Source organism: Rhinatrema bivittatum, chromosome 8 (genome assembly GCF_901001135.1).
Source record: "Rhinatrema bivittatum chromosome 8, aRhiBiv1.1, whole genome shotgun sequence".
NCBI classification, from domain to species: Eukaryota; Metazoa; Chordata; class Amphibia; order Gymnophiona; family Rhinatrematidae; genus Rhinatrema; species Rhinatrema bivittatum.
In genome coordinates this window covers 31724350-32012707 of record NC_042622.1, presented here as the reverse complement: position 1 = coordinate 32012707, position 288358 = coordinate 31724350, and the positions used below count along the sequence as shown (strand labels likewise).

General features: G+C 44.6%; 1 protein-coding gene across 1 annotated transcript; it reads left to right on the top strand.

Annotated features, from left to right (window-relative positions):
• The first annotated feature begins 109368 nt into the window (after positions 1–109368).
• On the top strand, positions 109369–275189 carry ARFGEF2 (ADP ribosylation factor guanine nucleotide exchange factor 2). The gene is made up of 39 exons (XM_029614493.1): positions 109369–109783; positions 118342–118372; positions 123742–123865; positions 124603–124749; positions 132328–132507; positions 133134–133365; positions 140300–140389; positions 140765–140919; positions 141507–141640; positions 142354–142588; positions 143593–143692; positions 150919–151058; positions 168448–168556; positions 169901–170102; positions 170980–171091; positions 173180–173385; positions 190961–191045; positions 191146–191317; positions 201293–201444; positions 202727–202855; positions 214792–214950; positions 215285–215432; positions 217416–217515; positions 224345–224385; positions 224507–224676; positions 225221–225372; positions 233987–234159; positions 236353–236513; positions 238068–238198; positions 238295–238424; positions 238842–238977; positions 241751–241889; positions 241976–242030; positions 254393–254507; positions 256867–257006; positions 259633–259801; positions 261004–261142; positions 263068–263185; positions 274824–275189. Exons 1-39 carry the CDS (start codon positions 109660–109662, stop codon positions 274998–275000), a joined length of 5412 nt encoding a protein of 1803 aa, XP_029470353.1. The 5' UTR covers positions 109369–109659; the 3' UTR covers positions 275001–275189.
• Positions 275190–288358: the final 13169 nt, after the last annotated feature.

Here is a 288358-nt window from a genome sequence, read left to right as displayed (position 1 = left end):
ACAGGGGTAAATGTCCAGGGATCGGACCTAGGCCATGCGGCCTAGGGGCTGGAACCAGTCCTCAGGCCCTCCCCTCCTGTGTGATCTTGTACATGCCGATAACAACAGTCCTTCTCTCCTCACCCTTTCGGGGGCTTTTCAGGCAATGCTTGAGGCGCCAGGCCACCCGCCCCAGAGATGGCTGCCGGCATGTTTCTGAAGCCATAAAACGCGAAAGCAAGGGGCGTGGCTCCTGATGCCAAAGCCTCGCCAAAACGTACGGTTAACAGTCCTACCAACCCTAAACCAAGCGTCAGACTGACAGCTGGGCCTCGGCCGAGTGACGTTCCGCATGGCCGCTGCTCCCAGATGCTGCAAACTGGTATTCGAGATGAGCTGCTTGTCAGAAGGCTGCACCCTAACAAGCAAGGGCCGTCATCAAGAGTTCGGCGCAACGCCAAAACACTTCCTGTACTTTCTTTTAATGGCAAATTACGGTTTTGTTTTGGTTTTTTTTTAGCACAAGTTCAAAGCCAAGTGTCGTGGATATCCCAAGCCGCCCGTAGCACAATTTCTAATTCAGGACTTAGGACAGAGGATTTCCTCCTCCCTTGCAGTGCAACGTTTTCAGGATAGAATATTCCTTCATGAATCTGACACGTTAATGATAGTGCGCGGAATTAAAGACTAATAATTCTACTTTAAACAGAATTGGGAGGGAAGAAAAGGAGGGGGTTAAGTAGGTGGAAGCTCATATAAACAACCACATCCTTTCTTGTTGGTCGGGTTCTTTTGTGGGGTGGTTGTTTTTTTTCTTTTTTTTTTTTAAGGCTGTTTTCCACTTGGGTGAATCTTAAGAACTGCGCAGACAAAGCCAGAGGAAGGAGCCTGCCAGAGAGGGAGAAGGGTTCAGATCAATCCATGCTTAGGAGAGCAAACGCGGGGAGGGGGTCGGGGGTGTAAAACCAAGGGAGGCGGCAAAGTAGCCACATTTTACATAATAGGTATGCTCCTCCCTTGCATCACTAGGACTCACTATTTTTTTTAGATGTTTTTTTTCTTGCACATTTTAAAACTCCACGCCATGCCAGAAAAGCCACCCCCATCCCCCCCTCTCTTGCCGGGTAAAGTTAGCTGTGGAAAAAGTTCCTATTTTTTTAAACAGTGGTGTGTGCGTACCCAGCAGCACGCCCCCCGGTTAATCGAGAGTGTTAAGACGGCTTTCCTCGGGGCACAGAACCGCTAGGTTCTCTATTCTAACCCACCCATGCAAGTGGAGCCCTGATGTATTCCTCCCATCTGACATTGGGTTACCTGTGAAGCCGAGATGAGATCAGTTAGCAGAAGCGTTTTCCTGCTGCTACTGCTGCTCGGCTCTCCCGGCTTCCCAGCTTTAACTCTTTGTTTGCCACCAGTTAAGCTAGGGGCCCCGTTAACTAAGCATTTTCACCACAGGCACTCAGAATAGGAGCAAAAAACTGGGGGGGGGGGGGGGGGGCAGTAACTTTGTAACATCACAGGTAAACGCGTGCACATGTGTTTCCTTTGAAAATCGTCCCACCGCTAAAACGCACGCCTGCTATGCGGAGCGTGTTCATTTCCCTTGCAAGCCTCCGCGCTGACCTTTTTAAAAGTACGCGGCTAAGTGAAAGCTCCACTCCCAGGAACGCCTGCCTCCTCGATGCCCAGGTAGCCTTGCTTGCGAACATGACATAAAGGCACAGGTTTACCCGCAAAGTGGATGGACAAATTTATAAAATGCCATTTCTGCGCGGACAACAGTGTTGTAGCATGCAGAAATGCGTTTGAAAATTACCCCCAAGCTAGTAAATTGGGCTCTTAAAAAGGGATCAATCACGGTTCTCCCTTTCCACTCAAAAGAATCGTCGTTTCATAGTATAGTCCCTGATAATAAGCCACTCAGTCCCGAGTTTGCCATCTGAACACACTGAGAATCTAAATGGAACTTTTTTTTTTTTCAATGAAAAGTGAAGCCCCAGACTTGTTAAAAAGGAAGCACTGTATAAGGGGAGCTCACGCTGTGCCTTAGTGGGTGTCCCCCGGTACCGCTGATTGCAGGAGGGGAGGGAGAGGCATCTTGATCAATCCTCCCATTCAAAAGCCCGTCCCGAGGGCTCCCGTACACGAAGTCATGAAGCGGCATTGGTGTCTCCAGCCTGTTTCCCCGCCACTCACTTGACCCTGTTTTGTTACTGGTGCCAAGGAACGGATATTGCTGCCTTCCCAATACGACCCCCCCCAAACACATCGGCAAAAAAAAAAAAAGGCAACCACACTTATCCCATCCTCTATCGCGCCATAGATGTTTTGTATTATTTTAACTTAAAAAAAATAATAATCATTAAAAAAAATACTTTGGTGACTTGCTACTAGCCCGTTTGTTTGTTTTCTGTCTGGGGACCGGGACATCACACGCACCCGTAACAATAATATCATAATAAGGGATACTCACGGATTGCAGGAAGTGCAGGGTCCCCCATAGTCCCTCTCCGTGCTCAGGATCTCGTTGAGCACGCAGAGCCGCAGCCGGAGTTGGCGATCGGAGTCCCGGGCACTCTCCGCGCCGTGCCCGTGCCCGTGCCCCCCGGCTTCCATCTTCCCTCGCCCCCGGTGCCTTCGGCCCACCCGCTGCGACCTTCTTCACGGGCACTTGCAGCCCTTCCACGGCTCCATGCTCGCCGCCACCTTCTCCCCCTGCAGAGGACGATCGGAGCCCCCCAGCCCAGCCCAGGCAGGAGAAAGCCCCCTGGTAGCCACGGGGCATGTGGAAGGGGGGGACCCGGCCCACCCCCCTGGCCGGGGGCAGAGAGGCAGAGTCTCACCCCGGAATCGAACTTTCCAAAACGTGGAGCGGGCAGAGGAGCCCCCACCTTCCCTTCCTCCAAGCAAGGGCTGCGGGAAGCAAGCTAGACAGTCCCTGGTCGACAATGAAGTGAAGCAGTGAGGCAGAGGGAAACCCTTAATGTAAGGCAGACGCTGCCTCCCAGGGACCGTCTCCAATTTACCAGGCTCTGAGAAAACGCGAAGGCAGAGGTGCAGGCAAAAATGTCTTCTTCTCACGACCACCCCCATAAAGTTTTGCATAGGAATTATCCATTCATAGGCACATTGATTTAAAAAAATATATTATATATACAGTATGTATAAAACTATACAGACAATAGCTGATTTTGAGAGTTCGGTAGTGCTTTATATAATTTTATACAAATTTTATTAGGAATCAGGATTTTAATGTTGTTGGTATTTACAGTGCGTTCAGAAAGTATTCAGACTGCCTTCACTTTTTGCACATTTTGGTACATTACAGCCTTATTCTAAAATGGATATATGCAGTTTTTCCCTCCTCAATTTACACACAATATCCCAAATGACAGCGAAATCAGGTTTGTAGAAATTTGTGCAAATTAATTTAAAAAACAAAACTGAAATATAACATTTACATAAGCATTCAGACCCTTTGCTACCACACTCAGAATTGAACTCAGGTGCATCCTGTTTCCATTGGTCATCCTTGAGATGTTCCTCTAACTTGATTGAAGTCCACCTGTGGTAAATTCTAGGGATGTGAATCGGGCTTTGGATGATTGAAAATATCGGACAATATTTTCAAAATCGTCAGAAATCGGGGGGTTCCCCAAAAATGATAGGAAAGCCCCACGATATTGATCGTGGGGGTTCTCTTATCATTTTGGGAGAGGGCGGGGAAAAAGGCACACAAAAATAACCCCTAAACCCACCCCGACCCTTTAAAACTAATCCCTTAGCTTCCCCCACTCTCCCAAACCCCCAAAAACATTTTACAGGTACCCTGGTGGTCCAGTGGGGGTCCTTGGAGCGATCTCCTGCTCCCGGGCCGTCGGCTGCCACTAATCAAAATGACGCCGATGGCCCTTTGCCCTTACCATGTGACAGGGTATCTGTGCCTTTGGCTGGACCCTGTCACATGGTAGGAGCACTGGATGGCTGCGCCATCTTGTGCTCCTACCATGTGACAGGGGCTGACCAATGGCACCGGTAGCCCCTGTGACATAGTAAGGGTAAAGGCTATCGGCGCCATTTTGAATACTGGCAGCCGACGGTCCGAGTGCAGGAGGTCGCTCCCAGACCCTCGCTGGACTTTTGGCAAGTCTTGTGGGGGTCAGGAGGGTCCCCCAAGACTTGCCAAAAGCCCCTGGTGGTCCAGCGGGGGTCCGGGAGCGATCTCCTGCACTCGGGCCATCGGCTGCCAGAGGATCTGCAGAGAAAAATGGGAGAAAATCCCCAAATCAAGGTGTGCCAAGATTGTAGCATCATACCCAAGAAGACTTGAGGCTGTAATTGCTGCAAAAGGTGCCTCAACAAAGTAAAAGTACTGAGTAAAAGGTCTGAATACTTATCTAAATATGATATTTTCAGGTTTTTGTTAATTAATTTGTACAAATTTCTGCAAACCTGATTTTGCTTTGTCATCAGGGGGTATTGTGTGTAGATTGAGGAGGGGAAAAATGCATATTATCCATTTTAGAATAGGCTGAAACATAACAAAATGTGAAAAAAAGTGAAGGGGTCTGAATACTTTTTGAATGCACTGTATCTGATATGCTGGTTTTAAGGCTATGCTATGGTAATGAACTTACTTGCATCCATGTGCGTCCATGTGCGCATGGTTCCTGGCATGGATGCGGTGATTTTATAACATGCATGTGTTGCTGCGCGCATGTTATAAATATGATTCCTGCGCGCACATGCGCGTCCTATCTTATGTTGGCCCATGCGTGTGCAGGGGGTGACATCTCACGCGGACAAAGGGGGGGGGGGGTGTTTAAAAAATAACGCACAGCAACGCGATTGGCCTACGCCAGTTCCCTCTTAGTCCGTTCCAATTAAGGAGCGGACTGGGAGAGAACTTTCCTATCCCCCTACCTAGCCTTCCTCCCTTTTCCCCTCTCCTCCCTGACCCCTAAACCTACCTTATCATAATTTTTTTTTGTTTTAGAACTCACCCACTCCTCCGAGCAGGAGTAAGTTTCGCGCGACCCGCCAGCTTCCAGCGCGCTCTTCCCCCTAGACAGGGCCTAATGGCCACTGTCCCCGGTCGGCCCCGCCCCGCCCCGACCCCGCCAACCGGCCCACCTCTTTCAAAGAGCCCGGCACTTCAGCGCGTTCAGGAGATATGTGCGTGGTTGGTCGTTTTTTAAAATGCGCTTGGCCCAGCCACGTGCATATCCCCTGGTTTTTGCGCGCATCAGGCTTTGAAAATTTGGGCTTTTTTTGTTCGATTTAATTGTTTCAGTATGTTGGTTGTTAGTTTTATTTGATTATCAATGCATTTGTTACTATTTTTAGTGATGTGCATGGAAATAAAATGTTTCATTTCATTTTTTTTCATTTGCTTCATTTGTTTTGTTTTGTTTTTTTTCATTTTGTTTCTTTTACTGTGTCTTTTGGTTTGTACCATCTACTTGAAATGAAATAAACACTAAAGTGGGGGAAAAAAAAAACATAAGAAAAAAAGAGAATGGGTTCTCCCTTTCCCCCCTGCTGGAACCACCTCCTGCCCGCCCCCCCCCCCCCCCCAGTGCCTCTGAAATTAAAAAAGAAGTAACCCACACCCATCCACCCACCCTGGTCCCATCTTACCTCATCCATGGGTTGTAAGAAGTTGAAATGGGGGAAGGAGTGGTCCCGTTTTTTTTTTTTAATTGCTCCGCCGGACCTGTGGTTGGCATCATTCTGTTGTATGACCATAGGTTCAAGTATTCCCCTTCCCTCAGTTTACCCTCCGATCATGCCCTGGTTCATTTCAAACCAAAGCCTCTTTTGGTGTGTCCTGACAGGATCATAACCTCCACAGAGGAGGGACTGCTGCTTATTTGTACCTGCACGGCCTGCATACATCTGGTATCGCTGGTATTAGGCTGCCAGTGGAGGGGAAACAAAAACCACTTGGAAACCCTGATCTGACAGTAACACTGCTGTGGCTAAGCTGCAAACAAAACTTGAAGCAAAACAGCTGATTACACAATAAAATGATGCTAGTGATAGTATTTATTTTTTTAATTATGAGTAGGGCTCCTGATCCTAGGTGTTTATAATTGCAAATTTAGCTGCTAACTTTTCAGGCAATTAGGTGTATTTGGAGAGTACTGAAAATAGACATTTAACAGTGTTTTTGGCATCATGAACAGTTCTTCTTGGGCATTTATAGGTTGATTCAAGTTTATACAAATGAAAACCATACAAAATCTACCCACAAATTACAAATAAAACAAGGGTAAGGATAAGCAGAGTTGCTTACCTGTAACAGGTGTTCTCACAGGACAGCAGGATGTTAGTCCTCATGTATGGGTGACATCATCAGGAAGGAGCCCAATCATGGAACACTTTTGTCAAAGTTTCTAGAACTTTGACTGGCACCTTACTGGGCATGCCCAGCATAGCACTAACCCTGCATCCAGCAGGGGTCCCCCTTCAGTCTCGTGTATAGCAAGAAGTACGTGCAAAAAAATAAATAATTGCAAGCGAACCCAACTCTGCAGGTTGGCGGGCGGGTTTCGTGAGGACTAATATTCTGCTGTCCTGTGGAAAACACCTGTTACAGGTAAGCAACTCTGCTTTTTCACAGGACAAGCAGGATATTAGTCCTCACATATGGGTGAGTAGCAAGCTGAGGATGCCCGAGCAATGCACCAAATGCACCCAAAGACGTGCAACAGGCACAACAACAGGGGTGGATTTGGGTAGGAGGGCATCATGAAAACCCTGAACGGGTCACTGGTAGGATGTTGGGTAGTTAAGCTGAGAATAAGTTGTGCATTTGACTCGCTTGACATCAAATTCTGCTATTCCCGCCTTCGTGAGTGTGGAATCACTGGATCAGTCTTGGCTTGGTTCGAGAGCTATTTGTCTAACCGCTCTCAAACCATTAATTTCAACAATTCTTTCTCTGACCCACAACAAGTGACAACTGGGGTTCCCCAGGGTTCCGCCCTTTCGGCTATGCTTTTTAATGTTTATTTGGCCCCTATTACTAAACTACTAGCCATTATTACCGATGGGTATAAAATCTACGCAGATGATATCCAGTTTTATATTAAAGTTCAGAATTCTTTATCTGAAACAGTTGAACTGTTGTCTTTATGTATGAAAACCATCACTCGGTGGTTGAAACATAATAAACTTCTACTGAACACTAGTAAAACATCTATGTTGTTGATTCACCGTCCTCATTCTCAACCTGCCTTTGATACTATCTCTTTTGAGAATTTTTCTTTTTCTCTTTCTAAACCAATCAAGAGTTTAGGTATCTTGATCGATTCAACTCCTTTCATTTCAGAGCACAGATCAGATCTGTTGTGAAATTGGGTTTCTTCAAATTGAGACTGTTAGCAGGATACGACATCTTCTGTATGAAACTGATTTTTTGATGGTCGTACGGGCCATAATTTTTCCCATATCGGACTATTGTAATAGTCTTTACATTGGTCTCCCTAAAAATTCAATTCGTTCGCTTCAACTTTTGATGACTCAGCAGCCAGGTTAGTGTCATCTTCCAAACGGTGTGATGACACTAACCTGGCTGCTGTCAAAAAATTCAAAGCTGTGTTCAAGAATTTTTTGCTGAATCGTGTCTATAACTCTTGACAACGTACTAGAATAAGTTAGTGCATATTGCAATGGAATATTAGACAATTTTTCATAAGCTAGTCTTTATGAATTTATGTATATGTAGTTGTCTTTATTTGTGTTGTTTTTATTATGTATGTAAATTTTGTATATCGCTTAGACCTAACAGTGTTAAGCGATTAATAAATTTTATAAAATGAAAAAAAATGGCCAAAAATAGAATCTTGCTTGCCCGCCTTATCTAAGCAATAATGGGCTGCGAAGGTATGGAGAGAGCTCCAGGTCGCAGCCTTACAAATATCAATAAGTGGCACTGAACGAAGTGTGCCACTGAGGTTGCCACGGCCCTAACAGAGTGTGCTTTTACATGGTCTTGTAGCGGAATGGCTGCTTGCTGGTAGCAAAAGGAGATTACAGTCCACCAACCAGGAGGAAAGGGTCTGTTTTCCTACTGGATTTCTCAATTTGATGTTATCGAAAGAAACAAATAATTGAGTGGACTTCCTGTGGGCTGACGTGCGCTCTAGATAAAAAACTAGGGCAGTGTTTGCAGTCCAGGGAATGTAGAGCCTGTTCTCCTGGGTTTGAATGGGGTCTTGGAAAGAAAGTAAGTAGATGATGGATTGATTAAGATGAAATTCCAACACTACCTTTGGTAAAAACTTAGGGTGTGTATGGAGTACGACTCGATCATGTAGAATTTTTCGTGTAAGGCGGGTAGGTGACTAATGCCTGTAACTTACTAACTCTGCGAGAGGATGTGATAGTGAGAAGAAAAATCACTTTCCAAGTGAGATAGCGAAGATCGCAGGAGTGGAGACCACGTTAAGGTCCCAAGGAGGGGCCAAAGGGGGCAATAGAGGTTTCAGGTGGTGCAAACCTCTCATGAAGCATGTGACTAAGGGTTGTGTCGAAATAGAGACATCTCCCATGCTGTTGTGGAAAGCGGCTACCGCATTGACATGCACCCTTATAGAGGAAGTTTTCAGGCCTGACTCGGACAGGTGCCAGAGATAGTCCAGAAACTTTGCGATGTGGGAACAAGTGAAGGGGGTCTATGGACATGGACGTGCACCAGACCATAACCTTTTCCACTTAGAACAATAAGTCCATCTCGTGGAAGGCTTTCGTGAAGCTACTAGGACTTGGGATACTGACTCTGAAGGTTAAGGGGTTTGAAGTATTAACCTTTCAACATCCAGGCCGTCAGAGACAGGGCCCTGGAAGTTGGGGTGGTGTAGGCACCCGTTGTTCTGAGTTATCAGAAGCTGATCCTTCCCTAGAGGGATGCGCCAGTGAACTGATAGGTCCCGGAGGATTGGGAACCAGACTTGGTGTGGTTAGTGAGGGGCTATCAGAATCATTAAACCCTATGTCCCTTCGTAACTTCATGAGAGTCTTTGATATGAGTGGAAGTGGGGGTACACGTAGAGGAGACCACTGGACCACGAGAGGGCAAAGGCGTCCCTCGGATGTGAATGGCGGCTGCGAGTGAGCGAGCGACGCAAAGAGATCTATTTATGGATAACCCCAACATTGGAAGATCTATTTATTTATTTATTTATTTTTAACTTTTTTTTATACCGATGTTCATGTAAAAATACACATCACACCGGTTTACAATGAAACTGAATTGTCGCATGGGAGCGTTACAGGGAACTCGGATTGCAAATAAATACAAATAACAAATAACAGTGGTGCGGGGGAACTAAAATATCTGTAAATTAAATACAACCAGGGAAACTATATAAATTATTTCGATAAATAAGCAATCTCAATATAATATCAGAAAGGAAGAATCATAAGGGTGAAAAAGGGTGAGAAGTTAACAAAGGATCCGAACAATGTACAATTAAATGTCTAGGAAGGAACAATGGTAAGATCATGGTGAGATAAACGAATAATGGAAGTAATTAAAGGACTGGACCTGACAATCATGGAGTAAGCTAGAGTCATATTTCAGGGAACACTTGGCTGAATAGCCACGTTTTGAGGTTGGTTTTTTTAAATGACAATGGGCATGGTTCTTGGCGGAGGTCCGGGAGGAGGGCGTTCCATTGTGGGGGACCTGCAGTAGATAAGGCACGTTTCCTTAAACATGTTTTCGCTGGAGGGGCGTACATGGTGCCTTTATATGCTCTTCTAACAGGTCTGGAGGATGTATATGGACGAAGTTGGATGCTTAGATCGAGGGGGATAAGATTGTGCATGGCTTTGTGAATTATCGTAAGGACTTTGAAGAGGATTCTGAATTTGATAGGCAGCCAGTGGAGGTTCCGAAGGATGGGAGTGATGTGTTCTCTTTTGTTGGTGTTGGTTAGAATCCTAGCGACGGAGTTCTGCAACATCTGTAGAGGTTTGATGGTGTTGGCAGGGAGACCGAGAAGAAGAGAGTTGCAGTAGTCGATTTTTGAAAGGATGATGGCTTGAAGCACCATGCGGAAGTCCTGAAAGTGGAGGAGAGGTTTCAGCTTTTTTAGGACTTGCAATTTGAAAAAGCATTCCTTTGTGGAGTTGTTTATAAATTTTTTTAGATTAAGATGGTTGTCCAGCAGAACGCCCAAATCTCTCACATGAGGAGAGTGATTTAAGTTAGCCAATTGAGAGGAGATTGGTGCATTCAGAAGAACGTTGTTGTCATCCTGGGAGATGATAAGAATCTCCGTCTTGTTGGTGTTGAGGACTAGGTTGAGGCTGGTGAGGAGGCGGTTGATTGATCGAAGGCAGCTATTCCAGTGGCTCAGGGTTTTGTGTAGAGATTCTGTGATTGGGATGAGAATTTGTACATCGTCAGCGTAGAGATAATGAGTTATTTTTAGGTTTGTAAGTAAATGACAGAGCGGGAGAAGATAAATGTTGAACAGAGTTGGTGAAAGGGATGATCCTTGAGGGAATCCCAGGTTGGAGCTGACAGGGTGAGATTCTTTGTTGTTGATTTGGACCTTGAAAAACCTGTTACACAGGAAGGATTTGAACCAGCTGAGAGCCGTTCCCGTGAAGCCTATGTCTGCGAGCCGGTCTAGGAGAATTGCATGGTTCACCGTGTCGAAGGTCGAAGGTAGGTCTAGGATAGCCAGCAGATAGGGTTGGGTTTTTTCCAAGGTTCAGGAGAATGGTGTCCGTGAGCGAGATCAGGAGGGGATTCTGTGTTTAATGATTTGCGGAAAACCGAAACTGAGTTGTGGCGAGCATCTTGTGTTCCTCCAGGTATTCTGAGAGTTGCTTGTGACTATTTTTTCCATGAGTTTGGCAATAAGCGGCAAGTTGGCTATGGGTCAGAAGTTAGCAGGGTCCGCTGGTGATAAGTTTGGTTTTTTAAAAGGGGTTTTAGGATGGCCAGCTTTAGAGGGTCTGGCACTAGACCTTGTGCCAGAGAGCAATTTATGATTTCTGCGATAGGCTTAGCAATGGTGTTAGGAATGGAGATGAGTAGGTTGGATGGTATCGGGTCTGAAGGATGGAAGAAGGTTTGATTTTCTTGAGAATGTTTTCTATTTCGAGCGATGACGTGGACTCGAAAGATTGAAATATTGTATTTCATTGAGTTGAGGTAGTGAGAGGGGACGGGCAGGGGATTGGAAGAGGTAAGGGGGGCGATCAGATTGGTAATTTTTTTCTCTAAGTAATTAGCAGATCAGTGGCTTTGCTAAGAGCTTGGTCGTCCAGAATAGTAGGTGGGGAAGGTTTGGTGAGAGCCGATACGTAGGAAAACAAGGCTTTAGAGTCAAAGATGAAGTGATGGATTTTTTTTTGTGTCCGCTTACCATGGGTTGAGAGACCATTCATGCAGATGAAAGGTCCGGCTCAACCTGTCAGCCAGAACATTGTCCACGCTTGCCAAGTAGGTTGCTCTGAGGTACATCGAGTGGGAAAGAGCCCACACCCATATCTGTGCAGCTTCCTGACATAAAAGGTAGGAGCCCGTTCCCCCTTGTTTGTTGATGTACCACATCGCTACCTGGTTGTCGGTTTGAATCAGGATGGTCTTGTTTGAGAGGCAGTCCTGAAAGACTCTGAGGCTATATCTGATCGCTTCGAAGTTCCAGGAAATTTATCTGATGTTTGGCTTCCTCTGGAGACCAGGTACCCTGAGTCCATAAGTCGTCGACATGAGCACTCCAACCTAGATTGGAGGAGTCCATTGTTAGGATAATTTGAAGTTCTGGAACCTGAAAGGGAAGGCCTTGAAGGAGGCTGGAGAGCTGCATCCACCAGGCCAGCGACAGGCGGAACTACTTGGTAACGTGGACAATGCTGGTCATTGGATGATAAGCTTGAGTCCACTGGGACTTCAGAGTCCACTGCATGACTCTCATGGTGAGGTGTGTCATTGGAATGACATGTACAGAGAATGCCATGTACCCAGTAAAATGAGGGGAAATGACGAGCTGTCGAGTAATCTCGATTCTGGAGGCACTGTGTGAGGGATATGAGAGTACGAGCTCGAACCTGAGGGAGGAATGCTTTTGCCTGCATAGTGTTCAGGTCGGCTCCTATGAAGGATAGGGTTTGAGACGTAACTAGGATGGACTTGGGGTAGTTGATCAAAAACCCGAGAGACAGCAACGTATGGATAGTTAGACATAAGGAGGCTAGTGCATCCTTTTGAGTTGGTGCCCTTATCAGCCAATCGTCGAGATAAGGGTAGACATGTCCAGGTAGGTGGCATCTGTTTTCTGATTTTCCGGTGGTACAGAGCCTGGATGCTCCCAATTTCTCTTCAGCAAGTCCAGGAAAACTTCATGAACAGGTATGGACATGATCTCCTTGGGTGCATCTACGAATTGGAGCACTTCCAGCATCTTATATCTGGAGTCCTTTTCTGTCTGAAGTTGGAATGGTATGGCTTCAGACATTTCCTTTATAAATTAATAAAGTACAGGTAGAGAACGTCTTCTCTCCTCATGGGGAGACAGCTTGAAGGTAGATCATCAGTACCCTGGGAAGAATCATCGGTCCAAGGATCGTAAGATTGATTACCGGCTCCCATAGGATCCCCAGAGAGGAGTAATGGTGCTATTCCTGAAGGATCAGGCCTAGGCCCCGACAGCATCAGTGGTGGCACCGATTGAGGATGATGCGGTATCAATGGCAGAATAGGCACTGATGGAACCAGTGACATCGACAGGCGAATCGGTGGCAAGATCCCAGATGGTCCAGGGATAGGTTCCGGCATCGGTGTTTCCTCGTCTTCCAATGACAAAGGTATCAGCGTGGAAGGTGGTGGACATACCGGTATCCTCGGTTCCACTGGTGGAAGGGCACCGATCAGTGCATCCAGTCTGCCAAGTAGCGGTGCGAGCACCGTGGGTATCAGGTCGGTGACTGGGGCTGGCAACAGTGTCGGCGCCGATGGAGGTTGGAAGCCCTGCAGTGCCTTACCGATGGCCTCTTGGATCATCTGATCCAATTCCTCGCGGAAGCCTGGGGCATGCAACCCCAGCTCCGGAGTAGGAGGCAATACTGGTGTAGCCAGAGGGTCCACCAGTGAAAGTGGAGTCGTGGCTCCCAGCACCAATGAAGGTGGGGAACGCCTCAGTGATCCAGTCGCAGAGGAGGATGGGGCCTTCTCTGGATGGGATTTTTTTTTGTTGGTGGCTCTGTCGACGCCGATGCCGAGGGCTTGCCTGGATCAGCGGATTGAGCCTTCCGATGACGGTGTCAACGCTTTCATGATGTTCTCCTCAGTCCTTCTCCAGAGCCTATGAGGAAGAAGTCGACACCTTCGGAGTAGTCGGTGCCAGTTGGGGAGTACTGGTGTCCCACTGCTGGCGAGAGGTCGATGGCACCTGCTCAGACAATGTCAAAGCGATCGATGGAGTCGGAGGCTTTGCCTGAAAAAGAAACTCCATCTTCTCTGAGCGGGCCTTACGGCCCTGCAGTGTCATTTGGGCACATTGGTGCAAGTTAGAATGTCATGGTCGGACCCCAATCATAACACACAAACCCTATGTGGGTCTGTGATGGACATTGTCCAAGGACAGTCGGGGCACCGACGAAAACCCGACACCATGGCTTCGACAAAAATTTAGCCGCGGTGCGGTCGATGGCCAGTAGGCCCCCAAAGGGAAAACACGACGGGAATCGATCGCAAACAAGAGTAAAGTCTTACCTTTCGACCGCAGAGTATGGTATCGATGGGACCCCTTTGGGGTAGAATTTTTTGAAAATTTTGAAAGAAGTTCCGTGAGGAAAATTCCTGTCAGGAATCTCTGGAGAGCTCCTTAACCCGCGTGGCTACTGCTGAGCGGAAAAAAAAGAGACTGAAGGGGGACCCCTGCTGGATACAGGGTTAGTGCCATGCTGGGCATGCCCAGTAGGTGCCAGTCAAAGTTCTAGAAACTTTGACAAAGGTGTTCCGTGATTGGGCTCCATCCTGATGATTTATTTATTTATTTAAATGTTTATATACACCGAGGTATGGCTGTGTGCCTTCACCCCGGTTTACATGTACAACAACTAAATTACATTTGACAGTAGACATTTAACATTTCACAGTTTAACATTTAACAGTTTAACATTTAACAGTAACCGAGTCAGCTAAAAAAAGAAAAACTTGTTGCAATAAATCATAGCATTTTGAACAGGGTCTGTCAGATGGGTCAATGAGGAAAAAAGGACAGCAATAGTGTAAAAAGCAAGAATTATCGGAAAAGTCTTGTTTATAATGAATGGAGTCATAGTTATAGGGGTGATATTATCAACCAGGGGAGGTAAAGGTAAGTCTCGGAGATACATATATTCGATAAATTTGGTGTGATCAGTGATGTCACCCATATGTGAGGTCTACCATCCTGCTTGTCCTGTGAGAAAGAAGAGTAGCCTGGGCATTGGGAAAGGAGGGGTGGGAGTGTGTATGGGTGTCTGTGGGGGATGATAATGAAGTGGATATGGCTAGAAGGTGGCAGGGGGTGGGGGTGTGAGTGACTGATGGGGGGCTTGGAGTGGGTATGTAGGTGGCAAGAGGGAGTCCTTCCACAGTGCGCTCCTCCTTCCCTTTTCAACCCTCTCTAACTCTCGTCACTCCCCCACCTTTCCCTTTCCCCATTCATTCCCCCTCCCCTGTTCAACTCCCTTCTCCCACTCCCACTCCACCTCTACACTCTCCCCTTCCACCACTTCAGCCCCTGGCTGTTTCTGCAGCTCCAGCATTGCCTCTTCTTGGGCTGGCTGTGGCTTGGGCTCCCTATCAATCCACTCTTTCTGTGGTGCCTCTATTTTTGGGGCCAGCAAGGTGTGGGCTCCCTGTTGGTCCCGTGCTGATGACCGCACCTGGCTGCTACCAAACCAGATGACATTTATTTATTTATTTATTTATAGCCTGCTTATAACAAACCAGACAAGCTACGCGGGTTACAATAATTAATAAAAACACATAAAATACAATAGTACAAAAAATATAAAACATCAGTTAAAACATCATTGGAATTCCTCAAGGTAGGCCTTTTTTTTTTTTTGGTAGGGGGTGGGTTTCGGTTACAAAAATCCAATTTGCCCTTTTGTTTTCCACCAGTCTTTGTCACAAGTTAGCATTTATTCTCTAGAAGTCAAATTGCTCAGTATTAAGGTTTATATAGCTAGATGTGATTTTAGATCTTTTAACCTAATCTTTGGGGATTTAATACTGTTATAGAATAGACACAAATTTAAGCTAAAAAAAAAAAAGCCTTTGATTATGGGTATGCATGCACCCAGTGTTGGGAAATGTGAGGGATAGCCAGCATAAAATATATGAGAGACAGATAGCTTGACCCAGAGATGAGAACACAGATGTGAGATCAGCAGGAGTTTCTGAAAACCTTCTCAGTGACAAATTTGTTACCCCTTCTATTCTGAGCTCAGCCAGAGACAGGATGGGCTGAGATAAGTCGGCTCCAGCACCCCAAGAGCCATGGTAGGTCTTGCAATCTCATCACCTGCATGGAGCAGCACAGTCCTCAGATCCTGGCCCATTATCAGAAAGCCAGGGATGAGTCCCCTTCTCTTTATGACTTTAGCACTGCTTTGGTGCAGATCTGTATCAGGGTGACCTCTCCATTTGTCTTTTGTTCAGACATAGTCAGCGCCTTTGTGTTAAAAGACCTAAGATTGTTTGCAGGAAAGGAAGCTCATTTCTATATGGGGTGTATTACTCTTGGCCCTCAGGCACTGGTGACCAAGATGAGAGAGTCAAAGCCCCCACAATATTTCTATGGTTGTCTTCAAGTTTAGTCCATTGGTTATTTCACTAATGTCAGTAGCACTTGTGCAGGCAATAATTACATTAATTTTATCCCCAGGATCATGGTTTTTGTTAAAGAAAACAAATAACTTTTTTTTTTTAATTAATATTTTGCTTTCCCCTTCCCTCCCTGTGCTTCCAGATCCCCTAACAGCTCCACTATAGGTGAAGCAAGCTCCCCAGCTTGTGAGGAGCTGGAAGGGAAGTAAGGGTCACCGCCCTCATCAGGTTTAGCCATCCCTACCCACCACCATCTCTCCTGAGGCTGAAGTTTGACCTCTGCAGTACTGGAAGTCCCACCAGACCCAGCTCAGCAACCCCCCCCCCCCCCTTCACCCAACCCACAAGCCATAAGAGCAAGCTGATAACTTTAGTTTTATATATTTAATATGAAATGTAAAATATTATGATTTGGGGACAAGGGGTGCGTGGTCTTTTAAAAAAAAAATCTTTCTGTATTTGTTAAATAATACAGTCTATGACAAAAGCTGACAGGTAACATTTTACTAATCCTGTATTGTTGGAAGCACGCACTTCCTGAAATAGATGGTCAGCTTCCACTCTGTACACAAAGTAATTACTTTTTTAAATCAAGGGTGGTAAATTCTAATCCTTGAGTCTTACAATGGGTCTCTGTTTTGCTGTGGAGAGTTGAATGAGGCAAACATACCTTATTGAAATTAAAGTCTCTGCAGAACTGTCTACAAATATTATTATCAAGTGTAGGATTATTGTGAATAGTCTGAAGATCATATTTCCTTTTGGGGCAGTATTTCATTGCCTGCTTTAAACACATTGTAAACATTATTTGTTTTAATTTTTTGTCATTTTACATCTGAATGTAAACTGATAAATGCTGGGGAGTCTTAAAATACAGTCTGAAATGCATAAAAGCATTCAACATCACCATTCACTTCAATTTTATTTTCCCCTTTTATAAAAAGAAGTAATTTTCAGATGTCCCCTTTACCCAATTTATGCATTATCTTTCTAATCATTTGTAAATAATGGTATCATCCATCACTCAGTCCTATACAACAAAAAAAAATCAAACTTGACAAAAAGAAATCTACTGTTTTAACGGTTGGGCTATAATAGCTTAGACAAGGATAATTTTATTTTCCCTGTATACTCGGAAGAGACACCAACACCGCAGGACGTTTTCTGCTGTTCTTGTCAACACAATCACTAGAAGTATAAACAACAACTTTAAAACGAGTGCGCATGCACCTACATATGGGCTGATTCAGTAAAGTCCACAGGAGAGTGGGCGAACGCCCGCTCTCCCGGCGCGCGCACAGGCCACTCGCCTGTGCGCGCGATTCTGTATTTAAATGAGGCCCAGCAGTAGAAACAGGCAAAAGGAGGCGTCCCTAGCGCCTCCTTTTGGTCCGGAGCAGCGGCTGTCAGCGGATTTGACAGCCAACGCTCAATTTTGCCGGCGTCGGTTCTTGAGCCCGCTGACAGCCACGAGCTCGGAAACCGGACGCCGGCAAAATTGACATCGGACATCGGTGACGAGGGACCGCGGCTCCCCTCCCCTGCCTCCAGCTGCCCGCGAAGGTAGATGCATCGCACGGGCGAAAGCGGCCCCTGTGCGTGCAATTGGCCGCTCAAGACGTGACGTCACATGCCGTGACGCCAAACGTCGTGATGTCACATTTTGAGCGGCCCAATTGCACTCACAGGGGCCGCTTTCGCCCGTGCGATGCGTCTATCTTCGCGGGCAGCTGGAGGCAGGAGAGCCGCAGTCATCCTCGCCGATGTCCGTCTCCGGAGGGGGGCTGCAAAAAAAGTAAGTTGCTTCGTTGCTTTTCACTGCCAATCCTCTCTCCCCTCCTCCCGAAAAGCAAGGCTGCTTTTCGCGCCTTGCTTCAGGAGGAGGGGAGAGAGGACTGGCAATCCCGAGCGTAGGATTGCCCATCCTCTCTCCCCTCTCTCTCTTGCAACTTTTTTTTTTTTCGCTTTTTTCGATTTTTTTTTCCGCTTTCATTGCTTTGGGAGGAGGGGAGAGGACTGGGGCTGCCCTGGAGACCGGCACCCATGGACGCGGCCAGGGCAGGTGAGCGGGGGCTGGGGGAAAGTTTGCCGCCTACCCTTACCCCTGCCTCTAACACAGGGGTAAGGGTAGGCGGTAAGTTAGCAGGTTAAACGCACGGCAAAACGGCAGGGTAAAAAAGCGATAGTCGGGGCGCGCGTTACTGTATGGGAGGGAATAGCTAATCCGATCGTTTACATCTCATATACATGCCGCGGGCGGAAGGGGTTACCCGTTGATTTAAGGACGCGGTAAGAGTAGGTTAAAGGGGATTGTGTATCGCAGGAAGGGCTAATGCGGCCGAAAAGTGGGTAGAAAGCGGGTTAGGAACAGGGTAACCGCGGCCGCACTTTACTGTATTGACTTGAAAAGCTCTTATGTAATCTATGTCACTTTAGTTCTGGACTGGGACTGCATTCCAGGAGCAGCCCCAGCAGCCTCCACCCCAAAACTGCAGCAGACCAGGGGGAGCCCTGAAATTGAAGCGTGGAGGCTGGGAGAATTTACCTTCTGGCTTAGCTGCGGGGGGGGGGGGGGGGGGGTGAGAAGTGGAACATACCAATCAGGATGCTGCAGCTCCTGCTTCACCAGCACTCCCAAGGTACAGGAAGTGATGTCACATGGGGGTGGGGGGAGAAGGGCAAACAGAGCTACCATCCCAGCACAGGAGATAAACCATTGTCACATATTGGTTAAACAAATTCTGGATGTATGCACATTTTCTGCATGCCAAAGATTCCATGGATTCCTGAATTTCTCAGGTTCATTTAAAGCTGGTTATTTTTTTGTTGACCTGGCTGACAAGTATAATTGTAGTGACCCAGACAGGTTGCATCTAGGAAGGCATTGAAGTGATAGATCCAGCAGTAGGAAGTGAATCTATCTGTGGGAAAACACTCATTCCCAGCACCAGAAGTGAAAAATAAAGACTCAAGACACTTAATTCTATGGCCTCCTACTATCACAGAAAAAGGATGCAATTAAGAAAATAAAGACAAAATGGGAAGGAGATAGCCAATTCAAGTTGGGGGAGAATTTTTCATTGAATTAAAAAAGAAAATTCCATATGCGTTACGACACAGGAAAATGGGTCTAAGCTCCTGTATCAGTGGTATTACACCCCAGATAAGTTAAAGAGAATGGGTCTGGTTGGTCAGGATAGGGGTGATGTAATTGTGGTGTTAAGGGAACTTTTTTTCATATTTGGTGGACATGCCCTAAAATACAAATAATTAGGTCTGAGATTCTCTCCTGGACATATCACTTCTTGGGCATTAACGTACCATTACATCCTTTGGTTATGCTTTTGGGTGAGCCGCAAGGGGATTTTCCACCGGTTAAGAAGAGGGGTATTGGTTTGGCAAATCATTTGTTAGTTGCAGCCAGGAGAAATGTCGCCCGCCACTGGAGATCAACTTCCACTCCTTTGCTTGGGTGGTTGCGCCTGTTTTGGCAGGTATATTATACAATGGAGGTCATAACCTATCCATTTTGGGATCTGTATCCTCATGGGCCCAAGATATGGGAACAGCAACAGAATGTGCGAGTCAGTATTATAAACTGTTCAGTCTTTAAATGTTTCGGAGGAACAAATAAATATGTTCAAAAGCACTGGCTGTTTATTTAGAAATAATTCACATCAGTACAGGCCCCCCGACATGGCCGTGCTTCGCCAGTTGGGAATGGAGCAGGACTAAAGGCAGCCTTTGAGCTACTATGACAGTGTTTCCAATTAACTCCGGCTGCCTTTAGTCCTTTAGGCCATGTCGGGGGCCATGTCGGGGGCCATGTCGGGGGCCTGTACTGATGTGAATTATTTCTAAATAAACAGCCAGTGTTTTTGAACATATTTATTTGTTCCTCTGAAACATTTAAAGACTGAACAGTTTATAATACTGACTCGCACATTCTGTTGCTTTTTGAATATTATTTGATGTGAGAGCTCTTACTCCCACGATATGGGAACCATTTCAAGGGAGGAGCAGTGGGCTATGAACCAGGAGACCAGGGTTCAAGTCCTGCTGTTGCTCCTTGTGACCTTGGGCAAGTCACTTTACCCTCCATTGCCTCAGGTACAAAACTTAGATTGTGAGCCCTCTGGGGATAGGGAAATACCTACAGTACCTGAATGTAAGCCAATGTGATATCTCAGATCAAATGTTGGTATATAATAAATAAATTACAAAATAACTCCACTGTTACTAGAAATGGATTAATTAGGCTATGGATAAGGTATTTTATAAAGAATCTGCTCTATAAGTTCCTTATTCTGGAGCTCATCTCTACTGTATAATTTGTTGTCCTTTTTCTTGGTTAAACCTAGATACTTTTTGGTTTTGTATTTACTGTGTTAATTTTACTGCTTTTCATATAGCATCGTAAAGTGTCTTATTTAATAAAAAGTTATAAAATATATATATAAAAAATAAAGACTCAGACACTTAGAACTTACATTTTATTTAGTTTTATAGCCCGCTGCCTGCCTTCTGACTCCAGCGAGTCAGAGTACACCCTCACAGGAGCGGTACAGGACTGCAGGGCTGAATGAGTGCTGGTCTTCTACCTAGCCAACCTCTTCCTCCGTCATTTTAGCCCTTGGGTTCTGGGGTCGGTAGGGCTTGATTCCTGGTGAACATATGGCTGGTCTCGGCTGGCAGCTGGGCTAGTGCTGGGGCTTGGCAGGAGCTTGATACAAACAAGTCTGGAGGCTGAGTTGATATTGAGGGCGTGGCAGGAGCTGGAGACAGACAAGGTTGAATACCAGCACTGACTGAGGACTGGATACAGGATCAGAGCTGAGCCAAGGACAGGGAAACAGACAAGGAACTGGACAGTACGGCACAAGATAGAATTATGGACTGGCCAAGGACAGGACTGGAATAAATAGAACAGGCAACAATGAACAGGGAAACCCAATAGGGTACAAGGCTGGGTAAGAGAACCTAGCAAGCCTGGAGGCTGTAAGGTAAGGTAGAGAGGTCTAGGGGGAGCCACAGAGCATGGCAAGGAGGCCTGGGAGGCTAAACACCAAGGTAGAGAGGTCCAAGAAGTCACAGATCAAGGAAAGGAGGCCCAAGAGGCCACAGGGTAAAACAAGAAAGCCCACATGGAAGGCAGGAGACCAAGAGAGGTCGCAAGGCAAGGCAGGAGGCCTGGGTAGGCCGCAAGGCAGGGCAAGAGGCCTAGGTAGGAGGCCTGGGTAGCAGGAAGGCAAGGCAGGAGGCCTGGGTAGGCTGCAAGGCAAGATAGGGTAGTGAGGGTGGCCAGGTCAAGGAACCCAAGGTAACTTGATGAAGAGGCATCGATGGACTAGACATGCTGGTTTAAGTAATGCAGGAACTGCTGTGTCAGGTGGTCAGTGAGGAGGTGGCTTGGAGAGCTGGGAGTAGAACTCAATGGAGGGGAGGCGTCATAGCAGGTGGAACCAGCGCACAGTGAGGTTGCACAGCAGACAAAACCATAACAGCACAATTATGCTCAAAGTGAATATCAAGAGCCACATAGGCACAGTCTTAATGAAGCACATCATGGGAGCCAACCTCGCCAAATGATTGGAGGTGATAACACAAATTATGCCTCCACTGGACACAGTGAAGGACTTTGCTGAATTCTGAGAGTGCTCAAGCACCCAGTCCGCCCACAGAGCTGGTATCTATGAATCACATGGCCATCAACAAACACAAATCCTAATGCAAAATATAATAAGAATAAATAAAATACATTTAAACTTGGTGGATATTAGGTTTTTTTTCTTTCATATTGTTTCACTATTTGGTTTCTATTGAGAATGCTCAATCCAAAGGGGAATGACCCTAGATCTGGTCTTGCCAGATTTAAATTACTAGTGACCCAAAGGAGAGAGGCTGTGTGTTCGCCCTCATCATCACCATCAAGTGTCATCTTTGGTAGGAGGGTAGGCAACTATGGTGCACCAGTTCTCTGTCTGATATAGGTGTTCCTCTTTGTTTAGCTCATCTTTCCAGACCTGTACTATTTTGTATCCTACTTTCTGAAGGGGGGAAGGCCTCCGAGACATCATATGTAATTGTGTGTGCATCTATTTGTGCCCCTAATAGCTTCTATGGTGTTTTACATGGAACTTTCCGTTAATGCTGTCACCCAGACTGCTTTCTATTCCCCCCCCCCCCCCCACGTCTCTCTTTTGCCTTCTATCATGGCCTCCAGTACTAGATAGTACTGGAGGCCATGTAGCTAATTTGACTGTATATTTTCACTCATAACCACATCAAGCATTTACATATTTGTCAGTGAAAATTTATAGCTGACGTTCAACAGATACATTTGCAAAAGTCTTGATGTATTTCTGAAAACTCAGTATTGCACATGCCATTTTGACTTCTGGACAAAACCTCTGTTTTTGGAAGATCTCTCTACCTCTGCCCAAAAAAGGGTGGGAAATGTATGCATATTTATCTGTAGCAAATTCTATCACACCCCCTCATCATCCCCTCCCCCAAGGATTTATTAGAAGCAACAAACACCTCTGTAAAATCTGAACATTTGTCGGCAAACATTTTAGAAGTCTTGTTCACCCTGATTAAAAGGAAATTATTTGCCCAAGTATGGGAAAACATGTAGGGTAAATCATATGCTTAGCAGAAAAACTGCACATTTCAAGTTACCTTAGGGTAAGTGACACATATGGAGCTAATTGAGATTTGGAAAGAAAAAGCACATGTTCCTTCTCACCATAATTTGAACATTTCAGTGGCATCGATTTGGTTCTTTTCATCACTTACATGTGCAGTGTTACAGCAGATAATTAAATGTCATTTTTATTTAAAACCTGGCAACGTCAGACTGATTTTTGCTGCTGGTTTTATTCCACGCTGTATTTTTCAGGAAGGATGTGGCAGGGGAGGAGAAGCAGCATTGGCACTGATGTCCAAGGACACACACAAGCTTCTGGAAGAATCTAATACCAAATGTGTTCACAGGAAGCTGTCATATAATGCACAAGCCAATGCACCTGACTGGTTTCCCCAAACTCTCAGCCAGATCTGGTTTGCAGGCCATCCACAATGAATATTCATGAGCTATGTCTGCAAACATTTGGTCTAATTTGTTTATTTTCATTGTGACTTAGTTGAAGGCTCCTAGGATCACATTTGGGAAACCCTGCTACTCTGTATGCTTTGCGGTATTATAACTGTAAACAAAAAAGGCATTTCATATGAATACAAATAGTTAGTGTAGGACTTGGAAAAAGGATTCTGAAAGAACTGCTGAGTCCTCCCAAACATTGGGACCGATGCAATACAGTGCGCTCAGCCAAGCTCACTGTTTAAAGCGCAGTTGAATTCGAGTTGTGTAAGCGCAACCTAATCCCCTTATGCAATAAAGGGATTAGCACATCGAACACACGGCGAAACTAATAGCCTCATCAACGTGCATTTGTATGTGATAAGCGCTATTATTTACTCACCCAAAATTACAAAAAGAAAGTGCATCCAATACGCACACTTTTGCGCTCAGAAATTAACACCTGTCTAGAGCAGGCGTTAATTTCTGAGCACTCCAAAAAGTTGTACAGAAAAGCAGAAAATACTGCTTGTCTGTACATCCTCCTACTTATTGTTGCAATATTAAGTAGGAGGAACGAAAGATTTAAAAAAAAACCATTTTTAAAAAAGTGCTGGCAGTTAGGTTCGGGAATTCGATGTTCAATTAACCAGCATCCATTTTCCAAATCCGTGGCTCTGCGCCGATTTAGAATACGGACACCGATACATTCTGCGTCTGTTTTCTAAACCGGCAGACGGCCACAGACAGTCATAAGAACATAAGAACATAAATTGCCATGCTGGGTCAGACCAAGGGTCCATCAAGCCCAGCATTCTGCTTCCAGCAGAGGCCAAACCAGGCCACAAGCACCTGGCAAGTACCCAAACACTAAGAAGATCACTGATGCCAGTAATAGCAGAGGCCATTCCCTATGTTAACTGGATTAATAGCAGTTAATGGACTTCTCCTCCAAGAACTTATCCAAAGCTTTTTTAAACCCAGCTACACTAACTGCACTAACCACATCCTCTAGCAACAAATTCCAAAGCTTAATTGCGCGTTGAGCAAAAAGGAATTTTCTCCGATTAGTCTTAAATGTGCTACTTGCTAACTTCATGGAGTGCCCCCTAGTCCTTTTATTATCCAAAAGTGTAAATAACCAATTCACAGCTACTCGTTCAAGACCTCTTGTTATTTTAAAGACCTCTATCATATCCCCCCTCAGCCATCTCTTCTCCAAGCTGAGCAGTCGTCCTCTCTCGGGCACGCACTGTCAAGGAGGCGCTAGGGGCATGCAATCGACCCTAGAGCCTCCTTGACAGCGTGACCCCTAATTAAAATATTGCATGGCACCCCCCAGGAGAGGTGCCTGGGGGCACAATAGGAAAGTGGGAACTGAACACTCAGCGCCCGCTTTCAACGCTTTTTCTTTGCATCGGCCCCATTGGGAGTTGATCGGTACACTCCCTGACAGAATGAGCGTTTATACAAACTTAGAAGTTGTTGGCAGACCATTTGGTCTACCCAATCTGCCCCCTGTGCTGTCAGTCCCTTTAGTGCCTATCCCAGGTATGCTTGATTCTGCCATTGTTTCGATTCCTATACCCTCTGCTGGAAGTCTTTTCTAAGTGTTCACCACCCTTGGGCAGTGAAAAAGTATCTTTTTACATTCTTTGGGAGCTTTCTTCTTTTCAGCTTCATATGATGACCCCTTGTTCTTTAACCTTTTATTCTACGGAAAACTCTTCCTTCTGCAACTTTGTTGAAGCCAGTTAGTTGGTAAAAATTTACAATATCTTTCCTCCTACTCTTCTTTTTTCTAGAGAGTACATCTTGAGCTCCTTCACCCTCTCTGTGTAGGATATAATGAAGCCCATACACTAGTTTGGTGGACTTCCTTTGGATTGCCTCTACCTTGTCAATGTCCTTTTTGTTGCGGTCCCGACCGCTTCCCTTCTGTTAGGGCTCTGGCCCGCCTACCTCCGCTTCAGTGATCACCGCATTCTGCCCGCTCCGGACCCCGGGGGCTTCTCTCACTCCACGTGGCGGCCGCCATTACGGGCCTGCTTCCCTCCTGTCTCACGCGCGCGCAAGGACGTCCCTCTTGAGCGTCCAGCTCCCGGAAGCCCGGCCCCGCCCGCGCTGCTGACGTCACGCCCAAGTCCCGATATAACCGGCGTTCAGACTTTCTCTCAACGCCTTGCAACGAGGTTCACAACTTCTTAGTTGCTGCCAGTTGCGTTCCTGTTGATTTACACGTTGCCTGCTTCTGACTCCGGTTTGCTTCTGACTTCCGCTTCAGCCCGCTGCCTGCCTCTGACTCCGGTTTGCTTCTGACTTCCGCTTCAGCCCGCTGCCTGCCTCTGACTCCGGTTTGCTTCTGACTCCGCTTCAGCCTGCAGCCAGCCTCTGACTCCGGTTTGCTTCCGACTCCGCTTCAGCCTACAGCCTGCTTCAGACTCCGGTTTGCTTCTGACCCCGCTTCAGCCTACAGCCTGCTTCAGATTCCGGTTTGCTTCAGACTCCGCAGCCGCCCGCTGCCCTGCCTTCAGCCGGCCCTCGGTCCTGTGCAGCCGGTCCCCTGCCTTCCGGGTACCTTGGACTTCCTATTCATTCTGCTTGCTCTGGTCCCGGCCTACGCCCACCTCAGCCTCTGGACATTCTGTTATCAGCTCCCAGTCCCGAGGACCCGGGACCCTACGGGCTCCTCCCGGGGGGTCCCTGGTTCCTGGGTGAACCCTTCCAGCTTGTGGCTCCGCCCCCGGCCTGCCCGGTCTCCCTAGGTAGGCCGGCCCAAGGGTCCACTATCTTCTCCAGCAGCATCAAACTGCAACACTTTTGTAGATGTGGTCTCCAAAAGTGAACATAGTTCTCAAGGTGGGATCTCATCACAGCTTTGGTGAGAAGTAAATATTACTTCCCTTTTTCTATGCACCCAAGTATACTATTAGTTTTCTTAACTGCTTTGTCACACTGACTACCTTGAACTCATCAAAGATGATAATTTAGCACACGGCCTCTTTTTTTTGTTTGGTGGTTGCTAATTCTTCACTTCTAAAACAGTATTTGGGCCTTGGATTTCTGCATCCTGAATGCATGATGGGCTTATTAATGTATGGTTGTCATTCCATGCTTTAATTTTTCCAAGATGTTTAAATTTTCTCTCAGCTAATTTACCCACTCCCTCCTATCTACTCTGTTGCAAATTCCCATATCATTTGCAAATAGGCACACTTCTTTTTCCAACCCTTCCCCAGTGTACCTTATAAGAAAACTGAAGAGGACTAGACTTAGCACTGATCCTTGCGACATCGCAACAGTCACTTTCACTTCACCAGAGTGGACCCCATTGATTACCACTCTGAATCCTGTTGCTCAGCAAATTTCTCACACGGTTTATCATTTTTATTCCAGATTGGCTAGCTTGCTCTCCAATGAGTCTCCTCCTTGGAACAATGTCAGAGGCTTTAGTGAAATTCAGATAGGCTAATTTATTGCATTTTTGCATTGTATCTTAAAATACTGTAAACTTCTTTGGATGGTCACATGGGTCTAATGAGGTGGGTTGTATGTGCACTATTATATTAGATTAGATCTACTGCACTCTTCCAATCTAGTACTCTGGTCACTTTATCAGAGACATAAAATTTGCTTGACAAGATTTTCCACTTATGAAACCACATTGCCTATGATCCTATAAGCCACCGACTTCCAGGTACTTTGCTATTCTGGTCTTCAGCAGTGCTTCCATTACCTTAGCCTCCTCTGATGTTAAACTAACAAATCTGTAATTTTAGCTTCCTCATTGTTTCCATCTTCGTGGTGTGGTACTCTGTCTGTTCTTTTCCAGTTTCTTGGAACCTCTCCTGATTCATGGATATATTAAACAGAGCTTTGAACTGTAGTCAGTATTTCCTTTGGCTATTTCAATAGACTGGGATGTGTCCCCATCGACCCCCATAGCAGAGGTGGACAAACTACAGCTCACAGACCAGATCCAGCCCACGAGTTCCATCTACTTAGGGCCCTTGGGTACAGCTGCAGCCAAATGGAGGTCACTGGTGTTGGGGTTTGAACCAGGTGGGTGCCCTTCGATGCTGCCATCATCTGGCCGTGCTGGGAGTGGGGCACATGCCCAGAGCATCATGAAGCCCAGAAGACAGAGGCCTAGTATAGTCACAGGATGCTAGACAGGTGAGGATTGGAAGCTTAGTGCGCCTCCCTCAGAAGTTGCAAATGGAAGCCCCGGAGCCTGGTCATACAATAGACATATGGTCCTCAGGCCAAAATGTTCACGCTCTTCTCTGTCCCATAGCCTTGTTTATGTTCAATTGTGCCAATACACTGCCATTTACTGAGGAGGGAGTGTTCAATATGTTCATGCCACAGCTCCTTAGGCTCTTGGTCTATCTACTTCTCCTTCTACTGAATACCAAGCTAAAGAATTTAAGATATCTGCTTTCTTCTGATTCTCCTCTTCATTAAACTCATCCTCCCCTTTAATTTTTACTAGTCCCCTTTTGGGTCTTCCTCTTTTCACTTATATATTTAAGGGAAGTTTTATCCCCTATCTGGACTGATTGAGCAATATACTCCTGTATTTAAGCCTCTGCCTGTCTAATTGCTCTTGCTGCCTCATTTGTACCTCATTCATTTCATAGCATTTGCCATAGACTTGATGTAAATGTAAACTAAGGGGTTGTAATCGTGTGAATTGTGTCTGAGAATCCGAGCAGATTGTCAAGGATCATCATATCATAGCTCTTCATTTGTGTCTGCTGTTTATGTTTACTCTTGTTAAATAGACTTGAAATAGATACTACAGCTGAGTACAGGAAACAGAATGCTACACTATTATTATACGATTTAATAAATGAATAACCTATTTCATTATGAATTACTAATGGGAAATAGGACTAATTTCATTTCAACAACACAGGAGGCATGCAGAGTTTTATGTTTTGACTGTACTTAAATAGAAATATTGTAGGAAGGTCAGCAAATAAATGTATAGTCCATGTTTAAAACAATTAACTTCATTACGAGCTTTATTCAACAAACGTGTTTTCCAGTCTGGAAAAAAATTATTTATTGAGTTAGGTCCTTATAAACGCCTTCAAAATAACACCTGGCTACTTATTGTGGTTCCAGTACGACCATAGTATAATAGAACATGCAAAACAGCCTAACATATGTAACTATAGAAGTTTGGTTATTGATCAATAGAACTGGACCAACTGGATGGGCCAATTGATCTTTTGTCTGTCATAATCTACTATATTACTAAACAATACTTCTTTAGTATATTTCTCCAAGTAAACTAGATAGAGGGTGATGGGTGGTACTGATATAGAGAACAATTTTCAAAGTATTACACTCAGATAACTAGCCAATTATCCAGGTAATATTGGCAGCTGAAAGTTGCTCAGTCCCTCTAGAAGTCACTGCTTAGCAATGGCTGAGATTGTATTTTCAAAACAAAGGAGCAATATGGTTCCAGGTTCAATTTTAAAAAGCACATTGTGAGTGTTCACTGCACTGACACCCATGGCCCTACGCAGTTCAAACTTCAAGACAGCTAGAGCATACCCAATAGTTAGTCAGGTGTCAACTGATCCCCAGTGCAGCTCAGAGGGAGTACCTGAAGTCGACGAAGCAGTGTTACACCACGATAGCCAAAGCCAGAAGAATGCTGGGCTGCATAGAGAGAGGAATATCTAGTAAGGAAAGGGAAGTGATAATCCCCTTGTCAGGTCCTTGGTGAGGCCTCACCTGGCGTACTGTGTTCAGTAGGGATGTGAATCGTTTTTGAACGATTAAAATTATGCCCCCGATTTATCGTCAGGGGCATTTGTATTGTATCGTTAAATAGGGCACGGGAATTATTTGGGGGAGGGCGGGAAAACCGGCACACCAAAACAACCCCTAAACCCACCCCGACCCTTTAAAACCAATTCCTTACCCTCCCCCACCCTCCCGAACCCCCCAAAATGTTAAGTTACCTGGTGGTCCAGTGGGGGGGGGTCCCGGCGCGATCTCCTGCTCTCGGGCCATCGGCGTCATTTTGGCTGCCACTAATTAAAATGGCGCCGATGGCCCGATAAAAAAAAACAACCCACCCGACCCTTTAAATCGACCCCCCTTAGCCTCCCCCACCCTCCCGACCCATCGCTAATTTTTTTTTTAGGAAGGCCCGCGCCGCTAAAAAAAACCACCCGACCCTTTAAATCGACCCCCCCTCCCGACCCCCCCAAAACCTTTTAAAGTTACCTGGTGGTCCAGGGGGGCCTCGGGGAGAGATCCAGGGGGGCCTTGGGGAGAGGAGAGATCCAGGGGGGCCTCGGGGAAAGATTTCCCGTTCCCAGGCATCAGCTGTTCTAAAACAAAAATGGCGCCGATGCCCCTTTGCCCTTACCATGTGACAGGGTATCCGTGCCATTGGCCAGCCCCTGTCACATGGTAGGAGCACCGGATGGCCGGCACCATCTTTAAAGATGGCGCCGGCCATCTTTACTCATCAGCCCCTATTATACTCATCAGCCCCTATTATACTATGGGCTGATGAGTAAAAATGGCCGGCGCCATCTTTAAAGATGGTGCCGGCCATCCGGTGCTCCTACCATGTGACAGGGGCCGGCCAATGGCACGGATACCCTGTCACATGGTAAGGGCAAAGGGGCATCGGCGCCATTTTTGTTTTAGAACAGCTGATGCCTGGGAACGGGAAATCTTTCCCCGAGGCCCCCCTGGATCTCTCCCCGAGGCCCCCCTGGACCACCAGGTAACTTTAAAAGGTTTTGGGGGGGGGTCGATTTAAAGGGTCGGGTGGGTTTTTTTTTAGCGGCGCGGGCCTCCCTAAAAAAAAATTAGCGATGTGAATTGGAATCGGAAACTATTCTAATTCACATATCTTAACGATCAGATTTCCCCCCCCCCCCCCCCCCAGCCGAATCTGATCGTTAAGACGATCTGGCACACGATTCACATTGTTTCATTTTTCAGGCAAGTGAAAAGAAGGGCAAAATCAAAGTCTGTCAAATAATTGCCCAGTGATTAAGGAACATTTATAAGTTTGATCCAGCAAAAAATACTTGAGAAGCATCTGCCCGTTTTAGTTATTTTATTTATTTATTTATTTATTTATTTGTCAGGTTTTATATACCGTCGTTCGGTTTCGCCATCACAACGGTTTACAAAGTTTTGATGCTCCATGTCTATAATCAGACACGCTCACTCTGCTCATCCCAACATGATTTGGCGAATGTGGCGTTATAGACCAGTTAAGCTTGAACCTCCTAATAATGACAATGCACAATTCAGCCTGTGCAATTTTGTTCAAATCTGCTGATGCTTACCATGCAAGCTTTTCCTCCCAGGCAATTTTCATTGCTGCAATTTTCTGCAAATAACAAAAAGGTTTCTTTGAAACCTAAAAATATTTGATGGGTGGCATAGTTGACTCAACTTTGTAGGTGGACCTGCGAGGCCTATGCCAACAGCTGGCAAACGCCCTTTAGAAGAATAGGCTGGAGCTTCACCTATACCAGCCACCTCCCCTGCAGGTTAAGCCCTTGGGGTCTGGCAGCCAACAGGGCTTAGGTGGGCCCCTAGGGCAATCTGGTAAGGAAGAGTTCGAGGGCATGCTGGAGTCAGGGCAGGCAGTAGACTGCAGGAGTCTGAGCCAGACCAAGGTCGGGGCAGGTGGCAGACAAGGATGGTCAGGTCCAGGTGGCATGCAGTCATGGTCAGGTCCAAGCAAGAGGTCAGAATCCAGAAGTCAGGCCAAGGGTGGATGAAGACACACAGAAGACACTGGATGAGATGGATAGAATGAGGAAGGCTGGACAAGGAAGGCTGGATGAAACGAGGCTGGAGAGGCAAGAATCAGACAGGGGTGGTCAGGTCCAGGCCCCGGGAAATTGTGATCAGGTCCAAGCAAGAGGTCAGAATCTGGAAGTCAGGCCAAGGGTGGACGAAGACCCACAGCAGACACTGGATGAGATGGACAAGGACAAGGCATAGCTGGACAAGGAAGTCTGGACGAGGCAAGAATCAGGAACAAGCTGGAAGACACAGGAACACTGGAACACACTGCTAGTAGGCAGGAGACCCGTTGCTGAGGCATCCGATGCTCCTCGGAAGGAGCTTACATAGTAGACTGCTAGTGATTTTATCACAGAGCACCGTGGCTGTCTTCCCGCCATGAGCTCTTTAAGAGGGGAGACATCGGGCATGCAGATTCCTAAGGGGAACTGGAGAGGTGGCAGTCATGGTGTCACCCTGTGCCACGTGAGACTGGGCTGCTGGCAGCGCCCTGGCCACAGAGCAGTGCTGGCAGCATTGGGGTGAGTGTTGCAGCTCATGGGGCCCTCCAGTGAGATGCGAATCCTTACAAAACATTTGTCACTACGAGGTTAACAGATTATTGGATGTCACAGGTGCCATAATACAGGCACTTTGACAATCTCTGACAAGGTTTGTCTTAATCTGTCGCTGAAGAGGCGTAGCTACCAGAAGAATAAAAGCCATCATTAGAAAGCTGATGAAGGTATTGCAAATTTTTAAAAATGAACAGGTCAGCCACTTGTATCAGACTGTAGAGCTGTGCGCGGGGGAGGGAGGGATCCCCAGGTCTGGGTGTGCCTCTCCTAACCACTCCCTGGATCCTTAGTTGTTTTAAGTATCAGTTGGATGAGGCAAGGCATAAACCCAATTTGTATTCAATGCACATGAACAGCTTACTAAAAATCAAGCTGGTTTTGATTTGGGATGTGGCTTGTCACTGACTGAGAGGTATTTGAACCCAGACGACCATCTTGCCAATTTCTTGACTTGAATGGAAACATGTGAATAGACGACTTACAACTTTTAAGTTTTTTTTCTCTCTCTCAGTCCCTAAGGCACTTACAACATTGTTTCCTTTTGACAGAGTACTTCTCCTGCTATTCCTGTACATCTATAGTTCCCCTTTCCTCTGCGATGTCACAATGCAGCAAGAAATGGTTTTGGATAGTAAGAACAGAATCGTGCCACCAAACCACAGCTCCCCCAAAGAGGAGAAGGCTGTCCTATGCCGATAACGTCACCATCTCAACACCAGAGCAGAAAGAAAAAGCACGGTGATGTCATCAGCAATGCATTGTTCCATTATGGCAGGAAAGACACGAAGGACATGCATTTGAAACTAGTGAGCAGTTTTACCAATCGCAGGAGGGAAATTCAACCTTCAGTAACAGCTGATGGCTGAATATATCATTTTCTCACTTCAAAAGATACATTTAGGGGCCTATATCACAAAAACAAATTTAGCATGAGCTTCCAAAAAAAATGTAATGGGCTCATTGGAAAGCCAATTAAAGAGCAATGCAAAAAGATTTAGCGTGTTCTAGTAAAAAATATTTCAGAAATAGCGCATGAGCGCATGAGCGTGCATCTGCTCATGCACAGAAACCCAAGTCCCAAGCCTCTGAACATCTACAGTAGTCTTTGGCTACATTAATGTCAATTTTATTTTAAGATTACTTGTACCGTACCCATGTGCAATTTGGTGTAAAGCTCTCCAGTTTAGAGCACTATAAAAGCACTAAATATAAATAAATGCAAACTGGGTAATAATGATATAATTATTCCTTTCCCCTGACCTCTTTGGAAGCTGTCACACAGATCAGGCACTGGCAGTACTAGCCAGATTTCTACTGCAGGGAGGAGCCTATGAGTTTCTGAAGTGACAAGCTGTATTGTACATTGCATCCTAGTTGAAAGCACCATAGAAAATAAAATTGCAATCATTATCAAAACTCATGTGGTTATGTGCAATTTGGTTGCTGTTCCTGATTTAACACTTCCATCTCTCTCTCCATTCTGCAGAGCTGCAACAGCAAGATATTTCAGTATCTTCAGTGTGCCCACTCCTTCGTGTAGTCCAGGGCTTCTCAAACTTGCCCTGTGACTCCACAGCCAGTTGGGGGTTTCAGGATATTCACCGGTATACTTGAGATAAATTTGCATATACGGAAGTCTCTGATGTATGCAAATTTATTTTACATGTTCAGTGCTGATATCTTGAAATCCTGACTGGCCCTGGGGTCACCAGGACAGGCTTGGGAAGCCCTGCCGTATCAGTCACCCTTTTTTAATGCTCACTGATTATATCGAAGCAGTGTGAGGCATTATTACTACCAAGTTAAGGTGATATTGTTTCAGTGTCCTCTGCAGCTGGAAAATCAATGAGCACCAAATTAACAAGCAATGACTTTCTCTGTAACCTGTACTGCCATATTTTCTGACTGACCAGTTAGCAAATTGACCCAATTTACTGGCATACATACTTTAGAACTACTCTAATTCTTCTTGCACTATGCATTATGGTAATTTATGGAAGTGTCTCTTCCAGTTTCTGCTTCACAAATCCTTCCTCTTTTTAACTATACAAACAAACAATTACACAATTCTGTGGCAGCATCAGAAATACTTGTACTGTCTGGCCTTGCCCTAAATTTCAACATTAACAAACTTCTAAAACTTTGTAAGTGCTTTCAAAATGTCCCCCTTTCCTCTATAATGAAAGATTACCCAGAAAAAAAAGCATCACTTCAGGACCCAAAGACCACAGATTTCTCTTGCATCTTTGCTAAACCCCAGGTAGAGTGCTTTGGGGACTGTAGTAATTTTTTTGATCCATGAAACCTAGTTAAAACAATGAGTCAAAAATTAATCAGTTTTTGGAATCAAAAATAGTATTGTACCTTAGGGGCCTATTGACTAAATAGCATTAACATATATTAGCACAGAACACATTTGCATTAATGGTAACGTGGATTTTTTTTCCATTAGCACAGATTTTTTAATTAAAATTTACACGAATCTATTAATATGCTAAGTTATGCAAATCAGATCATTTAAATATCACAGGGATCACATTAATGTGCATATTAGCAGCATTTTTAACGCATAGGTCACTATGCCCTTTAGTGAATCCTGCATTAGCCATACCAATACACCCATTAAAATTGACCATTAATGCTCTTTAAGAAATAGGCCCCTGAATGTTTATTTTAACCAGCACAAAAAGTCTGGTAAAAGTGTGTTATTTCATGGGTAAATCTGTTTCTTTTTAATAACATTATACATCTTAATAAACACTGATTTTTACTTAAGATTAAAAATAAGCCCTGGGTCTTTCATAGGGATAGTCAAAAGCATTTAATGAAACATTTCCATTAAGGTGACAGCAAATGAGAAGTTGAAAGCTCTGTGAGGCTGTATAGTATTGAACTGTAGTGCTATATGCACACTAAAGGCCAAATTTTCAAACGGCCGCGCATGTAAAAATCGTCACTTACAAGTGTGGCCGGGTCCTGCGTGTATTTTCAAAAGGGCTTGGCCACGTACGTAAGTGCTGATACGCTCACAAGTGCTGGTCCCTGAATAAGGGGTGGGGCCGGGGGAAGGGCGGAACAGTGGCCATTAGCTGCTGTCCTGGGGAAGCGGGCGTCGGCAGCTGGCCGGCATGCGGACACTGCTTCTGCTCCGGAGCGGACTGGGAGGGAACTGGGGAATGCCTGATTGCATCACCGCGCATAATATTTAAAAATTCTTCCCCCCTTCTCCCCCCCCCCCCCCGCCCGCATGTGCCGCCCGCACATGTACACGCGGATTTAAAATCTGGTGCACCTGTGCGCGCGGCCAACAGATTTTATAACATGCATGCGCCAGGAACCATGTGCAGATGGACACGCGCACGCTCCTTTTAAAATCTACCCCTTAGACTCCTGGTTAGATTGTTTTCTCTTTGGTTCCTGGTCAGTTTTTGGCTGCCAAAGCCAAGCTCCCTCCAATCCCCACTAAAAGGCTCCTCAAGGTCTTGGATTTCCAGCAGGAGGGAAGGGTTTTCTTGGCACATGCCTAGCCACAAATCACAGAACCATATCTCTGATGCTGAATTCCTGTGCATGTCCAACGGTGTGCAGTTTTAATAGAGTACACTGGGTGATGGTATAATCGTGTGAAGGTGCATACTCTAACACTGTACATCTCCAGCGGTGTGTAATCCCTCGGAACAATTCAGTTTAGGAAGCTCTTAAGCATTAACTAAGTTGAAATATTTCTTGAATTCTTTTTCTCTTTCTTGATGTTTTCTGGTCTGGAAGTTGCAGCACTGTAACAGATCAAACCAGAAGACACATCACAGCATAGGTGCTAGCTCTGTGGGTGCAGTGGGTACCTATGCCCCCCCCCCCTAATATTGAACAAACTGCTGCACACGATGCAGGAAAGGGTTCTTTATTTATTTATTTTTTTATTGAGTTTAGCACTCACAATCATTTTTTAAAAGTTGGCTTCTGTGCATCACAGTAGGAGTCTTCATTCAGTAATAATTTCCGTGTACTCCAATTTGTGCCTGCTAATTTACATAGTTAGGCCTACTTAAAAAAAAAACCCATTGCATTAGCATTAAAACAGGGCTGCTTTGACACAGCAAGCACACAGTGTGCTAAGGGATGAATACTGCCACACTGGCACCAGACTGCTGGGGATTTCTCACTATTCCACTTCCTCCGTTATCCCACGGTGTCAAGAGCTGCCTTTGCTCTCTATTTACCAACTAAACTCTTTTTCCATAAAGCAGTCAACCAATCCCTTGCCATGAAGGACAACTTGGAAGCAGTCTGGGTTTTTCTAATCCTCCCTCCTCTGTGCATCCTTATGTCAGAAAAAAAAAAAAAATGAAGGAAACCCTGACTACGCAGAGAAGGGAGATTAAAAAAACAAAAAGGCTAAAACTGGCACGGAGTACCCAGTGCCCCTGGAGTTACTTGGCAGCTCTGCGGAGCTGCTGACAACAGCAGCCCATACAAAGGATGTGGTCCCAGTGACACCTAGTGGGCAAGGCTGCAGGTTCTGGAGGGAGTCAATGCTGTCAGGGCAGAGACTGAGCACTTCATTAGTGGCAAGCTGCACGCCTCATAGAAAAGATATTTACCTGAGCGCTGTAGGCTTAGGGTCCTTCGTTTTCAGTTTAGACCGATTTTCACCCATGCATTCCCAGAATTTTCCAAAAGTGACAATCGGTTTAAATTGATATCTAGAGATGTGAATCATGTGATCAATCGTCTTAACGATCGATTTCAGCTGGTGGGGGGGAGGGAATCGGATTGTCGCGGTTTTGTTTTTTTAAATATCGTGTAAATCGTAAATCGGGGGAGGGCGGGAAAACCGGCACACTAAAACATCCCTAAAACCCACCCTGACCCTTTAAAATAAATCCCCCACCCTCCCGAACCCCCCCAAAATGCCTTAAATTACCTGGGGTCCAGAGGGGGGGGCCCGGTGTGATCTTTTACTCTCGGGCCTCCGGTGCGTTGTAGAAATGGCGCCGGCGCTACCTTTGCCCTGTCATATGACAGGGCAAAGGTAGCGCCGGCGCCATTTTGTTTTTTGTCCCCCAACGTCAGGAGCGTAGGAGATCGCTCCCGGACCCCCGCTGGACCCCCAGGGACTTTTGGCCAGCTTGGGGGGGCCTCCTGACCCCCACAAGACTTGCCAAAATCCAGCGGGGGTCCGGGAGCGACCTCCTGCACTCGAATCGTTTTGCCGTACAAAATGGCGCCGGCGACCCCCGCTGGACTTTTGGCAAGTCTTGTGGGGGTCAGGAGGCCCCCCCAAGATGGCCAAAAGTCCCTGGGGGTCCAGCGGGGGTCCGGGAGCGATCTCCTACGCTCCTGACGTTGGGGGACAAAAAACAAAATGGCGCCGGCGCCATTTCTACAACGCACCGGAGGCCCGAGAGTAAAAGATCACACCGGGACCCCCCCCCCCCACTGGACCCCAGGTAATTTAAGGCATTGGGGGGGGGGGTTCGGGAGGGTGGGGGATTTATTTTAAAGGGTCGGGGTGGGTTTTAGGGTTGTTTTAGTGTGCCGGTTTTCCCGCCCTCCCCCTTCCCCCGATTTACGATTTTTGACGATAAATCAGGGGAATTCCTATTAAATATCGCCTCTAACGATTTTTGACGATTTAAAATATATCGGACGATATTTTAAATCGTCAAAAAACGATTCACATCCCTATATGCTATCCACCCTAATTTTAGGCCGATTTAAAAGCTGCTCCCGAGCTGCATCTCAAGCCTTCCTGCCTCTGCTGTAAGCCAGTGGGAGCCAAAGTGCCTGCTTTGTGAAAGTGCTGCCCATCTTCTATGTCGAGTCCTGCCTCCTCACCCACCAAGCAGCCAAAGTGCCTGCTGTCTGGTGCCAGAAATGCATTTGAAGCAGGCCCTGTCCATGCCCCCACCGCCGCCACGCCCCCGGCCATGCCTCTGGACCTCCTCTTTTTTGAAGCCCCGGGACATACGCGCGAACCACCAAGCCTATGTAAAATAGGCTCGGCGTGCACAGGGTTAGGTTTTCAGGGGTTGCGCATGTAACCCTTTGAAAATCTACCCCTAATGAATGTAATTATAAAATAGAGGAAAAGATCTCAGTACTGGTATTTCTCTGACTTGGATAATCAAAATGTGAACCAGTTGGTACAATCATAGGTCAAAAAACCCGGAGGCAGGCTTAACTTCTGCAACAAAGGGCAGGATGGCGGTTTAGGTAGGGCTGGAGGGCAGGTTAGGTAGGGGAAGGGAGGGGAAGGTGGGGGTGGCGGAGGGAACTGGGAAAGCCATCGGGGCTCCCTTAGGGCTCGGCGTGCACAAGGGGGTAGATTTTCAAAGGGTTATGCGCGTAACCCCCGAAAACCTACCCCAAACCCCCCTTGCGCGCGCTGAGCCTATCTTGCATAGGCTGCCGGCGCGTGCAAAGCTCCGGGATGCGCGTAAGTCCCGGGGCTTTCCTGGGGGGGGGGCCTGTCGCGGCCGGTGCGTCATTGGGGAATTCTGGGGGCGTGGCCGTAGCCTCCGGACCAGCCCCCGGACCGGACCATGGTGCGCTGGCGGCCAGCCCGGCTCGGGCAGGCGTAACTTGTACAACAAAGGTAGAGGGGGTTTAGATAGGGCCGGGGGGTGGGTTAGGTAGGGGAAGGTGCGGGGGGGTGGAGGGAATGGAGGCTGGCTGCGCAGCTCGGCAGGAGGGAGGAGAGGAAGCTACGCATGCCCATACCCGGAAGTTGGGCATCTCCTTCAGTCGTCTGTGCTCTCCTTTTTCGGCCGGAAGCTGGTTAGGGTCCGCCGCCGGCCCGCAGCCTCCCATGCTGCCGCCAGCCTGCCGCCTCCCTGGGTATGCTGCTCCATGCAAATGCACGGCCTGCACACCCGGTTGGGCCGGGCCTGTCTAGAGGCTGGCCCTATGATTTCAGATAAGGCAATCAAAGGCTGTTTTTACTAAGCCAGTAGTGCCTAGTATGAGGGCTTTTGCAGCTTAACTTGTTATAAGCGTGTGGTTTTGTGCAGTTATTTGTCAGTTTTCCCTTGCATATCTTTGGGCATGCTGTTTCACTGCAAATGGGTACATCTCTTACATCTTCCTCAGTGAATACTGAAGCAAAGAATTAATTTAGTCTTTCTGGCTTTATCATCCCTAAGTGCTCCTTTTACCCCTTGACCATCTAACCAAAAATATATATTTTAATGGACGAGCTTCTTACAGTTCTTGACCAGCTTTCGGGAGTTAATACGCCCTTTCTCAGGTCAAAATCAAATGAGCAAAAGATGACATTACCCAAAAATATAAGTGAATCATAAAAGGCATTAAGACGAAGGTGTAAAGAGGAAAGGGGTTTGAGGGAGGGGAGGTTTGATGAGTGATCAGAAGGTGATAGGCAGGATAATTTTATGGCTCATAATGGGTTAAGAACCCAAATCTTTGAGTCCTTTCTTGTCAGTTCTGAAATATTTGATAATTATAACTTAAAATGTCTTACTTTCCTGGATTGTTTTAAATTCTCCTTTAATTATCCTGATCAGATGGTTTTGGTTTTTAAAAGTGTTAGACACAGAGGTGTTGCTTTGCTCTTCTCTGGGTGATTAATCTTGGGTCTGTGTGAAGTGACTCTTTCTTTCAATGTCTGGCTGTCTCACCAATTTAGTGTGCTTTTTTCACATTTTCTGCACGGAATAGTATACATTACATTAGAGGAGGACCATGACTAGGATCCACTTATTCTGAATGTCTTTCCCATTTGGGTGACTGTGGGATCTTGCAACATGCACAGATGTGCTCAAGGACCATAAGCTTCAAGCACACGCTCATTGTTAAATCTCTGCTGCCCTCTAGCACAATGAAAGATGTATAGCTCTCACAAGCTAGGCCAGACGTATTAACATAGACTAATAAAAAATATCATCCGCTATATATTCTTTTTGTTTTTATTTGTTAACCTTTATTTCTGGGCTTTATTGCTACCAATAGTAGTTTAAAAGATTTGGGGATGAATTTTCTGCAAGCAACTTAGTAGTGAGATAGCTGATTACATTACAGCTGGCCAGATGTGAGCAAATATTGAGCCACCACATACCCAGCTAGGTTGCAAATGAAAATTCTCCCAAAACTTAGCCAGCTAAATTCATGCCTGCTATTCATGTGCTTAGGGATGATAAGTGCTAAAAACTGAAGCAAGCCTGCTAAGCTTTTCCCTGGCTCAACACACACCTCTGGGAACATCTACTTTTGAAAGTGGCTAGCTAGCGAAAATGGGTGGCTATCAATCAGCTGCTCTGCAAAGGAAAGTTTTCAGTCAGTCAAATCTAGGCACCTAGCTCCATTGAAAATCAATCCCTCTTTGTTTAAGCCAAAAGCACAAGCTGCATTTCTGTATTTTATTGTAGATGAAGCGCTAGAGAATGTGGTCTTGAGCCTAAGTCACGTAACCTCACTGAACTCAACCCTAGCTAGCAAATTCCAGGTGGCAGGATAGATTTAGCCATTGGAATTATCTTGTAAAGAACTTGGTATATAATTAATTGATAGTATTTTTGTATGCTTTTTGAGAAAATCCAAAAGGGAATCGATCCAAAGGCTCTGTTAGGTGTCAGATATATGCAGAGCTTTTCCTTAATGAAGTAACGGGAAAACAAAAAGTGTCTTTATTCTGTACGGCAAAGAATTACCGTAGCTGGGCTTGATCCGTCAGAGTTTCGTTTCTGTTCTGATATTTTCCTTCTCCTCCTTTGGGCTTACAGCCTCCATTGGGCTACGATAGCATGAGCCTTCACTCGCAGCCACCCAGAACCCTTCCCTTATTTATTTTCGTGTTCCCAGGCATTGCAATGATGAGCCTTGGCCAGGGGCCTTAGATTACTGGGTCTCTAGACCAGTAGGTGTCACCTTTGAGTGCTGGCTGAGATTCCTTCCTCCCAGGGGAGCCAGATGCACTGCCTCTGCTGTACCCCAGCCCACCCGGGGAGCAGACTCCGGCTCTTCTGCATGGCAGCACACAGCACTGCAGCTGAGTCACTGCACTGGTCAAACACAGTTTTATGCTAAAAGCAACACAGGTATTGTGCACGGCCTAACTAAATTATGCCTCAAAAGTGCATAGAATTTCCCAAGGATCAGAACCATTCTCAGGAGATTATTTGGTGAAATGTAATTCTACCATTTATTGCCCATGTACTCAACAATTCCCATTACCTTAAATCCATAAGTAGTTTACAAGTAAGCAACAAATGGGTATAAATACACATATTTATATCTCAGCAATGTCATAACATTAGGCAAGGATGTGCATCTGTTTTAAATGAATGCATATTTCATAGCAAATATATTGATTTTCAGTTCATTACAAACAGAACAAATAGAAAAATGACTTACCTGAAAATATCCCAAAATTTTTCAATATTTTCATTTCATTAAAAAAAAAAAAAAAATAGAAACAGATCCTCCCTGGCCTCCATTTAACTTTTCTGTTGGATCTTCAAAGTAGAAAGGAGCAGGAGCCATCCCCAGTCCCTCCTGCCTTGCCGACTCCTGGTTCTGCAATGGCACCAGCCAGCCCAGAGGCCGGTGCCATTTTGTTTTGTGTTTGTATCCGTTTCACAGCTGTGAAACGTTGCTACCAGTTGCAAGGCCAGCTGGGGCTATTGTCAAGCAGGAGCCCACTGTGGAAAGAGTGACCGGAGATTGCTCCTGCCCATCTCTACATGGCAGGGGACGTCCCAGCTCAGTTGCAGTGGGATGTGTGGGGGGGAAGGGGGGGGTGGCCTGGGCATTTTTTTTAATTTTAGCTCAGCAAATGAACTGAACCAAAATAAACATTAAACAAAACAAAATACAACTAAAAAAAAAAAAAATCCCCTCTCCCCACAATGAAAAATAAATTGAAACTGTTTTTGTGGTGCACATCCCTAACTTTCAATGCTTTACATCCACTCAGGCAATGTTGCAAAATTGGTTGTATTGCACATCTAAAAAAAAAAGCTTTATTGCATTTATAAAATGGATGTTTAGGGGAAAAGAAACCCTTACAACAGATTACATGTTTATAAATAAAAGAAAGTTAACAATAACTTAAGATACAAATTTCATTATGACAAGCATGGCAACACCAATATAACTAAAAGAACAATTATTAAATAACCCTTTAGCATGGTTGTTTATTAGAGAAGAGGATAAGTTCACAATATTAGTAGAAAAATAAAAAAAGAAAGTTTTTTTTTTTTGTTTTTTTTTAAATATTTAAAAATGTCACTGAGGAGACACCATCAGGTAAAATTATTAAATATTAATAAACTTAGGTATCAATCAAATTAGATAAATCCAAAAATACCAGGGAAACTGAATCGAGTTTCTCACATTTTGCTGTTCAAAGAACTCCAATTGAAAAAGGTAACCTCCCCCCCCCCAAAAAAAAAAAAAAACCCCAACCACACAGAATCATCACAACAAATAATTTAGCATTTATATGGGCACCTAAGAAAAAATAATACCCCCCATATGGACTGCTAAATGGTGAAGTTACAAAAATGTCTTCTACTCGCCTTTGTTCTCTGAGCTAATCTGGGAATGCACAAATGTTATATCTCAAAAACAAGATTTTTTTTTCTTTTAAGAACAATTGTAGCATTTAGTTCAGTAGTATTCACTCCCAATCCCATGGCCACCAACAAGTCAAATTTTCAGAATATCCCTAATGAATACGCCTGAGATAAGATTTGCATGCACCTGCCTTCATTTTATGCAAATCTCATATGCATATTCACTTGGGATATTCTGAAAACCCAAGCTGTTGGCAGCCCTCGAGGGCTGAGAATGAATACCACTGATCTAGTTTCTGTCAGGTTCCAGCAAAAGTCACTAACAAAGGGGATTTCACCAGGCAGACATCCTCATTGCCTGGGTTATACTGAGTGCTATTTCAGGTTCTTCAGCTCTCAGGTATCCAGACCTTGAGATAAAATGCTGAAGTTATTGACGGGAGGACATCTTGGGGAACTTGTAGCATCTCCAGCAAATAACTTTTCAATAAGTCTAAAGACAGAATGTTTGTAACCACTAGAAAGTTAATTACACCAAAGTTCTGGGACGTCACAGAATTTCCACACACTCCAAACTGATTTAGAATCCAATTTCCTTGATTAGAGTCTGCTTAGTGCATTTTATTTAACATAATTGGAAAAATTAGTAGGCAATTGTAACAGAGCTGCTGTTATTTATCTCAGACATCGCTGATTAAAGCCTTAAAACTGCCTTCAAGAATGATTTTCACCGGCATCTCAATGGTAGCAAAATCCTGACCAGCGGTCAACAAACCAGTAACTGAGATCAGGGTAACATTCAAGTCTGCACTCCTCATGGCCGAAGCACTCCATCTCCCCAGCTGCCACCAGCATCCCAGCTCCAGCCGGGATCAATTGAACTACTGACCTGGGAACTCCAATAAACCAGCAGAGGTAGTTGGAGTTTTTCCATCGCTGAGCCTTTGCTCCCCTCCCCCAATACAGAAGACATTCTATGAGCCAGTCGCTCCAGCTGTGGAGGCATCTCCTTCTCAACTACATAACACAACAAAAAAGTGCTGTGGTGGTCATATAGGGTATGTATGACTTAACTAGGTTTCTGTTGAAGCTGGAGACACTGCTGCACAGCTTCTGACCAAATTAGTGCCACTGCTGCTCACTGGAACCTCTTTCCACTGTTGTGTCTCCGTTCATATAACTTAATGAGAAATTACTACTTAGCTGATAATTTCCTTTTCTCTAATGAAGGTTAATCCACACCAGTGGGTTATGCACCTCCAGCAGCAGATGGAGACAGAGCAAAGCTGATGTCACGGTATATATACTCCTGCTTTGACATCAGCCCGTCAGTATTCTCTGCAAAAGCCAACTGTGGACAAACTAACAATACTTGATTATAACCATTAACAGACAACCACTCAAGCACTCAGTAACAGGAAACACTGAACTCAGACAAAGAGTGTAATATCACTAATCTAAGGACTGAAATAACACTTACCAGTTATCCCCGGAACACAGCCACTTAGTAGGACAATATAATCACCAACCGGAAATCAAGGGCAGGAAGGTGGTGGGCCCCCACCAACCTTGGAAGCTTGCATTTGTCGTGAGCATCAGCTATGCCGGAGCCTGCAAGGAAACTCCCTTCCTCAGATGGTCCGCCTGCAACCACCATTTCAGCTGGGTGACTATCTCTATTGATAACTGAAGCCATATCGAATAGTCCTGAGACTGTGCATTCCACCAAGCAAACAGAGTGCACTGAAGAGGACACATATGCGCCCTTGCCCATGGAACCATTTCTAGGGTGGATGCCATCAAACTGAGCATTCTGCGGGTGAACTGCTTTTATCAAGAACCGCACCTGAGCCATCAGGTGATCACCTTGCGCGAGGCCTGAAGACTCTCTTCCAAGCTTTTGGCCTGAATTAACCAGTTATCCAGGAATGAGTGGATCAGAATGCCATCCTCTCTCAACGCTGCAGCTACCACCACCATGACCTTGGAAAAGGTTCTGGGAGCAGTGGCCAAACTGAAGGGGAGCACTCGAAACTGATAATGTCACTCCAAAATGACAAACCACAGAAATCATTGATGCTCCAGACGAATGGGAATATGTAGGTATGCCTCTGACAAATCCAGAGACGTAAGAAACTCCCCCGACTGCCCTGCCATTATCACTGAGCATACTGTTTCCATGCGAATAGAGTCACTCGCAAATGACGATTGACTCCCTTCAAGTCCAGGGATGGGGTGAAAAGAACCCTTCTTCTTGTGCACAATGAAATAAATGGAATAATGGCATGTTTTTTCTTGTGATTTGGGCACTGGAACCATGGCCCGCTAGCTCAGGAGCCTCGACAATGTAGTTTCCACTGCCTGCCTCTTTCACAGAGAGCTGCAGGGAGACTCCAAGATGACATTCCAAGGAACACTGAGAAATCCAGAGCACAGCATTCCTGTTTCACCTCCAGAATCCATTGGTCTGACATGATCCTGATCCACCTCTGATAAAACAGAAATAGGTGACTTCCTATCTCCTGTTCCGGAAGATGGGTCAGTACACCTTCATTGAGGAGGGTCAGAAGGCATCACTACCTGGGCCTGCACCCCGTCTGGGCTGCCTGGGCCGAAAGGACCGAGATCTACCCAAACGTCTAGTCCTCTGTGAAGCTGCTCCATTGAAGGATCAAAAACTCTGAAACTCCTAGTACGGTCTCTTGTGATGAATGAGCGCAGCACCTGCTTATCTTCTGGCAACCGAAGAACCTGAGACTCACCCCATTTATCCGCCTTATGCGGAGGCCCACTTAAGTCCAGCCAGCCCCGGTACCCAGGGGCTCAACCTGTGGGGAACGAGGGCTGGTATTGGTAAAGCTCCAGTTGGCCTCCACTTCCAGTTTGGCCTCGCCTCCCGATGGTGGGGACCCGTGGGGGCTCCCCCCAAGGGTAGCGCCCACACCACCTTGGGCCAAGGGTCCACTTCCACAACAGATAGCCAAGGCAAAGTCTAAGTAGCAGGGACCACCTTATATAAGGAGGCTGAGTGATGTCATCATCTAAGGCCGCGGGAGGCTTTCCCGCCACGGTCCCTTTTAAAGCTAGGGAAGGCGCGCACGCACTCCTAAAGCAGACAGACCAGAAACTAAGAGGTGGTGGCATGTCCCTGCGACGCACGTGGGGAGACCCGGCCAGGACTGGAGGAGACTGCAGAAACACCGGAGGGGCCTGGGAGCACATGCGGAGCACAAGTGCGTAGGTAGCTGCCTGCTGCTGCCAGGGAAGACGGGCCAGGGCCAGGTCCAGGACCCAGGCATTGGGGGTGAGTGAAGCCAGCCGCGGGCCTGCTGCTGCCGGGAAATGCAACAGTTCTAAATTGGGAGTCAACCCTCAGGAAAAGGATCTAGGTATCATCCTGGATAATATGTTGAAAACCTTTGCTCAATTTGAGGTAGTGGCCAAGAAAGCAAACACAATGTTAGGAATTATTAGGAAAGGAATGGAGAATAAAACAGAGAATACTATAATACTTCTGTATCGCATGCTGAGATCATTCCTTGAGTATCGTGTGCAATTCTGGTCAATGTATCTCAAAGAAGATATAGCAGAATTAGAAAAGGTGCATAGAATGGTGACCAAGATGATAAAGGGGATGGAAAAATTCCCCTTTGAAGAAAGGCTAAAGAGATTAGGATTCTTCAGCTTGGAGAAGAGACAGCTGAGGGGAGATATGATAGAGGTCTATAAAATAATGAGTGGAGCGCAATGAGTAAATGTTAACCAGTTGTTTACTTTTTTAAAAAGTATGAAGACCAGGGGACATACAATGAAGTTACTGGGTGGCTAAATGTTGGCTGAGTGGAAAAGACTTTTTAAAAATGTTATGCACCTCCACAATTGCACTGGAAACTTTACTCCACCTCTGACCCAGGTGTAAAGTTTCCAGCATTTAAAAAAAAAAAAATCTGAGTTCAGCCAGTGCACCTCTCTCTGCATTGGGAGGGAAATACCCTCATTAGCATAGAATTTCCATGCGAGAGCGCCAAGGTGACCTCACATTTTTAACGCACATTCACTGAGCAAAAAAACTCTTTGCTGCATCGGCATTAAGGTTTATGCTCATAAAATATGCATTTTACTGCTGATAAAACTGTGCGTTAGGCTGAACTGACTTATCTGCATCGGGATTCCCGTCCACCCATCTCTCAGGAATTTCGCGCTTGGAGTCCCATTGGTACCAGCCTTCTCTATGCATTCTGGGAAATGTGGTTTTCTCTACAACTTGATTTTTCTCTAGGGTTTACCTTGCAATAACCTGAGATCCAGCACCTCTCAGGGACTTCACCCTCTGGACCCCATTGATTCTAGCTTTCTTTAGGTGTTCCGGGACATGTAATCCTTTTCCAGCTGTACTTTTCCCTTGGAATCTTCATATAATTTTTTGTTTACCTCACCACACTTAAGTATTAAGTAAAATATGTTTAATATGAGAGGGTCAAAATCAGAAAGAGTCAGAGTTTTGGATTTAAAAGCAATCTCAAAGAGTTGGATCTTTAAGCTGGACTTGAAAATGGCCAGAGGTGGAGGAGAAAACACCAACTCTGACAGACAATTCCAGGCACATGGTACCATAGGGCATAAAGCACAGAGCCTGGTGTTAGCTATAGAGGAGAAGGGCACAGATGGGAGTTGGATGAACAGAGGACCGGAAGGCTCATATGCATATTCTACCCAGCAGCCCCAGAGGTCACAGTAAGCTTCCAGAGGCCTCGCACCACATGCAGCATAAGAGAAGCGGAAACACGTGCTTTCACCTCAAACTTCTTTACTATATTCTCTCCATTTACCTTGCTATACCTTATCTGTATACTAGACCTTATCTGTTTTGTTGCGTCCGTCGGTCTCAGACGGCTTTGACTCAGTGCCTCACCTTTCTTCCTCCTCTCTCCTCAAGTCTTGGGAGGATGGCTGCTGCCGCGTCTTCATGCCACTCTCTCTGGCGTCCCCGGAACGGCAACAGCATCGGTGTTCATCATGTTTATCCTGAGGGCCTCCTAGGGTGCGCGCGCACATGCCACCCATGTCTTTATCCACATCATGGCAGGAACCTCGGGGGCGTCCCCTCCGAGTGACGTCACGCCATCCAGGTATTTAGCCTGCCCTTCATTTGCTAACAAACTGAGTTAGCAAGGATTGGATTGCCTCTGGTCTAAGCTACTCTGCCACTTCCTTGCTGCCGCTGGAAGCTCTCTCTGCTCTTCGGGGTCATTCATCACTAACCTGGGTACTCGCTCCTCGAGGGCCTCCTCTCCCTACTTTGGTGCCTACAGTTCAACTACTTCTGCCTGCCAGGATCTTCATCAATACAGCTATCTACTTCAGTGAGCAATTAATCTTGCGCAGCCTACCATCCACCTGAGTGTGGGACTGGTCTTCTCTGCTGAGGACCCCTGGACTGCTTCTACTGGGTTACCTCACTGCTGCCACCCCTGGGCAGTACCATCAAGCTGTATAATAAATACGTATTCTCTGGGTCTGCATGTATAGAGTCTAGCCTAGTACTGCGGTTCCTCACAGGGCTCCTCCCCATGGGAGTGGCCATCTCAGCAGTACCCAAGAATCCACTCCAATACCTCAAAACCATAACAGATTGCTAACTCCATGGATTTGGCTCAGCTCACCGCTTTGCAGGCCATTCCGGGCCTGGCCCAGCAAATCTCCGAGCAACAGAATTCGTTGGATAACCTGACTGTTGCCTTTAACCAGTTACATGCACAGATGAATACACCAACTACCACAGGTAAAGAAGTTACACCGCCAGAAGTGACGGTCAAGACTACAGTGCCTCTATCTGCTCTAACACGCTTCTCAGGTGAAGTTTGGAAATGTAGAGGATTTATCAATCAGTGTTGCATGCACTTTTATCTGCAACCTAACCATTTTCCTACAGCATATGCAAAACCACCTATATCCTTTCGTATCTGGACGGAAGAGTGCTGGCTTGGGCCTCACCGCTGTGGGAGTGCAATGACCCTATCCTGAATGATCTTGCCGGGTTTCTTGAACTGTTCAAATCAGTATTCGATAACCTTGCCTGGTACTCGACAGCTGGATCAACCTTGGTTCATCTAAAACAAGGTAATAAACCTTTACCAGACTTTGCCATTGAATTCAAGATGTTGGCTTCTGAATTACATTGGGACCCTAGATGCCTGAAGACCCTCTTATTTGAAGGCCTGAACTCCCGGTTGAAAGATGAGCTGGCAGCTCGAGAAATGCCTGAAACCTTAGCAGAACTGATGAAGTTGGCAACAAGGATTGATCGCCGACTTTGCGACAAGGATCAAGAGGTCAAGAGCCCCAGAAGACCACCTCAGGGAGAGACTCGAGTCAAGTCTGTACCCAGGCCTATACCTCCAGGTCCTGTTGCGGGCGAAGAAGAACCAATGCAATTGGGCCACAGTCATTTGACTTCTAAAGAGAGACGAACTCGAAAGAGGTTAGGACTATGCATGTATTGTGGACAAGCTGGTCATGCTGTTCAAACATGTCCTATATGTCTGGGAAACTGGCAGACCTAAGTCCTGTGGGAGGACTCTTCTTAGGTCTAACTGCACCCTGTCCTCCACTCTCTCTTCCAGTATCCTTAATCTGCGGACCTCTAGAATACCAGACCCTTGCCTTAGTGGATTCTGGGACAGGGGGAAATTTCATTTTGAAACGTCTAGTGGAACATTTGCGGATCCCCACCACTACCATGCCGTCTCCTCTACTTTTGTTCTCTATTCATGGAGAGCCCTTACCGGATGAAGTAACCCTGCTTACAGAACCAGTAAGCTTACGTACTGGTGCTCTTCATACAGAAACTATTTCCTTCTTTGTGCTAGAGAAGGCCATGCACCCTTTGGTACTTGGGCTACCGTGGCTGCAGAAACATATGCCACAATTCAACTGGGCCAATTTGGAGCTTTCACGTTGGGGTCCAGATTGCCATGGCATAACACACTAACTGCCAGACTAAAACAGTAAAACCCCACACATGAAAAGGCAATACTGCAAATATTACACCAGGCCCTAAAACACCAATACACTTCCTATTAGGAAAATAGAACAAGTTAGGCTGTTATAGATCCCTACATAGAAAATATATGCAAGCAGAATATCTCACCTTGGCCACATATGCAGAACACAGATAAGGCGTTCACCAAATGTAGAACAAAGTGACAATAAAGTATAAACAGAAAAATGCAGACAAAGACTGAACTGGAAACCGAAATGAGACAGATTCTGTATGCAGTGCAGCAATGTAAAAACAAATATTTCTTAAAAAAAAAAAAAAAAGCAAGCACTAAAATTCAAGAATTATAAAACATAAATCATAATAGTAAAATCATACTAATAAAAAAAAGACCCAGGAGAAGGACCGTTACTAGTAGACAAGATCGTAGTTGAGAATGGGGCATACGAAACTCCATTTACAAAATAGAATGTATGGGAAGAGCTGGGCAAACTAAAAGTGGACAAGGTGCTGGCGGGTCTGCTGAAAGACCATTTGAGTAGATTCCTGGAAATGGGAGTGGTGCCGCCGGATTGGAGAAGAGCGATGCTGGTCCCGCTTGAGGAGTGGGAGCAGAGAGGAGGCTGGAAACTAGAGACTGGTTAGCCTCACATCAGTAGTGGGAAAATTAATTGGGACACTGCAATCTACAATCTGGTGGGTTGCTGGACCCGAGGCATCATGGATTAACCAGAGGAAGCTCCTGTCAGTCAAATCTGATTGATTTTTTTGATTAGGTGACTAAAGAATTGGATCGAGGAAGAACACTTGATATGATCTACTTGGATTTCAGCAAAGCTTTTGATATGGTCCTGCATAGGAGGCTTGTGTATAAAATGAAAGGCTTAGGAGTCAGCACCAAGGTGGTGGCATGGATTACAAACTGGTTGACCAATAGAAGACAGCGTGTAATGGTAAATGGAACCTACTCTGAAGAGACAGCCATGTTAAGCAGAGTGCCACAGGGATTGTTGCTGGCACCGGTTCTGTTCAATATCTTTGTGAGTGACACTGCGGAAGGGATAGAAGTTAAAGTATGTCTATTTGCAGATGATATTAAGATCTGCAACAGAGTGGACACACCTGAAGGTGTAGAGAGGATGAAAAATGATTTAAGAAAGCTGGAAGTATGGTTGAAGATTTGGCAGCTGGGATTAAATGCTAAAAAGTGCAGAGTCATGCATCTGGGATGTGGAAATCCAAAAGAGCTTATGTGTTGGGAGTGAAAGACTGAGGTGCTTGGACCAAGAGAGATCTTGGAGTGATAGTACCTGGGGATCTGAAAATGACAAAGCAATGTGACAAGGTGATAGCTAAAACCAGAAGAATGCTGGGCTGAATAGAGAGAGGAATAACCAGTAAGAAAAAGGAGGTAATAATTCCCTTACATGTCCTTGGTGAGGCCTCATCTGGAGTTGTGTGTTCAGTTCTGGAGCCCATATCTCAAAACGTATAGAGACAGGATGGAGGCTGTCCAGAGAAGGGCGATGAAAATGGTGTGGAGTCTGTATCAGTGTTGTGTTTGTGGCATTGTGTGGACCCTTAGTTGCAGTGGAGATGACTCCTCCCATGGGGAGGAGCCTCGTGAGGAACCACAGCGATAGGCTAAACACAGAGAGCGGACACTTGTAGGTGGAAAGTTTTATTGTACTGCTGTAGATAGATGGTATGAGGCAGGAAGGAAAGGCACTGGAGTCCGGCAAGGTGCCAATACGTTCTGACAGTCTCAGATGTAGAAGTCTCACCCAGATGTTCAAGGTAGATAGGAACCCGTGGTGCGGGATAAGCCGAGCCTGGTGGGTGAAGTGGAGAACCGGATCATAGAGGTACTCACTGGAGCGTAGTGCGTCTTCCTGGCAATGACGATGGTGGTGTTATGAACCCTGCCCGCGAAGCTAACCCCCGTGAGCAGGCCCTGCTCACCTCACCCTTTGCTACCCGACTCGGCAAGGACGCTGCTAGAGTCGAGCCTTCCCTTGCGGCTGGAGCCACGGACGTTGTTGCCCTTCACGGCCTGGAGGCCGCCCGTTCTGCCTGCCCTTGTTGCGGCCCGAGTCGCGGACTTTCTACCTCTTGTGGCACGGTGCCGCCATCCTCTTCGCGGCAGGAGGCCGCATCCCTGGGCTCGATTGGCGGCTGGAGCCGCCCCCGGGGCTTACTGCAGCAGCTGGAGCCACTGCCATCATCGGGGCCTGTTCTCTAGGCCCAGCCCTGTTGATACGCACGATGTCGTGCAGGACCGCTGTCCACGGTCCTGCACAGTTCCTGCTTCCTTCTTCCTAGGCGCACGGCTGCGCCTCTCTTCTGTATTTAAAGGGCCAGAGACAGGAAGTGTGCTGGCCCCACCTTTGGACTTATTTCCTGCCTAGCCCTATAAAAGGGCTGTCTTCGCATTACGTCTTCACCTTGCATCGGAGTTACTTCACTCTGGAGGCTCCTGCCTGCCAGAGTGAAGTAACGTCAGGTCTTCTTCGTGGAGCTCCTTCGTTTCGTCTCTTCATGTCAAGTCATGTTTCGTGCCTGAGGTCCTAGTCCAAGTGTCCTGGTGTTTTGCCTCCTGGTGTCCTGCCCTTCTTGGTGTTCGCTTCAGCGCTCCTGAGCCTTCTGGTCCTGTCAGGCCCGGCTCCCTCGGATGACGTCTTGCCCGAGCGTAGAGTGTCCTGCAGGAGGAATTCGTTACTGTGCTCCTGAGCCGTCATGTCCTGCCAGCCTTCGTGGTGCTTCGGACGACATCTGGCTCCGGAGTCCCACCTCGATTGGATTCTTCCCTGCGCTCGTCCTTTTCTCCGCATGGTCCGCGACCAATCCATTGGGTCCGCCCATGAAGGTGGGCTGAGTAGGGCGCCCTGAGAGACAGTGCCAATGTCCTTCCGCCCAATTTCTCTTGTTGTCTGGACTTCATCAAGTTCCTAGTCTCTGATGTCGTCGCATCAACCCTGGTCCAGAATGCCGTTGCATCGACCCTGGTCCGTGATGTCTTCGCATCAGCCTTGGTGTCATGTCTTCAGCAACCCTGGTATCATGTCTTCAACCCTCGTCTGCGATGCCGTTGCATCAACCTTGGTGTCATGTCTTCATGTCAAGGCCCGTCTGTCCTCGTCCTCAGGCCAGGCCTGCTGCTCCATGCTGATCTAAGCGGCAGGTCCGAAAGGGCTCGGAATGGGCAGAGGACCATTCAACTTCCAACATCATGTTGTTGGCCTTGGGAGCTTGCAGGCCTGGCAGAGGGTAAGACAGTCAGCCATGCTGGAACACGCTGTCAACCCTCGGTTTGGCCCTGGATCCGTCTGGGTTCGGGCTGAGGCCCAAGGACACACTAAAACACCCGCTACATAACAGGTGGGACCAAAGATCCGTGGTGCAGGATACAGTGGACTGTTAGGCCCTTGAGGAGCGAGTACCTGATAGTATAGAAGATCCTGAAATAAAGAGAGAGACCCCCGAGGAGCGGTTGTCAAATTAGTAGAAACCCCAAAGGGTAGTTGGAAATGAGAGGCCCCAGAGGAGTGGGTGTCTAGAGCTTCGTCAGGAGCGAAATTCCCCAGAGGGTAGTGAGGTGTCTAAGCGAGCAGCTTAGAGCGGTCAGAGTAGCTAAACCGAAGTCCTTGCTAACTCAAGATAGGTAGCGTAGCGGAGGCTTAAATACCCAGAGGTATTGACGTCGTGCGGTGGAGATGCCCCCAAGGTTCCCGCCATGACGTGTACATAGGCGTAGGCAACATGCGCGCGCACGCCCTAGGAGGCCACGGGAAGGAGCATGGCGGACTGGGATGCCCATGCTGAATTGGAGCCTCTGAGGGTTTCGGCACTCGAGGCAGCCATCTTGCCCAAGAAGGAGGACAAGTATAGAAAAGACGTAAGGCAGAGCGGTCGCAGCCGTCTGCGACCAACGGATGCAACAACGGAAGACCTATGAGGAGAGGCTGAAGGATCTGAATATGTATCCCTGGAAGAGAGGAGGTGCAGGGGAGATATGATACAGACCTTCAGATACCTAAAAGGTTTCAGTGATGTATGGACTTCAAACCTTTTCCAATGGAAAGAAAGCAATAGAACTAGGGATCACAAAATGAAACTCCAGGGGAGATGACTCAGAACCAACGTCAGGAAATATTTCTTCACAGAGAGGGTGGTGGAGGCCTGGAATGTCCTTTCGGAAGAGGTAGTGAAGAAGAAAACAGTCAAAGAATTCAAAGGGGCAATGGATAAACGCTGTGGATCTGTAAAGGCTAGAGGATGGAAATGAGATAAGTGTGCAGTGGGGTAAAGTGCTGGTACAGCAGTTACTACCCTTAGCAGTAGGCATGGAGATTACTACCCTTAACCAATATGCTTTGATGCTTTTAATGCAACTGCAGAATTTTTCCCCTCTTAGATGGCAGGGGGAAAAGAAGAATTGGATTCAGACGACAATTGAGGGCCCCAACTTCCATGGTCTGGGATACTGATATACAAACATAAGGGAAAAAGCACAGGACTGCTTCTATGGCCAAGTCTTAAAGGAACCAGCAAGTGGGGGTCACTTGCTGGTGCGGTGGTTATTACTCTTAACCAAAAAGCCTTGATACTTTTGATGCAGCTCCAACACTGCTCTGTTTCAACGGCAAGGGAAACGAGGAATTGGATTTAGACAGCAAACAAAGAGGGTCCCGACTCTTACGGTCTTGGGGAACTGATAAGCATGGGGATAACTTGCACAAAGCAGCAGTTACTACCCTTAACAGAAGGCATGGGATTACTACCCTTATCCAGCAGTTGTTTTTGATGCAACTGCAACATTGCTCTCTGCTTCAAAGGAGGGGGGGGAGTATAAGGAAGAGGAATTTGGATTCAGAGCAACCAACACGAGCCATGACTTTTTTTTTTAATTTATGCATTTTTCAAATACATTTCAAGAAATTACTTAAAGTGCAAACAAAGACATAATAGAAAATAACAAATCAAAGAAAAAAAGGAAAAAAAAACATACAATTATCTCTTATAATCTAAGTCCTCTGTAAGGGATTCAATATCACAACACAGGAAAAATACTTTGCAATCTTAACAGGAAAAGAACTAGCATACTACGAAGAGCAAATTTAAATATTAACAGGCTAATTGCTGGAATCTTACGCTCTACTGGAAGCGATAGGGGAAGAACTTAAAACAGCTGGTACTTTGTCGCTCAAGAAAGAGGAAATGTTGTGAAGGTAAAAAGAAAAGATATGAAACATTCTGGTATTTAATAATGCATTTGCAAGAAAACAAGCAGGAAAAAAGCACCCAGTTCTAATACTCTGGGCTTTAACAATAAGAACTGCTTCCTTTTTCTTTGTCTAGCTAGATCTGGATAAACACAGACTTTAAGATCCAAAAAGGTATCCAGACGATGAAAGAAAAACATCCTCATAATCCATTCTCTGTCAGATTCCAGAAGAAAGGATACAATAAATGTAACAGGCGTAATCAATGCCTTCTGAGTGGTTTCCAATATATTAGTCAGATCCAACTGGGGCGACTCGATAGGTGTAAGAATCTGGATCCCCTTAGAATCAGGAGGACCCGTTTTAAACGGTGGAATATAGTACATTCTTGAGATAAGGCGTAATGCTTGCTCAGGAATTTTAAGAATCTCAGTCAAATACCTTTTCCACATATCTTTTGTAGTTACTAAAGGATCTTTGGGAAAATTAATAAAATGGAGATTACTTCCCAGCACTTGATTTTCTAAATATTCCAACCTATTTGAAGTAAACTGATTTTCCTTAATCTGATTATGTTGAATATCTGCGATACATCCAATATACTTTTTCAGAGAGTCACAGGTATTCTTATTCGTATTGACAGCATTTTCAACAGTTTTTAAACGATCAAGCATACTCAAGGAACTGACTATCGGGATTATCTGGTTAAATATGTTGCTATTCAAAGTCTGTATCGCGTCCCAGATAGCATCAAAGGTAATTAAGGGAGGTCGTACCAGCTCCAACTTGTGAATACCGTAAAAGGTAAATCAGAGACTTCTCTTACCATTCTACACAAGGCAGAATTTCCAACAATGCCCTTGGCTCCTCCAAGCGTTTCAGGCAGTTCTGGGGAAATCCCACACATGTTCACAGCCTCACACCACGGGCCGATGCCTTCCCCATCTTCGGGCGATGCAATTCCATGGGGTTGGTTTAAAGATCTTGCCTCAGCAGAGTCAGCCAGAGCCATCTGTTCTTCCGGTGATAAAGTTGTTACTAACTCTGAGAGAGAGTCCAGTCCAACTTCCTCCCGAGCTCTCTCCAATGAGTCGACTCCGGGAGTCAAAGCTCCCTGCTGCATATGGGTGTCCATCGGGCCCAAAACTTGAATTGGTGAAGAAATGGACAAGGCCTTTCGTTCTCTGGCCTGCCATTTCCTAGCAGAATGAGGTGTATCCAGAAAGAAACAAGGACTCGATAGCAGCAGCCTCAAGTGTGTCCGGCTAGATCGGCCATCTTGGATCCTGTCACCATGACTTTTTACAGTCTGGGGTACTGATGTGCAGACATTAAGGAAAAAAACATAGGACTGCTTCTACGGCCAAATCCATAAGCAAAGCACGTCAAGCAAAACTGACTGATGCATGGGGGTAACCTGCACGGCATGGCAGATACTACCATGGGACGTTTGCTGGGCAGACTGGATGGACCATTGGTTCTTTTCTGCCATTTCTATGTTTCTATGTAAAAAAATATAAATATTTCAAAACAGATGATTATTAGAACATCCATTAAAAATTATAAAAAATTTTAAATTTTTTCAAAACACCAATAAAATTTCAAAACAGCAGACATCAAATAACACCCAATAATTAAAACAAATAAGTATTTAAAAATCCCCTGCTCTCCATATGTGGGAATTTTTTTATTTCTACTCGCCATGAGAATGCTATGGAATTAGTGGCAGGAAGGGTGTATAAACTTTCTCCTCTCTCATATACACACACACACACACACACAGACTCTCTCTCTCTCTCATAGACATGCACACACAAATCTCTCTTGTGCCCTGCTTCTACCCCTATCGTCTCCAGAATGCCTCCTCCTTTCACTCCAGAAGATTCCCTTCCTCTGCCCTGCATCATCCTGACTACCCACCATTCCCCTGAGTCCCTCTCTGCTCTTCAACTTCTGCTCACCATTTCCATGACCATCTTTCCAGCATCCCTCCTTTCTCTCTCTCCTTCTGCCTGTCATTCCCTCTGTCCCTTCCCACTGTTCTGCCCAGCAGCATCAGCATCTACCTTCCATCTCCTCCTGCTCCCAGACAGCAATCCTTCTTCCTTTCTGGCATCGGTTTTCTTCTTTGAATCAGCCAGCCCAGCATGGAACTGGAAATGGCAGCAGAAGGTGGTGGCTGTAGAACTTTCTCCTTCCAGCTGGATGGTAGGCCCAAAGAAATGATGTTTCTGCTCAGGTGATGCATGTTCCAAGCTCAAGAGTCAATGTCGCTCTGGGGCTGGAGGAGACTGGGTAGCACTGCAGGAGAAAGGTAAGGCTGTCCCCAGCAATCTGGTCTGCTGCAATTATTTCAGCCGCCTTGCCAGCACCCTTGGCCTTGTAGGTAGTGGAGGTGGCAATGAAGGGGCCAGAGGCAGGCAGGGCCCACCGACCCCCAGATCCTGCTCTGTTTCCTGCTGGACCTGCTGCTGCTCATCAATGTGCTCAAGAACCGTAAAGGCCTATTTATCACCTTCTGGCTATTTTCTTTCAGGTCGGCCCAGCAAATGGAAGAGGATGAAGAGGCTGCAGCAGCACACACCTCTCTCCTGCCTTCTTTTTCTGCTTCTGTTGAGAGAATTGATGCAGGACCCACTGGGGCCAATTGAAGGCAACGGCCAGCACAGGCTAGCCTGAGTCCCTTCTGTACCAGCACTAGACTGAACATTACAGTGTCCGGTTACTGGTGTAATCAGACGCTGGACCTAGAAATGAAAAAAACGGACATTTGGTAACCCAACTGAGACTCTGGGCACTAACTGTTTGGACACGGGCCCCATGTGCCCAGAGATAACAACGCCTCTGGTATCAAAAGATATGCTGAAATCCAAGAATACCAAATCCAGCGCATATTCCTGATCTAATTCCTTTGTCACCCATATAAAGAAATCAATTGGGTTTGACATGATTGGCCTCTGGTAAAACCATGCTGCTTTGAATCTTGCAACACATTGCACTGTAGATTGTTCACAAGTCTTTCCTTCAGTAGCATCTCCATTAATTTTTCTCACTACAGAAGAAAGAACAACCGACCTGTAGTTTCCAACTTCTATTACTATTTTTATGAAGAGGGACATCTGCCCTTCTCCAGTCCCATGGAACCATTCCCATCTCCAAAGATTTATTGAACAGGCCTTTCAATGGACCTGCCAAGACCTCTCTGAGCTCCTTTAATATTCTAGGATGCAATCCATCCAGCCCCATGGCTTTGTCTTTTAGTTTCATTAGTTCTATGCAGACACTCTTCCATAAACGATGTTGTATCCACCTCACTCCCATATGGATGTCAGAGTAAGGGTGGACGGGGAAAAAAAACGTATTCATTGTCTTTTCTGACGAGTGCCATCTTTGATATGATCAATCATGCTCCTCCTTGATTGCCTAGAAGAGATTGGCCTGACTGACACTGTACTAAATTCAGTTCATATTTGATACATTGTTGTTACCAGGTTCAATGAGGTTCCTAACTTTCTACTCTGATCTCTCATGTTCTAGTGGTCTTCAAGTTTCTGTCTCCCTTTTCATATATTTCTGTCTCCTCTAGCTACTCTTATTCAAAATTGTAGCTTTAGGCCTTCAATCTATGCTGTTGATTTACAAATCCAGTTTTCTTTGATTCTAAATCTGACTACTCTGTGTCCAAACTGAATAATTCCCTTGACCAGGTTGTGTGGAAAATGCCAAGGGAAAGAACTTGGGTTTGTATATCTCAGCTGAAGTCTAAGTTAAAAACTTAAAGAAAAGTTTGTAATATCATGCAATCAGCTGAGACCAGTTAAGATCAATAAAAGAGGAACTTTATCAATTTGCATGTAAAGTAATAAACAGGTTACAGTCATTGACCAAATCTGGAGAGCTCCAAGTCTCACAGATGAAATTAACACTTTAAATATGATCCAGAAACATTGTGTTACGCTCTCCTCCTCTTGACGGATGGAGTTAGCAATCTGTTATGCTTTCCTCCTCCAGAAGGGAGGAGTTAGCTATCTGTAGATCTGTTAATGAACTGCTGTTAGATGCTCCTGTAAGGAAAGGAGGTAGCAATCTGATACCAATCTGCTAAGGAGTAGCAATCTGTTATTGATCAACTCTCCAAGGAAGAGGAGTTGGCAATCTTGTATAATGATACTCTTCTGAGGAGAGGAGCTAACAATAGGTATATTGTACTTCACTACTGAGATAGCAATCTATCATACCTCTGCTACGGAGTAGCAATCTGTATATATAAGCTGCTGGCAAGTCTCAAGTAAGAGGAGTAGCTGTCTATATAATACTTCCATGAGCGGAGTTAGTGGTCTGTAGTGCTTGGCTCCCACAGGGTGACAAGTGAAAGGAATGACCACTTGGAGGAAATGGTGAATCCCTGGGCCGATGGCAGATGACAGTACCCCCAGGAGGAGATCCTGAGAGGAACCACCGGCTAGGCTAGAATATGAGATAAACACAATAGTTCTTTATTAGACTGGAAGCTGGACCACCAGGGGTGGCAGTAGTGAGTCGCTGTGTTTGGCAAGGCTGAAGTCCTTCTAATCCTGGAATATAATCTCTGGGTCGCTGAGCTGTAGAGAGAGACTAGAAGTAGTGAGTAGACAAGATACACTGGATACAAGATGGTACACTCACAATAGTAGATGTCTGCAATGGTCTCTATGCCACAGAGAGTCTTCAGTACATTCAGGAACAGGAGCCGTAGGCGAGCACTGGTTCCCACAAACAGTCTGTAATATGAACTCACAATTGCTGTATATGAAATGGCTTCTAGAGTAGAAGAGAGTCTGTAAAAGATTCTAGGAACATGGGCCCTCATGGAGCGAGTACCGGTTCCTATCTGTAATCATGTCAATGTAACTCTAGATCTCTGTACCTGCGATAACGTCTTGGACGGAAGGGAGTCTTCAGAGCAATAGGATTGTAGGCCCTCGTGGAGCGAGTACCGATTCCTATGTAATAGGGATGTGAATCGTTTTCCATATCGTCTTAACGATAGAAATCGTGTGGCAGGGCAAGAAAATCGTCTTAGGCACGATTTTTTAGTTAAAAAATCGTTAAAAATCGTTTTTTCCGATTAGTGCGCACTAACTCGAGTTAGTGCGCACTAACGGGAGTTAGTGCGCACTAACTGAAAATGATACAATTTGACACTTTTCAGGTCAGTTAAGGTCAGTTTAGGAATGAATATGTATTCCTATTGGCTGCCCTCTTATTTATTCATGTTACCAAGTTTCCTACTGACAGTATATGGGGGATGGGAAATGGAAACAGTTGGTAGCTTGACAAAACAAGTAATGTGATCAGTCAGTGTGACTAGAACTTGTGCCCTAACCCTGATACCAGGGGTATTGTGATCTTCCTGCACACAGTGCCCTATCCCTATTAATACCAGGAGTGTTGTGATCTTCCTGCACACAGTGCCCTATCCCTAATACCAGGGGTGTTGTGATCTTCCTGCACACAGTGCCCTATTCCTGATACTGGGGGTGTTGTGATCTTCCTGCACACAGTGCCCTATTCCTGATACCGGGGGTGTTGTGATCTTCTTGCACACATCCCGGTATCAGGGATAGGGCACTGCGTGCAGGAAGATCACAACACTCCTGGTATTAATAGGGATAGGGCACTGCATGCAGGAAGATCACAACACTCCTGGTATTAATAGGGATAGGGCACTGCATGCAGGAAGATCACAACACCCCTGGTATCAGGGATAGGGCACTGTGTGCAGGAAGATCACAATACCCCGGAGGAGTGAGGGTCAGGCAGCTCCCCCCTGTCTGTGAAGCCAGCCTCTCACTAGTAATGCAGGGAGGGAGCTGTCTCAGACTTCACCATCCTCCCCCCCCCCCCTCACCCACACACCATTCACTAGCTGGGACATGGGGGAAGTCAGGAGTGAGGGTCAGGCAGCTCCCCCCTGTCTGTGAAGCCAGCCTCTCACTAGTAATGCAGGGAGGGAGCTGTCTCAGACTTCACCATCCTCCCCCCCCCCCTCACCCACACACCATTCACTAGCTGGGACATGGGGGAAGTCAGGAGTGAGGGTCAGGCAGCTCCCCCCTGTCTGTGAAGCCAGCCTCTCACTAGTAATGCAGGGAGGGAGCTGTCTCAGACTTCACCATCCTCCCCCCCCCCCCCTCACCCACACACCATTCACTAGCTGGGACATGGGGGAAGTCAGGAGTGAGGGTCAGGCAGCTCCCCCCTGTCTGTGAAGCCAGCCTCTCACTAGTAATGCAGGGAGGGAGCTGTCTCAGACTTCACCATCCTCCCCCCCCCCCCCTCACCCACACACCATTCACTAGCTGGGACATGGGGGAAGTCAGGAGTGAGGGTCAGGCAGCTCCCCCCTGTCTGTGAAGCCAGCCTCTCACTAGTAATGCAGGGAGGGAACTGTCTCAGACTGGTATCAGGGTTAGGGCACTGTGTGCAGGAAGATCACAACACTCCTGGTATTAATAGGGATAGGGCACTGTAAGAGATGACTGTAGTAGATTGAATAAAGATCTGATGTTTCTGCTCTCCTCACACCAAACAAAAACAACACACAAGCAGAGAAGCCCTTCTTACAAAGCTGAGCTAGTGAGTTAAGTAGGAGGAAAAGTAAACATACTTGTGCCAGTGTGGCTACTTAAAAAATACACTTGCCAACAATCAATTACATATATTTGAACTGTGTACAGTTCCAGCCAGGACCACCTTTCTAAAATGCACAGTGATTGGCAAATTCAACATGCACTAGCATTTCAGGTGCCTGCTAACAAAAATAATAAACAAACAAGTTCTAGTCACGTGAGTGCTGATCATTACATTACTTTTTTTGTCAAGCATCCAACTGTTTCCATTTCACATCCCCCCAACCATTACCTCAGTATTAGCCTTGGTAACATCAATAGATAAGAGCACAGCCAGCCAATAGGAATACATACATACATATTCATTCCTAAGTGACCTTTACTGACCTGGGAAGTGTGAACACTTTGTTTCATTTTCTGTTGGTGTTCGTTAGTTTCCAGTTCCATTTCCCATCCCCCCAACCATCACCTCAGTGGTAACCTTGGTAACATCAATAGATAAGAGGGCAGCCAGCCAATAGGAACACATATTCATTCCTAACTGACCTTCAGTGACCTGGAAAGTGTTTATTTGTATCATTTTCAGTTAGTGCGCACTAAATCGAGTTAGTGCGCACTAACGGGGAGTTAGTGCGCACTAACTCGAGTTAGTGCGCACTTACACGATTTAACGATTTTTAACGATAAATCGTTAGAATTTCTATTGTATCGTGTTCTATAACGATTTAAGACGATATAAACATTATCGGACGATAATTTTAATCGTTGAAAAACGATTCACATCCCTACTATGTAATAGAACTCACTGTGTTCACGTTCGCGATCGCTTCCAGGCAATGAGGAGTCTTCCTAGTGTTCTGGCAATCTGAAATCAAGAAGAGAGTGAAGCCCCCGTGGAGCGGGTACTCCTGGTAAGTTTGAAAAGGCCGAGCAGTGGAGAAAGATTCCCCTCGCTGACTCGGATCGTTGTTGCAAGTATAGTGGACTGCTGAAGCAAGTCCTGTTGGAGTTCCTTGCTAACTCGTTAGAGGATAGCAAACAAAGACCTTTTAAAGAACAAATGGATGATGTCACTACGGGGAGATGCCCCTAGGTTCACGCCCTTGCTGGTACAAAGTCTGGAGCACGCACGCGCACTTTCGTCATCAGGAACATGGCAGATCCCTAGTGTCAGGCCAGCCCAGGGGAGCCGGGACCAAGAGGCGGAGAGAAGCCACGGCTGAATCTGTCCGACAGAGCCGAAGGGAGTCGCATCCCAGGTGGAGAGGGTGGAGCGAGGGGTGAGAAGAGGCACGAATGCAACACATTGATAAGCTTTAACTAAATCAGCAACTAAATATCTTAGTATTTATACTTTATTCTTACTAATACCTATGCATAAGCTTATGTTTTGTCTACATGTTTTTAACAGACAATTTAACCAGTAAACAACTTACTTATTTCTATAAAAAGTATAACTTTAGCCTCTAAAGAAATATACTTTTAATTAAACCCTAGCTGTACAACATTTCTGATTCTCTGGCCTTCAGTTGTTTCCAGCAGCCATCTAATTCAACAAAGCAATCTCAGATTTTTAGGACAAAAGTCAGAACCATTAACAAGGGAATCCAAGCCTGGATTCCAGAAATTTATGACAGTTGCTTCCTGGCCACAAACAAAATTAATCTTTTAAAATCAGCTCTGTGGCTCAGGCTGATGACTTCCCCTCCATCAGTTTTCCCTGTTAGGAACTCCAATTCCCCTAAACAATGTTGTCCATTAGGTGTTTATCTAGATACTAAGTTATCTATGACCAACCATATTTCTTCTGTTCAAAAATGTTTTTTCTCTTTAAGATCTGACCATCATGCCTTAGTCATTTCCAGAATCAACTATTGCAACTTTTTTTTGGGTCTGCAAGTTTTTCAGATTAAACGTGTTTGATTACTTCAAAATATGACTGCAAAGGTGATACACAGGTTAAGGAAATTCGATCACATTTCTCCTATGCTTCATGAGTTGCAGTGGCTGTCATTCTTCTGTAATATTAGGTTTAAGATCATTTGTCTTACTTTTCATGCCCTTCATATTGGCATTTCCTTGTATCTGTCTAAGTTGTTGATTCCCTCTATTCCTATTAGGGCTCTTCATCTCAGAAAATGTATTTGAAAGTGCTTCTGCTGTCTTGATTAGACTCAAAATGACCCACAAATCTTCTTTAAGCAACCAGGCTCCTCTGCTCTGGAATTTCCTCCCGGTAGATCAGAGCCTTCCAAACTGTGTTTCGCGACACGTTAGTGTGTCGTCTGCAGTGTGAAGGTGGGTTGCGCGAATATAGCACGTTAAAGCCCGGTCCACGTAGCAGTCAGCATGTCGGAAGCCGCTCCCCTCCAGCATCATGCGCCTGTGACGGCACGTGACGCCACGCCGTCAACTTTGACTGCACACAACGCAGCGCTAACGTTGGCCAACTGAAATAAGCAATACCGACTTGCATACAACTATCTGTTTCATCGGGGTAAAATGGCCAAGTTTCGAATTAAGAAAAGAAAATCTGAAGAAGACATTTGTGATGAACAAAATGTATCGACTATAGAGAAAACTACACAAAATCAACTGTTGAACGGTCTGTATTAATAAGCAAGAAGTGTAAAGAAAAATTTCCATGCCTCATTTATACAATGCAGATTATATACATAGAAACATAGAAATGACGGCAGAAGAAGACCAAACGGCCCATCCAGTCTGCCCAGCAAGCTACGCACTTTATCCATTTTTATTTCCCTTTTTCTCTCTCCCACCTGTTACTATTGGCTTCCAGTACAACTGGGGTTCACATTTTCTGGTAATGAAAACAATCTTTGTCCCCAGTGTTTAGTTTGTGGGATGATACTTGCAAATGAAAGTATGGTACCAAACAAATTAAAGCGCCATTTTACCTCAAAACACAGACATTTGTCAGAAAAGCCAGTAGAATACTTTATTGAACTTTCAAAATCTATAAAGAAGCAGTCTGCATCATTCAGCAAAAGAATCCAAGATTATGATTGGATGTCTTCATCAGAGAAAGCTCAAAAAGCAAGTTACTTAGTTGCTCAAATAATTGCCAAAAATAAGGAGCTGAAACCACTATAAAGGAATCTTGCTGTGCTATTGTTCGAACAATGTTTGGGCCCGAATTTGAGATAGAAGTTAATAAAATCCCTTTGGCAGATAACACGATTGGAAGACGTATTCAAGACATGTCTATTGACATTAAGTGTCAAATGAAGGATATTTTTCAAGATGATAATATGCTTTTTACATAGCATTTAGATGAATCAACAGATGTCAGTGGGTTAGCACAATTATTGGTTTTTATACGTTTCATTCATGCTGACAGAATTATTGAGCAATTCTTGTGTTGTCTAGAACTTCCAATGAGAACTAGAGGTGAAGGTATATTTAAAACATTAGATTGCTTCATGAAGGAAAATAATTTGCAATGGCTAAATTATATAGGAATATGCACAGATGGCGCTCCTTCAATGGTTGGTTCAAAGGTTTTACAGCTTTAACAAAGAAAGAGAATTAAATTATTGGGGTAGATTTTATAAATCTACGTGCGCGCGAACAAAAGTACGCTGGATTTTATAAGATACGCGCGTAGCCGCGCGTATCTTATAAAATCCGGGGTTGGCGCGCAAGGGGGTGCACATTTGTGCAACTTGCGCGCGCCGAGCCCTGCACGCGCTGCCCGTTCCCTCTGAGGCCGCTCCAAAATCGGAGTGGCCTCGGAGGGAACTTTCCTTCTTCCCCCCCGCACCTTCCCCTCCCTTCCCCTACCTAACCCACCCCCCCCCCCTACCTTTGTTGCTAAAGTTACTCCGGCCGGAGGCAGGCGTAACTCTGCGCGCGCCGGCAGGCTGCTGGCGCGCCATCACCCGACCCGGGGGCTGGTCCGGAGGCCTCGACCATGCCCCTGGGCCGGCACCACGCCCCCGACACACCCCCAGAACGCCCCAAAATTCACGCCGCCCACCCAACACGCCCCCCCCCCCTTGCGAAGCCCCAGGACTTACGCGCGTCCCGGGGCTTGCGCACACCGCCGAGCCTATGCAAAATAGGCTCGGCGTGCGCAGGGCCGTTTTAGAAGGGTTACGCGCATACCTTATGCGCGTAACCCTTTTAAAATCCGGCCCATTATAATTACTCATTGCTTTTTGCATCACGAAGCACTAGTCATGCAAAGCATTGGTAATAAATTAAGGGCCTTATTTTCCAAACGGATCGCACGCAATAAGGGATGTTTTGCACGCGAAAAGTCCCTTATCGCGTGCGATACCAAAATGGGGGCAGAGTCGGCCCTGGAAGAGGAGGAGTCGGGGCACCACCGGGGCCGACTCCACGAAGATGCCGCGGACGACGAAAAGGTAAGGCCCTTTTCGCGTCCAAGTTCGCGCCCAATAGCTACACCTTCTATGGTGGCGCTATTGGGTGCGAAACCAGCAGCAATCGCACCGCAGCGGTGCGATTGCTGCCGGCTAGCGCAGGACTGCCCCCCCCGTTTCGGCCCCCCGCCCCTCATTTCCTAAAGTATCGCAGGCCTGAGATACTTTAGAAAATGAGGCCCTAAGAAAAGTTATGGATCAAGTGGTTCAAATGGTCAATTACATTAAAAGTAGACCTCTTAAATCAAGATTATTTGCTCATATTTTTTAAGAAATGGGAGCAAAATTTAAAAACCTTATACTACACTCAGAGTTTGGTGGCTCTCAAGAGGTCGAGTGCTTTGTTGTATATACAAATTGAAGGAAATGATGCTTAAACCTTTTGAGGAAAATCAGCAAAATAAATAAGAACATAAGAACATAAGAAAATGCCATACTGGGTCAGACCAAGGGTCCATCAAGCCCAGCATCCTGTTTCCAACAGAGGCCAATCCAGGCCATAAGAACCTGGCAAGTACCCAAAAACTAAGTCTATTCCATGTAACCATTGCTAATGGCAGTGGCTATTCTCTAAGTGAACTTAATAGCAGGTAATGGACTTCTCCTCCAAGAACTTATCCAATCCTTTTTTAAACACAGCTATACTAACTGCACGAACCACATTCTCTGGCAACAAATTCCAGAGTTTAATTGTGCGTTGAGTAAAAAAGAACTTTCTCCGATTAGTTTTAAATGTGCCCCATGCTAACTTCATGGAGTGTCCCCTAGTCTTTCTACTATCCGAAAGAGTAAATAACCGATTCACATCTACCCGTTCTAGACCTCTCATGATTTTAAACACCTCTATCATATCCCCCCTCAGTCGTCTCTTCTCCAAGCTGAAAAGTCCTAACCTCTTTAGTCTTTCCTCATAGGGGAGTTGTTCCATTCCCCTTATCATTTTGGTAGCCCTTCTCTGTACCTTCTCCATCGCAATTATATCTTTTTTGAGATGCGGCGACCAGAATTGTACACAGTATTCAAGGTGCGGTCTCACCATGGAGTGATACAGAGGCATTATGACATTTTCAGTTTTATTCATCATTCCTTTTCTAATAATTCCCAACATTCTGTTTGCTTTTTTGACTGCCGCAGCACACTGAACCGACGATTTCAATGTGTTATCCACTATGACACCTAGATCTCTTTCTTGGGTTGTAGCACCTAATATGGAACCCAACATCGTGTAATTATAGCATGGGTTATTTTTCCCTATATGCATCACCTTGCACTTATCCACATTAAATTTCATCTGCCATTTGGATGCCCAATTTTCCAGTCTCACAAGGTCTTCCTGCAATTTATCACAATCTGCTTGTGATTTAAGTACTCTGAACAATTTTGTGTCATCTGCAAATTTGATTATCTCACTCGTCGTATTTCTTTCCAGATCATTTATAAATATATTGAACAGTAAGGGTCCCAATACAGATCCCTGAGGCACTCCACTGTCCACTCCCTTCCACTGAGAAAATTGCCCATTTAATCCTACTCTCTGTTTCCTGTCTTTTAGCCAGTTTGCAATCCACGAAAGGACATCGCCACCTATCCCATGACTTTTTACTTTTCCTAGAAGCCTCTCATGAGGAACTTTGTCAAACGCCTTCTGAAAATCCAAGTATACTATATCTACCGGTTCACCTTTATCCACATGTTTATTAACTCCTTCAAAAAAGTGAAGCAGATTTGTGAGGCAAGACTTGCCCTGGGTAAAGCCATGCTGACTTTGTTCCATTAAACCATGTCTTTCTATATGTTCTGTGATTTTGATGTTTAGAACACTTTCCACTATTTTTCCTGGCACTGAAGTCAGGCTAACCGGTCTGTAGTTTCCCGGATCGCCCCTGGAGCCCTTTTTAAATATTGGGGTTACATTTGCTATCCTCCAGTCTTCAGGTACAATGGATGATTTTAATGATAAGTTACAAATTTTTACTAATAGGTCTGAAATTTCATTTTTTAGTTCCTTCAGAACTCTGTGATGTATACCATCCGGTCCGGGTGATTTACTACTCTTCAGTTTGTCAATCAGGCCTACCACATCTTCTAGGTTCACCGTGATTTGATTCAGTCCATCTGAATCATTACCCATGAAAACCTTCTCCATTACGGGTACCTCCCCAACATCCTCTTCAGTAAACACCGAAGCAAAGAAATCATTTAATCTTTCCGCGATGGCCTTATCTTCTCTAAGTGCCCCTTTAACCCCTCGATCATCTAACGGTCCAACTGACTCCCTCACAGGCTTTCTGCTTCGGATATATTTAAAAAAGTTTTTACTGTGAGTTTTTGCCTCTACAGCCAACTTCTTTTCAAATTCTCTCTTAGCCTGTCTTATCAATGTCTTACATTTAACTTGCCAATGTTTATGCTTTATCCTATTTTCTTCTGTTGGATCCTTCTTCCAATTTTTGAATGAAGATCTTTTGGCTAAAATAGCTTCTTTCACCTCCCCTTTTAACCATGCCGGTAATCGTTTTGCCTTCTTTCCACCTTTCTTAATGTGTGGAATACATCTGGACTGTGCTTCTAGAATGGTATTTTTTAACAATGACACGCCTCTTGGACATTTTTTACTTTTGTAGCTGCTCCTTTCAGTTTTTTTCTAACAATTTTTCTCATTTTATCAAAGTTTCCCTTTTGAAAGTTTAGCACGAGAGCCTTGGATTTGCACACTGTTCCTTTTCCAGTCATTAAATCAAATTTGATCATATTATGATCACTATTGCCAAGCGGCCCCACCACCGTTACCTCTCTCACCAAGTCCTGTGCTCCACTGAGAATTAGATCTAAAATTGCTCCCTCTCTCGTCGGTTCCTGAACCAATTGCTCCATAAAGCTATAATTTATTCCATCCAGGAACGTTATCTCTCTAGCGTGACCCGATGATACATTTACCCAGTCTATATTGGGGTAATTGAAGTCTACTATACAGAAACAGTTAATAAGTATTGTGCAACGAACCACACTTATCTCACAAAACACATTGCAAAAGATTTTTTAAACTTTTATGTGCAGGAATTTATCTCACTATGTGGACCATCATACCACCCTTGGTTGATTCAGGCAGTAAGCCACGCTTTCAACCACAATGGGTCACTTTTTTTATTCATTTTTTGTCCATTTATAATAAAATGTCTTTTAACGATGTTAGAAGCGGAATTGCCTTACTTGAGCGGAGCGCCGCCGCTCAAGTAAGGCAATTCCGCTTCTAACATCGTTAAAAGACATTTTATTATAAATGGACAAAAAATGAATAAAAAAAGCAAATTAAATAAAGTAGAAAATTGAAGCAATTCAAAAGACTGTATCGGACCGATGATTAAAAGTGACCCATTGTGGTTGAAAGCGTGGCTTACTGCCTGAATCAACCAAGGGTGGTATGATGGTCCACATAGTGAGATAAATTCCTGCACATAAAAGTTTAAAAAATCTTTTGCAACGTGTTTTGTGAGGTAATTGAAGTCTCCCATTATTACTGCACTACAAATTTGGTTAGCTTTCCTAATTTCTCTTAGCATTTCACTGTCCATCTCACCATCTTGACCAGTTGGACGGTAGTATACCCCTATCACTGTAGTCTTCCCTGATACACAAGGGATTTCTACCCATAAAGATTCAATTTTGTATTTAGTCTCATGCAGGATGTTTATCCTGTTGGACTCTATGCCATCCCAGACATAAAGCGCCACACCTCCTCCCGACTGCTCCTCTCTGTCATTGCGATATAATTTGTACCCCGGTATAGCACTGTCCCATTGGTTATCCTCTTTCCACCATGTCTCTGAGATGCCAATTAAGTCTATGTCATCATTTAGTGCTACTGAAAACCCCAATACTCTTCACCTTGAACCAAAATATATAGACGCTGCACAGCTAACTATATCCGGAAATGACCATCATACTAGGCTTCCTCGTCAGGGCTTTCGCCTATTCAACTCGGCCTTGGATTTGGCATAGTTTTAAGTGCATAAGAAAAATATTTAAAAAATAGTTTTATCAACATGACCTATGATTATTTATAAGGCCGAGGTGAAGAGTATTGGGGTTTTCAGTTGCATTGGTTGATTTCCATTACTTTTCGTTCACAAACTCAAGTCCTACTCTATTGATTTGGAGATCATTTAGTGCTATACATTCTAATTCTCCCATCTTACTTCTTAGACTTCTGGCATTAGCATACAAACATTTCAAAGTTTGTTTTTTGTTTGTATTTTTATTCTGCTTTTTAATTGTATTTTTATTCTGCTTTTTAATTGATAGGGATAAGTTAGAATTTTTTAGCTCAGGTGAGTTTTTAGTTACAGGCACTTGGACTACTTTTCTAATTATTGGAACCTCACTGTCGGGATGCCCTAATTCTAATGCATCATTAGTATCCTTTAAAGATACATCTCTCCGAACCATGCGCTGCTGAGCGACTGTCGGCTTTCCCCTTTGTTCTAGTTTAAAAGCTGCTCTATCTCCTTTTTAAAGGTTAGCGCCAGTGATCTAATTCAAAGAAACTATGGTGCACAAAACTGGCATATCTTGCCGACATATTTGAACATTTGAATAAAAAACAGCAGTATACAAGGAAAAGGAGAAAATATTTTAACAGCGGTAGATAAAATTTGTGCTATGAGAGACAAGATGGCAATTTTGAAAAGGAAAAAGTGACAGAAGGAAATTTTGAAATGTTTTCCAAAACTGCTGTGAGCTAAAATGTGAAATCAGTTTGCTAATTGTTGACCATTTAGCATTGCTCAGAGAGAAAGTTCATCACTTCTTCACAAATATTGAAATCTAAGATTATGATTGGATCAGAAATCCATTTCTTTCAACTGCAACGATTGACTTTTCACTTATTGAAGAAGAAGAATTAGCTGAAATAAAAAATAATCAAAGTCTATTAATGATGTATGAAGAGGGTGACTTAGACAACTTTTGGATTCATGTTTCAAAAATGCTTCCAAACATAAGTAAAAAAGCGTTAAAAATTCTTCTGCAGTTTTCCACTACATACACTTGTGAAGAATCCTTTTCAACAATGACAAATTTGAAGACATTGAAACGTGGAAGCTTAAAAATGCTTGATGACAAAATGCGAGTGTCTTTATCTAATATTCCACCAAATATTCAAAAGCTGTGTTCATCCCATCAAGCTCATACATCTCATTAAAGAGGTAAATAGTTATTGATGTTATTCAATTTGTTTTATTATTGTTACTCATAAATTATAACAATAACATTAATCTTGGAATATTATATATTTTTAATATAAATGAAAGGTTTTCATGAGATAAATAAAATGTTTCACGACACAACCTATGTATATATTTATGGAAACATACATAAATTGTCGAAATACGTTTCATTCATTTAACCTTTAACCTCTGGTTTGCTAGTAGACTGAATGGCTATGTTGTGAAATTATGTTTGTCTAAAAAGTGGGTCACCAACATGAAAAGTTTGGAAAGCTCTGTGGTAGATGCTCGCACAGAAGTCAAATTATCTTAAGCTCAGAAAGACTGTAAAAGCATGATTATTACCCAGGCATTCAACTAAGGTTTGTGCTCCAAATTTGCAGGATACCTTCGTTTATTATGGGCTACTTTTTTAGTATTTAGCCTTTTATTTGTAGTTATTGTACTAGTTATTTGTCCTGATTCTTGCTGTTTTAATTATTTTATTTATTTATTCTATGTAATTTTAGGATTAGTATAAATTTATTATGTGCGATTTAAAGCTGTATTTTGTTTGTGTTTGTGGAATTTTATAATTTTTTTTGTTAACTGTTTGGTTACTCATTTTACAGGCAGTATAAAAATTGTAATAAATAAAATTAATGCACTCTTGCCGACAATCTGTGGTCCTTATCCAAAATAGTCTTTAGTGATACTAAACCAGTGGTTCCCAACCCTATCCTGGGGACTCCCAGCCAGTCGGGTTTTCAGGATATCCAAGATGAATACGCAGGAGAGAAAATTTGCATGTTATGGAGGCAGTGCATGCAACTTTTTTCTCATACATATTCATCGTGGATATCCTGGCTGGGGGGTCCCCAGGACAGGGTTGGGAACCACTGTTCTAAACAAATATTTGCTTAGCATTTCTGCTTTGTGCTTCTCTCTCTCCACACAGTGTTCCTTGTCACTTTTTTATCTGTCTTCCTTTCTCCAATAAATCTGAAAAATATCTTGTCCTCTCACTATTTCTTTAGCTATCTTTACTTCTGCTCATCCTTTTGCCATCCTTTCTTTCAATTTTATTAGATAGTCTACCCAGTGATCTACCGTTGTACTGTTTGAATGCCCATCATTTTGCCTTAATTTCTCAGCCATCTCTTTGGAGAACTATATCGGTTTCCTTTTCCTCATATTGGAGAAATTACTTACCTGATAATTTAGTTTTCCTTAGTGTAGACAGATGGACTCAGGACCAATGGGTAAAGTGTGCTCCTGATAGCAGTTGGAGATGGAGTCAGATTTCAATCTGATGTCAGCACTACATATACCCGTGCAGGAAGCTCTGCTCTTCAGTATTCTCCTCGAAAAGCAATAGTGGATATATGTGTGTTTGGATAACTTGGTTAACTTGATTAACTTGAACTAGTTGACGTGAATTGTAGCTGGAAACCGCCAGTGTCGTCAACCGAGAAACGCCGACACCCGGTAACTATGGGTGTCTTAACTAGGGGTAAGTCTGGCTTACCCGTGCTTGTCTTGCTCTCGGGGATTGTCACCTGAGGTTTCTGTATGTTGAGGCAGCCATGGGTGGGACACTGAGTCCATCTGTCTACACTAAGGAAAAAAAAATTATCAGGTAAGTAATTTCTCCATTTCCTAGCGTGTAGCAGATGGACTCAGGACCAATGAGATGTACAAAAGCTACTCCCAAACCGGGTGGGAGCTACTCCCAAACCGGGTGGCCCACTTAGTACTGCCCTTGCAAATGCTGTGTCCTCCCTGGCCTGAACATCCAGGCAGTAGAACCTCGAGAAGTCGTGAATGGAGGACCATGTCGCCGCCCGACTGATCTCAGCGGGTGACAGCATCTTGGTTTCTGCCCAGGACACTGCCTGGGCCCTTGTGGAATGGGCCTTGACTTGTAGAGGTGGAGGCTTGCCTGCCTCTATGTAGGCCACCTTGATTACTTCTTTGATCCAGCGGGCTATGAGGCTGCTTCCCCTTGTTTCTTCCTGCTGTGAAGGATGAATAGGTGGTCCATCTTTCGTATGGATTCTGATCTTTCCAGGTAGTGGACTAGGAGTCTGCCGATGTTAAGATGGCGTAGGCGGGTGTGAGTCTTCCGAGTCCTTATGCTCATCTGGAGATGGCAGCGAGATGGTTTGGTTTAGATGGAAATGAGAAACCACCTTTGGAAGGAAGGAGGGGACAGTGCGTAGCTGTATGGATCCCGGTGTGAGTCTGAGGAATGGTTCCTGACAGGATAGTGCTTGATGTTCGGAGATGCGACGGGCTGAACATATTGCCACTAGGAATGCAGTCTTCAAGGTCAGGAGCTTTAGGGACAGACTGCGTGTAGGTCTGAAGGAAGTTCCCACTAGGAAGTCTAGTACTAGATTGAGATTCCATAGGGGTACCGGCCACTTTAGTGGTGGTCGGATTTGCTTGACCCCTCTTAGGAAGCGGGAGATGTCTGGATGGGAAGATAGACTGATACCGTCCACTTTGGCTCTGAAACAGGCCAGCGCGGCCAGTTGAACCTTGATGGATTTGAGAGTCAACCCCTTCTTCAGGCTGTCCTGCAGGAATTCCAGGATCATGGGAATTTTGACTGTCCTTGGAAGGATGTCGCGGTCTTCACACCAGGCTTCGAATATTCTCCATATTCGTATGTATGTTAAAGATGTGGAAAACATGCGTGCTCGGAGCAAGGTGGCAATTACTGCCCTCAAGTAACCGCTCTTCTTCAGGCGAGTCCTCTCAATGGCCATACCGTAAGAGAGAATTGAGTTGGGTCTTCGTGGAGGATCGGTCCTTGCTGGAGCAGGTCCCTGTGTGGAGGTAGGCACAGGGGGTTTCCCTGCCAGAAGTCTTCGCATGTCCACGTACCACGGCCTTCTTGGCCAGTCCGGGCCACTAGGAGTACTAGCCCCCTGTGGTGTTCTATCTTGCGGATCATCCTGCCCAGTAGTGGCCATGGAGGAAAGGCGTACAGCAGATCTTCCTGTGGCCAGGTTTGGACGAGGGCGTTGATCCCCTGGGATTGAGGGTCTCATCTGCGACTGAAGAAGTTGGGAACTTGGGCGTTGGACCGGGTTGCCAGAAGATCCATGGCTGCGGTTCCCCAGCAGTTTATTATCAACTGGAAGGCTGTGGTTGACACGGGTATATGTAGTGCTGACGTCAGATTGAAATCTGACTCAGTTTCCAACTGCTATCAGGAGCACACTATACCCATTGGTCCTGAGTCCATCTGCTACAAGCTAGGAAATTGTATTTTTTAATGGCAAACGATATGCTGCCAATTTCATGGCTCCTTTTAGTTTGACCCACTGTTCTTCATCTACCACCTCTTTAAGGTACTTTCCCATTTTACCAAAGTCAGTATTTTTGAAATTCAGGACTTTGTGCGATTCCTCTCCAACTTGACCATTATATCAAACCTTAACATGGATGTCATCCATAAGCTCTCTGTCCAGTTCATCTCAATTGGAGAGTTGTAGAGTTCAATGATGTAGATGGAAGTGTGATCACCTCTTTTCAAGATAAACCAAAGTGCCGACTCTTTTCCCATTGCCTCCTGCATTTCAGTCACTTTGATATTTTAACATAAAGAGCTACTCCTCCCCTTTCTGCCAAAGCTATCTTTCCTTAGCAGACTATAGCCATGTATGGTGGTATCTCATTGTTGGAACTCATTAAACCACATCTTTGTGACAACAATATTTATTTATTTATCGAGTTTTATATACCATCGTTCGGTTTCGCCATCACAACGGTTTACAAAGTTTTGATGTTTAACAGAGTGTACAAAAATTCATATGCTTGTTAATAAAGATATCTTAGTCATTAAATCATAGTTTAGTTGTTAAATTGTACAGGTAAATCACTTGCTTTGGATTGATTCTACATGTTTATATGGGCTGGTAGGGAGGGAAGTTGTATCATAGGGTCATAGGGTGTTTTGGTAGGCTTTGGTGAACATCCAAGTTTTTAGTTCTTTTTTGAAGGTTTTTAAATTTTGTTGTGTTCTCAGTTCAGTTGGGAGGGAGTTCCATAGTTCAGGGCTTCCTAGGGATATGGCTCTCTTCTGAGTTAAGTTTGTGACGAGCAGGTGGAGTTTTTAATAGACCTTTGTTCACTGAACGGAGATTTTGGTTTGGTGAGTGGAGATTTATGGATGCACTTAGCCAATTTGTTTGTTTTTCATATATTATTTTGTGTATTATGGATACTATTTTGTATTCTATCCTGTATTTAATTGGTAGCCAGTGTAGCGAAATGAGAGTTGGAGTAATGTGATCATATTTTTTCGTTCCTGTGAGTATTCTGGCGGCTGTATTTTGAAGGATTTTGAGAGGTTGGATGGTGGTGAGAGGTAAGTTGAATAGCAGGGAGTTGCAGTAATCCAGGTTGGAGAAGATGAGTAGTTGGAGGCCTGTTCTGAAGTCATTGGGGGAAAGGTGTCATAGGGTTTTAGGAGTTTGTGATATCCGTCTTTGATTTTTGCGGAGATGTGGTTCTTGAAGGATAGTTCCTTGTCAATTATGACTCCTAGGTTGCGGGCATGGGTGACAGGGGGGATTGCTGTATTTTGATTCATTATGTTGAGTGGTGGTATGTGCATAGGGTTGTTCTTTCTATCCAGCATGATTATTTCTGTTTTATCAATGTTTAGGATAAGTCTCATGTTGGTTAGTAGTTGCTTTATTTTGGTGAGGTAGTTGGCTGTTTTTTTGTAGGTGTCTTCTAGAGAGTTTTGTATTGGGATAAGTATTTGGATGTCATCAGCATATAAGAAGTGAATCAGTTTAAGGTTTGTGAGGAAGTGGCATATCGGGAGAAGATAAATGTTGAAGAGTGTCGCTGACAGTGCAGAGCCCTGGGGAACTCCAGTGTCAAGGTTTATTTTCTTTGAGAGGGTATCATTGATTGATACCTGGTAGGTCCTTTGAGATAGATAGGATGAGAACCATTGTAGGGTTATTTCATTTATACCGATTTCGGAGAGACGGTCAATCAGTATTGATTGGTTTTACCGTGTCGAAGGCTGCTGATAGGACTAGAAGGTAGCTGTGGCCATTGTCAAATCCTTTGAGCACGGTGTCGTTAAGTGACAGGAGAGTAGTGATTCAATGTTTAGTTGTTTCCTGAAGCCGAATATTTATTGTCCATCTATCTTAGCCAAAAGCAGCAAGCCTCCAGAGAAAACCATGGGTCGAACCCTAAATGGGGTCACAAAGATTTCAGCTGGGGTCACGTGTGTCTCAAACAGCAGCACTCTTCAGACACCAGCAGCAGCACCATTAGCATGGAAGTCAGCATAGGGCCTGTAAGCCAGCACACACTCACAGGTATTGCAGTGGTCCTGCCCTTACATGAGTTTGTGTAGTAACAGGAAGCAGTGTGTGAGGAGGGATTGGTGCCATTGCAGGGCCTGCAAGAAGCATTGGCTTAGAGGCTCCATGCTGATCTTTGTTCCTAATGCGACTTCCACTTGCAGATCATCATCAGGCTTGGGACCAGTCATGAAGAGAGGGCTCATTGGGTGTTGTCAAGTGGAGATTGCAACTGTTCCTTTCTCCTCATTCACCACTGAACCTACCCAAGAGAAAAATGTTGCCCCTGTTATCAACTTCCCCTTTCTTCCCACTAGTCATCATCCACTTTTCACCTGGGGCCCAAAGGAAAATGTTGCTGCTGATTCTGGCCAAGGGAAGTTTGAAGGAGAGCACTATTTGAAAGGAAGGATCAAATGAAGGAGGGGTTTGATAAGTTAGATCAGGTGGAGAGGGAATGGCTGTGGATGGCAAGAGGGAATAACAGCAGATTGACTGAGGGACATGAGAGGAGCTGAAAGAAGGGTTACAGATGAGAGAGAGCATGAGAGAGGAGGAAATGGGGGATGGGGTGAGGGGAGGTGACAGAGGATATGGTGGGAGTTATAAGAAGGGTTTGGAAGAATGCAAATATGGCTGGAGGGGTACAAGAGGAGATGGGCTTGGGGAAGAGGATCAGCTGTGGGGATGCAAAAATGGTTGGAAGGGGTGAAAGAGAAGGGATGGACTGGATAGGTAAGAGGAAATGGGGGATGTAAGAGGTGGTCTACTAGAGGGGAGAAGATTGAGAGGATCAACTGGAGAGGGTGGAGTTTGAGAGGGTGATGAGCTAGAATTTGAGGAGGTTGACAGCACAGAGATTTTTGGAGGGGGACCAGACTCTTGCTATTTGTTTTGGTCATCCTCTCATGGTCATGTGAATTTTCAAATGGGGACATTTGGTTAAAGGTTTTAGAAACCTTGCAGTAGAATCTACAAGAGGTTTATGCAGCTGCATTCTCATCTGTTCCACTAGATGGGGTTCATTACAAGTAAGAACTGATGTAATGACATCTTCACTTTATTTTTATTAAATGCCACAGAGAAGGGATTTCATCCTTCAGTCTTATTTCTCGCTTTCTTTAGTTTTCAGTACCAGAATGTTCAAGAAACAAACTGCCATAGCTTCTCTTCACTTTTATTTGGAGGTTTTTCTATATGTCTACATTCCACATTACAGAGTAAGAGTGGGTAAGTAAATGCTGTCTAAAATTTGCTGGTTTTTTAAGTAGTTAAATTAATTACTTTGTCCTTTAAACATGGATATTTCTAAAATGTAGATGCAGGAGATTTATTTTGGCTTAGGAAAAAAAAATAAATCAAACCACTGCCGGGAATTGATCACCTCTCACTTCTGAGCATAATAAGCTGCCTGACAGACCAGGAAAAGAAAATTAACACTGGGTGTGATTATATAAAAAAAATTACACTTGCATAGGATCTGTCTGCTGGAAATATTTTGAAAGATTTTTTTGTGGTTCTGATACTTTTTTACTGGACCAATTTAAGAATTATCCAAAAATGTCATGTTGGAGTTTTTGAGACTACAAAGGCTCTTCCTTCCGTTATCTATCACCATCTTCAGATAATTTTTCTGCTGGTCCCATTAAAAAAAATTTTTTTTAAATAAAAAGACACAAACTGCTGAGAAATTAATTTTCCTTCCTGACCAGTAAATGGCTGCTCATACTCTGCACCTTTGAAACTGAAGAATTTTTTTTTTTATTTTGACTTCCTGTCACTTGTTACTTTATCACAACTCCTGCAATCTCCACACAGTATCTACCAGAAACTAACTGCCACTTACAACAAGGCTACAAGTGCACAAATATTAAGTCTCTATACAGTATTTCCAGTTCAATATTAATCTGTGGGTGGATATTTCACAACATACATTTCTGGATGTTAATCAAAGAATCATCTCTTAACTCTTAAATTTTAAATATGGTTTCCCTTACAACCCTTTATGCCCTAAATACATAGCAGGTGTTGTGCAATCCCATCTAGAGTGCCCCCAGGCTCTTTCCTCCTCTCCCTTCCCAGTTCTGGGGGGAATTGCATAGTTAAGCCTTTTGCCCCATAGTTTACAACCTGCCCCACAAACAAACTTGAAGCTCCCAGCCTCCCTAATTCAGTCATCTCCTGTAAGGTACAGGGTGCCTCACTTCAGTCTCAGTTTGCTCTCTGCTCCAGCCCCTCCCTTCACAAGCAGCCTTCAGGATTCTGGAGGGGAGACTAACACAGATGCTACTCCTGGGGGAATTCTGTGCGAAATAAATAAATAAAAGTTCTGCACACAAAATTTAAAATTCTGCAAAATTCTGCATACTTTATATTGGTCAAAATAACAATATTCATGACAGTCTACATAATTAATTTAAAATGTAATACAGAAAAAAAGTTATTTCTTAAAGATGCAGAGTTTTAAATATTTTAAGCAGAATTTCCCTAGAAGTTCATTGTAAGAGTGTCTTCCACCCTCTCTCCCTACTCCCCAGGCCAGTCTCCTTTCACTTTGCCTTCTCAGGCCCAAGCTCCTCCACCTGCTACTCTCTAGGCTCCATTACCAGAGTTTGACCTCTCCCTCAGTACTGCCCCTCACACAGGCTCTCTCTGTCTCTCCTCTCTAGTGCTCATACACATCCATTCATATAGGCTCCCTCACTCATGCCCACACACAACCCCTCATAGACTTTCCTTTCTCAACCCCTCATAGACTCCCTTTCTCATACAGACTCCCTCTCTCGCACTCCCCCCCCCCCCCCCAAAAAAAAAGGCTCCCTGTCTTGCACACACACCCACACAGGCTCTCTCTCCCTCTCTCTCACACACGTCCCTTCACAGAGGCTCTCTCTCTCTCTCATACACACGTCCCTTCATACAGGCTCTCTCTCTCACACACACGTCCCTTCACACAGGCTCTCTCTCACACATACATGTCCCTTCACACAGGCTCACTCACTCTACACACGTTCCTTCACACAGGCTCTCTCTCTCACACACACACACGTCCCTTACATAAGAACATAAGAAATTGCTATGCTGGGTCAGACCAAGGGTCCATCAAGCCCAGCATCCTGTTTCCAACAGAGGCCAAACCAGGCCACAAGAACCTGGCAATTACCCAAACACTAAGAAGATCCCATGCTACTGATGCAATTAATAGCAGTGGCTATTCCCTACATAAATTTAATAGCCGTTAATGGATTTCTCCGCCAAGAACTTATCCAAACCTTTTTTGAACCCAGCTACACTAACTGCACTAACCACAACCTCTGGCAACAAATTCCAGAGCTTTATTGTGCGTTGAGTGAAAAAGTAGTTTCTCCGATTAGTCTTAAATGTGCTACTTGCTAACTTCATGGAATGCCCCCTAGTCCTTCTATTATTCGAAAGTGTAAATAACCGATTCACATCTACTCGTTCAAGATCTCTCATGATCTTAAAGACCTCTATCATATCCCCCCTCAGCCGTCTCTTCTCCAAGCTGAACAGCCCTAACCTCTTCAGCCTTTCCTCATAGGGGAGCTGTTCCATCCCCTTTATTGTTTTGGTTGCCCTTCTCTGTACCTTCTCCATCGCAACTTTTTATATCTTTTTTGAGATGCGGCGACCAGAATTGTACAGAGTATTCCAGGTGCGGTCCCACCATGGAGCGATATAGAGGCATTATGACATTTTCCGTTTTATTAACCATTCCTTTCCTAATAATTCCTAACATTCTGTTTGCTTTTTTGACTGCTGCAGCACACTGAGCCGACAATTTTAAAGTATTATCCACTATGATACCTATATCTTTTTCCTGGGTGGAAGCTCCTAATATGGAACCTAACATCGTGTAACTACAGCAAGGGTTATTTTTACCTATATGGAACACCTTGCACTTGTCCACATTAAATTTCATCTGCCATTTGGATGCCCAATCTTCCAGTCTTGCAAGGTCCTCCTGTAATGTATCACAATCCACTTGTGATTTAACTACTCTGAATAATTTTGTATCATCCGCAAATTTGATAACCTCACTCATCGTATTCCTTTCCAGATCATTTATATATATTGAAAAGCACCGGTCCAAGTACAGATCCCTGAGGCACTCCACTGTTTACCCTTTTCCACTGAGAAAATTGACCATTTAATCCTACTCTCTGTTTTCTGTCTTTTAACCAGTTTGTAATCCATGAAAGGACATCACCTCCTATCCCATGACTTTTTAGTTTTCTTAGAAGCTTCTCATGAGGGACTTTGTCAAATGCCTTCTGAAAATCCAAATACACTACATCTACCGGTTCACCTTTATCCACATGTTTATTAACCCCTTCAAAAAAAATGAAGATTTGTTAGGCAAGACTTCCCTTGGGTAAATCCATGTTGACTGTGTTCCATTATACCATGTCTTTCTATAAGCTCTACGATTTTCATCTTGAGAATAGTTTCCACTGTTTTTCCCGGCACTGAAGTCAGGCTCACTGGTCTATAGTTACCCAGATCGCCCCTGGAGCCTTTTTTAAATATTGGGGTTACATTGGCCACCCTCCAGTCTTCAGGTACAATGGATGATTTTAATGATAGGTTACAAATTTTAACTAATAGATCAGAAATTTCATTTTTGAGTTCCTTCAGTACCCTAGGATGCATACCATCCAGTCCAGGTGATTTGCTACTCTTTAGTTTGTCAATTTGGCTTACTACATCTTCCAGGTTCACAGTGATTTTGTTCAGTTCGTCTGACTCATCACCCCTGAAAACCATTTTCGGAACTGGTATCTCCGCAACATCCTCATTAGTAAACATGGAAGCAAATAATTCATTTAGTCTTTCTGCAATGGCTTTATCTTCCCTAAGAGCCCCTTTAACCCCTCGATCATCTAATGGTCCAACCGACTCCCTCACAGGTTTCTTGCTTCGGATATATTTTAAAAGGTTTTTATTATGAGTTTTTGCCTCTATGGCCAACTTCAATTCAAATTCTCTCTTCGCCTGTCTTATCAATGTTTTACACTTAACTTGAAAATGCTTATGTTTTATCCTATTTTCTTCAGATGGATCCTTCTTCCAATTTTTGAAGGATGTTTTTTTGGCTAAAATAGCCTCTTTCACCTCACCTTTTAACCATGACGGTAATCGTTTTGCCTTCCTTCCACCTTTCTTAATGTGTGGAATACATATGGACTGCGCCTCTAGGATTGTATTTTTAAACAATGTCCATGCCTGTTGAACACTTTTAACCTTTGCAGCTGCACCTTTCATTTTTTTTCTATTTTCCTCATTTTATCAAAGTTTCCCTTTTGAAAGTTTAGTGTTAGAGCTGCAGATTTACTTATTGTCCCCCTTCCAGTTATTAGTTTAAATTTGATCATGTTATGATCACTGTTGCCAATTGGCCCCACCACCATTACTTCTCTCTCACCAAATCTTGTGTTCCACTAAGAATTAAATCTAAAATAGCTGCATCTCTTGTCGGTTCCTGAACCAATTGCTCCATGAAGCAGTCATTTATTACATTCAGGAACTTTATTTCTCTAGCAAGTCCTGATGTTACATTTACCCAGTCAATATTGGGATAGTTGAAATCTCCCATTATTATTGTACTGCCAAATTGGTTAGCTTCCCTGATTTCTCTAAGCATTTCATCATCTGTATGACCATTTTGTCCAGGTGGACGGTAGTATACTCCTATCACTATATTCTTACCTAACACACATGGGATTTCTACCCATATAGATTCTACTGAGCATTTAGTCTCTTGTATGATCTTTATCCTGTTGGACTCTATACCCTCCCAGACATAAAGTGCCACACCCCCACCAAGTTGATCCTCCCTATCATTGCGATATAATTTATACCCTGATATAGCACTGTCCCATTGGTTATCCTCCTTCCATCAAGTCTCTGTGATGCCAATTATGCCAATCTCACCATTTACTTCTGTACACTCTAACTCTCCCATTTACTTCTTAGAGTTCTGGCATTGACATACAGACATTTCAAAGTGTGTTTTTTGTTTGTATTAACAACCTGCTTTTCAGTTGTTAGGGATAATTCGGAAATCATTAGCTTCGGTGATTTTTTACATATAGGCACATGGACTAAGTTTGCTTTTAATGGAATCTCTCGTTGGGATGCCCTAACTCTCCTGTTTCATTAGTATCCTTCAAGGATACATTTCTCCGAACCATGCACTGCTGAGTGACTGTCAGCTTTCCCCCTTGTTCTAGTTTAAAAACTGCTCTCCTTTTTGAAAGTTAGTGCCAGCAGCTTGGTTCCACTCTGATTAAAGTGGAGCCCATCCTTTCGGAAAAAAGTCTCCCCCTTCCCCAAAAGTTTCCTCAGTTCCTTACAAAACTGAATCAGTCTTCCCTACACCATCGTCTCAACCACGCATTGAAACTCTGGAGCTCTGCCTGCCTCTGGGGACCTGCACATGGAACAGGAAGCATTTCAGAGAATGCCACCTTGGAGGTTCTGGATTTAAGCTTCCTACCTAAAATCCTAAATTTGGCTTCCAGAACCTCTCTCCCACATTTTCCTATTTTGTTGGTGACCACATGTACCACGACAGCCAGCTCATCCCCAGCACTATCTATAATCCTATCTAGGTGACGTGTAAGGTCTGCCACCTTTGCACCAGGCAGGCAAGTTACCAGGCGGTCCTCACGTCCACCAGCCACCCTGCTATCTACATTTCTAATAATTGAATCACCAGCTATGATGGCCGGCCTAACCCTTCCCTCCTGGGCAGTAGCCCTGGGAGACTTGTCCTCAGTGCGAGAGGACAATACATCACCTGGAGAGCAGGTCCTTGCTACAGGATCACTTTCTGCTACAGCAGGGTGATGTTCTCCTACTGGGAGACCTTTCTGATCCAAGGCAGCACTGGGGCTGCCAGACTGGATTTGGGACTTGGCTACTATGTCCTTGAAGGTCTCATCAATGTACCTCTCTGTCTGCCTCAGCTCCTCCAAGTCTGCTACTCTAGCCTCCACAGATCAGACTCGTTCCCTGAGAGCCAGGAGCTCTTTGCATGAGTGCACACATATAATCTTTCACCGGCGGGTAAAAAATCATACATGTGACACTCAATGCAAAAGACTAGAAAACCCCCCTCTTGCTGCTGGACTGCTGCCTTCATCTTAGTTTTATTAAGTTCCTAGTTAAGTTTAGGATACTAAGGGAGTTGGAATTAGAGTACTTTAAATTTACAGGTGAATTTACTAATTAATCAGCTAGTGTCCTACAAGGGGATGATTAAACTTTCAATAAGGGCTGGTACAATAGTATGATTTAGATAAGACCCTGATTAATTTTTAATGAGAAAGTGTCTCGTGCCTAAAAATCAAGGGTTGAATGGGTGGGAAAGGCAGACACTAGAATTAACTATCTCTGGCTTGCTTATTACCTCAGACACACACAAACTCTAAAGAATATATCCCTCTATTTCACCTTTCACCAAACTTAAGTCCAAAGATTTCCCATAGCTATACTTAGCAATCCTCTTTAACCACCATTAAATTGATCTTCACTCAGTTAATTGAAGGGTTTGAGACTCGCTTGCGGTGACCTCTGGCCTCCTCTCCCAGGGGATGCTGGGAGCAGTATGCAGATGAGCCTTCTGGTCCTCTTCTACTGCCTCTGTGTAATACATTCACCCCCATGCAAGCAAAGTCTATCCAATGGTAACTTCAGTTTATACCTATCTATCTGTAGCTTCACCCAGGTGCTGGGCAATTTACTATTGCCCTGGGCTCCTGCAAACACTGTCTCCTCAGTCCACAACTAGAACACAGGTTTGCACTTTGGGCCACTTAAGTGATACAGCAGAAGAAACTGAGCAGTGAGAGAAGCAGGGCTCTAAGGCCCCACCAGTCACAGTGGATGGAACATCGGTGTTAGGACAAAAAGGTGTCAAGAGTTGGCCTTGAACCAGGTCTGCTCAGTTTAAGGCTGGTATGCTGGGTATAGAGCCACAGGATGGCCGATAAATCCATGCTCAGATTACTGATAACCTACTACTCCCAGAGTAATTTGTTAACCCACCTTGATGGTGCCCTGATAGGTGGGATATTTACCTTCTTATATTGCTTTTCACAATAAAATCAAGGCAGTTTACAATATCAAACATGGGGAAAAAAATTCAAAGACACACCAGGACACTAGAAACGTGTTCTGGGTATTTAGATGGCATAAAATCACAGTTCTTAACCCTGCTGTTTTGTGATGTGGAAGTCTCAAAACTCTAAATCAAAGTTGTGTCTCAAGTATTTACTGTGTTTGTCGCCGGAAATAAATTATGGAAACTGGACTGGATAAGGCACCTGGATTTAAGCTTTGTGTTCAGCTTTGTTTATTTCTACCTACAGATCACCTTATCTATTAATAAACTAACACCATCCTCAGTGCTGTTTGTACTACAGGGGCTTCAAACTTGACAATATGCTAGGAATACATACGCCACTCTCCAGAGTTTTAATTCTGGAGTGAATCTGCTTGGGTCATACTGCTAGAGCAACTGAAAAAAAAATTAAAATTGTGACCTGCAGTTTTCTGTATGTTTTTTGCTTCAGCAGCAAGAAGTTTAGCTTCCCTCCAAGATTACAGGGTCATTTATCAAATAGCGTTATTAACGCATGCGAAAACACCTTTAACGTATGGTGTTATGCAAATCAGAAAAAGAGAAGGAGTTAGGGGCGGGATTCACCATTTTGTGAAGCCTTATCACACGGCTTTAATGCAGATTTTAGCTACACTTTTTTCAAGCTGTGCAATAGGTTGGGTCAAGGTGCTTCCGAGAGAGGGAGAGCGAGAAAAGCCATAATACCCTCACACTAGATAGGTATTTATATCTCTATAGGAGGCCATCCTACTAACTCGAGGTGAGGTTTAGGTATTAGTGTAGGAGTTAGGGGCCACTTTGATATTCAAAGTGAGATGTACGAACAGAACAGTGCTCTCTTGTGAAGATTTGATGACCTTCGGAGTGAGGAAACTCACTCAAAGATGAGATTTGTGCAATGTTCTCTCAACCTAGCTTGATGGACTCTCTACCTGGGTAACATCAAGCTAGATTCCTGGCCAGGTGGGCAGTAGTATATCCCCACTGCTATATACTCTCTTCTGTCACACGTAATTTCTATCAAGAAAGATTCTAAAGCACATTTTGTTTCCAGCAGGACCTTTATACTATATGGTGGGTAATTAACAGTGGAAGAGAGCAATTTCATAGTGGATAATACTTTAAAATTGTCGGCTCAGTGTGCTGCAGCAGTTAAAAAAGCAAACAGAATGTTAGGAATTATTAGGAAGGGAATGGTTAATAATATGGAAAATGTCATAATGCCTCTATATCGCTCCATGGTGAGACCGCACCTGGAATACCGTGTACAGTTCTGGTCGCCGCATCTCAAAAAAAGATATAGTTGCGATGAAGAAGGTACAGAGAAGGGCAACGAAAATGATAAAGGGGATGGAACAGCACCCCTATGAGGAACGGCTGAAGAGGTTAGGGCTGTTCAGCTTGGAGAAGAGACGGATGAGGGGGATATGATAGAGGTCTTTAAGATCATGAGAGGTCTTGAATGAGTAGATGTGAATCGGTTATTTACACTTTCGAATAATAGAAGGATTAGGGGGCATTCCATGAAGTTAGCAAGTAGCACATTTAAGACTAATCGGAGAAACTACTTTTTCACTCAACGCACAATAAAGCTCTGGAATTTGTTGCCAGAGGTTGTGGTTAGTGCAGTTAGTGTAGCTGGGTTCAAAAAAGGTTTGGATAAGTTCTTGGCGGAGAAATCCATTAACGGCTATTAAATTTATGTAGGGAATAGCCACTGCTATTAATTGCATCAGTAGCATGGGATCTTCTTTGTGTTTGGGTAATTGCCAGGTTCTTGTGGCCTGGTTTGGCCTCTGTTGGAATCAGGATGCTGGGCTTGATGGACCCTTGGTCTGACCCAGCATGGCAATTTCTTATATTCTTAGATAAGGAAGAAAGCCTAGTAGTTGATAATGTGATCTCATAACAGAGCTCTTGTAGCCTAGTGGAAGACGGGAAGTTTCTGTCATGGAATCTTGGGGAAGGCCCAACTGTTTTCTGGAAGGTAAGGTAACGTATTTCAAGGCATCAGTGGAGTGGTAGCTTGCTCCATAGTTTTGGGGAATAGTTACTGAATGCACAAAGTCTTTTACAAGTTAATCTGGCATATGCCAAGAGGGGAGGACAAGAGGGCCATTTGAGATGATCGAAGTTCTCTTGTGGTTCTGTGGGAGAAAAGGAACTGGGAGAAGAATCTCTGGGGCCAGTTTGTTCACACATTTGGAAAAGTTTTAAATTGTTTAATGTATTCAACAGGGACCCAGCGTAAATGTATTAGGATTGGCCTTATGTGATCACTTGTTTTGGTCCCTACTAAAAATCTAGCAGCCATACTTCTTGTTTTGAGATTTTATTGCATGAGGTCTCTAGTTAGCGAACTGCAGTTGTCAATGCATCTGGTGATTAACACATGTATCATGGTGGCAAGGTTATGTGTGTTAACATAGTTGCATAGTAGGTAAATATGGTGCAGATGCATGAAGGATGTCCTTAGCCAGATGAGTTCTGACTTGGAGGGGTTGAGTTTGTGATTGAGCCATTGCTACTACTGTAAGATAGTTAGTGAAATTAGTGATAGATGAGGCTTGGTCCGATCCAATGACATCAGCAAATTAGTGGCATTTAATATTGAAAAACTGGATGAGGTTGCAGATTGGACAAATGTAGATGCTGAAAAAGGATAGGGGAAAGTACTAAACCTTGAAGTACTCCACATCTGAAATCTCTGGATAAGGATGAGATATTGGCCCATGAGACAGGCTATGTTCTGTTAGTCAGGAAAGATTCAAACCATTTGTGGACTTTGCCTTCAATACCAATGTTGCCTAATAATTAAATCAGTAGCTGGTGACAGACAATTTCAAAGGTGGCAGAAAAATCTAGAAGGGAGTCAGCACCTGTAAATTTACTCAGGTTTTATTCAGAAGGAACAAAAAGGTTTATAAGGTCTATCTCATTTCTTTCAACAGGTACCAGAAGCTACCAGCAACTGAAGGATGGCTGGGAAACATATCACCAAACCTGTCACCGCTGTTACCAATTCTACTGCTGTCCAGACAGATGCCCGATTCACACTGAACATCTCACTGCGTAAGATGTTTGCAGATTGTCTCCCTCAGGAAGGAGGTGGCAGGACTCAAGGAGGAGGTGACAATAAGATTAAGAAGCGTGCAGGAGAATGAGGACCACATCACTGCAATGCTCATCAAGGCATCTAAGATGGAAAACTCAAGTGAAGTGGAAGATGAAACTGGTCTACGAGAGGACAGCTGGACTCAAGATTACTATGGCTACTAGACCCAATAGCACAGCTCCGATTGCCCTTAAACTGAAGAACCGGTAAGCAGCCCTGGAAGAGGAGGTGGTGGGGAAGAACCAGGACATGTTAAAAAAAACAAAAACAAAAAACAAACAATGCTGTGGGAACAGCAATCACTGCACCTAGGAGGCAAAGGATAGTGGTTGTTTGTGCCCCTCAGAAGCGAGTCACGGAGGCATCCATCTGCTGACCAGACATGTCCTGGGAAGTGTGCTGTCTGCCTGGTGCCAAAATTCAAGACAATATAAAGAGATTGCTGAGAATCCTCAAGCCTATTGACCATCTGATGCTGCTTTATCCATGTTGGCATCTGGGAGAGAGGGTAAAGCAGATAGGTGCACTAGGTGATATTCTCCTCAGTCCTCCCAGTTACGGATAAATACCCAGGCAGGGAAGCTTTGATTCTGGAGACAAATGAATTGTTGCGTACATAGTGTCAATGTGAGTATTTTGGTTTCTTCGATAATGAAATATTTCAAGTACTGCTGAGCAGAAATGGGATCCACTTGAAGAAGAGGGCGCAGCATCTTTCAACACAGAATGCCAAACCTACTGATGAGAGCTTTAAACTAGAATCATCAGGGATAGGTGAACAAAACCTTAAGATAAGTAAAACATTAAATACATACAGAAATGGAAAATATGGGGAAAAAAGGCAATATTTGAAAAACTATGTACACTAATGCTCATAATATGGAGAATAAAGTCTCAGGTCTAAAGGCAGTCATGGAAGAAGCTGATTTAGATACTGTACAGGAGCTGTTACAATGACCTGGTACATAAAAAACCCAAGACTGGGATACAATCTATTCAGGAAGGATTGGGTAAGAAGGGAAGGAGGAGGTGTGGCATTATATATAAAGAACAGAATTAAAGCAACAGCATTGCCGGGCTTATGGAATAAGGAGGCGGCCCTGTGGGTTAATCTGGAGAGAATGGAACATTGTTTATATTGGTGTAATATACAGATCTCATCACAGACAGAGGAGATGATAGATGCAATGGAGAGAAGGTGCTACTGCTAGGGGATTTTAATCTTCCAGATTGGGACAGCCCAACTGCAGAATCTTCTAGAAGCAGAGAGCTCCCGGATTTTCTGCAAGGAGAACTGTTCTGTCAACTGGTAACAGAACCCAAATGGGAGGGGGGTGATACTGGACCTGGTGCTTACCAACGGAGATAGTGTTTCTGATGTTGTAGTGGATGATCATCTGAGAACCAGTGGCCACTAAAGGGTGTGGTTCAATATTAGGACACAAGAGATGAAGGATCATTTTAAGGCTAGGGTGCTAGACTTCAGGAAAACTAAATTTCTCAAAATGGGGGAAGTACCTCAAGGAGTTGTTAAGCTGCTTGGGAAAATCTAGGGAAAATGGAAGGGCAGTGGGCAAAACTAAAAGGAGTTATCATAAGGGAAAATACAAACAACAATTTAGAGAGGTCCTGGCAGCAACACTGGCTGTCATTTTCAATGCTTCTTTAGAGTCTGGAGTAGTTCTGGAGGTCTGGAAAAGAACAGATGTGGTTCCTATTCATAAAAGTGGAAGTAAGAAGGAGGCTGGGAACCACAGACCGGGGACATTCCATGTCAAGTGGCCCAATTAAAAAAATCATCCACACTCTACCTCCTTCAAATTGAAGGAAGTTGTGTGGATGTTCACTAGGGCCTCAAACAAAACTATGCAACATTTTTCAGCTAGATTTCTATTGGTTCAAGAGCTAGAGCCAGCTGAATTAAAGTCACTAGAGTACTGTATTCTGTGCAATACAAGCGACCACTTTGTCCGGGCACTGCAGCCAAACAACCTGTTAGGGGCCTGAAATTTTGTGGATTATTACAACCTCTGGTGCTAAGTTCAGAACCTAATATGAGCTTGTCACCCTTTTTATGGGCCAGCAAAATATGTGAAAAATTTTACAAAAGAAGTTTAAGGCCTACTTTGACTCCTCATTGCTCCTGATGTATACTTCGATTCAAGCCTACCCCTGGATGAGTAGTCATGGCCCATGACGTACATCTAGGATTTTCACCATTTAGGTTTTTCTTGACCAACATTCATTAAGAGACATCATACCGGTTTACATATAACAAGGGTAACATAGAAAAGAATAATAGTTACATATAACAGGGATGCGAGGAACTGGGAGTAAAATGCGAAATAAAGGAGGAAAGGCAGGAGAACTGGAGGATCAAGGCTGGTAAAGGGAGTAGTTACCAGTGGTCTTTAACAACAGTATAACGATAGTGATAACAGAACTTTATCCATCTAGGATAGCGAGTTAACCTTAGTTAGAAAGCATCACAGAACTTGCAGTTTCAAATAAGAGAGCATCATAGGGGGCTTAATGACTGTGAGGGTTATTGGTAAGCTTGCTTGAATAGCCAAGTTTTAAAGTTTTTTTTTAAATTTGTGTGCACTGTTCAAGTCTGAGGTCAGGGGGCATGGCATTCCAAGCATTCAGGCCAGCAATGGATAAGGTACAATCTTTAGTGGAGTTGAGGTGTATGTGTTTGGGGGTGGGTGTGTGGAGGGTACCTTTGTATGCTGATCTGGTTGGTCTATTGGAAGAGTGGTAATGTATGAAGTCTTTCATCCAGTGCATGTTCTGATTGTGGAGGGTTTTGTGTATCAATGTAAGGGTTTTGTAAGTTAGTCGATGGTGGATGGGGAGCCAGTGCAGATCTTTGAGAATAGGGGTGATATGGTCAAATTTGCAGGACTTGGTGAGTATCCTGGCAGTGGCATTTTGAAGCAGTTGAAGGGGTTTAATTGTGGCTTTAGGAAGACCAAAGAGAAGGGAATTACAGTACTCTATTTTGGATAGAATGGTGGCTTGAAGAACAGTATGGAAGTCATTCAGGTGCAGTAAAGGTCTTTTTTTAGGGTGTTGAGTTTAAAGTAGCAGTTTTTCATGGTTGAGCCAATGAATTTTTGAAGGTTGAGGTGACTATCAATTATGAAGGTTGAGGTGACTATCAATTATGATTCCTAAGTCTCGTGCATGTAATAAGAGGGATAGGTTTGGGGGGTAGGTGTTGGCAGGGAGATGTGGTGGTGAGATAATGAGTAATTCAGTTTTGGAGGAATTAAGGGCTAGGTTGAGGGAGGTGAGGCGTTTTTTGTTTTTATAAAAGAACATGCGTTTTCCCATCTTTCGAGGATGAAGGTGAGAGAGTTGGTGATAGGGATGAGAACTTGCACGTCGTCCGCATATATGAAGTGGGTGAGTTTGAGGTCAGAGAGGAGGTGGCATAAGGGGAGTAGGTATATATTGAAGAGGGTAGAGGTCAGTGAAGATCCTTGGGGGACTCCTCTGTGGAGGTGTATTGGTTTGGATTCATGGTTATCGATTTTGGCTTTATTGGTGAGGTACAATTTGAACCATAGTAGTGGGGTGCCGCAGATACTTATTTCACTGAGACATGTTAGAAGAATGTTGTGATTTACTGTGTCAAACGCTGTGGATATGTCAAGAAGGTGGGAGTGACCTTTGTCGAAACCTCTTAGAATGGTGTTAGATGGAGCGAGGCTTTGCAGCCAACTGGAAGCAACGATATAGTTACATAAAGACATGTCACTTTTTTATGCAAATTTTCACCATTTTTTGAGTGCAAATATCTGTGTAGTTTTTACATGTTTTTCTAATGTTATTTGAAAGAGCACCATTTTTGCTACAAAAGTCACCCTGTTTGGTCTTGGACCCAGCCTTGCTTTGGTCAGAATTACAGTCCCAAAGACAAGCATCATTTGCATATGTGAATGCACTATGTTAAAGAGAGCCCTGTTTGGCACCCAACTGTGAAACATGCAAATGAGCTAGAGATGTGAAATTTTACAGTGCAGCTCAGTTTACTGTGCTTACCACACTTTTAGCTTTTGATACATTTGTTTAGACATTTTCATAAATTAGTCAGTCAGTGCAAAACTTTGTATGCTTATTGGTTACCTTGCATTGATCAGTGGTGGCTGAGCCATTGCCAATTCAGCAAAACAGACAACCCCCATCGCCTAGGGGCCACTCCAGACAGCCAGACAAGGTACCAGCCACATGTTTCCAAGCTTTTATTTAGGCACAGAACAAGAAAAAGCAAGACACTAAATACAAGAATTACTTAAATTGCAAATTTCACAAAAATTCACTTGGTCTTTTTCTTGCCTTGCACAAACTTTGAATGTCTCATCAATGCATGACAAAGTGGTTTGTGAATACATGTACTGCCTGCCTGATAAAGTTGCTATGGGTGTATCAAGGGTAGTAATAATGTGCTCCTCTGGAACCCAACAGGTGTCTCTACAAGGCGGCCAACAAAATGACCTGGAAGGATCTCGGGGGTGGCAACATATTGACCAAGAAATCGTGTTCTTCAACTGAGACTTCGTATACAGGGCCAATCCACCAGGAATTATCATAGATGCAAGTACATGAAGGGCGGGAAAATACTCACGTTCATGTTCTAGAGCACTTACAATGAATGAGGTGATGTCATTTGAAATTTTGCTAATGTAAATTTTAGTTGCATCAATGGGCTTGAAATGATTTTTCCTTGTGCCAACAACTGTGACTTTTGTTAAACCTCGCATCCTGAACAGGTCTGATTGTTTCAAATGTCCTCCTTTGGGACAAAGGAAAATTTGATACTAGGGACACATCACAAAAGAAATAGATTCTTTGGTGTTAAAATTTGGTTATTGAGGGGGTGTTGTAGACTAGCACAGGCAGTTAAATGTTTTGGAGTTTCTCCAATCCCATCACAGGGTGATTTTCCAAGGCTTGTGCCAAAAAATGTTTCATTCTGCTGTAACATGAAGGTCGTTACTATGATTGTAAAGATTAATGAAATTTTTGAAGTTTTTGTATTGAGCAGCAGAACCATTGCTAAAGTAGTGAATAGGCTCCAAATCTTCAAAAGCTCAGTGAGTATCCTCAAAATGTATGTCCAGCTATTGTGTCATGGCACAAGCAGTCACTGATCATGCATATACAGAAACATTGCAATAGTTAAACAAAAGGGTGGGAGTGTTGCCTATTTTTCCAATGAACTCCTTACACTGCATCTTGAACAATAAAGGAATAATTTTCAGCAAAGTCAATCAAGATCAAGGACTTTTTGCTTAATTTGCTCAGCAAGCATTTTTCTTTGTTTTGGTGTTGGAACAGCAAGAATACCAAACTCCTGTTTCAGCTTCCTTGCTCTTTTTACCATTCTGGTTGAGATACTGAATTCTCTGGCAGTATGTTCAATACTCCAACTGTTTGGGGCCAGGGTCAGAATTTGTATTTTTTCCATATGGTTGGGAAGTTCCAACTTTTGCTTCAGTTCCCTCAGCAAAATGTCAGAGTCAGTACATTTCTGACGTTGATGACTTGCCAATTCCCATTTAAGATCAGCAGGAGTTAAGCTACTAACGACTGCAATTTGATTAGCAATGGCCCCTTGTGCATCACTGATTTTGCGCTTTGCATAACTGAAAGAATTTTGCCTGTTAATCCGCTGAATCTTTAAAGGGGAAATGCCAAGAGGTGTATAGCTGGCATTGAGGTTTTCAGCCGCATTGATGGAGTCATCACTACCAGAATCAGATTGAGGACCTGCTGGTTCTTGCAACTTTGCATTAAGGTCTTGCCTACAACGTGGACAAAGCTTTTGGCCAGGTTTAAAGTCTTTTTTTGCAATAGCTTTCAAATGATCAGCTATAGCAAGGTTGATTGACCGCAGACCTTTGCTATTGCTGTGATTCTGCTTCTTGAAGGGATTACAGCAGTATTTCTGTAGAAATGAAAATTTGGTCAGAATCAAAGCTTCATGATAGGAACAATACTGGATTCCACAGACAAACTAGAAAGTCCAGAGCGTCTTTTTATTAATTCTTGATCTTCTGAAGAGAAATCATTGATGGATTTTAAGCCACTTCTTCCAAAATAAAAACCTGATGGCTTATGGCATTCAGAACTATCATAAATTCTAATACTACAAGGACCTAATTCGTTGGTAACCTCCATGTGATCAGAATAAATAGTTGCCTAAAGATATAAAAAAAGAAACAAAATCAAGGAAAACTTGCAAGATAACAGAAACTGCAAAAATGACAAACAATAGAAAAAACAAGCTACTTTGTAGAAAGGTACAGATAGAAATGATGTGTAGAAATCGATAGTTTCATCAAGACATTTATTTATTTATTTTTGTATACTGACATTCGATCGAGATATCACATCGGTTCACATAAAAACTGAACAGTAAATAAGACAGGGGTTGCTTATTTTTACAGTATAACTTAGAACAGTTAACAAGGAAATACATGTGCCAAAGAACATTGGTGGCTTGTATATTGGAAACATAGCTTAGATACATAAAACATAAGGATGGGCCAGGACTTGCCTATCAAGGTAGTCATATCACAAAGATCACAATGGTGTCACAGGCCAGGGCATGTTTCCAAAATCTCTGCCACAACACACTAACATGACATTAACAGTTTCTTATGAAGGTGACACTTTTGCACGTTCAGGCTTGCATGCACTAACAGCACAATAAAATGTCCATTTTGAGGGGTCATTTATAAAATGTCTAAGCAAGATGTGTCATAAGTTACAAGCATGGTAAGCATAACAAGCTTCACTGAACTGTAAAATTTCACATCTCCAGTTCATTTTTGTGTTATACAACAGGGCGCCAAATGATGAATATCGTTGGGACCTTAATTCTGACCATAGCAAGATCGGATCCAAAATGAAACAGGGTGACATTTGTAGAAAAAAAAAAAAAAGATGCTCTTTCAAATGAAATAAGAGACTTAAAAACTACACAGTAGAGATATTTGCTCCTGAAAATTGTCACTTTTTATGCAAATTTTTGCCAGTGTCTTTATGTAATTATATTTTTGCTTCCAGTTGTCTGTAAAGCTTTAGTTCAAATTTTATATGTATTTGCCATGAGCCATGACTACTGGTCCAGTCAGGGACTGAATCAAAGTATAGGTCAGGAGCAATGAAGAGTCAAAGCAGGCCTTATATTTCTTTTGTAAAATATGTGACATACTTTGCTGGCCTATGATAAGGGAGACATGCTCATGTTATGTTCCAAACTTTGCACTGGGACTTACCACCAGGGGTTGTACTAATTCATAAAATTTCAAGCCCCTGAAAAAAGTGTTGTCAGGCTATAGAATCTGGACAAAATGGCCATTTTAGGTTGTGTGGCGCATGATACTCAGAGGTGACTTCCATTCAACTGCCTCTAGCTCTCCAACCAATGGAGACCCAGATGAAAAGTTTTGTATGGTTTGGTTTGAGAACCTAGAAAACATCCGTGCAAAATTTTGTTGAATTTGGAAGAGGGTGAGCGTGGACCTCTGGTCCACTTGATATGGAATGACCGGCCAGTTAATCTGACTTCTGTGGTGAGCAAACTAATGGAATCACTGCTAAAATAGGATATGCAATTTTTGGAATGCAACGGATTGCAAGATTCTAGGTAGCATGGTTTTACCAGAGGAAAATCTTGTCAGACTAATCTGATCAATTTCTTAGATTGGGTGACCAGAGATTTGGATCAAAGGCAAGTGCTAGACACAGTGTACTTGAGACTTCAGAAAGGCCTTTGACACGGTTCCACACAGAAGACTTATAAATAGTATGCCCTTTGTATAGATCCTAGAGAGTGACTGACAGGGTGACTACAAAGGGTAGTGGTAAATGGAGTTTTCTCCGAGGAGGGGTTTGTTACTAGTGGTGTTCTTCAGGGATCAGTCCTTGGACAGTTTCTTTTCAACATTTTTATGGAGCAACATAATGGAAGGGTCGTAGGGAAAGGTTTGTCTTATGCCGATGATATCAAAATCTGTAACAGGGTGGACAGCCAGGAAGGAATGGAAAACATGAGGAGGGCTCTAGTGAAGCTTGAGGAATGGTCTAAGTTCTGGCAGTTAAGATTTAATGATAAAATAATGCAGAGTAATGCATTTAGGATGCAAAACCTAAGGGAGAGGTACAGTATTGGAGGTGACATTCTTCTAAGCAGAAAGGAAGTGCAAGATCTGGGGTGATTGCATCTGATGATCTTAAAGTGGCCAAACAGATGGATAAAGCAAAGGTAAAAGCCAGAAAGATTCTTGACTACATAGGGAGAGGAATGGACAGCAGAAAAAGGGAAATATTGCCCTTGTATAGGTCCCTGGTGAGACCTACCTACTGTGTACGATTCTGGAGACTGTACCTTCAAAAGGATATAAACAAGATGGAGTCAGGTCAGAGGGTGGCTACTAAAATGGTCAGTGGTCTTCGTTCTAAAGCATATGAGGAGAGAGTTAAAGTTCTAAAGATGAACACCCTGGAGGAAAGGCAGGATAGGGGAAATAAGGTAGAGATATTCAAATATCTCAAATGTTTCCATGCATAGGTGGTGAGCCTTTTTCACTGAAAAGGAGGCTCTAGAATGAGGGGTCATGAGATGAGGGTGAAAGGGAGTAGATTTCAGGAGTAATCTTATGAAATATTTCTTTACAGAGAGGAGCCTTCCCAGTGGAGGTGGTGGAGACAAAAACAGTATCTGAATTCAAGAAAGCATGGGATAAATACAGGGAATCTCTAAGGAAGTGATGTTAAATTAATTGGATAGGTGGGTAGGCTGGATAGGCCATATGTTTTTTTTTCTGCCATCATATTTCTATGAATACCATTAAATAGGATGGCTTCTGTTCCATGGCCTTTCCTGAAGCCAGATTGGTAGGAGTGAAGAATATTGCTCTTTTAGGAAATCCAGGAGCTGGAAGTACACTTTTTTCATTTTTTTAGATATAAAGGGAAGGCTGGACATTGGCCAATTGCAGTAGATCATTTTTGGATCAAAGCTTGGCTTTTCTTCCAGATAGGTTTGATTACAGACATTTTTAATGAGAGGCAGGGAGCCTGGGATTAGCAAGGCTTTTACTATGGCAATTAACCTAGGGGCTAAGTCTTGTCTTAATTTACAGATGCATTTGAGAGTTATTGGTATAACAAGCAAGTGGATCAACCTCTGAAGGATTTTTTCTATGTCTTTGAAGGTAACTATTCTAAGTTCAGATAGTTTAGTTCTCTCTGGAGGGAGCTGACTTCATCTGGCTGAGGCTGCAGGAGGAGTAACAAGGACTAACTGTGGGTAAGGAAGGGGTATCTGAGGTACTCCTTCTTCACTGAAGAGAAGACTGATTCCCATTTAACAACCCCAGACTTCTGTGGATTGTCTAAACACTTGCTCCTTGCTCTTTTGTGCTTACTTCTTGATTTCTCTATAAGTTCCAGTGATGCATACACTTTGTTCAATCAAAGCACTTCAGAAAGAAAGAAGTGCTGCTCATCCAATTCATGCTGGATGCAAGCTGAAGGAAATCTCACAGGGGAGAGGTGGGTGTTAGGGATCACATGGGGACAGGAGGAAAGCCCAAAGAGGGAGGGGGAGAGAGAGAGGGAAGAAAAGAAAATTATTCCTTACCTGCTAATTTTCGTTCCTGTAATACCATGGATCATTCCAGACGCTGGGTTATGTTCCCTGTCCAGCAGATGGAGTCAGAACACAAAATTCCCAGGGGAGGACCCATATAACCACGCCTCCCCTGTAACAGCTCTCAGTAACTAGACTAACAAAGCCCAAAAAAGAGAGACCAAAAACAGAGGGATCAAGTAATCAAAGGAGGAATTGAAATAACCGCTGTCCAAATAAACAGCAACTAAATTCTGAACAGTGAACTTGCGAACAGCAGTGCGTGAACAAAAAAGACGCGCAGTATTCACATACATAGAAATGAAACATAGAAATGACGGCAGAAGAAGACCGAATGGCCCATCCAGTCTGCCCAGCAAGCCTCACACATTTTTTCTCTCATTCTTATCTGTTTCTCTTAGCTCCTTGTTCTATTCCCCTTCCACCCCCACCATTAATGTAGAGAGCAGTGATGGAGCTGCATCCAAGTGAAATATCTAGCTTGATTAGTTAGGGGTAGTAGGGGCAGTAACCGCCGCGATAAGCAAGCTACACCCATGCTTATTTGTTTTACCTAGACTATGTTGTACAGCCCTTGTTGGTTTTTTTTTTCTTCTCCCCTGCCGTTGAAGCAGAGAGCCATGCTGGATATGCATTGAAAGTGAAGTATCAGGCACATTTGGTTTGGGGTAGTAACCGCCGTAACAAGCCAGCTACTCCCCACTTTTTGAGTGCGAACCCTTTTTCTTCTCCCTTGCCGTTGTAGCAGAGAGCTCTGCTGGATGTGTGAAGTATCAGTTATTCTTCTCCCCTGTCATTGAAGCAGAGAGCTATGCTATATATGCATTGAAAGTGAAGTATCAGGCATATTTGGTTTGGGGTAGTAACCGCCGTAACAAGCCAGCTACTCCCCTCTTTGTGAGTGCAAATCCTTTTTTCCATTACCTCTTGCTGTTGAAGCTTTGAGCGATGTAGGAGTCACAGTAAGCATGTGTATGTTTATTTAATAAGGGTATTGTGTCAATAGCCATCATTCTGGCGAGTCACCCACTCTTCATTGGCGGCCTCTTGACTTTATGGATCCGCAGTGTTTATCCCACGCCCCTTTGAAGTCTTTCACAGTTCTGGTCTTCACCACTTCCTCCGGAAGGGCATTCCATGCATCCACCACCCTCTCCGTGAAGAAATACTTCCTGACATTGGTTCTGAATCTTCCTCCCTGGAGCCTCAAATCGTGACCCCTGGTTCTGCTGATTATTTTCCTATTTGAAATACAGAGTAAAAGATTGTTAAGACAGGTAGGCAGGGATGTCCCACAAGCAAACCCCCAAACCAAGGGAGGGTGTCTGGAATGATCCATGGTATTACAGGAACGAAAATTAGCAGGTAAGGAATAATTTTCTTTTCCCTGTACATACCAGGATCATTCCAGACGGTGGGATGTACCAAAGCTTTCCCATCATGGGTGCGCCGCAGACAGCCCTGCTCGTATTACCTTGTCTCCAAGCTGACCGCCCGACGGAGCACCGACGTCCAGGCGATAATGTCTCGCAAAAGTATGGATCGACTTCCAGGTGGCCGCCCTACAAATCTCCTGAGTGGAGACGGAGGAGCTCTCTGCCCAAGATGTCACCTGGGCTCGAAGAGAATGAGCCTTGACAACCAGCGGAGGGGACTTACCTACGCCAAGGTACGCCGCTATAATCGCTCCCTTCAACCACCGCGCTATAGATTGTTTGGAGGCCATGGAACCCTTCCGGGGTCCGGACCAGAGGATAAACAGATGATCGGAGAGCCGAAAATCATTAGTCACCTCCAGATAGCGTATCAGAGACCGCCGTACATCCAGTCTACGCAGGTCTCCAGACTCAGAAGAGGCAAAAGATGGTAATTCCACCGATTGGTTGAGGTGGAATGCCGAAACCACTTTAGGGTGAAAAGAAGGAACCGTCCTCAGCGAAACCCCTTCAGGCGTGAAACGAAAGTATGGTTCACGGCAGGATAGGGCCTGCAGCTCGGAAATACGTCTTGCTGAACTGATTGCCACGAGAAAAATGGTCTTGAGAGTGACGTCCTTGATGGTAGCCGAGTTTAGAGGTTCGAACGGCGAACCACAGAGGACTCGGAGCACCAGATTCAGATTCCACGACGGACAAGGTGGGCGAATCGGAGGCTTCAAGTGTTTCACTCCTTTAAGGAAACGGGAGATGTCCGGATGCGAGGACAGAAACTCCTTATTTCCACTGCGAAGAAAAGCCCCCAAGGCCGCCACCTGAACCCGAAGAGAATTGTAAGCAAGACCCAAATCCAAACCTGCCTGCAAGAAGGAAAGGACTTGTGACACTGAGGCCTGCATGGGAAGAATGTCATTCGCTCCACACCAATCCTCAAAGACCTTCCAGACTCGAACATAGGTAACAGAGGTGGACATCTTACGTGCTTTCAGTAGCGTTGAAATAACCAGTTCTGGATAACCGCGCCTCAACTGACGTCTCTCAAAAGCCAGGCCGCAAGACAGAAGCGATCTGCCTCCTTGAAAAATATTGGTCCCTGGCGTAGAAGACGTAGCAGCTGACCGAGATGAAGGGGACCCTCCACCGTCAAATTGCGTAGATCCGCGAACCACGGTCGTCGGGGCCACTCTGGCGCCACAAGGATCACCGGCCCTTGGTGTGCCTTTATCCTGCGGATGACCTTGCCCACGAGGGGCCACGGTGGGAAAACATATAGGAGACAGTGGCGCGGCCAGGGCAGGACCAGCGCATCCACGCCCTCAGCGCCGCACTCCCGCCTGTGGCTGAAGAAGCGGGCGGCCTTTGCATTTCCGGCGGTTGCCATTAGGTCTACGTGCGGTGTCCCCCATCGCCGTACTATTATCTGCATCGCCTGCTGCGAGAGCTCCCACTCTCCGGGATCCAAGTTTTGTCGGCTGAGAAAGTCCGCCTGTACGTTGTCCACTCCCGCTATATGCGAGGCCGCTAGTCGTTGGAGGTGAAGCTCTGCCCACTCCATCAATTTGTTGGTTTCCAGAGAGATCAACCGACTTCTCGTGCCTCCCTGGCGACTGATGTACGCCACTGTAGTCGCATTGTCCGATAGCACCCCGACTGCTTGATGGCGTACTATGGGGAAGAAACCCTGTAACGCCAGATGGACCGCCCTAGTCTCCAAGTGGTTGATGGGCCACTTGGACTGTTCCTCCGTCCATCGACCCTGGATTGAGCTGTCCCGACAGACAGATTGGGTGATTATCACCCAATCCGGGTCCTCCAGCGACACCCTCTGAGCTAGGTGCCGCAGTTCCAGCCACCAATGGAGACTGATGAAGGGTCCTCTCGGAATCGGAAGGATTGCCTGGAAATCTCTCGAAAGCGGCTGCCAACGGGAGAGTAGGGATCTCTGCAGAGGTCTCAGATGCGCGAATGCCCAAGGAACCAGATCGATGGTCGAGGCCATGGTCCCCAGTACCTGCAGGTAGTCCCAGGCAGTGGGCGTCTCGAGCGCCATAAATCCTTGAATCTGCTGAAGCAGAGAATGAGCTCTGTCCGGATGCAGAAAAACCCTGGCATTCTTGGTGTCAAAGTGAGCTCCCAGAAAATCCAACGACTGGGACGGGACCAGGCTGCTCTTGGTGAAGTTGACAATCCATCCCAGAGATTGGAGAAGTTGTACCACTCTGTCGACTGCGAGGATACACTGCACTCGTGACTTTGCACGAATGAGCCAATCGTCTAGGTAAGGATGCACAAGGATGCCTTCCTTGCGCAAGGTTGCCGCCACTACCACCATGATCTTCGTGAAAACCCGTGGAGCTGTGGCCAGGCCAAAGGGAAGAGCGCGAAATTGGAAGTGTTGACCCAAAATTTTGAAGGGTAGGTAACGCTGATGAGCTTGACAAATTGGTATGTGGAGATACGCCTCCGTGAGATCCAACGAAGCCAAGAATTCTCCCGGATAAACTGCCGCTAACACTGAACGGAGTGTCTCCATGCGGAAACAAGGGACTCTGAGGGACCGGTTGACCTGCTTGAGATCCAGAATAGGACAAAAAGTACCTTCCTTCTTGGGAATCACAAAGTAGATTGAATAATGCCCCCAGCCCAGTTCGGCGGCTGGCACCGGCACTATGGCCCCCAATTGAAGGAGACGATCGAGGGTCTGCCGCACGGCTCCCTGTTTGATTAAGGACCCACAAGGGGAAAACAGGAACCGGTCCCGAGGAGCGCAAACAAAATCCAAAGCGTAACCGCGTCTTAGAATATCCAGAACCCATTGATCCGACGTGATTTGGACCCACTCTTCGTAGAAGAGAGCAAGGCGACCCCCCAGTCGAGGGACCACATCGCGGGTCCGTCTGGCATCATTGGGTAGATTTAGCGGATGTACCAGCACCCTGCGCTTCCTTACCCTGGCGGCGCCCACGAAAGGCCGGTTCCAGGAGTGCGAACGAGAAGAGGGAGCCCGAGGTGGCTGTTGCCTCTGAGGACGTGCTCTCCGCTGGTTACGATAATGGTTTCTGGAGTAATTATATGATCTTGACGAACGGGGGTCGATCTTCGGGCAACTTGTGCACTGCGTTCTCATTAAGGGACTTGATGATCTGATCCAAGTCTTCACCAAAAAGATACCTACCCTTAAAAGGAAGGGACCCCAAACGTGTCTTGGAAGAGGCATCAGCCGACCAATTGCGAAGCCAAAGGAGCCGATGCGCTGAGACCGTGGTTCGGGCTAGGACCCTTAAAAGATCATATAAAGCATCCGCTCCATAGGCAACCAAGGCTTCCAGTCTGTCCGCCTGGTGAGTCTCAGCGTCTGGTAAGGACTGGGAGGTGAGAAGCTGCTGCACCCACCAAACTGCAGATAGCCACCCGCATCCCTAAGGCCGAGACCTCAAAGATACGCTTGAGGTAAACCTCCAGCTTCCAATCCTGCATATCCTTCAACGCCGTCCCTCCAGTGACAGGAATAGTGGTATGCTTTGTGACCGCTGATACCGCAGAATCTACGATGGGAACTTTGAGAATTTCCAAAAAATCGGCCGGCAGAGGATACAATTTTTCCATGGCTCTACTGACCCTAAGGTTGGCCTCCGGGGAATCCCATTCCCGAGTGATCAACTGCAAGATCTTGTGATGAGTGGGAAAAGACTTGGCTAGAGGCCGCAGTCCTGCTAGGAGGGGGTCCCCCTTCTTGAGAGCCGGGTCAGGCCCCACCGGTTCCGGAGGGGGATCAATATCCATTTCCTGGAGGATGTAGGGAATGAGGTCATCTAACTCCGCCGCTTGGAAGATGCGGAGGACCCTAGGGTCGTTGCCCTCCACCTGGGCCGCCAAGGTGGGGTCATCCACGTCAGGGTCCTGGGATTGTCCTTCTCCCGAAGTCTGTATTATCGATGGTGTCCCGGTAGGGCCACGAGATGTCCACGCTCCCCCGCCTACTAAAGGGGGGCGAGCCTGAGGGAGGGTCCCACCCAGGAGGGGGGCAGGACATGGTATCTTGGGGGGAGAGGGTCCCCAGGTCCCGAAGGTCATGTCTCTGCTCTGAAGAAAAGCCCTGTGCATCAGGACTATGAATTCAGGGGAAAAGGCCTGGCATCCTGAGGGGTCACCCCCCGGGGGATCCCCCCTCTGCCTATCAGGATTAGACTTGGAGTAAGGGTCCAAAATGGGCCTAGAAGTGGGGAACGGATTATCCGTGTCCTCCTCAGAAAGCGCGGCATCAGAATCTTGCAACAAAATGTCCACCGTTCCCGCGTTGAGAGGGAACGGTGCCTGGCGCTTCCTTCCCACGCGGTCTGCAGCTCGAACGTCCTTGCTGGTAGCTGGCACACATTCCCCCTCGGGGAAACAGCCTGAGCACAGACCCTCTTCAGAAAATAATCCGGCCCTGTCGGAGCCCTCACAAGGCGCTGCGGACTGCATCGCCGCAGAGAGAGGGGGGGGGGGGGGGGGGGAAGCGCTACAGGTGGCTCGCGCCTAAAATGAGCGCCGACCCGGCAAAGGACGCTTGCCGCGGTCCCCCACCGACCTAAAGAAGAACTGACGGGGAATTAACCTCCCGACAGCAGGCGGCCCAGGGGAATGGTGCTTCGCGGGGCCGCAGGTCGGAACGTCGGTCGCTCCCCAAAAGGGAGGGGGGAAAACCTGGGTCAGGAGGGAGAGGCCGGCGCTACCGACTTTCACCTCAGAGAGCCGAACGGAGTCCAAAAATTGCAGTCTTCTGCTGAAAAAGAAGAAGAAACAAAAATACACTTACCCCAACTGAGCCCTCAGTGAGGAAAATGAGAAAAGAAAGAAAGAAAACAGGCAACAGCCTGTCAGCAAGTCACCAGGCTAGAGAGCGATGAGCCAGCACCAGCGGAGAGCTCTCCCCCTGCTGTAAGAGGAGCCTTAGCAAAGTGACCTAAACTGTAAATTTAAAACTTCCTTTTTTTTTTTTTTTTTTTTTTTAAACTTGATCCCCCTGAGGAGGTAGCCTTAAGCTAACAAGATGGGGACCACAAGTCCCCTGCTCACATCTGTTGGAGTCAGAACGTTACTGAGAGCTGTTACAGGGGAGGCGTGGTTATATGGGTCCTCCCCTGGGAATTTTGTGTTCTGACTCCATCTGCTGGACAGGGAACATAACCCACTGTCTGGAATGATCCTGGTATGCACAGGGAATGATGACTTTGCTGGGGAGGGGAAAGAGAAGGGGGAAGAGAATGACTGAACCAGGGGCATGGAGGAAGAGATGATCAAGGCTGGAAAACACTTGAGTATCCCTGTCACTAACAGGTCGATACTGTAACGTGCGGTTGAGGATTTCCCGTCTGTAACGAGCTGGGAGCGCACAATTCGGACGCGTAAGGCGATCCAGCCTCCAGTTTCACGCGTCCTTAGCGCTTCTTAAAACAGACACATAACCCTTTCCGCACGCAGCATGTATATGATATGTAAATGAACGAATTAGCTGTATAATGAAGGAATTAGCTATTCCCCTCCGATACTGTGACGCGCGCTCAGATTATCTCCTTTGTAACCCGCTATTTTGCCGCGTCCTTAACCTGTTAGTTTACCGTCACCCTCTACTTGGTGTTAGTGTGGTGTTAGAAAATTAAAACGGGAATAAAGTGTAAAAAAATGGGGGCGATTTCGGCGCTCAAGGCCCCGTCCGGTCTCCGGTGCAGCCCCAGTCCTGTCCCCTCCTCCCGAAGCAAAAAAAAAAAAAAAAAAACGAAAAAGTAGCAAGGCTCGGGCCTGCTACGGTAGTCCCTTCTCCCCTCCTCCCGATTTCGGTGCTCAAGGCGGCCGGGTGGGCGTGCATTCATCCAGGTAGAGGGAGCCGGCGGCGAAAGCGGCCTCCGGCTCCCTCTGCCTGGATGAATGCACGGCCCCCGCCGGCAGTGAATGAATGCCCGTGCGATTTTGGCGCTCAAGGCGGCCATGCATTCATCCAGGCAGAGGGAGCTGGCGGCGAAAGCGGCCGGCTCCCTCTGCCTGGATGAATGCACGGCCCCCGCCGGCAGTGAATGAATGCCCGTGCGATTTCGGCGCTCATGCCTTGAGCGTCGAAATCGCACGGGCATTGTTTCTGTTTATCCCAGTCTAATCGGTTGCCCATTCAGGAGCCAAAGTTATTTTCATTATGACTAGGGTTCAGTGGTCTTTTTCTGATTAAAAAAAAAAAAAAAAAAAAAAAGGCTGGAGATCAACTTATTTGTTAGAAAGAGGTTTTCCTATAAGGAATTTGATGCATGAATGAATGCCCGTGCGATTTCGGCGCTCAAGGCATGAGCGCCGAAATCGCACGGGCATTCATTCACTGCCGGCGGGGGCCGTGCATTCATCCAGGCAGAAGGAGCCGGAGGCCGCTTTCGCCGCCAGCTCCCTCTGCCTGGATGAATGCATGGCCCCCGCCGGCAGTGAATGAATGCCCGTGCGATTTCGGCGCTCAAGGCGTGACGTCACGTCATGTGACTGCCTTGAGCGCCGAAATCGCACGGGCATTCATTCACTGCCGGTGGGGGCCGTGCATTCATCCAGGCAGAGGGAGCCGGAGGCTGCTTTCGCCGCCGGCTCCCTCTGCCTGGATGAATGCACGCCCACCCGGCTGCCTTGAGCGCCGAAATCGGGAGGAGAGGAGAAGGGACTATTGTAGCAGGCCCGAGCCTTGCTACTTTTTCGGTTTTTTTTGCCTCGGGAGGAGGAGACAGACTGGGGCTGCACCGGAGACCGGACGGGGCCAGGGCACGTGAGCGGGGGCTGGGGGAAAGTTTGCCGAGCATCGGGGAACATAACTGTCCACTTCCTGGTACCTGTCATTTCAAATGTCATTTGAAATGACAGATACCAGCGCGGCCATGAAGCGTTAGGCCCGCGAACCCAGGATACTGTATAGGCGCTCTATACAGTAAAATGGGTTGCGCGGGCCTAACGCTTGCCTAAGGCTTCGCAGCCGCGGCATGCATTTGCATGCAATTAGAAGAGAGTATCGAGCGCTAGGTGAAGAGAACTGTGCGTGTGGGGAACGAGGGTGCGCCTGGCAATGCCGCACTCTTTCTACCGCGGCCTTAGAGTATCGACCTGTAAGTGTGCCAGGAGGAAGGGAGTGCTGGAAGAAAAATGCTGCCTAAAGGGAGAGGAAGGGAAAGAGTGTCTGGTCCTGGAGGGAGCACAAGCAGGGAAAGGTGAAGATAGTATCTAGGAGAAGGGAGGAGAAAAAAATAAAACAAAAAATAAACAAGGAGTGGATGCTAAATTCCATGTCGGAATGCGTGTCTGCATCTGCCTGGGGTGGATGGAGCAGACTGAATTGACCATTTTGGCCATCATCTAAAAATTTTGGGCTGGTACCTAAGTTTTCAGAATATTTCAATTCAATGTTTTCTAATAAATCAAATATAATTGTTCTACTTTTATTTTTAATATCTAATTTATATTAATGCACTAATTAAATAAAATAAACTTTGCCCTGATAAAGTGAACCAAGTACCAGGTGTACTGAGACATGAAAAATGTTAGGAATCATTGCTCTAGAACAGGGGTCAGGAACCTATGGCTCGTGAGCCAGATGTGGCTCTTTTGATGGCTGCATCTAGCTCGCAGACAAATCTTTAATAAAAAAGTAAAAATCTTAACAAAACCCCCCACCCTCCTGACGCCCCCCAAGACCTCCAAAATTAATTTACTACAACCCCCCCTCCTGCCCCCCCCCCAAGACCTGCCAAAAGTCCCTGGAAGTCCAGCGGGGGTCCAGGAGCGGTCCGATGGCCCTTTGCTCTTACTATGTCACAGAGGCTACCGCAGCCATTGGTCGACCCCAGTGACATAGTGAGGGCAAAGGGCCGTCGGCGCCATTTTGACTACTGGCAGCCGACAGCCCAAGTCCAGGAGATCGCTCCCGGACCCCCGCTGGACCACCAGGGACTTTTGGCAGGTCTGGAGGGGGGGTCAGGAGTGAGGGGTTGTAGTAAATTAATTTTGGAGGTCTTTTATGGCTCTCACGAAATTACATTTTAAAATATGTGGCGTTCATGCTCTCTCAGCCAAAAAGGTTCCCGACCCCTGCTCTAGAAACTTGCAAGGGAACTGCTTATAGAAATTTAAACAATTCAGAGAAGCACTTCAAGCAAGCAAACTGGTTAAAATGTTACCTGAATTGTTACTATTAGAAGACAAAAATTAATTTCATTTTCAGTTGTTACCTCTTATGAACTGCAATGACCAGACTTGTTACTAGTATAAGGTTTCATAAGAATTGACATTTTTGCCCACATTAACAGCATACACTTTCAGCGCTACTGCTGGAATAACACTGGAAGCACCTAGGCTGTCTCTCAAAACACCAGTGGGATTTAGGTACTGAGTGGGTGCGAGGGTGGCAGTATGGAGCAGGAATAGCAGAGAGACATTTATTTTTTGCATCTATGGGGAGGAAGGGCTGGTGCTGATTACTGCTTTAATGTTTAAATTTGAAGGGCCCTGGCCAGCAGGGGTCTTTTAATTTTGTACTGAGGGAGGGTGGAATTCAGGTTAGGAGAATTTTTTTTGTTTTAAAAAACAAGAGTGCCACTTAACTGGATATTTAAACTGTTGTTCCAGCCATACCCTTCTCCGGGTCTTCCAGGCAAAGCCGGGAGATTGAGCCTGCTATTGTGAAGAGTCTTTGCACCAGTATGCCAGGCACCTATTGTAAGGGAAACTGCAGAATCAGCTGCAGCACTGACATTCGGCCTGGAGTAGAGATGACCTGACTATCCATCCTTGAGTCTGGATTGTTTAGACTGGAACTGCTGGCAAGGATAGTGAGTAATCCTGTCCTGCATGCACACTTGTTGACATTGGGCTATAAAGGACGAACAGCTATGGCTGCAAAACGGGGAGAGCAAGAAACCTGCTTTCACTTTGCTGGCATGCAAAGTGCTGCGTGTCCTTTGTAGACGTACAAAGTGACTGGACCCCTTTTGCCTGTGGTGGGCTCTCTCAGTCAGGCTGATGAAAAGGGTGTTGTGAGTATTAGCTGAAATATTGTGCACGAATACAGATGAATATGCTTAGAATTGTTTTTAATGCTTAGAACTGTATATGCTTAGAATTGTATATTTTAGTACTTAGAACTGTATACCTTTAATACTTAGAATTATTAAGAATGTATATCAATAAACATATTATTTTACTTTTACCTTATTCCTTACATCTATGGACTGCAGCATTTTTATTTTTTTTTTTACACTGACCAGACCTTGCTCTTATGGCTCCCTGGCCTATCAGCACAGGCTTTCCCTCCCCCAACTATTTCCTTTGCCTGGTACTCATCACTGCTAGGAAGTGAAGCCTGCAGATCATAGTTCCTCTGCCATAGCTCCCCTTCTACTGCAACTTCCTTCCTGCCTTTTTTTTCTTTTTTAACTTTTATTGTTCCTCTAGCAAGGAAAGGAAAACAAAAGGGGAGAAGTGGAAAGAGGGAGACTTCAAGGCACCTAAGAATCCCAATGAAGGAAGAAAAAAAAATATATTTTTTTTTTTAATGGGCCCAAGTCCTCCCACCATCTCTACTCCCTAAGGAGTGGGAGTCTTTCTTAGAGGGATCCTAGTCCCTAAGGAGCATACCGTAGGTCCTACTCTAGTAGCCATTAACTAGGGAAGAATTTATTTATTTAAAATTCTTATATACCGCACGAATAAGGCAGGTACCTGCCCATCTAGGCGGTTTACAAAAACATAACATTCATAAAAATAGTACGCACATTAAAACGAGTACATTACATTTAGTTACATTAGGTCTGAGTACATCTTTAAGCTGCACTGGGAGAAGTTGCCCCAAATGATAGGTGTCCCAGAAGCTCTTTGGCTCAACCAGGCCAGGGCTGAAGCTTGACTCTAGGAGCTTCTTGAAATCTGTCAACATTTGTCTGCAGCTGCGGGAGACAGAGAATACTGGCAAGGTCTATGACCACTCTTCATTTATTATGAGTTAGGCCATGAAGGAGATGTGCCCTCTGTCTCCAGGAACTGAGGAGGGGGGAAATCCCAAGTAATTGGTCTAGTAGGCAAAAAGAAAACCTTTTTATTTATTTAACAGGTTTTTATACCGACCTTCATAGTAAATTTACCATATCAGATCGGTTTACAATTTAACAAAGGGAAAATTAGAGTAATAGATTCACGTAAACGAAAGATAACAATAAGTAGGAATAAGTCAAAGTTACAATCAACAGGGGGAGCGAACTTGGAAGCTTGTAACAAGCTGGAAAGAAGATAGGCCGGTAAAACATTTTACCATAGAGTGTACAAGTTAAAAACTTAAGGACGGTGCTTTAACCTGAATGTCTCAGAGTCCATTTATTTTTTCTTTGAGAAACGGAGTGCCAGACCGGGTAGGAATGAAGGCCAACTAGTGATTGTCTGGTGGTTCAGGGAAGGCTGTTTGAAAGAGCCAGGTTTTAAGGACTTTTTCTGAAAGATAAAGGCATGGCTCCAGTCTGAGGTTTGATGGGATACTGTTCCATCAAATGTTTTTACATTCTACCCCCCCCAAATCTTCCTTTATACTCCTCTTTTCTGTCTCCTGCCCCCACAAGAAAAATGACAGTCTCACTGGTCCTATCCCCACAAGCCTTGTTTTTCTTGTTAGAGGTGGGGTGAGGGGTGTATTATGTTGCCATGGCAGAGTTGTTGATCTGGTGGGCATGCCTATCATCCTGCCTCCCCCAGCCCCTGCTCCCAACCTCTCACCTCCCAACTTTAGTACTCCACTTCTCTCCAGTGCCCTATTCCCATTCGCTCTTGCCCCAGCCTCCCTCATCTCCCCCCCCCCCCCCCCCGTTCCTGTCTCTCTTCCTACTCCTTCCCCTGTTCTTGCTCTCTCCTGCCCCACCCCTATCCACCTACCACTGGAAAAAGAGGCTCAACAGTCCCAAAAAGAATAAGGTATTAAAAATTGTATAAGGCTTACATGAAGAACGTATGTAAAAGAATAAAAAACAAAGGGGAGAAAATATGTCCTTCCCCAAAAAGGCACTCTTCTGCCCTTGCCAGCCTGAGTCAGCTACCCCATCCAGCCCATTCCCTCCTCCACACCATTCTGACAGCGCGGTGCACAATTTCACATCATGAGACAGTATAAGTAAGAAATTTAAAAACATAATACTATCTGCAACAAAGATGGTTAAATATTTCTTACCACACACAAATTATTTTATCTGAGCACGACGTTGTTCCAAAGAACAAGCCCTGCTTGCACCCTAGTCACCGCTGGATTGGAAACTGCCTATGCGGTTTCCCTGTTGATGCGCATGCGCTGAACGTGGCAACGAGGAGTCGAAGCTCACTGTTGGTTAAAAGGGAATTACTACCCAAAATAAAAAAACAGCCTATACAATTAAAAAAGCAGGCCACTTTGGCGGGAAAATCATATACTCATTTGCGCTAATCGGCGATTGTCTTCTTCCCCGTGACATCACGCTGCAACTCTCCCTCTTCCGTGCGTCTCGAGACCTTTGCTTTTGCCAGCCTGGAAGAGACGCCACAGAGAGGGTGAACGCGGTCACGTGACGGCGTCCAATATGGCGGCGCAGTGGTGAGGTAGCGCTGTCACTTCCTGATGGGGCTGCTGGCTGCTTCCATGCACGGTGCGGCGCGAGACAGCGGGCCGAGCCGGGATTAGAGTGGCAATGCAGCAGGAGAGCAAGACGAAAAGCATGTTCTTGTCGCGGGCGTTAGAGAAGATCCTGTCTGACAAGGAAGTGAAGCGGTCCCAGCACTCTCAGCTGCGCAAAGCCTGTGAGGTGGCCCTAGGTAAGCCTGGAAGGGCAGGCCTTGTACCCACACACGCTGTACCTGTGTCCGCTCTGTGCAGGACTTATTAGAAGGTGGGATTTTCAGGGGGTGTCAGTGTAAAACTCATGTCAGTATCTTGGCTTTGAGCTTATGAAAGAACAGCCCTGTGTCTCTGCCAACCTTTGCTGTAAAGACGTGAATTGCCTGACTTCTGATATTTCTGATAACGCTTCTACATCCCAGGCTACTTCCAGGCCTCCCAGCTAACTCTTTTTTATCAGCGACCCCCCAGCCGGGCTGGGATTTTCAGAGTCTGACTCCAAGCATTCTGGGATTTGTAGTTCTGCATTCGTATGGTGCAGCGACAGGAGGCTAAAGCCCAGAATTCGAAAGGATGAAAGTTTTTATAAAACTGGACTGGCTCAAGTGTTCTTGATAGGTTAAGGAGATTTACTGGGTTACTACTTGGATTGTGAGGTGAGGAAGAGTCCCAGGTCTTACAGTAACGAGGAAGTATAAATAATAATAAAGTTAAAGCTTTCAGGCACAGAGCTGTTCAAGGTAACGGGTTTCTCATTTAAACATACGTGCAGGAAAAATTTTGCCACTTGGAAGTGGTAAGCTAAATTTATTGTATTAGTTTTTCTAGTCTTACATATGAACTGCCATACTGGGTCAGACCAAAGACAATCAGGCCCAGTATCCTGTTTCCAATAGTGGTCAGAAGTATCTGGCAGAATCCCAAACAGATAGATCCCATGCTGTTATGTGGACTCTTTGGTGGGGAGGGCAAACCAGGTCAATTGCCCCAGGCCCTGTGGTTTTTGGGACCTTGCTCTCTAGTGTGACATAATTAGGCCTGGCACTTCTATCCGGCTCTACTTCCCCTGCCAGGCAAGTCACTGATGTAAGTCATGGGGATGAAAGAAACCTGCAGTAGCAGGAGTGGCTAGAGGCACTTGACTTCTGACTGAGCAGCAGTGGAGGAGGGGCGAGAGAGGCCAAGACCCCTGGAGGAGCAGCCTTCTAGTGACAAATCAAGGATTGAGGAGGGGATATTGGGAATTAAAGGATGACATTAAAAAGGGGAGGAAGTTGTAAAGCAGGGCTTCCCTTTGGGGGATGGGGGAATTATGTAGCTGCCCACAATAAAACTTCCAGGGGGCCATGAGGTTCTGCATTCCTCAGGTATGGAGTGGGGGTCCAGCCCTGTACCCCTGCACTCCCCTAGGATCAGCCCTTTTTACAGCCTTAAGTTTTCAAGAATTTTGTAGTCATGTTGGAACCTTCTTGTTTGGGTTATCTGAAACTTTTTCATACGCATTGAATTTTTTTTATTTGTACTGGACATCATGACCTGGCTTTGGCTAAAAAGTAACTGAATCCCTAGTACCAGAATACAAGAGAGGTTATGATTTCTATCTAATGCTTTAGTTGCTTGTAAAGTGATCAGGCACATACAGGCCAAGGTGGTATTTGCACAGATATAGATTTGAGTTAAGCATTAATCTTTGTTTAGCATGGCCATCTTCTATTGTGAAATGAGTGGTGTTCACCTGGTATGATAGCTGTAATTTTGTCATGGTGAAAATCATACTTAGTTTTGAAGAGTTAAAACTGCTAAGAATTCTCAGATGTTACAGGATTTATGGCAACCAAACTATCTTTAGTTTGCAGTGTGATTTAATTACTCAACACAAACATCCACTATACCATAGAATCTCCTAAATTCCTCATGTCAAGCAGTACCAAAGTGGTATTTACTTATGGGAAGGAGCCAAGGCATGATTTTGGATGATTAGTAAAAATAAGTTTTGCTATGATGATGAAAATGTTAATGCTTACTCCGTTGCGGGCACATTTTTATGCCACTGAGATGTGTAAAGGGTCATACAGTTGCTGTAAATGAGCAGTGGGTTGCGGCTCTGTGACTTTTTATTATTTATAACAACCTTCGATTTCTGAAACTCCCCCGCCGCAACCACGTCTTGTTTTGCTCCACATGTGATCACACCCTAGAACCATTTTGTGCTGGTGAGTGTTTCTCTTCCTCTGGTCCTCATTGGTCTTGTGAGGCACTTTGACTTCTATCTGTTCTCTGATGGTCATACTGGTAATTCACCGACTCGGTGTGACTCCCTCCCCTCCCCTTTTACTCCACCCATTGCAAGGTTGTATCATCCACAGGGTGTCTTAGCTTGCTGAGCATAGTGTTATTCCCCTATGTTTCATCAACAAAACATGTCCTACCCTCAGAGTTGCTTTCTAGTTTGAATTCCTAGACAGTCAATTAAAGCTATTAGCCAGAGTAAATTTATACTCCTATACCAACACCTCCAAGCACGATCAATGGTTTCTCTCATTCCATTCTCTGACACTAGTTTTGAAGACATTTTTGGTCTTTGCAGTTCAACAGTCATACATGCAGCTGTTAATGCTTTCTTTTTAATGTTTTCGGATCTTGAGATTAACCTCCTCATCTGCATTCACCAGAGAAATCTTCGCCACTTGACTCCAGGTTTTTTTGAAGATATTTGTGAATCCTGGAAAGACTCAGACTTCAGTATTCTCTCTCGATCAAATAAATGTGGCTTTTAATTTATTGGTTGTTTTGTGCCAGAAAGACATCTGTTTAGTGTAATCATTAGCCCCTGAAAACTTCATTGACATTGGACTTTTTTGAACCGTGTTCATATATGGCAGCTGTACAGTTTACTGACCTGTCTATCAGTGTGTGTGTCTGTCTACAGCAGAGGACTGGTAGGCTCATTTGCATGCTTCTCTCAGCAGCCCCAGCATAGGACTCCGGAGTACACTATAAGCCATTTAGGTTTCAGCTTTCACAACTCCCACACTCTACCTGCAGAAGATGTGAAGGCTCATTTGCATACTTTTCCCAGCAGTCCCAGCAGAAGCCTCTTCCACATTCTCCTCTTTCTAGCAGTAGAGGATCGGAAGGCATGTGCCAAACACCTCATTTTTGATACACTAACAGGGAATTAGTTCAAAACAAGGGTTACTAAGGTATAACCAGGCAGTTTTATGTAGATTAATTGTAGTCTCTGAAGGATCACCAACAGACAAATATAAAATAAACCAATAGATTAAAAGTACTTTAGATTAGTTTGAGCACGCCTATCCCCTTAAAAATCTTAAATTGCTAACAACTGAACAAAATTAAGATGGAGACAGTTGTCCAGCAGTGAATGGGAAGCTATCAACTCTTTTGCATGGAGTGACACATATATGATTATCTACCAGTTGGTGAGAGGTTGTATGTGTGCACTCAGTGCAAAGAGCTCCTGGCTCTCAGAGAACGAGTCTGAGCTCTGAAGGTTAGAGCGCTGGGGCTCAGGCTAGTGAGGGGGAGAGGTGTGTCTGTGTGGGTGGGGGGGGGGGCACAGGCTATTCTGTGGTTGGGGGTAGGAGCTCAACCTGGGGAGGACAGGCTGTGCTGAGACTGCTGGGGGGTGAGGGTAGACTATGCTGAGGCTGCAGGTTTGGGGGTAGGCTGTGCTGGGGCTGGAGGGATAAGGGCCTGCCTCCCTTACCCTCCCCCCCCCCCCCCCCAAGCCTCAGCTGGCTTTGCTGCAGCTGAGGCTAGGGGGTGGGGGAGGCAGGTTGTGATGCTCCTGGGGCTGTGATTCGGCTGAGTAGGCCATACTGGGGCTCAGAGTGGGAAGGCAGGCTGTATTGAGGCTGGTGGAGAGGGCAATTCATAGGGGCCTCTGGGGAATTTCATAGGTGTCGGCTAGTTGAACTGAAAGGAACTGATTTTACTGCAATTTTGTGTTGGAATAAGGTTATTTGCCTATGGATTAAATTATAGATTGCAACAGCTGAAAAGATTCTAAGTTCTTACTTTCTTACATGTTTGTAGCAGTAGAGGGACTTGATATACCATATGAAAGATAAATTAGTAGTACCATGTACTCTATGTTCAGAAATCTCCATGAGAAATGTATTTTTTTTCACTGAAACTCTGTCATGTTGGCCTGTTTTTTTGGTTTTTTTTAACTTTATGCCATAATGTGTTGGATCTTTAAATATTTTGCCTTAAGATTTTCAGGGGCTTATGCTAAACAGGTGTCTTTCTGGCATCTGTAAATCTCATTGCAATTTTTTGTGCTGTTTGCTGTCATAAAACTAAACGTATTAGTAAACAATATTGCGGGCTATCCACCATATATTTAAACTTCTTATGCAATATAGATGACTCCAGTTCCATCCCAAGATACCCCACCCCTAAGCCAAACATAATTAAAGAAGTGTACACTCAGTTTAACTAAATCAAAGCAGTTCAAATAATTATAACAGCATGGTAAATCGTGTCTACATTCCTGCATAGCCTGTCCCCATACTAGGCCACAGACCTAGCACAGGAGTCTCCATGCTTTTTAAGCTAAAGGCCACATGTGACATTTCAAATCTCTGTAAGGGACAGTGGGGGAGAGGGGAATCCTCGGAGTTTTGATGAACAGGGAGGGAAGGGGCAAATTCTTCCTTAGCCTGGACTTTTCAGTGATTTGAAATGCTAAGATTGGCAGGGTGCAGGATTTCTGCAGAGGTGTGGCAGACACGGTGTCAGAAAAATATTTCTAGGAATTTGGCAACCCTGCCACTGCCCCGAAAACCCTACCACCTGATGGAATTGCACTCCTGCTTTGTCTGGTACCGCTTATGGCCCAGTCTGTCTATTCCGGGTCAGAACTGGGTGTGTGGGTGCAACAGGGATCCCTATACCTCCAAGAAAAACAGAGAAGCAGAAATGAGTTAGAACTCTTCTTTACTTGAGAACCTGGGCTAGAAAACAAACATTTCTTGGCATACAGACCGGGGAATCCAAAATTAGTGGGTTATACACCTCTACCAGCAGATGGCAACTGAGCAAAGCTGACATCACAGCATATGTACCCCTGCAATGATAGCTCACCAGTATTCTCTGTCACCAGCAGGTGGTGGATGTGCATCTCCCTGCTGGGGATTGCTTAAAATAAATAAATAAACGAGGAGGATTATTCATCCCGCTCTCCCGTGGTGGTGATACCTTACGGGACCTCCCTCAGTGAGAATTCCTGAGGTGATTTCCATGGTCCCTCAGATGAGTGCCTTGGTCCGGCAGCTTGTTTCTCAATCCGCGAAGACTTAGCTGTAACCAACACAAAAGGCAGGGAGAACGATGGAGACCCTACTCGGTAGTACAAGTTGTATTCTATCTAGAAGTCCTTGTGGATCCACCCCCTCTCACACAGTGTTAGGTTAGGGGGTATGAGTGTTAACCCCTTCCTGACTGTGATGGAGGATGACCTTCTGCTATCAATTCTCCAACACCAGCTGCCACCCCCCACCCCCACCCCCTTTCCTCAGCATCTGCTTCATTCCCCTGGGGAGAAAGGGAATAGGTAAATGACAGGGTGATGTTTGTGGTGCACTTTCTCTCATTCATAACCCCCATGTACTCCTGCTCTTTTCTTTCCTTCCCTTTCTTGCCTCTTCTCTCCCCTCCCTCACTCCTTTTTTCCCCCCCTCTTTCTCCTCTTATCCGCTCCTTTCTTTTCACCCTCTCACCACCTCTTTCCTTTACTCACATCTGCCAGCATTACTGACTTCTCCTGCCACCGTGCAGGACTTCCTCTTCTATCCAGCAGCCCTACAACTATCTCCTGTCACTGCCCAGGCTTCCTCTTTTGCAGGTGGGGTTGGGGATCCTGCCAGCACTCCTGCTGCTCACTGCATGGACTTCCATTTTTGTTGGTGGGGACCCCAATGGCACTATAGCCTTCTCCTGCTGCTGCACGTGGGCAAAAAAAAAAAGAATGCCTTGTTTGTTCTGATTGAGCTGGGAGCCCAGAGGTGTGGAAGGCAACTGCCAGCACAAAAAGAATTGCAACTTACATAGTCTCTGTAAACAGAAAACCTGTGCTGCTTCTGCAATATTTATGTATGAAAGGGACACTTTAAATCTAGTCACCAAAATAGGTGTTGTGCTTATCCTTGCAGATTTGGCTTCACCTTGAAAACGGAGAGGTTTGTGGGAATGAAAGTTTCCTTTCAGCCAGTCCTTAGGCATCCTCAGTTGTGAGGTGAAGCAGCATTCACCTGCGGAGCAGGACATCCAGAATAGGGTCAGCTTGCCCCCCCCCCCCCCCCCCCCCCCACCCCCCAGTCAGTGATCCCATTCTGCTCTTGGAAACTCATGAGCTTACGAAAATGGGCTCATTACGTAGATAACTCACCTCTGACTGAGTCTATTAACTGTTTAAAACTGGTGAATATTGTGTGAACAATATAATAAGCCTTTTATTTTTGGTTATTAAAAATTGTTGTATTTAATGCATTAGCATTTATTGGGGTGGACTCAAAATGCAATTAGGGAGTGCTTTCAATTTTAAATATATCACAAATATAGCATTTTTTGAGACAGTTAGCAGTTTGATGCTTCACTAAATTTTAAGTTCACATGATTGACTTTTATTAAAATTGACTAATCATTAAAGTGTACTTCATTGTACAGATGTTTTTGGCTCATTTTTTCAATGGCTCAGTTCACCATAGTATATTCAGCTTTGAGATGTGATTTTTCTTTTTGTTAGATAATGTGGCTGAACTACAGTACTTTGGCATAATATAGGTCTTATGAATTATTTATTCAATTCTGTTTTTAGTGTGCAACAAAAAAAAAATCTTCAGACTAGTACCTGATACCATCACATATATAGCTTTTGTATACTACCCCTCTTTTTAGACACACTAAGATTGACATAGCCACAGTTTTATGCTCTTGATCCACATTTATTTGTCACCATTTTAATTGTAACTTTTTATGTCTGTTTTTATGTGCTTTTTATTGATCTGAGTTATGTACATTTATTTATATGTTCCTTTGTGAGTACTGATATGTATATATTAATCTTTGTTATTTTGTCATAGCCCCTGAGGCAGCCACTCGAGGAGTGGCGAAACTCGGCCAGATTCGGGCATTTTAACACGTCTCCACCGTAATAAATACTTTTAAAGGACATTCAGCATCTATCTCTCTTGTTTACACCAGAACTTAATTATGGTCTACAACCACAGGGGGAGGAGGTTCATTTTAGCCTTTTTCTGAGCAGGAGGTTTAATCCCCTGGCTTTGGGAATGGTTGTCAGATGGTAGGGCATTAACCCACCCATATTGTACAAGTTCTCGATTGCACCAAGAAAGGGCCATCCTTGGCTCAAATACCAAATTGTACAATTGGATCTTGGCCATAAAGCCAAGCTTTTCTTCTGTTTTGCTTGGTTTTTTTTCCAGCTTATGATGAGCTGTTTTTAATAGACAGCTGCCCTCTGCTCAGGCTGTTTTTATATCTCATGGAAGACTATAGCAACATGAGAGAAATCCTAGGGGTCGGGTCACCTAAAATTTGCACGCATGTACAAATTCCATGGTCATGCTTTTTGAAATTTTGCCCACCTTCATCATATATCTGTGTGTGTGAGTGTGTGTGTGTGTTTGTGTATAAAAATAAATGAGGCAAAACTAATTTCAGGGATTGCACAGAATAATTGAATCACTTCAAGAAAGCGGAGTGTCAGTTATTCGTAAATGTGAATAACCACTGCTTATCAATGTGTGATAGCAGCATGGGATCTGTCTACTGTTTGGAATCCTGCCAGGCTCTTGTGACCTGGACTGGCCACTGTTGGAAACAGGATACTCAAATTGATGGACCCTTGGTCTGACTCAGTATGGCAATTCTTATAAAAGTAAAAAATAAACCTGCTAGGCAAAGTACAAACAAATATTTCTTGTCTTTCATTCATTCAGTACATCAGCTAAATCACTAGACAATAGTTATGTAGTTTGGTTGAAAGAGAACATCAATCCACCCAATGGATGATTTTATTTATATATATATATAATATATATATATAGCACCTTGAATACTGTGTACAATTCTGGTTGCCGCATCTCAAAAAAGATATAGTTGCGATGGAGAAGGTACAGAGAAGGGCTACCAAAATGATAAGGGGAATGGAACAGCTCCCCTATGAGGAAAGACTAAAGAGGTTAGGACTTTTCAGCTTGGAGAAGAGACGGCTGAGGGGGGATATGATAGAGGTCTTTAAGATCATGAGAGGTCTAAAACGGGTTAATGTGAATTAGTTATTTACTCTTTCGGATAATAGACTAGGGGGCACTCCATGAAGTTAGCATGTGGCACATTTAAAACTAATTGGAGAAAATTCTTTTTCACTCAACGCACAATTAAACTCTGGAATTTGAGGCCAGAGGATGTGGTTAGTGCAGTTGGTGTAGCTGTGTTTAAAAAAGGAATGGATAAGTTCTTGGAGGAGAAGTCCATTTCCTGCTATTAATTAAGTTGATTTAGAAAATAGTCACTGCTATTACTAGCAACAGTAACATGGAGTAGACTTAGTGTTTGGGTAATTGCCAGGTTCTTATGGCCTGGATTGGCCACTGTTGGAAACAGGATGCTGGGCTTGATGGACCCTTGGTCTGACCCAGTATGGCATGTTCTTATATCTCTTAATGGAATGTAGCTAAATTTTTTTTTTTTTTTTTTTAACCAGATGAAATAAAATCTGAATTGGAAAAGCAAAGGTAAGCAACGTCGATTTATTAATTGCTCTTTTTTTCATGTCACAAAGAATACCAGCCTTTCTTCTTGCAGGTCTTGAAATATTAGCAGAGCAGCGACTTTAGCATTACTCTGAGACGCTGAAGGAATCTCTTTAATATCTCCTTCCTGCTCTCAAATTCAGCATTGGGTTAAATGTCTCATGGCCTGTTATTCATAGCCACTGTCGTGCTCTGTTGAAGATCTTAATTTCTTTTTATGCATAAGGTAAGCCACTTCGACAATTTTAGAGATGCTCGCAGTACATGTGCAAGATCAGAACTGGGGATGGTCCATGTCAAGTCTTCCATTAAAATGTTGATAAACTCTCATAATCTCTATGCTTTCTTACACTGCGCTGCTCTTCTGCTTATAGTGGGAAGACTGCAAGCCGGTATTTTTGCTTGAACTGTTTTTCAGCTTGTGTTCTGAAAACTAACGCTTAGAGTGTTTTTCTGTTTTTATTTTGCAACTCAAAGGCCAGCAACTAATGTTTAATCTTACTCCAAACTTACTCATGTGCCTACATGTAAACCGTTGCGATGGTATATAACTTGGCGACGGTATAGAAAAGACTTTAAATAAATAAATAAAATGTAATTACATCCCCCAACTAATACCAAATTCCAGTCTTGAGGCACAGCTCTTGGACTCTTTGAAGCCCTACAGGGAGCTTAGAAAAGGCAAGAAAACAGTGAAACATTTGTAGAGCGGGACCCACAATGTTGATGTGTGGAAAGAGCAGAGCTCCAGGTTTCCGGCCCCATCCCAGTGCGACCTTGATCAAGTCATGCAACTTTTGGACTGATAAACTCGCCTTCCTGAACCATTGATCAGATCTTTTGCATTTTTTTTTTTATTATGCAAGTTTCTTATATTCTTCCCAAGACTCTCTCTTCTTTCTGTTCTAGAGGCCCCTGGCCCTTTTGAAGGGAGGGCCACATAGCACATTTCAAATCACCTGAGGAGGGGGGGCCTCCTCCCACTCAGTCTGGGAGATCACTGAGCAGAAAAAGTCCATGTGCCCCCTCTGTCCAATTTATCTATGGAGAAGATAATGTTGAAATCTATCCCTTTCTGTGCAGATAGAGACATTTGAAGAACATTCCTAGCTTGTTACAATGTCACATTCATTGCTGCTGAATTTTCTTCTTTTCTTGGCATCCTGACATGCCTGCCCTGCCCTCTCCTTCTTCTTTACTACTACTACTACTGCTTCTCTTCCCCAGTTGCTGTTGCTTTCTTCCACACAGATTCACTCCCTGCTGATGATGGCAGGGGTTACCCCTGGTATTCTCTTCCTAGCCACCCAGGATTGCAGTGGCTCAGGACAGCTAGTCCTGTTGCTGCACGGCCCACAGTAAACCAAGCCACACAGTGTAGGAGGAGCAGCAGCTGCCACCAATGCCAAATAAGAAAGCAAGGAGCAAGCAGTAGTGGGAAGAAGTGCACACTTGTGCAGAAGTCTGTCATACAGTCTCGTCGTGGCATGTCCTTGGTTGTCACCCTACCTGTAGTTGTTAATTTTTGTCCTGGTAGTTTTCTGCTGCTCCCTTTTGGCTTACAGCTGACCCAGAATCCTTTTTTTTTTTTTTTTTTTTTTAATGTGGCCTGCAGCACCATGAGCCTTCATTCACAACTACCCGAGGTTTTCTCCCCCACCCCTCATTTTTAATACCCCCCACTTTCTATCTAACCCGTCCGTCCGTTGCAGTGATAATCCTTTGAGGGGCCTATAGACCATGTCTTCCTCTGGAACCTGGTGCCTATGCAAACAGTCTGATCGATAGATGTTACTGTTGGGTATTGGCTGGGATATCCTGCGTCTTCTGCAGCACCTCTAGCCTTGGCTGGCCAAAGGAAAAGAAGCTGGGCTCAGAGAAAATACTCTTGACCTTCCAAGTGGAAGCCACTCTTTGCATCCCAGCTAGAGCGGAACTTGGATTACCTTAAAACTATTATAACAAGAATAAGTTGAATTGTTTTTTTGTTTTTTCATTAGGTATTACAACGCAGCCATGACATAATCAAAAGCAGTGCTCTGCAAGTCAAACTGCAAATTGTAACAGCCAGCAGCCAAAGTGATATCAAGGCTATTTAAATTATTTATAAAAGTTTCTTACATAGAGTTGTATCAGCAAAGAAGAGTAAATTAAAAAAAACCCCAAAGCTATATATTTTACTAGAGCAACTGAAAACCAGCATATTTTGGATAGATGATCAGGCTTAATTTTTAACATGGGAAGGAAAGAATAAATGTTGCAAAGGTCTGGGTTAATTACCTCCACAGTCAGTATGCATTGTATGTTTATAGTCTGAGTAAGTGCAGTTCTGTATGCATTGTTGGTTTAGGAGGTGTAAAAGCAGTCAGGAGCATTGTTAACTGGAGCCTGGGGTCTGATAAAAGGATAAGACTGATGTCTTGGATCAGAGATTAATGAAAGGGCAGAGCTAAGCACCTTGGAGGATGATCTGCAGATAGATGAGTGGGGAAAGTGCTTTGCCAAGAGTGCATGGATGTTTAATTTCACACTCAAAAATAAAATGTCTCTTAAGAGAGGACAAATTTCATGGTGTGTATATTTAAAGCACCCACATCAACATGCTCACACTTTTTTTTTTTTTTTTTTTTCAATCTGCCAAAGTTCTCTTTAGCTGTTATCTTCAGGATTGTGCCTTGGGGCAGAGAAGAGAACCAAGATCATTTATTTATTTAAATAATTTATTGACAGTCTATTGCCATTTCTAGGTGCCTTACAATTTAACATTTATAAGATATAAAACACAGACAAGACGCACAGCAAGCAGTATATCTGAGATTCGGTCCATAATAGTTAAAACTTAATAAAATCAATTAAAAACAAATGTAAAAGCAATGAGGCAAAAAAAATTCTTTTGCTGCTAATGCTAGAGGCTGTGCGGAATGTGAGATGCGATGCTGTTCTGTTCACAATTAAAAATTCCCTACCCAGGAAGGTGTGGGGCTGCCTTCCTGGGCTCTGATATCTTCCTTCAGCCTTCATTGTAAGTGGAGCTTTCTCATACCTTGGTGCTGCTAATTAAGAAGGCTGAATGAATTTACTCTGTAGTGCAGGTCGTGAGGCGAGCAGCTGTGAGCTCAATTTGGCAGAACACCCAAAAAAAAAAAGAAATTTGCACGCTGCAACAGATACGTCTTCTGCTTTCTCGAATGGAGTCTGATGTTCAGGCTCTACTTCAGAGGTTTCATCACAGAGTGGGGTCAGCCTAATGATATTCAGGCTGATTGTTCTAATAAAATGAATTGTCTTCAAAAGGTGCTGGAAAACTAAGGAGTTATAAGCAGTTCAGTCACCACCTCTGAACCTGAGAAATTTGCCATCTTTGCCTTGGACCTATTTCTGTGGTGCACGTAGATGGAGGTTGGCAGCTTTTAGTTAGGGTTTGCTGTAAGCGCATGCATCCATTTCTGCTACAGACTAATCTTGGGGGTTTTAGGATTGTCATCCATAGGCAGAGCTTATCTGTGTATTTTTTCACAGTGGATATTTTTTTTAAGTGAAAAAGCTAGAAGTAAAAATATCAGATTATTGTTCTTTGGCTGTTTTTTTTTTTTAAATCTCTTATGCTGGGCTATTATTATTGGCCAATAGTGTAATTATTGGGCATCTTTCTATTTTTTTCCTCCCAGTGCCTCCCTTCCGTGCCCAGGCTTTAAGATGCTGACTTTTTGTAGTTATGTTGATGCTGGCATCAATTTGGGAAACATTGTTAGTGTCTGCAGTATATCCTCATAGGGACTGCACTTAGTAATAACGGTCCTCAGCCATGTCGGTCTATGGGCCACATTAATAGGAAGCCAAGTTGTAAAGAGCCATGACACGTTCTTTTGTGAGCTGCTTTTACATTAATGGTTCAGAGTTTAATTTCCTTCCCCCCCCCCCCTTTTTTTTTTCATTGAATAAAGTGGTCACATGTGCTTCCAACCCATAGGTTGAGCGTTCTTCTCCCCCCCCCCCCCCCCCTTCTATCCTTGGGTATAGAGGGCAAGTGCAAGCAACAGTTAGTACAAGCTCTTGGTGTTTCTTCTGCAGCGGCAGTTTGATGCTGTTTCAATAGGTCCTTCATGCTATTGTCTTGCATGGTCTTCCATCCGTTTTGTATTGAGTATCAGCAGCTTAATGCAGGGCATTCATAGGAGGTGACCAAACCACATAATTTATTGTTGTCTGGCATGTTTAAGACCCTGTAAGCCTAATCTATGCCGAGGTTTAGCATTAGTGGCACATTACATGTAGGCCCAGATTAGGGATGGCACAAATGGCTTAGACTGTAGTCTGTCTCTGGGGGCTGGTTCCATGCCTTGGCTGTAGCCTGGAGCACTGAGGTGCAAGAGAGCTGTGTTTTAAGCCTCCTGTTTAGCTCAGGGGAGGAAAGTAGGTGGCTGAAAGCCACCCTTACCCTGTATCAATTAAAAATGTGGATGTTGGATACACAGAGTAATTTGAGATTCTCTGATTAGCATGGCTGTTCCCAGGAAAGCATGGAAGCCCCTTAAGTTTCACACACCATGACTTAAAAATTAATTTGGTTTGTACTGGATATGCTGTGGTCATTAATCAAAGAGCAGAGAGGTGGACTTCAGACAGGACTGGTTCCATTAGTTCATGGGCATTATAAATGCAGCTGCTGGAAGAAATATTAAAGCTGACAACTGAGAAATTTAAATCTCTACCAGATGATTATAACCGCTGGCTAATCGTAAAGCACCTTATAAACAAATGCTTAAAAGTACATCTGTTAAATAATGCTCACGTAAGATTTTCAAATTATGGCATTAACAAAAAAAAAAAGTAAAATAATTGAAGAGAAATAGGATTTTGGTAAACTAATGTTGTTTTTTTCCCACTGAATAAAACTTAAATATTTTGGGGAAGCTATTACCATTTTTGTTGTACCACTTTTTTTTAAGGTGTTTGGCTTATTTTCTTTTACTGTTGGGCTATATCCGTGAGAACAAAAAGCCATGCAGTGACCCTGATGTTTGCCGATGGAGCAGATTCAATATTATTATGGGTTGAACTTGCTCGAGGCAGAATGAAGCTGGTACGATTAGCAGAGGAATTGTCCAAGTATTGCTGTGGCCTTTAAAGCGGAACATACAGATGACATAGCACCATGCTCTTGAAATAGAAATCTTTAGGTAGCTTGTGGCAGTTCTCACCTGGCAAAACATTTAACCTAGAATCTGAAAGCTGTGTAAGGCCCAGTTTACTCCCTAGTGCGATACCGTAGACCTCGGCTGATCTCAGGCGTCCCATCGCTAAGTGCTTTAAATGTCAGGACCTTCTAACGAATTGATCTTGTGTCGTAGGCATGGCACTGCAACACCACCCAAAGCAAACTTTATTGAAGCCGATAAGTATTTCCTTCCTTTTGAGCTGGCCTGTCAGTCCAAGTCTCCTCGCATTGTCAGTACATCTCTGGACTGCTTACAGGTACTGCATTTAAGTTTGGTTTTGAAAAGCAACATCACTGATATAATAGCTTGACATTTATAGCAAGCAGCTTGAAGTAAAAGTTGCTGAAATTCTGGAGGGCTCAGATGGCTGGGAATGGAAGCTTTTTTGAGCATATCTGTATTGCTTTTTGTGGGGAGAACAGGAGAAATTTGTTAACTCTACTGGACACGAAAGCCAAATTTCGCTAGCCAACCAAACATTCATTGACTGTGTTCAGTTGCATATCCACCCTGTGTTTAATACTCTGATATAACGGAGGTCTGTGGCTCCTTCATTTTAAATGATTGTTGGCCGTTACTCGGGGTGGGGCCCTCTGACAGCTGCTGGGATTGATCAGGGCGCAGTGGGCACTGCCTGAGAGGGCGCAAACATTTCTTTATGCTCTATCCTGAAAAATTGAATGAGAGAGGCGTTTGGGTATTTTTTGTTTTGTTTTAAACCCTTTTAGAGAATATTTTTTATTCATGTTGAAATGCCACATTTAAATCTGAAAATCTGCTTTGTTTTTCTTTTTTTTTTTTTTTTGTATTGTTCCCATTGTACTGAAATCTGATTTTGATTGTACCTGTTTCTCCAGTGCGGTACGATACCTGGAATGGAGGCCCTTCTAACAAAATAAATTTTTTTTGCGTTATTAGCTGGCTAGAGAAAAAATAGGTAAGAACATGGAATGAAACCACAAAGCTGATGCAACACTGTTTCTGCATTTTTAGAAATTAATAGCCTATGGACATATCACCGGCAACGCCCCAGACAGCGGGACCCCTGGGAAGCGGCTCATAGATCGGATAGTGGAGACAGTATGCAATTGCTTTCAAGGACCACAAACGGACGATGGCGTGCAGCTGCAGATAATAAAGGTACAAATCTCACCTTGCCTGTTTCCTGAGCTCGTATCTAAATATTAGTGAGCAGCCTGAAGTAGGTTGTATTTATCTTTCATGCTTCAAGCTTGAGACTGCTCAAAGAAAATACAAAGTGACTGCTCCATGAGTTATATGAAGTGCTTTTCAAATTAACCCCGAAATGTGATGAGCACGCATGCTTTTTGTTTGCTTGTTCTTTAAAATGTTGAAATGCTGTAGCACTGGCCATATTCACTAGAAAATATTTTCATTGTATTCAGTTTCTGGCTGCATACTGCAAACTTTTTCATATTTTTGGCGGGGGAGGGGCAATTTTCAAAACATTTACCTGGATAAAGCCAGTTTGAGGGGGAAGTGTTCCCGAGGATGTGTTGGAGTACAGGTTGGATGCATGCATTGGACTTTCAAATTGACATGTAGTGTTTTTCTTGCAAAAATCTGCCCGTGGACAGTTTTGAAAGGGAATGTTCACGTTGACTTCCTCTTTGAGAACTGGGTACGAAGTCAGACTTTGCACCTAGACCTCTTCCCCCCTTCTCTGCACTATATTGTAGGCATTCTCGTATTATGTACGTTATTAATTCTTCAGTGACTGCAGAGGTGTAGTGCTGGCAGGATCTGAGGAAGTAAGGGCTTCCCCTTGGAAGATGTGAGGGGGAGAGGGCTATCTCTGAGTGATCTGGCCCAGGGGCATGGGTAAATGTCAGTGGCAATGATACGGGCTGGGAAAGCGCCGTCCTGTAATCTGATGTGCTAGAACTGCCCCTTTAAAGGCGGAGAGGCTCATGGGAAGCTGCTTCTCTTTTTGGACTCTCTTCTCAGATTCAGTTGGGACAAATGCTTCATGCCTGCAATGCCCCTGAGTGACTGACTTTAGGGCAAGATGGCAATTGTATCTTCAGCCTGTCCCCAGCGACTCTGGATTGGCCCAAACTTATGTCACATGTGAACCAATGACTTGATGTCTGTGCTGTGCACTGCCATGAGGGACATCCCAGATGTGATTTCTGAGCTCAGATGCTTATCTGCCAACTGGGTCGAGGGGTGCTATGAAGGCACTACCCACAGCCCCTACAGTGGAGGGAATTCCAGGCATTGCTTAACGGTGACAGCTATTGGTCAGCCTTAGGGCCCTCGTTTTTCAAATTCACTTGATGGACTAGAGAGGAAGTGGGTTAAAAATATGGGGGAAGACCTGTTGGCTTTGCTTGAGCTGACAGCTCAAAGAAGAAAAGGGAATGTGGCCTGGGGATTTGATGGGTATCATAAGGACGTTCTCCGAGGATGCTTTTTTTTTTTTCTGCTGTGTAGGCATGAGGATTCCAGTGCAGGACTTCCCCGCCTGTTCATCATCATGCACACCTCCATTAGTCCATGGTGCTTCTGTCCAATGAACCTGTGGTATTTTTGTAGCTTTGTGTGTATTTATAGATTAGAATCCATTCGATTTGTTTTATTGCTTTTATTTTTACATTTAAAATTTAAACTTTGAAACAAATATTGGTAGAATAAAAGTTTGTTTAATCTTTGCACATCTCTAGAATGAGAGCGTGACATTGTTTCTTTATTAGTAATTAGTACACTAATTTGTATTTAAATCTTTGTTTCCAGTGGGCAGAGAGGTTCGATAACGTGTGGCAATACATTTGGTAATAGGGAGATCTGTTTCTTGGTTCAGATTCCCTGCTCCTTTCCGAGCTTTGATAAGAGTTAAAGCCCTGAGCATTTGCAGGTGGCTTCAGTGGTGGATCTAGTGGCAGATAGCTTATGTCATCCCTGTCCGCCTCAGCCCCCTTCCCAGTAGCCATAGGACTTGATAGTGGTTTTTCTATCTGCATGATACGCGTTTCATTATAGTACATTTTAAATTTAAATTCCTTTAGGGGAGGATAGACAGCTGCTTAACAGGTTTGGGGTTTAGAGGAAGTGCCACTGGCATATTTCAATCCATTTGGCCTGTTTTGATGCTGGTTTATGTGTTCCAGCAAACATCTGATGCCACCAGTAGTGTAAGAAGCCCAGAGATCAGCTGCGAGTTTATGGCATTGTAAAAGGAAGCAGATTTGAGCAGGGTAGGCGGGACCTCATGATTCTTCTCCATTTTCTCTTTTATTCTTCAGTGTATCTTCGCTATTAGGGGCCAGTGCAATATGGGCGCACTAAAAACGGGCATTCGTATTGCGCACTCGTCTTCCTAATGCGTGCACAGCCTCCTCCCGGGCACGCGATACAACAAGGAAATAAGCTGCTGCATTAAAAAGGAAGCACTAGATAAAATTGTGTGCTCCTAGCGCCTCCTCGGCAACGGGCGCCTGACAGAGGTGGCTGTAAGTGTGGGTTACGAAAACACACTCAATCCACATGTCCATTTTCTCCCACCACCAGCATAATACACACGGCCTGGACCAGGTATATTGTGCGCCCTGAGAATTTTTTTTTTTTTTCCCTGGTCAACCCTTTTTTTTTTTTTTTTTTGTCTTCATACAGCTTTCTGTGGTTCCTTCCTACCTAGTATTGTGCCTTTGTAGGAGCAACCACAGAAAGCATGTTTTTTGAGTGCAGAAAGACTTAACGCCAGACCTGAGTCTGACATTAAATTTTCCACGTTAAACAGGGTGAGTTGGTCGTGCAGTCATTTTCTGCATCCCAGATGACAGCCTCATCTACATGAACTTACATGTGATGAGCGATATTGGACATGTGTTTTGGACACGCTAATCCTGTTTATTACATCAGGTGATGGCACATCCAAAAATGCACGTCCAATACAGAGTTAACCAGTGCGCTGGTCTGAGCACCCGATATTGCATCTGCCTGATTGTGTTTAACGTGACCATCGCATTGTCTAAGAAATGGAGTTTAATGGCTGAGCATCACATTCCCACAGTTCTGATGTATTTCAAATGAAGAGAAAGTAGGGTACAATGCAGTAAAATACATTGAATTTGGTTTGTCAAGGTTTTTCTCTTGCTCTGTGCCTAAGGGGCAAAATATTTGATAGATCATGCTGCATTTTTGATTCATGAGAAGGAGAGACATGAATATAACATGCACACACACCTCCCCCACACCCCTGAAAAAAAAACCCAAAAAACTCAGACTGGAATTTCTGACCTGGCATTGGTAATGGATATCGGACTTTTGTGCCGTAGGCTCTGACCTTACAACAGTAAAATCCCTAAAACAAAAATACAAATTGCTTGAAAAGCTGTTAAAAGGAGAGGTGGACTGATCTACAGCTAGCTGTGATAATGATGATAAAGAACCTGTTTCTTTCCACCCTCTCCCCCCAAAGATCACTTCTCTGCCTCTTTGGCTAATAATTAAGTGTAGGCTCTGAGTCATGTGCTAAAGACAGTCCCTTTTGGCTGAGATTGAGAACCTGTACAGTAGGAAGGGGGGAGGGGAAGTTAACATTGGGAGACTAAGTTACATTAAAAAAAAATCGATTTATCAAGTCTTTAGTCTGTCTTTCCAAATGATGGGGAATGGAACAACTCCCGTATGAGGAAAGACTAAAGAGGTTAGGACTTTTCAGCTTGGAGAAGAGACGACTGAGGGTGGATATGCTAGAGGTGTTTAAAATCATGAGAGGTCTAGAACAGGTAGATGTGATTCGGTTATTTACTCTTTCGGATAATAGAAAGACTAGGGGGCACTCCATGAAGTTAGCATGGGGCACATTTAAAACTAATTGGAGAAAGTTCTTTTTTACTCAACGCACAATTAAACTCTGGAATTTGTTGCCAGAGGATGTGGTTAGTGCAGTTAGTATAGCTGTGTTTAAAAAAGGATTGGATACGTTCTTGGAGGAGAAGTCCATTACCTGCTATTAAGTTCACTTAGAGAATAGCCACCTCCATTAGCAATGGTTACATGGAATAGACTTAGTTTTTGGGTACTTGCCAGGTTCTTATGGCCTGGATTGGCCACTGTTGGAAACAGGATGCTGGGCTTGATGGACACTTGGTCTGACCCAGTATGGCATTTTCTTATGTTCTTATGATGCTCAAGGTGGCTTACAGCTTTATTACAATTCAGGTACAAGAAATCCCTTGCCTGAAGAGCTTACAAGCTAAATGGGTATCTGAGGCAGTGGAGAGAAAGTGGTTTGCTCGGGGTTACAAGAAAGTCAGCGGGGTAAGTGGGATTTCAACCCTGCTTCTCAGGCCATTGCCCTAACCATTAGGCCTCTCTCCTCTTCCTCATTTGGTTTTCTTTTTGGACCCAGAACATTTTATCAAATGTAGAAATGCATGCAAGCGTGTACACGAGAAGAACATGTTCAAGGTTCTTGGCCTTCACCCTCATGCCATGCCCCGAGCTGTTGATAAAATCCTTTAATATGTGCCATTGCTTACACCAGATCTGCTGGAGTACTAGCCTGCAAATATAGTCTAAATGAAGGATTCAGATTTATTGCTTAAACACACTCCTTTGTGAACTGCATGCTCTGTTTTTCCAGGTGAAATGTCTGGTTATAACGTCCTGGAGCATTATGGGTCCAGTGACCGTGCCAGGCTGTTTCAGAGCACAGTCACACGACACTGCCCCCTTTTAAACTTGCATTTGAGAAGCAGCAGGAGTTCCTCTTTGTTTTGACTTGTGAGAAAGGCAAGAGGACTCTCCGAAACAGCCATGTTGGGCATTGTGATTGGAAGGCACTTTGGTTAAAATGTTTTGTGTAAGCAGAAGATAAGTCATTTTGACATCACTATTATTTTCACCATCACATTTAGGATATAAAAATAGTTTTGAGTATTTTTTGAAGAAACTGGTGAATGATTTTAAATGCAGTGCTGTTGTCTGAAGCCCATTGAGGGCAGGAGGCAGTAGATTATTCTTTGAGCATGTATAAGTTTCTGGTACTAGTTCTACAGCATACTTTATAAATATTTCACCTTTGCACCTCTGTGAATTTGCTTTTGAGGATATATTTGCCATTTTATCCTACCCCTTATTTCATCCCAGGTGAGCAGTGCAAAATGAGTCTGTTTGTTCTGCTAATGTTCAATCAGGTGACATTGGTTTAATTTGCCAATCAGCCCTTGTGAAGCACATATGATTCGAGCCATTTTTTTTCTTTCAAAGATAAGAGCATTTGATTTTATTGCTCAGAATCATATCTGGGTAGCGCACACAGCTATTATCAAAGGCAACTGGCACTGACGTTCAAGTTTAAAAAAAAAAAAAAAAGATTTAGCATCTCTAGCTAGCTTTGAGGAATTTGATGGGGGTTTTTTTTTCTGCTATTTCTTATAAAATACACACTTTTTTTTTTCTTCTAAACGCCTTGAGGAATTTATTTTGAGCTTAGTATAGAAGATCTAATGCTTGAGGAGACAGACAAGAAGGTTAGACAGTTTGTAAATGAAGAAGCAGTAGTGTTTACAGCATCAGTACTAGTAAAATAAAATTCTTAGGTAACGCGGATAGTAATTAAGACCAACAGCATCATGAAAATATTCTTTAGCACTTCTATAGTTCACAGATTCTCAACCCAGTCCTTAAGTACCTCCTAGCCCCATGGTGGGCTGGGGGCCATTTTGGAGTATACAGCAGTTCTTGGGGGCCGGGTGTAGGATGTTATGAAAACCATAGAAATGCATTGCATCTCTTTGGGATGTGCAATAGAAACACCAAGTGCCTCTGGTCATCTGGATGGAAGCAAAACTTGGCTCCAGGCAAAAACCGCTGTCCAAAATGTATTCAGAACGATCCTAGCGTGCTCTCTCGTGCGCTCGGCCTGCAGGCCGGGCTCTTTTCTCTTTTCCCTGCCTGCTTCTTCTTTGGCCCCCATGACCTTGCACCCCTACAGATATCCAACTCCTTGCCACAGGCCTGACTCCTGCACTCCTCCTCTATCCCATTCTGCTGAAATAAAATATTTCCTCTACTCAAAAACCCACATTATGCAAAGTAAAAAAAAAAATTGTGGGCTTCAGCCCATGTTTCATTATCCAGAGCTTCCATTATCGGGTACAAGCCTGGATAATCCAGAAACCATTCTGGATAAAATGTAGTCTACTATTTTGTGAATAATGAGACTTAAGAATATGAGCCAAGAAACAGGCACAATTGATATTTTGAAGAACTTGGTGACTTTCAGGAGATCGAGAGTTGAAAGACTAATCTGTTCTTTCCCTTGGAGGGTAATCCGCACGGTTTGGTTTGTTTTTTTTCAGCTTAATGCAGCAGAATATGGATGTCAAGTCACTTTTCTTCACTTGCTTCCCTGAAAAAGACCCTGACAGCACCGCTTGCTGTGCGTTTTTTTTTTAAGGAGCTTTTCAGTATGGCTGAGAGTCCGTAGCCTTGACCGGGGAGCACCGAACCTAGAGAAGTGAAGGCCTGGAAAGAGAAACAGAAACTTATTTACCAAGGCTAGAAGTGGGAAAATTGGACATTTTTTCCAAATGTTTCCCTTTTATTTTCCCGGTCTTCAAATCTCGGACTATACACGTATAAAGAAAGGAACTTTTACATGGAAATGCTTTTCAGTGAGATTTCAGTAAGGGGCCTGAATCTGGTGGCCCTTTCGCCTCTCGTGAAACCGATCTAGGAGCCCTCGTATAAGCACTCATCTTCCTATGAAAGGGCGTGGAGTGCCACCGATGAAGGAACGAGTATTCAGGTCATGGGTGAAAAATAATTCTCACTTTGTTTTCTCTGTTGGAGAACACCTAGCCTTCCGGTTTTTTTTTTTGTTTTTTTTTTTTAGCACTGTACAACCTCTGAGAACCTTTCGGGTTCACTAACCAAGATTAGGAATTTGCTTTCTCAGGAGGTTGACCAGTTGACTTCTGTTTTCAGGTTGGGCAGAGCAGTGCTGCTTTTTATTTATTTATTTATTTATTTATTTATTTATTTGAGGTTTCTTATATACCGAGGCACGTTTGAAACAAACATCACCTCGGTTCACAATATAACATAACTTAGCAACCAGCTTTACAATATTAACATTAACAGGGAGAGGGTTAACGGGGGACGATACATGAATAATATACAGGAATAATATACAAATGTACATGTTAATTTTAACAAATGAGTTAGATACGGCCGTGACGGTATTTGGGGGAAAGTAATGGAGGGAGGGGAAGAGGAGGAGAATCCTACAGGGGTGGGGGTAGGGAAGGGGGGGGAGAGGTCGGGGATTGGTCAGGCGGTCAAGAAGTATCTTTGGTGAGAGATAGTTCGTTTTTTTTTTACCCCATGGCATGCATGGACTTGTAGTTCTGAGTTTCTCAGTACCAGCTGGCCTACAAGTCCATGCATGCAGTGAGGCAAAACAAGGATTGAATCTGCCAAATCCCTGCGATCTTTAATTTGACGGGTGGACCGTGGCCAGAAGAGGTATATTAAATTCCTGCCCACTCAAAACTGTACTGCAGATGGGGGGGGGGGGGGGGGGCATAAGACATGAAATTATTTTTATTTTTAATGTATGAGGGAAATGTACATATTTATTTTATAATTTTATAGCTACTACTGCTTTGCTCACAGGGGCGAAATATCAACAAACACATTATTGATTCTTTAAACGTTTCATTATATCGTGTTGCTGTTTTTTAGGCTCTCCTTACAGCCGTGACATCGCCACACATTGAAATTCACGAGGGGACGGTTCTTCAGACTGTTAGGACGTGTTACAATATCTACCTAGCTAGTAAAAATCTCATCAATCAGACCACCGCCAAGGCTACGCTCACGCAGATGCTGAATGTCATTTTCACCAGGATGGAGAGTCAAGCTGTACGTAGCCTGTATTGCTTGTGTCTATGTTCTTGGCGTAATCGGTAGTTTGTGAAGTGCAAGGCATTTCCTTCTCTTGCTTCCCATCTGATCTGCTACATTTCTGTCTGATTTCATGTCTCATTTACAAAGATCTTAGTAAATGCTATTGTGCTCTTCAGGAAGAGATGGCTCCAGTGGATTTTATGCAGCATCCAGTTATTTTTTTTGCACTATTTGCTTTAACCAAAAAAAAATAAAAAATTCAGCTTTAACAATTTCAGTTAGTGTGTTTTTTAAAGCAGAGCTTTCCAAACCTGTCCTGTTGACTGCTCATCTACTAGTTTTCAAGATATCCACAATGAATATGCATGAAATGTTTGTGTATATTGGGGCTCCAGTATAGACAAACCTATCTCCTGTATATTTATTGTGGGTATTCTGAAAACCTGACTGGTTGTAGGGTCACCAGGACAAGTTTGAGAAACCCAGCTTTAAAGTGAAGATGCCCTAAAAATCAGAATTTTTGGAGACCATAGTGCATTTGGATTAGGAATTTAATCTGGTCCAGTCCTGGTCTTCTGACACGTGCCAAATGTAGAATTGTATAAGTAGCCTGGATGTGTTTCTTTTTGTTTTTGTTTTAGCTACATGAGGCCAAAGAATTAGAAAAACCGCAACAGAAGCCTCGGTCTCCTCTGAGCCACGTGACAGGATCTCCTAAAATTGCACGTGCAAAACCAAACCAGCAGTGGACCAAGCAGTCATCTCAGGAAAAACCCATGGAGCTAATAAATGGTGGACACGAGCACAGCTGCAAAGAAGGCACTGAAAACGGGGAAGAGGAGGCCGAGAGAAATCCTGATCAAGTGGTATCGGGTAGAGAATCAATCTGCATTTTTCACGCAACACTGGTTGTATTGTAATGCATTGTGTCTCATCAGCTGATCAAATGGCTTGATTCGCCTGTGAGTGCCTCCAATTTCTGTTTTGATGTTCTCCTGTGCGCGTGAGTGACATCATAGTGGAGCACCAAGGAGAAACAACTGCCCTTTCTTTATTTGAAAGAAGTATTGTGATTTACATTTTATTTCTGGGTTAAACATCCTATGCAATGAGCCATGCCTGCTGCACTTCTCTGACTCTTGGTTAAGAAATGTAATAACAAGATCACATATAAGGTGTGAGTTGACAGGCCCCCCCCCCTCCCCCGGATTTTGGCTAAGATTTTAAGAACCTGTACAATATGGAATGGGGGGTGTTCAATCTCTGCCATCCATCCCCATTGTGGAAATAATTACTGGTATGTTAGGACCATGGCAAAGTAGAAGGATTAAACTTTCTGTAAATCAGCCTAACTAAAGAAAAAAACTGGAGTCATTCTGTGCTATTGAACAGTCTGCAAACAGGAAAACACAACTGTTGCGTATGGAAATGGATTAATCTCAGAACCTTGCTAAATTCCAATTTGAGCCTTATTAGTAAGTAATTTGTCGGTCACTGAAAGAGTAAAGCAAGTTCACAAGTAACACTGTAGATCTCGGGGGTTGACTCTGACATAGTCTAAAAGTCTTGAATATAGTCCGATTTATCTAATTTTAAAAATCCTACACGCGTCAAAGATGGGAGGTTTGCGCACGAGTCAGGCTGGCGTGCGCCAAGGTTGTAAAAGCTGCCCATGTACGTGCGTATCTCCTGCTTTGTGCACAAGTTTAGAAAAAGGGGCGGGGCATGTCAGACTAAGAGATGTGCGTGTAAATGCCCGCACCAGGGCTGTGTTAGCTTTACTTCTGCTGTTGATGGAGTGTAAGTAATAAAATAGAAAACAAAACTAGACATGTTAGCGGGGTATTAAAGGTTGGAGTGAACAGGGAGGCTATTTAACTAGCGGGGGTTAGGAAGTCTTTTACCTTATCTGGGCAAATTGAGAGCGAACTGGAAAAATGGCCAATTGCATCCACCGCGCGTGGCTTTTAAAATCTCCCCACTTATGAGGTAGAAACACACACATGCATGTGTATATATGTCATAAAATGCCCACATCCCTGGATGCAAGCCGGGAAACGCGCACACGCCTGCGCCTGCACGGCTGTTTTCAAAGGTCCTTGTATGTACCCAGATCAGTCCAGACTCCTGGATTTTGCCTCCTCGCCAGCAGATGGAGCCAGAGAAAGTTTCACTAACCTGCAGTCCCTCAGTATTTGTCTGTCTCCTGCAGATGGTAGATGGTGTAAAACCTGCAATCTGAAGAGAGGAAAAAAAAAAGATTAAAAGACAAAACTTCTGGATCCTCCCAGGGGGTTGTGAGGTCCTGGTGGGGTCATCCATCTTCTTCCACCCCCCCCCCCTCCCCGGTTTGAGGTGGACGAGCAAGGGCTTAGTGACCCTTCTGATATCTCGGTCCGGAGGTCCGTGGAGTGGACATCTGGTGGACCAGATCCCTCATCTCCTACGAGACAGTAATGGAACCTGCTGGCAGTTCTGCCCTGCAAGCCCAGTGGAGCAGAGAGGTTTCCCTTTTATATATTATGTTTGTCCTGGGCTGGGTCACTAAAGTTTGGCAAAAGGAGACTGATATAGGCAGTGGTCTGGCTCTTTTCTGATCTGCCATGCGGCCTGCGCTCCTGGAACCTGAACCTCTGCACCAAAGGAAAGTTTTGGTTTCTATGTATCTTTATTTGTTCTCAGTGAAAAAAAAAAGAGAGAACAAGGAACTAGAATTAGATAGAGGAATCTGTGCAGCAGCGAGGTTCCTGGGGGGAGGGAAGCTACCTCAGCAGCTCAGGGAGCTTAGCGATGGGGGTTTTTTTCAGCAGCTTCTCTGCCTGCAGAAGAGACCGGGTTTTGGCTCCGAGGCACTGAGGGACTGTTCCCCTGCTTGCCGTTGAGGTGCTAGTGGTGCCGCAGGTTTGGGGAGGAACAGCGTGTGCGTGCAGCAAAAGCATTCAGGGGTCTGCATCAAGCATGACTGCACCGATAGAACAAGCCTCACGGGCAATGGGGTCTAGCGCTCGGAAACTGCAGCCATTTTTGATTTTCTAGCAGCCTTGGCAGGAGACGCAGGGGAATCCCCTCCTCAAGTATCACCGACAGTTCCCTGTCCTGCAGAGGTGCAGAGAGGCACTTGCACCGAGGAGGAGTCTCTGGCTCTGGTAGAGGTCTCCTGCCGGTTTTAATTTGCTTATGTGCAAAGTGTGTTTAGCAAGATGCTGGCTCTTGGCCCCAGTCTCAATGGATTCTGGGCCAATCAAGAGGCCTGAGCTGTTGAGAAGCTCTTCAGGATGATGATTTTCGGTGCCGGACGTTAAACATATCCAGGCCTAAAAGTGCTGAAGGTGCAGGCAGGCTTTACTTATTGAAGCGGTTTTTTTCTTGCGTGCCTAGGCATGTGCGCACATTCTCACCGCGTGGCGGTTGCATGTGCTGGGATCTGGGCACATAAGGCTGCAGCCTAGATTTGAGCATGTACGTCTGCGACCCAGACTTGAGCACGTATTTGCATAGGTACTTGTACACATAAGGCCGCAACCTAGACTGGAGTGCATATTTGTGCAGCTACTTGTGCGCATACGACCATGGCCTATACAAATGCGTATTTGCGCATGTACTTGTGCGCGTATGACCGCTACCCTAGTCTTGAACGCGTATTTGTGCGTATTCTGGAGGGCTGTGCGTGTATGCCCAGGTGACATTGGTGTGTGCACAGGAGGCTGCCTAGATCCGAAGTTCAGGAGAGCTAGACACCGGGGATGAACAGGTCCAAGTGCCTTACTATCTGTGAGGCTTGCCGTCTGATAACAATTCAGTCCTCTCTCTCTAACCGTTTGTATCAGTGCTGTTTAGATGCTCAAAGTGATTTGACTACTACAGCTTTTGCCCATGTTGGAACATCCACCTCAGCCTATGGTGTCTCTGGAGGGGGAGTGGAGTGGGAGGCGAGCCAATGGTTACTTCTCCTCCCTTGTGCCCGATGGCAGAAGTTTCCCCAAGAGAGGTTGGAGAGAGCAAGGTTGGGTCTATGGACTCTGGTATAGATCCATCCTTCTCCTGGGTGGAATGTTGCCAGGGCCTGCAGACCATTTTGCAGGGGTGCCCAGCGAAGGCGAAGCAACCTACTATGTAGGGATCACGTGCTCGGGCCTCCCATTTATTAGTTACGGCGGGCAAATGCCGCAGGGAGGCTGTCCCTGGTAATGTTCAAGGGGATGTGGATCATGAGAGATCAGAGGATTCCGTTAGGGAATTGGCTTTCTCACTTCTAGAAGAGGGAGAAATTGCATATGATCGAGAGCTGCCTTGGACTCTGCTCAGATTTTTTTTTTCTTTTTTCACAGAGATGTCTTGCTGAGTTTGTTGGCTCAGACCCTGAACATGCTTAGTGTGGCTGGAGGTCAATTTTAAGTTAAGCATCCTGTTTCTTTCCCCCCCTATATCCAATTCAAGAGATATTGTATTAAAGAAGGTAAATGCAGCTCTCAAGGTTCCCCATTTCCGTGTGGAAACTCTGAGATCCAATTCTGAGGTCCATCATAGCGGCTGTACGCAAGGGAGAGTTCTTGGCATCTCTTGCCTTGATAGAGGCATGTCTGCACATAGCCATCAGGCCGGAGCACCAGAGATTCCTGAGGATCATAGTCTAAGGGAACATTTTCGGTTTTGAGCCCTTCCCTTCGACTGGTGACGGCTCCATGTACCTTCACCAAGGTGATGGTGGTGGGGGCAGCCGCATTGCAAAAGGGGGGCATGTTGGTATATCCGTATCTGAATGACTGGCTTATTCGTGCAAAATCAAATTACCTTTGTCAACAATCAGTACAAAAGGTGCCAATGTGCTTGAAGTCTCTAGGATGGGTGGTGAACCTAGCAACGAGCCATTTAGTCTTCTTACAAACTCTGGAGTACCTGGCAGCTCAGTTCGACACACTGGCGGAGAGAGGGTTTCTCACAGAGAGAGACTGCTGAAATTGTAGAGTCAGATTAGGCTTCTGCTAGAGCTTTTGGTGCCTAAGGTCTGGGACTATTTACAGGTCTGGGTTCTATGGCATCGACATTGGAATTAATGCCTTGGGGTTTGGCACATATGCGGCCTCTGCAGGGGGCTCTTCTTCCTCTGGAATCCGTTATTGGAAGAGTTTCATCTTCCTCTTCCATTAGAGGGGGAAGCCAAGGACAGTCTTTTGTGTTGCTTACTTGCACCAGTCTCGAGTGTGGTGCGGAATTGGAGATTCCGAATTGGATAATAGTCACCACCAATGCAAGCCTCTCTGGATGGAAGACGGTGTGGCAAGATCAGTTGGCATAAGGCCTGTGGTCGAAACAGTCTGTTAGAGGCGAGAGCGGTGCATTTCACGTTGTTTGCCAAGGTTACGCGGCCATCGAGTACGGATCCTATCAGACAATGTGACTGTGGTAGACTACATCAACCATCAAGGCAGAACCAAGAATCAGGCAGTGGCTCGAGAGGCCTGGGAGTTGATTCTCTGGGCAGAGCAGCACTTGGAGCGGCAGGCAGTGTCTCACATCACTGGAGTGAGCTACGTTCAGGTGGATTTTATCAGTTGGAGAAAGTTAGACCCCAGGGAATGGGAGCTGTCTGAGGCAGCGATGTGTTTCATTCACGGAAGATGGGGATATCCCGACCAAAGAGAATACCAAGGCGTCGTGGTTTTACAGCCCCTGAAAAGGAATCTGAGCTCTGGTGCTGCCGTGGACTCAAAGGATTCTTCTTTGCCTTCCTTCCCGTGGCCTCTATTGGACAAGGGATTACGGTGGATAGTGAAACATTCAGGCAGTGTGATCCTGGTAGCTCCAGAGTGGCCATATCGACCATGGTTCCCAGATCTGATCAACATGGCCAGAGACGGGTCCCTGAGATTCAGACATCGGTTGACTGTTTTCCACCAGGACCCAATACTTTTTGGGGTCAGGCAGCTCACTTCTGACACTTCTCATGGTTTTGCTTCTGAGAGGAGACAACTGAGATGGAGAGGATATTCTGAAGCAGTGATTTCCACCTTCTACATCCTTCACAGATGTGTGAATTTGGAGGATCTTGAGTCCTGGTCTGCTGTTCACAGAGTGCAGCCTCAGTCTGTTCAGGTTACAGTGTCTTATATTTTTGCTTTTCCACAGAAAGGTTCTGGTCAAGGGACTGGCCTTTAACTCTCTGAGTGTCTAGGTAGCGACATTAGGTTGTCTCTGGGTTAAGCTGCAAGTGTATCATCTGTCCGTACATCCAGACATTCTATAGTTCCTTCAGGGAGCTAAGAACTTGCATCCTCAGGTGTGGAATATTTTGTCCATCTTGGAATCTGAATCTAGTCCTTAGATGATTGTGTGAGGCTCGGTTTAAGCCACTAAAGAGAGCTATGGTTAAGAACTTGACTCTTAAAGTGATTTTCTTCATGGCTATTTGTTCAGCCAGGAGAATTTCGGAGCTCCAGGTGCTGTCGTGTCAAGATCCCTTCCTACTGATGTCTGGTTCAGAGGTATCTTTATGCATAGTGCCGCCTTTTCTGCCCAAGGTTGTCTCGGCGTGCCATCTTAGACAGTAGTGCTTCCAGCTTTTATGGATTTGGATTCCTCTATGCCTCATGTGGAGGAGCGTAGGCTCTTAGATTAGAGGCATGCATTATTGAGGTATCTAAAGGTCTCTTTATGATTTCCATAGATTGCATCACCTCTTTTGTAGATTGTATCACTCCTTTGTACTATGGAGTGGCCCAAAGAAGGGAAATAAGTTATCTAAGGCTACAATTGTGTGGTGGCTGAAGGATGCGATAGTCTGCTTACATTTCTAAAGGGTGCCCGCTACCGGGGGCTTTAGGGGCACATTTGACGTGTTCTCAGATGACTTCCTGGGCTAAATCACAACAGGTGTCTCAGCATGAAACTTGCTGGGTGGCTACTGGGAAGTTGTTGCCCACTTTTGCTAGACATTATTGCTTGGATGTCGGGGCTCTGGCTTCCATGTGCTTTAGTGAGAGTGTTCTACGAGTGGAACTCTTCACATCCCACCCGAGTTAAGGGGAGCTTAGGTACATCCTAGGAGTCTGGACTGATCTGGGAAAGAAAAATTGGTTCTTACCTGATAATTTTCATTCCTGTAGTACCACAGATCAGTCCAGAGACCTGCCCATTTACTTGGGGGGAGGGGAGTCCGCCACTTGTACTGTTGCTTTATATATGGTACGGAGTTGGAGGTTGGAGCTTATGTTAAATTTGGGAAGTGAGTTTTCCATTGTCTTTTTGGGCAACTTCACCTTCTTCCGGCTCGTTGGAGAAGAGCGAGTTTGATTAGAAACTTGCTTAGAAATTTATGGTTGTCATCTTGGCTTGGGTACAGGACAATACTGAGGGACTGCAGGTGGAACACTGGGTTATGTACAGTGTCAGTGAAACTTTGTCTCCATCTGCTGGCAGGGAGTCAAAACCCAGGAGTCTGGACTGATCTGTGGTACTACAGGAACGAAAATTAGGTAAGAATCAGTTTTCCTTTACCGTCTTTCTGCATAAGGAAAAAGACTCTGGATTGTTTTTTGTATCGGCAAGTCCAGGATTTCTGGGCATGTCTAGCTAGTTGGGTCTGGACTATGCCTTGGAAAATTAAGATGATTGTATTTGTCATTTTTGCCATCTGGCTGGACTGCAGAATTGTCTTTTCCTCCTGTGTACTAGGCTTTTGGAAAAATGATTGAATCAAGGAAGAGGATATGGACAGCATGCCATGATTCTGACCTTTTTTTAAGTTCACACAACCTTAGCTGCAAGTACAAATCTCATGCAAGTGTTTGCTTTTGTATCTCACATGTAGCACTGGAGGAAAGGCCTGGTGAGAGAGATGAAGGATCGCACAAGATAGCTGAACACATTTTGGAAGATGTGGTCACTTCAGCAGTTAAAGGTGAATTCATTGGTATAGACCCGTGAGGTCACTATTTCTCTCTCTTATGCTGCAGACAGCTGGAAGGAAAATTAGATTTTTTTTTTTTTTCTTACCTCATATATTTTTAATTTTAGACCATTCCTTAAAACCACTGTCATAAAGTTTAGATAGGACTCCTTTTGTGTTATGTATTATATTACTTTATTTTGGAATATGAAGCAAGAGAGGGCACTAGAACTGGAGGCTGAGACCTGTGCCTGCTATGGTTGCACTTTCATGGCACATTTTACATAGACGCGTATGTAAGGCTTGCGTTGTTCAGCAACCAGTCGTGGAGATGGTGCGGACACATTGCCCGTGACGCTTTTTTCTCTCCCGTTTTTTGTCTTTAAGAGGCTGAAGAAAAGCACAGTGCGCTGGAGTCTCTGAAGGCCGCTTCAGAGTCTGAAACCGGAGTGCCCGCTGCCTCCTGCGATCGGATTAGTGAAAATTCCCAAGCAAATGGGATTGCAGATGATGGACAGTCTGTGTCGTCCACAGATAACCTGGTATGGAACCAATTACCCCGTTTAGCCCATGATCAGAAAGTCTTCGGACATTGATACCTCGCAGTGCATCTCTGAGAAGGGCAGCGTTTAGAACTTTGCCTTTTACAAACAGTTTGCAATGTTTTGCATTTTGGTTACATTTTCCATATGGGCCTGATAGGTAGTGAACTCTAATTCAGGTGGAAGGATTTCTTCTCCCCCCTCCCCCCCCCCCTTTTTTTTTGTTTGTTTGTGAAAAGCGGTAAGCTCATCAGGTCTTAAATTCTTCATTTCACTACGTTTCATCACATCGTTTTGGATATGAGTGAAAAAAAAAAAAGGCAGCAGGAAGTATGTAATGGTCCCTATTAGTTGCAGTGTGAAAGTGAGCAGAATAACCAAAACATTAGTGTGTAAGACTCTCCTTTACTTGCACTTTCATACTGAGCATGTCCACATAGCACTTGCTATGTGTTTGTTTTACTAGAGTTTGGTCCTGCTCCCAAAAAAATGGGTGTAATGAGTCTTTGAGAGTGCTAGCAAGCCCAGCCTCTTCTCTAGTTCCCTTCTCAGTTATGCTTTTTCTTTTCTTTTCTGCCTTTTGTAAGGACCTGGATGCCGTTCATGGGCATTATGTTGCTGCTAAGTTCTCCCATATTCTGCAGAAGGATGCCTTTCATGTGTTCCGATCACTCTGCAAGCTGTCCATGAAACCACTGGGCGAGGGACCACCAGACCCCAAGTAAGCGTGGCCCTGCGTGCGTTGGATTTTCTAAAGCCATTTCAGGAGCAGGAGGACGTATGAAGTGTGCTTAAAAAAAAAAAAAAAATGTCTGCCATGATCCCCGAAGTTTCTTTTCAGAGAAGATGGCGATTCTTTTATGGTCCGTTTTTTGTCATGATAAAACTACCTCGCAGAGAAGCATGAAAGGAGTTTGCCAAAAGCAGATGTAAAATACATGTGTGTTTTTTGTTTTGCTCTTAAAGTATCCCTCTCCTCATCTGGGCTCTCTTGGCTTGCCTGGAATGCCACTGGGTTGAGTGCTCCACGAATCCCAATCCCTTCTAATGGTTTGTGAACAGACCTGAACCTGTCAGTAGAGCAACCCTATAGCTTTATGTCTAGAGGAGTAAGCCGAGCCTCTCCTGACTTCAGCCCATTGCACGCATGTAATCCTGCTTCTCTTACAGAGTGCAATTGGAAAATCAGAGCTACATCTCTGTACACGCAGTGGGTCAAACCTAGGACCGACTCAGCTTATCCTCTTGGACATGGAGCTGTAGGATTATCCTCCCACATCGGGCCTTAGAAGAACCGGCAAAATGGCAGCCGTGCACGGTGGAAGCAAGCTTTTCTGCTTTAAAGGCAAAGGAGAAAGAAGGGACTCGGCGGAGCGGAGGGCAGCGTTTTAAAAACCTTTCTTTAAAAATGTTATTCTTCTGCTTTTTCTTCAGATCCCACGAGCTGCGCTCAAAGGTGGTCTCCCTTCAGCTGCTGCTCTCAGTATTACAGAATGCCGGCCCGGTCTTCAGGACCCATGAGATGTTCATCAACGCCATCAAGCAGTACCTCTGTGTGGCACTGTCTAAAAATGGCGTCTCTTCTGTGCCGGATGTGTTTGAGCTGTCACTTGCCATTTTTCTCACACTTCTTTCAAACTTCAAAGTGCATTTAAAAATGCAGATAGAGGTAGGCGGGTTTTTTCTTAAAATATCTGTACTGACAATAGGACCTGACCTACTAAGCATTTCTCCTCGAGACACAAAATGGAAAAAGCCGTTCTGGTCAGCTGACCCATGGTCCTTCCATCTCCTGTTGATTCCCTTTTGGGAAAGCCAGCAGTCAACTGAAATATCTGACATTGCAAAAGGGAAGCAGACCGGTCAACGGCTAGAAGCCCTATTCAGCTACCTGCATTGCGCGTTATTAGTAAATAGGCCTTGTTAGACGTAACGGGGGCACGCAGCACGCATTAATACGTGCCGCCCCGTTAGTGACTGGGGCTGATCATGGGCCCTTGTGCTCTTTGTTTCTGCGTAAGCTGAAAATAACCACCTTCGATGCACTCTGTCACTCCGTGTAAAGTCGATTGAGTGAAGTAGTGTTCTTGGTGAGCTGGGCGGCCTCGGAGTTGCTCTGCGGCATTTACTCTAATTTTTCTGCACGTCCTCCTCCTCCTCCTCTTGAGCAGGAGCAGTGGTGATTCTGTTGAAACCACGCATTGCAGTTGGACCCTGTGCAGATAAGAGAGAGTTTGCACACTGATTGACCGTTGGAGGTTTTGGGTTCAGTGGTACAAATTCACTTATCTAATAGCTACAGAAAAAGTGAAGTGGTAGTGAAGAACTTTACATATTTGGAAAACCAATTTTTTTTCCCCCAAAACTAACTCATCAGGGGTTGAAAAATTTAGAAAACTTGGGTGCCAGCCAAAAGAAACAATTTCTGTGCACTCTTTTTTTTTTTTTTTTTTTTTATGCTTTTCTTTGCTGTCCTCTTCCTCCCTCCTGCTCTCTCTCTTTCCAGCCTTTCTTCTGTGCAGCAGGAAGATTCCCTGGGCTATGGCAGCAACTTTCAGCCCCTGGACTAACGCAGATGCCGTATTTTAGGCGCCTGGGACTTTTTCCCCTTGCGTTTAAAAGATCATCTTAGAAGCTACGGATACTGACCTCTTGTTTCTTTCATTGCTTTAGGTCTTTTTCAAAGAGATCTTCTTGAATATATTGGAAACATCGACAAGTTCTTTTGAGCACAAGTGGATGGTTATCCAAACCCTGACTAGGATATGTGCAGGTACTGTCTTCTGTTCTATATTTATGGCGGGGTACAACGTAAAAAGCAGCTAACTTGCTGACCAGAGCTATGCTTAGTTGTTACAGAGCACTAGGAGCTGCTTTTCTGACTCCTGTTTATTCCTTGTATACAGAAAATATTTCCTGCCTTGCTGCCCTTATGCATTATCATCATCCAGTTGTCCCTTTTTTATTTTAATAAAAATTCCCTTTATTTTTTTCTAGACTTCTGCAATATTTTTTTTTAATTCTTTCTTTCTTCCCACGCCACAATTTGTCTTCCTCCATACCATCTCGGTAAAAGCAGCTGTCGTCCCTCCCCGAGGCTGAGCATGGCGACCCAAAGCCCGGCTGGCCTCGACGAACTGAGGCCGTTAACCCACATCTTCTGCACTGCAGCCTGATCTCTGGGCCATGTTAAAGCAAAATATGAACTGGCAAGCTGCCCTTAATTAAAAAAAACAAAAACAAACCAAAAACAAACATAATAAATTGCATCATCTAAACCATTAAAAAAAAACCAACAAAAAAAAAAAAACTAAAAACAAAGACAATCATAGCAAATAAGCATAAGTTCATGGCACATGGTGGGCCCAGGGCACTGTCCCTTTTTCTCATTGGATGAAAGGGTCCCTGGTTGGCCCCATAACAGTTTACTTTTAACATGTTTTGTGTGTGCATCTAAAATAAATAACCTATAGTGAAAAGAACTGAAGGGGACAGCAAACGTGGAGTCCCATTATCCAGCCGGTTATCTTGGTGTGCTGGTCTCTCTCTCTCTCTCTCCCTTGTCCCAGCCTGGTGTTCTTTCTCAGCTTTTAAATGCAGGTTAATATATTCTGTATCAATCTTCTTGGCAATAATCCCAGCGATTTCCTCTCACCTAGCACTCACTGTCATGCTGCAGGGCGTAAAGGGGAGTGTGCGTGTATGCTCCGCTGAAACACTGAAAGCCAACAAATCAGGAAAATGCATTGCTCTATGCTAGTTGGTGGCACTTTCTGATTGGCTCAGTGTCCGGTAATGGGGCTTCCTGTTCATACCTGGATCAGTCCAGACTCCTTGGATTATGCCTCCCTTCCAGCAGATAGAGACAGAGAAAGTTGCACTGGCATGTAACCCGGGGTGCCACTTGCAGTCCTTCAGTAATTCTCTGTCTCCAGCAGATGGATAGAGGTGCAATCCCTGCAGTCTTCTTTTATTTAAAAAAAAAAAAAAAAAGAGAGAAAATTCTTTTGATTCATCCTCTCAGGAGATGGCTAGGCCCTGGTGGGGTTATCCCTCCTAGTGTGGAGGGAAATGAGCAGGGGTCGGGGTCTCTTGATTGTCTCAGTTGGTCACTGCTGGAGGAGGTATAACTGGTGAAGCCAGTTCCCTTCTCCCCTAGGAGAACAATTGCTCATAAGAAGCTCTTTTGTCAGGGAAGTAGATCTATACTTTCTCTCTTATAAGTAAAATTTAAAAAAACCAACTTCACTTTTTTTGAGAAAAAAAAAAAGCGACAAGGTTTAGAAGGCTGCGTTGGGACCTTGAGCAGCTGCTGGGCAGCGAGTTGTATACGGCAAAGTTTATTGGCAGCACGGCACAGTGGGGCTGTTTTGCCGTGTGATCGGGCCTCTGTGAAGTCTGTGCGGCTTTGGGTTTGCGATGGAGCACAGCAGTGCATGTCATTCATATGGCGTGCATTCTCTGGCACTGGCCTGTGCTCCCGATGCCTCTCCAGGGGAGAGGGCAGGTCAGGGCCATCTGAGACTGAACAGGAACAGCAGCCAAAAGCGAAAGCAAGCGCAGGAACATTTTTGAAGGCAGCTGCCCCTCCCCCACCGGGTGCAGAAATGTTTGCCATGTTGTCCGGGACTGAGGGCCTCTCTGGACTGTTTTGGGAGTGTGAGGACCTCCACTGTCTCTGGTGGAACAGGATATTTTTAATCAAAGGGAGCCCGATTTGGACGGCAAAGGGGATCCTTCTGAGGAAGTTTCAGAGCATTCCACTCCATTTTTTTCTGAATTTGTCCTGCTTCTGCATGAAGCGTATTTGGTGCAAAAGGCAGCCAGGCGGACAGGCCAGACTCGGGGGGGGGGGGGGGGGGGGAACAGGTGATCGGTGGCCGGCCAAGAGATCAGGTAGTTCTGGGGTCCAGTTCCACGCAAAATGCCCAGATCCTCAAAATGAGGACTCTGCTGGGCAGTCCAGATGTCGACTCTGATGTCTCAGAAGGGGCTCCGCAGGTTCCAGCCTTTCTAGATCTATCCAGGGCTGGCAATGAACCAGCTGTGCTCTGGGTGGGCCAGATCCAGATGAAGGATTGGGTCAGGTGCAGTGGCTGAAGGGGACCACCCTAAGGTGGGGCAATTATTCCGGAAAGAGGAAATGTGGCCCTTAATGCTGCATGTTCTTGAGCTGGGTATCAAGGTTCCTCAGGAGGAATCCGATCAAGAGGGAGTGGATCAGGTCATGGATGACCTGAGGGAATCCAGTGAAAGCCTTTCCTTTTCACAAATCAGTAAAAGAGCTGGTGGTCAGGGAGTAGGATACTCCTGAGACGGGCTTGAAAGAAGGTCGGGTAATGGCTAAATTGTATCCATTGCCGGAGGACACTCTTGAATTGTTGGCACTTCCTAAGGTGGATGCTTCAGTGTTTGCGGTCAGTAAGAAGACCACCATCCTTGTGACTGGTTCAGCAGTGCTGAAGGCATTGCAGGACAGGAAGTTGGAAATTCATCTCAAGAAGATATTTGAGGTGTCTGCACTTGGCATTCATTCTGCTGTGTGCAGTAGCTTTATGCAGAGGGCCAATTTGCGCTGAGTTCAGCAGTTACAGGCTGCGAGATCACTATCTCATCAGAGACCAAGCTGGTGGACTGTCTGGAGACAGCAGCAGCTTATATAGTGGATGCCCTGTATGCCCTCATTAGAACTTCTTTGAGAATTGTGATGTCTACGGTTTTGGCCAGAAGGCTCCTTTTGGTTAAGGAACTGGTTAGCAGATGTGTGGTCTAAGTCTCATTTGGAAGCTTTACCATTCAAGGGAAAGCTCCTGTTTAGTGAAGACTTAGAAGAGCTCATGGAGCATCTTGGGGAGACCAAAGGGCATAAGCAGCCAGAAGCAAAGCCCAAAGGTAAAAAAAGGTTCCTTTGCGGGGTGGTCCTGGTGTCAATCAAACTGTCTGTTTTGGCCTGGTAGGCCCTTGGGAGCTCAGAGGCAAAGCGCCGGGAGGCAGCAATCTTGGAATCGGTCCTTTCGAGGAGGCAGAAAGCCAGGCCGAGTCCACCCAATGAAGTGATGCCGGTCCACTCCTCTCTTCCTCCTATTGGAGAGTGTCTGACTCTTTTACGAGGAATGGATCAAAATCACGTTAGACCGGTGGGTCCTCAGCGTGATAAGAGATGGTTACGTGTTAGAGTTCTCTCGCCTGCTACAGGACTTGTTCATGGTGTCCCTTTGCGCTTTGACCTGCAAGAGAAGGGTGGTACAAGAAACCGTGGATTGGTTACGAGCACTGAGAGCCGTGGTTCATTTCCTATCAGGAACAAAGGATGGAAGGGTATTCTATATATTTCATGGTCCCAAAGAAGGAAGGGTCCTTCCGTCCAATTTTGGATTTTAAAAAGGTGAATGTCACTCTCAAGGTTCCTCGTTTTTGAATGAAAACGCTATGTTCAGTGATGCAGCAGTGCACAAGGGAGAGTTCCTAGCATCTCTAGATTTGACCAAAGCATATCTGCATATTCTGATCCACCCGTATCGCCAAAGATTTCTCCGCTTCATGATCCTCTGCAAGCATTTTCAATTTTGTGCCCATTCGTTCAACTTGGCAATGGCACCACAGATGTTCACCAAGGTGATGGTGGTTGTAGCAGTGGCACTCAGAAAAAGGGGCATCTTTGTTTATCCATATCTGGATGACTGGCTTATTCAAGCAAAGTCAGAAACCCATGCTGTTCAGACGGTGTTTCAAGTCTTGCAGCAATTGAGATCACTGGGGTGGGTGGTGAATCTGGTGAAAAGTCATCTCACTCCCCTCTCAGGTTCTGGAGTTCTTGGGAGTGCACTTTGACACCAGAGCAGGAAGGGTCTTCCTTACAGAGGATCTTATACTCAAGTTGCAGAGGCAGGTGTGCAGATTGGAAGCAGAGCTACCCAGGGTCTGGGATTACCTTAAGTGTTGGGCTCTATGGCCTCAACGTTAGAGCTAGTTCCTTGGGCTTTTGCGCACATGAGAGCCCTGCAGCAGTCACTTCTTTCCCAGTGGGATCCTTTGTCAGAATGGTTTCATCTTCTCCTCTCTTGAGGAGCCTGCCAGATCAAATCTTCATTGGTGGCTTGGCCAGGAGCATTTACGGTGCAGAGTGAATTTAGAAGTACCGGACTGGGTGGTGGTTATCACTGATGCCAGTCTCTCCAGCTGGGGTGCAATATGCCAAAGTCAGTCAGCGCAGGAGCAATGGTCCGAAGAAGAGAACTTCTCTTCCATCAGTCGTTTGGAGATGAGGGCAGTGAGGTTCACGTTGATTGCATTTCTGCCTCTTTTGAGTGGCCACATGGTGCGAATCTTGTCAGCCAACGCAACCACGGTGGCTTATATCAACTGGCAAGGGGGAACTAGGAGTCGAGCGTTGGCCCAGGAAGCTCAGGAGCTGTTTTATTGGGCAGAGCAGCATCTAGCTATGCTAGCGGTGTTTCACATTGCTGGAGTAGACGAGGTGCAGGCAGATTTTCTCAGTCACCAGAAGCTGGATCCTGGGGAGTGGGAGATGGTGGAGGTGATGGTTCTGATATGTCACCGGTGGGGTACTTCCCACCTGGACTTGATGGCATCGTGGAAGAATGCCAAGGTGCCACGGTTCTTCAGTTGTAGAAGATAACACAGAGTGGAGGGTGTAGATGCTCTAGTTTACCTTGGCTCCAAAGGATTCTACTTTACGTGTTTCCTATGTGGCCTCTGGAGAGAAAGATAAGACGAATAGAAAATCACCCCAGAGAAGTGATTCTGGTGGCACCAGAGTGGCCAAGGTGCTCATGGTTCGCGAATTTGGTCAACATATCAGTGGACGGTCCTCTGCGACATGCTCATTTACTGAAGCTTCTTCGGCAAGGTCCAGTATTATCAGATTGGGCGGATCATTTTTGTCTTGTGGCTTGGCTTTTGAGAGGAGACATTTGAGAGAGAGCGAGGATATCCAGATGATGTCATTTCCACCTTGTTGCAGGCTAGAAAGATTTGCACTTCTTTATCATATGTAAGGGTCTGGAAGGTCTTTGAGTCCTGGTGCATGGGTCAAGGAATAATTTTGATTCAGGCTTCGATAGCTCATATCTTTGGCTTTTTTGCAGAGAGGTTTGGTAAAAGGTTTGGCCTTGAACTCTCAAGGTTCAGGTTGAGGCCTTGGGCTGCCTGCAAGGCAAGGTGCATGGCCGTTTATTGGCTACTCACCCGGATGTGGTTCCCTTCCTTCGAGGAACAAACATCTGTATCCTCCTGTGCAGAAAATATGTCCCTGATGGAATCTCAATCTAGTCCTTAGCGGGTTGTGTGTAGCTCCTTTTGAACCTTTAAAAAGGGCAACGCTAAAGGATCTTACTTTGAAAGTGGTGTTTCTGGTAGCCATTTGTTCTGCCAGAAGGATTTTGGAACTTCAAGCATTATTGTGCAGAGAACCTTTTCTGAAGATTTCAGATTCTGGGATATTTTTGAGGACGGTGCTCTCCTTTCTCCTGAAGGGTTGTGACAGGTTCCATTTGAAGCAGACCGTGGAACTTCCAGCCTTTCCAGATTTGGATACCTTGACTCTGCATGCTAGAGACTTTGTCTGGACATGAAGCGGGTTTTTTGCATTACCTGAAAATCAACAGTAGCTTCAGGGTGTTTGACCATCTTTGTGGTATGGAGTGGTCCTAGGAAAGGGCAGAAGGCTTCAAAGTCCACGATGGCAAGATGGTTGAAAGAGTCGATAAGTTTGAAACATAGATATGACGGCAGAAAAAGACTAATCGGCCCATCCAGTCTGCCCAGCAAGCTTCCACATTTGTTTTCCCATACTTATCTGTATCATCAACCACCAAGTTCAGGGCCCTTGTTAGTAACTGTTTGACTCAAATTTCCTGCCGTCCCCTGTCATTGATGCAGAAAGCAATGTTGGCGTTGCATCAAAGGTGAGCATAAGGCTTAATGGTTAAGGATAGTAACCGCCACATCAAGCAAGTTACCCCGATGCTTGTTTACCCAGACTGCACAGATTAATGCCTTGTTGGATGTTGTCTGAATGTAAATCCTGTTTTCCACATTTCCCCCGCCGTTGAAGCAGAGAGCAACGCTGTATATGCATTCAAAGTGATGTATCAGGTTTAATTGGTTTAAGGTAGTAACTGCCGTAATAAGAAAGCTATTCCCACGCTAATTTGTTTACCCAGATTGTGAAGTTCTGTCCTTGTTGGATGTTGTCTGAATGCAAATCCTCTTTCCACATTTCCCCCTTCTATCTGTAAGGGACATCTGGTCCCGGTGGGATTGAGGGCTCACTCAGTACAGCCTCGGGCAACTTCTTGGGCCGAGTGTCGTTTGGTGTTGCCATAAGAAATTTGTTGGGCAGCTACTTGGAAGTCATTGCACACTTTCACCAGACATTGTTTGGATGTCCAAGACCCAGAGAACATGGGTTTTGGTGAGAGTGTTCTTTGAGCGGGACTCTCACGGTCCCACCCTAATTAGAGAAGCTAGGGAATATCCCAGGAGTCTGAACTGTTCCGGGATGAACAGGAAAGGAAAATTTGGTTATTACCTGCTAATTTTCATTCCTGGAATACCACGGATCAATCCAGAGTCCCACCCTGGAGTGGGGGGAGAGTCCGCTCGTATTTCTGACATGGGTCTGTTGTATATAGGCTGCAGAGCTGCTTAAGATTTCAGGTGTGTTCTCCTGGTTTGGAGTTTTTTTAAGCAAGTAGTTTTCTTGTGGGGTTTAACCTTTTTTTTTTTTTCCTTGCTCGTTGGTGGGATAAACTTGGCTTGGGTACGGGTCTATACTGGGTGGCACCCCGGGTTATATGCCAGTGCCAGTTAAACTTTCTGTCTCCATCTGCTGGAAGGGAGGCACAATTCCAGGAGTCTAGACTGATCCGTGGTATTCCAGAAACGAAAATTAGCAGGTAATAACCAATTTTCCTTTTTACTGTGTGTGAGCTTTTCATAACGCTGTGTTTAAATAAGCCTGTGCTCTCTTTTCAGATGCACAATGTGTGGTGGATATTTATGTAAACTACGACTGTGATTTAAATGCTGCTAATATCTTTGAACGTCTTGTAAGCGATTTGTCTAAAATTGCTCAGGGAAGAAGTGGCCATGAACTGGGCATGACACCTCTGCAGGTACTGAGCCCTTGTCAAACTCTGCTGCAAATTCTCGTGATTGTGGTTATGCTTGTAGAAATAATTCACTGCATGGCACAAAACGTTTGCTAAGAGTGTGGTTTAACAGCTGGTTTATTTATTTATTTATTTATTTATTTATTTTTTAAGTCCTGTCACAGTCATTCTGAAATCTTTTGTGGGTTTTCATTAGTTACTGAAGAGCAAACTTTTTAAGACTTATTCTACACTTATTCTAAGTGTTTTATCATATTTGCTAATTGCATCGCCTGAGTTTTATGCCATCCTACCAAATATTTGAATGATGTGTTTATAATTTGGAAGCAGTTAAGAAAAAAATAGAAGATGGTGCAAAGTGTCACTTTTGTTGGCCCAAAGGATGCAATTAATAGCCACTGCTATTAATTGCATCAGTATCATGGGTTCTTCTTAGTGTTTGGGTAATTACCAGGTTTTTGTAGCCTGGTTTGGCCTTTTGTTGGAAACAGGATGCTGGGCCTGATGGACCCTTGGTCTGACCCAGCATGGCAATTTCTTATGTTCTTAGCTTCTTATTTGAAGAAGCTTAAAAAGGCGGGAAGGCCTGGTGGTGCAGTGCCAGTGTTTGGGTACTGCCATGCTCGAGACCCGGATTCAATACTCAAGGCAGGTTTTCTGCTTCCTGGGCCAGAGGCATCAGTCATTGCTCATCGGAGTTAGGATTCCTAGTCCTCATGTAATAGTGGCATTCACAGGGGTTGGAATGGGAGAGGGAGGTTGCAGGGGCCATGGACCCCCACCCAAATTCAGGCTGCTGCTGGCAACAGCTTGCTCATGGCAGGCAAGAAGAGGATCTTCGGCAGCACAGAAATAGTGGGAACCCCCATGGGCATGTCATGTCTTTTAGGCAGGAAGAAGCCCAGTAGATGGGGTGTGAGGGAAGATAAGGGAAGGAGTGAAAGAGAGAGAATGAGTGAGTGTGTATAGAGGAGATGGGATTGGAGAGGTCAGTACATGAGAGGGCATGGACGGGGAGGGAAAGGGAGTGAGTGAATAAAGATGGAAGGGAAAGGGGTGAGGGGAAGGGGAGATGTGAGTAAGAGGAAAGGGGAGGGAGAGGGGAGTAAAGGAACAGGGTTGGAAATAGAGAGGGGTTGGTGTGTGAGTGGGAGAGAGTGCAGTCCAGTGGAAGCACCAGGTAGCCACCTAGAGCAGCACAGTTTTGGGTGTGGCACAGGAGTAGCAAGACAGCAACAATTGTGACTCCTTGTTCTCTCTTCCACCCCCCCCCCCCACCCCCAATATGGACCCAGAAGAGGAAGTTGTCACATGGGCCTGTACGGGTGGTAAGAAGGAGGTGCAATTGCCGTGGCAGGAAGGAGCCAAGAGCATTGTTGGGCCATGCCCTGGGAGGAAGGAAGAGGAGTCCATTCAGCTCCTTGGGCTGAAGGTGGAGGCTACTGCTGCTTGCGCATTCAAGGGGGCAAAGAATGAGATAAAGTGGTCAAAGTATGTGTAGCCCCTCCTCCCACTAATCCAGAACAATCTCAGAGAAAATGGAAATCAAAAGTTCCCAGATATGGAGAGTGGGGAATTTTGTATCCTTATTCGTTTTGTTTGGTGTGTGAATGTTTTTCTTATTTTTTTTTTCTGGAACTTAAAAAAAAAAAAAAAAAAAAAAAGTTTAAATGAGTTTAATTATAGAATATTATTCTATTTGTCATCTGTTTTTGAATAATGTTTGTTTGTTTTTTAAGTATGGTTTTACTCTTATGATTGTTTATATTTCTTGATTGTATTATGTTTTACTAGGAATGGTGATCTTTCTGTTTTTCCATTGTTGCAATGCAAATAGAGCCTGGCTTAATTTGGCTTATGGTTCAGTTTTTCTCTGCACACTTCTATTTGTAACTTATGGACTCATTGTTCTGTATTTGCTGAGTGTGTGACTGAGGAGAGGTATTCTTCTACTGTGTAGTTTCTGTGCAGTGATCTATAGCAGCCTGACTTGCTGTGGTTTCCTAGTAGGATGTGTATTGGTTTTTTAGGGCCTGGAGTAATATTTGCAGTGTTTTGTTTTCATGGGTAGGGTTCTCTCTGTTTGAATACTGGCAGTTAGTGTTGATTTGGTATGGGACGTTTACTATATTGTAATTTATAATTGTTTTCTCATTGCTTTGAGAGCCAAGCCCACACCCAATATACGTTACAATAAGCCTAATGCCATATGGGTTCCAAGTGCCCTTTTTATTGGTAACTTGAGATGAGGTGTTTTTCTGTCTCTAGAGGGCTCACAGTCTAAGGGGCCTAATTACTAAAGGTTTTCTCCAGTTTTGTGTCTGTGGGTAACATGCTTAGTAAGCAGGGCCCTAAGTTTGTACCTAAGGCAACATAGGGTGAAGTGACTTGCTCAGGCATCAGTGGGATGTGAACCCTGACTTTCCCAGTTAGCACCATCCTGCTCTAACCACCTCAGAAGACTGTACTTTGAATGGCCTTTTTAATATAAAGTCTGTTATAAATGCATTATTTTTGCATGTGGAGAGGGCCGGGCTGAGGGGGTGCACCTAATACCCTCACAATAACCCTGACTGTATTGGATCTATGTGGGAAAGCAGGAGTTCATCGGTTGCTGTGCTGCTTTGGATCAGTGGCTCTTCCCAGGCTTGGCCAGGGATTAATTTTCATTTTTTTTAAGCCCCAGAGAAACAGTATGGATCACTGCCGGTACCTCTCCCCTTGGGGAACCATAAAAGTTGCATATTGTATAGCACACAGTCAGTGGGAATGCGCTGGAGTGGCAGCTGCAGTCACAGAAAGGGAGAGGGGTGAGCCAAGAAGAAGTGCTTGTGTGTGGTATTGGTGAGGCTTCTGTCTGAGGTGGCTGGGCTGAGTTCTGAGAAGGGATAGCTGGCTGTGGAATCGGTGAGTCTCCTGGAGAGTGGGGGCACCGAGAATGTGAGAGGGGCTGAAGAAGGGCTGGCAGCAAGCAAGGACCTTACATAATAAAGCAGTAGTGCTGGGTTAGGGCACTCACTGTGTGAGCACATGAACAGCAGAGTGTGTGTGTATGTGTGTGAGTGTGTGTGAGAGAGAGAGAGTGAGAATGTGTCTGTGTTTGGGACACAAGTAAGCACGCTGTCGCTCTAGGATACAAAGAGACACTCCCACAGAGTGAGTGTTTTTATCTGAGTGGTTGCCTTATTACTTGGCACCTGGTTCAAGAGCTGATTGTTGGCAAGAGACTGTAACACCAGACCAGGAATTCAGGCTAGCAGGTGCTGTATGCTGATCTTGTGATGCACAAGATCAGCATAGAGGAAGTGCTAACCCCACTAGTTTTGAATAGTGTGAGGCAGCAGCAGAGTGTACACGCCCTTCTGCTTCTGATGGAGAGACTGCCTGGGTTTTGTGTTTTTGAGTGAATGGGATTCTGCCTGAATTGTGTGTGTGTTTTGTGAATGGGAATCTGCCTGCCTTGGGTATGTGAGAGAGAGAAAACATGTGGGAGTGGAAAGCCTGTGTATGTATGTGGGTATATGAGAGAGCATGTGGAAATGGAAGCCTGCATGTGAGAGAGCATGAGAGTGGGGGCTTGTGGGAGTGGCAATATGCATGTTGAGAGCCTGTGTGTTTACGTGGGAATGTGAATCTGTTTGTGAGAGAGAATGTAAGAGTAAGAGCCTGAGTGTGTCTGGGTGGGGGGGAGATGTGAGAAACAGCATATGAAATCAGGAGCTTTTACATACAGGCTCCCATTTTAGGAATGGGAGCCTGTATGTAAGAGCGAGTGAGAGTGTGTGTATATGGGGAGGGGGATGTGAACCTGTCTGCAAGAGCCTGTGGGGAGGTGGGGCATGGGAACCTGTGTGAGAGTGGGAGCCTGTATGTTTGGGAATGGGAACCTGTGTGTGAGAGAATGAGTGAGAGTTTGTGAGAATGGGAGTGTGTATGTATGGGAGTGAGAGTATGTGAGTGGGAGCTTGTGTGCATGTGAAAGCATACAAGAGTGGGAGCCTGTGTGAGAGCACACGAGAGGAAGGAAAGAATTCAAGAGGAGAGAGAAGAAACAAGAGACCCTGAAAAAGGAATTAGGAAAAGACAGATGAGAAACAAAGACTGGGACCAACTGATTTAGAAAAATAAGATCAGACAACAAAAGAAAACAATAAATTTTGATTTTCAGCTTTTGGAATGTGACTTTCTTATATATTTGTATTTTGCTTTTTCTTTGGTATTCCAGTGTTCAGAATTTGGTTTCTCAGGCTCTCCATTATAGTTTTGTCTGCATGTACATGCACACATGTAACAAAGGTGAAATATTTTGGCTAGCGTGTAGTTTCTCTGTAGGGATTTGTAGCAGTCTGGTTTGTTCTGTTTGCCCAATAGGTGGTGGTGTTAGTATTCTAGGGCTTGGTGTAATGTTTGCTTTGCTGCCTTTTCATAGATGAGGCTGCTGCTGATTGAGTCCTGAGAATTACTGCTGTTATGGCATGGGAAGGTTCTAATTTTTTTTTTTTTTCAATTTTTTGTAGGGGGTTTGTCTTCACAAAGTGTTTGGCACTGGATGGAGTTTGTTTTGCTGTCACTGAGGTGGCACCAGCATTTGAATTTTTTTTTATGTCCTAGTTCTGTCCTGCACCTGTGAAAATCTGCTTACAATGATTATTATGGTTGTTGCTGTTTTATAATAGTTATGATAGTGTATGCATATTTGGAAAGAGGAATCCTAAAAGAATGTATTGATATTAGTTTTATTACGTGATTGGATCGGATGTTTCTGTTAAGTCTCTTCTTTTTACATGATGTATACACTGAAGTAACCTGTATTTAATTTATATTTAATAAGTTATCTTAATATTGGTATGTGCTTGAAATAATAGAATTAAAATATTTTAAAGTGTCACTTCTGATGAGACTACTCAGAAATCCATTATCAGGAGCACTCTAAGACATTTATCAATAAGGGTACAATTAGTAGGGCCTAGACTTGTATGTCAGTTGCTCACCAATGTTAACCTTGGGCCCCCCCCCCCCCCCCCCCCCCCGAATATTCATGTCTGGCTACGCCACTGCCCTAATCTAGGGTGTGCTCTATTTCTTAGTTATGTAGGAACATTTTAAAATTTCTGTTGGAGATATTTTGGCTCAATTCTGATGTACTTCAAGGGTCGGCTTGGTGTACTTCTGGGAACTGTTGAAGCACAAGGGAGTTGGATGGGAGAACCTGTGGGCTGGTTTTGAAAAAATCCCCGGGCTGACGTTTTCCTTCAATCAGCCCTTGGGTGGCCCCTAAGGAGGTAGACATGAGAACAGTCTCAGGAAATGTTTGTTTTATGGAAAGGGTGGTAGATGCATGGAATAACTTCCTGGAGTTGGGTGGTAGAGGTTAAAATGGTAACAGACTTCAAGAAGGCATGGGATAAGCCCAGAACATCTTAATAACTGAAGAGATGGCAGAAGAATTAGCACCTGGGTCTGTCTACAGGGTCCAAGTACAGTAATGATTAGAATTTCTAATGGAAATGTATGACGTCTGTTAGGCTATGTACTCCTCATGTTGACTGGATTAGTGTGGCAAGGGATCCATTTGGGGAGGCCAGATGCTTGGGTAAAAGCTAAACTGGTATTGTGATGGGTGTGTTTGGATTATTGTGAGATCTTGTGGTTGAACATGGGAGAGGTGCTGGGAGTCAACTAAACCTGCATGCTTAGCTACCCTGGAAGGTACGGTGAAGGAAGATGACAAAAACTGTCTTGGGTAAGGAATAATATCTTATAATTGGTCATGTTTTATGGCTAGCAACTGGGTTATATCCTTGGCAGTGTGGCCAGGAATAACAGGGTAGACTGGATAGACCAGTTGATCTTTGTCTGCCATCATTAATGATGGGACTGCATCACTGGGTAATTGCCAGGTACCTGTAGCCTGGATTGACCATGGTTAGAAACAGGATGCTGGGCTTGATGGACCCTTGGTCTGACCCAGTATGGCAAATTTTTTTTTTTTAAATTTACTGTTTATTATCACAAACTGCAAATACAAACAGGAATAGTCAAACAGATCCATCATAACATATAATGTTATGTCCCATCACAATAGAAAAAAACTCCCTCCATGACTAATTTTCTGTTATCCCCAACCCTCAGGATCAGGGCACGCGTGCCAGCAGATTATCCCAGTCAGGGACCCAGCAATAAAATAACATATTATCTATATGGCAATTTCTTATGTTCTTAAATGGTCAAAAAGTATTGGGATATAGGTTTTTAAGAACTCCTGTTTGGTAGTGCAGTGGTTACAAACATTGGGAACGTTTTGACTATAAATTGAGCCTTAGTGTGTGATTTTTATTGTTTTATTCACTGCCAATAAAAAGAAATGTGAAAGGCAAAGATAGGTAGATGTGCTAAAAAAAAAAAAAAAACCAAACCAAAAAAACCCCAAACAGAGATCATAATCATTTAGATTGAGGAGGGTGGAAATGAGAGAAGCGGAAGGAAATGACAAATCAGAATGGAAATGTAGAGTCATTTTTCATGGTTACAGTTGTCTGCATATAAGTGTTTTGTTTACAGGCAACATCTGCAGTAACTCCAGAAGTGGAATGAGCAAATAAATTCTCTAGGTAGACATGCGGTAATGGGAGATGCTAGAAGTTGTTCAGTAGTTGGGTTTTTAATTTTTATATTTTGTTTGCTTTGGTTGGTGCATTAATATATGTAAAACTGTTCCTACTTTTCTTGAGGTTCAAGTAGCAGTTTGCTTACTTGGCTTAACTTAGAAATGACAATATAAATATTTGCAGTACAGAAACAAGATAAACCAAAAATATAAGGTGATCCCTTTCTGTTGGACTAGTTTAATATATTTGACTAGCTTTCAGGAGCCGACACTTCGTTCATCAGTTTCAAATAGACCGATGTGTTAAGCTGCGTGTAAAGACTCTGTGCTGAAATTCGGCCCGCAGTTAACACATGCACTAAAAAAAATGACGACTCTTGAGACAGAAGGTAAATGGTACGCTAATACATTGGAAGTTTAAAAAATGCATGCAAACACAAAACTGTGCACACAAACCAAATTTAAAATGTGCACTCGGCATCTTCCATAGGCTGAGCACAGATTTTAACGGGCGGGGGGCAGAGGAGTCTCTGAGACTTATGGTTTATTTGCACAAAAATAAGTTATTTTTGTTTTGAGCACATAAACCAAGAAGCTGAGGGGGTGGGGGGAGGGAGACACTTCCCCCCCCCCCCACACACACACACTGTCAGTGAGAGCCAGCAGGAAATCATGGCACTGCAGCAGTATCTGCAGTGGGGAGAGCAAGCCCAATATGCAGTCAAGAGACTGTCAGAGGGTCCTGAAGAAGGCTACCACATGAGAGCTAGATTGCAGATTTAAAAAGAAAAATGAGACAGAAGACCAGGAAAGAAGCAGGGCACTTGGCAATGGCATTTGCTGCTGCTTCACTGATCTGCAGCCCACATCCTGAACTGAACACCAGTGCTGGAAACTTTACCCCAGGAGTAGAATTTTCAACATTAAAAGAACATGAGTTAAGCCTGCACACTTCTCTGGTTCAGACGGGTAATAGCTAATGCCATCATTTGCATGAGAGGGCGCTAACCTGTATGCACATTGCTATGTGCAGAACTCCTCGCTGCATCAGGAGTAAAGTTGGTGCTCCAAAACTATGCACATGACTGCAGGTAAAAAACAAACTGCTGCAGAGCGCCCCTTGCTACACAGGTCTCGGAAAGAGCAGAGGATGACATTGCCAGACAAGTGAATCATTATTGTGTAACAGGGAAAGATATCAGAGGAGGAGACTGATGGCTGATCTCCTTCTGAGGCCATTCCTGGAAAGGGAGTGTTGCCAGTAACAAATATAAACCTCTAATTTCAGAAGAATATAATAGATACTTATGGTACTTGTATGAAATCTGCTTGGAAGTGTCAGAAAAGGTGGAATACAAATAAGTTATAATATTGATTGTGTAGCTAATTAGTCCTGATCTTCTCAATGCGATAACAATACCCTTTATGTGGAATAATTATATTGCAAGACACATTTGCTGAGTGGGAAACTTCTACTCCATAATTAAATGTTCACTATGGCTCTTGCATCTTGAATTTTTATTTTTTTAATTTTTTTTTTGTTTTGTTAATGCATTATAAACTTCTTGTTTCCTCTTTGAATCCTTCCTCTTCAGAGGTGCTAAAACTGTGATCCAGAAGTTTTTTGTTTTTTTTGTTTTTTTTTGGGAGGGGGGGGGGAAGGCAATATTCAAAAAATTTTACCCAGATGATAAAATATTCCCCTCCCCCCTCCCACCGCTGTAAGCAGGTAAATGAGGGTGAGATGAAGTCGGGGAAGGGAAGGTACATGCGGCAAGCTCATTTTGAAATCGCTGTGCGTGCGAGGTATCTGTGCTGTCCGTGCCTCCTCCTGTTTTCAAACAGAAACTGTGCGGGGACTTTCCCATTGAAATTGAGCTTGCAGACTTGCAGGTAGAGAGCACATATTGGGCTTGCAAGCAACCTAGGGGGTTTGACTACTACCCTCTGAGATGCTGCATCGGTATTGTAAGGCCCGATGTAATACGGTACACTCAGCAGAGCACATGCTTTTACCTGCTGTTGTGCAAAATGTTACTCCCAATGCAACAAGGAGATCTGCACATACAAAATGTGTGTGTAAAACTGTGCCTTCTGCTTGGAAATCCCATGCAAATGAAGGCATTAACTGTTACTCCCCCCCCCCCCCCCCTTGCTGAGAAGTGCCCTGACTTAAATCAGATTTTCTTAGTACTAGAAATGTTACTTCTAGTCAGAGGTCTATGGGCAGAAGCTGCAGTTCTGGTGCTGGGACCTGTAATTGGGATTTATGTGCACAAAAATGTTTTCTGCGCTGATAGACCATTTTAGAATGTATCTGCTGTCATTTACTATGTTACTGCAGCATTTTTGTGCACATAAAAGGGAGACAAAGGAATCAGGAAAGCAAAAGGTCAAGCGGAAGAAAGGATTGTCAGAGGTGACAAAACATTTTTCAGATATATCAGAGAAAGACGGAAGGCGTGAAGTGCTATGGTGAAAAGGAACAAGGTGTAGAGACAGACAAAGAAATGGCAGAAATATTAAACAAATACTTAAAAGTTTGGTGTTCCCTGGAGAAGGATCGTTGCTGGTTGACAAGACAGTAAATGGGAATGAGGTAGATGCAACTCCTTTCACAGAAGAAAAATGTATAGGAAGAGCTAGGAAAACTGAAAGTGGACAAGGCCATGGGGCCGGATGAGGTCCATCCCAGGATACTATTGGAACTTGGAGCTGTCCTGGCAGGTCCGCTGAAAAACCTGTTCAATAGATCCCTGGAAACTGGAGTGCTGCGAGATTGGAGAAGAGAAGTTGTGGTCCTGCTTCACAAGAGTGGTAGCAGAGAGGAGGCTGGAAACTACAGGCAGATTAGTCTCATCTCGGTGGTGGGAATATTTAATGGAGACTCTGCTGAAAGAAAGAGTAGTAAACTGTCTACTATCCAGTAAGTTGCTGGATCCAAGGCAGCATGGATTCACCAGGTCTCCTGTTGGGGGGAAAGCAAGATGGCGGCATAGCCAGGCTGCTGAGCGTTGCTAGCCCCGTTTTCTCCCTTTTAGCTTGATTCCTGGATCTAATTATGCCTTCTAAGCGCAAGGGGAAGGTGAGAGTTTTCCCTCCTGAACCCTTACCTCCTCCAGGGCAATTGGACATCACACGCTTTATGAGCCAGCCAGCCGAGAAGGGAGCCGAGGAAGTTGATGTGAGACGCGGTTGGGGAGAGCTGTGTTCTCTGACAAGTGAGGTGTCCCTTAGCCCAGATCTTCGCCCTACTCCGGCACAGCGTGACCCCGGCATGGTTCTCTCTCAGGCGCTCACCGATGACACGGCAGGAGCACCTGAGGAGGAGGGGATGTTTCCTCACCTGGCGCTGAGTGCAGGGGAGCTGTCTGGCCCCAAAACGGAGACGAGCTTGAGAGTTGGGAGTTTGAAGGTGGCTCGGGCCAGTTTGTTGGCATCAGAACTGCTGACGGAGTCTCCCCTTCGGCCAACATGGGGAGGGCCCTGCCAGCAAGAGGGTGAGTCCCAGGTTTTGTTATCTTGTCCGGAGGAGGTCACGTTAGAGGCAGTCTGGGACCTGGTTGCAGGTTTTGGGTGGTCTTTAAAGCATTTGGAGCAAAAAATGGACTCGCTCTCACTTAATTCCCAGCAAAACATTTTGGAGGTTCAAGAAATGGTTAACGCTGCTTCAAATAAAATTAAGGCTAATGAAAAAAAGACTATGTAAACACAAAACCTGTGTATATAGTATTTATCAAATTTTTATTTTAACAATTTATCAAAACAACTCATATTGTTTACATATTGTCTATTGCTATAATTACCTGTGTTTAGAACCCTTGATGTTTGTATACTTAATGAAAAAAAGATCCAGGAATCTCAGGTTTTAAATGCTGCTATTATTAAAGAGCATGAATTCACTAGAGGGAAGGTCCTGTCAGACATCTGATTCTTTTTTTTTTTTTTGGGTGACTAGAGAATTAGATCGAGGAAGAGCACTCTGTGATCTACTTGGATTTCAGTAAAGCTTTTGAACTGGTCCTGCATAGGAGCTTGTGAATAAAATGAGAAGCTTGGGAGTTGGCGCCAAGGTGGTGGAGTGGATTACAAACTGGTTAACTGACAGGAGACAGTGTGTAATGGTAAATGGAACCTACTCTGAAGAGAAAACCGTGTTAAGTGGAGTGCTACAAGGATCGGAATTGGGACTGGTTCTGTTCATTATCTTTGTGAGCGAAAAGTTTATTTATTTATGGATGATACTAAGGTCTGCAATAGAGTGGATACGCCTGAAGGAGTAGAATGAAAAGTGATTTATGAAAGCTTGAAGAGTAGTCTAAGATTTGGCAGCTGGGATTCAGTGCCAAGAAATGCAGTCATGCATCTGGGGTGCGGCAATCCAAAAGGGCTGTATGTGATGGGTGAAAGACTGATGTGCACGGACTAAGAGAGGGATCTTGGGGTGATAATGTCTGGCGATCTGAAGACGGAAAAGCAATGTGACAAGGCAATAGATAAAGACAGAAGAATGCTTGCCTGCATACAGAGGGGAACAACCAGTAAGAAAAACAAGGAGGTAATGCCTTGTACAGGTCCTTGGTAAGGTCTCACATGGAGTACTGTATTCAGTTCTGGAGCCTGTATCTCAAAAAGGATAGAGACAGGATGGAAGTGGTCCAGAGAAGGGAGACCAAAATGGTGCAGGGTCAGATTCGGAAGACTTATGAGGAGAGGCTGAAGGATCTTAATATGTATACCCTGGAAGAGAGAAGGTGCAGGGGAGATATGATACAAACCTTCAGATACCTAAAAGGTTTTAATGATGCATGAACATCAAACCTTTTCCATTAGAAAGAAATCAGTAGAACTAGGGGTCATGCAATGAAACCCCAGGTGAGATGACATAGAACCAACAACAGAAAATATTTCTTCACGGAGAGGGTGACTGATTCCTGGCATGCCCTGGTGGTGAAGATGAAAACAGACAAAGAATTCGAAGTAGCATGGGAACAAACACTGTGGATCCCTAAAGGCTAGAGGATGGAAATGAAGAAAATGGTGCATGGTACGCAAGTTACTACCTTTAAGCAATAGGCTTTGATACTTTTGATACAACTGCAACATTGCTCTCTGCTTCGACGGCAGGGGTAAAATTGTTTAGCGCTTCATTTCTCTGTACGTCTTTAAATTCTTAAATCAGCTTCACGGCGTGGATGTGATCTCTTATCACCGGTTCACTTCCGACAGTTTGAAGGGGGCAGAAAATCCCCTGAGGAAAGATCCACAGATCTGAAACGAGGACGCGGGAAACGATTATCTTCAATCAGATAAGTCTGTTTAATGTTTAGATCAAAGGACTTGCATTGAAAGAAAGCGGGCGCTTTAGAAGTCGACGTTGAGTTGGCACTATAAGTTAGCTGAAGGTCTACATTTGACCGGTAATAGTTTGAACAGTCATGTAAAAGTTTTAATTCATGCTGGATATAAAAACAAAGAAAAACTAGGTCGGAGGAGGTTGGTTAATGATTAAAACAAGTACATTACCGGATGGTAATGACAAAAAAAAATTTTTCTTTTTGGAAAAAAGTTTTTTTTGGCATAATTTCAATTTAAAAAATAGTGGTTAAGAAATATTCACCATTTGTATGGGTGGTTAAAGATTCAAAAACCAAACGAAGAAAATTATCCTAAAAAAATTTCATAAGAGGTGATCATAATTTGAGTAATAGAGTTTGATGTAACTACAGCATCACTCTCCACTTTGACGGTGGTTGGGGGGATATGGAAGAGGAATTGGATTGAGATGACCACCAACCCAGGCCCTGATTATTACGGGCTGGGGTACTCATACACAGACATAAGTGAAAAAGTCCAGGACTGCTTCTAAGGACAAGTCTGAATTTTCAAAAAGGCTCATTGAGTGGCAGTTACTACCCTTAAGAGAAACATGGGGTAACCTGCATGGCATGGCAGATACTACCATACAAAGTTTGCTGGGCAGATTGGATGGACCATTTAGTTCTTCTCTCATTACTATATTAATTTTATGAATAATATTTTATGTGAACAAAGCAAGCACAAATTATTTTGTGCACATATGTCTCTTATATGTATAAAACATGATTTTTGCATGCATAAATCATGTTTGAGAGACTCTCCCTCTCCCCCAGGTTAAAATGTTCACTAAGCCTGTGCTGAGCACACATTTGAATTTCGGTTGCACATATATTTTCCAGTCTATATAGTTTTTAAACTCTTGATACATTAGTATATCATTCCTTTTCCTCCTGCTAGACCAGTCCATTACACTTGGGATTTCCATGTTCCTCAGCTGCCAGAGACAGAGATCATACCCCCATCATGACTTAATTCTTAGTCATAAAAGAGGGAGTGGTAGGAGGTCCTTGCCAGTAGCCTTCTGCCAAAGCAACCGAACAAGGATCTTTTTCTAGATCAGTTGCCTCGGGAGGCAATAAGGAGGCTGCTTTCACTCTGTAACTGGGCGGCAGACGTGGCATCCAAATTTCCCTTTGGGGGGCTACTGTTTGGAAAGGATTTAGAAAAATTGGTAAAGGAATTGGAGTCCAAACCCCAGAGGACAGAAGTCGGTTGACTATGCGGGGGCTTAGACGACAGCACTTCAAGTACCAGTGCAAAGGTACAACAGTTGGTAGCATTAGATGCATCGAGAGGAAAATCCCAGTCCTTTTGCAGGGACAAGAGGCCAAGGGACAGGCCTGCCTGCAGCCGCAGGGAGCAGTGGTCCTCCACAATGATTTCCAGTAGGCCCTCCATCAGTAATACTAGTAGGAAGATGCCTGTCACGTTATTACGCAGAGTGGGCCCAGATTATGTCAGACCAAATGGACCTGGATGTAATTTTGTAATTTTGAGGGGGTGTGTGCCAGGGTCTCTACCCAGCACCAAATATATTTGATTTCTACCTGCATGTCACAAATCAAAAAAGAGGCAGTAAACACAACCCCGCAAAGGTTACAGGACTTGGAGGCAATAGTCCTTGCAACAAAGAAGGATGGTTCTATACTTGAAAGGTGTTTGAGGGTAACCCTTTTCAGGATGGAGACCCTCTGCTCATTCATGATAGCAATAAGAAAATTAGCATTTTTGTCATCATTGGATCTGGCAGAGGCCTACCTCCATATACCTATCAGACCAGCATTTTAAGATCATCTTTGTTTGTGTTCTAGGTCATCATTTTTAGTTTCAGGCACTGCCCTTTGGACTTGCAATGATCCTGAGGACCTTTACTAAGGTCATAGTACTTGTAGTGGCAGCATTACGCAAATGGGGGATAATGGTTTATCCCCAGCTGGACGATTGGCTCATCAGAGCAAAAATCTCCCAGGGAAGTTGGCAGGCTTCCATCAAAATGTGTGATGTCTAGAAAGTCTGGGATGGATAGTGAAATATGCAAGGTGGAACTTTCCCAGTCTCTAGAGTTTTTGGACGCACTCTTTGAAACAAAAGAAAAGTGTATATCCTTGACACACTAGAGTGAACAGAATAATAGAGCAAGTGTGGGCACGTTTCACACCCTAGATTCACCCAGGTTACTAGACTATCTCCAGTTACTGGAGTTAATGATAACCACAATAGACATAGTCCCCTGGACCAGGGCATATATGCGCCCACTGCAACACTTACTGCTGGCCGCCAGCCTCCCAGAATTACAACCACCACCTATGAGTCTCCCAAGCAGGGGAAGCAAGCCTGGATTTATGGTTGGATCCACGCAATCTCTTAAAGGAGGTAGACTTGGAACTACCCGATTGGGTCGTACTAACTAAGGTCGCCAGTTTGGTTGGATGGAGAGCCCATTGCCTAAGGGAGTTGGATGGAAGAGGAAGCTGTGTGGCCAATAAACAGTTTGGAGTTGAGGACCATTAGATTGGCATGTCAGGTCTTCCAGCCAAGAATAGAGGGGAAAGCAGTCTGAGTCCTCTGACAGCACCACAGCGGTGGCATATGTAAACAAACGGGGAATACACAGCCCCTGGCTTGCAGAAGAAGCAAGAGGAATACTCCATTGGGCATATAAAATCCTAATCCAGTTGTCAGTATCCCATATTGTGGAAATAGAAAATGTGCAAGCAGACTTTCTCAGCAGGAACAGCCTAGACCCATGAGAATGGAACTCAGTAGAGAGGCATTTCAGCTTTGGAGGCCACTAGCAGTGGACTTAATTGCAACTTGAGCCAAATCCTAAACAGACAGTTTTTTCAGCCAGGGAAAAGAAGCAGGATCCAGCGGGATGGATGCCTTGATCTCACCCCACCCAAGGGCAAGATTCTGTATGTGCTCTGTCTTAACCCTTAATAGGCAAAGTGATTTAAAAAAAAAAAAAAAAAAGTGGATCACCCCTCAAAGTTGATACTAACGATCCTGGATTGGCCAAGGAATCCATAGTATGCCAACCTACTAAGGCTCCTTGTGGGGAGATCCCCTCCTCATCTGCCCAGAAATCAGGGCTTACTGTGGCAGGGCCCAATAGCAATGGAAGACGCATCTTCCATTTGTCTTACAAGCCTGGCCCTTGAAAAGTTGTGGCTACAAAGCCAAGGATACTCCCAGCTGGTAGCGACAACCATGCTGAAGGGGCGTAAGACCTTGACCTTGCCAGCCTGTGTTGGTGTGGAGACTGACTAAGGCTTTCTACGAAGAAAGTAGGACTTCTCTACTGAAGTCGAACATTCAGAAAATCCTAGACTTCTTGCAAAGGGGCTTAAACCAAGGGCTTAGCACTCAATTTAATTGAGGGTGTACGTGGTAGCTATATCCTACTTCAGGGGGCTCATTAAAGTCACGTAGTGTGCTTCTTAAAGGGGGTAAAATATATATGATCATCCTTCAGACTGATCTTTCCCCAGTGGCATCTTAATCTGGTTCTTTTCCTTCCCTTGGGTGGGGGGCAGGATTGGCCTCATGGGCCCAAAAAAAGGGGGGGGGGGGGAGAGAGTTAATAAAAAAAAAAAAAAAAAAAAAAAAGTATAGAGGAAAGTAATTGTCTGGTTGCTTTGACAGAAAGCTACTGGCGAGGGTTTATGACCACTCTCCCTTCTGTGACCGAGTGATGTCATTAAGGGGGTGTGTCCTGCCTTTGGCAGCTGAGGAGCAGAAAATCCCAGGTGTAATGGGACTGGTCTAGCAGGACTCAAGGAAAGAATATTATCAGGTAGGAAAATTGTACCTTAGCTTTCTTTGTCAGGAGAAAATTTTTTTTATTTTGTTTAGCATGCATTAAGAAATGGTGCGCTGAATTTCAGCCACACCATATTACATCGGTCTCTCATTTTGTATAAAATTCCTGCTGAGGATCTCTTTCCATAATGAAGCAGCAATTAGTAGGAGAGACTTAGAACCACATCTGCTCCTTTCAAGTGCTTTGGAGGAGTTCCACTGATATCTAAAACTCCCAAAAAAGAACATGTAATTATGTCAGATTCGCATTTCAAAGGGATGTAACAACCTGGTGAGTGAATTTTTTTTTTTTTTTTTTTTTAAATGAGGGATTTGAAAATCCATAAAAAAATGACAGGACTATACAAAATTATGTAAGGGAGCAAAACCTATGTTAGTGTTACTCATTTTTCTTGGGGAGAGGAGGATGATGCAAAAACACGCTGACCTTAGTGTGCATATTTCTATGCAAACTTAATTGTGGTATTTGAGGACTTTTGCAGAGCTAAAATGTGCGATAGGGTTAGCACGTGTCTATGCAAATCCCATTTAAATTAAGCATATTAACCATCACCCTGCAATAGGATTTCAAGCTCAGACAGCTTCCAACCCCCACGAGGTTCACCTGCAGATCGGAAGCCTGGCACCTGTGCTTCCTGGTCCAGATCACCCTCACACCAAATCCAAAATCAGGGAGCTGCCGGACCACTTGCCAAGAAAATCAGAGCCAAACTTATGCAGCAGCTACATCAGGGCCTTTTGCTACCCAGCTAATGAGCTCTCTTGGCTTTGCCCAGATGTTCTGATAACTCCCTCTGACCGCTTAGGCGATACCGCTGACCGGTGAAGCCTTAGACCCCCAGGCTGCCCAACCCCTTGGAGCTTTAGCACTTCAGACTGCATCTGACTCTGCTCCAGTTTTGTGAGTCTGAGTGATTTACTCATCGAGTCACATGGGTCAGCTTGGGATATTCATCTGGCAAGGAAGAGACATGGACAAGATATGTTATTGTTCTTTATGCAATATAAGTGGAAAGTCTTTGCTTTCATGAATCCTAGGCGCTGTAAATTATAGGTTTTCAGAAACTAAAAAGAAATCTTTAGTGTTTTCTGATTGGACCCAACGCACTCTCCCACCTTTCCCTCAGCGTGACTGCAGTACGCTTTTTTAAGCCTGTTTTTAACTCGCATCTTTTTTTTTTTTTTTTTAGTGCAGATTTTGTTTTTAATGCACTTCCCATTTAGTGGGCCTTTTTTTATTTTTTATTTTTTTAACTCATACTGCATCCTGCTTTAACACACTTTTTTTTTTTTTTTTTTTTTTTTTTTTTTTTTTTAATGCATAAATAAAAAAAATTTTTTGATTAAAAAGAGCATGGCCGGTTCAGTCAGCTCCATGCTTGCCTGAGAAAATATTAAAACCATGTCTGTCTGTCTGTCTGTCTAGTTTAGCTAACTCCTGATAATGCCTCTTGTTAACAAATAATCCAGCCCACACTCTTATGTGGTATTTACAAAATGATAAAGCCCTAATCCCAAATTCTCCTTTGAATAGAAGGACCTGCCCAGTTTTTCTCACTGCTGCTTTTTTTTTTTTTTCCACAGGAGCTGAGCCTGAGAAAGAAAGGTTTGGAGTGTTTGGTGTCTGTTTTGAAATGCATGGTGGAGTGGAGCAAAGATCTGTACGTGAATCCAAACCATCAGACCAATCTTGGTGAGAGAGAGTTCTCCTTTATGCTGGCTAGATCAAGTAGTAAATACATTTGAAGGCCTGATTTAGGTGTGGAGGTGGCACTGTGCAGAGCGCTGAGTGCAGCAGTAATCGGTGAACCGGCCAGTCTCAGAGCTGTGAGACACGTGCAACGCTGTGCACTGCTTGTGATTTCTGTCCTGAGGGGGTCACTGAACCGCTGTTTCACTTCCCTAGCACAGAGGAGCGCATCCCATCTTACACTGTCTATAGATCCAGTGTAGCCCGTGTGAGGAAGCAGAATATACAAAATGATAAAAATAAACAAGTGACTTAAAGTTTTAAGTACTAACTGGGAATGTTCATTAAATCTTTAATTCAGTATTTGTGAATAATTATTATAAGAGCAACCTTTAAGTAAAGGAAAGAAAAAGGAACTAGAAATCTCACATACTAAAAGAATGATTTTATTTTTCAGTGTAAATGACCAAATGTTGCATTCAGGTGCCACTGATGATTTATGTATTTTTTAGAGCTGGGTTTTTGCATTGTAGTGGTTATCGTTTGCCTCATGTAAAACCTATAAATAAAAGTGCTTAAAATACTTCTGTGCATATCAAGAATGCCAGTAAAGTAATTACTAATTAAAAATGGAAAATTGCTCAAGGAAGTAAAATGTCCGTTTTCTTTAACCAAGCACAGACTACCTGCGCTGGCCCATTCCTGGTGTCTGCTGTATATGCCTTGAGGATGCTGTCGATGTGCAAGCACTTTTATAACTCTCTTTCAGAAGTGCCTTGCCTAGTGTGCATTACTGTGTAAATCAGGGTCCTTTATAAATATTGTGCTCCCTTTTTATAACAACAATCAAGCAACCAAGAGCTGCATCTTAATAAAAGGGCTTGTTATGTACCAGCCCAGGGTGGACTAACCTCTGCTTTGGTTTGAGTCTCTCTTGATTTGTGGGTTGCAGGTGTTGTGGAAGTGACATGTCCATAGTAAGTAATGGCAGATTAAACACCAAATGGTCTATTTAGTCTGCCCGGCAATTTGCTGATGGTAGTAACCGCCGCTCCATGCAGGTTACCCCCATACCTTCTGTTAAATTCCAGGAGGGGGAGAAGATGCCACTATTTTGGCAACCCTTATCAGCAAAAGAGCAGCACTGGGGGTTATTCAAGAAAGACCCTCCTGTGCAGCCTTTAAAGATGGCGAGGGACTGTAGTCATCCAGGCATGCTATGTAATATAGGGGAGGGGCAAAAGAGGATTTGTTATAGCAGCACTTGATTACAGTAGTAGATGCTATACGACCTGTAGTTTGAGGGGCTTGTTGCAAAGCAATCGCTGTGGTCTGTTTTAATTTCAGGTCAGGAGAAACCGTCAGATGTGGACATTGGTGAAGGTAAATGTGCTGAAATGTCAGGCAGACGGAGCAGTGCTAGCTCTTTAGATTCCACGGTGTCCTCGGGAATTGGAAGTATTAGCACTCAGGCCTTCGTCCCTGATGACCCAGAGCAGTTTGAAGTCATCAAGCAACAGAAAGAAATCATTGAGCACGGAATAGAACTGTGAGTTGGAATGCAGTGAAGAGCGACCTGCTCTCTGCTTGAGCAGCTGCTTTTTGCATTTTCTTTTCACTTGCATCTTATTTAAATAAAGATTAAGACGTGCTGTAAATGTAGTACAGTAGTGAATGGCTTCATTAAGTCTTTGTATACCTGCTGTATTTTTCATGCACTTGTAGAGAAATAGAATTTGTTAGCTTTTCAGCATGTCAGTATCTCACATTCACTCTACTTTCTAACTGATACCCAAGTAATTTCTTTCCTTGTGTCTGAACACTTGGCATTTATATGATTAATATTTAGCCTTTTGTAATAATTTGATTCTTATCCCTGGTAAGAATATAGAGATTATTGCATGGGCTTTGGGCCTCTCTGGCATGCGTTATAGAGGGAGTGTGGCGCTTTTTCTAAGTCTTTTTACATTCCACTAGTGTTTAGAGTCCTCCTTCATGCCTTATCCTAAATTTTCATCTTAGCTTTAAAGCGTTAAGTGAAGCCCCAAATATCCGTTCATATACGAACCCAAAAGTATTCTGAATAGTGATATGCAGCTGCGCACATAAAGCACTCCCTTGCTGCCTCTTAAATTGCAAATTGTGTACTCCTGCAACTCCCTCTGAGATAGGTGCAACGATGAACAAATGATCGCTAACACGTTTTGAAGGTAGAATTAGAAAAGTAAAGCTTTGAGTTTTGCTCTCTTAGGAGGCATCAAGTTAAGCAGGTGTTCTGGTCTTATCCGGGTGTAGAAGAGACACGGTGATGGGTCAATGGGAAGTTTTTCCACCATTACCTAGTGGTCTTCCAAAGTAAAGTTCAGTAGCATTAGGATATCCGCTTTCATCACATTCTTTACCGCAGTATTCCTTGCTACCTTAAGGTTTAACAAGAAGCCAAAGAGGGGAATCCACTACCTGCAGGAGCAAGGGATGCTTGGTCCAACACTAGAAGACATCGCACAGTTTCTACAGCAAGAAGACCGACTAGACTTTGTAAGTTTGTGAATTTTGGGCGGTATATAAAGAAATAGAAAAAGGCTTTTTTTTTTTTTTTACTATGCTTGGCTGCATAGGGAGAGGAATGGTTAGCAGAAAAAAGGAGGTGATATTACACCTGTATAAGATCCTGGTGAGCCCTCATTTTTGAATATTTTGTGTACATAGTTCTTGAGAGCACATCTTCAAAAGGATGTAAACAGAATGGGATCAGTCCACAGGGTGATTTCTAAAATGGTCAGTCATTTTGGTTCTGAAACAGATGGGGGACGGACTTAAACCTCTAAACATATATATCCTGGGAGAAAGGTGGGCTAGGGGAGATTTGATGGAGACCTTTAAATTTATTTATTTATTTATTATTTATTTTTAGATTTTTATATACCGGTGTTCCTATATGAAATAAAGATCACATCGGTTTACATTGAAACAGAACATGAAAATTGCCAAAAGGCATTACATAGAACAAGATTATGAAACTTGGAACAGTGTACATAAGTTCAAAATTTAACAATAACGTTGTAACATTGATGACCAAAAGATAAAGGAGAAAAAAAAAAAAAAAAAAAAGACTTAAACAATTAAGTTGACAGGTCTTATTGAGCATAAAAATTATAACGTATAAGTGAGAAAGTCTCAAGTGTCCTGCAGCAAGAGATTAGATACCGAAGTAGGTAGTGGTATGGAAAATGGGGGTTTGTGAAGAAGATATGTTCTTGCTGGTTGGAGGGGAAAAAATGATGATCATGGTCCTGGAAAAGCTTGGCTAAAGAGCCAGGTTTTAAGTTTTTTTTTTTGAATGAAGAGTGGCAGAACTCAAGCCGAATGTCTGGTGGGAGCGCATTCCATTGAATGGGGCCTGCTGTAGATATGGCACGTTTATGATGCGAGGATTTTGTTGAAGGTACATAGAGTGTGCCTTTATATGCTCCTCTGATGGGTCTAGAGGAGGAGTGAGGGCGTAGTTGGTTACATAATTGAAGAGGAGAGATATTGTGAATGGATTTATGAATTAATAATTAATAATGAATTAATAAAAAAAATAATAAATTAATAAATACCTCTAAGGTAATTGTATTGAGAATGTCGGTATATAAAAATCCGAAATAAATAAATAAATAAGATTTCCATACCCAGGAGGCAGGCCTCTTTCAAAGAAAAGGAGGCTCTAGAACAAAGGCTCCTGGATGAGGGTGAAAGGGAGTAGACTTGCGAGTAATCTAAGGAAATAATTCTTTACAAATAGGGTAATGGATGGATGGCACAACCTCTGAATTTAAGAAAGCATAGGATAAATACAGGATTTCTGAGGGAGTGGTAGAGATTGTATAACTGAATAGTTGGTGTGGATGGGCAGACTAGATATGGTCTTTTTCTGCTATCATGTTTCTCTGGAAATTTAGCAGATCATTTAAAAAAAAATAGAAAACATTTATTTTTTGCTCACTTTCTCTTGATTTAAAATTTTATTTTTGAAGCATCTTGAATCTAAATTTTCAAGAGTCCTGTTCACCAAAAAACCCAGGATAGTGCAAAATTTGAATTTCTGGGAGCAGGCTGAAAGTTTTGAATTTCAGTGTCTGAGTTTTCTTGAACCATCAGATGAAGAGAGCAGGGTATTTTTTTTTATCAAGGAATAACGCTGGTTAGTCCTCTTTGGTGGCTCCAAGGTCTCACTGTGCTTGCTTTTAATGTCATTCATTTTTAATATTGCATAGCATTCATACTAGATTGTAGAGGACAGCACAAAGTTTGGTAGGTAACTCGCATCTTGCTTGTTCTTGGTTACAATGGTCTGAAACCATTACTTAGCTTGGGTCTTTCTTGTGCAGAAATGCTGCATCCAGATTACCAGGCTTGTCCAGAGCACCTGTCTCTAAACTTGGTGCTTGTTACCATTCAGGCACACAGCACTGTGATGACCGAACATACCAAAACCTGGTGTGATGTGTTTTGTGGCTCAGTGTGCGCAGCATGGGATTGGGAAGCTTGGTCCAAATCTAAGCAAATAGACCAATTAAAATGTCAGTGCATCTTTTTACTTTTATATTGCTTTCATCTTCTTTTGTTTGTTTGTTTCATAAGACCCAAATCGGTGAATTTTTAGGGGAGAACAACAAGTTTAACAAGGAAGTGATGTATGCCTACGTAGACCAGCTGGATTTCTGTGGGAGAGATTTCGTTTCGGCTTTACGAATGTTTCTGGAAGGATTCCGCCTGCCGGGAGAAGCCCAAAAGATAGACAGATTAATGGAGAAGTTTGCTGCGCGCTACCTAGAATGCAACCAAGGGTAATACTTTTTTTTTTTTTTTTTTAAATTTTCAAAGATTTATATATTTATCACAAGAATACACTTGCATTTAGAAAAGTTGTGCATATCAGAGATTATGCCAAATAGGAAAACATTCTTTTTGAATTTTACAATTCTTGCACCAAAATTATAAGTAATATGAGGGGAGCAGAAAATAGAAGCGTTCAAACAAGAGAAAATAGAGAATACATTTTTTTGTAGCGATGGTTACGTCGAGTAATGCTGAACTTATATCTATGCCGAAGCCTTGGTGGAACCTATACGGGTGTGTGCAGTGAGGAAGGCTTTAAGTTGATCGGGCTCGAAGAATACATAATTTGTATTTAAGTATCTTATACAACATTTGCATGGGTATCTCAAATTAAATCTAGCTCCTAATTGGAGTGTCTCAGCATGCATAGTAAGAGAACTTTTTCTATGCATTTGTGTTGATTTAATTACGTCTGGGTACATCCAGAGCTGCCGGCCGTAAAAGGGAGTTTGTTGGTTTCTAAAGAAAAATTTCAAAACGCTATTATGGTCGGACAAAAATTCAAATGAAACCAAAAGTGATCTTCTTTGATTAATTTCCATTTCCTGCGACGTCTCTAAAATCTGTGAGATCCAGCATTGACATTTGTCTAGTAACTTCTCCTTCCGCCCAATCTGCTTGCTGAGGATAATAGGCCTTGGTGATTACTGGCATTGTTGATTGCGGGATTTTCAAAATTTGCTGAATATGCTGTTTAAGCAATTCCAAAGGAGAAATCATATTTATAACCAGGAAATTCAACACTCTAAGGTTGTGCGACCTCAGAGCATTCTCAATATTCTCCATCTCCTATTATTTAGTGATTCTTTGTTTCCATAGTTATTTGTGATAAAGAAGATATAAAAGATTCTATAGATTCTAAAACAGTCCAAATCCCCTCTAAAGAGATTTCCTCAGGTCAAAGAAGTCCCAGCCTCTATTTGCACACCTCCCGTTTCCACCTTCGTGCCTAAACTCGCACCCATACCTTGAGAGGAAATCAGTGCTACTATCCATTGTTCCTCCGTCAAAGAAGCCAGTCCTGTGTCTAAATCTGTGGTAGTAATTGAATGTGGCTCTCCCTGAGATCCTACGATGCTCTCTTGGATCTCACTCCATCGCTCTGGCATCGTCTGTCCTTGCAACAAACCCAGGGAGGTTCCTGCCATTGCCGGCATTATGGAGAACCCCTCCATCTGAATGGGGGTGAGCAGGCCTGCTCGGCTCGGCGCCCCCGGGCTCAGAGTGGTGTCGAAGGTCAAGGGGGGACGGCGCACGCTCCAGCGTTGTCCCTCCAGCGACCAAGCCCTCCGATGAGGAAGTTGCGGCTCCCATGAAGAACCCCTTGATGCGGGGTTGAAGGGGGTCCACGTGGGGTGAGTCAACACTCACTCCCCTTAATTTCCTCTTCCTTTTCGTATGAGGCATGAAGTTTTCTTAGGAAATTCAAAAGAAGAAAATACCTGGCAGGGAGAGCTCTACCGTGGCGTCCTACTCGGCGGCCATCTTGCCCCCGAAACCAAGGTAATACTGATCAGCATGTTGATGTGAAGAGGGTGGTTTGTCGGGCTATCCAGCTGACCCAGGGCTGTTGTAAATATGGTGTTGGCCATCAGTTCTTATCAGCTTGCAGTCGCTGAGCATCTGAAAAATTTCAGATGTTAGTTTAATATCGCTCTGCCTTATTTTCTTATGAGTGACATAACACTTTCCAGGAAAGCAATATGGTATTTTCTTTCAGTAAAAATGGCAGGTATTCAAATATTTTAGAGATGGTGGGGGTGGGGTGCTAAAAAAAAAAACCCCAAAACTGTCCTTATATGAATGTGGACCATGGTTTCTTTGGCAGTAGTTTTTTGGACTATTGTGAGAAAACACACAGTAGGTTTTATTGTCCAGTTAAAGGGGGAGTGCCTGCTGACTGGACAATACATTTGCCACAAGTTACTCTCTGACAGTTTCCATTGTGAGCCAGCAGAAATGACATCAGCTCATCTCCTTAACTTACTGTATTTAAAGTTCTTTTACTTTTACTGTATTTAAAGTTCAAGGTTCTTATTGAAAATATTGTTTTTTACGTTACGTTATGCTTTACACTCCTTGTTATTTGTAAACCGGGTTGATGTGATGCCTATCATGAAACTCGGTATAACAAAAACAATAAATAAATAAATAAAATAAATAATGGACAGGACTGGCCCCTTCTAAAACGGAAGCACCCAGTATTCGTGGGAGAATGGTCTGCGCCACCTGACTGGACAGTAAACCTGTCCTTCATTTGCCCTTCAAAGCTGTGCTTAACTGCTGCTTGCCACTTCCCTAGTAGTGCAGTTGGATGATGGGAGAGGGGGATTTCCATAGAGTTAAAGGTATCCTTGGAGTAAGATTGAAAGACATCAGAAAAGAGCAGCAAGGCTCATGAAGGGAGGTGGGGGCAGGGTTCAGCAACGATCAGAGGCTGGAAGGACTGGGAATGGCAGTGTAACTCTGTGACTGCATTGTAGGTTTGCAGTAACATCGTAATGGCTGGCATTCTCCCCAGCACTTCTGCCTGATAACCGTGGATACTACTTTGAGCTCCAAGCATCACCCTCCTTTTTATCTCCTGCATGTTTGAATTCTGTTATTAAAATGTTTGTCTGTGTGTGTTTTGTATTTTATGTATGTGTCCCTCCATTAGTAACTTCGGAACGAGGAGCCTTCGACTTCAAGGTAGATTTTGAAAAGCCTTGCGCACGCTAAAATGGCCATTCCCTGTACGTCCCCGGATCCGTCCAGACTCCTGGCTTTTGCCTCCCCTCCTGCAGATAGAGACGGAGAGGTTGGAGCGGACTCTGAGTCTGCCAGTATTTCATCTCAGCAGATGGTGGAGGTGCAAATCCCTAGTATTCTCTGTAGAATTAGATTAGATTTTAGAACTTAGTTTTAATGGGGAGTTTAGTTTTTGTTTTTCTCTAAGACTTTCCAGTAAAAAAAAAAAAAAAAAGGGAAACAGCTAGGAGCCTTTATAGCCTCCCAGGGGGTTGTCGGGTCCTGGTGGGACCATCCCCCCTGGTAGTAGAGGCTAAGGAGTTAGAGGGTTGAGGACCCAGGAACCTGCCCTCCGCAGCAACTCAGGGTGATACTGGGGAGTCCGGTCCACTCACCCTCGGGGGGGGGGGCGCAGAGCTCCCATTTTGGGGGGAAAAAAAAGTAATCTTTTTTTTTTTTTTCTGACTTTCGCGGCTGGCCCAGCATCCTCTTTGGCCCCCCCCCCACTTCGCCGCCGCTGCGGTGGTTCCCGATGGCGACGAGAGCCTGGGAGGCTCAATACCCACAGTCTTCCCTCAGACCCGTTCCTGCTCAGCGCGGGAGCAGAGACCATTTTGCAGACATTCAGATATCAGGATAAGGCTGCGCTGGGGGAAGGGAATTCCCCACCACCTCTTTCACCGCAGCCTGGGGCCTCCGGGGGGGGGGGGGAGGAGGCGATTTCCAGGCTGATCCAGGGGCACTCATCAGGAGGTGACCCCGGGGGGGACCTCGGATGACTCTTCCTCCTCATTCTCCTCCGACTTTGTTTTGCTGCTCCACAAGACCTTTAAGACCAGGAAAGCAGCTAGAAGACAGGGTAGCAGGGTCTCTCGTTGGGTTTGAAAGTTAGCTGTGCTATGGACAAATTATACCCGCTACCAGAGGATGCTCTGGAACTTCTCAAAGTGCCCAAGGTAGATGCGGCAGTCTCCGCGGTAACAGAAGACCACCATGCCGGTGACAAGAGCCAATGCGCTTAAGAAACAGGGCGTTGCTCTAGCATCCCATTCAGATGTGGCTCGTTTTCTGCGTGGAGCTAAGCATCTGTGTCCTCCAGTTCCAGAACCCCTGTCCCTCGTGAAAGCTGAATCTGGTACTATGCGCCCTTTGTAATGCACCTTTCGAGCCGTTGAAGCGAGCGACCCTGATAGATCTGACGTTGAAGGTCATTTTTCTCGTTGCTATCTCCTCAGCATGGCGTGTGTCGGAGCTTCAGGCCTTATCTTGCAGGGGACCCTTCTTAAGGATTTCTGAGGCAGGGGTCTCCTTGCGGACAGTTCCCTCTTTTCTTCCAAAAGTGGTATCCTCCTTTCATTTGAATCAGTCGGTGGAACTCCCTTCCTTTGCAGACCTGGACTCTTCTACTTCTGAGGGGGGCACTTAGAGAAGATAAGGCCATCGCGGAAAGATTAAATGATTTCTTTGCTTCGGTGTTTACTGAAGAGGATGTTGGGGAGGTACCCGTAATGGAGAAGGTTTTCATGGGTAATGATTCAGATGGACTGAATCAAATCACGGTGAACCTAGAAGATGTGGTAGGCCTGATTGACAAACTGAAGAGTAGTAAATCACCTGGACCGGATGGTATACACCCCAGAGTTCTGAAGGAACTAAAAAATGAAATTTCAGACCTATTAGTAAAAATTTGTAACTTATCATTAAAATCATCCATTGTACCTGAAGACTGGAGGATAGCAAATGTAACCCCAATATTTAAAAAGGGCTCCAGGGGCGATCCGGGAAACTACAGACCGGTTAGCCTGACTTCAGTGCCAGGAAAAATAGTGGAAAGTGTTCTAAACATCAAAATCACAGAACATATAGAAAGACATGGTTTAATGGAACAAAGTCAGCATGGCTTTACCCAGGGCAAGTCTTGCCTCACAAATCTGCTTCACTTTTTTGAAGGAGTTAATAAACATGTGGATAAAGGTGAACCGGTAGATATAGTATACTTGGATTTTCAGAAGGCGTTTGACAAAGTTCCTCATGAGAGGCTTCTAGGAAAAGTAAAAAGTCATGGGATAGGTGGCGATGTCCTTTCGTGGATTGCAAACTGGCTAAAAGACAGGAAACAGAGAGTAGGATTAAATGGGCAATTTTCTCAGTGGAAGGGAGTGGACAGTGGAGTGCCTCAGGGATCTGTATTGGGACCCTTACTGTTCAATATATTTATAAATGATCTGGAAAGAAATACGACGAGTGAGATAATCAAATTTGCAGATGACACAAAATTATGCAGAGTAGTTAAATCACAAGCAGATTGTGATAAATTGCAGGAAGACCTTGTGAGACTGGAAAATTGGGCATCCAAATGGCAGATGAAATTTAATGTGGATAAGTGCAAGGTGATGCATATAGGGAAAAATAACCCATGCTATAATTACACGATGTTGGGTTCCATATTAGGTGCTACAACCCAAGAAAGAGATCTAGGTGTCATAGTGGATAACACATTGAAATCGTCTGTTCAGTGTGCTGCGGCAGTCAAAAAAGCAAACAGAATGTTGGGAATTATTAGAAAAGGAATGATGAATAAAACGGAAAATGTCATAATGCCTCTGTATCGCTCCATGGTGAGACCGCACCTTGAATACTGTGTACAATTCTGGTCGCCGCATCTCAAAAAAGATATAATTGCGATGGAGAAGGTACAGAGAAGGGCTACCAAAATGATAAGGGGAATGGAACAACTCCCCTATGAGGAAAGACTAAAGAGGTTAGGACTTTTCAGCTTGGAGAAGAGACGACTGAGGGGGGATATGATAGAGCTGTTTAAAATCATGAGAGGTCTAGAACGGGTAGATGTGAATCGGTTATTTACTCTTTCGGATAGTAGAAGGACTAGGGGACACTCCATGAAGTTAGCATGGGGCACATTTAAAACTAATCGGAGAAAGTTCTTTTTTACTCAACGCACAATTAAACTCTGGAATTTGTTGCCAGAGAATGTGGTTCGTGCAGTTAGTATAGCTGTGTTTAAAAAAGGATTGGATAAGTTCTTGGAGGAGAAGTCCATTACCTGCTATTAAGTTCACTTAGAGAATAGCCACTGCCATTAGCAATGGTTACATGGAATAGACTTAGTTTTTGGGTACTTGCCAGGTTCTCATGGCCTGGATTGGCCACTGTTGGAAACAGGATGCTGGGCTTGATGGACCCTTGGTCTGACCCAGTATGGCATTTTCTTATGTTCTTATGTTCTTATGAGTCTAGGGATTCAAGAAAGTTGGACGTGAAACGGGTGTTGCGTTACTTGGAAGTCACGAACAGTTTCCGTCTCTCGGACCATCTTTTCGTGTTGTGGAGTGGTCCCAGGAGGGGTCATAAAGCTTCAAGGCCACTATTGTGCGCTGGCTAAAGGAAGCTATTGTTTCTGCATAACTACTTCAGGGCCATCCGATCCCAGGGGGTCTTCGGGTACGTACAGGGAAAGGAAAATTGATCCTTACCTGCTAATATTCATTCCTGTAGTACCACGGATCAGTCCAAAGTCCCGCCCAAGGAGAAACGGAGAATCCGCTCGACCGGTTTGTCAATTGTTCTTATTCTGTATGCCCCCCTTTACAGGGTGTGAGTATGGGCATGGGTTTGTTTATCAAGTTACAGTTTTTCTTTTCCTCTGCTCTTCAGGGGGGAAGTTTTGTTATAGTGGAAGTTATGGTTTAACCTTTCTGCTTGGGTATAGTGTAATGGTGGCACCTCAGGGTATAGGGCATAGTCCATTCAAACTTCTCTGTCTCCATCTGCTGGAGGGAAGGCAAAACCCAGGAGATTGGATTGATCCGTGGTACTACAGGAACGAAAATTAGCAGGTAAGGACCAATTTTCCTTTTACGCGCTTAAGTGGCCCAAGCGGGAGCTAAGCGAATTTTAAATAGCCGGGAAGGGCGTGCGTATATCGATGTATGCATGCCCAGAAAAAGTGGGCGGAAAAGGGGCAGGGCATTGTACAAATCAACTCCTCTTCCATCACTTATAAGGTCAAAAATGTTTTAATGAGGTCAATTTTACAATGGACACCTCTGACTGTGTCTGTAACGCCCACCTCCCGAAAACTCATCCCGAATCAAAGTTCCCCCTTAAAATGGTCCATATATCAGGCTGAGCCCTAAAAAGAGTCTCGCTTTCTCTCCTCTGCGATGTTCTCCTGACTCCTGCACCTAACGAGCAGGCCGATGCAATAAAACCTGCGGGAGAGCTGCGCTCCGAGGCAAGCGCCCGCTCTCCCGATACGCGCCCAGGCACCTCTCCTGTGTGCGCGATTTTGTATTTAAATAAGGGCCCACGCTAATAAGGAGGCGCTAGGGACACTAGCACGTCCCTAGTGCCTCCTTATTAGCAGAAGCAGCTTTTCTGTACACTTTCCTGGTGCTTTCTATGGTTAACGCCTGCCCTTGGGCAGGCGTTTATTTCTGAAAGTAAAATGTGCAGCTTGGCCACACATTTTACTTTCGGTATTCCGGGGTAATAACTAATAGGCTCATCAACATGCATTTGCATGTGATGAGCGCTATTAGTTTCAGGGTAGTTGGCTGCGCGTTTTCCATGCGCTATTACCCCTCACTGTATAAGGGGTAGTAACAGCGCATCTAAAACGCACGGCTAAATGGTGCGCTTGGCCTGAAGGAGCAGTAGCAAAGTGGCGCACGTATGTATGTGCGTATAGTTTGTGTGGAGATTATTTTGTAACCTACGCGCATACTTTTGTGCATGGCGAGATATGTGCGTTTAAGGGCATGCGCACGGCCCTTTAAAATCTACCTTTTTCTGTGGAGGTAGGTCCTTAGTGAAGACATATGACTTTTTCCCACTTTTCAAAGTTGGTGCGTAATTGGGCGGGGGATGCAGTGGGATCAGGGGCTAAGTTAACAGTGTTCTCATAATAAATGTCTCTTCCCCCCCCCCCCCCCCCAACTCCCTTTAACTTTAAGATGGCTGGATCTAACTACCAAATGCGTGGAGGTAGGTTCTTGGGAGGGACATCAGATGATTTTGGAGGAGAGTGCACAGAAGGTGGCAAAGGGTTAAACCAAGGCTATCTAAAATGTCACGCTTCTTATTTGCATTGTTACCGACTGCTGGTAAACTATACCAGCCATGGTTTTGTGAGCAGCCAAACTGGAAATAGTGGGATCACATGACACAGGCTGAAATTGACTGAAGATCCATTTTAATAGCCTCATTTGCTACAGGGAAACCATCATTATCTCTGTGTGCAAGTGCTTCCACCCTTGGTAATGTTTAGCCTATTCACTCAGCCTTCTGCCACGCGACCCTTTTGACCACAACGCTCTGAATCGCCAGTCCTGTTTAATTGTAATCTCAGGAAGATGAGAACACACAGTGATGTCATGGAGCTGTCCGCCCTTGGTTAGTACCTACAGATCCTTGATCACATAGTCTGAAATACAGTAACATGGCATGATAGTTGCCCCTTCCTAAAGAAAAGAGAGAATCTGTCATCTCAGGGAGATCAAAGCAGATTGCAGTGTCGTGGAGCATTTTAAAGCTGCCCTGTCATTGGCTATTAGTCATAAGCATCTATAAATTTCTGTATCAAAGAGAGAGCATCATGAACTGTGTATTCATTTCCTTTATTTAAAATCAAGTAAAACGTTTTTTACAGTCAGGGGGATATGGCTCAGGAGTAATCTGTCATCAAATCTTAGAGGTTCCATGGTGGGTGCTCTAGAAAGAGCAAATGTAATGAGCACGGTTTACAAATGGTCCCCAAACAGCTCTGATAATAAAATAAAAGCACAAGGCAAGGCACACCTGTTAATCCAGCAAGAACATCATTCTGTTGAAATAGCAAAAAAGCATTTCTTAATACAGTTTGCTTTTGTTAGATTTTTGTGGCAGCACAAAGAAGTTAAATGGAACAAGATTTCTTTCTGATGAGTAAATATGTGATTCCATTTTGAACATTACTCAGGGCGCATTCCATGAACTTGCATTGCCATCATATTATTAACAGCCTCAAAAATGCCAGATTTTGCTTATGCATCTTAAGTGAGCTTTTTGCTGTGAGCCATTGGGGTACTTAAATCGATCTGTAAAAGCCTGATCCTGACAAAGATTTGTGAGTGTGCAGGAGGTGGTTATGCAGTCTGAAATTCTGCACTGGCCAATCCAGTTGGCTGGTTTGGGTCTCCTGGTTAAGTACATCATTCAGTACCGCCAAAATATTTATTTATTTATTTTTAGATTTTTATATACCGGTGTTCCTGTATTAAAATACAGATCACATCGGTTTACATTGAAACATAAAAATTATGCCAAGAGGCGGTACATATAACAAGGTTATAGAACTTGGAAAACATGGAAAACAGATTCGAATAATAACACTGATAAACTTGCAAAGTCTCTGAGAAATCAAATCATAAAATAAGGCGTAATTGTCTAAGATAAATGTGATCTGCAAAAGGGATTGCGATGGTGAGAAAATCTTGATAGCTGGAGGTAAAAATAATCAAATAATCAAAATATGTTCCCTGTACGTACCAGGATCAGTCCAGACCGCTGGGTTATGCCTCCCTTCCAGCAGATGGAGTCAGAGAAAAGCTGAAAAGCACCCCCAGGTTAACCCGGTGTGCCACCTGCGATCATTCAGTATTTCTCTGACTCCAGCAGATGAAGGATGGCATATAACCTGTGGTCCTGATCCTTTGCAAAATTCTTTATTTGATTGATTAATAAGTGAAGGGATCATGCCCAAAAAAATTCAAACAGGACCTGAAAACGTGCCTTTTCAAACAAGCATACTCTGAACAGCACACCTCCCTCCCGTGACGTCTACTCCCTCCCATGACGCCCACTCCCCACTCTCCATCACGACATTCTTGTAAATAGTGTTATTCTTGTAAATAGTGATATTTTTAAACTTCATATTTTATTCTTTATGCCTTATTTGTAAATCGTTCAATGTTACCCTATCTTTATATTCACATGTTCATTGTTTCACTGTAAAGCGCTTGTTGCTGATTTTCGTTTTAATGTGAACCGATGAGATGTTCCCAAATAGATCTACTTGTAAGAGTGTAAAAAAAAGGGAAGACTGAGATCACTTTGTAATTTATTGGCAAGGCTGGGCTCCTGCCCTTGGCCTTAGTGAGTTGGGGGGAAATTACCGTTGGGCCAGAGACGTCTTAATTCCTCTGGTGGGAGCTACAAATTGCATATTAAGCCCAGGGATGTACATTCCCCTGGTTGAGTAGCTCTGAAAAAGAAAAGAATAAATACATAAATAAAAGACAAAGGATAAGCCTTTTAAACAGAGCAAGCCTGCTGAAATCTCCTGGGGCTCCAGAGGGGGTGAATTGCTTCACTCAGTTGATTTTCTACTTACGACTTAGATTGCCATGCCACGAGAATCACGATGTGCAGCATGTGGAGAGCCGGCAGCGCGGCTCTCTCGCGAAGGCTTCTGCTCCCGCTGTATCCTCGGGGGCGAGGGACCTTCACAGCTGCCGATTGCAGGGAAAAGATCAGCTTTGCTATGATCGCGTGGCTTAGGCTGCAGTCAGACAGTTCAGAAGGAGAAGCCTGCCCCGTCTCCAACAAGCGCGGGAACGGCGGCCATTTTGCCCGATTCAGGCCCCGATGCTGCGCAGGGCTCAGATGCTCAGGGGGAGGGGATTTCCTGCCGATTTCTCCGCCTACGTTAAGCGCCCAAAGGCCTCGCAATTTGGGACATGATTCTTTTCCTCCTCCTGCCGTGCCTTGGGGGGGGGGGGGGGGGGCCTTAAAGAGACAGCACCCATTTTCTTCTCAGTTTATTTTACTGCTTCACAAAGCTTATATGGAGGCTGAGGCAGACTTGGATGGGAATATTCTCCTCCTGCTAAGATCTCCAGGCCTGCGGAGGATCAAGGGGCTGCTAGGACCCAGCCTTCCCGTCCCGCTCCTGACGCTGAGCTACCGGCGCCTTCCACTCCTCCGGGATCCGTGCTTCCGGACCCCTCCCTGGTGGATACGAGCGATGATGTTGACAATGTCACTCCAGTGGAGGGGGATAATCCATGGGGGCTCCGTTTATTTTGTAAGGAGGAGCTAGACCCTTTGATTCCTCATGTGCTACAGGAGCTAGATATTCAGGCTCTGCGGCCGGTGACGGATCCTTCTTCAGGGGTAGTGTTTGGGTAATTGCCAGGTTCTTGTGGCCTGGTTTGGCCTCTGTTGGAAACAGGATGCTGGGCTTGATGGACCCTTGGTCTGACCCAGCATGGTAATTTCTTATGTTCTTAGGATCCTGTTTTGTCGGGCCCTCGGGCCCCTCCTGGAACTTTTCCTTTCCACCCGATGCTTTTACAGCTTATGACCCGGGAATGGGATGCGCCTGAAGCCACCCTAAGGGTTAGTAGGGCCATGGAAAATCTTTACCCACTGCCGGACGAGTTCTTGGATCTTCTCAAGATCCCTAAGATGGACGTGGCCATGTCGGCCATTGCCAAGCGCACCACGGTTCCGGTAACAGGAGGAGCAGCTCTCAAGGACCTCCAGGATAGAAAGCTGGAGGTTCTACTCAAGCGGATATTTGAAGTATAGGCCCTCGGAGTTAGGTTGGCCGTCTGTAGTAGTCTCATGCAGAGAGCTACCCTTAGATGGGTTCAGCAATTACTCACAACTCAAGAGCTCCCTCCGGAGGCAGAACAGGCTGACCGCATGGAAGCGGCGGTTGCTTATACAGCGGACGCCTTGTATGATCTTCATACTTCTTCGCGCACGATGTCCTCGGCAGCTTCAGCAAGGAGGCTTCTTTGGCTCAGCAACTGATCAGCTGATGTCTCTTCTAATTCTCAGCTGGGCACCTTTCCATTTATTTATTTATTATTTATTTGTAGAGTTTTATATACCGTTATTTAGTAGAGCCATCATAACGGTTTACAATGGTTTACAACGGTTTACAGAATAGGGAAAAGAACCACAAAGACCCGAGTTTTACAGTTCAAAAACACAGACTTTGAGGAAATGGGAAAGTACCTGGAGGAAGAACTTAAAGGATGGGAGAACGAGAGAGATGTGGATCAGCAGTGGACCAATCTAAAAGGAGCAATCACCAAGGCAACTGCTCTATATGTTAGAAACATAAAGAAAAGCAAAAGAAAATTGAAACCTATCTGGTTCTCAAAGGAGGTGGCTGACAAAATTAAAGCTAAAAGAACAGCTTTCAAGAAATATAAAGGATCCCAAAGGGAGGAGCACAAAGAAGAATATTTGTATCAACTGAGGGAGACGAAGAAAACAATCAAGTTGGCAAAAAATCAAGCAGAAGAGAGGATTGCCAAGGAGATAAAAAATGGTGACAAAACATTTTTCAGATACATCAGCGAAAAGAGAAAGGTCCAAAGTGGTATAGTGAAATTGAAAGGTGGTAATGATCAATGTGTGGAGACAGACGAAGAAAAGGCAGAAATATTAAATGAATACTTCAACTCTGTGTTCACTAAAGAAGACCCTGGAGAAGGACCATCTCTACACAACAAGAAACTGGAGGGAAGTGGAATAGATGAAAATCCTTTTACAGTAGAAAATGTGTGGGAAGAGCTAAAGAACCTGAAAGTGGACAAAGCCATTTGGCCTGATGGGATTCATCCAAGGATATTGAGGGAGCTCAGAGATGTTCTGGCGGGTCCGCTGTGCGACCTGTTCAATAGATCCCTAGAAACGGGAGTGGTGCCGAGAGATTGGAGAAGAGCGGTGGTGGTCCTGCTTCACAAGAGTGGGAACAGGGAGGAGGCTGGCAACTACAGACCGGTTAGCCTCACTTCGGTGGTGGGAAAAGTAATGGAGTCTCTGCTGAAAGAGAGAATAGTGAACTATCTACAGTTCGGAGAATTGATGGACCAGAGGCAACATGGATTCACCAGGGGAAGATCCTGTCAGACAAATCTGATTGACTTTTTTGACTGGGTAACCAAGGAATTGGATCAAGGAAGAGCGCTCGATGTCATATACTTGGATTTCAGCAAAGCTTTTGATACAGTTCCGCACAGGAGACTGGTGAATAAAACGAGAAGCTTAGGAGTGAGTGCCGAGGTGGTGACCTGGATTGCAAATTGGTTGACGGACAGAAGACAATGTGTGATGGTAAATGGAACCTTCTCTGAAGAGAGAGCGGTTTTAAGTGGTGTACCGCAAGGATCGGTGTTGGGACCGGTCCTGTTCAATATCTTTGTGAGCGACATTGCGGACGGGATAGAAGGTAAGGTTTGTCTTTTTGCGGATGACACTAAGATCTGCAACAGAGTGGACACGCCGGAAGGAGTGGAGAGAATGAGACGGGATCTAAGGAAACTGGAAGAGTGGTCGAAGATATGGCAGCTGAGATTCAATGCCAAGAAGTGCAAAGTCATGCATATGGGGAGTGGAAATCCGAATGAACTGTATTCGATGGGGGGGGGGGGAAGGCTGATGTGCACGGAGCAGGAGAGGGACCTTGGGGTGATAGTGTCTAATGATATGAAGTCTGCGAAACAATGCGACAAGGCGATAGCAAAAGCCAGAAGAATGCTGGGCTGCATAGAGAGAGGAATATCGAGTAAGAAAAGGGAAGTGATTATTCCCTTGTACAGGTCCTTGGTGAGGCCTCACCTGGAGTACTGTGTTCAGTTCTGGAGACCGTATCTACAAAAAGACAAAGACAAGATGGAAGCGGTACAGAGAAGGGCGACCAGGAAGGTGGAGGATCTTCATCGGATGACGTACGAGGAGAGATTGAAGAATCTAAATATGTACACCCTGGAGGAAAGGAGGAGCAGAGGTGATATGATACAGACTTTCAGATACTTGAAAGGTTTTAATGATCCAAAGGCAACGACAAACCTTTACCATAAGAAAAAAATCAGCAGAACCAGGGGTCACGATTTGAAGCTCCAGGGAGGAAGATTCAGAACCAATGTCAGGAAGTATTTCTTCACGGAGAGGGTGGTGGATGCCTGGAATGCCCTTCCGGAGGAAGTGGTGAAGACCAGAACTGTGAAGGACTTCAAAGGGGCGTGGGATAAACACTGTGGATCCATAAAGTCAAGAGGCTGCCAATGAAGAGTGGGTGACTCGCCAGAATGATGGCTACTGCCTGGAGACAATACCCTTATTCAATAAACATACACATGGTTACTGTGACTCCAACATCACTCTAAGCTTCAACAGCAAGAGGAAATGTGGAAAAAAGGATTTGCACTCACAAAGACGGGAGTAGCTGGCTTGTTACGGCGGTTACTACCCCAAACCAAATAACCAAATTACTACCTCCACCTTCCTCTATTCCTGATGCCTTTCAACTAGCTTGATCACTCCATTCTTATACTTCACTTTCAATGCATATCCAGCATAGTTCTCTGCTTCAACGGCAGGGGAGAAGAAAAACTGTTACTTCACACATCCAGCAGAGCTCTCTGCTTCAACGGCAGGGGAGAAGAAAAAAGGGTTCGCACTCACAAAGCGGGGAGTAGCTGGCTTGTTACGGCGGTTACTACCCCAAACCAAATGTACCTGATACTTCACTCTCGATGCATATCCAGCATAGCTCTCTGCTTCAATGGCAGGGGAGAAGAAAAAAAACTGATACTTCACGCATATCCAGCATAGCTCCCTGCTTCAACGGCAGGGGAGAAGATAAACAACCAATAAGGGCTGTATAACATAATCTGGGTAAAAACAAATAAGCAAGGGTGTAGCTTGCTTATTGCGGCGGTTACTACCCCTACTACCTCTAACTAATCAAGCTAGATATTTCACTTGGATGCAGCTCCATCACCGCTCTCTACATTAATGGTGGGGGTGGAAGGGAAACAGAACCAAGAGCTAAGAGAAACAGATAAGTATGAGAGAAAAAATGAGTGAAGCTTGCTGGGCAGACTGGATGGGCCATTTGGTCGTCTTCTGCCGTCATTTCTATGTTTCTATGTATGCAATTATCATACAATAAAATGCAATTATCATAGTAGTTGGGAACAGTAGAGTTTTTTGTGAACAATATACATTTTTCTTAGTAGATGAATAACAGTAGAGTGAGGAGAACATTTTCATAAAACTTAACGTATCAAGTCAGAGAGCAGGGAGGGTAAGGGGGAAAAGCTATTTAGAGGAAAGCTATTATTTGGAGATGATCTGGAACAACTGGTTAAGTCCTTAGGGGACAATAAGGTTTACAAGCTGCCGGAGGATAAGCCCAGGCCGTCTCGCCCTTTTGGTGTGACCCGGGGTTGTTTTCGGGGTCAGCTCCGTTTTCGTACAGGTAGGGGCTCATCTTTTGCCCCTCAGCAGTCGTCGGCAAGGTCTCAGGCTTGGGCTCATTCCTTTCGTGGTAGAAGGCCTCAGCGCGATGGATCCTCACAAGGATTTTCCTCCAACAAGGCTTCCCAGTGAAGGTGCGCCAGCCCATTCCTCCATTCCTGAGATCGAGGGTCATCTCTCCCTGTTTCGCGAGGAATGGGTCAAGATTACTTCAGAGCAGTGGGTTCTAGATATCATAGAACATGGTTACACTTTGGATTTTGCTTGCCCGCTTCGGGATCTGTTCCTGGTGTCTCCTTGCAGGTCTCAGGCAAAGCAACAGGTCATATTCCAAACCCTGTCTCGGCTCAAGGCTCTGGGAGCGGTTGTCCCGGTGCCACCGAACTCCATTTATTTCCTAGTCCCCAAGAAGGAGGGCTCCTTCTGGCCGATATTGAACTTAAAAAAGTATGTACAGGGAAAGGAAAATTGGTTCTTACCTGCTAATTTTCGTTCCTGTATTACCAAGGATCAGTCCAGATGCCCGCCCAGGGGTATAGTGTTCAGGAGAATCCGCTCGGTTGGTTTTGTTTTTTCTCTCTGCAGTTTTTAGACGAATCTGAAGATTTTCAAGCAAGCTTATCCATGGAAGCATTTCAATCCATACTCTTGTCCTGAACATAGTTTTCACAGGTTATTGTTCAGCTAAATTCTCTTGATCTAGTTATTGGTTGTTTAAATTTACTTCATTCTGCTTTGATATTGATTATACTGAAGGATCGCAGGTGGCACACCGGGTTATCTGGGGGTGCTTTTCAGCTTTTCTCCGACTCTATCTGCTGGAAGGGAGGCATAACCCAGCGGTCTGGACTGATCCTTGGTACTACAGGAACAAAAATTAGCAGGTAAGAACCAATTTTCCTATATCTGGATTGAGCCCTAAAAAACTTTGGAAGTAATGCATTTTTCCATTTAACTTCAGCTAGGCTCAGTTCTACTTTCTTTATTTTAGCCTTCATTGGCATTTGTCCTTGGAGATTCAACAAGCATCTTTGCTTAGTCTGTTTTTTTTTTTTTGTGAGGGCTGGGGAGGAGCAACTGGATGCCTTGTGGTTTATCTGGGTTTTCATACTGTGATTTATGTCATCAGGGTGCAAGCTTGCACTTTTTGAAGAGATTCTGGCTTGGTAGAGTAGAGGGTTTTTTTTTTCTTCTGTCGTCAACATACGAATATAATTAATGATATTACAGGAATAAGTATTTATGCTCGTAATGTTTAATTAAAAACCTGGGCATGCCTTAATTTTTCCCCTTCCCAAAATTCATTATTTTTCATAAACACGTAGAAGACCATTTTCCAAGGTTTTTGTGCAGGTAAACACATGTTCATCCATGCCTTTTGGAAATTGACCCCCGCCCCAGTGCGGGTGCAGTATGGTCTCCCGTTGCAAGGCGTACAAGCTTTTAACCACAGGGAAAAGGGTACAGGGTTGGGTCAGGGAGAACAAAGATCTTGGTGGTCTCCTTGTGAATTCACCGTACGATCTTTCTGTTCTATACCTTGCAGCTGTTGCAACGCAGGTACAAAGTTCACAGGTATTGTCTCTTTATACCTGCGGTATACATACCGATGCAGTTTCAGAGGAAAGCACAGGAAGTTTGCCTCGGAAAATGAACTTGCAGGTGTCTGTGGGTAGAAATTTACCCACAAACCTGCAAGCAGCACTAGGAGACTGGAAACTGCTCCCATAATCTGGAGCTAATCAAAATTGGCCTTGATTTTATGTATTTAAGCTCGGAGGTGTTTATGTAGACAGGGAACTAGCACTGTGACTTTCAGCTTTGCTTTATCCTCCAATTAAAGCAAAGCCACAATATGTACACACACTGCCCACTGGAAATCACATTACTAAAAATGTAAAATCGATATCTGCTTGCCATCCACAGCAAGTCTCCAGATATGTATCTGTCGTTGGTTGTTGCAAACATGTTTTTTACCCCATTGGGATTGTGACTGGAGCAGTCTGCCCCTGTATTTCCCACATCGAGTCTCTTTCACTGTTGCTCTGCCTGTTTTCTAATGGTGGGGAGGTCCCATTTTTAGGGATTAGATTAAAAACTTGTTTGAAATTGAATAAGACGCATGTGACCAGATGTACTGAAGGGCTTTTACAGTTTTATGTCCCCTGGGAAAATTCTTAGTACATCTGCCCCCATGGTTTCTTATTCAACAGAGTTTTTTAAAAATGTTTCCAAAGTGGGAAAAATCATTTTTGAATTAAGGTTTGTGGAGTGCCATGCTACTGCCCAATTGACAAAAAAAACATTTCTAGGGCTCTAGGTGGACAAATGGTGAGGCAGCCAAATAAACCCAGCATTTCTCTTGAAGAAAGTATATAATATATTTGTCTTGAAGATATGTGTAACATCAGACAAAATACACACATCCTTGCTATGTAGGAGCTAGCAAAGCTCTGCCTAACATTCAGAGCACAGCCCTCAATGTGAATTGGTTTTGTCCATCTTTTACAGGCAAACCCTTTTTGCCAGTGCGGACACGGCTTACGTTTTAGCGTATTCCATTATAATGCTGACAACGGATCTGCACAGTCCCCAGGTAAGAACGGCACTTCAGTTACTCTGCCACACTATTGTTCTTTGCATGTGAGCTTTTTGATTTGAATCTAATAAAATATTCCCCATCATACTCCCAATAGGTAAAGAATAAAATGACAAAAGAGCAATATATAAAAATGAACAGAGGAATCAATGACAGCAAAGATCTGCCCGAGGAGTACCTATCATCCATCTTTGATGAAATAGAAGGGAAGAAAATTGCAATGAAGGAAACAAAAGAATATACAATTACAGCCAAATCTACAAAGCATAGTAAGGCTTGCTCAAAAGAAGAAGAATTTGATGATTCAATAAATAATGCAGGGCAATTCTGACTTATTAGCCAAGGAAGTTTGAATGTACATTTTCAATGGATTTATTTTTTGCTTTATTTCTTAAACACAACTAATTGTTAGCGTCTTGGCGTAAGGGAAGCTGCTTGTGCATGCACAGGCGTAGCACTCACGCTTTTAGTAAAATGTCCATGGAATGTTCTGATAGAACATAAGAAGTTTGGGGTTTCACAGACAGTGAAAAGAAGTTTTACTTGCTTAGGAAAAACTTAAACCCAAATAATAGAGACTTATGATGGTAGTATTTCCTTGCAGCACCCAGGCTGTTGAAGTGTAATTCCCTGTATGTACCCGGATCAGTCCAGACAGCTTGGTTTTGTCTCCCTTCCAGCAGATGGAGACAGAGAAAAACTTGTAAAGCATCCCCTCCTAACCTGGTGTGCTGCCTGCATCTCCTCGGTACTTCTCTGTCTCCAGCAGATGGAGGTGGTGCAAAATCTGTGGTCTGCACTTTGGTTGGGGTGTAGACAGTTCTCCTTTAAAAAAAAAAAAATAAAATAAAATAAAATAAATAATAATAAGATTTTAGAAAGAGTAGTTAATTAAGCTAAGTACCAGGAAAGTTGGAGGAAAAAAAAATACCATATCAAGCAGAGAAGCCTCCCAGGGGGCCGGCAGGTGTCAGTGGGACTATCCACCCTGGTTGTAGGCATTTAGGAGCTGGAGTTGGTGATCCCGCGAGGCCTCTTTGACTGTAAGGCAGAGGGGGGATTACTGGTAGTCCGGTCCCTCCCCCCTCCTCAGTCCCGGTCAGATTGAAGCAAAAAAAGGAACCTTTCTTGTCTTCTTTTGGTTTCAGGCTGCCACGCGTTTTTTGCTTTCAGAGTCGTCCCGAGTGTTGTAGGGCAAGGTGCTTTCCTGCGGGAGCGCAGGGGATGCAGGGCGCACGTTTCTGTTGGCTGCTGCCGCGCTCACGCACCATTTTCTGCTCCTTACCTGGCTCTTCAATGCCGCGACCGTCTAGATGTACGGCCTGCGGGGAGTCCAACTCGTGGCTCTCCCACTCAGGCCTGTGTATTCGGTGCCTTCCCGGCGGGCGCCTTGGAGTTGCTGCCTCGCTCTCGCAAGAGACAGACTATTTCGAGCAGCCAGGCCGATCCATTCCTGCTCAGCATGGGAACGGCAGCCATTTTGAATACTTTCGCCGAGGCACAGGCAAGAGCCTTGGGGAGAGGGGATCTCCCTCCCAATCTCTCTCTCCTGCCCCGGCAGCCCTGAGGGACCGGCAGGAGCGGTTCAGGGAGGGCTCGGATGGAGATCACAATCCCCTGCCATCGAAGGGGCTGGGGGCCTGAAGCCTTTTCACTGGACTTGGTGCTTTTAATGCACAAAGCCTTTCTGGCCACCCAGGCTCATCAAAGGGGGACTTTGGTGCAGGGGCGACCTGAGAGGCCCCCAAGCAAGGTCCCAAGGAGGCAAGAGACCCAGGGCTCTTTGTGCGTTAAAAAGCTGCGCAGCTCCGAGCGTGCTGGTCCAGCCAACGCCTTGGTAACTCCAGCACCCTTCTCAGGAGGCGATCTGGAGGACGACTCCAACAAGGCGGAGGGTGAAGATCCAAGAGTGGTTTACCTTTGTCACAAAGAGGAATTGGACCCTCTTATCCCGAGGGTCCTGGTGGAGCTCGGGGTGGAGCTTCCTCATGAAGTGCTGCCCCAGGGTTCAGTAAATCCAGTCCTTGCAGGAATGAGGGGTCCATCTAGGACTTTTCCTCTTCATCCCATGCTCCAGCAGTTAATGACATAGGAGTAGGACGTCCCTGAGGCAGGTCTCAGAGTGAGGCGAGTAATGGAGAAATTGTATCCATTGCCTGAAGAGGTCTTAGAACTCTTGCGCTTTCCCAAGGTGGACGCTTCAGTATCGGCGGTCACTAAAAGGACTACAATACCAGTGGCTGGAGCAGCGGCACTGAAGGACCTTCAATATAGAAAGCTTGAAGTGCTGCTGAAGAGGAGTTTTTAGGTTTCTGCCCTGGGAATTTCGGCGGCTTTATGCAGTAGCTTTATTATCCGAGCAAGCTTACGCTGGGTCCAACAGTTAACTTCTCAAGAGCTTCCGCCTCAAGAGGTGGTGCAGGCAGAGCGTCTGGAGGCTGCGGTGGCATATGGCGCGGATGCCTTATATGACCTCCTACGGACTTCCTCTAGGACGATGGTGTCCGCAGTCTCGGTCAGAAGACTCCTCTGGTTACGCAATTGGGCTGCTGATGCTTCTTCTGAGGCCCAGTTGAGCTCTCTGCCTTTCATGGGAAAATTCCTATCTGGAGAGGATTTGGAGCAACTGATCAAGTTACTGGGTGAAAACAAGGTGCACAGACTCCCAGAGGATAGGCCCAGACCCTCTCGGAGGTTTACTGCTTCTCGTGCCCGGTTTCGGGGCCAAAGAAGGTTCTGACAGAGTAGGGCACCGGTGGCGCCCCAGTGTCAGCCCCAGGACCATGGCCTCATTCCTTTCGTGGCCACCGGCCCGCCAGAGAGGGGGTTGGGTCCGCGCAGCAGGGATCCAAGTCCACTCAATGAGATACGGTCAGCCCATTCCTCGGGTCCCCAGGTGGGAGGATGGCTGTCCAGCTTTTATGAGGAATGGGTCAAAATAACCTCCGACCAATGGGTTCTAGAGGTGCTAAGACACGGCTACGTGTTGGAATTTGCTCGGCCAATCTGAGACTTATTTCTAGTCTCCCCTTGCGGATCCCGCACAATGGGGCGTTCAGTACAACAGACTCTCGACCGGCTATTGGCCCTGGGGGCCATAGTACCAGTCCTTCCAGCAGAGTGTGCAAAGGGATGCTATTCCATTTATTTCATCGTCCCCAAGAAGGAGCGGTCTTTTTGGCCGATTCTCGACTTAAAGAAGGTGAAAAAAGCCCTCAAGATTCCACGATTCCAGATGGAGACCTTGTGCTCTGTCATAGCAGCAGTCCGTAGGGGTAAGTTTTTGGCTTCCTGGATTTGACCGAGGCATATCTGCACACAGCCATTCACAGGGATCACCAAAGGTTCCTTCGATTCAAGACCCTCTGTAACCATTTCCAGTTTTGTGCCCTGTTGTTCGGTTTGGCGACGGCGCCTCGCACTTTCACCAAGGTCATGCTGGTAGTCGCAGCAGCTCTTCGGAAAGAGGGGAGTGCTCATCCGGGTGAAGTTGAAGCTACTTTGCGAGGCAGTGATCAGCAGGGTTGTGGGTCTCCTAGAGTCTCTGGGATGGGTGGTCTATCATGTGAAGAGCAATCTTTATCCGTCCCAGGTTCTGGACTTCTTGGGAGCTCGCTTCGATACCCGGATGGGGAAGGTATTCCTCCAAGTGGATCGGATCTCCAAGTTGATGCAGCAAATCCGCTGGCTGTTGTCTCTTCCTCTGCCCAAGGTATGGGAATACTTGCAGGTCCTTGGTTCCATGGCCTCAACTCTGGAGTTGGTCCCTTGGGCGTTTGCTCGTATGAGACTGTTACAGAAGAGCGTTGCTTTCTCGTTAGGATCCGAAGTTGGAGGAGTTCCAAATCCCGTTACCACTCACAGAGTCTGCCAGATCCAGTCTTGGCTGGTGGCTGATTCTAGAACATCTGAGACGCGGCGTGGATCTCGAGGTTCCCCAGTGGGTGGTAGTCACCACGGACGCCAACCTCTCCGGTTGGGGGGCCGTTTGCCAATCCCAGGCAGTCCAAGGTCTCTGGACACCAGAAGAGAGCCAATGGTCCATCAATCGCCTAGAAACGAGAGCAGTTTGTTTAGTGCTGCAGCTCTTCCTCCTGATGGTGCACAGTCGGGTGGTTCAGGTCCTGTCCAACAATGCAACCACAGTGGCTTACATCAACCACCAGGGCGGCACCAAAAGCCAGCCAATGGCTGCAGAAGCGGAGCAACTCATGGATTGGGCGGAAAAGCGTCTCTCCATTCTGGCAGCATCGCACATTGCGGGCACAGACAACGTGCAAGCCGATTACTTGAGTCGATAACGCATCGATCCCGGAGAGTGGGAACTCTCCGAAGAGGCGATGGACCTCATCATTCGCAGGTGGGGAGTTCCTCATCTGGATTTGATGGCAGAAGGGAGCACGGAGCGGAAGTGGTAGATGCTTTGGTTCTTCAGTGGCCAGACATGGAGCTTCTCTGTTTTTCCGCCGTGGCCTCTCATCGGGAAAATTCTCCGTCACATAAAGGTTCACCCAGGCAGAATAATCCTGGTGGCTCTGGAATGACTGTGGCGCCCGTGGTTCGCGGACCTAGTCAATCTCACAGTGGACGGTCCCCTGAGGTTGGGTCATCTTCCTCCTCTTCTTCGTCAAAGCCCTATATTTTTCGATCAGGCGGATCGCTTTTGTCTAGCGGCTTGGCTTTTGAAAGGAGGTGAGTGAGAAAGAAGGGTTATCAGGAGGATGTTATTACTACCCTTCTACAAGCGCGCAAACCTTCTACCTCTTTGACGTGTGTTCGAGGTATGGTGCAAGGAGCAGGGAGTCTTCCTCGCCACACTTCGGTGCCGTAGATTCTTGCATTTTTGCAGAAAGGCTTAGCTAAAGGCTTGTCCTTTAATTCCCTTCGAGCTCAAGTGGCAGCCTTGGGATGTCTTTTGGGAAAGCTGGATGGTAGTTCTCTCGCGTCCCAAATGGATGTCGTCCGTTTTTTGCATGGGGCGAAGCATTTGAATCCTCCGATCCGGTCAGTCTGTCCGTCTTGGAACCTGAGTTTGGTGCTTAAGGCCTTGTGTGACGCTCCTTTTAAGCCTCTTAAATGGACTACCTTAAAGGACCTCACTCTTAAGACTATGTTTTTGGTAGCCATTTGCTCGGCACGCAGAATATCTGAACTTCAAGCCCTTTCTTGTAGGGAATCCTTTTTATGTATTTTGGATTCGGGAGTCTCATCGTTCCATTTGAATCAGTCTGTGGAACTTCCTGTCTTTTCTCACGTCGATTCAGAGACACTGCATACTAAGGAATTGAAGCGTTTGGATGTCAGGAGGGCTCTCCTGCACTATTTGGAGGTCACAAATTCTTTCCTGGTTTCAGATCATTTGTTTGTATTGTGGAATGGAGCTTGGAAAGGTCAACAAGCGTCCAAGATGACTGTAGCCCGATGGTTAAAAGAAGCTATCTCGTCGGCTTACTTGTGTCGGGGCCGGCCTATTCCTGAGGGATTGAAAGCTCATTCGCTATGCTCTCAGGCCGCCTCTTGGGCTGAATGTCAGCTAGTGTCATCGCAAGAAATTTGTAGGGCAGCAATCTGGAAAACATTGCATACTTTTGCTCGTCACTACCGTTTGGACGTTCAGACTCCAGGGGATGGTAGTTTCGGCAGTGGTGTTCTTCAGGCGGGGCTTTCTACGTCCCACCCAGAATAGGGAAGCTTTGGTACATCCCAGCTGTCTGGACTGATCCAGGTACATACAGGGAAAGGAAAATTAATTCTTACCTGATCATTTTCGTTCCTGTAGTACTACAGATCAGTCCAGACGCCCTCCCTTGGGAGAGAGTCTGCTTTGATGTTGAAGTTTTTGCTGAAGAAGCCAAAAGAAGGCTACAAGGTTATTCTGTGTTATTGTTCAATTTGACAGTTCTTTGGTTGGTTTTTTGCTCGATCTGCAATTTTTGATGCAATTTTTTGCCACTTTCCTACTTGTTATCTGCTTTGATAGTGATTATACTGAGGAGATGCAGGCAGCACACCAGGTTAGGAGGGGGGTGCTTTACAAGTTTTCCTCTGTCTCCATCTACTGGAAGGGAGGAAAAACCCAGCTGTCTGGACTGATCGGTAGTACTACAGGAACGAAAATTATCAGGTAAGAACTAATTTTCCTTTATTTGAAGTCTCTCTATACAAATTAAAATAAGAATTGTGCAGTGGTTTTGATCTAAGTTCTGGGTTGTTCTGTTGCATTTTTGGAGAGTATAGGAAGTGCCATCCTGTTTCAGACCAATAGTCCATTGAACCCAGCATCCTGTCTCTGACAGTGGCCAGTCCACTTGGAAGTACCCCAGCAGATCCTAAAAGGAAAAGCATTCCCTCTTCACTCCCAGCAGTAAGAAATGGTGTTCCTCAGGCCTACCTGGCTAATGGTCATCAATGGATCTGTCTTCCAGAACCTTATCCAAACCTTTCTTTTAAATCCATCTGTCCTAGACTACATCCTCTGTTAACACATTCCCCAACTGAATTGTGTGTAGATGTAAAAAAAAAAAAAGAAGAATACTTTTTCAATTTACTACCTGTTAGTTTCATTCTGTGTTCCCTTAGCCCTGGTACTATTTGAAAGGGTAAATAATTGTTCTGTTTACCTGTTCTAAGCACTCCGTGATTTTATAAACTGCCTTCATATCCCCTCTCTTGTCTCTCATGCTTGCAAGTGTACCTGGCAAGCAGAGTGGCGGGCTGCATGCAAGGGCAGTTCTAAAACTGGTTACCTCCTAGCACCAATCAGATTACAGCACTCTTAAATGGTAGCCTAGGCTAAAGGCTCTGCATCCATTTCCTACACTCCACCACTCTCTTGTAAAATGAAAGGGTTATTTAAAAATATTTTGGTTGTGAACTGAGTGTGTTTCGGTGACAGTTATTGCTAATGTGAGTGAGCTGATTCGCACGTGCATATTAACTTGCGGCTTTTTAACTTGCAGCAATGTTTGTGGCATTAGATTTGGCATGATTTAATTTGCTATTGCCACAATTATGAAATAAGCAACATGATTAAAATACAGCTGAATAGCCAACCTTTTAGTATGCTGCAGACGCATTGTCAACCCAGGACTTCCCGTTGATGCCACAGCAGAGACTCATCCTCTAGTACCTGCCCAACGAAAGTCTTCCTTTCTGCAAATCCCTCTAACACCACTGCTGTTCGCTTGCTACGTAACTATGTATGATTTTATACCTAATTCATCCACTTCTTTATTTCTATCCTAGGTACCTCACTTCTTATCTATTTATTTGCAAGCTAGCACATATCTGTATATCTTATCTTTATGTATACATTACTTAGGTACTCTGTAATCTGCCTTGGGCCTTCATTTAGGAAAAGGCAGAATGCCAAGTGTTTGTAAATAGGTAAATATGCGCCGAAAGATCACTGTGCCGTCCAATCAATTCACAGAGTATAAGAGCAAGCGTTTGTTAAAGGCTTCACAAATTCGTAAAATTGAGAGCATAGTCAATTTTACAAGTTAATGACTTTGTGAAGCCTTTAATAAATGCTTGCTCTTGAACTTTGCGAATTGATTGGACAGCACTTTGATCTTTTAGTGCATATTTATTTGTTGGATATCTGTCTGTGGATGTGCGCTGACTCACTTCACTCATTGGATATTGAATAATTAAATAAAAACATAAGAAATGCTATACTGGGTCGGACCAAAGAGCCATCAAGCTCAGCATCTTGTTACCGACAGCGGCCAGTCCAGGTCACAAGTACATTGCAGGATCCCAAAGAATAAATTCAATACTTGCTTATAACCAGGGGAAAGCTATGGCTTTCCCAAGTTTATGAGGCTAATAATGGTTATGGAATTTTCCTCCAGGAGCTTGTCTAAACTCTTTTTAAATCCAGCTAAGCTAACTTATCTCACCACATCCTCCGGCAACAAATTCCATAGTCTGTGTGTGCTGAATGAAAAAAAAAGACTTTCTCTGATTGTTTTAAATGTGCTCCTGTTAGATTCTTGCAGTGTCCCCTAGTCCTAGTTTTATTGGAAAGGGTAAATAACTATTCCTGTTTACCTTTTCCACCTCACTCATGATTTTGTAGATCTATATCCTATCTTCTCTCAGCCTTCTTCTCCAGGCTGAAAAATATTAACTAGTTTAACCTTTTTTTTTCTCTGTACTTTTTCTAGTTCCACTATCTTTTTTTTTGAGATGAGGGCAAACAGAACTACATACAGTAGTCAATGCAGTCGATACAGAGGCATTATGATATCTTCAGTTTTATTTTCCATTCCTTTGTATTTCATACCTAACATTCTAACTCCAAGGTCTTTTTCCTGGGTGATAGCCCCTAATATGCAACCCAGCAACATGTATCTATAGTTTTGGATTATTCTTCCCTATGTGCATCACCTTGCACTTGTCCACATTAAATTTAATATGCATTTAGATGCTCAGTTCCCCAGTCTTGCAAAGTCCTCTTGCAATTTCTCACAATCAGCTCATGATCTAATAACTTTGAATAATGCTGTCATCACTCCTTTGTCCAGATCATTTATAAGTATATTAAAAAGCATCAATCCTAGTACAGATGCCTGGAGCACTCCCCTAGTTACATTTCTCCATTGAGAGAAATGACCATTCAGTTCAGTTCTCTGTTTCCTGTCATTTGACCGGTTACTAATCCACAATAGGACACTGCCTCCTATCCCATGACTTTTAAACTTCCCGATGAGCCTCTGAGGGACTTTGTCAATTGCCTTCTGAAAAGCCAGATATACTATATTAGCTGGCTCACCTTTGTCAAAATATTTGTTCACCCTTCAAAAAAAAATCTTCACAGAGTTGTAAGGCAAGGCTTCCCTGTGCTAAATCTGTCTGTTCTGCCCATTAATTTGTGTGTATCCGGATGGCCAGTAATTCTCTTCTTCAAAATAGTTTCCACCATTTTCCCTGGCAAAAATGTAACTTGACAATTGTGCTTGGCTTTAAGGGGCTGAATTAATCTTGACGTGTCATTCCTTGTTTCTATCCCTCTAGATTGTGTGAATGTTTGTTTTTATATATCTATAGATATGTACATAGATATATCCAGCTAACTGCATTTCAGGACTTACTTAAACACAAGGGTTTTCCAGACCCTCGGAAATAATAAATGCAGTTAGCCCGATATATCTATGTTTTTAGGCAGACCTGATAGTTCCTCCAGCTTTTTTGGGCTTCCATCTTAAGCAAAACAGACCTCTAACATCTAAAATTGACTTCCAAACCCCTCCCACTCCCCATTTTATTTTCTTCCCAACTTGAGTCCAGCGATTGCAGGGTCAGTCCTTAGCTGGGGGCTATGCACCCAGGGCTCTTTGCAGAACCTTGCAGTTGTGGGCCATAAATTCGGTCAGTAGATGTCACTATTGAGTGAAGATTGGGGCTCGCTCTCCTCTAGGTCTCCTCAGTACCCCCAGCCAAATCAAACCCAGATCCCTCTGCATGGCAGTATGCAGCTGCACTACCACTTAGCCACTAGGCCGGCCCACTTTGATATGTGGTGATGAGAGTACATATAGCTCCTGTGGAATGTGTTCAGCCTCTTTCTTGCTATTTCCAAACACACAAATAGATTATACTCTACTGGGAACTACACCAATATAAATAGATGTTCAATTTCCTTTTTCCAGATTAACCCACAGTTCCTCCTCTGTACCTTGTAAGCCCTACAATTCTGTTGCTTTAATATTTTATATATATTTATATATTGCTGTACCTCAATCCTTCCTGAATAGATTGTAGCCCAGTATAACTATATCCTAGGTATGGTTTTCCATGTACCAAATCTCTGAGTCAGCCACTACATCTAAATCAGCTTCTTCAATGACTGCCTCTAGATCTGGGACTTTATTCTCCATACTATGAGCATTAGTGTACATAGCTTTCCAGATGTTGCCCTTTTTTCCCCTCATTTTTATACAAGTATTAACTCTAAAAGGCAAGTAAAATATTTATGTTCACCTATCCCTGACTATCCTATTGAGCATAAAAATGCATAGTCGGTATGATTTGCATTTTAATGTAAGAATGTCGGTATATAAAAATTATAAATAAATATAAATAAATAAATAGTCAGCCTGACGGTGGGTTCACATGCCCCAATAGCATTTGTTTGGCTACTTGAAATATTTTAGTGATGTCTTTGCAATAACCTGACTGAGTTGGTTCTGACAGCAGTAATATTCAGGCTTTTGTATCATCGTATGCTTTACTCGCAGATGTAGCCAGCGAGAAGCAGAGAAGGCTGTTGTACAACATGGAGATGGAGCAAATGGCTAAAACAGCCAAAGCTCTCATGGAGGCAGTAAGCCACGCCAAGGCTCCTTTCACCAGCGCAACTCACCTGGACCATGTCCGACCCATGTTCAAAGTGAGTGGTGGCAGATTTCCCCTGTGCATTTGCACGCTCACCGTGGGGGGAGGCAGGGTCAGTTCTGCCATTAGGGCAAAAAATGTTGCACTGGAGCCCTGCCAACTGAAAAAAGAGATGGAGCCAGACCAAAGAAATAAAGATTAAGCTGAAAGGGGGGGAGAGCAGCCCCAGGCTCCACTAGGCAAAGAAATAAAGACTTGAGTCAGGAGGCCAGAAAAGTGACACTGGGGGAGTTGCCCAGGCCCTGACATGCACAGATCAGGAGGGTTGGAACTGCTGAGGGGAACAATAAAGCTGGGGGGGATATTGAGGCACTGAGGGGAGGGATGATAAATACTTGGTGAGGGAGAGGGAAAATTACTGAAAATTGAAGGGAGAATAGTATGAACAGGGGGCAAAGAGAGAGAGAGGTAATGTGGGGAGGCTGGGTATTGGGTAGAAGGTGAGGAGAGAAAGGAAGATGCTGAAGAAAGGAGAGGCGCTGCTGCTGGTAGGCAGAAGTGCTGTGCCAGAGCCGCTGCCAGTAGGTAAGTCTGGGGAGGGCAGAGAGGGGGCCTAAGGCTGAAGGTACTGCCCATGTCGGGACTCTGGCTTGTGATGTCTCTGTAACATTTCTTGAATCAACCAATCAGCCAGATCCACATCAGAGCTTAAAATTACGCATGCTGCTTCAGTACTTTTCTTGTAGCGCACCTGCTAAATTAGAAAATGAAATCAGATAAGGTACACAAGGCTTATCTAGTCTGCCCATTCCTTTAAGAAAAGTGCCGCATTAAGAGAGAAAAAAAGATGTAGAGGATGTCCCTGCTACTTCTACATATTATTTCTATAGCACTACCAGACTGTCAGCACTGCAGAGAGATGCACAGTCCCATTCCTGTTCAGAGTGAGTCACCCACAGCCTAGCTTGAATTTCTGTACAGTGTGTCGGGCTTCCCAGAGAACTCAACATGAAGAACAGGCAGATATAATCCATACAGACTCTGCATGTGCATTCCTGTGTACGTGCAGACTTGTGCTGCCAAAAGTCTGCAAAACATCATGCACCCCTGGAAAACTGTGGCTGCACCCCGGGTCTGGTTTTGTCACCAAGAGCCGTGACTCACTATGAGTCTACCTATAGAAAAAATGATCCTTCGATTTATATCAGATGGATAGAAAACAATTCCTCCAGGTGAACTGCCGTGCCACTTGTTTAGACGATGCACTTTTCATAAGCTAAGAAAGCAAAACGAACCTTGACAATGTATGATTCTGGTTTATGGTTCCTATTTTCTAGCTTATATGGACTCCCTTATTGGCGGCATACAGTATTGGCCTTCAGAACTGTGACGACACTGAAGTTGCGTCTCTCTGTTTGGAAGGTATCCGGTGTGCTATCAGGATAGCTTGTATTTTTAGCATGCAGGTTTGTGTACATTCTGCTATTTTTGTCAGAGGCCTTTGTGGGCTTTTTCAGTTTCATACTGTAGATTGGTACATGTATTATGACTGAGAACTGATTTTGGGTTGGTTCCCTGCCTCACAACACTTCCACTAAAAGACAACCTGAACTATTGTGTTATAGAATTCTTTGTTTTGGGGATGGAATATAATTGTATCCATGTCGTTAGTAGATGTGTCAAATGATTAGTCTACTACTAATGATAATACTAATAATAATAATACTACTAATAATAATACTAATACTAATACTAATAATACTACTACTAATAATAATAATATACTAAATAATAAATAATATATAATATAAATAATAAATAATAATAATAATACTACTACTAATAATAATAATACTAATACTAATAATGATAATACTAATAATAATAAAATGATTAGCCTACCCTGATTAAGTACACTGACTTCCGCAAGTATCTTGCCTACACCTTGTATATTCCTGTAAATAGTCCGTTGCAGTTTTATTTATTGCTTTAATTCCTCCACCTCCTGCTCTTTGTATACTCCTCCTTGTTCGCCCTCCCTGTTCATTGTAATTTCTGCCTTTAAAGTTACATTGTAAACCGGTATGATGTATGCATACTAATACCGGTATATAAAAGTTTTTAAATAAATAAATAAATACTAGTCTGAATAAGAAACTTGGTATCAGAATGCTAAGAGTTCTGTCTTTCTTGCCTGCTATGGGCTGCAGACAGTATCAGCAAGCAGCACAAAAGCTCAGATTTTTTACCAAAGACCTTATAATGCTAACTACAGTCACATACAAAAATAGTATAAAAATACTTATCTTTATGTTAAAAAAAAAATATATATATATATATATATAAATTTGTAATGCTGTGCTCCCACTCTCAAATACCCGACACGGCCAATGTTTCAGCAAGCATGTTACCTTAATCAGGAGTCAGGTACATAAATCTCTAAAAAGAATTTTAAAAAGTTATAAAAAAATATAAGAATCGCCAACCACTATTTATTCAGAATTCAGACCCCTCTTAAATGACATGCAGTCATACAAATTTCAAAATATGGCAATGCACTAAAGAAATGCAAGCACTATCCCTATTTTTATAGGCTTGCATTTAACCAATAAGAAACCACAATGAATCAGCCATCAATAAAACGAGAGAAAACACTGGTAATAAACTCAATTAAAGAAACCCAGACCACTCAATTTCCTTAAGACCTTATGGCTGTATGATATGTAATCTGTATATCCACCTTTGTTCTTGGTGCAGCAAAGTAAATCAAAATCTCCTCAAGAGCGATAGCTAGGTTTCTCCAAAACAGAATTTCAGTTCTTCAAAAGAACGATGCGCTTGTAAGCAATGATGAACGAGAGAAGCTCGAGCAATGGAACTCCGATGCGCAGTAATCCTGGATTGGCCACTGTTGGAAACAGGATGCTGGGCTTGATGGACTCTTGGTCTGACCCAGTATGGCATGTTCTTATGTTCTGAAGTTTCCCCTTCGTCTTGCCTATCTACAGCAAACAAATTACACGGGCACCGTATAACATACACAATACCATTTGTCTCACAGGACGTTCTCCTCTGCAAGGCATGAGGCTGCAGGCTGGCAAAGGGAAAGCATCTCCCAGAAAGATTGATCACATACTGAACACCATCACAAGGGAAGTGCCCAGGGGTTTCTACATTTTTTTTTTTTAATTTTCTTTTTTAATCTCCAACAATGGATCCTCGCAAAATTCTGAATGCACAATAGCATCCCTGATATTCCTACCCCTACAGACATCAAAGCGTGGAAAGCTTTCAAAACTTTAGTACAACTGTAAGACTCGCCAGTGCTTCTGAATGATCCACTGGTATGAACTTAGATTGTAATCCCTCTGGGATAGGGAAATATCTACAGGGGTCATGATTTAAAACTCCAGGGAGGAAGACTCAGAACCAGTGTCAGGAAGTATTTCTTCACGGAGAGGGTGGTGGATGCCTGGGACACCCTTACAGAGGAAGTGGTGAAGACCAAAACTGTGAAGGATTTCAAAGGGGCTGTGGGATAAACACTGTGGATCCATAAAGTCTTGAGGATGTGAATGAAGAGACGAGGCATGGGGGTGGCTTGCAGGAATGACGGCTACTACCTGGTGATTAATACCTTTATTCAATAAATATACACATGGTTAATGCGACTCCAACATTGCTCTATGCTTCAACGGCAAGAGGAAATGTGGGAAAAAGGATTAGCATTCACAAATAAGCAGGGGAGTAGCTTGCTTGTTGCGGCGGTTATTACCCCCAAACCTAATAAGCCTGATACTTATCCAGCATAGCTCTCTGCTTCAGTGGCAGGGGGGGGAATGAAGAGGATTTACATTCAGACAACTACCAACAAGGACTGAATTGCATTGTCTTGGTAAACAAATACGCGTGGGAGTAGCTTGCTTGTTGCGGCGGTTACTACCCCGAACCAATTAAGCCTGATACTTCACTTTGAATACCTATAAGTGAGCCTTCCTTGGGGGATCCTGTTTTGTCAGGTCTTCGAGCTCCTCCTAGAACTTATCCTTTTCACCCGATGCTCTTACTGTTATGACTGTCGCTGCCCGACGTCTCCACTCTGCCCTCCTTACCTCTCTGGTGACTCCTTCCGCGGTTGACGGACATTTGGCTGCCGCGGCATCTGCCTGCCATCCTCTCCGGTGTCCCCGGTCCGGCTTGGGCGCTGCCTCCCGCCATGCTGTCCAGCTGCCTTAGGGCACGCGCTCCGCGTGGCCCTACTTAAATACTTTCTTTGGCGCGAACCTCAGGGGCATCCCCCTGTGATGACGTCACGCATTCAGGATACAAAAAGCCTACACTACTGCTAGCTAATCGAGTTAGCAATAGGTATTCGTCAGGAACTCCTTTCGGATGGGATTCACTCTCCGTACCTAGCTACTCTGCCTCTCCATTATTGGACTTACTCTATTTGTGGTACCCGCTCCTCTGGGGCCTCTCTCTTCTCTTTCAGGTCGCAGTCTGGAACCGGTACTCGCTCCTCGAGGGATCATGTTCCCGGACTCGCTGCCTGGACTTCACTTCTTCCTGGAAGATACCGCTGCCTACACCATCAGTGAGTTACCATCTATTTTTCTCAGAGCTGTTCCCTGAAACCAGGTACTCGCTCCTCGAGGGCCTGCCTCTACTCCAGCTCCTGTGTTCCTACCGAGAGAAACTGCCATGTGAGTACTCAACCAACGAGTCTCTATTCCAGAACCCTGCATTCTTCATTGTACTCACTATCTCAGTTTCTCTTCACTACAGCACAGCCATTGTGGGATTGCTGTTCTAGAGCCCTGAGGGACTACAAGCCCAGCCGGGCTTCATCTCTGCTCACTACTGCCCCCTCTGGTGGCTCCTCAATACTGTTAATAAAAGATCTATCTGTGTTGTGTGTCCTAAGCTGAGCCTGACCTGTGGCCCCTCATGGGACTCCCCCCCCCGTGGGCGTGGTCAGCAGCCACAGTGTCCAAGGGTCCACCCAAAACTTTACAAACAATAACACTTACAGCTCATGACCCAGGAATGGGATGCGCCGGAGGCTAGTCTGCGGGTCAGTAGGGCTATGGAAAAGCTTTACCCGCTTCCGGAGGAGTCGTTAGAGCTGCTTAAGATTCATAAGGTGGATGCGGCCATCTCAGCCATCACCAAGCACACCACGTTCCCGGTGACAGGAGCGGCAGCGCTTAAAGATCTCCAGGACAGAAAGCTGGAGGTTTTTCTCAAGATGTTTTTTGAGGTTTCAGCGCTCAACGTCAGAGCAGCTGATTGCAGTAGTCTCATGTAGAGGGCAACCCTTAGATGGGTGCAGCAATTGCTCATGGCTCAGGAACTGCCCCCGGCAGAGGTGGAGTGGATGGAGGCAGCAGTGACTTATACCACGGATGCTCTGTGTGATCTCATCCGTACCTCATCGTGCACGGTGGCCTCGGCGGTGTCGGCCAGGAGGCTTCTTTGGCTCCGTAATTGGTCCGCTGATGTCTCCTCCAAGTCTCAGTTGGGTTCTTTCCCGTTCAAAGGAAAGCTTTTATTTGGCGATGAGCTGGAACATCTGATTAAGTCCTTGGGGGACAATAAAGTGTACAAACTTCCAGAGGACAAGCCTAGAACCTCTAGGACCTTAGGCTCCTCTCGGGGTCGTTTTCGGGGATAGCGCCATTATCGTCCGGGTAGAGCTCCATCCTTTGCCCCTCGGCTGCCATCAACGAGGTCCCAGGCTTGGGCTCATTCCTTTTGTGGCCGGCCTGCTCAGTACGGGGTCTCTCAAGGATCCTCCGGCAACAAGTCTTCCCAATGAAGGTGCGCCAACCCACTCCTCCGTTCCGGAGATAGGAGGTCGTCTCTGTTTTTCAAGGAATGGGTCAAGATCACGTCGGATCAGTGGGTTCTAAACATCATAGAACACGGCTATGCTTTGGATTTTGCTCGCCCGCTAAGAGATCTTTTTTTGGGGTCCCCTTGTGGATCTCGAGCAAAGCAGCTGGTAGTGGACCAAACCCTGTCTCGGTTGAAAGCCCTGGGAGCCATTGTTCCAGTTCTGCTGGCTGAACGCCGGACCGGCAAATACTCCATGTATTTCATGGTTTCCAAGATGGAGGGCTCCTTCCGCCCCATATTAAACCTGAAGAAAGTGAACAAGGCGCTTCAGGTACCTCGTTGTCGCATGGAGACTTTGAGGTCAGTCGTTGCGGCCGCCAACAAAGGAGAATTTTTGGCCTCGCTGGATCTGACGGAGGCTTACCTTCACATAGGGATCCAGGAGCATCATTTATTTATTTATTTATTTATTTATTTATTTAACATTTCTTATATACCGATGACCGTTCGCACATCGCATCGGTTTACAGTGAACAAAAAACCATTGGGCATAGCCCTTACAAATAACCGATAATATAGTAACTAGGTAACATATAACAAATAGTTGGGAGAAGCCCTTACATGAAAAACAAGCCTCAAGGAGGAAATGCTAAGGGTATATGCTAAGGGATTGAGCTATAACAGAACCTATAAATAGATTATTGCACAGTACAGAATCATCAGGCAAAAGGCGTTCATACCAGGATATCAGAAAAAAAATTCGTAAGGGTCAATTAGGTAATGGGGGGTGAGATGGAGTAAGCTTGCTGGAAGAGCCAGGTTTTAAGTTTCTTTTTGAAGGCAGGGGTATAGGTCTCAATGCGAATATCATGTGGCAGTGAGTTCCAAATGGCTGGGCCGGCAAGGGAAAAAGCTCTGTTCATGGTGGAGGAGAGTTTAAAAGGTTTGATAGATTGTGCATGGAGTGTTCCTTGGAGTGCAGGGCGGGTGGGTCTCTTGGAAGTACGGGGTAAGAAGGGGGGGTTAATCCAATTGAGGTTGGAGTTAACTAGACTCTTGTGTATGATCGAGAGAGTTTTATAAAGAATTCGTGATTGTATAGGGAGCCAGTGTAATTGAATAAGTGTAGGGGTGATGTGATCTCTTTTCTTTGTGTTTGTCAATACCCGAGCGGCGGCATTTTGCAAGAGTTGGAGAGGTCTAGTGTGTATTGCAGGAATGCCAAGTAAGAGCGCATTACAATAGTCAATCTTCGATAAAATAATAGCTTGGAGGACAGTACGGAAATCATTGAAATGTAGTAAGGGTCTGAGTTTCTTTATTGTTTGCAGTTTAAAGTAGCAATCCTTTAAGATGGATTTGATGAATGGTTTGAATGAGAGGTGATTATCAATAATGACTCCTAGGTTGCAGGTGTGTGATGGGAAGTTAGTGGCAGAGAAGGTAGGAGGGATGTCTGGGAGCGGTTGCTTATTGGATATGATTAAAAGCTCAGTTTTGTTTGAATTAAGAGCTAGATGCATGTCCTTTAGGAGTTGGTTGATAGAGGATAGACAGGATTCCCAGCTGTGTAGAGCGGTTTGGATGTTGTCTGAGAAAGGGAAGATGATTTGTACATCATCAGCATAAATAAAATGTTTGATGTGTAGATTAGTAAGAAGCATAGTGAGGGGAAGCATGTATATATTGAACAGAGTAGAAGAGAGAGAGGAGCCCTGGGGAACACCTTGGGGGAGACTGATGGGATCAGATTGGTTATTGTCCATAGTGACAGTGAAAGTACGATTTTGAAGATATGATTGAATCCAATCAATGGCTTTGCCAGTAATCCCAATATTTCTAAGTATGTTGAGTAGGACATCATGATTAACAGTGTCAAACGCAGCTGATATGTCAAGTAACGCAATAAGGTAGGATGACCCTGAGTCGGTTCCTTTGATAAGGGTATCGTGTAGGGAGAGGAGAAGTTTTTCAGTACTTAAGTGCTTCCTGAAACCATATTGGGTAGGAGGGAGGATGTTATTCTGCTCAAGGTGATCGGAAAGGCGTGAGTTCACTAGCTTTTCAATAACTTTAGCTAGGAGGGGTAGGTTGGACACTGGTCTGTAATTAGAGAGGATGGTGGGGGTCAAGGTTGGATTTTTTGAGTAGGGGTTTTACTATGGCTTGTTTCAGAAAGTCCGGGACAATGCCATGCTCTAGGGAGCAGTTAAGGATATTCGAGAGGGTTTCCTCTGTTCATGATCAGGGGCGAGCATTACCAGTTCCAAGCGCTTCCGTTCGGGTTAGCAACTGCTCCCCGCGTCTTCACCAAGGTGATGGTAGTGGTGGCAGCGGCTCTCAGGAGAGAAGGGATCTTGGTTCATCCCTATTTGGATGACTGGCTCATTCGAGGGGAGACTGAGGAGCTTTGCAAGTTAGCGTTTCGTTCGGTCTTGCAGTGTCTTCACTCGCTCGGATGGGTCGTCAATTTCTCCAAGAGCCAGTTGATCCTGTCCCAAGTGTTGGACTTCTTAGGAGCCCAGTTCGACACAGCTATCGGCAAAGTTTTCCTCCAGCAGGAGCGGATAGACAAGTTGACTGCTCAGATCTAGTGGCTGTTGACCTATCGATGCCCAAAGTGTGGGACTACTTGCAAGTTCTTGGCTCTATGGCATCTACTCTGGAATTGGTCCCCTGGGCCTTTGCAGAGAGCGTTGCTTTCCCACTGGGATGCCAAGTCGGAAAAGTTCCACTTACCCTTGCCGCTCATGGACCCTCCCAGAACCAGCCTAGAATGGTGGTTAGTTTCCAAACATTTACAACGCGGGGTGGATCTGGAGAACCCCCAGTGGGTAATTGTGATGACGGATGCCAGCCTCTCCGGTTGGGGAGCAGTTTGTCAATTACGGTCAGCACAAAGTGGTGTATAAATCGTTTGGAAACCAAAGCGGTCCACCTCGCACTGCGCACCTTTCTCCTGCTCGTCCAGCATCAGTCGGTACAAATTCTGTCCAACAATGCAACTACTGTAGATTACATCAATCGTCAAGGGGGCACAAGAAGTCGGCCGGGGAAGCGGATGAGCTGATGGTCTAGGCGGAACGCAATCGGACTCTATTGGCAGCATCACACATAGCCGGCATGGACAACATGCAGGTGGATTTTCTCAGTCACCAACAATTAGACCCCGGAGAATGGGAGCTGTCCGAGGAAGCAAAACAGTCCTGACTCATCGGTGGGGAGTGCCCCGGCTGGACTTGATGACAACTCTGCGGAACGTGAAGACGGCTCGTTTCTTCAGTCGCAGAAGGGAGCATGGGGCAGAAGGAGTAGATGCCCTGGTCCTTCCATGGCCCTGCGACGTTCTGTTCTACATTTTTCCCCCTTGGCTGTTAGTGGGCAAAGTCTTAAGAAGAATAGAGACCCACCCGGGGTCAGTAATCCTCGTGGCCCCGAAATGGCCATGGAGGCCGTGGTTCGCAGACCTGATCAACTTGGCGGTGGATGGCCCTTTGCATCTGTCATCTTCCGAATCTACTTTGGCAGGGTCCAGTATTTTTCGATCAGGCGGCTCGCTTCTGTCTAGCGGCTTAGCTTATGAAAGGAGACAGTTGAGGAAGAAGGGTTACCCGGATTTGGTTATTTCCACCCTCCTACGGGCATGCAAAACTTCCACTTCGCTCACATATGTTCGAGTCTGGAAGGTTTTCAATTCATGGTGTAGCGGGCTGAAAGTTTCGCCACGGCGAGCCACTATTGTGCAAATTCTAGCCTTCATATAAGCGGGATTGAGGAAAGATTTGGCATACAGCTCTCTTCGGGTGCAAGTAGCAGCTCTGGGTTCTTTAAAGGGGAAGGTTGATGGTACATCCCTTGCGACCCATCCGGATGAGTCACGTTTTTTAAGGGGTGCCAAGCATCTGAAACCTCCGGTTCGTCCAGACTGTCCTTCTTGGAGTCTGAATCTGGTTCTCCGGGGATTATGCGGTCCTCTGTTTGAACCCCTCAAGCGGGCCACATTAAAGGACTTAACACTCAAGGCTGTTTTCCTCTTGGTTATCTGTCAGCCAGGCGGATATCTGAGATTCAAGCGTTATCATGCAGAGAACCGTTCTTGCGGATTTCGGAGTCCGGGGTATCGCTTGGAACAGTACCTTCCTTTTTGCCGAAGGTCATGTCTGTGTTTCATTTGAATCAGTCAGTGGAGTTGCCAGCCTTTTTCAGATTTAGATCAGGACTCCCATCAGGCTCACGATTTGAGGAAATTGGATGTCTGGTGGGTCCTCCTTCGGTATTTGGAGGTGACTAATGATTTTTGATTGTCGGACCATCGTTTTGTCTTATGGACCGGTCCTAAGAAAGGACGTCAGGCATCTAAGGCTACCATTGCCCGATGGTTAAAGGAAGCTATAGCTTCGGCATACATATTTATTTATTTAGAGTTTTTCTATACCAGCATTCATGATACAATCACATCATGCTGGTTTACAAATAACAGGGGGTGTAATAACTTTGAACCTTGAACAAGTGAAGAGAATCAATGCAGTTACAATAAAACAAGGCTGTTCAACTGGGGGAAGAAGATACAGAGCTATAGTAACTTAACAGACAGCGGTATAATTATTTACAGTACAGATGAGGGGTACGGATGAGATCATACATATGTCACGGGCGGCCCGTGCCGGATGATCTAAAAGCTTATTCGATCAAAAATCAAGCAGCATCTTGGGCAGAAAGCCAGTGTGTTTCGCCGCAGGAGATTTGCCGAACAGCTACTTGGAAATCTTTACACACTTTTGCTAAGCATTACCGTTTGGATGTCCGAGCCCCGGATGTCGATTGTTTTGGCAGCAGTGTGCTTCGAGCGGGACTCTCCGGGTCCCACCCCATTTAGGGCAGCTTGGGTACATCCCAGCGGTCTGTACTGATCTGGGTACGTACAGGGAAAGGAAAATTTGGTTCTTACCTGCTAATTTTCATTCCTGTAGTACCACGGATCAGTCCAGATGCCCACCCGGGTTATTCTGTTCTGGAGAGTCCGCTCAGTTGTTTTCTGATTGTATTCTGCAGGATCTATCGAAGAATATGAAGATATCGAAAATATGCAACTCAAAATGTTCAAGTCAGCACTCCATAGTTCTCATAGTTTTCAGAGTTTATTGTTCAAATAAGTTTTTGGTTTAGCCATTGGTTGTTAAATTTTCTTCATTCTGCTTTGATTCTGATTATACTGAAGGATCGCAGGTGGCACACCAGGCTAAGAGAGGGGGTGCCTTTCAGCTTTTTCTCTGACTCAATCTGCTGGAAGGGAGGCACAACCCAGGGGTCTGGACTGATCCGTAGTACTACAGGAACGAAAATTAGCAGGTAAGAACCAATTTTCCTATCTGGAAGGTCGTATTTTTGGTGGCAGTCACTTCAGCACGCAGAGTCAGCGAGCTTCCAAGCCTTAGTGACTTATCCACCTTATACTAAATTCTATCATGACATGGTGGTCTTAAGTACATACTCCAAGTTCCAGCCTAAGGTGGATTTCCATCTTAATCAGTCAATCGTCTTGCCAATTTTCTTTCCCAGGGCCCATTCGCACCAAGGCAAACGAGCACTGCACAATTTGGACTGCAAGCAGACCTTAGCTTTCTACCTGGCGTGGACCAAGCCGATATACAGTCCACCCAGCTTTTTGTTTCTTTTGATTGGAATAGGTTGGGCATTGCCAAACAGACAATATCCAATTGGCTAGCAGATTGCATCTCCTTCTGTTATGCACAGGCGGGACTGCATCTTGGGGATCATGTCAAGGCTCATTGACAGAGCCATGGCAACGTCCGTGGCCCACTTGCAAGTAGTTCTTGTGGAGATCTGCAAGGCTGCCCCGTGGAATTCTCGCCACATATTCGCATCCCATTATTGTCTGGATAGGGATGGCAGACACGACAGTAGGTTCAGCCAGTCTGTCCTCCGGAATCTCTTTGAGGTGTAGAACCCAACTCTCCCAACCTAGGGCCTGTTCTTTGGGTTCAGGCTATCTTCCCCTCTGTTAACCAACAGCACTGTGGTTGCTGTGCTCATTGGCACCTGGTTAGGCTTCTGTTGGGTCCCTTTTATGTTGAGGAGCAGCCTATAGCTAGGGAGTCACCCATGTGTGAGGCCAACCATCTTGCTTGTCCTCTGAGAAAGCAGAGTTGCTTACCTGTAACATCCTGCTCTGAAGACAGCAGGATGTTAGTCCTCACGAAACCCACCCGCCACCCTGCAGAGTTGGGTTTCTCCTAAATTTTTATTTTCATCGTAATTCTTTGTACGGGATTGAAGAGGGTCGTGTGTATAAGGCAAGTTTAGTGTGCCTAGCCAAAGTTTCTAGTAACTTTGACATAAGTTTCTGCATCGGGCTCCATCTGATGATGTCACCCATGTGTGAGGACTAGAATCCTGCTGTCCTCTGAGAACACCTGTTACAAGTAAGCAACTCTGCTTTCTCCAGGTAACTTTACCTGGATAACTCTTTCCGCTCTCAGGTTTACTCAGTGTGGACTTCCCATATTTTTATGCAATTAGGGTTACAACACCCCAAGCTTTAATAACCGACATGTCCTTTCTCTTCATCTGCACCATGGCTGCTGCTTGTCACTTTCCCAGTCTCTGTTTCAGTGAGACACTGCACTACTGGAATGTCCTTTCTGCACAGTGCTTCTTGGAATACAAACAAAGGCTTTGAAGGAAGCAACGAGTTAGCTTTTTAATAATATTTTAATATCCCAGTAGTAGAGGAGAGATCATGCCTATGGAAAACTCTGTGGTGCACAATTTTAAAATTTGGAATTTCCTATATTGCAAAATGGGCTGATGGAGAAACCACCTCCTCTGAAACAATGGAGGAATGCTCTTCATCTGTGCATTATGGAAAAATAAGCAGGGGAAAATAGCATTGTTTAAAGAGACTTTTCTTGATTACATGGGATGTCATTACCTGATAAGCAAGGGGTATGATAAAATGATTTTAATATCCGTGGTTTGTAATTTATTTAAGATACTGTTCTGGCTGGTCTGTGGCTTCTGACTATATTCATCTATTATGTATGCTGTTTACGGAGGGTTTATGTGAGAGGGGAAAAGGTTAAGTTTTAAAATCATCTGTACTGAGCTGCACATCTTTGGAATTATGCCTGGAAAAGTCAACTTGTATCATCATGCTGCTTGTTAAAAGTTTTATAATAAAAAGATAAGAATGTAAGATTTTGAATTTTGATAGAATTAAAAAAAAAACAACCCTGATGATTGAAAATGTAATTAAATGAAATGCCTTTTCCATAGTAGATTAGCATCCTGCATAAATCCATAATCCCAAAGAATAATTAATTCTTGCAGAGTAGTGAACCTTTTCCACCCCTCCCCCCTTCCTCGATTCAGACACTGTGTATTTAGGACAATTAAGGGTATTGATTACTGGTCTCCTCCATTTAATTCTATGCTTCTTTTTTAAAGGGCTCCTTTTGTCCCAAAGAGAAAGTTCCCAGAACTGCCCTCCATTATCCTTGTTTCTCTCTCTGTATTTATACTTTTTTTTTTTTTTTTTTTTAAGCTTGAGAGAGATGCTTATGTGCAGGCCCTCGCTCGCTTCTCATTGTTAACTGCTAGCTCCAGTATCACAGAGATGAAGCAGAAGAACATTGACACCATCAAGACACTTATTACGGTGGCTCACACAGATGGCAACTATCTGGGGAATTCCTGGCACGAGGTACTTGTAGAACGGAGCTTTCTTAGCTACAGCCATGAACCCTGTCTGAATTCAGTGGGTGTTCACTACTACAAGTATTTTTTTTTTTACTGTAAGTATCCTTCCATAGAACTAGACCCTTTTTGCTTTCATCTCCTTGGGAACTGCATGGAGCCTTGTCCAAGTGTATACATAGACTTTGTAGGTGCTGAATGATATTGCCTGCTTTAATTTTTCAACCGTGGCATTTACAGGACCTACGGTATCTATACAGGGTGTGCTCGGACCGTTCCATTTAGCAACTGCTTTTATTTTGGTGTCAAAACATGTCAACATATGCATTTCATTCATTTAGATCTTGAAGTGTATCAGCCAGCTGGAGCTGGCACAACTAATAGGCACTGGTGTTAAAACCCGCTATTTATCTGGTCCTGGGCGTGAAAAAGAAGGAACCATTAAAAGCTATTCGTCTGGAGGAGAAGAATTCATGGGACTGGGCTTAGGTAAGGCTGTAAAATATTACTGATGTGACTACAGTTTAACAGCAAAAAAAAAAGTCTACATTAATTATTGGATGGCTTGAAACACTTTTACATGAGGAAGATGCCTGCTACCACCTTCTGTTCTCCACATTTATTAACAACAAATTCCTGTTGTGTATTGGGACCCATTGAATGGCAGCACAGTTTGCAGATTGGAAAGCTGTGGGGAATCACAGGGGCTGAGACCTGAATCTCCCAGGAGTTTCTGCTCTTTTGTCACCCGGTCTGCCAACTAGAGCGTGCCTCTTCAGTCCCCCAAGCACTAAGGGACTGTCGACCCAACCAGCCCCATCTCAAGAAGAAGCTCCATCACTCTGCTGCTGAAGAAGAGCTAGGAGCTGAGGCTGCAGAGAGAGATGGCCCTGGGCCGGCAATTGCCACAGGGTCCATAAAAAAGGTGCCAGGAGAGTGCATTAAATGCCAAATAGGGCTTTGGCAGAAACAAGTTTTGGAACCACTTTGCTAGAGGAATGCAGTCCCTCCTAGCAGTGTTCTAGTCCCAAGATGAGCCCTATCAAGGAGTTGCACGTTCTCGATGACTTGCTCGATACAAGCCGCATTGGATTAGAAAGCACTCAGGTGTGCATCATCGGGTGGGAAAAGCTCTAGGTAACAGAGAAAATAGCATTTCATTCATGTTATTTTGTCTGTCAAGATTGTACAGCGCTGTATTTTAATGCTGTCCAGCCTTGGAATTAATTGACACATTCCTTTTAAACAGTCTGGTGTCATCTTGATCTTTAAATAGCCATGTACTGTATATTCAAGCAGCAATGTAACTTCTGTTTCCTCAATCATTTTAAGTATTGTAGCACAAAGGCCAATAATTCCTTAAGCCGTGATACCACGTTTCGTGCACAGAGGACGTGACTGTACTGCCGCATATAAGAGACCGCACTGCCTAGAAAGAACGTTTTGAATAATCAGAGAGCAAATTCTCTCCTGGCAGAGCAGGCAGAAGATTTAAAGGGGTAGCTTAGGGTTGAACTAATGGGAGAAAACATCCCTTTTGAGGGTTAAAACCCCAAAAGGCTATTGAGGGCCTCATAAGTTGTTTTTTTTTGGGGGGGGGGGGGGGTTTAATTCTTCATTTCTTAGATAGGAAAAACAGTACAAGTATTTATTTTTAAATAAAGAAGAAAATGTTTTATATTGTTTCAGTGATGCCTTACTTTTTTTCCTCTTATCCTTTTGTTGATTTTCAGCTGTTAAATTTATTTTATTTTCAAATATTTGTATACCATCTCTCCATTTTTTATCAGTGCGGTTTACAATAATAAAACACATACAAAATAAAGTAAAAACATTACAACCATTCATAAAAACAATTACAGCAACTATTGCTCGTCTTGACTTCTATACCGTATGTGGTTTCATGTGCCATTCTGAAAAGCCATGTTTTTAATTCTTTTTTAAAGCCTTTAATTTCTGTCAGTGTACAGAGAGTTTCTGGCATTGGGTTCCATTATTTGGGGTCTTTTGTGGAGACAGTGCGATCTCTTACTTCACTCAGATGTGCACTTCTTAAAGAAGGAATATTTAGGAAGCCTTTATTGGCTAATCTTAAAGCTCTATGTGGAGTATGAAGATGAAGGGGCTGCTCCAAGCTGATCATAAATGAAGGGAATGTTACTGAATAAATAAAGGTCATGTGATAACTTGGTCTTATATTGGTACATCTGAATATTGGGATATTTTAGAAAATCTTCTAACCATGTTTTATAGACGTATCACTGGTCTTTCTAAACAGCATCATGGGGCCCATTCACTTTTACTTAATGACTCATACTTAGATTAAAATTCAATACAATTGGTTGAGTATTTCACCAAATTTATTATCTGCATTGAAATAGTTGGATGGGCTGTGGCTATAGAAGTAATCCTGAGGTATCTGTCTGTTTGCAGCTGTAACAATTTCATTTTTTCCTGAATATTTTATTCTAGGCACTTTGGTTGGAGGAGGTGTAGACAGAAAACAGATTGCCAGTATTCAGGAGTCTGTAGGAGAGACGAGCTCCCAGAGTGTGGTGGTTGCAGTAGATAGGTGAGTTTATTCTAATTCGTGAAAAGAATACAGTAAGTAATAGTTAATTTAATATAAAGTGACATTAATTCATCCTACAAAATTAGTTCCTCCTGCAAGTACATTATTAACTGGCACAATGAAAAGAGAGGTTATGAAGCTTACATAAAGCTTTGACCATTATATCAAGGAGATGAGGATCACAAGGTCTGATTTGTTCTAAACCTCCCAAATTGTATTTTTACATTTTCAGTAAATTAAATAGTATCATGTTGGGTTTTAATCCATTTGGAGAATTGTGGTCATCTTATTCTATCCTGTGACTTCCTAAAGCTAGCAAGTCGATCAGAATGTGGCATTTCACTCTGTAGCTTTAGAAAGTATAAAAATGTACGGCACAGATTGTGCTTGGTAGGCAGCTGGCTAAAGTCTTTTTGCTAGGGCTAGCCCGGTGGCTCACATGTGGAGGACCAGGATTTGATCTCTGGTTCACGTCTTCCATTCCCTTCTGAGCTGGGCAGGCCTGGGATGCTGAGAAAGCAGTCATAAGAGCCAGCTTTTCAAAATGATTGAGGGAGTGCTTAAGTCAACACAATTTACAGCGGCCCCCAGAAAAAAACGAAAAAAAAAAAACGGAATACAGTGTGTTGTGAATATGACTGACTAATCATCTATTGTGTGTGTTGCCTCAATGTCCAGAGAGAAGCAGGTAATGTGGACAGGGGGGAGGACTCATAGAAACATAGAAATGACGGCCGAAGAAGACCAAATGGCCCATCCAGTCTGCCCAGCAAACCTTCACACTTATTTTTCTCATACTTATCTGTTACTCTTGGCCCTTATTGGTAACTTTTTGGTTCTAATTTCCTTCCCCCCTGCCATTGATGCAGAGAGCAGTGCTGGAGCTGCATCAAAGTAAAGTATCAAGCTTAATTGATTAGGGGTAGTAACCACCGCAGTAAGCAAGCTACTCCCACTCTTATTTGTTTGCCCAACCTGTGCAATTCAGTCCTTGTTGGTTGTTGTCTGAATATAAATCCTCTTTTCTTCATCCCCCCTGCCATTGAAGCAGTAAGCTGTGCTGGATATATATTCGTGGCCAAAGCAAAAGCCAGGGTCGCACTCAGTACCACCTGTCATTCTTATCCCCTGCCCCAGCTCATTCCCACCAATCTGGAGCAGGGGGTTCCTTTTCAGTCTTCCCCTACCCTGATTGTGCTTACCATGGATACATCCACCCTGAGCTGGAGTGCGCATGTGGACGGCTTCCACAATCAAGATCTGTGATCTGCCGAAGAAGTGCAGTGCCAAATCAACTTCCTGGAGCTGCAGATGATCTGCTATGTTCTTTGGGCGTTCCAGGATCGCTTATCCAGCAAGGCAGTCCTGATTCAGACCGACAATCAGGTGGCCATGTGGTATATCAACAAGCAGGGAGGCACGGGGTCGTTCCTCCTGTGTCGGGAGGCTGTTCAAATTTGGTCATGGGCGCATTCCAAGGGCATTCTGCTCCGAGCCATGTACCTGGCTGGGTCAAAGAATGTGGTGGAGGACTGGCTGAGTCGAGCGTGCCGTCCCCACAAGTGGTCCCTGGACCCAGAAGTGGCGAATTGCATCTTCCATCTCTGGGGGATCCCAGACATGGACCTCTTCGCCTCCCCCTGCAATACCAAAGTGAGGCATTTCTGCTCCCTGTACAGGGTGGAGGGCAAACCAACCTTGGACGCCTTTACCCGCCATTGGGGTAAGGGCCTTCTGTATGCATATCCTCTGCTTCCCCTGGTGATGAAGACTCTCCTGAAGCTCCAGCATGACAGGGGGACCATGATTCTCATTGGCCGAGGCAAGTCTGGTTCCCACTTCTGCGAGATCACTGTCAGAGAGCTGATCAGTCTGGAGACCTCCGACGACCTGATCACGCAGGATCAGGGCAGGCTGCGCCATCCAAACCTCAGGGCGCTGTCACTAGCCTGGATGTTCAAAGGGCAGTTCTGCAGCCCCTTGACCTTTCTAACAATATGTCTTGTGACCTGGTAGCTTCCATGAAGTCTTCCACCGGGAAGTCTTACAGCCTGAAATGGAAGAGGTTTTCCATCTGGTGTGAGGGCCATGGCTTGAATCTGTTCTCCTGCTCCACTCCAAAGCTGCTTGACTACTTGCTGCACCTTTTGGAGACTGGTTTAAAGACCTGCTCAGTCAGAGTACATCTAAGTGCCATCGCTGCTAACCACGGGGTGTTGATGGTTCCGTATGTCTCTGTGCAGCCCATTGTGGGACGGTTTATGCGGGGTCTGCTTCAACTAAAACCTCCCCTGCAGCCTCCTGTTGTGTCCTGAGACCTCAACATGGTGTTGGCTCGGCTCATGCAAGATCCTTTCGAGCCACTGCGCTCCTGTGATCTGGAGTAAACAGGGCAAGCCAGCGTCGCTAGCTACGATAGCCTGCTGGATTAAGAAGGTAATCACGGTTGCCTATGTAGGTGCTGAGCGGCCATTTTCCTAGTCAGTTTAGTGCTCTTTCCATTAGGGCTCAGGCAGGCCTTAAAAGATGCGCATGATAGACTGATCAAGTCTATCCTTAAACAAGCCTTTGAGGCTGTAGCAGTGACCTTACAGATCATTTTTTGTTGCGCTCTGGTGGCTCATTTGGTCTGCTTCTCTCTCAGGAGATTGATGACTCGGGGGTGAATTCCAGAGAGGTTATGGAGCCTGCTGCCTCCTTTTTAGCAGATGCAGGCTCAGATTTAGTCCATACTTCAGCTAGAGGAGTGGCCTCAGTCGTGGCACTCAGGCGACAGATATGGCTGCGGAACTGGTCACAACCTCCAAAGCTAATCTTACAAAGATGCCCTTTAAAGGATCACTTCTATTCAGGAGCGAGTTGGAAAAACTGTCCAGTAAATGGGGTGAATCTCCAGTTCCCTGGTTACCGGAAGATAAGAGGGAAGCAACTACAGCACCTCTCGCCTATGCAAGGTCGTTCCAGGGGTTCCCAGCATTTTTGCCCCTACAGAAATTTGACATTTCAGAGGTCTAGACTCCTTGGGAGGTCCCAACCCTTTTGTACCCAGCAGCCCAGGAGAGGGGCAGGTTCCGATTCAGGCTTGTCCCGATCCCCCAATTAAATTTTACCAACCACCTTTGGGACGAGGAAATAGGGGTCTTCTGTCTCTTTTTTTATCAATGGTGGGTCGATTTTCCTTCGGACACATGGGTACTGAAGTCATATGAGAAGGATATGCACTGGAATTCCACAACACTCCTCAGGAAGTATTCATGATGTCTCCTTGCCACTCCCAGCACACAAAGCAGGCAGTGGAGATTACTCTTCTAAAATTTCTCAGGTTGAAGACTGTAATTCCAATACCTATACCCCAGGAAAATATGGGGCATTACTCCATCTATTTTGTCGTACGCAAGAAGGAAGGTTCCTTTCGCCCCATCCTGGACCTCAAGAGTGTCAACCGTCACTTGCAAGTGACTCATTGTCGCATGGAGACCTTGCAATCCGTGATAATGGTCATACAATTGGGAGAGTTCCTAACCTCCATGGACCTATCTGAGGCCTACCTACATATTCAAATCCTACAGGAACACCAACATTTCCTACCCTTTGCAGTGCTGGGTTGTCATTATCAGTTGGCCTTGCTCTTTGGCTTAGCCACTGCCCCCAGAACTTTTTCCAAGATTATGGTGGTCATGGCGGCAGCATTGAGAAAAGATGGGATCTTGGTGCACCCATACTTGGATGATTGGCTGATCTGGGCCAAATCCATGGAAGAGAGCCTCCTGGTGACCAACAGCGTGGTCTCCTTGTTACAGGAATTTGGTTGGGTAGTAAACCTTACCAAGAGCAGCCTCAAGCCTTCCCAGTCCTTGGAGTATCTGGGAGTCCAGTTCGACACCAGGCAGGGCAAGGTCTTTCTTCCAACGACACGAATACAGAAGTTGATATACCAGGTGCGTCAGTTGGTGAACACAGTATGCCTGATGGTGTGGAGATGTCTTCAAGTCCTCTGTTTGATGGCGGCAACCCTGAAAGTAGTGCCTTGGGCGAGGGTGTACATGCATCCACATCAACGCACTCGATCACATTAGAACCCACAGTCCCAAGACTATGCGGTTCATATCCACTTACCGATGGAAGTCTGTCCCTCCTCCAGTGGTGGCTGCAGGAAGTGCATCTGAGTAGGGGCGTGTCCCTGTCCTTCCTGAACTGGCTGGTTCTCATGACAGATACGAGTCTCCAGGGCTGGGGATCTCACTGTCAGGAGCTGATGGCCTTGGGACATTGGTTGGAAGAAGAGACCCTCTGGAACATCAATCTCCTGGAAGCCTGAGCAGTCAGATTGGTTTGTTTACAGTTCAGTCACAGACTTCCAGAGCCAAGGGGTCCGTGTGATGTGAGACATCACAACAACGGTAGCCTATATCAACCGCCAGGGAGGAACCAAGAGTCAGCTCAACATGTGGTCCAGGTAGGCGCCTGCCCGCACGCCCATCCGAGCGTCCACACTTAAGCACACACCCGGGCGCACAAGCACGAGCCAATGTCGGACAGTGATTCGCAGCAGACTTTTGCACAGAAAAGCGCATGAATGCCACTGCAGCCTACCACGCAGCATCTAAGCAAAGCCTGAAAGTGGGGCCTAGCCAAAAGGCTGCTCAACCCCGCCAAGCTATCACAACTCCCCAAGCTCCCTCGGAGGTGGGGATGGACGTCTGATCGGCATGCCGAAGCTCAGAGACCAGAAGGGAAATGGAAACCCTTGCTCTTTTCTCTTTTTTTTTTTTTTTTTTAAATTTTACTCCTTACCTATATAATATAATATAGAAAATGAAGGAGAAAAGAAGGAAACTAATTTGCCTCACTCTCTCCTGTGGTGATACCTTACGGTTCCTCCCTCAGTCGAGTTTCCTGAGGTGATATCTGCAGATCCCTCCCTCAGTAGAGTGCCTCTATCTGCTAGCTGGTTTTCCGGCATGGACTTAACTGTAGAGAGAGAGAAACAGCTGAGAGGCTAGTGGGTGCAGGATGTCGAGCTCGGAGGTGAAGGCCTTTGCCCTCTTCCCCCGATCCAGTGACCAACTGTATACTCGGCTGGGATGGGTTGAGTTCAGGTAAGGAGTAAAATTTAAAAAAAAAATAAAAAATTGTAATCCCCAGTAGGGGAGATGCATGTCCACCATCTGCTGGAGATGGAGAATACTAGCGGGCTGATGTCAGTGCAGGGGTATATATACTGTGCCATCAGTTTGCTCCATCTCCATCTACTGGTGGAGGTGCATAACCCACTGGTATGGATTAACCTTTCTGAATGCTAAGAAAACCTAGTTACCCTGGTGACTGCAGGGATGGAAGAAAAGGGTAGGTACCACCTGTCCCCCACCCTTGACCCTGCCCAGCTGGCACAGAAATCGTCACCAAACTTCAAATAAACAATTTTCCTACCTTTGTTTCTGTAGTTTGAATCTGTCCTCTGGCTCTTGGCTTTGTCCTGGTTTCCTCTCTTGCTCCTTATTCCTGTTTCTTTGAAGGCTTATTTCTGGTCTTCCTTTAATTTCGTAATCATTTATTTTCCTCCATGTATGTATATCTCTATCAGCTCTCTCTCCACAGTTCATTATCTTCTGTCACCTCCAAGTCTCACCCTTTCCTGCCACTTCCATTTTTCTCCTCACCTCTTCTTGCCTTTTCCCTCCACCATAATCCCGTTTCTTGGTTTACTTCACCTATCAGCCCCCTCTCCTTTCTATCCAAACTTCTTCTTTCCAAGTCCTCTTCACTTCTGTCTTCCTCTTAAGTTCCCTTCACCTAACCACTCACCCCTGCTCCTTTTTTTATCACAGCCCATGTCTTCTCTCTTAGCTTGTATCCTCTTTTCCTTTCCCTCAGCTGTTTTTCCCCTTCTCACAGTCCATATCCCTTCTCTGGCCTCACAGCCTCTCTCTACTCCTCTCCCAGTCCCTCTTCCCCCTCCCTGTTCCTCAGCTCTTCTCCCAGTCAGCTTCCCTTTTCAGTTCCTCACAGCAGTATTCTTTCTCTCAGCCAGTAGCCCCTTTTAAACCAGCTCCCAGCAGTTCTCTCAAGCTCCCTCTCATCCTCATAGCTCTTTGGTCCCTCAGTCAGTAGCTCTCCCCATCCCTACTGCACCTCAGAAAGCCTGACCTTCCTACACTGCTGCTGCACTCTGGCCCCTCTGTAGCCAATGAGTCAGAGACAGAAGTGTCCTGCCTGGCCTGGCCTGGCCTCCCTGCAGTCCTTTGGTCAGACATTCTACAGACAGCCAATATGTTTCATGGGGAGGTGGGAGCAGTATTGGAGGAAACCCGGGTGTTTCTTACCTGGCCTCTCCTGAAACCTGTTGGTCAAATATTCAACAACCAGTCAGGGGGGGGGTGGGAGCAGCAGAAAGGAGGCAGAAGCACTTTCTTACTGCCTTCCCCCCATAACTGTGCAGCACGCCCCTGTCGTCACCCAGTGGCTGGAATTAGGATCCCTGATTGCAGGGTTCCGGAAGGAGCTGGGGAGCATGGGACCCGGCTGAGGAGTTGCTGCAATGAGCTGGGAGAGGGATATAAAACAGGGGTAAAAACGTGCGGAACTGCAAACTGAGGCTCATGGTCTGTTCCCATCTGAGTTGGAAGCCCAAAGGAGAAGTGTTTAAAAAAAAAAAAAAAAAAGTACAGGGTTGATGTAAAAAATAAAAAAAAAAGTTTTTTTGCTCCAGGTGTGTACCATTGGCAGGTAGCCTAGCAAACCTTTGTAATCATCATCCTGTTTCTTTCCAGCTCTTATTGACTTTAACCAGCTGATACATTTTTAACTATGCTTGTGATATGTTTCACAGAATATTTACGGGATCCACCAGGCTGGATGGTAACGCGATAGGTAAGAATTTGGAGGGGTTTTTTTGGTTTTTTTTTCACCGTGCCAGCAGAGTTGTAGATGTTACTTTTTTTGAGCAGGACTTGCGATGCCAGCGATCATGTTGTCTCCATTCCTCCCTCAGTTGATTTTGTCCGGTGGCTGTGTGCCGTCTCCATGGACGAGCTGGCGTCGCCGCACCATCCTCGCATGTTCAGCTTGCAGAAGATTGTCGAGATCTCCTACTACAACATGAACCGCATCAGGCTGCAGTGGTCACGCATATGGCAAGTGATTGGAGATCATTTCAATAAGGTGATTGGGCCCTCTTCTGGCGTTAGCAGCTTTCCTGTTACTTTGCAGCAGGGGGATAAGGGGTTTCACAAGATTTGGTCTTGGGAACCTTTGGCATGCCTCACTTTAAACAGAAACGTGAAATGAAAGCAGTCAAATATCAAATAGCAAGCGAGCCAAAGCAAGTAGACTGGAGAGTTAAGCATCCAAGTCAGTGACCTGGAAGAGATGAGTTTTCACTTTACACCTAAGATCATTGCAAGAAGTTATTTTATGAGGTGTAGCGACTTAGACTTATTCTGCAAGGTCCAGTACCAGAAAGACTGCTAGGGCCTGTACTTGTTACTATTCTAATTTTATGAATAAAAAAAAAAAAGGTGAGCTGCTAGTTCCATTTGATAGCAATCTATTAATGATTTGTGTGTACCGGACCAGAGAGTAGAAAAAAGGTGTGAACACACTAGCCAGGCCCACTGCAGTTGTACTAAGCGGGTTACAGTACACAAATCATTGCAACGTCAACACGTTAAAACGTCCTTGCTGCTGCTTTTTGTGCTTCTGGCAGGTGGGATGTAACCCCAATGAAGACGTGGCCATTTTTGCGGTGGACTCGCTGAGGCAGCTCTCGATGAAGTTCCTTGAGAAGGGGGAGCTGGCTAACTTCCGCTTCCAAAAGGACTTTTTGAGGCCTTTCGAGCACATTATGAAGAAAAACAGGTGTGTGTGTGTGTGTGATTAGTTTTTGTAGACACAATGTCTGGGTTAAAAGTGTGCACTGAAACTCAACGCACAATTTCTTAACACACAGGTTAAAAAGATTATCATCAGGCGATTAACATTTTAAATAAATAATTAAATCTTAAACTATTGTCTTCTGGGTAATATTCCTAAAGAAGTATTTGGGTTTTTTGTGTTGGGAGAATAGTTAATGTAATTAAGTAAGATTTGTGCTGATCTTGTATAGTTACATGTTCATCACTTAAATTTTTATCAGCTAGGCAATTAACAAATGCTTTTTAAATAAACATTTTACTCCTGTTGCTGCAAGCTAATGCTATGCTAATGCATCGGGAGTAAAAAAAAAAAAAATAAAAATAAAAAGTTCATACAAACGGGCTAAAAAATGCATTCAGCCTGTGCTGGGAGCACATTTTAACTTAGGGGAGTCTCTCTCAACCATGATTTATGCACATAAAACTCTATGTTTATGCAGAAGACTTTTTTATGCACAAAATGTGATTTATGCACACAAAATATGATTTATGCACACACAAAAGCTTTCAGCGCAGAAGGCATTAAGGTGAACTTTAAAAGCCTGCTGCATGCCAAAATCGGGAGATACGCATACAAGTCAGGCTTGTGTGCGCCAAGATTTTAAAAGCCGCCTGGATACACGCGTACTTCCCGCTGTGCGCATAAATGAAAAGTTCAATAAAGGGGCGGGATGTGGGTGAGGCATGGGTATTCCTGGATTCAAATTTTGAAATTTGCGCATAAATTACTAAAGCACGCTGGGGTCCCCTGCCGCATAACCTTTTCTGCTATGGATGATGTGTAAGTTGTAAAACAAAAACATTCTAGGCAGATCAGCCAGGTTTTAAAGGGTGGAGCTATCAGGGGAGAAGGGAGGCTATTAAGCTACGAGCTTTAAAAGTCCTATCACTTAACTGGGTGAATTGGGAACAAATTTGGAAAACTGGTAATGGCGTGCGTATCTTTTAAAATCCCCACGCTTATGCGGTAGAAGCAGCATTTGTGCACATAGGGGCGCGTCCACTTAAAATTGCGCTCACGTGTGCGTGGTCAGGCTATTTCTTAATATGCTCGCATATTATAAAATGACTGCATCTCTGGGCACGGGCTGATGAACGCGCGGGCTTGTGTGCCCGCGTGCTGGTTTAAAGGTTACAGTCATTGTACACATGGCATGTTTTCTGCACATAAATCCTGATTACAGGTCCTGAGGTCGGAATTTCATCTTCTGCCCATGGACTGATGCATGTACTGTAAACTTTACTCCATCTCTGACAAGGAGGAAAATTTCTAGTGCTAAGAAAACCTAGATTAAGCCAGGGCACCTCTCTACATTGCGGGATAGTAAATGCCTTCATTTGCTTGGAATTTCCATGCATGACGTAGTGTTTTACAGGCATATTTGTTTGTGCACAAAACTTTACTGCATCGGGTGCCCAAAAATGTGCGTACAACTGCGGGTTAAACTGTGAGCGCTGCTGCATGCACCTTATTGCATCAGCCCCTTAGAAAGCGGTCCATGATTCAGAATAACATTTTTGTATTTTATTTTTATGTGCAGACAGTCTAACTAGTGCAGTGGCAAGTCCCTTCCACAAAGAGCTTTATGGTCTAAATTTGGGCAAATGACTTGCTCAGGATTGCACAATGAGTGGTAAGAAATTAGGTGGAACTGGTGCATTCCGTGTTCACAGCAAGTAAGGAGATAACGAACCATTCTATGGGTTTGTTCTTCTTGAGCCCAATTTTCAATAGACTGCATAATTACCAAATACACATATGAGATTTATGCTAGCGTTTTATAAACTGTATGTTGAAAGCGGCACAGTTTATAAACATTATTTCCCTGTAAGTTCCCTGATCAGTCCAGTCCGCTGGGTTATGCCTCCCAGCAGATGGAGACAGAGAAAAACTCTTAGACTGGTGCTTCCACCTGTGATCCTTCAGTATTTCTCTGTCTGTAGCAGATGAAGTTGGCAGAACCTGCGGTCTTGATCCTTGGGGGAAAATAAAACAAAACAAACACAGTTTGCCTTCGGTTGAGAAGGTTATTGTGCCTTTAATTTTTTCCTCTGGCTAGATCAATCTGTTAAAAAAAAAAGGTCACAATGAGGAAAGGAGTGAAAGTCCTCCCGAGGAATTGTAGCCTACCCCCCTTGGTAGTAGGCACGGCTGGGGATACGGACCCTGAGAGCCTGCTTGCCCGGAGTTTGTCCTTCACACTGGTGAGTAGGGGGATTTACCAGTGGGGCTGTTCCCTCCCCCTAACAGCCCAGAGACGTTTCAATTCCTCTGGTGAGGCCTGCGCTTGTTAAAATTAGTCACAGGGATGTTTCATTCCCCTGGTTGATTGCATAAGCGCTTAGCGGTCAGGTCTCCCGGGCCTCTGGAGGTACTATTTTTTTACAGTTTTTTTGCTTACCTTGTCGCAGCTCCGTGTCAGAAAGCCGTGTGGATCGCTGTGTTCTGCCTGCGGGGAGCCGGCTGTTCGGCTCTCCCGAAATGTCCTCTGCTCCCTATGCCTTCCTAGGGGAGAGGGCCCGTCCGGGGTGACTGGGAGCGACAGCAGGGTGTCTCTAGCGTGGTCCCAAGGTGCAGGGAAGAAAATGCATGCTCGGAGGCCTCAGCCTGCCCCATTCCCGATCAGCACAGAAATTGCGGCCAATTTGGATCCTCCTCGCTCCAATTCAGTGTTGTGCTTGGGGGGTAGGGGATTTCCCACCGCAGCTTTCCCCACCGAATCTGAGCTCTGAGAGGCCTCAGGGCTCAGTACCTGCTTCTCCCCCTGGTTCAGGGTTGCCCCCGGGGGGGGGGCCTTAAAGAGACAGCACCCTTTTTCTTCACAGTTTGTGCTTTTACTGCACAAAGTATATTTGGAGACAGAGGCTGATTTTCTGTCACAGGAGACTCCACCAGCGAAGGTCTCCAGATCCACGGAAGGCCAGGACACCACCAGACTTCGGACGAAGTGGGGAACCCTGCTAGCCGAACAGCCAGATCTCTCAGTGCAGGAGCTTCCCAGTGTGGACATGGACAAGGAAACTGAAAAGTCCATCCCATTGGAGGGAGATGATCTGCAGGTGCTCCCTCATGTTCTTGCGGAGCTGGAGATTCGGGCTCCGCAGCAGGTTTCGGAGCCTTCCACGGTAGATCCCGTCCTGTCAGGCCTTCAGGCTCCTCCTAAGACTTTTCCTTTCCACCCAATGCTACTGTAGCTCATGACCCAGGAGTGGGATAATCTGGAGGCCAGTCTGCGAGTAGGACAAGCTATGGAGAAGCTCTATCTGCTACTGGAGGAGTCGGATCTTCTCAAATTTCCTAAGGTGGACGTGGCCGTTTCGGCCATCACCAAGCAGACAACGATTCCAGTGGCAGGAGCGGCTGCACTGAAGGATCTCCAGGATAGGAAACTTGAGATCCTTCTAAAGTGGATTTTTGAGGTATTGGTGCTTGGCGTCCGAGCGGCAGTCTGCAGTAGTCTCATGCAGCGGGCAACCCTGAGATGGGTGCAACAGTTGCTCACTGCGCAGGAGCTCCCCCCGGCGGAGGCGGAACAGGCATAGCGTGTGGAGGCGGCAGTAGCATATACCGCAGATGCTTTGTATGATCTCCTTCGTACTTCCTTGCACACGATGGTCTCAGCGGTTTCAGCCAGGAGGCTTCAATGGCTCCGCAATTGGTCCGCTGACATCTCTTCTAAGTCTCAGTTGGGAGCTCTTCCATTTAAAGGAAAATTCTTATTTGGTGACGATCTGGAGCATCTCAACAAGTCCCTAGGGAACAATAAAGTGTACAAGCTTCCGGAGGACAAGCCTAGGCCTTCTAGGCCCTTCGGTTCATTTCGTCCCTGTTTTTGGGGGCAGCACCATTTTCGTCAGAGCAGAACTCCTTCCTTCACTCCGCGGTAGCCATCTGTGAGGTCTCAGTCTTGGGCTCAGTCCTTTTGCGACTGAAGACCTTCCCGTGACGGGGTCTCTCAGGGGTCTTCTGGCAACAAGCCTTCCCAATGAAGGTGTGCCGACCCACTCCTCCGTTCCGGTGATAGGAGGTCGTCTTTGTTTTTCGAGGAATGGGTCAAGATTACTTCGGACCAGATGCTTAGAACCAGTGGGTTCTAAGCATCATCAAACATGGCTATGCTTTAGATTTTGCTCGCCCGCTGCGAGACCTGATTTTGGTGTCTCCCTGCGGGTCTCTGGCAAAACAAAAAGTGGTGTATCAAACCCTTTGTCGGTTGAAAGCCCTGGGAGCCATTGTTCCAGTTCCTCTGGCCAAATAAAGGACTGGCAGGTACGCCATATATTTCGTGGTTTCCAAGAAGGAAGGCTCCTTCCGCCCGATATTGGACTTGAAGAAAGTGAAGAGAGCGCTTCAGGTGCCTCGCTTTCGCATGGAAACTCTGCAGTCAATCATTGCGGCCATCCACTCAGGTGAATTTTTGGCCTCGGATCTGACGGAGGCTTATCTTCACATAGGGATCCGCGAGCATCATCAGCGTTTTCTAAGGTTTATGGTCCTAAGCAAGCATTATCAATTCTAAGCGCTTCCATTCGGATTGGCGACGGCTCCCCGTGTCTTCACAAAGGTGATGGTGGTGGTGGTAGTGGTAGCAGTAGCAGCAGCAGTGGCTCTCAGGTGGGAAGGGATCTTAGTTCATCCCTGCTTGGACGATTGGCTCATTCGGGCAAAGTTGGAGGAACTTTGCAAGATAGCGGTTCACTCTGTTTTGCAGCGTCTTCACTCTCTCGGATGGGTCGTCAATTTTTCCAAAAGCCATTTAGTCCTGTCCCAGGTGCTGGACTTCTTGGGAGCCCGGTTAGAAATGTCTGTCTGTAAAGTTTTTCTTATGCAGGAGCGCATCGACAAGCTGATGTCTCAGATTCAGCATCTATTGGCCCTGCCGATGCCCAAGGTATGGGATTACTTGCAGGTTCTTGGTTCTATGGGATCTTCTCTGGAGTTAGTCCCCTGGGCCTTTGCTTATATGAGAACTTTGCAGAGGGCGTTGCTTTCCCAATGGGATCCCTAGTCAGAAGACTTCCAGTTACCCTTACCGCTCATGGAACCCGCCAGAGCCAGTCTCAGCTGATGGTTGGTCCCCGACCACTTATGACGCGGGGTGGACCTGGAGAAAGCCCCAGTGGGTAATTGTAACAGATGCCAGCCTTTCCGGTTGGGGGGCGGTTTGCCAATCACGGTCGGCGCAAGGTCAATGGACACGTCAGGAGGCAAAGTGGTCCATAATTCGCTTGGAAACAGCAGTTTGCCTGGCACTATGCAGCTTTCTCCCTCTCGTGCAGCATCACTCGATGTGGATCTTGTCCAACAATGCGACGACGGTAGCATACATCAATTGTCAAGGGGGAACAGGAAGTCGTCCGGTGACCAGGGAGGTGGACAAGCTGATGGTCTGGGCGGAACGCAGTCTTGCCCGATTGGCAGCCACACACACAGCCAGGGTAGACAACATTCAGGCGGATTTTCTCAGTCTACAGCGGTTTTGACCCCGGAGAGTGGGAGCTATCCAAGGAAGCGATGCAGCTCTTATAACTCGTCGGTGGGGTGTGCCTCATCTGGACTTGATGGCGAATCGGCGGAACACAACGGCAACTCATTTCTTCAGTCACAGACGGGAGCACGGGTCAGAAGGAATGGATGCTCTGGTTCTTCCATGGCCCCGCAACATTCTGCTTTACGTTTTTCCTCCCTGGCCGTTGGTCGGCAAGGTCTTAAGAAGAATAGAGACCCACCCAGGGTCTGTCATCCTCGTAGCCCCGATTGGCCACGGAGGCCATGGTTCTCGGATCTGGTCAACTTGGCGGTGGACGGCCCTTTTGTCTCAGTCATCTTCCGAATCTTCTTCGGCAAGGACCAGTATTTTTCGATCAGGTGGCTCGCTTTTGTCTAGTGGCCTGGCTTATGAAAGGAGGCAGTTGAGGAAGAAGAGTTATCCTGATTCAGTCATTTCCATCCTCCTACAGGCACGAAAGACATCTACTTCGCTCACATATGTTCGATTCCTGGTTTTGCGGGTTGGACGTGTCCCTGCGGCGAGCCTCCATTGTTCATATCCTTGCTTTCTTGCAGGAAGGCTTGAAAAAAGGCTTATCATACAGTTCTCGCAGAGTTCAGTTAGCGGCTCTGGGCTGTTTGCGGGGAAAAATTGATGGGGCGTCCCTTGCAGCCCATCCTGATGTAGCGCGCTATCTGAGGGGTGCTAAGTATTTGAACCCCCCTGTTCGACCCGTGTGTCCTTATTGGAGTCTGAATCTGGTTCTCCGGGGTTGTGTGGACTTCCTTTTGAGCCTCTCAAATGGGCAACTTTAAAAGACCTAACGCTCTAGATGGTCTTCCTAGTGGCTATTTACTCGGCAAGGTGATTCAAGCATTGTCCTGTAGGGAGCCTTTTCTGCGGATTTCCAATTCGAGGGTGTCTCTTCGAATGGTACCTTCTTTTCTACCAAAGGTTGTGTCAGGTTTTCACTTGAATCCATCAGTGGAGTTGCCGGCTTTTCCAGATTTGGATTCTAATTCCCCCGCCCCCCCCCCCCCGACTCGCGACTTGCAGAAATTGGATGTCCGATGGATTCTACTTCGTTATTTGGAGGTGACTAATGCTTTTCGGTTGTCTGACCATCTCTTTGTCTTATGGAGCAGTCCTAAGAAAAGACATAAGGCATCTAAAACTACCATTGCCCGATGGTTGAAGGAAGCTATAGCTTCGGCATATTTATGTCACGGATGGACAGTGCCGGAGGGTCTAAAAGCTCATTCGCTCAGAGCTCAGGCGGCATCTTGGGCAGAGAAGATAGTTGATCTCGCCACAAGAAATGTGCAAAGTTGCTACTTGGACGTCTCTGCACACTTTTGCTAAGCATTACCATTTGGAAGTCCGGGCTCCGGAAGTCGACTGTTTTGGCAGCAGTGTTCTTCGAGCAGGATTCTCCAGATCCCACCCCATGTAGGGCAGTTTGGGTACATCCCAGCGGTCTGGACTGATCCGGGTACGTACAGGGAAAGAAAAATTGGTTCTTACCTGCTAATTTTCGTTTCTGTAGTACCACGAATGAGTCTAGACGCCCGCCCAGGGTATTTTGGTCTGGAGAGTCCGTTCGGTATATGTGTTTGTCCTTTTTAATCTGCAGAGTATCTTGAAGAGAGAGACAATATTGAAGATATCCATAACAGTACTCCTTCCATGTACATAGTTTCAAAGATTACTGTTGGGCTGTTTTTTTATCTAGCCATTGGTTCTTAAATTTGATTCATTCTGCTATGGTATTGATTATATTGAAGGATCGCAGGTGGCACACCAGTCTAAGAGGTGGTGCCTCACAAGTTTTTCTCTGTCTCCATCTGCTAGAAGGGAGGCATAACCCAGCGGTCTGGACTGATCCGTGGTACTACAGGAACGAAAATTAGCAGGTAAGAACCAATTTTCCTATTTGCCATACTAGTTCAGACCAAAGGTCCGTCAAGCCCATTATCCTGTTTTCCAACAGTGGCCAATCGCATGTAAGTATGCTACTAATTTTAAGAGGTTACTCAAGCAAACCTATTTCACGTATTTCCATGGGACTTTGCCAGCTTTAACGCATGTAGGTAAGCGGATTTTAAAACATGCTCGCGTGAGGGACATTCCCAGTTTTTTCAATTGGTGCACCAGTTTGCCCGGTCAATCTCGAGGTCATCCAGACTCCTCTGGTTCTTCATTCTGCACGCCCCCTCACCCTGTCGTATAAGCCCTAAAACACAAGATCTGCAGAGCAGTAAGGTTATGCAGCTAACAAGCTGCCGCACGCTGCGGTGACCAGTTTTAAAATAAGGGCTTACGTGCATAACTGTTGGCTCCACCCCTTATTTTTTGTTCACATGTGTATATACGCATGTAAATCGCTGCTTTTAAAATCCATGTTGCTCATGCGCAGCCCACATGCACATATGTGTGGGCATTTTAGTTCGAGCAATACTTTTATTATTTTATTATTCCCATTTTTGACACTTCAGAGTGGATTACATTCAAGGCATTTTTCCATAGACTCCTTTCTGAGGCAACGGAGGGTAGAATGACTTACTCAAAGTCACAAGGAGCGGCAGTAGGGTTTGAACCTTGGTTTCCCTGGTTCATTGCCCACTTCGCTAACCACTAGGCTGCTCCTCCACTCCTCTAAGGATACTTTGTAATTAACAGTTTAAGGACTTTTCCTCCAGGAACTTATCCAGACTTATTTTAAACCCCACTATGCTAACTGCCGTAACCACATCCTCTGGCAATGAATTTCAGAGCTTAAATTGTGCTTTGAGTGAAAGAAGTTTTCTCCGATTTGTTTTGAATGTGCTACTTGGAAGTACATTACTTGGAAGTGTGTTATTTGGAAGAGTAAATAACTGATTTTTCTCTAACCATTATGTAAAATAAGGTGCATAATAATTATAACCTGTGCACACAATAACAGTTATATACAAAAGATATTTTTTTTATAAAGAATGCACATACTCTGCTTTTTCAAAATTACCCACTTTTATGTTCAGGAGGAAGTAAATCTACTTAGTAACTTGGATTTCATTTTATTTTAAGGTCACCCACTATTCGGGACATGGTGATACGTTGTATTGCTCAGATGGTGAACTCTCAGGCAGCGAATATCCGCTCTGGTTGGAAGAATATCTTTGCAGTGTTTCACCAGGCCGCCTCAGACCATGATGGCAATATTGTAGAGCTAACTTTCCAGAGTGCGGCACACATAGTTAGTAAGTATTGATTTTGCTATGAGCCCATTTTGTATATTAAGTGGACTTCCTTACAGGTGACAGAAACGAGACACAAAATATTATTTCATATTTTAGCTCCCAGTGCAGGGATCTCCGACTCCAGTCCCTTAGGACCATAGTGAATCTTCATGAGAAGCCTGTCATGGAGTGGCTATGATTTACATAAGTCTAGAAATAGTGAGCAACTGGTGCATCAGTGAATAGCCAGGTACAGCAGGAAGTAAAGGACAGTAAAAGCCTGCTGAACCTCGCTGTCCATGCAGGTCTTAAAGCGAATAACATTCAAATCATTCATTTTTGAACAGCCCATTCGCACAGGGCTATTTTACATGCGTAAAATGGGCTTTTGAAAACTTACTTTTTTGCTTATGTACCTCCTTTGATAATTCACTTCATAGGGCTACATTTTTAAAATGTTTTGTGTGTGTAAATGGGCTTTTGAAAATTGCTACTTGCAAAAGAGCTGTATGTGATAGGTGGTGAAAGACTAATGTGCACGGACTGGGAGAGGGACCTTGGGGTGATAGTGCCTGGAGATCTGAAGACGGTGAAGCAATGTGACAAGATGATAGCGAAAGCCAGAAGAGTGCCGGGCTGCATAGAGGAATAACCAGCAAGAAAAAAGACAGTAATGATACCCTTATATAGGTCCTTGGTGAGGACTCACCTAGAGTACTGTGTTCAGTTCTATGGCTGTATCTCAAAATGGACAGAGACAGGACAGAGGCGGCCCAGAGAAGAGCAACCAAAATGGTGTGCGGTCTCTTATGAGGAGAGGCTGAAGGATCTGAATATGTATATCCTGGAAGAGAGAAGGTGCAGGGGGAGATATGATGCAGACCTTCAGTTACCTGAAAGGTTTTAATGATGTACAAATTTCAAACCTTTTCCATTGGAAAGGAAACTGTAGAACTGAGAGTCACGGAATGAAACTCCAGGGTGGACAACTCAGAACCAACATCAGGAAATTTTTCTTCAGAGAAGAGTGGTGAATGCCTGGAAAGCCCTTCCGGAGGAGGTGGTGAGGACGAAAACAGTCAGCGAATTCAGAAGGACATGGGATAAACACCGTGGATCACTAAAGGCTTGGAGATAATGAAGAAAAGGGGGTGACCTGCAGAGAGAGGCAGATACTACCCTTAACAGAAGGCATAGGCTTAGTGCCCTTAACTAATTAGCCTGGATACTTTTGTTGCAACTGAAACATTGTTCTCCGCTTCGATGGCGGGGACAAAAGGCAAAAAGGGGAATTGGATTCGGACGACACCCAACACTGGACCCCGACTTTTAAGGTCCAGGGTACCGATATGCAGTCATTAGGGAAAAAGTGCAGGACTGCTTCTACTGCCAAGTCCAAAGCAAAGCACATTCAAGCAGCTTTGTCTGAATTATCAAGAAGGCGGCTCAGCCCACAGAAGTAATGCTAGCAGTAATTTTGGTATGGGTTTGACAGTTTGGTTTGGATTGTAAATATTACTACCCTTATCATAAAGTTTGGGGTTGCCTGCAGTGAGTGGCAGTTACTGCCCTTAACAGTTACACGGGGGTAATCTGCAGGGAGTGGCAGTTACCACCATAAGAAACTTGCTGGGTAGGCTGGATGGAACATTTGGTCTTTTTCTGCCATCATTACTATGTTACTATGTAAATTTGGATCAGGTTAAAGCAGCAGTACCACCCACTCACTGCACAGCTGAAATCTATGTAAGCTGACCATGCCACAAGTGGCTGAGCCAATCCTGCTTTTACCTCATTGCATCTATGATCAACATGTCTTACTTTCCGTAGAGAAATTGAAATTAGAAACCCGCAGCTGCAACAGAATAAAACCAGGACTGGTGCAGCTTGCCCTTTATGATGTGGGAGCCACCATCTGGTCATCTTAAATCTGGAGCAAAAAGGTTTAGTTAAGTAAAGAAAAAAAAGATGATTTTGCAGGGTCTAGATTAAAAAAAATAAAACAAAAAAAACTTTTGAAAAAAATCAGTATAGTTAAGATTAGAGAACGTGCCAATCCATTGTACTCTGAATCACTAGAAGTCATGCCACCAAGCAGAGGTGCTTTGAAAGCCAAAAAAAATAATGCTTCCCATAGATATCATTTCTCAGGCAAAATTAGTTTGGAAAGCCAGAGTTGGTGGTATAACAGATCTTCTGTTGTCTTCTCCTCAGCCAATATTTTCCAGCAACATTTCCCAGCAGCGATAGATTCTTTTCAAGATGCCATAAAATGCTTATCTGAATTTGCCTGCAATGCAGCGTTTCCCGACACCAGTATGGAAGCCATTAGACTCATCCGTTACTGTGCTAAATATGTCTCGGAAAGACCAGAGGTAAATGTTTCCCCTCTGTTTCCTCCTTTCTCTGTTATCACGCTAACGAACTCTCCTTTTTCAGAAAAAGGTGGGCCTCGTTTTAAGCCAGGAAATTGGATCTTACATGATGTGGTATTCTGGTAAACAGTGGATCAAGAATGCTCTGTTAACCTGCCACCAATAAAATTTTGAACAAGAAAATACCAACTAGTGGGGTAGAGATGATACTGGTATAAGGTTACCAAAAGTTTAAAGGTGCAGGTTTTCAGAACTACCAAGCTTCTCCTTGTTGCCTAATTAAGGGACCTCCGTGGCGAGCATTTCATTAGAACTTTGTAAAAATTGGGTTACCCCTCGGTGAAAGGGGACTGCTCAGCTCTCAGTTCTTGACATCATCAGTCTGTAGGTCATTACTGGATGATGCCATGAGGCACGAGATTGAAGCATGCTCTTAATGGGCCGTCTTCACTGAGGAGAAATTGAGAAGCAGCAAGCGATGCTGATATTTAAGACTAAAGCATTTATTAAATGAATTATTTTTGCTGATGCTACCTATGTAATTATCTATCTGATTTTTATATTCTGCCTTTTGGCACTTCAAAGCAGATTACATTCAGGTAATGTGGGTATTTCCATATCTGCAAAACAATCTAAGAGGTCTATTTTAAAATGAGTGTGCGTGCCCATACTTGTGTGTATCGGCACGCGAATGAGGATTCACTGGAATTTTTGATTATGCACGCACTTGCACGCGTTAGTTTTAAAATGCACCAACCGTGTTAAGTGTGCTCCTAATTTTAGAGGTTACTCGAGCACAGCTAGTGCACATGTCTTCTAGAGGACCTTGTCTACTTCTACTCATATACATCGGCGAATTTTGAAACATGCTCACACAAGGCACATTCCCAGTTAGTCCACCATTTTAGTCCAGTTAATAGCAAGGTCTTTCAGATCTCTCGTGTTCTTCATCCTACATGTCCCCCAGTTGAGCTGGACTCCTGTCCCTGTAAAACTCGAGATCTATAGGCTTGCTTTTCATCAGGAACAGCAATAAAGTTTTATGTGGATATCTAGCATATGCACTCTGCAGTTTTCAGTTTTAAAATTTGTGTGCATGTCTTGGCCCCGCCCCAGAATGCCATGCCACGCCCCTTTTCCTCTCCCTTATTCTTTGCACGCACGGGTACAGATGCACATATTTTGCGGCTTTTTAAAATCTGCATAGCTCGTGCGCAGCCCATACATGCACATATTTGTGAGGTTTTGCGCAAGCAATGCTTCTAAAATTGACCTGTAAGTTTTGTACCTGAGGCAATGGAGGGTAAAGTGACTTGCCCAAGGTCACAAGGAGAGCGGCAGAGGGATTTGAGCCCTGGTCTCCCTGGTTTGTAGCCCGCTGCTCTAACCACTAGGTGACTCCACCTAGTGATGCTCAACTGCTGTGTAAACTTGTTCTCAAATAGAGCGCTTTGGAAACTTGGCTGATCAGAGCTGAGTTCTTCATTGATACGTTTTTGGTGCTCTATCGTGGACTGACTTTTGTGTTCTTTCCCCTTCTGAATGATCCCATAGGCACTGCGTGAATATACGAGTGATGATATGAACGTGGCTCCTGGAGACAGGGTCTGGGTACGAGGATGGTTCCCGATTCTCTTTGAACTTTCTTGTATCATTAACCGATGCAAGCTAGATGTGCGCACAAGGTAACAGGCATGCATTTGTTTGTTTGCTGGCATGGAGTTAGTGAAATAAGCTACCCAAGCCGGATCACTTCCTCCTTTTCCCATTGACTCTTTCAGAGGGCTGACAGTGATGTTTGAAATCATGAAGAGCTATGGTCATACCTTTGAAAAGCATTGGTGGCAAGACCTGTTCAGAATTGTTTTTAGGATTTTTGACAATATGAAACTTCCTGAGCAGCAAACTGAGGTAAGTGCAAATTGTGGGTTCAGAATATTAAACTCTGGAATGGTGTTCATCTCAGCTGATTGATCTTGCCTACACATTATTGCAACTTGCACAGATCTGCATTGAGGTCAATTTTAATACTGTTGATAGGACCTGCAGTCCTGCGAATATAGTGTGAGCAGTGCCCACAACATGGATGCAAAATAAACACCAGAAAATATGCACAGAGATTTCAAAATGCAATCTCTGCATGTATTTTGCCCGTCTTGACCTGATTCCACACACTTTTACATGCAGAAAAGGGAGGGGGTTAATAATCAAACCACTTTTTTACAGGCTTTCCTGTGTAATAATGTCTGATTATAGCATGAGCACATATTTTAAACATAAATATTTTTGTTTAATAAGTTTAAGTGCAAACTTTTGTTTTCCCTACAGAAGTCAGAATGGATGACCACCACATGTAATCATGCACTTTATGCCATCTGTGATGTATTTACACATTTCTACGAAGCTTTAAATGATATCCTCCTTTCTGACATATTTGCACAGTTACAGTGGTGTGCTAAACAAGGTAGGGTCTGTTGATCCATTCAAAGGCCTTTCTGTCTGTCAAAATCTTGTTTATGTGCAAAAGTTATTTTCAGCAGAAACCGTCTTGGGCAGTTCACTTTGCTAAAGCCGACGTTTCCACGGATATGACTTGTGCCACCTTCTGAAAACACTGTAAGCTCTGATGTACCGAAATCACTGTGAATCTGGAAGATGTAGTAGGCCAAATTGACAAACTAAAGAGTAGCAAATTGCCTGGACTGGATGGTATGCACCCCAGGGTTCAAAAGGAACTAAAAAATTAAATTTAAGATCTATTAGTTAAAATTTGTAACCTATCATTAAAATCATCAATTGAACAGGTAGATGTAGTGTATTTGGATTTTCAGAAGGCATTTAACAAAGTTCCTCATGAGAGGCTTCTAAGAAAATAAGTCATGGGATAGGAGGTGATGTCCTTTCATGGATTACAAACTGGTTAAAAGACAGGAAACAGAGTAGGATTAAATGGTCAATTTTCTCAGTGGAAGAGGGTAAATAGTGGACTCCCTCAGGGATCTGTACTTGGACATGTGCTTTTCAATATATGTATTGAGTGAGGTAATCAAATTTGCAGATGTTACAAAGTTATTCAGAGTAGTTAAATTACAAGCGGATTGTGATAAATTGCAGGAGGACCTTGTGAGACTGGAAGATTGGGCATCCAAATGGCAGATGGAATTTAATGTGGACAAGTGCAAGGTGATGCATACAGGGAAAAATAACCCTTGCTGTAGTTACACGATATTAGATTCCATATTAGGAGCTACCACCCAGGAAAAGATCTAGGCATCATAGTGGATAATACATTGAAATCGTCGACTCAGTGTTCTGCAGCAGTCAAAAAAGCAAACAGAATGTTAGGAATTGCCTGGACTGGAAAATATGCACCCCAAGGTTCTAAAGGAACTAAAAAATTAAATTTAAGATCTATTAGGAAGGAAATGGTGAATAAAATGGAAAATGTCATAATACATCTGTATCACTCCATGGTGAGACCGCACCTTGAATTCTGTGTACAATTCTGGTTGCTGCATCTCGAAAAAGATATACCGTATTTTTCGCTCCATAAGACGCACCTAGGATTCAGAGGGGGGAAATTTAAAAAAAAAAAAAAAAAAAAAAATTTGTGCTAAACCGGCTCTGTCCCCGGGCGTCTGTGCGACTTATGGAGCAAATTAGGGGAGTGCATAACATTTTTTTTCTCCCCATTTTGTTTTCGGGTCTGGGGAGGGCCATTTCAGTCCATTCCCCAGATCAGAAAACTTTTGTCTTTCTAATTCTGTGGGGAACCCCCCCCCCCCCCCCCAAAAAAAAAACCCATCCCAACCCTTTAAATTAATTAACAACCCCCCACCCTCCTCACCCTCCCCAAGATTTTCCAAATTAAATTTACTATAACCCCCCCCACCCTCCTGACCCCCCCAAGACCTGCCATAAGTCCCTGGTGGTCCAGCGGGGGTCCGGGAGCAATCTCCTGGACTTGGGCCGTCGGCTGCCAGCAATCAAAATGGCGCCGACGGCCCTTTGCCCTTAACAGGGGCTACCGCTGGCATTGGTCAACCCCAGTGACATAGTAAGGGCAAAGGGCCGTCGGCGCCATTTTGATTGCTGGCAGCCGACGGCCCAAGTCCAGGAGATTGCTCCCGGACCCCCGCTGGACCACCAGAGACTTATGGCAGGTCTTGGGGGGGTCAGGAGGCTGGGGGTTTATAGTAAATTAATTTGGAAGGTCTGGGGGGGGGGTCAGGAGGGGGCGGGGCTTTTGCATTTTTTTTTATATTCGTTCCATAAGAAGCACAGACATTTTCCCCCCACTTTTGGGGGAAAAAAAGTGCGTCTTATGGAGCAAAAAATACGGTAGTTGTACTAGAGAAGGTATAGAGAAGGGCGACCAAAATGATAAAGGGCATGGAATGGCTCCCCTATGAGGAAAGGCTGAAGAGGTTAGGTCTGTTCAGTTTGGAGAAGAGATGGCGGGGGGGGGCGGGGATATGATAGAGGTCTTTAAAATCATGAGCGGTCTAAAATGGGAAAATGTGAATCTGTTATTTACTCTTTCAGATAATAGAAGGATTAGGGGGCACACCATGAAGTTAGCAAGTAGCACATTTAAAACTAATCAGAATTCTTTTTCACTCGGCACACAATTAAGCTCTGGAATTTGTTGCCAGAGGATATGGCTAGTGCAATTAGTGTAGCTGGGTTTAAAAAAGGTTTGGATAAGTTCTTGGAGAAGTCCATTAACTGCTATTAATCAAGTTGATTTAGGGAATAGCCACTGATATTACTGGTATCAGTAGCATGGGATCTACTTAGTGTTTGGGTCCTTGCCAGGTGTTTGTAGCCTGGATTGGCCACTGTTGGAAACAGGATGCTGGGCTTGATGGACCCTTGGTCTGACCCAGTATGGCAACTTCTTATGTTCTAACTTAGCAGTTCACCCAAGTGGCTTTGCTTATTTTAAATTGCAGTCCATGTCACTTAATATTTGAAATTAACCTGAGGCTTCTGTTTTTTCTTTCTAAATTTTCCAGTCCTTGCCATTTTGGGGACCAGCAGATGAGCATAGCAACACAGTGTTGCATTGCATCTGATGTTTGTTTGTTTCTCCATGTGTTTGAAATACTGTGAAGCTAATGTGTTTCTTGCTGTTTAACCCGTTGTGCTGGGGAGCGGTGGCAAGTGCAAATTTGTCACTCTTCACACTGAAGAGGTTGTAAAACCTAATAAACCCACACTGAATTATTTTACAGACAATGAACAGCTAGGCAAATCGGGAACAAATTGCCTAGAAAACCTGGTCATCTCTAACGGAGAGAAATTCAGCCCAGAAGTCTGGGATCAAACTTGTACCTGTATGTTAGAAATTTTCAAAGTCACCATTCCTACTGTGTAAGTGTATCTTAAAATGTCTTAAAGCAATTATAGCCCTGAAAACTGGAGCTTTAAGGATGGTTTTATGTTTTGTTGTTGTACAGTTTGTTGACATGGAGACCAGCGGGAACAGAGGATGATTCGTCAGAAAAACACTTGGTAACTCTTTGTAAATTTAAAACCAAATCTTTTGTGTTTTTAGCTGACCCCTTTCCCCACCATTTCATTTTCTTCCCATCTGCCACTGGTTTCTGCTACTTATTACTAGTCTATTAGCAGTAGTATAAAGCCCATAAATAAAACAAGGTTCTGCTGCAGTTTTTGCTTTACCATTCGGTATGTAATGTGTCCATAAGTCAATGTGTAGTGGTTATTACTGAGTAAGAGTAACTTCAGCACCATGAGACAAATGAAGCCAGGCAAGTAGCTTTGGTGAGCTAAATGTGAGTGGTAACACTTTTTTAAAATATAAATAGCGTCAATTTCATATACTAAATTAAGAAGTGGTAGGAGCCTAGAGACTAACTTTTGCACTTGTAGTGAAATGGTCCAACTGCTGTTCCATTGTATGTCAAAAAAGTGATTTTTCATTTGGGATAACCAATAATCTTGTTAGGATGGCAGTCCTCACACATGGGTGGCATCATTGGATGGAGCCTGGCACAGAAAACGTCTGTCAAAGTTTCTAGAACTTTGACTGAGCCTCAGTGAGCATGCTCACACATGCAGTACGCCATGCGTCCACTTGGGTCCCCTCAGTCACTTCTTTTCCACAGAGCCGTGCTTCTCACGGTCGGGAGAGCCTCACCTTTCTTCTAACTTCAATTGAAGTGCTTTTTGTGATAAATCTTTTCCGCATTTCCTCACGCTGCCAATGCAGGGTCCCCCTGGTTTCCCGTTAGCAGATAGATTTTTCGACATTTTTGGGTATGTTTGTTTTTGTTGCAGATTTTTTTTTTCCAGGGTAGCAGTGCACATGGTGCCCGAAGGCCATCAATAGCTGCTGCCATCTATTTCAATCTCTCATCCCTTATGATTCATGACGACAAGTCCACTTCAGGTTTTAAGCGGTGCCCCAGATGTGCAAGGACCATGTCTATCACGAATGCACATGATAGATGTGTCCTCTGCCTTGGGGCATCGTACGATGTCTAGGGTTGCAGCAAGTGCACCAAGATGACTGCAAAAGGACTTAAGATCTGGCTCAACAAGATGGAGCGCTTCTTGGGGCCAGAGAGCATCGGAGGCATTGGCATATGGACCTTGAAGCCACACTATGGACACTGAGCCATCAATATTGGCAGGACTACTGGTTCCATCAAGGTCATCTTCTGCCAAAGATGCTGGAGGGAGACCATTGTCTTGACTCCTCCAGGTCAAGGAAATTGGGTTTGTCATCCTTAGCCTTGGTACCGGGGAAGGACCAATCTGAGCATTGAGGGAAGCTGAAGAAGCACTGGCAACGATCCCCATTGATGCATAGTGCTGGGCACAGGGATGCACCAGCTTCTACTGTGATGACCCTGAAGCAACCCCCGTGGCAAGGAAAGCTGATCCTCCATTGATGGATAGTACATTGAAATCGTCGACTCAGTGTACTGCAGCAGTCAAAAAAGCAAACAGAATGTTAGGAATTGCCTGGACTGGATGGTATGCACCCCAGGATTCTAAAGGAACTAAAAAATTATTTTTAAGATCTATTAGGAAGGAAATGGTGAATAAAATGGAAAATGTCATAATACCTCTGTATTGTTCCATGGTGAGACCGCACCTTGAGTACTATGTACAATTCTGGTTGCCGCATCTCGAAAAAGATATAGTTGTACTGATCCTCCTCTCTGTTCCGAAGAGGATCTGGTTACGCATCCTGAGTCCCAGCCGGTCCTGACTATCGATTTTCAAGGAGGAACTGGAGAGGCGCATGCAGCAAGCCATGAAGAAGGCAATTGTCTGCCTCGGCGTCTGAGAAGTGATGGCATTGACACAAACACAGTCATTCCTTGAGCCACTGCTGGAATCCCTGAACATGCCTATCGGCGTGTTACAGACCCTCCACCACCTTTATCTGCTCCTGGGGCAGCAGGGATGACCTGTAGGGCACCAGCACTGCCACCTGCCGATCTGGTGCTCATCCCCGGTTCCTTGGAGGAGGAAGCTCCCTGGGAAGTCAATGGGGCCTGGGCCAAAATGGCTAGTAGAACTGGTGCCTTTGCCTCTAGCCAGGGGCCAAGCATCTAGGGCCTCGTCACCAGTTGATGACTGTAGAGATGATGGCACCTATGACCCTGTGGGGTAATTCCTCTGATGTTTCTGATGACACTTTGGATGGTCTCCCCTCAGAACCGTCTCCACTGGAAGTCCTCTCCTTAGCAGGATTTGTCCAGGTGATGATGGAGGCAATCCCATTTCAGTTACAGACTGAAGAGGATACCAGGCACAAAATGCTAGAATATCCTCCAATACGTGGAGCCTCCCAAGGAGATCATTGCAATTCCAGAGCACAAGATCCTTGTGGAGTTACTGATGAAGATTTGGGAACACACCTTCATGGTGCCTCCCATTATCAGAAAGGCAAACGCAGTTTAGCTTGTCCAAAAGGCTCTTGGATTCCACAAGCATTAGCTGCCCCACCAATCAGTAGTCGTTGAATCTGCTCTCAAGAAGGCCAAGTGCTCTTGGACCCATTTTCGGTGCCCCTGGGGAAGAATCAGAGAATAATGGATACTCTTGGGAGGAAGATGTTCCAAGGCGCTATGCCCATTGCCCACTTGGTGGCCTATCAGCTCTACAAATCGTTCCATGTATTTTCTCTATCATGTTATGTTATATGTAAACCGATACGCAAACGGCTATCAGTATATAAAAACCTTTAAATAAAATAAAAATAAATACATGAGCCAATACATGCATGACAACCTGAAGCAGGTGCAGAAGGTTGCCAAGCAACTGCCTCAGCAGCAGCAAGACATCTCCAGTCACTGGTGCAAAAGGATGTGGAATGCAGAAAACATGGGCGCTGTTCAACCTACAGTGTTTTCAAAACAGCTTCAAAGGGACTGTGCAGTGGGAGTTGGTGCCCGCAGACTCACATAGCTGTAGGCCTCTAATCTCCAACTGGAGATGCAGTAGAGAATCTATGTGCCATGTACAGGGCAGAATCTCTTTGGAGATAAGGTGAAGGACACAATGGCCCAGAGCTCTCCTTTGACACTCAGGATCCATCCTCCTCAGCCAGGAGGTTGTTGAGGTTTGGGCCCAGTAAATCCTTCTTCCACCCCAAGAGATACTATCCTCTGCCTCCTCACTCCCATCAGCAACACCAGGCCCCTTGTAGCTACCCCAGGCAACAGAAGGCCCCGAAGCCCCAGCCAGTGCCCCAGTCAACTCCGGGGATGGGGTTTTGATTGGATCACAGGAATGATAACTGGATCACCCATACCTGGAGCAATGGACCTGCTGGTCAGGGGGAAGTCTATGGCTCTTTGTGAACTGGTGGCCCAGTGTAATCTTGGACCAGTGGGTTCTATCCATTTTTGCGAGGGTTACAAATTAAACCTACTGGGTGTCCCGCCAAATTGCCCCCCCCTCCCCAATATGCCCATTTTTGGGACCCAGGAGATACTAGTAGCAGAGTGCTCCTACCTCTTAACAGCCAGAGTGGTTGAGCCTGTCCCACTATGGCAAAGAGTGTCGGAACTTTACCCCCAATACTTCCTGATACCAAAGAAAACAGGAACTCCATCCCATCCTAGACCTAAGGGCCTTGAACAAGTTCATCCCTGAGTACGCTGATCTCCCTTCTTGCGAAAAGGGGACTGACTATGTTTCCTCTATCTAAAACATGCCTACACCCATATCAAAATTTTTCCATGTCACTGGATGTATCTCTGATTTATCGTAGGAAACCAACACTTCCAGTATTGCATTTTGTTGTTGGGCTCAGGTCAATCCCGCATGTCTTCACAAAATGCCTATCTGTGGTGGCGGCGCACCTTTGCAGACCGGGAGTTCGTTTTCCTGTATCTGGACGATTAGCTGGTCGAGTACCTCTTATCATACTTCCGAGTTAGGGAGGGGTTTGGGGGAATTATGGGGATACTCATAAGAAAGTGATGCATTTTCTATTGACGAGTCAGGTGCTTTCACTGTATATGGTTATGTATGCTTCGTAGGGGGACATTGAATTATTTATGTTTGACTGTTATTCGGTATATGCAATAATTGTACCCCTCATTATATGGTAAATTTGTATTGTTTTATTGCATCACAATAAAAACACTTTAATTAAAAAATAAATAAATAAATAGAGTACCTCTTGGGCGGGGACTGAACAGTCCATGCGCTCAACCATCTGTGTGCTGGAGTTAGTAGGGTTCATTGTCAACTACTCCAAGTCCCATATCAACTTGTCACCACAATGGGACTTCATTGGAGCCCTTCTAGACACAGCTCAGTCCAAGGCTGTCCTGCCCTGGCAATGGGCCATCAACCTAATGAGCGTCACGGCAGGAATTCAACAAAGCCAGCAGGCATTTGCGTGGCACATGTTGAGGCTCTTGGGCCACATGGCCATTACAGTACACATCACTCCCTTGGCATATTTGCATGTGTGAAAAGCCCAATGCATTTTACAATCGCAGTGGTGCCAAGCCACTCAGGACTTCCAAGATCACATTTGAGTCACACCATCCCTCAGGGCATCTTTGTTCTGGTGGTGGGAAATCTGGAAAGGGAGGGGGTGTCCTTCCAAAGTCCTCCCACCCAAATTGTCCTTACCATGGATGCACACGTGCTGGGGGAGCTCATAAAGATGGCACGCTTGCTTGTGGAGCTCATGTAGCTGGATTCAGCACCCAAGGTTTATGGTCCACCCAAAAGTCTCTGCCAAATCAATTTCCTGGAGCTCTGGGCAATCAGGAATGTGCTGTGGGCTTTCAGAGATCGGTTGTCCAACAAAATTGTGGTGATATAGACAGACAACCAAGTAGCCATGTGGTATGTCACTAAGCAGGGCGATACAAGATCATACCTCCTATGTCTCCTTCTGTTATGCCCAGGCAAGATTACATCTTGGGGGCCATGTCAAGGCTCATTCTGTTCGAGCTATGGCAGTGTTGGTGGCCCACTTCTGAGCAGTTCCCATGGAGAAGAGATCTTTAGGGATCTCATTCACATCACATTATTGCCTGGATAGGGATGGCTGATGCAACAGTAGATTTAGGCCAATCTGTCCTTCGGAATTTGTTTGAGGTGTACAACCCAACTCTGTTCCTGCCCATTGTTTTTGTTTTTTTTCAGGCTCCCCCCCCCCCCTTGTTAACAACAAAACTAGTGTTGCTATGCCCGTTGACACTTATTTTAGTGTTTTGTTGGTCCCCTTTTATATTGGGGGCAACCTATAGCTAAGGATTCATCCATGTGTGAAGTCTGCCATCCTGATTGTCCTCAGCAAAAGCAGAATTGCTTACTTGTGACAGGTATGTGTTTTCCATGGACAGCAAGATGTCAGTCCTTATGAAACCCACCCACTACCTTGTGGCGTTTGGGTTTCCACTATGTGGGTTTTCTTATTATTTTTATTTATTACTCTCTTAATTCTATAATATAAGACTGAGGGGACCCCTTGTGGACATGTGATATTTTGCAAGCGTGAGCAAACTCACTGAGGCTCAGTCAAAATTCTAGACACTTTGACATAAGTTTTCTGTGCTGGGCTCCATCTGATGTCACCCATGGTTGTGGACTTACATCCTGCTGTCTTCAGAGAACAGCAGTTACAAGTAAACAACTTTGCTTTATATGACCATCATATACCGGCACCAGGACTGCAGAGAACGTCCTGATAGCTTATGAGCACCTGAATTTTATTATTATCGATTTAATACTGGCACAGGTGAAACTTTTGAAATGAAAAAATATTTAAGGAACTTTTTTGATATGCAAATAAAATATCTGAAGCAAGTTATATAACAATACATAATTCCATTTGTGAGATTGTGACAATTATCATATTAATGTTTCATAAATCAGGATACTTAGCTTAATCTAGCCTGGATACTTTAAGATTAACATGTGTCCTGATTTCTGAAGAATTAATATAATCCAGTTGTGAAATCCTGACAATTATGTACTGCGTTGTATAACTTGAACTGCTTCAGATATTTTATTTGCCTATCAAATAAAATCCTTAAAACCTTTTTTCATCTCAAAACTTTCACTTGTGCCAGTATCGACCAATGATTATAACCAGATGAGAACATTTTATTTATTTATTTAAAACTTTTATAGCCCGATACTCCACAGTTCGAAGCAGGTTACAGAAACATGAATGGACATTCCCTGTACGTACCCGGATCAGTCCAGACTCCTGGGTTTGGCCCCCCCTCCAGCAGATGGAGACAGAAGTTTACAAACAAAAACTCCGCCTATATCTAGGCTGGTGCCACCTACAGTCCGGCAGTATTCTTCTGTCTCCTAGCAGGTGGAGAGGGTGCCAAATCTAGTCTGTGCTGAGGCCTAGATTTAGGTGGTAGTTAGTGTGTAAAAAAAAAAAAAAAAAAAAAAAAAAAAGGGAAGAGAAAGCAGTTTGAGAGTAGGAAGCCGACGGATTGGGGTTCGGACCGCAGAGGCTTGCTTTCTGGTCACCGAGCCTGCCTCCCAGAGGGTAGTGAGGTCCTGAGGGGACCATCCCCTCTGGTTGAGGCCGCTGTTACGTGGGGAAGCTCCACTGTCAGCGCCTATCAGTGCTGGGGGTGACATCGGGGTGCCCGGTTCTCTCCCCCCAGCTGGTCCCGGACCTGATTTACCGGTAACTGTGTTTGTGTGTTAAAAAAAAATAATTTTTTTTTTTCTTCTGTTGTCTGTGCCTCGTCTCTCCTGTCCTGTTCCTGTGAGGGGGGAGGTAGAGGACCACCGTCGCCGGGGAGATCTTTTCTTTTTTGTACTGTGCCTACCCTTTTTTCCTCGTCGGGGCCGCGATGCCATGGAGAGCTGCATGTCAGGCCTGCGGCCACGCGGCTGTCAAGGGACAGCCTGTGTTCGTCATGCGTTTCCGGCGTGGAGGGGGGGTCCGCAACGCCGGCAGGGTCCCGGGGCAGCAGGCAGGTACGTGCCGGTCCCGAGGTCGGCAGGCCGGCGATTAGTGCAGGGCTGGCTTCGGGGACGCCGGGTCCGAGCGACATTTTGTTTTCTTCGCCGGCATTTTCGGCAGGAACAGCGGCCATTTTAGGTCCGAGGGAAGCCGCGGCAGGCGGGTTGCCAGCGTGTGAGGAGGAGGACGACCCTCCGCCGAGGTTATCCCCGCAGCGGGGGGGTCCCAAGGGGGACAGTCACGCTTCTGCCATGGGGGTTTTCTCTCCACATCCCTCTGAGGGGGAGGAAGAAGAGGCCTCTCACTCGGACTCGTCCTTTGGGTCCGCGTTTGTTCTGCTTATGCATAAGGCCTTCAAAGGCCGTAGATGGGCCAAGAAGAGGGCATGGGAGACCTCCACTCCGGATTTGGGGCCTCGGGCGGAGAAAAGGTCCAAGCCAGGTCCGGGGTCGGAGGGCCAGAGTAGGACTCGACCACTCCGGTCCTCGGTTCCCGGGGGGAGCCGGAATCGACCACGGACACGGATGAGCCGGAGGACCCGTCTGGGGATACAGAGCTTCCGTCCCAGCCCCCGAGGGGGGTTGATGGGGACGGAGACCAAGGGGCTTCGGGTTCCCGAGGGGCCCATGCTTCCGAGGGGGATGACCCAAAGGTGATCCGTTTGTTTCGGAAGGAGGAGCTGGGACCTCTTATCCTGGAAATTCTGGGGGAATTAGGGATCCAGGTGCCGCAGGAGGAGTCCCGGCTCGGAGTAATGGATCCGGTCGTTTTGGGTTTCCGGGGGCCTCCTTCAGCCTTCCCTTTGCATTTTTCTGCCTCGGATTTGCTGTTTAAGGAATGGGACACTCCGGATTTGGGGCTGAAGGTGGCGAAGGCGATGGATAAACTCTATCCCTTACTGGAGGACGCCCTGGACATGCTGCGCATGCCGAAGATAGACTCGGCAGTAGCGGCGGTCACAAAGAAAATCACCATTCCGGTCACCGGAGGTACTGCTCTCAACGATTTGCAAGACAGGAAGCTGGAGGTGCAGCTGAAAAAGATCTTTGAAGTTTCCGCATTGGGAATTCGTGCGGCGATTTGTAGTAATTTTTCCCTTCGGGCAGGTCTCTGCTGGGCACAGCAGCTCTTGGCCAATGAGTCTCTGTCGCCGGAAGAAGCACGCCAAGCGAGTCGCTTGGAGGCGGTGATCGCTTATAGTGCAGATGCCTTCTATGATCTTCTTCGCACTTCGGCCAGGACGATGGTTTTGGCGGTGGCTGCGCGGAGGCTGTTGTGGTTATGACATTGGTCGGTGGACATGACTTCTAAAGCACGGCTAGGTTCCTTGCCCTTAAAGGGGAGACTGTTTGGTAAAGAATTGGAAGATTTGATTGAATCCCTGGGAGAGAATAAGGTTCACCGTTTACCAGAGGACAGACCACGGTCTCGGGGGGCTGGCCCTTCCAGGTAGCGTTTTCGTGGTAGTCGCCGGCCTCGAGGCTCCCGGGGATCCGTTTCTTCTTTTCGTCACAGTGCACAGCATCAACAATCTTATTCGCAGTCCTTTCGCGGGCGCCGTTTCGGTCGTTCGGGTGCCGGTCAGCCTGTGCAGGGGGGCAAACCTGCACAATGATGGGTGGCCGGTCCATTCCTCCGTTCCCAGAATTGGGGGGCGTCTCGGCCGTTTTTACGAGGAATGGACCAGGATCACGTCGGACCAGTGGGTCCTAGATGTGATAAGACACGGTTACAAGTTAGATTTTTTACACCGGCCGTTTCCGGTTTTTCTGGTATCCCCTTGCGGGTTCTCAGCAAAGCGGGCGATACGGGCCACACTAGATAGTCTCAGGGAGCTCGGTGCGATTGTTCCCATTCCGGTCAACGAACTTCGCAGGGGCCGGTATTCCATTTACTTCGTAGTACCAAAGAAGGAAGGAACGTTTTGGCCCATCCTGGACCTGAAGGGGGTCAACAAATGTCTGTGGGTTCCTCGGTTTCGAATGGAAACTTTACGGTCGGTGATTGCGTCCGTGCGTCCGGGGGAGTTTCTGGCCTCCCTGGACCTCATGGAGGTGTATCTCCACATCGGCATTCGGGCAGAGCATCAACAGTTCCTTCGGTTTGCAGTGCTGGGGCAGCATTTTCAATTCCAGGCGCTCTCGTTCGGTCTGGCCACAGCGCCTCGAACGTTCACCAAGATTATGGTGGTAGTGGCAGCGCACCCCCGGAGGGAAGGTCTGTTGGTGCACCCGTATTTGGACGATTGGCTAATCCGTGCCAAGTCGGAGACACTCTGCCGAGCAGCAATCCAGCGGGTTCTCCAATTGTTGGACAAGCTCGGTTGAATAGTCAATGTCTCCAAGAGTCAGTTGACGCCATCGCAGTCCCTGGAGTTTTTGGGAGCATTGTTTGACACGCGTCAGGGAATGGTTTCTCTTACACAAGACCGAATGTTCACATTGCAAGCGCGCGTTCGCAGATTGTTATCCAAGCAGGTGCCCATTGTCTGGGACTATTTGCAGGTGTTGGGGTCCATGACGTCAACACTGGAATTGGTACCTTGGGCGTTCGCTCATATGCGGCCCTTACAGTCAGCGTTGCTCTCCCGATGGAACCCAGTCTCGGAAGAATTTCATCTGCCCCTGCCCCTGACTCTGGCAGCCAGGGACAGCTTGGATTGGTGGTTGTGTCCGGTCAACTTGAGTCGCGGGGTTCCTTTAGAGATCCCGACTTGGACAGTCATTACCACGGATGCCAGTCTGCTCGGCTGGGGAGCGGTGTGCTTACGGCGTTCAATACAGGGGCAGTGGTCGCCTCAGGAAGCGTCGTGGTCCATAAATCGTCTGGAAACCAGAGCGGTTCGGCTGGCTCTTCTGGAGTTCCTACCACTCATTCGCGGCAGGGCAGTCAGAGTGTTGTCCGACAACGCAACCACGGTGGCGTACATCAACTGACAAGGGGGAACCAAGAGTCAGGCTGTAGCGTCCGAAGCTCGTCTCATGTTCGCCTGGGTGGAACGTCATCTCAGTTGTCTCGCAGCCTCCCACATAGCCGGGGGAGACAACGTTCAGGCCGATTTCTGTTTTGAGCCGAAATTGGCTGGTTCTAGGAGAGTGGGAGCTAGCGGAGGATGCCTTCCGGCTCATTTGTGCTCTGTGGGGCACACCTGCGATCGATTTGATGGCAACCTTCCGCAATGCGAAAGTGCCTCAGTTTTTTGCTCGAAGGCGGGAGACGGCAGCAGAGGGAGTAGATGCTCTGGCTCTTCCATGGCCGACGGACGTACTACTCTGTGTTTCCTTCCTGACCACTCATAGGAAAGGTGTTGCGGCGGATCAAGGCACACTCGGCGGACGTTGTTCTGGTGGCGCCCGAGTGGCCACGGCGCCCGTGGTTCGCAGACCTCCTGAACCTGGCAGTAGAGGAGCCTCTCCGTTTCCCGTATGTTCTTGACCTTCTGCACCAAGGACCCGTGTGTTTCGACCAGGTCGATCTCTTTTGTCTAGCGGCCTGGGTTTTGAGAGGCAAAGGCTGAGATCTAAGGGCTACGCGGAACCGGTGGTCGCTACTCTATTACGCTCCCGGAAGATGTCTACTTCCTTATCTTATGTTAGGGTCTGGAAGTTGTTTGAATTGTGGTGTCTGGACCCGGGACGTGGTTCCTACGCAAGCGACCATGCTGGATATCCTTCTGTTCCTGCAGGACGGTTTGTCTAAGGGTCTTTCATGTAGTTCCTTGTGGGTTCAGGTGGCGGCACTGGGTTCCTTACATGGTTTGATTCAGGGGAAACCAGTGGCGGCTCATCCTGATGTAGCGCGTTTCCTGCGAGGGGCGAAACATCTGCGGCCTCCGATTCGTCAGCCTTGTCCGTCCTGGAATTTGAATCTTGTTCTTCGGGCCTTGTGTGGCGCTCCGTTCGAGCCTATTCGCAAAACCACCTTGAAGGATTTGACACTGAAGGTAGTGTTCTTAGTGGCCATTGTTTCGGCGCGTCGGATTTCCAAGCTTCAAGCTTTGTCGTGCAGGGAGCCCTTTTTGAGGATATCGGAGTCAGGGGTATCCTTGCGTACGGTTCCATCCTTCTTACCCAAGGTGGTTTCTTCTTTCCATGTCAACCAGTCGGTTGAGTTACCGTCATTCTTGCAACTCGATGATTCGGATCCTTTGGCTAAGGACCTCCATAAATTGGATGTGCGGCGCGCCCTGTTACGTTATCTGGAGGTAACTAATGCGTTTCGGGTTTCTGATCATCTGTTCATGCTCTGGAGTGGTCCTTGAAGGGGCAATGCGGCGTCCAAGACTACCACTGGGCGATGGTTGAAAGAGGCCATCAATTCGGCGTATATGTTGCAGGGTCGGTCCCTGCCCTTGGGGCTGCGTGCCCATTCTACTCGCTCTCAGGCCACTTCTTGGGCGGAATATCAACATATCTTGGCGGAAGAGATTTGCAGGGCGGTCACGTGGAAATCTTTGCATACTTTTTCCCGGCACTACCGTTTGGATGTCAAGGCTCCCGGTGCGGGAGGTTTTGGAGAAGGTGTGCTTAGAGCGGGCCTATCTGGATCCCATCCCAGGTGAAGTGCGCTTGGGTACATCCCAGGAGTCTGGACTGATCCGGGTACGTATAGGGAAAAGAAAATTAGGTTCTTACCTTTGATAATTTTCGTTCCTGTAGTACCACGGATCAGTCCAGAGTCCCACCCGGATAAGTGCTACTATCGGGAGAGGCCATAGTGTACGTGCTGCTGTCTGTTTGATATTTTGCTCCTTTTCTGTCTGTTATCGGTATCTCGGGTTCGTTTTCCCAGTTGGGCGTTGAGAACCGGTAATGAGGATTCTGTTGGACTGGTGTTGTTGGTCCTGGTTAGAAGGTTCATTAGCCAGTTTGATTTGTGATTTTCCTGCTCTGACATTAAGTAATACTGCTGGACTGTAGGTGGCACCAGCCTAGATATAGGTGGAGTTTTTGTTTGTAAACTTCTGTCTCCATCTGCTAGGGGGGGGGGGGGGGGCGCCAAACCCAGGAGTCTGGACTGATCCGTGGTACTACAGGAATGAAAATTATCAAAGATAAGAACCTAATTTTCTTTTATTCATCAGATCATTTTATGCAGTCCTGTGCCAGTATATGATGGTCATATACATATTTAATTACTGAAGCAAGATTATCAGTGTCCCGAATAAAATCATGTTTTTGGTTATTAAAGTTTTTTCACTTGTATGGTTCCTACTTAAGTCCTTTCCATTGTATGTGACAGGACTATACTGAGATTAGAGGTAAGTGGACATGGCAGTCGGTCAAGTAATTTTGATTGACTGAAATATCCTCTACTGCTGCTTTATACACAGAAAAAGCTGTAAAGCAGAGATCAAAGCATGGGTTTTCTTTGTGCATGAAAAGCATCCATATTTATTATGAATAAAATTCAACAATTGATCCATTTCCAGGATACAGATTTTGATCGTCAGTCTATGAGCAGTGTGGATAAAAACCCTTCGGAAAGGGGCCAGAGTCAGTTTTCTAACCCCACTGAGGAGAACTGGAAAGGCAGGCCGTATGGAAGTAAGAAGGTGTTTTTAATTTTTAAATCCGTTTGTTTTAACCATGTCTTCCATTTCTTACCAGTGACTTCCATGGTACACTGTGAGCTGGCCCATGCCTTCACCTAACAAATGCTTTTAGATAGCAGTGCTAGTCAAAAAAATAATTAAAAGTGATTATAAATGCAGAGAGAATTATCATTCTAATGTGTTACATTTCTGAGGATGTTTTAAGAACACATCCTACTTGAGGTTTCTCATCTTTTTTTAACTCTTTATTATTTTACAAGCAAACAGCATAAAAAGGAACAGAGAATCAAATAATATTGCAGTGAGGTACCTTTCAGAGAGAATCATGTATGAAAACAGTCGCAGAGAGGACTAAGGAGGAAGGAGAAGAGAGAAGTCAATAGTGGCAACTCAGATGTTGTCAAACACCTAAATAAAATACGGTCCCCCAAATAGTATTATATTTAGCATTTTTGCCCTTAAGACTGTACCTTTAATTTTTCTAAATCAGCAATAACCCGTATCTACGAGCGCCAATAATCCATACTAGGGGTGAATTTCCAGAAAGTCACAATGGTGAATCGAGCAGCCAACAGCTGTCCAACCAGTGCCCTATACGTCACGAGGTTTCCTATCTTAATTATTCTTCATAAATTGGGATTAATCTTCATCAGAATCCCTGCATGCATCCTACCGGTGTGTGCAAACAGTGAATATAGCACAGATTATTGAAGAGCAGAACTTCATCCAAACCACCTACACATCTCCTGGTGCACACAAAGCATGAATACAGAACAGGTGGCTGAAGAACCGACCTTCATTTGAGCCACCTACACATCTCCTACCTGTTATGGCTGAGGCCTGGCTAGGGTTGGTGAATCCCCATGGGGTCAGTCCAAGACTTCAGGACAGATGCAGACAGAGCTGGAGGATCTTTGGCCTATACTAGCCACCTCCCCTACAGGTTGTGCCCTTGGGTTCTGGCGACCTGCAGAACTTGGGTTGTGGCTGTAGTTGAAGTGCAGGCTGAAACTTGGAGTCTGGGGCAGTGCAGATCTGGAGTCTGAGGTGAGGCTGGGATTCAGGAACAGAGTGCAGGTAAGCGTGGAACTGGAACAGGCTGGAACAGCATGCAGGTAAGACTGGGACTCGGGAGCAGCGTGCGGGTGAGACTGGGACTCGGGAGCAGGACTGGAATAGGCTAAGACAGAACAAGACAAGACGAGGACAACACAGTACATGAAACATAAAGCCTGAAGGCAGCAATACAAAAGGCCCCAAGGGGCAGAACAAGGAGAGGCCATAGAGGCAGGCAAGGCCTGAATAGGCCAGAGGTCAGGGATAGGACAAGATAGACCGCAAACCAAGGAAAGAGGCAGAAGGCCCTAAGGCCATGAGATAAGGCAAGGCTAGAACAGAAGGCCTGAGAAGGCCACAAAGCAAGGCTAGGGCAGAAGGCCTGAAAAGGTCATGAACAAGGCTAAAGCAGAAGGCCTTAGAAGGTTACAAGGAAAGGCTGGAAGGCCCAGAGGCCAGAGGGTAGTCCAAGGCAGGACAGGGCCAAGCAGAGAGCTGAGAAGACTCAATGACAAGGCACTGAGCTTAGCCAGAGGCAGGCTTAAATAGTCTGAACCCTGCTTGAGTCATGGGAGCACAGAGGCTATGACTGAAGTGAGATTATATGTAGCTCCATGGGGACCTCTGGTGGTTGGGAGGCTGCATAACAGGCAGGATCACAACACTACTGGTACATGCAAAGCGTGAATACAGCACAGACCCCTGAAGAACAGATCTTCATCTGAACCATCCACATATCTGCTACTGGTATGTGCAAAAATCTCCTGTTGATGTGTGCAAAGCATGAATACAGCACAGACTGCTGAAGAGCAGATCTTTTCCGAACCACCTATACATCTCCTACTAGTGCATGCAAAGCGTGAATACAGCATAGACTCCTGAAGAGCAGACTCCAGGAAGAAAATTTTAAAAAGCAAAGGTTGTAATCATAATAAAAGAGATTCACTTTTTATTTTTTTGGTTGCAATAAGAAAAATTGGGACCTAAAAAAAGACCCAAAAAGTAAGATATAAAGCCAAAGCACTAATGACAAGATATTGACACATTGATTTTTAGAGAATGCTAGGTAGCACTGCTGCATCAAGGATTTAATGCAATAAGTATTCTTCTACTGTATTCCAAACCTGACATATTGTGATATTTAATTGAGTTTGAGGGTGTTACTATTCTCTGTCATCTTCCTTTGAGTTCAGGGCTCAATAATTCTGTCACAGGCTGAGTAACATTATGGTAATTTTCTACCTTTTTTTTTTTTCTTCCACTAAGCTTCTAATGCCAGTATTGATCTGTTTTAGAAATGGCAGACCAGAAACTCTTTGCTAGTCTTCTTATCAAGTGTGTAGTGCAATTGGAATTGATCAAGACTATCGACCATATAGTGTTTTATCGAGCAACAAGCAAGAAGGAGGATGCCGAACACATGGCTGCTGCCCAGGTAACTCCTGAAGCTGAAGCCAGCTAAATAGTTGAGAACGAAACTATTCTTATCAGCTAAGGAAGTTGCATGGTGTATTCCTTTGCCCTAACAGTTTCAGTGTGAATAAATTCAGTCATTGTGTCTGTGCAAAGTGGTGCTCCCCTTAGGATAAAATAATTTTACCACTTCTCTGTTAAAATCTTTGTAATATCATCAGGTGTCGAAATGAGAAGTAAATAGTTATTCCGGTGAGTCAGTGGCCTATAGGGACAATTTTCAAACTCTGCATCTTTTTTTTTTTTTTGTGAGCAATAGAGTGAGTTTGCAAGTAAGTTCGTAGACGTGTTTCGTGTACGAGCTGCATCGGGTGGGACAGGATACTGAATCGAATGCAATTTAACAAATAGTTGACCTCCTTTTGGAAGTTTTTACAAAGTTTGTGCGTACTTTTTTTTTTTTTTTTTTTTTTTACACCTGTCAACTTTGTTGCAAATTTTCAAAACTTGCCATGGGTGCAAATTACCTGTGGATGTTGTGCAGCTGCTTTTATGGCATGAAATTTTTTCCTGGAAAATAACACATGTAGAGTTGAAAATGCCATCTCCGCATGTTTTCCTCTTCCCCCCCCCCCCCCCCCCCCCCCCCCCCCCCCCCCCCCCCCCCCACTGACCAAAACATGCACCCTTCCCCTGCCCCGGAACGCTGTCTTGTAATGTGTCTAAATAAAATGTTACATGAATATTTAGTGCATTGAGGCTTGCCGATGTATGCACATAAAGATCCACCCCATTTAGAACCCGCGTTCTTCATGATTGTGTCCAACAAAAATTAGCTTCTTGGATAACATATTGAGGTTTGAACATCAACAGTACAAAGCCTGATGCTGAAAAAGGGATGGAATAACATTTTATTTTTGCCATTTCTTTTTTCGAAAAGAGGGGAATAAAATGGAGATTCTTGCAGAATTCTGCCAAATGAGCTTCAATTTGAGCCATAAATGTGTAGGATCAAATGTGCATTAATAAGACTGCCTCTCCCCCCTTGCCTATCTCCATCTTCCCCTGCTGAGGACTGAAAGGGAAGCCTCCGCAGTACTGTCGCCTGAGCACCACTTTTTAGGGGGGTCCTGTTGAATAGGAGACTGTAACACGAGTCTTCTTGCTGCAGTGCTCTGGGGGTAGCAGGTACATTTATTTATTTATTTTATTTAACAGCTTTTAATATACCGGTGTTCGTGCAAGCACATCACGCCGGTTTACAATAAACTTGAGAAGGAGGAAATTACAAAAAACAGGGAGTGGGGGAATGGAGCAGGAGCGAAAAAGGGGGGGGAGTGGGGGAGAGAGGTAAAGGAGGAAAGACAGCAGTTGAGAAAGGTACAAGGAACATATCAGTATTTACAAAAAAGGTTGCTTAACATGGTGGATTATATTGATAACTTATTAAACAATTAAACACATATATATAAACTCATATGTATAAACTATTAGCTTATTTACAGCAGTTATAGCAAGTAGTAACGGTATCATGATTTAAACATAAAGGTTGAAAGTTTTAACTGGGGGTACAGTGGAGCACGGTAGATAGGTGGGGATGGGGTGATAGGTAATTGTGGTAATTGTGGTAATTGTCTTATTGAGATCAATAAGTTTACATTATTTACCTTGAAAAGTTTACATTATTTACCTTGAAAAGTCCAAGGAATATATTCTGGAGGCTGGAAATGTGGCCCTTGGCATTAAGAGTTGGTAAGATAGCATTTTTAACACAGTTGCTACTGAGACAGTCCTGGCTAATAAGGCACAGGCCGTGATGCCTTTTGTTATCCAGTACAAGAACACTTTTGAGCCAAGCAGCAAGTGGCATTCTTGGCCTCCTTGGTGATGTGAGCACTGCCTCCCCAGCACTGCTGGTCCAAGATGCAGGAGTCGGGCCCTTTCTTTAGATCAGTTTCTTTTATTCATCAAGACTTCTGCTTACTCCTCTAAAACCAAAAACTAAGACATCTCATCTTCATTCCTCTTTAATATCTTTCAGTAGGTATCGCTTAGTGGTATTGATGCATTGTTACTTCTCTGTACCAAAGAATATGCAAAGTGAAATAGAAAGGTTGCCATTAAGTGCTGTAGAGTTGTTTAATAATTTAGCTTCATAGTAGATGACGGATCCAGTCTGGTCGCAGTGCTAAGGATGCATCCTAGATGCCGGCCGTAGGATATTGGTCCTTATCCAAGTCATCTTTTTTTTGTTGTTGTTGTTTTCCTCTTTGGTTCTCTGCCATCCTGCTGCTATGAGTGCACAAGATCCTATACTTCAACACCTATCTCTCCTTGCGTGTCTTATCGCCAAGCTTTGTAGTACTCTAAAATTGTTAGTTTTCAGAAAGCATTATTTTGGTCTCATTACTACTGAAGTGTTACCATTAAGGATATGGTCCAAATTACAAGCCTCCTTAAACTGTCTGTGTGGGTGTGTGGTTTGTTTTTTTTTTTTAACTCAGAGTACAATAAATAATGTAATATGCATTTAATTTAAGGCTTTTCACTGTTATACTATTGATATTTAACACCCAGGACATCAGCAAGGCAGTTTGCTTAACCTTTTTCTATTTTTAAGCATTTACTAACATGGATTCTCTTCACAGCGAGATATGCTAGATGCTGAAATTCATATTGATACAGAAGACCAAGGCATGTATAAATACATGTCTTCCCATCATCTCTTCAAACTATTGGATTGCCTGCAAGAGTCACATTCATTTGCAAAAGCCTTTAACTCTAATAACGAACAACGAACGGCACTGTGGAGAGCAGGTATAGTTACAGAAGTAAAATGCAAAGCTTGGCCTGTATTGTGAGTGAAAAAGAGCTCTTCTGAAACCACCTGTGTGTCTAAAATATAAAGTCTGCCTATCTTTCTGCGGACATACATGCCAGTAGTGGCCACAAGGTTGGAGTATCCTATTATAATAGCAGATGCTGCCACCTTGGGACCACTGCTGGTACTGCAGCCTCTCATGTTACCCAAGCAGATACAAGTATTCCTACTGCTTTTTTTTCGGGTTTCAGCTCAATTGGAGCCAGCCTTTCCTGGGCTACGGTGCCATGAGCCTTCATTCACAACTATCCTTTATTTATTTAGCCCATTTTTATATCCTAACTCATTTAGCTCAGTCATTGAGGCGACAGTCCTCAGCCAGGAGCCATGCATCAGGGATCCTTCTGTAACTCTGCAATCATAAGCCCTAAATCCAGCCACCAAGTGTAATCGTTGGGGACCCCCTCCCCCCAGAGCTGTAAATGATGCATCCCCATTTTATTGGCCTAGAGAACACTTGACCCAGAAATCTAATCCAGCTCTTCTAGATGGCAGCACAGGAACACTGCCATTGAGCCATCCCCAAAGGTGTAATTACCCGTTTGTGTTTGTTTTTATTTTTTTAAAAGAACTCTAAAATGGGATTGCTGACATTGAGTTCATAGTCTTAGGTGTTCCCTATTTAATGAAATAAAAATTGCACTCTTGAGACTGCTCCCTCCCCACCTGTTATTGAACATAGATAGATGAATCCCAGGGTAACCTGGGCCTGGGTTTATTTGAGATACAAAAGGAAAAGAGGACCTTTTATGTTGAAATTTGTTTATTGAAGTAAGAAAAAAAGGCCTTGAAATAGAGAAAAAAAATGCAAAGCGGCACATATTTGACCACCTCTAGTACAACATTAAGATCAGTATATAGGAAAGAGACCTTTTAAAAAGGGGTGGTTATAGTTTCTTCTTTCCTCTCCTTCCTGGCTTTTTTTTTTTTGGGTTTTTTTTTTTTTTTTATTAGTGCAGGCCTCATTCATGCATTAATTGTCCGTCTTGTCTTTGTGCTTTGTACCTACCGCAAAACTGTAATTACCAGTTTACCTAAAACAAAATACAAGAAAATGAAGCTGCCTGCAGTTACATTGACCTGCATAATATTGTTTTATACATGATATGACCTCAAATGCACCATTGTTGATTTAAAGGGTTCAAGGGCAAATCGAAACCAAATCTATTAAAACAAGAGACCAGCAGCCTTGCTTGTTGTCTAAGAATTCTCTTCCGAATGTATATTGATGAAGACCGTAGAGATTCTTGGGAAGATATTCAGCAGAGACTCTTAAAGTAAGGATAGTGCTTTGTACTTTTTGTCTGAACACTTTTTGTATTTCAGCATAATGTAGCATGACCGTATAAGAGCAATTGCCACAGTGGCGTAGTGTTTAGATCACAGTAGGATTCAAGTTGTTCAAACCACCAGCGTTCAGCAATGCCTATAACCTGATTCACAGAAGCTGTGCATTATTTACATCTTAGTTAATAGTATTGCCTCTTAATTATTCAAATTGCTCTTTAAAAGAGTGTGTCTCACGAGCCCGGCGCAGTGATGGCTGGAATGAGTTGTGAGGTCCCTTTCTGTTGGATGGGTACAACAGGGCACAAGCCTCTTTGGTCGCTGTCCCTTTTAATAGTGTGCCCAGAAGTGGATTTCTACTGCTGGCTGTCCCCGCCTCTTGAAGTTTCGTTGTCCCCGATGGAGGGGGTGGATCCCTTGTGCAGTCGCAGGCTGCTGAAGCTTCTCTTTCGCCATATCACACTGCAAGGCTGTGGATTTACGTATGCAGAGGAGGGTGCCCACCCCTAGGTAATCGCCTGCTCTTCCCATCCATAAATCCACCCCTGAGTGTGCCGTCATTTTGAGAAATTGAGCTATTCTGGGTACTCCCACTCTTATATCTCTACACTGGCTCCCGATAAAATCCAGGATAGAATACAAAATGCTATCAATTATACACAAAACAATATATGAAAATCAAACAAATTGGCTAAGTGCATCCATAAAACTACACTCACCAAAGAGAAACCTACGCTCAGCCAACAAAGGGCTTTTAAAAACCCCACCTGCTGGATCCAAGCAACTGATGGGAACTAGAAAGAGAGCCATAACCCTAGGTAGTCCCAAACTCTGGAACGAACTCCCAATCGAACTTAGAACACAGTTAAACTCAAAAACATTCAAAAAAAGAACTTAAAACCTTGCTGTTCACCAAAGCATACCTTAATAACCTTTAATCTGGCAGACAAATCTACCCCCGAATGCAATTAAGATGTATAGTTGGACTTCCGATTCATGTTTAAAAAATCATCATCAGACTGTTACTTAAAGAAGCGACCTAGATAAACAACCATAGGAACTTTTTTGGAAATTTTGTTAAATATCATTCAATATTATCTAAACTACCTACAATGTGTTAAAAAAAAACAAACCAAATGTTATTACTTGAATTTATCTACGTTATGCTTTTTAAGACTAACAACCTAAAGATCCGTTAGCAAATTTGTCACATCAAATCTTTGTAAACCGTTGTGATGGCGAAACCGAACAACGGTTTATAATGCTCGACAAATAAATAAATAAATACTGCGAAGGGCCTCAGTACTAAAATCTGCAGCAGTGTTACATGCCGGAAGGGTCAAGTGGGACCTGGGAGAACTATGCAGGGGCCGCTGCTTGATAGAGACAAGAATAATCCCAAAAAATGCATTTACTTAGGGATGCTCCATATCAGAACCAAGGTGTATTTGCAAAGCGGCATAAGGTACCCAGTAACAGCTTTCCAAATACCATCTAGCCTCTCGCTTTCATAAATCAAACAAATTACTTTTTATTAAAGCAAATAACCTCCGTGGAAGACTTCAGATATCTTTAAAAAAAAAAAAATCATAAGGCAAATAAACCATGGTTTCCATATAAAAGAAGCGACTGAAGTCTCTGAAAGCCAATGTACAGTAACATCCATGCATATGGTCAAAAAATATATTGAAAATGGAGTGTGTACATATTTGCCTATAGATACCAGGAGAGCATGCTAAAGGGGTTAAGTACTATGATACTTGCTTTTTTTCACTAATCCCCCTTTTTTTTTTTTTTTTGTAAGTAAGTTGACTCAAAACAAACAGGGAAATGGGTAGAACAGTAGATTTATTTTATTGGTTTTATGTATTGTTCTGCTTTGTGTGAACTGAAAGAGTTTCCCTTCTTTTATCAGTGTATGCAGTGAAGCCCTTTCCTATTTCATCACAGTGAATTCGGAGAGCCATCGAGAAGCATGGTCCAATCTCCTATTGTTGTTTTTGACAAAAACCCTTAAACTAAGTGATGAAAAGGTAAGACGGAGGAATGTCTGCTGCATTTTATATTGCATAAAAATCAGGGTCCCTGCCAGTTTCCCGTGATCAGGGCAAAACCTAAATGCTGGTCAACAAATAGGTTGTCAGTACAATAAAAAGATACTGCCTTTTATTTTTTGTTGTATGTTAAACTGTATTTCTATGCATTGAAATGGATTAATAAAGCAATGACCCAACTTTATCCATGGGAATGTACTAAGGGTACTGAACAATATATAGATATATAAGCAGGAACACTGGAAAGCTTCACACTTTCACATGTAGTAAATAAGAAATCATCATAAGAAAAGAGCTTTTGAAAATTCACTTAATAGCGGTTGTTTGATACAAGGTCCTATGACCAACTACCTCGGTGTAACTGAGCTCAAAATATAATCATTGGGCTCAGAAAAACATTTTGTCCCATGTGGGTTTTGTTTTGTTTTTTTAAGAATTTCTCCCTTTTGCAAATATATTTTTGGAAAAAAGCACTGAATTTATTTGTGGCCAAACAGGGATCTCTTTCTAACCTCTACTTTTTATCAGGATTCCAAATCTCATTACATTTTTATCAATCTCCTTTGGAAGAGGCAAGCAAGATATTCAAGAAGACCTGGATGATGTCATGCTCCGGGATTGCCATACCTCTGGACTGGGCGGAAAGGCACCTCCGGAGCTGCCGGAGATGGTGTTTTAAAGGCATTCCGAGGTCTTGGGTGGCTCGGGCAGCCGCGGCTCTCTTCACCAGATCCGTTCCTGCTTAGAGCAATAACGGACGCCATTTTGGATTCTATTCGTGTGGCAGCACAAGCCGCGGCGGGGATGGGAATTCTCCTCCGCCTTTATCGCTGCAGTAGGCAGCTTCTGAGGGAGGCAGACCGATTGGAGATGCTATAGGTGCGACAGAAGAGAGCTCTGAGGGGGCTTCAGACTCCTCCTCATCCTCTTTTTTTTTTTTTTTTCTCTGTGTTTATTATGCTTCTGCATAAGTCTTTCAAAGCGGGGAAAGCGGCCAAGAAGCACTCTGGAGGAAGTCCTTATGGGGTCCCTGGGGTCCTAAGCATTACAGCGCCCTGGAGGAAGAGGGGGCAGTGAAGAAGCACTCCTTGCGGTCCGCAGCACCCCGGCCAGCGGAAGTTTCTTCCTCGGAGGCTTCCGACCCAGAGGACTGTGATCCGAGGGACAAGCTTCAACCGGGGGTGGAGCAGAAAGATGACCAGGACCATCCTGCCGTGCATGGCCCCCCAGTTCTTGAAGGAGATGACCCCAAGGTGATCATCCTCTTTCGGAGGGATGAGTTGGGCCAGCTTATTCCCACGGTGTTGGAAGAGTTTGGCATTGCTGCCCTTCCAGAGAACTCCTGGATGGAGTCCATTGATCCCGTCATGGTGGGGTTTTTGTGGTCCATCCCGGTCCTTCCCGTTCCATATTTTAGTTACGGATTTGTTTTGGGAATGGGACACCCCGGATTTGGGTCTGAAAGTCAGCAAAGCGATGGTTAAGCTGTATCCTTTACCAGAGGAAGCCCTAGACCTTCATGTCCCCAAGGTAGTTGCGGCGGTGTCCGCGGTCACCAAAAAGACTACCATTCCAGTGACAGTAGCGACAGCTCTCAGGGATCTCCAGAATCGTAAGCTCGAGATCCAGCTCAAGAACATTTTCGAGGGGTCCACGCTGAGAGTGCGGGCTGCCATGTGCAGCAGTTTCGCCTTGCAGGCAGGTCTTCACTGGGTACAGCTCTTGCAGACCAAAATGTCTCTGTCGGCGTAGGAGGCCACACAAGCAGGGCGCCTAGAGGCTGCAGTAGCTTACAGTGCAGATGCCTTTTATGACCTGCTCCGCACCTCTGCCAGATCTATGGTTTCGGTGGTCTCAGCCCGCAAGCTACTGTGGCTGAGGAACTGGTCTGCAGATGTCTCTTCCAAAGCTCAGCTGGGTTCTTTGCCTTTCAAAGGCAAAGTGCTGTTCGGAAAGGATTTGGAAGACATGATTCAGTCTTTGGGGGAGAACAAAGTTCATTGTCTGCCTGAGGACAGACCCAAGGCGAGAGGTTCCTTCCCTCCTCGGTCTCGGTTCCGGGGGTCTCAGAGGTTCCACTCCTCCAGGTCTTCAGGCTCCTCGTCCAGACAGAGCTCAGGCCGACAGCAGTCCTGGTCCCAGTGCTTTCAGGGGCGTCACTTCAGTAGGGCTGGACACCTCCCCCCCCTCCACCCAAGCTGCAGGGAGAACAAAATCCTCTCAATGAAATGAGGCTGGTCCATTTCTTGGTTCCAGTTATAGGAGGCAGGTTGTCTCAGTTTTACAAGAAAAGGGCCAAAATACTGTCGGACCAGTGGGTTCTCAATGTGATAAGACAAAGCTACGCTTTAGATTTTGCTCCGCGCCTTCGCGGCAGTTTTCTTGTCTCCCCATGCTCCTACGACCAGAAGCGTCAGGCAGTTCGGGACACATTGCAACATCTGCGCGATCAAAGGGCCATTGTACCAGTTCCTCTGGTGGAGCAGCAGAGGGGCCATTATTCCATTTACTTCGTGGTGCCCAAAAAACAAGGCACGTTCCAGCCCATTCTGGACTTAAAAAGGGTCAACCGCTGTCTTTGGGTTCTGAGGTTTCGCATGGAGACCCTGAGGGCGGTCGTGGTGTCAGTGCACAAGGGAGAGTTCCTAGCGTCCCTGGATCTGACCGAAGTGATTTGCACATCGGGATCCGAGCCGACCTGCTTCATGGCCGGCTGCTTCCGGTCAGTCTTCAAGCACATTCTACCTGTTCGCAGGCAACATCATGGGCGGAGTATCAGCAAGTTTCATCACAAGAAATATGTAGGGCAGCTACTTGGAAATCTTTGCACACCTTTACTAGGCATTATCGATTAGATGTCCAGGCCCCCGGCTTTTGTGGGTTTGGTGAAGATGTGATCCAAACGGGACTCTCAAGGTCCCACCCCGTGTAGGAAAGCTCTGGTACATCCCAGGAGTCTGGACTGATCTGGGTACATACAGGGAAAGGAAAATTGGTTCTTACCTGATAATTTTCATTCTTGTAGTACCACGGATCAGTCCAGAGTCCCGTCCTTTTTTAGCGTGGGGATAACGGAGAGTCCGCTCATTCACTGCTTAATTATAGTTTCTGCAGACTACTTTCACAGTTAACAAAGTTTTCACGGGTTCTGCTCCTTCTTGGGATTAGTGACCAGGTAGTGTGTCTTACGGGGTTTTTCCTTCCCTGGTTCCTGCGGGGATAAAATTCGAGTTAAGGGAGTTTATTGGTTATGTTGTCTTTCAAATGTTCTGCTTGGATACACTGTATATTCTATATAAAAAAATTTTTTATCAGGACATCATATTGTATATAAAAATTTGTTCCCAATCACGTGTATATATACCTCCTTTAATTGTGGATACCCTCCTATATATCAGAATCTCCCCTGCCCCCCCCCCCCCCCCCCCCCCGTTTAGATAACCTCTTTCACGTATCCCACTTTGCTAATTTCTTCTTGTATAATCTAATCTGTTATTTGTATGTTCTTAATGTTCCTTATTTAACTATGCAATAATTGTAAAGCCTGTTGCTAAGTTCTGTTCTATGTAAACCGACGAGATGTTCCCAACGTTCGTCGGTATATAAAAGATATTAAATAAATAAATAAATAAATAAAAATAATACTGACAGACTGTGGGTGGCACCTTAGGGTATAGGGCAGAGTCACTCAAAACTTCTCTGTCTCCATCTGCTGGAGGGAGGCAAAACCCAGGAGTCTGGACTGATCCGTGGTATTACAGGAACGAAAATTAGCAGGTAAGAACCAATTTTCCTTTCTGGAGGTCTGTGCATAAGCAGGTCTCGGCCCTTTTTGACCTGGAGGTTCGTTGGTCACGCTCTTTCTGTATTCTAAATAATGATAATGGGGACGAGTCTTTGAATGTAGATAATCTATTTATCTCTAAGTTATGTTTAATTGCCAAAAAATGCCTTTTACTTCACTGGATAAAACCAGCACCCCCAACCGGGAACATGTGGAGATCCTTAATGACAGAACTGTTTCAAATGGAATACGGATCACGGTTTCCCGTCTCTCGCGCAAGAAGTTGATGATCTTCAAAGACATCTGGGGTGTATTTTACCAGTGTCTGCCAGCTAGTGTGCAGAGGCTCTTTCCCTTGGAAATCTAACTATGGGACTCGATGATCAGACTTCTCTGAAACCATCTAGCTTATTGCCTGCATTTACTAAGGTTGCTGTGAATGGTCCAGCTCCTGGGGGGGGGGGGGGGGGTGTTAAAATTTATATAGGAATGCTGCCTTGTTGGTTGCAGATGTATGTCTCTGTTCTTGTTTATGGAATTGGTCGCAGTACTCCTAATAAAGATACTTGGGGAGGGAAGAAGTTTCACCCGACATCTCCTCTGAACTATTAACATCTTTGTCCCCGGTACGATGGGTGGCACCAGTAAACCCAGCTGAGGATAGGCTGTTGGAGTAATTACGAACACAAGAGGTTATCAGCTCATTAGAAAATGGTGATGAATGAGCTGGAGGTAGATTTGATGCTCCTATTAATCATTTGAGAACTGGTGAAGATGTCGAAAATGCTGTTTATCTGTCATCTGCTGGTGAGGAGCTGAGAAGGTTAAAATAATGAAAACTGACCTGGTTAAACCTAAGGAAATTTCATTAGATTCAATCTGGGAAGCTTTACAGGCAGTTAATATCAATGGGGCGGATTTTAAAAGGGTTACACGCGTCGAGCCTATTTTGCATAGGCGTGTATGTCCCGGGGCTTAAAAAGGGGTGGGCTGGGCAGGGGCGGGACCGAGGCCTCCGGCACAGCGGACATGCCGGGGGATCGCATGCCGGCACTCAGCTGGTGCTCGCAACCTATGCCTGCCCAGAGGCAGGCGTAAATAAAAAAAATAAATAAATAAAGGTGGGGGGGGGGGGTTAGGTAGGGCTGGGGGGGGTTAGATAGGTGGAGGGGGGCAGAAGAAATGTTCCCTCTGAGGCCGCTCCAATTTTGGAGCGGCCTCAGAGGGAACGGGGAAAGCCATTAGGGCTCCCCTAGGGCTCGGCTCGCGCAAGGTGCACAAGTGGGCACCCCCTTGCTTGCGCCGTCCCCGGATTTCATAACATGTGCGCGGCTGCGCACGCATGTTATAAAATCAGGCGTGGATACGAAAATCTGGCCCAATATGTTAATCAAATTGTTCCATTCCATGACTTTATTGGGAGGCATGATACTAGAATAGATAAAATAGAAAAAGATGTAAAGCAAACACAGAAATCTATCCAGAAGATAGAGACTGAAATAAAAGAATCAAATACATATATCTCCTTAATTAAAGAAAATCAAATATTATCTTCTAAATTAGAACAACTTGAGAATCAGATTTATTAATTTTCCTAGAGATCGGTTTACATCTCCTACCGCGATCGCCTCCGCCGCTCCTCGATCTGGACTGTAGCTGCAGGCCTGCGCATCCGGCGCTGAAGCCCGTCGGGGCAAGGCTGCACAATTTCAGCACTCACCTCCGAGGCTCCAGCGCCGGCCACGCGGCTAGGCCCTCTGATCCGCCCATCCGAGACGCAGCCTACCAGGAAGGAGACCCTCCCTGACGTCAGCATCTGCGGTAAGCGGGGGATTTAAACCCCAGCCGCTCCGCCTGGCGTCCCTTACCTACCGCGATCGCCTCCGCCGCTCCTCGATCCGGACTGTAGCTGCAGGCCTGCGCATCCGGCGCTGAAGCCCGTCGGGGCAAGGCCGCACAATTTCAGCACTCACCTCCGAGGCTCCAGCGCCGGCCACGCGGCTAGGCTCTCCGATCCGCCCATCCGAGACGCAGCCTACCAGGAAGGAGACCCTCCCTGACGTCAGCATCTGCGGTAAGCGGGGGATTTAAACCCCAGCCGCTCCGCCTGGCGTCCCTTACCTACCGCGATCGCCTCCGCCGCTCCTCGATCCGGACTGTAGCTGCAGGCCTGCGCATCCGGCGCTGAAGCCCGTCGGGGCAAGGCCGCACAATTTCAGCACTCACCTCCGAGGCTCCAGCGCTGGCCACGCGGCTAGGCCCTCCGATCCGCCCATCCGAGACGCAGCCTACCAGGAAGGAGACCCTACCTGACGTTCAGCGACTTCGCTACCACCCTATCAGAGCCGGCCCTGATTAGTTTAAATTCTGAGCTCTGCTAGGCGCCGCGCGCCGAAGGAGCGCGACGCTCCTTAGTGCAGCTCCGCAAGGCAGCTCTCTGTGATACAATCCATTTATTTCATTTTTCTTCGTAACAGTAACTCCCATATTTCCCAAACCACTTTCCAATTTCCCAAACCATATTTCCCAAACCAATCGGCTGTTCCAGCTCTCTCCCACACTAACTCCTCCTGCGATATTTTGTTTTTGAGATTTTCCGCTCCAACCCACACCTTTCCCATTCATCGGCCTCCATTGCGGGCGAACCATGATCTCTCTCACCATCCCAATCATTCATAATAACAGGAGCAACTCAGCAAATTTCCCCTATTCACCATCAATCTTACAAAAGAGATTAACCCCAATCATGATATCACCTCTGAACCAACTTCTAGGTCTCTCTCTTTTCACCCTAACACTATTAAACGCTCAATCCCTCACAAAAAAAACTCACCTTCTCCATGACTACCTCTTGGAGTCCCAACCTGACCTATGTGCCATCACAGAGACCTGGTTAAAAACGGAAGATATTGCCCTAATCAACCAACTTCCGCTTTCGTCATACAATTTCTTCTCTATTCCCAGACCTAAGAAGAGAGGGGGAGGTCTGCTTCTCGCAGCAAACAGAAAACTTAGACTGTCTCTTCAGTGGGCAAATGCATCTCCCCCCCCTGGAACTCGCCATCTTCAAATCTAACAACCTACAAATCGCCCTTACCTATGCCCCTCCCGGCTACCTTGAGTCAGACCCTTCCCCGTTAATAGAGCTCATAGCCAAACATATTAATTCAGACAAACCTGCCATCCTTTTGGGAGATTTCAACCTCCATGTGGATGAGTCCCCACCGTCTTCTAGCTGCGACACATTTCTCAACTCATTGAATGGAATGGGCTTTAAACAAATCATCAACGAACCTACCCACAAAGCAGGACACACCTTGGACCTGATCTTTTTAAATGAGAGCCTCTCCCCCTCAACTGGCACACACTGTACTCCTATCCCCTGGTCCGATCACAAGCTTATCTCCACCACTCTAAAAAATCATCATCCTATCACTTCTCAGTCTCAAAAGACCAAAATCCAGTATAGGAAGCTTTGTAACCCTGACACACTCATCAATCACCTAACTCCGGAGTTAGAACTTCTCGACCTCACTGACGCAGTCTCGGCCACTGCTTCCTGGTCCAAAATCACGACAAAAGTGGCCGACCTCACCTGCCCACTAACTATAAAAACTCTTCATTCAAATAAGGACAACAGAAAACCGTGGTACACACCGGAACTTAAATCTATCAAGAGAGTCCTCAGAAGCAGAGAACACCTTTGGCGCAAAAACCCTTCCTCGACAAGTAACTTGACGGCATACAAAACACTCATGCATCAATACAGGATCGCCATCCTCCGCACCAAAAGAAACTTCTACTCTCAAAAAATCCATCATTTCATCTACGACCCAAAAGCGTTATTTACCCTTATTTCTTCGCTCACCAAACCATCACCTACTGCGGTTCCAGATGATCAAGCCACAAGCAAAGCAGCCGAACTAGCTACTTACTTCAAAATGAAAATTCTAAACCTCGTAGCTCCGTTCACGATCAACAATTCTCCTCTCCCTCCAACCCCTATTACTGCAACCACTCATCCAATTACAAATCTGGAAACCTTCGAACCTACTTCTTCATTGGAGATAGAAATTATTCTCAAAAAGCTCAAACCTGCATCTCACCCTCTGGACGCAATCCCATCCAACCTGCTTCTCTCCATTCCTAGTACTATTTCCAAGCATATTGCAAAAATCATCAATTGTTCGCTCTCACAGGGCCATGTACCAGACCCTCTTAAACTTGCTATCCTAAAACCTCTGCTAAAAAAACCGAATCTCTCCCCAGATGATCCAGCCAACTTCCGCCCTATTGCAAACCTCCCACTCATCGCAAAAATATTGGAAAGAATAGTAAACCAGCAACTCACAGAATTCTTGAACAACAACAAAATCCTCTCCCCACATCAGTTCGGGTTCAGAAAAGCCCGCAACACAGAAACACTCTTAATCACACTTACAGACACCATCCTCACAAGTCTGGATAAAAAACAACCAAGTCTTCTCATTCTCCTCGACCTTTCTGCGGCTTTTGACACTGTGAACCACGCCCATCTTTTAGATCGTCTATCAGACATCGGCATCAAAGGCACCGCCCTAAGCTGGTTCAAGTCATTCCTTCAGAACAGGACCTATAAAGTCAAAATCAACAGTGAAGAATCCATACCTGTCTGCTCTACGTTGGGAGTTCCCCAGGGCTCTTCGCTATCCCCAACCCTCTTCAATATCTACCTCCTCCCTCTCTGCCATCTCCTCACTAGTCTTAATCTAATCTTCTATCTGTACGCAGACGACATACAAATTCTCTTACCAATTACCAAATCATTAAGCAAAACCCTCGAGTTTTGGGACACCTGCCTCAAGTCCATAAACAACCTTCTATCAAGCCTCAACTTGATCCTGAACACAAAAAAGACGGAATATCTACTTATCTCACACGACGGCAATTTCACACAGCTTAACCCACTTCCTGCAACCCTTCCCTCTTTCTCCGCCGAAGTCAGAAATTTAGGAGTCCTCATGGATAAACAACTCAACTTCAAAAGCTTCATCAATAACACCACCAAGGACTGCTTTTTCAAACTCCAAGTCTTAAAACGACTCAGACCTCTCCTCCACTTCCACGACTTCCGTACAGTACTTCAGGCAATCATTTTCTCAAAGATAGACTATTGCAACTCACTTCTGATCGGCCTCCCTGCAAATACTATCAAGCCATTACAGATGGTACAAAATGCCGCTGCCAGGATTCTAACCAGATCCAAAAAATGGGACCACATCACCCCCACTCTGAAGATCCTCCATTGGCTCCCTATCAATTTCAGAATACTGTTCAAAGTTCTAACCATCACCCACAAAGCGATTTCCAACATCACACCTTTGGATCTCAAATTCCCTCTCAGATTGCACTTACCATCCAGGCCGGTAAGAGCAGCATATAAAGACACCCTCCAGGTTCCCTTTCTAAAAACAACTTCAGGATTGAGAGCCCTCTCAGCGTCTGGTCCAAAACACTGGAATTCTCTCCCTCCAGACCTACGGCTAGAACACTGCCCGGTTACTTTTAAGAAAAGACTCAAAACCTGGTTGTTCAATCAGGCCTTTTCCCATTCAGATAATCCTCTGAATTAAATTCCTCCCGTTCCCCAGCAGTATTACACCCTTCCTATTCATTTATATCTCCTTAGTCAAAAAAATTTCATGTCCAGATTTTGCCCCTCTACTTAGCTCCTGTTGCCTTCACTACGGTTCACATACCTATTCCTCACCCCACTAGCCGTTTATTATATTGTACAGTGACACCCTTATATGCCCCTCTGTTCCATGATTTCAATTTGGTGCAATACCTTAGCGTCAACCCCTAGTTTTCTGTTTCTTAGTTCAAGACCTAAGCCTAAGCCTCTGCGACCACGGATGTATTATATTTACTCTCTCTGGGACACTGTTTTCTGTACAAATGTTAAATGTTGTTCTGCTTGTTTGTTGGTTAATAAGATATTTATTATTAGTTCTTTGTAATTGTTCACATTTGAAGCTCTGTTAATGTTCTATGTAATTGCTTTCATTTACCGAAGCACTGTTTTCTGTTCAATGTAAACCGAACTGATTTGTAAACCCTTACAAGAATTTCGGTATATAAAACTGTTAAATAAATAAAATATATGTTGGATATATTGAAAATCCCGGAGCAGGCCATTCCTATTATATCTAGGGTATTTTATATCCCTCCTTATAAAAGGAGAGATATAGTAAATCAGAATGAGGTACAGAAATTGGTTCTAATAGAACCATCATTGTTAAACCTTACAGAAATATTAGAGACTTCACAGGAGAAAACGATTACTCCTGCTACTCTTGTAGTATCATTTCTCCTAGAATCTGATAAACAATTGGTTTTAAAAATGTTTTTCAGAAATAGCTCTGCTCTCTTCTTAAATCTGAAAGTAAGCGTTTTCCCGGATTTTTCCAGGGCAACGCAAAAAAGAAGGAAATTATCCCTCTCTTTAAAAACCAGAGTGACAGAACTAGGTGCAATGTATCTTCTCAAATTCCCATGTTAAGTGCATTGTGAAATGGCAAGGTCTAACACATATTTTCTATGCTCCAGATCAATTAGTTACTTTTTTGTCAAATAAGAAAAGATTGCCGTCCAGTTCTTCGCCAATTGGGACAGAGCAGCAAAGTTAAGGCATTGGTCCCGAAAAGAATAAATTTCTCTCTCCAAAGTAGGTAATTTTCCTCTAAATTAGTTATACAAACATTTTCCTACAGATGAGGAAATAGGTCCTGAGTGAGGACTATAAATATGAGAGATTTATGTAATATTAGAGTTATAATTGTTGTTATGCAGTGCCTTTATAAAACTGATGAAGGAAATTATTAGTATGTTATGATGTAGAGACATAAGAGTAAAGTAGGAATAAAATTACAAGGAGAAAAGTGTAATGAAATCTCTCTATGTATTTTAATTCAAGATATTAATGCTTGTAAATTCAAGATGTGAAAATTGATAAAAAATAAATAAATAAAAGATATTGGGGGGGGGGGGGAGCACTGAAATTAAAGACCCTCGTCTTGTTGAATGATAGAAAGGTCCTTTTTTTCTTTTTGCCCTGTAACACCCGCCACGTGACGGGTTTCTTTTTGAAATCGTCCTCAGGGTCATAGGTCCTTGCACCAAACGGCCGCTATTAAGTGAATTTCCAAAAGCTTTTTTCTTATGATGGTCTCTAGTTTACCAAAGGGCTAATTTTTAAAAGCCCTGAGCGTGAAGATTCCAAGAAATACGCACACAGCTGGGCCGCGCACACGTCGCGTGGTTTTTAAATGGCCCACAAGCCACGCGCGTATCTCCCCGTAGGCGCGTGGCTTGTGGATTGAGATCGGATTGAGCGGGATCGATCCGACCAGCACGCGCAGACTGCCGCTGCTCCAGAGAGCAGCTAAGTTTTAAAACCCAAAAATGTTAGGTTAGTTAGCGGGGTTTTAGGGGTCGGAGTTAGTAGTGGAAAAGGCAGGCAGAGAAGGTAGGGGATTTAGGAATTTCCCTCCCAGGGCCTATCGCGTCGCACGCATATTATAAAATCTCCCCATTACGCGCACAATTCGGCATTCGCATGCACATGCACGCACCGATATAAAATCAAGCATGCCTGTGTGCGCGGGTAGCAGATTTTATAACATGCGTGTGTCGATGCGTCCATGTGCATGCGCACATAGATGCCTGAACGCAGATTTTAAAGTTACCCTCTAAATGTGCAAATGTGAAGTTTCCCAGTGTTTCTAGTAAGATAAAGAGCAAATCTTTTGTGTGAATCTGCCTTTTCTTACTGCTGTCTGTTTCTCCTCAAAGTTTAAAGCACATGCATCGAAGTATTACCCCCAGCTCTGTGAAACGATGCAGTTTGACTTGATTCCTGAGCTCCGTGTGGTTCTGAGGAAGTTTTTCTTACGCATTGGTGCAGTCTTCCACATCTGGACGCCGGAGGAGAAGCTGCAGACCCTCGGACCGCGTTCTTCCACACAGTAGCAAGCCTGAGTCCAGTCTGACCATGAACATAAAGCTTTATTCATGCGACAGTTGCTAAACCTACTCCAGAGTGGAGAGAGGCAAAAAAAAAAATAAATAACAACTTTGGTGCTTTACTCAAAAACAACAGCAACAAAAAAAAAAAACCAAAAAAAAAAAAACCCACAAATTTCTATTCTGAGAATGCCATGTTGAAATATTTATTCTGGCAAATTGTAAAGCTCCTTAGAAAAACCAGTTCACTACAATATATTCAGAGTAATTTATTTAAATTGTTGCAAGGAATTAGAAGATAACAGAGATTTTTTTTTTGTCTAAGTTCATTACACTTTTATTTCAGATGACAATGAAATTCTGGCTTGTCTTATTGCAGCTGTTTGGTTGTATGTGTCAGTATATCTATATGTATAGATATATGGTGAGAAAGCTATAAATAATCTATTTCACACTCATTAAACCTCCGCCCCTCGACCATTATAAATGCATAACCAGGAGTCAATAGTATCCTTGGAATTTTGAACATACCTGTATAGGCTTCTGATGTTGCAATATGTTAATAAAATATATTCCAAGGCTTCAGTGCCACCTATGTTAATTTTGCTGGAATTTTTTTTTCCTGTAAGTCTGCAGTTGGCTGTGAACAGTTTGGGGATTTAATGTATCATAGCTGTAGATGGAAAGGATTTTTCTCACACGTTTGTGGAGAGATTTTGTATGGTTAAAGTCATACTTTCCTGCTAGCAGTAAGCTTTAGATAAAGGTTTTATTTTACAAAGAAGGCAGAGTTATAACTTTTACCCCTTCTCCCATCATGATTCTGTATATGTATATATATTATATATATAGATATATAAAAAATTTTAGCAATTCTTCTGAAAGATTTTTAAAATTCTGCTGATTATTTTTTTGTCATGTTGCATAAGGTGTAGGCTTTTACTTGGTATCAACTAGTAGTAACCTGCAAGTCTGTAAGAAATGAAGTAAATTATAATTATTTTTTCAAGTGCACAATGAATGGGGTTCAATAAAAAAAAATATCACTGAAATTAAACCTTGCCTGGAAACTCGAGGATGTGGCGCCTTTTTCCTCTTAAAAATGTCAAGTGGCTCTGGTAAATTAACCCTGACTGTATAAAATTTCTTGGAATAATTAGAGGGTTTGCTTCTGAAAGTACCAGGTTTAGAGATGTTGGCGTTCTCTTAAATCGCACAGTTAATTAACTTTTGATTTGTATTCTGCCTTTCATGGCTGGTCTGCCACTTGGCCCGCATGGGAATCTTCATGGGTTCTAGAAAGGTGGTGTCAGGGAGGGCGTGCTGAGCCTTCAGAAAGGGTGGGTAGGGTAAGAGGTGATGGGAGACCGAGCTGTTAACAGCAGGCCCTTCCTGTTCATATTGGGCAGGGCGGGATACTGGTGTAGCCTTGGATGAGCGAGAGGAAGCCATGTTGGATAGTGCGAGATACACATGGGCTTTTTACATGCAAATTTGATGAACATGTGACTGTCAGGGCCACTGCTGCAAAGTTGGGAGCTTGCTGATCATTTCCAGCCTTCCATTCAGACAGCTGAGGTTGAAAAGAAACTAAATTTCCACCATTTTATATCCAAGAAATCTGCGGATGTACTTGTATAAGGGCTTAGTCAAATCTGTTGTTGCCAGAGCTTACCTCCTACATAGTGCAGTCTGGTCTTTTCCTCTTTCGAAAGTCTAGCACATCGGACCCCTCTGCAGGAGGAATATTCCCATGGCAAAGGACTGAACTAAGCCACACGTACATTTTTGCTGAAGTTATCCAAAAGGCAAGTCTAGAACTAATGAGCCAGGGATTGCCTTAGTGTTTGTCCTGCTATATTATCTGTAATACCTCTAATGCAATCATAGTTCGGATTGCAGCATAAGTGCAATTTTATTATAGAACTCTGGGTTTGTACATAATCTGTGAACAATGTTATATGGCTTACATGCAAAAAGTACAGAAGCATTATGAGTGTTGAAGATGCCGGAGGGGGGAAAAGTATTAAATCAAGCACTGTTTGTGCTCATGTGCTAAATTGAAAATTCATATCGGCAAAATACAAAAGTGTTAACTTTTTTTTTGTAGAAATTAATTACATCTGGGACCAGATGCTGGCTTTTTTTCTACTACTGAGTAGAACAGTGGTTCACAAACCGCTGGTTGAGTTTTCAGGAAATCCACAGTGAATATGCATGAACGAATTTGTAAATATTGGGTTTCCAGTGTGCGCAAATATCTCGTGCGAATTCATTGAAGATATCCTGAAAACCAAAATTGCTATGGGGTCAACAGGGCAGGTTTGGCAACCATTGGTGTAGAATGGCCTTTTCGGTATGTTAAAAACAATCTACACAGATGAATTAAAAAAAAAAAATTAGAATTGGTCTAGAGGGATTTGAATTATTTATTTGGCACTAGATGCGTGGAGGGGTTTCTCCTGTTTGATTTCAGAACGGACATCTAGGCCTTACCTGAGCTTGATTTTACTCGTAGTTAGACATGCCTAGAATTTGCATTTGTGAGTGCCTCATTTCCAGTACTAGGTATATAAGATTAGAGTAGTGGTGCTTTAACTTGTTAAAATATCTAATTTTTGTTGTCGCACATTTTTACTTTGCCCAGTTGGGCTTTCTGATCAGGGTTTTGTCTCCTTTTTTTTTTGTCTCTTTAAAAAGTGTACTTTGTTTCATTTCTCTACCAAAGACCGTGAAAAAGAGAGTGAATTTTACTCCAAGCTAAACTGAAAATGTGTCTATTTAATCAGGGAATAGATAAGATAACTAGTAGCTTTCGTTTTAAATCATTCTCACTTTAATACTTAGCAATTTAGAGAGTCATTTGGTAACTGCCTGCAAAGATTCAAAGTCAATTACACATGGACTTTACACCAGTTTTCAAAGAAAAAGTTCCCGTACACATTTATGCATCAAGTTTTGGTTTTTTTGTTTGTTTTTTTAAGAAAAATGCAAATGTGTTCCTATAAGTGCAAACCCCGCCCCCTGGGAACACCTCTTGTCACTGTGGGTAAAAGTACACACACAAAGGTCCTCTCCACATACTTCTATCCACAGATAGGAAAGGCAATTGTGAAAAAAAAAAAAACATTTCTGCAAGAAAAAATCCTGTTTTACCCTAAGACTTGGCTTTGAAAGTGCATCCTCTTAAAATGCAATTTCAATGAATGTGCTACTTGATGTCAATCTCTCATTCCATCAACATACATGTATTATATGAGAGAACATGTGTAATAAAACAGAACACAACAAAATAAATACAAAAATATCAAAAATATTTACTACAATGAATACATAATGGTGCTCAAAAAGTATATTTCCAATATCAAAACAATACATATATCATATAAACAGTATACAATGTTCAAAATCTGATACTGGTCGCATAATTATTCATAACAATCCTTGTTACTTAAAGGTACTCGCTTAAAAGTGATGTGTTGAATATTGGTTTAGTGTGTGCTTTAAAGTGATAAGGATTGTTTGTGCATTATTATGATGAGCGAGTGCCTTTAAGTAAAAAGGATTGTTATGAATTATTATGCGACCAATATCAAATTTTGGACATTGTATACTGTTTATGTGATATATGTATTGTTTTGATATTGGATATATACTTTTTGAGCACCATTATGTATTCATTGTAATAAATATTTTTTATATTTTTTGTTGCCCTCTTAAAATGCAACACTGAGTGTGCTTGGTATTTTATACCAGTGTCGTATTGGTCATAACATGGAAAGCAAGACCAGAAGTTGCCTGTGATGGTACAAGACCCATATCAAAAATATTCCCCAGTATTCTGTGGGTGGTGCTCCTTGCCTATGAATAGATTCCCTCTAGCTGGATGGTTTAGATCTTCCCTGACTTTTCATGATGATAGATGTACATTAGAAGACTTGTTAACCATTTACCCATACTTAAATATTGCTTACACCACTCCAGAGATTAGAAGAGAGAAAAAAATAACATGGATGCATATGTTTAGGTCATATTTCTGATTTACACTTTTTTTTTTTTTTTTAGTCAAAGCAAATGTACATTCACACAAGCTGAAACTCTGCTACAAAGTTTTGTGGTTTTCCATTTTAGTGTAATCAATGGAGTGTCCTAATGCACTGGAATACATCTACATTTTTGGCACCTTTTGGATTCAAGGAGTTCTCAAGCATGTAGCATGGATATATTGTAATATCATAACTTTTCTTTTAGTAGCTTCACTTTTTTTTTAGTTTATCATATATATGATATCCATGCCCTGATAAATTGTAGACTTAGGCACTTCAGACATTCCAACAAGGTTGCTTAGTGTTTAAAAAAAAAAAACCAAACAAACAAATATATGTTGTCATTACTAAATTTGAAGAATGAGGTGTATTCCATGTTTCATGCTTATCTTTGTTTAAGTTGACTTTACTGGAACTTGGCAAAGTCCAAAAAACTTTGAGCCCTAACCATGAACCTCAAAGTATCAAATAGTTTAGATATTATAGACCTTATCCCTAGGACAAAAAAAAAGCTCTGAGAAATAACATCTGTTTAAGCCATGTGCTGATAAAGCTTATATATCACTTGGTAGAATACTCTTTTAGTACAAACCTAATGCAGTTAAGATTGAGAGATTTGACGTATGTTCTTGAAGGCTGATCAAAGTTGTTTTATCATTTACTTTCAAATTTTGTCAAGGAAAAAATGTACTTATTTTGACTGTGAAATTGCAATGCTTAATCCCATGATCTTGATGGGTAAAGAAGACCTATCTAGAATAAAATGGATAGTGGAGTTCACATCTGGTTAACTTATTGAGTCTGTCCATCTGCAGTTCATATTTATTGTTCTGATGTAAGACCTACGTAAGTTGCGGGCTGATATTCAAATTTCTGGAGCTGAATAATGAACAAGACAGAAAATGTTGCAGAAAAGTAATAAGCTTAGTAATAAAAAGCAATATTACTTTAACACAATTTTGTCTCATCTGCTGCTCAGTGGCAGCTATTTGAATGTCGTCCTGCAATTTTAGTTAGGCCCTTATGATGACGACTGCTTCTAGCACACGGATTACTTCTGTTTTGTGACTGTGATCTTAGGTATAGCTTCTTTCAAAGAAAAGAAGTCATGACAATGTGTGAGTTCTTGTCTATCAAATCGAATATAATAGGAACGATCTAAGTGAAGGTCTGAGCAAGCGGGATCTGTAAAACACCATGCATCTCATGACTAAAAGCTCATTTTTCAGCTTATCGTGCGGGAACAGTCTTCACTTTTTGTCCAAAATCCCATTTTCTTGCACCTAACCTAGAAACTTAAAAGAAAATGTAAAATCCTTTGTGTAGCATATGTTTTGCCTATTTAAAAATATATAAAATGTGTTCTTAGTTACTTTTGGTAATGATAAACATAAATTGTATTATGAAGTACATTTAAACATTGATCATCTGATGTAAAGGCATTCCTTGCCTAGTGGGTGTATACACTTTTGAAAGGATGAGTGGAACAATTATAATTTGAAGAGAAATGTAAAGTTTTCTATGTAAAAATATATTGTGTATCAATAAAATTTTAAAAGTGAAGATCTTTTTTTTTTATATGGTAAAACTGCTCATGCATCAAACTGTTCTTGTTCACTATTCTGCTGTGTGTGGGACTTTCAGCTCACAGAGTCATTTCAGAGGCTGAAGAACGTGCAGCTGTACACACAGAGGGCAGTAATGTGTGCGTGTGTCATGCAGAGTTCCACCAGGGTTCTGGAGGTTGGTTCCAAAGAACCTTCTTTAAAGCTGTGGCACAATAAGACTTGAAGTTTGCAAAATCCATGTATACCATAAAATCATTTATATCTGGGTATGATTCAAACCCAAATATTCAGCAGTATATTGGAAACCTGGGGGATTGGGCTATGTAACTGGAAACACCAAGCCAGCCCATCAGAGTTTGATTTGCAATTGCCAGTTATGTCCTATCTGCAGGGTATTAAGCAAGGGTATTAGGCTTCCTAGGTGAACCTTCTGCCTTGCACCTGCCTTCCCCTGATCTCGGCCCAAACTCCTACCTCATTTGCGCCCAGAGTGTGTGCTGCTCCAGGCTGTAAGCAGGATGGGCACTGCTTGCAGCCCGCCGAATCTCTACTCCACTTTGCCATGAGTGGGATAGGCTCCGCTCGCGGCCCCACATGGCTGCTCTTTGGCGCCGCCCAATGTTCGGCGTCTGAGGCAACCGCCTAGTTCACCTAATAGGATGAGTCAACCCTGCATACACGGAGAAGGCCAATCTATAGATGTGAACTGGGCACTAGACATGTTTTGGTTTTTGGTTTTTTTTGGGGGGTGGGGGGAGAGTGTTCCTCCTGATTCTCGGTGACTTTCTAAAGTTATGATAAAAAAAACCTCAACCACCAAGTTATAGGTGATATATTTTTATAGGGCTAACAATCCATTTGTGAAAAGCATATGCTGTTTATCGGATCACACTAATGAGCGAAGGATAACAGAATATAAAAGTAATTTGTAGATTGGATTACAACAGTGCTTGTTGGATTAAAAAGTTATCCTTAAAATTCTTGCTTCTAGTGGGCAACAGGTTAAAACAGAAAATATAAAAGTAGATTTAAAGAACAAGACTCTTAAATAGCATAACAATGACAAGTTTAGTGCAGCAATGTATTTTTAGCAGCATCTTAATAAGTCATCTCAACAAAGCTGATATTCTTGAAGTTCAGAACCCTGATCTGTGTGTGACCCTGGTCCACGTGGAGACAAGAGACTCACATACGTGTTAAAATACTTTGGTGCTAGGTAAAAGTAATAATGGATTTATAATTAGCTTATAGGAATAATTAGACAAAGGTGATTGCTAAAAATAGCACTTAAGTAGTTGATTGCAGATAATAGCAACTACAGAGAATACCTAAATATATATATATATATATATAAACATACACAAGCACCCCATTCTCTTATCTAACAAACCAGTTATTATTTTATCAATGTCTATTTCAATACCTGTGTACAAATTTACCTCATAAAATCTGATTGCACCAAAACACCACCTTTCATTCACTCACACACCATCCATTAATCATGCATTCCCTCTTACAATGAAACGAATAGTTCACGTATCCCGAACACTACTGCTGTTCTTAAAACTCACATCAAGGCAGCTGTATGCTTATTACCCATGTTAAAGTTCACAGTTACATTGGCACTCAATAGGAAAAAGACAATTTCTTCTTGTCAAAGAACATTCTCCATGTTACAGTATTCATCATGCTTGATGGTTCTATTTTCCATTTATATCAAAGCATTAGGAGCCTTGGTATTTGGATCGACCCCCATCTTTCTTTTTGCGCTCACTTCAAAGCAGTCAGATTAGGTTTTTTTTCAAACTCCATGAGCTGGCTGGGCTTAAATGACAACTACATGAGTCTGAATTCCGAACTGTTGGTCAAGCTTCTATTTTTCCTTTAATTGATTACTACAATGGCCTCTCTTTAGGTCTTCCAATGACCATGTTACATCCTCTTCACCTCTTTCTCAATGCCTTAGCCTGATCTCTGAGGTTAAGTGTTACTTGTATATTACACCAACACTGATTGACCTTTTATTGGCTAACTATACCACAGTGCATGAGTATAAAATTGGTCCTAAGGGGGACTGACCTGCTCGTGAGGAGGCAAGGAAGGATTTCCAACCCGGCTGTCCTTTTCAGCTAAAGTTTAAAAGACCTGACTTTTTCTTCCCGGAGCTGTGGAGGAGGGGCGTGACGTCACATCCGCCCTGCATCAGGACACTGCCTATAAAACCTGGCTTTCAGCACCGAGAGAGCGGGGACTGACCTGCTCGTGAGGAGGCAAGGAAGGATTTCCAACCTGGCTGTCCTTTTCGGCTAAAGTTTAAAAGACCTGACTTTTTCTTCCCGGAGCTGTGGAGGAGGGGCGTGACGTCACATCCGCCCTGCATCGGGACACTGCCTATAAAACCTGGCTTTCAGCGGCACGCAGTCGATGCCGGCGCGCCGAAGGGGCGCGCGGCTTTGAACGAGAAAAGGTGACCGAAGAAGGAAATATAATCTTCTAACATCTTAGCCTCACGAACGATCAGTCCCTCAGTGAAAGAGCCTATTCTTATTAAGGGTAGGGTGAGTAGAACCCTTAATTTTGTTTGCAATAAGTTTTTCCTGTAATATAAATGCCGCATTCCAAAAGAAAGGGAAAAGTACGTGATGGTTCCTCGACCCCATGCATGTCAACCCCAGGGCAAACAACAATAAGGGAGTTCTACCCCGCGGTTGGGGCTTCTCCAGGAGGGTCAGTTGGGATTTCGGAACAGGAGCAGTTACCGGATCCCCTTGACGAGATATCTTTGAGCGCTGGAGCACCAGAAACTCCCTCTCCTCCAGCTCACGACAGTACAGCAAGTTCTGCGGACTTCCCGGGTCCGATGTTGTCCCTGAGGAAGGAAACGGTCGAAGGAGGACTTGCTGTTAAAATGTCAGGGCAAAATCAGGGCGACAGTATACTGTCTGCCCTGAAAGAAATTAACATCGGGATGGCGATGGGGACAAGTAGATCCCCCCAACTGTCCACGGAAGGGAGAGAACAGAGTGGTTTGGGTAGTTCAGAAATTAATTTTCAGAGGTTGCCATTAAATATACCACAGATTACATTACTAAATAAACCAGATATAGTGACCCTGGACGTTCTGTGGAACGCTGTATCTGTTATTGAGAAAGCTATTGTTTCACTGACACAAGCTTTTCAAAGCTTCCAGGATCAATCCAGTGTTGTAAATCCGGTGGTTTTAGCAAACTCAAATAAAATACAGGAATTGGATAATAAGGTATTACATATAAATGGGGTACAGGCTGGCTTAATTCAGGGGGAACTAAGGATAGATAAAAGAATAGAAAATCTGGAAAACAATCTGAGATATAATAATCTCAGATTGATGAATTTTCCTAAATGTAAAATAATCTCACCCAAGGAGCAATTTAATAAATATTTAAAAGAGGCTTTATCTTTTTCTTCAGGTAATTTACCCTCAATTTCTAAAATATTCTTTCTTCCTGAATCAAATAAGAGAGGGAATAGAAAAAACAGATGGAGAAATGGTTAGACAAAATTTGGAGACATTTTCTCCGCTAGAAGATCTATCTGTTTTCCTAGAAACCTCTCAAGAAGAACAGATTGAGAGGAGAGGGATATTATTAGTTACATTTACTATATCAGCTGAAAGAGATAATGTATTAAACAGTTTCTATAAAAACAGAAATAAAATGTACTTGGGTGAAAAAATTTGGATGTATCCGGATATTATTAGACCAACTCAGATACGTAGGAAGAAATTCCTGAATTTATGCCCAAAAGCACGTTCCTTGGGTGCACAAATTCTAATAAAATTTCCCTGTAAATGTTTGTTAACATTAAATAATACTAAGTATATTTTTATGGAACCAGACCAGTTGGAGAAATTTCTTAATTCAAAAAGTGATACAACCCCCACATCTGAGAATACTGGTGATTAAATTGAAATAACCCAACCACCCTTATATTTTCTTGATACTAAGATATGAATTATTATTAAAGTTGCTCCTATGTTTTCTACTGAAATAGGCTCTTTCAGTTTCATAGTATATGAAGGTGAGACAGTATGTTGCAGATAAATTGATGTATTTGGTTAATTTCTTTTTATTTTTCATGGGAATTAAAGTTGCAATACTACAGTTTTTTTTGCAACATGATGTACCTGATCTGTAAGGAATGTAATCCTTAATCTGTAATTATTTAAAAATCAATAAAGAGATAATTTAAAAAAAAAAAAATTGGTCCTACTGTTTTCAAACTTATATTCTCAAATTCTTGACCCTGGTCAAACTCCCTACTTAAACTATACAAACCTTCACGACAAATTAGATCATCTCAGCGAGGTCTGTCAGATGTTCCATCAATCAAAAATGCTCGCGTCTTTGTAACACAAGAATCTGCCCTTTCGTTAGCAGCTCCTATTCTATGGAACTCCTTCCCCGAGGAATTGCATCTCTGTACGTGTCTCTAAAACTTTTAGAGATCTTCTCAAAACCTTCCCTTTCAAGAAGGCTTATTGATTTATTTTTTGCCTTTTTCTCCCCACTGAATAAGACAAGGTTGCAAGTCTGCTTAGTATTTGGTTTTTCTCCCAGGACAAGCAGGATGGTAGTCCTCACATATGGATGACATCATCAGGATGGAGCCCTATCACGGAACACTTTTGTCAAAGTTTCTAGAACTTTGACTGGCACACTGAGCATGCCCAGCATGCCACTAACCCTGCATCCAGCAGGGTTCCCCCTTCAGTCTCTCTTTTTTTTTTTTTCCACGCAGCAGTTGCTTCGTGGTTCTCAGGAGCTCTGTGAGAATTTCTCACAACATTTTTCCTAACGGAACTTTTCTTAAAAATTTCAAAACTTTTTCCCCGTCCCAGTGTCCCCCATAGACCGAACTCCGCTAATGCTGGTAAGTTTTTACCTCGTTCTTTGCGGTCGGTTCCCGACGGTGATGTCATCGGTGCCCGACGTCCACTGACCGTGCGCCACACTTATTTTTTCGAAAAATGGCGACTGGTTTTCAGAAGTGCCCCAAGTGTCAGAGGACTAAGTCCATTATGGACCCTCATGACATCTACATCTTATGCTTAGGGCCTTCCCACAACGTCCAACTGTGCACCAGTTGCACCCAAATAACACCAAAAGACCGCTGGGCCCGCTTAGAAAAAATGGAGCACCTATTTAAATCTAAGCGCTCATCCCAGTCTACTCCAGCCAAGAGCGCACAGAGTCGGAAACCATTTTCATCATCGACTCCATCTCCATCGATGTCTCAGCATCAAGGTGCTGGAGAACGGCCATCACCGGCATAGTCACGCTCTCAAAGGCCTCCACATCCTCGGTGCCGGAGAAGGACCGGGTCGAGCACAGAGAAAAACACGGTCATCAACATCGTCGAGATCCTTCTTCTGGAGCAGGCACCGACAAACCATCAACATCATTGGAACCACCGACCAAGAAGTCCTGGGGAGAGAGCCCCCAACCTCCTCTGAACCCGGGACACCGAGGCATTCCCCACCTGCAATGGTGCTGGGAGCTGAGACCACAAATTCCTGTGGACCCTCTGGCAATGCCTATGGTGCCTCCAACCCCGGCAGCTGTGTTACCAACACCAGCCTTCCGGGAGGAATTGGACCGGATCTTACAAACGCTTTGAGGATTTCAATCGCCACCGGCACAGACTCCCATGCCTAGGCCTGACCCGGTGCCTACAATGTTGGCTCTACTCCTCGAAAGCCTAGACACCCTTATCAGCGCTCTTCCATCAGTGCCCGCACCTTCCGGACCGGTGATGCCTCCCAGACCATCGATTCCTCCACCGGCATCGACCCCCGATTCCTCTGTCGTCGGATGATGAAGAGTGAGATCCCTTAATACCAGACCCGATTCCTGGGCCATTGGTTATACTTCCACCCCCGACGACCATCGAAAACACCAGTGCCATTAGTGACTCCACCGGCCCCCGTGCTGCCTCCACCTATTTCGGTGCCTCCACCAATTCCATCGGTGCCACCTCCTGATCCTGCTGGATTAGGGATTTTGCCTCCATCGAAGGACCACAGGGTAGAGGAGACCAACCATAAGATCCCTGGGGTGATGATACCTCTGACTCTCAGGATTCTGAGGACATCCTATCAGAGCCTTCACCTCCAGAAGAAAGATGCCGCTCCCCTCCAGAGGACCTCTCGTTTGCCAGCTTTATAAAGGAAATGTCTGAAACTATCCCTTTTAAGCTGCAAACTGACGAGGATGCCAGGCATAGAATGCTGGAAGTTCTGCAATTTGTGGATGCCCCCAAAGAAGAGATGGCAATTCCAGTCCACGAAGTTCTGCTTGACCTGTTACACCGCACCTGGGAACACCCAGGTACAGTTCCACCAGTGAACAGGAAAACTGATGCTACCTACCTTGTTCAATCAGCTCCAGGATTTCAGAAGAGCCAGCTTCCTCACCACTCTGTAGTGGTTGAATCCACTCACAAGAAGGCTAAGAGGTCCCGATCTCATTCTTCTGCCCTTCCTGGAAAAGAGCAGAAATCCTTGAATGCCTTCGGCTGCAGGGTGTTCCAAGATTCTATGTTGATGGCACGTATAGCAGCCTACCAGCTATACATGACACACTACTCTGGAAACAAGTTCAGGATTTCTCTGAATCCCTGCCAGAGGAGTTTCAAGAGGGATTGAATTCCATCCTCCAGAAGGGCCTTGATGCTGGAAAACATGAGGTCAAAGCGGCCTATGATATCTTCAAGATTTCCTCCAGAGTGTCAGCAGCAGGTATAAGTGCCAGATGCTGGGCATGGCTGAAATCTTCGGACTTACGTCAAGAAGTCCAGGACAGGTTAGCAGACCTTCCATGCACAGGGGACAATTTGTTTGGAGAGAAAATTCAGGAAGCAGTTGCACAACTCAAAGCCCATCATGAGACATTGCGCCAACTAACTACTGTTCCCTCTGACTCCTTGTCTACCACCAAAAGGCCGTTTAGATGAGAATCCATATAAACCCCGTAGGTATTACCCTCCTCCATCCCAGGCCCATCCAACCCGTCCATCTCAAAGACGTCAGCCTTGTCAGCACAGGCCTCCAAAAGCCCAGTCAGCTCCCCAAACTGGTCCTGCATCAGGGTTTTGACTCCCTGCTAGAGAGCAGCAGTCGATCCTTGCCTCCAACAAAATTTCCTGTGGGAGGCCATTTGTGCCACTTTGCCAACATATGGCACTCAATCACAATGGACCAATGGGTCCTTTCTGTGGTTGCCCACGGTTACCATCTAAACTTACTTATGCTACCACTGGACTCTCCACCACGTCCGGCATGGAGTCTAAACAACCATACTCCACTTCTCGAGGCAGAACTCTCCACTCTTCTGCAGTCCAATACAGAGGAACCGGAGGAATAGGGTTCTACTCTCACTATTTTCTAATTCCAAAAAAGTCAGGGGGCATTTGTTCTATACTGGACCTTCGTGCCCTAAACAAACATCTCCACAAGGAAAAGTTCAGAATGGTAACCTTGGGCACCATGCTCCCTCTGCTACAACAGGGAGATTGGCTCTGCTCTCTAGATCTTCAGGAAACATATGCCCACATAGCCATAACCCCTCTTCAAAATACCTCAGATTCTTAGTCAGCCACAGGCTGACTAAGTGCTACCATTCGGCCTAGCATCAGCACCTCGTGTGTTTACGAAATGCCTGGCAGTAGTAGCAGCTTACCTGTGACAATGCAGCATCCACATCTATCCATA

What these genes read in the sequence shown, in the direction of transcription:
- ARFGEF2 (XM_029614493.1), top strand. Translation starts at nt 109,660, where the DNA reads ATGCAGCAGGAGAGCAAGACGAAAAGCATGTTCTTGTCGCGGGCGTTA. An exon ending in CCAGGATGGAGAGTCAAGCT is followed by an intron (nt 132,508 to 133,133) that starts GTACGTAGCCTG and finishes TTTTTGTTTTAG; the next exon opens with CTACATGAGGCCAAAGAATT. An exon ending in ATGTCTCGGAAAGACCAGAG is followed by an intron (nt 236,514 to 238,067) that starts GTAAATGTTTCC and finishes ATGATCCCATAG; the next exon opens with GCACTGCGTGAATATACGAG.